Source organism: Aythya fuligula, chromosome Z (genome assembly GCF_009819795.1).
Source record: "Aythya fuligula isolate bAytFul2 chromosome Z, bAytFul2.pri, whole genome shotgun sequence".
NCBI classification, from domain to species: domain Eukaryota; kingdom Metazoa; phylum Chordata; class Aves; order Anseriformes; family Anatidae; genus Aythya; species Aythya fuligula.
In genome coordinates, this window is record NC_045593.1 from 26,342,479 (window position 1) to 26,572,896 (window position 230,418).

The window sequence follows — 230,418 nt, forward strand, 5'->3', positions numbered from 1 at the left end:
AGGCAGGGTAGGCGAGGTGGTGGGGTGGCGATGTATGTGAAGCAGGGGCTGGACTGTGTGGAACTTCAGGTCGGCGATGGCAAAGTTGAGAGCCTCTGGGTAAGGATCAAGGGACGAACGAATAAAGGGGATGTCATTGTGGGAGTCTATTACAGACCGCCTGGCCAGGACGATAGCGCCGATAAATTATTCTTTACAGAACTAAGAGAGGCCTCGAGATTAACTCCCCTTGTCCTTATGGGGGACTTCAACTTGCCGGACGTTAACTGGGAGTGCCACACGGCTGACACGAGCAAGTCCAGGAGGTTCATGAAGCACCTAGATGATAACTTCTTGGTCCAGGTGCTAACGGAGCCAACTAGGAAAGGTGCCCTCCTAGACCTGTTGCTAGAAAACAGAGAGGGTCTGGTGGGAGATGTGGTGATTGGTGGCCGCCTCGGTCATAGCGACCATGAAGTGGTTGAGTTCAAAATTTATGGTGACAGAAGGAAAAGTGCCACCAAAACCTCATCCCTAGATATGGGGAAAGCGGACTTCAGGCTGCTCAGGGAACTAGTCAGTAAGGTCCCCTGGGAAACTGCTCTTGAAGGCCTCGATGTCCACCAGTGCTGGTCACTCTTTAAGCGATGCCTCCTAGAAGCACAAGATAAGGCAATTCCAAAATATCGCAAGTCAGGCAGGCGGGGCAGGAGGCCGGCGTGGCTGACCAGGAACATTCTAATGGAGATTAGGCGGAAACAGAGAGTGTTTCGCTACTGGAAGGAGGGCCAGGCGTCATGGAAAGAATACAGGGATGCTGTTCGTGTTTGTAGGGAGAAAGTTCGAGTGGCCAAAGCACAGCTAGAGTTGAAGCTGGCTGTGTCTGTGAGAGAAAATAAAAAGGGTTTTTTTAGATATGTAAATGGAAAAAGGAGAACTAAAGAAAACATAGGGCCGCTCCTTGATAGGGAAGGTCTCCTCACAGACGATGACGTAGGCAAAGCAGAGACGCTTAACGCCTTCTTTGCCTCTGTCTTCAATGCCAATGATGGGCTTCGGGACCCAGGGTGCCCTGAGCTGGAGGACCGGGACGGTGGGGATGACAAACTCCCAACTGACCCTGAACGTGTGCGGGATTTGCTACTCCACCTGGATCCCTACAAGTCCATGGGTCCGGATGGGATTCATCCCCGGGTGCTGAAAGAGCTGGCGGATGTCATTGCGGAACCTCTATCAATTATTTTTCAACGATCCTGGGAATTTGGAGAGGTCCCGGTAGACTGGAAGCTGGCAAATGTTGTGCCGATTTTCAAGAAGGGTCAGAAAGAAGACCCTAGCAATTACAGGCCTGTCAGTCTCACGTCAGTGCCTGGTAAAATCATGGAGAAGTTGGTTCTCGGACTCATTGAGGCGCACCTGGGGGACAAAGCAGTCATTGGTCCCAGCCAGCATGGGTTTGTGAAGGGTAGGTCCTGCCTAACTAACCTGATTTCCTTTTATGATAAGATCACCCGTATGGTGGACCAAGGGAAACCAGCTGATGTGATTTTTTTGGACTTCAGCAAGGCTTTTGACACGGTTTCCCATAGGATCCTACTGGACAAAATGTCCACCATACAGCTAAATAAAAACATCATACGATGGGTGAGCAATTGGCTAACGGGCAGGGCCCAAAGGGTTATGGTAAATGGAGCTGCGTCAGGCTGGCGGGCGGTCACCAGTGGGGTCCCTCAAGGCTCCATTTTAGGGCCGGTACTTTTCAATATTTTTATAAATGATCTGGATGTAGGAATAGAGGGTATTTTGAGCAAGTTTGCTGATGACACCAAACTTGGAGGAGTTGTGGACTCAAATGAGGGCGTAAAGGCCTTGCAGAGGGATCTGGACAGGTTGGAGAGCTGGGCGATCACCAACCGCATGAAGTTCAATAAGAGCAAGTGCCGGGTCCTGCACCTGGGACGGGGAAACCCTGGCTGCACGTACAGACTGGGCGATGAGACGCTGGAGAGCAGCCTAGAAGAGAGGGATCTGGGGGTCGTGATAGACAGCAAGTTGAATATGAGCCAGCAGTGTGCCCTGGCAGCCAGGAGGGCCAATCGTGTCCTGGGGTGCATCAAGAACGGCATCGCTAGTAGGTCAAGGGAGGTGATTGTCCCGCTCTACTCTGCGCTGGTGCGGCCTCACCTCGAGTACTGTGTGCAGTTCTGGGCACCACAGTATAAAAAGGACATGAAACTGTTGGAAAGTGTCCAGAGGAGGGCTACGAAGATGGTGAAAGGCCTTGAGGGGAAGACGTACGAGGAACGGCTGAGGTCACTGGGCCTGTTCAGCCTGGAGAAGAGGAGGCTGAGGGGAGACCTCATCGCAGTCTACAACTTCCTCGTAAGGGGTTGTCAAGAGGCAGGAGACCTTTTCTCCATTAACACTAGTGACAGGACCCGCGGGAACGGGGTTAAGCTGAGGCAGGGGAAATTTAGGCTGGACGTCAGGAGGGGGTTCTTCACAGAGAGGGTGGTTGCACACTGGAACAGGCTCCCCAGGGAAGTGGTCACTGCACCGAGCCTGTCTGAATTTAAGAAGAGATTGGACTGTGAACTTAGGCACATGGTCTGAACTTTTGGGTAGACCTGTGCGGTGTCGAGAGTTGGACTTGATGATCCTTAAGGGTCCCTTCCAACTCAGGATATTCTATGATTCTATGATTCTATGATTATGTGGTTCATGTGGGCCCACTTCTCCAGCTTCTCAAGGTCCCTTTGGATGGTATCCTTTACTTGTGTTGTATCAACTGTACCACTCAGCTTGGTGTCATCTGCAAATTTGCTGAGGGTGCACTTGATCCCACTGTCTGTGTCACTGATAAAGATATTAAACAGTACTGGTCCAAGGACAGAACCCTGCAGTACACCACATATCACCAGCCTCCATTTGGATGTAGAGCCATTGACCACCACTCTCTGGGTGTGACTTTCAAGCCAACTCCTTATCCACTGAATGGTCCACCTGTCAAATCCATATCTCTACAATTTGGAGAACAGGATGTCAAGTTGGACCATGTAAAAGGCCATACAGAAGTCCAGGTAGATGACATCAGTTGGTGTTCCTTTGCCAGCTGATGCAGTCACTCCATTGTAGAAAGCCACCAGATTGGTCAGGCACAATTTACCTTTGGTGAGGCCATGTTTTCTGTCTCAGATCATCTCTTTGTCTTGCATGTGTCTTAACATTGCTTCCAGGAGGATTTTTTCCATGATTGTGCTAGGCACAGAGGTGAGGCTCACTGGTCTGTAGTTCCATGGGTCCTCCTTTCTACTCTTTTTAAAAATGGGTGTGTTGTTTCCCTTTTTCCAGTCACCAGGGACTTTGCCTGACTGCCAGGACTTTTCAAATATGATGGAGAAAGGCTTGGCAACTGTATCAGCCAATTCCTTCAGGACCTTTGGATGCATGTTATCAGGCCCCATAGACTTGTACCTATTTGGTTTCATCAGGCGGTCTCTAACCTGCTCTTCACTTACAGGGGGTGAGACTTTGCTCCCCCAGCCTCCATCTATGGGTTCAGGGAAATGAAAGACTTGGGAAGCCTGTCTGTCAATGAAGACTGAGGAAAAGAAGTTGTTGAGTATCTCAGTCTTCTCCATGTCTGTCATTAGCAGTTCACCCTTCTTATCCATCAGAGGGGGTACGCTCTCCTTGGCGTTTCTTTTCTGAGCAATGTACCTATAGATTCCCTTCCTTTTATTCTTTGCATCCCTTGCCAAGTTCAGTTCCATAATTTACTCCATGCTACACTTAACATACTAAAAAGGATTTAAAAATATATAAATACTGTCTACTGGAGGTTAATCACTAGAAGTATAGCTGAAAATACCCGTATTACTTGCAGGTTCTTAAGTCAAGTTAGTCATCATAACTCACGAAAGTGTACAACTACACTCATTTTAATAACGGATTTTGTCATCAAAACCAGAGGTGCCTCAAAATTTTGCTTGAGCCCTTGTAGGTCAGGGTAACCAAATGGTATTAAGTGAATGATGGCATGATCTCTGGAAGGTAAAAACATAAAGGAAGAGCAGTGGAATCAACTGTGACTGCATGTTCAAAGAAAAAGAGGCACATAAGTGGTAAAGGATAAGAGAGTAACCATTGGCCAAAGGGTACAGAAGGAGAGTAAGAATGACTGAGTTACAAGATAACAGAATCACCAGTTCATCATACAGAAGAAAAATCATTTCAGAGCTACTCAAGTTTTTATGCAATTTTTGTGACTGAAATCTTTTTGGAATTTAGGTTTTTGCTCACACTTTTTAAATTTCCAATTTTTAAAAATTAAAATTTAGTTAAAAAAATAAAATTAAATTACATTTTCCAAATTTTAAAAAGTAAACAAATTGTTAACATCATATATTCTGCAAAAGTGCTTTCCAAGATCCAAATTAATTTTGTAAGGCCTTCTTTCTCACTAGTGTCAATGATGTATCCTGTATCCTTTGAAAGCTTAACTGTTTGCACAGATAGTTCTAGCTACCCTGAAGAACCCAATTGAACAGAAGTAGATTCAGCAGAAATTGTATGCTAAATGTCCTAAAACTAGGCATTTGCATTTTTCACTAGTTATCTTGTGACTAGGAGCATCTAAGGAAGCTGTTCTGAGGGTTAGTTCACACAAGACATGTAGCAGCTCCATTAAGATAAGCAAATACCTAGTGTGATTGTTCTTCTGTCACCAGTAAGTTGCCAGTTATAATGTGGTAACAGAAAGACTCTCTTTAAAGTCAGAAAATAGCTTTCAGACTAAAAGCATTGTATCTGAGTTTTTATTGAAGACAAATTACTTGCAGAAATTTACAATTCTTAGGTTTACAGAAGCATAATGTTAATTCATAGTGAGGCAGAGGTGCAAAATAACAGAAAACATCTGAGTAATAGCTGTCACTATGAAATGGCCAGAAGAATGTTTTTTATCAAACATTTCTTTTAATTGTGGAAAAACAGAACATGCACAAAGAAGCTTAAAAATAATGAAAGAGAAAAAGGAAAAGGAAAAGGAAAAGGAAAAGGAAAAGAAAAAGAAAAAGAAAAAGAAAAAGAAAAAGAAAAAGAAAAAGAAAAAGAAAAAGAAAAAGAAAAAGAAAAAGAAAAAGAAAAAGAAAAAGAAAAAGAAAAAAAGAAAGAGAAAAAGAAAGAAAAAGAAAAAAAAAAGGAAGAAAAGAAATGAAAGGGGAAAAAAAAAAAAAGAAAACAGAGAAAGAGCAAACAGCAGGAAATTTGTTCATTTTGTGCTCTCATTATTATTTTTTAAGTTATTGCAGATTTACTGCTGCTGAGAAAGTCTTTTATTCTAATTAGATACAAGCTAGTGGTGTGCATCGGTAGCAGCTGTTGCAGAGTCTTATGTTCTCAGCTATTAGCCCAGGTGGTGAACTAGCAGGGGGGGAAGAGGGGGGGATAAGATTTTGAAAAGTGTTCTACCTGCTTTTCTTTTCTAAGTTTCTGAACAACATTTTTACAGGGAAAAATGGTAAATGGTTTTCTGGTATTCAACATTAAGTTATTCTCACCAGACTGGACCTAGGACTTGAGACAAACTGAGCCATAGTCTTATTGGAGCATTAAGTCTCCAGCTCAGAGTCAATTTCACTTGACTTGCAGGGAATCCATTTCATTGATATGCTCTTGAAGGCTAATAGTCCCTGATGGAATGTAGGACTTCTGCAACATAAAATACAGACTAGAAGTTCAGATGTCTGAAAAGATTCAACTACCTCATTATCAAAGGCTGTTTACTTCCACTAAACTAACCCTGAGACACAATGTAGATAGCTGGTGGCAGCTAAAGCTGTACTGTTTTTTCTAATTCTATAGTCTCCTATTTATCTTTCCTCTTTTTGTTTTTGTTTTGTCTTTTTTCTTTTCTTTTCTTTTCTTTTCTTTTCTTTTCTTTTCTTTTCTTTTCTTTTCTTTTCTTTTCTTTTCTTTTCTTTTCTTTTCTTTTCTTTTCTTTTCTTTTCTTTTCTTTTCTTCTCTTTTCTTCTCTTTTCTTTTCTTCATATTTAGGAAGAGCTATGAAAAATGCTAGAAGTTCTAAACTGGAAAATGAAGAAAATAGAGGCTTTTGCTCTTTTCCTTATGTGAGAATTGTCTTAACTACTGCAGAAGAAGGTCCCACAGACTTGCCATCTCAGTACCAAAGTCACAGCTCTGTTAACTCCAACATCCATTTTTATCTCTTAAGGGCAGAGATAAAAGTGCAGCCTCCAAAATATCTCATGCTCATTAACAGATTTTTAGATTTAAACCACGATTTTGAGTTCAGCCCAACAGCAGATGGAGAACATAAATCTTTCAATTTAGTCTGTATGAATGGAGAGACTTTCTCATCACACAAGAAAGAGATATAATTTGATCTAGCACTGCACGACATTCCTCAAGAAAAACAGAACTCTTTTTAGAAATAAAAACCTTGGGAAAAGGCAGTCTGTAATATCAAAGGTATTTGCTTGGTCATTATTTCAAAAGATAATCAGTAAACTGATCATAAACAATACTTTCCAGGATAACATTTCAGGAATAATAAATGAACATTTTTCAACTAGTCACAAAACTCTACTGAAAAAATACCTGACCAGCTTCAATTCTGAACCAGATAGCAATTCTGAACAGTTTTCAAAACATCTACTGCCATAAAACACTTAGTCTTACACAAGACAAACACAAAACAAGTATGGCTCTTGTATGATTCTGAATGGGAAGGTAAAACATGAAGTACGTTGCTCAGTTACAGACAAAATAATCTGTGTTAACCAAGTACCTCTGACATTTTAAAAGCAAAGAAAAGACCAGTCAGGTTGAAGGTCTGAATGGAATAAGCGTACATATTTGTAAGTTGACTAAATAGTGTTAGGCAATGTTGCTGGAATTTGGCCATCCTTTCAGTTGCTAGAACGTGCCTGGGCTTGAGACAACCAACACTTTCTCGGACAACAATGGCTCTGAACTAGCACAGGTTTCTAGAAGGTAGTTTGGATATAACTCTCCTGGTTTGACAGATAAATGAATTCAACAGCATGGACACAGTCCACTCCATGACAGCTGACATCTATACTAAAGCATCATCATACTGAAGATGCTTTTATAGTGACCTTTTCTAATCAGACAGACCAGCTGCTTTAGCAGTGGCTGTCAGATTTGTTAAACTCAACAGAATGACTTTTTTAATAGGCAATAAACTGTTGCTGATTAAAGGATTTGAGAAATAATTCCCCTCCTTCAGTGAGTGTTAAGCCATGGTTAGCACCAAGCCTTCTAGGCTCTTGCTATTACTCAGGAGCAAACACTGGTGAGCAAAAAGGCAATGGTGTGATGACAGTGAAATTGAAACTGAAAAGAAATACATACAGTACATGTAGAAACATGTACAGTACACTGTAAAAAATCGTCATTTAAGTGTAAAACACATATATCCTACATGATCCTGGGCAAGACAAATGGCTTTAATCTGACTCAGTCTAACAAATGATGTGCTTCATATTAAAATAAATTGTTCCTAAAGAACAAGATACATGTTTATACTAACAAAGCATGGGTGTTTTGTTCCCTCGAAAGAAAGATAATGCTATGACAATTCATACAGTTTATTGCATATGCTGCTTTCTTCTGGTGTCATAAATAGATAAAACATGAAAAAGTGCTGGTTTTTTTCCTTTCTAAAAATTTATTCTTGCACTTTTGGTTTGTGTGATGCTCATTCCCAAACCCCTGACAGTACTGTTAGATATGAGGGCTGAAAGCCTATGCTGGCATAGGCTGCATCTGACTTCTTAGTATCATCTGGATGCTAAATTCAAAATTTCATTGCCCAAGAATGTGAAAATACTGTCAAACTCTTCTGTTGGCTTCTGAAAGTATTACAGAAAGGCTCTCCTGTTGCAGCACCAACATCTGGAAAATCCTTGCCTGTAGGACTCTATATCACATACTTTGTTCTCATGGATGTAAGCCAAAGCCCATCAAATAATAAGAGCTACATTCTGGCATGTTATTCTGCCATCAGACAGGCTGATTTCATTCTCTGTCCTGCTCAAAACACTTCATCTTGTAAAGCCTCCTCCATAAGTGGGTAATAAGCATAATTTTGTACACTTACAAAATTAAAAAAAAAATCCTTTAGATGATTCTTAGCATCATCTTACAAATTGTCACCCACTATATTCATAGAAAAGACAACAAATGAGTTTGTCAGTTCTTGAGGAAGCTGCTGTCCACCTTTCCAATTTGGTAGATAAAAAGGAAAGAACTAGAAAAACAGGTATCAGACTAAGACAAAAAGGTTTTTATAAATAGAAACTCGATTTTAACAGTCTATGTAATTTGTATTTGTGCACATGTAATGAAAACACAGAGCTCTGATAAACAAGGGGAACGTATAGAAGAACATACAGCACACACACACACACACAAAGTAAATAAATAAATAAATAAATAAACAAACAAAGACAACTGTAGACATAAAACCAGAATCATTAACAACAGATAGGCTGTTATGCCTAAACACATTGGGCAGCAGAAATGGAACTGCCAAAGAGATAGTTACTGATCTGGAAAATTTAAGTGCTTTTCTTTGCAATAAATGTTTTGATTGGGTCATTTATACTGGGAAGCAGGGAAGCTTACATATCTGCAGGTGCTTCTCAAAAATGTAATTTTGAGTTGGTTTTATTCTTTAATTTATACAATCTGAAAGACATACAAATTTGTTCTCCTTTCTTGGCCATGGGATTTGCTTTTCTGTAGAAGCATCTTCACAAAAAGGTAAATAAAGGCATCTATTTTCCATCCAAAGCAAGAGTGTTTACAATGCAACAAATTATGTCAAGCTTTTTTAATTTCTTGTTAGTGTGCCTTCCTCTTGTTGGTACCACTGCCTGTCATCATCTAGTGATGCACACTGCCAATGTCATCAGAAGCAACTGCACTCTGTGCCACAGTTGAGCATGCCAAGAAGCATCCTAAAAAGTGATAAATAGTAACTAGCATGGTAGCTTGTGGGACATATTTAGAGAATTGGAAGAATTTGCTGCTTTTATAGAACTGATTTCTCTCTCATTTCTCTTCTTGGCTTATTCTACAAAGGTTAGGACCCAGTCTCAGTTTCATCTGAAAGAACACTGCAGAAGTAGAACTGGAGAACTGCATGACTGGATTCATCTAAGACAGGGACCCAACACAGACAAAGGAATTAACATACTTTATATTTAAAAAATAATAGTTTCATAGAAAGATTATATGAATATAGTAGGTAGATGTAATATTTTAAAACATCAGCTTCCCAACAGTTTATTTTTTTGTACCCATGGCAGAAATACATTAAAGAATGAAAGACATTCTAACAGTTTGACAGGCTACAAAAATCAATACCCTTCTTTCTGTACTCAGGAAATACTTAGTACAAATCCAACTACAATATTAAATTCTCCAAAAAATTAAAGATTTTGATCTCTTTTTCAGGATCTGGACAAAATAAATATATTTAAAAGCCTAGTAAAAATAGCAGCAGTTGCAATGTACCATAACTAGATTTTTCTGAGAGAAAATTGTCTTGACTCTCTCACAGTCAAACAAACTAAGAGGGAGATTTATTTATAAGATCATTACAAATATTAAATATAGTAAAAATTTCCCTAGTTAGATTAATGTACCTGTAACATGTACCTGTTTTTGGTCATCTTAATATGGAAGTGAATGCATAATTAAATCAGTGGCCATTTTTCTCTCCAAAGACACATGCTTCAGGTGGTCTTCATTTCTATCTGTATTCAAGCTAGACTCCAGTCAAGTTTATAACAACATCAGAACTGGAAACATAAAACCAGGCCCACACTTTTCATTACAACTGGCTAACACACTATTTCTCTACTAGCTGCATATTAATATGTGTGTACCTTGTATGAGCACTCCTTCATTAGCTGACATACCTCTTCCCTTCTGCGTTATTAACAACTCCCTGTTAAAGGTAAACTAGTCGTCTGATATGCAACATGATACACAGGCACCATGCTGTGAAATGTCTCTTTTGCAAGGCATACAATTCTATGTCTACAGAAATTAAATGCAAGGACTGGCATTTTTTGGTACAAAACATTTCTCCAGCCAATCTAACAAAAGAATACTATTTGTTTGCTCAGAAGTGTGCACAAGGATACCACTTGCAAAATAATGAAACATGCAAACTATGTAGCAAAACCTGAAATATCAAGTGCATACTGGATGGGACTAGGAAAAATGCAAAGCATTATCCTTATCACATAATAGTCTATAAAAAGGTGCAGGACATGGAAGCACTCCCCAGAACTGCAGGTCTGCGTGTAGAACTTTGCCACTTCTCAGGCTACACTGGGGCAAGACTCAGGCATGCATCACCTGTCAGATCTTTTCTGACTCACTCCCATCTTTTGGGAGTGGAAGGGAGGAGGCCTGCATGCAAGGGCTGGCTGGAAGAGAACTGGGCCATACACTGCCTAATGAACAGGTCATCAAGACCTCTGCCATTACACAATGGCAAGAGTTGCAGGCACAGGTCAAGATGCTGGCATGCCAAGTACAGAGCACAGCATCTTCCAACGCATGGTAAGAGAATATGTCTCTTCACCCAATATTCCAAAAATGTAACTATTGAACAAATCCAACTTTATAACCTAAGTCAGCCTTCCTCTAGACATTCCTTCTTCTGCGTGAAGTAGCACCCTCAGCACTTTGCAATTTCTCAGTTTATTTCTCTCTGAAAGCTTGAGCCTCAGATTGATTCGGGTTAACTTGGTTTTACACCATTCACTATAAAAATCAATTTAAAATCAACACAAGTAACATGACAAAGGCCAGCAAACGATTTGCTTGGTAGAAATAAAAGCAATATACAACCTGTTATATTGTTTATAAGAAGTTCCCCCAAAATTACAATCTAGTCATTGAGAAGAGGAACATAACACAAAAAGAAGAAACATGCTTCTATCAAAACTGTAAAATCTTAAATGATTTTATATGGCACTTTTTTGTCACTTTCTGTCTTTGGTTGTTGTTTTTGTTTGTTTGTATTGTATTGCATTGTTTTGTTTTGTTTTCTGGTAGACTTGCTAATTTTTGTTTGTTTGTTTTGTTTTGTTTTGTTTTCAGCAGGTTGGCTAGTTCTTAACAGCTTTCTCCAATTGGTCAGGATATGTTTTTACAGCGATAAAACTAGATAGAATTAGCAAAAGCAATTACGCAGTTCAGCATTTATTCTGGAATAAATATATAATGAAAAAGAAAAAAAAGAAAAAGAAAAAAAAAGAAAAAGAAAAAGAAAAAGAAAAAGAAAAAGAAAAAGAAAAAGAAAAAGAAAAAGAAAAAGAAAAAGAAAAAGAAAAAGAAAAAGAAAAAGAAAAAAGGAAAAAAGGGAAAAGGAAGATAAAAATCAAAAGAGAAATCTAGAGCAAAGAAAAAAGATGTGAACCTGTTAAAAGCAAAATATATGATAGTTAAAATACATTTTCTTACCTTCAAAGAAGTAATATAATTTATATTGCAGTTTCTTTCCCTGTTAATCTGCAAGACAATAAGAACTACTGAAAGGGAAAAAAAAAAAAAAGGAGAGAAATTTAATTATGCAGGAGACAGATATTTTACTCCTTGTCAGTAAGATGTTGGAATAATCAAATTTCCATGTAAAGCCATACTTATTCAAATATTTCAAATTTGGGGACTGTGCAAGCCTATTTATATTTCAGAGATACCTGACAAACAAGCTGATCCAATGTGCTTGGAAAATGCTTCATAAAAAATTAAAAAACAGAAAAAACAACAACAACAAAAACAGAGCCTAGTTTTTAAAATATAGACTTGCCAAAAAAAAATCTAAAACCAAATAGTAAACTTTGGGATTAATTCTAACAAAGCTATACAGCAATATACGTAGTATGTCTGAAAATTAATACACACTAATGCATCTAAACAGACTATTGCTAGTGCTCCTTGACAGGAGACACAAAGAAGAATCCTGGGAATGAGAGAGTTGATCATCAACTATCTCATCATCAAAAAGAGATGTTTGAATAAGTCAGATGCAGTAATGGACTGCAGAAGACTGGATTACAATGGAAGCACTTTCATAGATAAATATTCATCCTGCTATCAGGCAAAATCCAACTCAAACCAACTAAAAATAGTGGACTAAAATAAAGCTTCCAAGCATAGATCAATGTCATGCATAAATAAAGAAGTAAGCAAGACTAATCGTGTTAGCTTCAAGTCCTACCAGCAATTCAACTCATGAGATTATTATTTTTTTTTATGGATAAAATGAAAAAAATAAAACACATCTCTGCTCTTCCTCTTCCTGATACATAGATATTTTCAAGTTTTTAAAATGCATTTTGATATATGGCAGAATCTAATAAACTAAAAAACTTCATGCTTAATTTTAAACATGTTAATACACTTATATGTTATTCTATATATTTTTAATAATTATATTCACATACAGACATTCAAAAATAACTAAAAACCTTTTTCTGCTAGATTTATAACTGGTGTGTGCTACAAATACTTTTACTACTGCAACTGAAAACACAAAGGAAATGTAAGAAATATTAGAAGCTGCAAAACTAAATGTGTATCTCAAGTCCAGCAATTCCAATTATATTTTCATCCTACCTCCAATTTGGTACCTCGTCAGTTATCATAGAGTCATAAAATATCCTGAGTCAAAAGGAACCCACAAGGATTACTGAGCCCAGCTCCTGGGTCCCCAGAAGACTCAAAAATCCAAACCACGTGTCTGAGAGCATTGTCCAAACACTTCTTGAACTCCAGTAGTCTCAGTGCCATGACCACTGGCTGCCCTGGGAAGCCTGTCCCAGTGCCCAACCACCCTCTGGTTGGGCACTGGGACAGGCTTCCCAGGGCCACCCTCTGGTTGGGCACCCTTTCCCTAACCCCCAGCCTGACCCTCCCCTGTCCCAGCTCCATGCCGTTCCCTCGGGTCCTGTCGCTGTCCCCAGAGAGCAGAGCTCAGCGCCTGCCCCTCCGCTCCCCTCGTGAGGGAGCTGCAGGCCGCCATGAGGCCTCCCCTCAGCCTGCTCTGCTCGGGGCTGAACAAAACAAAGACCCTCAGCTGCTCCTCATACATCTTGCCCTCTAGACCCTTCACCATCTTTGTAGCCCTTCTTTGGACACTCTCTAATAGTTTTCTAATAGTTTTATGTACTTCTTACACTGTGGCACCCAAAACTGTACACAATGCTCACAGTGAGACTGCACCAGTGCAGAGCGGAGCCATGAAGCCTCTTATGCTCCTAACTGTACGTATATATATTCAGGGTTGCCCCATCCTAGGTACAAGATCTGGCACTTGCTCTTGTTAAACATCACGTGTGATGCTCTCATTTGTCAAGATCTCTCTGCAAGGCCTCTCTACCCTCAAGAGTTGGAGCTCCTCCCAGTTAATTGTTAACCTAAATTTCTACTATCTCATGGTATTATGCTTTACTTGCTTTTCATGCATCCTTACTGCTCATACTGCCTCATACTGCCTTCCACATATGTTTTTAAAATTAAAGTTATCACCTAATGCTAATCGGAGAAACACACTGTCAGGGACTACTTCATTTTAAATATGGGTCAAAATTAAATAAACAACATGTTGAAAGAGGCAGACATGACAAAATATAGCAAGGATTCCAGTCAAAGAACATATTTAAGTGCATGTATAAGTCTGATCCCTATTCACCAAAGTTCCAGGTATAACTTTAAGCATATATTTAAGTTAAACTGTCCTGAGCAGGATATAAGAATTCCAATTCTTTCCAAAGTACAACTAAAAATTAGTACTACTAAAAATTTGCATTATTATAATTTTTGCAAATTTCTATTTAAGATGTGATAAAAGGGAAGGAAGAGAATAGCTTGATACATACAACATGAGATGTGTTTTGTAATTACAGAACCTCAGTATAATGTTTATTTTTTTCTTGTTAATGTATTTGAATTCCTATCAGATAGAAGACTGGTCACGGATAAGTGTATGTGACATGCTAGAAAATAAACAAAAACCTTCCTAAACATGCATTCAACAACTAATTTAATTTCTCCAGCCAGGAAATCATCAGTTAATTGTCTCCATACTCTGCAGAAGCTGACAACTGAGGCCCAAAAAGAGACATTGCTTCCAATAGCTGATTGTAAGAAAGATATTAGACACTGGGTTGTAATGTTGATTTGACTGAAGAGTGGCTGACAGTTTCATCCTAAACCCAACTGGAAAATAACAAATTAATTCCCACCAAACATCATTACAACACTTCATTTCTCAATGTTAATATTAGAGTTTTCTTTAGTTAACATTCAGTTATCATTTTCCTTCCACTAGCAAAAGGAAAAATAAAAAGGTGCATGACAGGTCTGTAGTTTGTGGGTGGATTTCAAGCACCAGTAATATCACAAGAAAGGCTGAAAGTAGCACTAGTCCCCTGGCTAGTATAATTTTATGACCTTTTTTTCTTATTCCACTTAAAGCAAGAAGAATCTTCTGGTGTGTTGACCACTTTTTTTTCCCTTCTTACCTCTTCTTTCACATCAGGAACATCAGAGTTAAAGTGACGAAAGAAACCTTTAGGAAGTACAGGCTGTTACAGTTCAGGGAGTTAATAAGTATCTCTCAGATGTTGTTGTGGAAGGTAGAAATGCCAACTAAGACTTCCATGAAGCATTTGCATATGTCAGTAATGAGAAGCAGAAATGACACCAACACACTATTATCCTGCCCAGAATTCAGATGACAATGTCCTTCAGTATTTTTCAGTACTGGGTATTTTTCTCAAATACCACCCATTACATTTATATTTTAACCAAGACTGTACCTATAAAGGAAGAAATTCTAAATTCATTGGTTGAAACTGTAGCCATTCACTCTGAATATGGACCAAGACTTCAGATAAAAAACCATGCTGAATTTGCATGACCAAGAAATAAGCACTTGGTACTTCACTTTAATGTCCATAAATGCCAATGTCTTCTAGCAAACACAACATTTTCTCCCCTTACATTAACTTAAGAAGCACAGGTTCAAAAGTGGCTGAAAGTGTCAGCATGACCTGTAGTTTTTGAAAATAGCTATAATTGACATGTTTGCAATTTTTGTATACAGCCTTTTAAGACAGAAAATTTTGTGCTGCCACTTGATCTGGACACTGCCACAACTCATATAATTCACATTTCTAAAGTCTCATTCTGATGTTCTTCTCCAGTTTTCCCCTGATAACAGATGGGCTGACTAAATGCACCTGTACCTCAACTTTCCCATTCTGGTCTGTCAATCAGAAGCCCTATGTCACACACCTTCAATTACAAGAGAAGGAACATGATCCTTTTCTCTCTGGAAAGGACCAATGATTTGCTGGATTATAATAAAAGATGTCGTATGACAAAATAAATAAATAAATAAATAAATTAATTAATTAATTAATAAGCTCTTTTAGGTTTACTGAAACACAAAATCAAGAGCATATTAAAAATAAAAGTTGCACCCTGTGTATTACAACAGAGATTAGCTCACACAGAGTTACGAGGAATATGGGGAACACAATGATAAAGTGAATTCCAGCCCCCATTATGTTTCAAAAAGTGTGTGTGTGTGTGTGTGTGTGTGCATTCACACACACACGCAAGATTAATTTCTGAACAGGAAATGGCAGGGAGAGAAAACAGCTTTTGTTCCCTGAAGCTGGCTCCTGCTGCTGCAATCAGTGCAGGCTTTCATAACACACACAAGTATATACACACACTGCTGAGAGAAAAGCTTTTAGCATTCTGGTCTCTCCTTTTGATTTCCAACCAAAAATAAGTGAGAAAAGTGGGGAAAGCAGGGAGAGAAATAAAGAAAGGATTGGAGACTCAAATTAACATTTTATTTGCAATCCATACCGAATCATGTTTATAATTCCAAAATATTGTCACATTGCCAAAAAAATAAATAAATAAATACACACAACAACAAAAACAAACACACACAAAAAACCTACTACTTCTGACATGTTTTGTGGATCAGACTTCATCTATTATACCACTAGAGAAGCAAAGACCATCCCGAATGCTTAACTAGCAGCTAACTAGAAATTTCAGAGTTTAAGTGGAATCCTTATTTACTCTAAAGTTGACATAATTTTTCATATGGCCTTTTCCTCTCAGTGTAGGGGGAAGATAAGAGGGTATTTTACAGTCTGGCTGTCAAAAATGTATGTCTGGAAAGCTTATGTCCCTCAGTGCCACAGAATTTTCCAGCTGCCAACAGCAACTCCACAGCAGCTGTCACAGTTGGACCACTACTTCCCCATCTGGACCCCAAGGCAAATGGAAACTTGGGTGGCCTGAGAATTGAGACAGGAGAATAAATGTCACACACAGTCACCCTTTTTTCACAGCTCACCGGAATGCAGACAGCAGTGCTGACTACCTGGGTCAGTATTGGTAAACTAGAATCTTAACTTCTGTATATGTGTAAGCTGGTATTTTTTTACAATACAGAATTTCCCAACTATGATACACCTGCTGCATTTTCTAATCTTAAGTGGTTGTATGTTGTTATTTATATGTTTTACACAGTTTGGTATTTACAGTAATTGTCACTTTATGGCACTGATTGGAACATTTAGATATGTATTTTTTTGAATTATATATTTAGGGTTTTTCCTCACCACACAAATCTCAATTGTCAACATCATTTTCGATTGTGCCAGAACCACAGGATCACAGAAAGGCTGAGGATGGCAGGGACCTTGGAGGCCATCTGGTTCAAACCCTTGCCCAAGCAGGGACACCAGAGCAGGTTGCCCAGGACCACGTCCAGGTGGCTTTTGAAGATCAAAAGGAGGGAAACTCTACAACCTCTCCAGACAACTTTTTCCCATATATTGTCACCCACACAGTACAGAAGTGCTTCCTGATATTCAGAGGGAATCTCCTGTGTTCCAGTATGTGCCCATGGTGTCTTGTCCTTGTAAGAAGTAAAGTACTTAACTCTGATGTAAATTTGTTAACAGAGTAAAGAAACATAAATTCTCTCTCACTATATGTTCTCTGATTCCAATCAAAAAGTATTAGAGGAGTAAAAGACTCAAAAACAAAGGATTGAAAATGCAGGTTTGTAATGTTTATGCAAGTTTGATTTGAATCTTTGTATGAAGATAAACAATTACATTCTTATTCTGCTGTTTCTCATATGGAATACCTATTTCGTTCCACACTGAATGGCTTATGCTTATTTAGCAATCATCTGTTTGTCTCTATCTACTTTGTTCAGTGCAAGACCCTAAATCTAATTTATATCATTCCATTCCAGCCTTTCTCTGATGTCCAAAACAGTATTATTTCTTTGTGTGTGTGTGTGTGTGTGTAGTTCCTACTTTGATATCAAAGTGTAAATTAAGGTCCTAATTTGGTTACCTAAACATAGGTGCCTAGCGCTACACTGTAAAATATTTGAGATACCCATACAAGGCTGTTTACAGTATTTGAAATGCATCTACTCATGCAGATGATAGAAAGCTTATTTTCATGATTTTCTGTGCACTTTCTATGCTCCCATGCAACATTAACTGTGAAATACTCAATTCATGCAATAAATGAGACAGGATCCTAAAAACAACAGTCTCCATCTATTACACAATATCACCCATTATCTGGAAAAAATAGAAGGTGAACCTGTAATTATAGACTGTAGTACCTGTAGTACCTGTACTGTCTTATGTAGTATATATGTACAGTAGACTGTAGTACCTGTACTTTCATTCTTCAAAATGAAAGTTTTTTGGTTTTTGGTTTTTGGTTTTTTTTACTATCTCTGTGATCTCCATTTTAGTATCTTTGAGAAAACTCAATACAGAAAATATACACACAAAATAAGTTTTATTGAAAGAAAACTGAAAATCCCAAGTCCTACCACACACTATTTTAGTGGCATTTTGTGAGTCATACCTGTAACTCTTAAACAGCATGCCCTCAGACCAGTTGTCATTCTTTTAGTGTATCAGTGTTTTACAAATATTTTCTGAAAGCACACACTGAATGTTTCAACAGCATTTCAGGACACAGGTTTTCTTCAATGGATGTGTATTTTCCAACATATTCCTGGACTTTTTGCATTGTTCCTTTCAAAAAGTCCTTGTCCCAGTCCCCATTCATGAACTCCATTCTGTTTGCTGTTCCCTTTATTTAATGTCCTTAGTACTCAGGGTCCTCCTGCCAGTACAAGCCTTCCCATCCAGCCATATTTCCTTCAGTTTCACCCAAGTCCCAGAGTGTGATGTCATTTCAAGTTGCTTCTTTCTCTTGCTCTCAGTCTCCATAATTAATTAAATCTAATTCCATCATCTCTCACTGCTCATCCAGTCTGCTTCTTAGCCCATTAACTTTAATGAACAGTTTCTTAATTCTGTTCTTCTGCTTAGCAGTGTCCTTTCATTGGATCTCAGGACCACGCCCCATCCAGGTTCACCAGACAATGTCCCATATGTTCTGTCTTTCATTCTAGTGAGGTTTTATGTCACGGTACTGTGGGCACTAATAAGCCTTAACTGCCATGACCAGCCTCAGATGGGATCTTCACCAGGCACATGGGTCCAGAAGCTCCATTTCAGCTCAGTGCTAGTCCTTCAGTTCCTCATCACGTCATTGTAGGAGTATTGCTCTTCAGCCCAGCCACAACTGTGACCAGCCACTGGCCCTGTTGATGCAAACAAAAAAGGCACTTTTTCTCTATCTTTATCCCTAAGAATGGCTGAAAATAAATATAATACTGAAGTAAAACATCTGTTGGAAAAATTTCATGTCAATCAATATTTTCAGAAATGATAAGCAAGACTTATTAAAGGAAATTTTGGGCAATTCTAATATTTTGAGCAACACTCCCAAATACTATACCGAAAGTCCTAAATGAATGGGAACTTCTTTACCAGAGGGGATAGTTCTCTATATATGGTACATTTTATTATGTGCTTATCATATTCTATTTGCTTGGTAAACAAAAAACAGCACACGGTAGTACAAATTGATGTGTAACTTGACTGACTGAAGAAAATGTTATGCTGCTATATGGTAGTGTTATAAGGAACAGGACTTACAGTTCAAGATTTTGTTGTATTAGATTTTGTTGTACTATTTTTGTTGTGCTATTTTTGTTGTATTTTGTTCAAGCAACAAGCAACAGGACATGAGGAAATAGCCTCAGGTTGCACCAAGGGAGGGTTATGTTGGATGTTTGAAAAAATCTTGTCACTGAAAGGGTTGTGAAGCATTGGAATAGGCTGCCCAGGAAAGTGGTTGCATTCATGCGTTCATTTCTGTTCATGTGCATGAAGGAATAAAATGAAAGTGTTTTTTTAAAAAGGGAGCTTTGATATTCAAGATGTCAGTATTATTTACCTCTAGGACAGTAACAAAGAGGGTAAGTTTTGTATTTTTTTTCTGGTATTTCTGGAACTGTTTGTCAGGAAGATTCTCTTACAATTTTCCCTAATTCCACATTTTTGCAATGAAGGAATACTTTCAATGTCAAATTTAATACAGCTGTCTCGAATATCCAGTACATATATATGCAGTCTTCCTTAGTTTTGTTTTGTTTTATTTTGTTTTGTTTTCTAGAATTTTAAGGTACAGAACTGAAAATTTAATACATGTATAGTTTTCACTGGCTCACATCCAAACCAATCTAAAATCAGAAGTTCATCTCAATGGGAGTTATGTGAGATTGGCTTTTAACCTTCGCCTGCTAGTGCTTTGTTACAAAAAGTATACATATGCATGCTACAATGCTATATGCCAAGTGTATTACATTTCCACAGACAAAAAGGTTGATCCACATAGCACGTGCATTTCCTCTTTGTCCAGGACAATGCCTTATTAATTGCACAAGAAAGTAGTATGAAATATTTCAGATCTATAGTATTCTAAGATCATGCTCAGATGCTACACAACAACACTGTACGCAGATCTTTTTAACAGTGTCCTCTTTCCTATTCATTACCATATACAGAAGTTTACATTTCCTGTCTGAAATATATTTTGTAAGAGAATGTAAACCAACTTGTTCCCCTGTCTTTCATAAGTTATGTCCCCAGAACCACTAAATGAAATCCCCCAGAACAAACTTCACCTGCCCACTGTGTAACACACTTTTTTTTTTCAACTCTAGATCTCTTTCATGTCATCCAAATACATATGAAGGATAGATGGTTTCAAGTTGCTGTTTAATTTCTAATTAAACAAATTTGTTATTACAGAAAAAAGAACAGGCCAGACAATTACTGTGTCTGTTTCACAGTCAAATCATGCTGCAAATTAACTGCTTTCAAATCAAAGCTTACATTTAAAAGGACACCATCAAAATATTTTGATTAAATAGTATTTTCTCTTTTGTTACAGAATGAAGCTTTGAATACTGAAAATAGAAATATTTTTCCTCACCAAATCTTTGTCTTTCCTCCATGCATGCACACTGCATATTTCTCTATGTTTCCTCAGGAATAACAGCTTGCTAGCAAGTATTCATTCTTTTTAGAAAACAACAGTAAAGCTTTTATTTTGGTAATAAAAGAACAGGTGGATACTGTGGTTTGATTGTGCTTGTTTGTATAAAAACAGAAACACCTATGACAACTTCCCATGTATTATTTTCAGAATCTTATTCTGTAGTGGCCAATATTCCTCAAGAGAAGCTACAACACTAACCCCAAGGACATCCTGGTGCTTTGAAATAAACAGGCTAAATGCCTTTGAAATCCAGAAAACTAGTAATGCAGGAAAAGGAAGCCCTGGGTGGTCTCCCAACCAGCATCTTACCATCCAGCATCAGAACTCTTGAAATGTGCTGCAATGATTTTTCCACTAAACCATGAGTATTTTCTCCTTTAGGGTTAAAAGAAGAAAAATAAATTAACGCTGAATGAAACAATACTGCATGAATTTACTATCCAGTAGGTTACGGAGAAAGCAGCATACACAAAAGACCAAAACTCTGAAGACCTCCAGCCATACTGCATGAGCTTTGGAGGCTAATATAGCTCTGAGCCTGTTAACTGCAGAACACATCAGTATTACTTCAGCAAAACAACCAAAAATTTTAAATGTATCTGAGTATCCCATTGAACTATTCTATCAAAATAACTTCCTCATTTCAAGTCAAATATATTAATGAGCTGAGGCCAAAATGCTAATCAGATTAATCACACTTCTGGTGAAACTCATTCTGTCAATATTCTTCATTGGAACATACTTATCTTACATAGATAAATAAAACACAAAACACCCTACCTTCTCTGAAGCTCTCCACGGTACACACCACTTGTTTGAGAATTCTGTTAACAGAAAGAGAATGAATTACTTCTGCTGCATTTCTCTCAACTGCTGTGATCAGACAGGCTCACCAGACATCCATTTTTGAGAAGCTTCATCCCTCGACACAGAAAACACGTTGGAAACCACATAGGGCTGCAGCTTTAATCTAATACCCTTTATTACTGTATTTATTATTTAACTTTATTCTGTCAATAAGCTTGTGATGTCACATTAGATTTATGATCTTCCCTGCTGAAATCAATGGAGTTAAAACTGTTCAAAAGAGGTTTGATGTGGCAGAAAAAAATACCAGGCTGCACAGAAACAACCTTTGAGATCATGAACTCCATTATTTCTGAGGTTACCATGGAAGGATATTTTTCTCTGACCTCTCTTCATGGCATGCAGATTATGTTGGTGATCAAGAACACTAACGAGTTAATATATGAAGAGCTTTTCCAGATACAGTTTTGCAAAAATCTGCTCCTCGTGGTTGCATCTTCTTGTTTGTTTGTTGGGTTTGTTTTGTTTTGTTTAATTGAGCAAGTGAAATGCTTTCAGATTTTGCAGTGAAATTGCCATCACTGCAAAGGGAAGGCAAGCATATGTTTTGCCTGGACCGGCAAATCTTCACAACAATTTTGCAAGGCTGCTTAAAGATTTTTTCCCTCTCACACACACGCAATTACAGTATCACATGTAACTGGGAACAAAGACTACAGGGAACAGAGTTTAATGGACTGTGATTACTGTTCTGGAACAGATTGAACCTCTTTATAGCCTATGAGAAGAAGATGTGAACTGAATTCAAACAAAGAACTGATAATGGATTTTACTGAAAGCTATACAGTTAAAAAGACACTCTTGTAATTCACAGCCATGGAAGGTATCTCAAAGCAAAAAATGATTAAACGTATTTAAAATAAGTAGGGGATGTATTACAGGTAAAACAACAAGCTTACAAATTTAATCTTTATATAGTACTTGATTTTGAATGTAGGAATATCATTAATACTCTTTATTTCTATTTTAAATATTTTCTTTAAGAGTGATATGTTCTGTTATGTTGTTTGTTTATTTGGTTTGATTCTGGTTGAATTAATACAGCAGCTTTCCCCTAATGTTGTTCATGGATTTCAATTCATGTTTCTATCTAAAGTAAGTCTCTGAAGTCCCTGGCTACTACCAAAGCAAATCAAATCAACTGTACTTCAACCAAGGCTTTAAAAATAAAGCATATTCCATGTCAGCCATTCTGTCTTGTTATCCTTCTTACTCCAAATCAACCATCCAGACATTTTCTTCTTCTCTCATCAGCAAGATGAGTGCAGGATGATTTTTTGAGCTATCCATAATGTTCCTTCTTGACTTACTCACAGCATGGGGGAGGGAAGTGCCTCATCCCTGTATAAATACCTCCCTTTGTGACTATATATGCCATTTCTGATGTACTATCCTTGGTGGCTGCTTTTTTTAATCTGATATCTCTCCAAGTAGTGGAGGAGTAGGCTGCCGATTTCTGAGTAAACAGCTTTTGAATTCTGCTCAGTAGATGAGAAAATCAATTTTAAATATATTTACTGTAGTGCTATCTGCTTCAAATTCTACTTTTTACACAAGGAGGGTAACCCTATTCATAAATGAGAATACACCCTGTTAAATTTCTCACCAAGTGAGACTGAAGGATTAAAAACAACGAATAACAGTTGCTGTGTTACATTACCAACAGGACTGTGAGTTAACCCATAAAAGTCCACAACATTTCTAACAAGCACTTTCTCATTTCTGAGACACATTTTCAAACACCATTTCTCTAATGTCTGTCACAAGAGTTGGTGCGATATCACAACTGGGCACAAAATTTACCCCCAGACAGGTGAATCTTCACTGTTCTCTTCACTGTATTAAAAAGGATTAGTTCTACATATGAACAATTATTTCAAACCTTGAAATACTTTCTGCAAATATTTTTAAATAGGAATATCAGTTAGTTGTAATAAGCAAGCTCAAGCTGAAGTTTTTCCAGTAGGTATTTTTCCTCTAACATTGAATCCTCCCACCAGACGCCCACATTCTCCTAGTCTTTTGTGCTGCCCATAAAACAGACATCTCCACCAGAAAGACTCAAACAATTACCTAATGGTGCAGAACTAGCACGACAGCCTTCGCTGCTGTGCACCCCATTTCAATGAGGACGTGTTTTGTATGACTCAGAATGAATCAGACTGAGGAAAGAGAACTGCAGTCCCAGAAATAATAAACAGCAGCTTACAATTTGGAAGAAAGATACTATGCTGCTTAATCATCACTGCCCCACAGCTAATTGCATTGCATATTATATTGCATACCTAATAGGACATGTGTGTGGATGTACTAACATGCTTTTATTGAGCTCCACAAAAATTAATTGATGCTCTTTGTTGAAAATACCAAGCCCTAATCAATCATAAACTAGTATTGATATAAAGCTAGATGCATTAGCAAAAGAAAAAGAAAGAAAGAAAGAAAGAAAGAAAGAAAGAAAGAAAGAAAGAAAGAAAGAAAGAAAGAAAGAAAGAAAGAAAGAAAGAAAGAAAGAAAGAAAGAAAGAAAGAAAGAAAGAAAAAAAAAAAAAAAAAAAAAAAAAGACATTAAGTACTCCATTCCCATGCCTGTACTTCTGTCCCCACAAGACAGACTGGTGCCTAGTTATGGGAGGGGACTTGTCACTTGGAAGGAAGCACAAAAACACTTCTAATTATTCATCACAAAGCCTAGGCATGATGAGCTGTGGAATTGAGGCCCTCCAAAATGAAGAATGCTCATACATACAATCCTTCCACAGAGTCAACCCCAAAACTAGTAGAATGCTCACTGTTTTCAGAGGAACAGTGGAGCTGTCCTTCCACATTACACACCCCCCAAAGTACTTGTGATTGATACTTAATGAAACCCATCTCCTGGGTCTTCATAGTAAACCCACACACACATTAGGAGTCTTTTTACAGTTTCTGTCCTTAGCCATCTGTATGACCCTTGGGAGAGCTAGGGAAAGGCACTAGCAGACTCCTAGCACTGACGTGACCTCACATAGATCTTTCCTGTAGAAGCACACAAATTACAGACAGGGTTATGCAAGGATTTGGACTCTAAACCATCATCACAGCTGCATAAGGCATTTGACCCGCTCCCAAAACTGGGTCAGATCACTTTCCACGGGGGTGATATCAGAAGCTAGAGAATTCGGAAGTCATAAAACACTTGGAAGGTGTTTTACGCTAGCCAAAATTTCTACTAAGTTCTTCTGCTGATTAGTGCTGCTGTTTCATTCATTTTAATGTATTGTTCAGACCCATACTCCTTTCTTTTAAGCACAGTTTGCTGGTAGCTGCATGCAATCACAGAAAACCCTAGTCCATTTCTCCATAATAACAAAAAAAAGGAATGATCCTTTCCTTGAAATGCTGTCAACATACATTATTTTTGGTAGGAAAATAAATAAATAAATATATATATATATATATATATGTATATGTATATATATCCTGGAAAATAGAAAACACCAATGAATATTCAGGATTCTCACATCAAGATTTTTTTTTTTTTTTTTCTCTCCCTCATCCTTCATTATTTACTTTCTAGTTTGGATTGTCTAGCTGTTTCTTGCATATTTTGATGGTTCTAAGATCTGCTTCCTTCTTGCATTTATGTTGAGAGTTCTTCTTTTATTTGAATGTTTGGATAATGCCTCTTGTTTCCATATATTTTTAGGAAAAAAAAAGTTTTTGTAGATCAGCTTTTAACAATCTGACATGAAAAGCAATTATCATTAGTAAAATCATTAATAAATCCGGTTCCTTCACTTTTAGGAAGAAGTCCAAGATCTATTGCACACAACCATAAATCCTTGAGATGTCCTGTACTGCACCATCTCATGGTCAACTGCAATTGTTTAAAAGACCTGAAGGCACTGCAGTACTCCCTAATTTTTGAAAAGAGGACTGCAGTCCCTGAGACAGTGTCACAGTTTCCCTAAAAATCATTATTTGTATTTTCCATTTGTATTTACTACCTAAGGCTGTGAACAAAAAGCCGACACTTTATATCCCAGGGCTACAAATTCAGGAAGGGCTTCCCTGGAAGATTTTAGCTTTCTCTACATGTCAGGAAGAAGGAATGAACACATTTCTCTGCCAGCTATATGTCAGAAATTTAAATGTCAGCATTTTCTGGCTTCCAAAGGTGGAAGAAACTGAATATACAGGATAAATGATCTCAACAGTCAGCAGCTACAACTACATTTGTTTTATAATCTCTTCAGCAGCTTTCTGTTCCATCGAGGATGACTAACTACTGTGTTTTGCTTTCCTATCTCGCTACTATGCTGCTCTTCTTTACAAGATAAGAGGAAGGAGCTCTGGAATCTTCCCAGAGATGATAATGGCTCAGAGACCCTTTATGTTATATCACTAACCTCCAAGTCATTTTCTCCCTGTGGAAAATGGAAGAAACAGAGAGGATAATGAAAGAAATTGCAGCCAGCGTACAGGTACCCTGAGATAATTCATTCTTTTTTCCTGTCTTTCATCTTTCTGTCATGACACCTAAGCACTAGCTTTATTGTACCGACTTCCAACAGGGCAGACAGTGGTTTGGAGAGCACAGACGTGAACTGGCTGCTTCTGCAGACCTCTGCATATTAGATTCTCAGCTGAGAGCACACAACAGCCTTCAGAGCACTAGTCTGCCCTCAGTTAGATTCTGAGAAGCTAACTTAGGGACAGAGACATCAAGGATAGTAAGAAAATGCAGACCTGTAGTGTTTTAGTCCACTGGCCTGTCTGTACACACATTGAGCTTTTCTGACTCACCTACTACTTGTAGTCTGGTTTCTACACAGTCTGTGAGCATGATCTTGAAGACAACACTGCAAGTGCCCTCAGGAAAGAGTCCAGACATGCCTACTGAAAGAGCATCTTTATTTGCATGTTTTACATTTTAAAATAATAAATTAATATAAGTCTAACCTGATTGTAGAATATAAATCTAAACCCTGATTATAGAATATTAAAGTGATCAAATGCACAAATTAACGATAGACTGTTATGACCCAAATACTTTCAATACTTCTGTGAGTCCAGGCCCTGAGTTTCACAATAAATAATACAAAGAGAACCAAGTTCATGCTTTTTCTGTGTTAAATATAAGTTTCATGACTGGAAGGGAGCATTATCATCATAATTTTTTACTTAAGACAATTTTTTCACTTAAGACAATTCTCCCCAATGGCTTCTGAGTTGAGCCTTGACCTTGTGTGTGAATCTTTAGAAAGATGTCAATAGGAAAAATGAAAATACTGTGTACTATGCCCAGTGGCTGACCCATTAATAAGATCTATAAAGATGTAAAACTTCCAAACTACTTTCTCTGTTGTTATTTCTGGTGGAATTCTGAAGAGTGCTCCCTGGCTCTGCGATATGAGTAATAACCAGTTCATATGGTGCCATACACATTCATTCTGAGTAATTATTAACTTAATTCCATCTGTCTTTATATCAGACTATAATTGCTGGTTCATACTCAAGATTTAGTTTGTTTAACAGATTAAATATAGTTTAGATTCAGACAAACACTGTGCCATAAGCTACACACAACAATGGCAAACAAACAAACAAACAAACAAAAAAGGCAAGGTTAAGACTATTTAAATTTCAAGAATCACAATGCAAAAGACGTTATATATTAATGGCACTGTCACTCAGAAGATTGAATTCACAGGCAAAACTGTTGTGAAGTTATTGGTCAATGAACAGGTTTGAAAATGTACATACTTGAAATTATGAGAAAAATGTAACTCCATAGCTCTGAAGAAGTTTAAAAATATAAAAATGAGGAAAAACACAGCTTGCTCAAGACAAGTGTACATCAAATTTTATCTTTAGAAGCCTTGAAGTGAGAACCTTATTACATTATTCAAAGTAAATCTCCATGCTTTCTAAAATTCCCATTTACACAAAAGTTCTGTCTAAGCCTATGGGTCCAGTGTTCCACTTAAGATAAAAATAAGGGATACTTAAAGTTGTATATATCCTTTATGTCTGTGAAATTATTAATTTCAACCACTAAGAGGATAATGTAATTAATTCTGTATGCCATGAGTAATATCAAAAATGATGTATCCTGGTGACTGTTGAGATACTGAAGAATAGAACAGTTCAGTTTCTTTTCAGTGGCCTTCTTAGACTAGAAGTTCTTCGGAACATGAAACACATTATCCTTACAGAATGAGGTTAACAATATGGGTCTGTATGATTTGTACTGTCCTAAATATGTTATCATTCATGTATAAAACTTTCTTCTGATATTATGAGGTCAAGAGAAGTGATCCTTCCCCTTTACCCAGCACTGGTGAGGCCACACCTTGTGCACTATGTCCGATTCTGGCTCCCCTTAGAGTCCTGGGTATACTGAAGAGAGTCCAGCAGAGGCCACCAAGATGGTGAAGGGACTGGAGTGCTTCTATGAGAACAGGATGGAACCCTTCAGCCTTGAGAAGAGGAGGCTCTCAGGGGGATCTCATCAGTGGTATTCACCCCTGAATGGAGGGTGAAAGAGGTCCGAGCCAGTTTGTTTCCAGTGGTGCCAAATGCCAGGACAAGAGGCAATGGGCACAAACCAGAACGCAGGACGTTTCATCTGAAGATCAGGAAGCACTTCTGTGCTGTGCAGGTGACTGAGCACTGCCAGAGGTTGCCCAGAAATGTTGCAGAGTCTCCCTCCTTGGAGATCTTCAGAACACACCTGGACATGGTCCTAGGCAACCTGCTCTGGGTGTCCCCCTTAGGCAGAGGGGTTGGACCAGATGGCCTCCAGTGGGCCCTGCTAAACTCAACACTGTGTGATTCTGTGATGAATAACTACCTATCCCAGAACACAACAGGCTTCCTTATTCTGTTGTAATTGCAGCTGTTAAATAATGACATTATAGCAGGAAGCTGTGCCACCTAATTTCACTATGTGCTAAAACACACTCAAAACAGCCAGTGTTACACTTCCAAAAGGCTGTGTTCAGGCCCATGTCTAGCACAATATTACATTGGTAACTGTCAGGAGACTTGATAGAGTCAGTGCCTGGCATATTTATACTTGCTTTTCATAGAATCATTGAATCTCTCAGGTTGGAAAAGACATCTAAGATCATCTAGTCCAACCTTTAACCTAGTACTGACAAGTCAACCAATAAACAGTGCTACTAAGTTCTACATCTACACATTTCTTGAAGATCTCCAGAAATGGTGACTAAACCACTGTCATGGACAACCTATTCCAATGCACAACACTTTCAGCAAATATTTTTTTCCTAACATCCAACCTTTTAAGCCTTCTCTCAAATTCACTGAATGAACAAAACTGAAAGGACCAGATTAGGATGATTTCCATCAAGTAAAGGAATAGGCTAGTATTTTACTGAGTGAGACGGTATCATAACTCTGAAAAAAATCTAGCCTATTTTCCAATTTCACTTAAAGATTTTCAAAATTTTAGATTATATTTTAGTTAATTCCAATTACTAGTCTTCTAAATTGTAATCAACATTATACTAACTGCCCAATTAAAAGGCCTTCCTTTAGCTGTTTTCTGCTAAATATTAGTTACTTTCTCCTAATCCTCTTAACTTCCATTCTCATGCTTGCAAGGCAGTTTCATTCTCCAGTTTGAGGGAGAGAGGCAAATACACAGCTTGTAGGGATGGCCTTCTCCTTTAATGGCCCAATGCAGCAACATGTGAAACAGGAATTCAAGCCTATTTCTCTGTCTTAGGCCATTGTGGACAAAGCTCACTGTTCAACTTTGCTGAAACAACCTTATTTATGTCCCAGGTGGTAAGCAAGTGGGAAACTGACTGCTGAAGAAGAATCAGCTACTGTCATAACTGTCCCAGGAGCCACAGGAAGCTCCCTTGCTATGCAAAGGTCTTCAAGACCTTTTAAGAACACTTACAAGTTACAGTGGTTCAGCTCCAGAATTCTATGTATATTTTTCCTCCTACGAGTTTCCCTTAGTAACGAATACCTACCCTCCAATCTGCATATAAGCTTTATGATCAGAAAGGACTATTGCTATTTTTCATTCTCACATTATATACATATACTGGCTATAAAACTGTAATTTTTAAAGCCTGCAACAAGACCCACCATTTATTATATTAACTCATGTTTTTCTTCAAAGAATCAGCACTCATCTCGCGTATCTATCCAATGCTAAAAACATGTAGAGAATTCAAAATGTGTATATCAAAATATTTCTCTGCTGATTTAATATACACTGTTGCCTTCTAGCTACCCTTTCATTTCTTCAAAATTTTGTAATTTTCAAACTGCATTGAAGATTATGTCTATACCCATGAATTAAACAACATCCAGGAAGATGACTGAACACTAGAACATACTTGTCTTACAGGAAAATTCTTAGCATTTTCCCTAAAGTTACTTTGTCACATTCCTCTCCCAAGAATTCACATTTGGGAGGTACATTGTTCATGGAACTGTTCCTAAAAAGCACAACACAACCACTCCATTTTTTGAGGCTAAGAGAGTTTGCTAACAAAGATGCAGGCCATTATCTGCTAGTTAGCTCCAGTGCCAGGGAGAGGTTATAATTTACCAGTATTGACATAGCCTTAACTTACCACAGTTGTGCTAAAGATTCTTATATTGATAGGTATAGGTATCAACTGACTGTTCATTTGCTGGGCAGCATTATTTGAGCAGTTGTTGAAGACATTATTACTGAGTTGCATACAGTGAGAGCCTGTATGGCTCAAGAGGGGTACTGAGCATTCCAAATTCCAAGAGAAAAATTCTCATTTCCACATTTTTAGGTGCTTATACATTAATTATTTTGGAAGCAGATATAACACAAATCAAGGGATACATTTAAGTGCAAACATTATTAAATCTAACAGACACTTCACATTGCTATCATGGACAGGGAGGAGCACGTTACTGTGTTTAAGTGTTACATCTGCAACACAATATAGCTGAAATATCCGTGACCAAATTTGAATGCAAATTTAATAATAACCATTATGTAGTGAGAAAATGCATGAGATCAGATAAAAAGGTAAAAATATTTTTCATTTAATATGAATGTTAAAATTTATGTAACAGTACTGTCTGCTGGGAGAATCTGTATAAGAATATTCTGGAGACACACTGGGACTAAAGAAGGCTCTCCTAAATGTAAAATTAACCATGTAAGAACGGCTCTGTTAAGGTAAGCTACTAGTAGACATCACTGAAAATAAAATTAAAAATAATAAAAAAAAAAAAGCTTTTGGAAGAGGCACTCTAGCAAACAATCAATTACTGAGTCAAAAAAATAACCCTTGATCCCCTCTAAAGCTTTAGAAATGTGGACTTCTATTTGTAATTAAAAAAGAACAGAATAGTTAATTCCTCTCAAAGTCACTGATTAAGAACCCACATATCTTGTATCATCCCCAGCCATGAGCAGAGTTAGACACTTGCTTGATTTCTCAATGCTGTCCTTTCAAATCTACCATTTCTCATTCTGTTGAGCTGCTGGACTCGTTGTGTTCATGATCTGAATGTAGAATGAGCAAATAAAAAGTCACACAGATGAAAAAGTGTGTTGGATTTCATTACCTGTTATGAATAATGATTATCTAATAAATATCTAATAAAACTTTGCTGCACATAGTAGTATACTCTCTAAACAGATTTCAAAGTGCTTCACAAACATTTTAGGATACCAAGGAAAAAACAGACCTCCTTAAACCCAAGTATTTTTTTCTGTCAGGAGCTGTAAATATGTCTTACTAATATTGGTATGGATAGGCAGCACTATTTCAGGAAATCCGGATTTTCTGTTCTGAAAAAAGTTCCCTGCCTAATTTTAGACACAGATTTAGCATTTATGGTTTATAGAGAAGTGAAGAGTCCATATCAATGAAGGGCTGGCCAAAAGCTCCATCACAATTTAAATAATAGTCTATATTATATTATAATATTTAAAAAATATATATTAATAACAATAATGATAATAACGACATATAAATATTTTACATTTAATATAATTTTGTCCTTTAGATAAAAAGAATAAAACAAGCTACAGTGCTAACCGGACACACCACCTGCATCTCAGTATACAGAAATACAGTATATGGTATATAGGCCGAGAAAGCCTCAGTGTCTAGACTTGAAAAGTATTTGCTATGTAATAGGGGTGATTATAGCACTTAAGCATTCTGCCCTGATGCTATGCTACATCTGAGTTGTCAGAAAAAAGTAAGAAGAAAATACTATTTCAATAGAAATTTAAATTTTCTTAAAGGTTTGCTAAGGCCACCAGCTAGAGTTAATGAGACTTTATGCAATCTACTCAATATCACATTCCAGTTGCGTCCTTCAGAAGTAAGGAAAAATGTTCTTTTCAAGACACACCACTATCTTTGTCAGAGACAACAAAGAAATGATAAAATCATAGATACAATCTTGCAAATAATAACTCTTAATGACTAAAAATTACCCATTTAAGATTTGCGCAAATGTTTAAAAAATTAACTATTTAAGAATTGCATGAACTCTGCCTAACACACTGTCTTATTTCCTCAATGCTAAAAATCTCAACGCAGGTCACAGTCTTGGCTTAGGTTGTACAGTTAGCATACGAGCTTTTTCATAAAGCTCTTTAAGATCAAAATTAAGTCAGAGAATCTCAAATGGGAGTTGTAAAGCTATATTTCAACTGAGACCTCTCCGAACATTTTGAAAATTAAAGCTTATGAAATCCATACAAACTCTTGAAACAAAAATATTGTTCTATCTTGAAGTTGAATCATACCTTAGCTATGTCATCTAATTAAAGCAAATTTGATTCCAAGTCAATTAGCTCCTTTATTTCCAATGTTTTAATCAGGACGTTGCTTTTGAAGAATTTAGTCATCACAAAACTCTAGAAGGTGGCACTGTGAAGAACAGGAAATGTTCTTGGTGCATCATTAATTACCATCAGTAATGCTTATTCTATTTCACTGAAGAACCATAACAAATGAACTACGACTGTTCTTTCAGTCGTCAGGTCTCATAACAAAGCTCCTGCTTTTAGAAGGATTCTTCCTGAGATCCCTCAACAACTCCTATAAGTTAACTGATAAGAAGCTAAGACCTTTACTTGTTATTTTCTTTGTATCTACAGACAAAATTTTGACCAGTTCACTTGCAGGCATTTTGCAGACCGCCAAGATTATTGCAGTTCATGCATTTTATGCCAAAATCAGGATTGAAGCAATGTATTAATTTATTATTGACAAGTGTTTAACCAGGAATCTGTGAGCTATATAGTCAAGATCCAGCAATACTAGTAAACCAGGATATTCGATGCACACAGAGAGCTAATCAAGACATACCAAAGTCTGAAACAACTTCCTGTAGCAATCTCCCCAGAAGGTCTAATCACATGTGTGCATGGTAGCATGCATGCCTTTACTCACAGGGCCTGTGAGCAGTGACAGGCAAACACCCTTCTTCAGCACGTGGTGGTTCCACCCCCCGCACACCAGCTGCTAGAGGTGTGGGCGCTCTAGATTTTCACTTACCTGAGCAGCGTAGCACAACTGAATGAATCACACACAAGTGCAAAAGCACCCCAGGAGTTCATAGCTGCACATCCTGACTATGGGCACACGCTGTTGCAGCTTGTATTGACACTTTGCTAGCTGGATGCAGACAACTCACAGCGTCCAACAGGATCTGGCTTCTTGCTTTCACAGAGCTTTTAATGCCAGCAGAAAACTTCTCACTACATCAAACCAGGTTCAGACTACTGCAAATGAAGTCCAGGATCTCTTCACCATCCTTGGAAATTTTCACACTTATGTTCTGCTTCTTTCCAGACTGACTCCTTCTTTGCATTCCATAAGTGCAACTATGATTCTGTTAAGTTAAAGAAGCCATCAATACTGATGTCCTGACTTAGCATTCTCTTGAAGAAAAGATCATGAAGATCTTGTTTCCTGAGCTTGAACCTGAAAAAGAAGCTTCTTTTCTCCCCACTCATTCCCCCTTTTCTGCAGAACAGGACACTAAGAGCATGGTTACGTCTACACCATTGCAAAGAATGGAGTACTTCTCACCTAGTTTCAGATGTCTATGTCTGAACTAGTGGTCACTGGAGTCCTGTAAGAGGTTTCAGATTTCCACTTCAAGATCAAACAAATCACACCATAAACCTGCCTGTTTCTCTCCACTGACAGGAAATGGAGTTTTGAGCTCTGGCTCAAATGTAAGTCTGAGTTGTGTAACTAAATTTGAGCAAGAAGAATCTCATCCCAAATGCTTCAATGTCTTCTAAGTGGGCATGGAGTACCCTTTATCCCATTCTTGTTGTTTCTGTGTTTGCCTTTTTTTATTGTACATGTTTAAAGGGAGAGGTTGTTTGGTTGCTTTGGATTCTGTCTTTGTCCAGACTAAAACAGTCACATTTTTTAAAGTTTGCTTGTCCTCTGCTGGATCTCCTTCTCCACTTTTTCCTCTTCTGCCCCTAGCAACCATGCATTGAAGTCACGGTATATCCCAAAAAGAGACCTATACCAATACTGTACTAGTCAGAAACATTACGGAAACTAATTTCTCTATTTCAGCACAGGAGGAGTTACTAAACATAAGAGCTTGCCCACTTGAGGCATTCTTTAATGGTCTGTTTATACTATAGTCACTAAACCAATAATTGCTGAGTATATTTTGTCAAAGACTCTTGATACGCAATTTTGTGTAGGTTTGCCTGCAGAAAAAGTCTTTTTTTGACTTAACTTCAAGTATTGATTAATTATAAAATGGAAAAAAAGCTGGGAGAACTTCAATGGCTTCCTACCGATGGGCAGTATCTCCCATTCACAAAGAGCAAAAAAGAAATTCCCACCTGTTAAAATCACAGTAGGCTGTGATGAGTTTGATCTTGGTGGTAGAGAATGTTAATATTGTTAAAGGTGTTGTAAGTTACTGTAAATCTTCATATTAACAGGTATATGTAATTCAATATAAGCTGTCCACTTTCAGCTGAATGCTAATTTCCATATGTTACTTCTGTCTTTCTGCATCGTACCAAATATGAGACTGTAGGACTGGTAAGGTTGGCTACTTTTATGCTCACACATTCAGAAAATCTGTTAAAATGAACATCACATTGAAGAGTTGCTTTTTCCCTCTCAAGTCTCCACGTACTGCCACAACAGCATCAAGGCAAACAGTTGTTTGTTTTCCTTGGTTAATTTGCTTTGCACTCCTTTATCTTCTTGCCTCCTAAAAGAGGTGGTGATAGAAAAGACGTCTCCTGAAAGCCCAAGGATTTCCTCCTGACAAGACCATCTTGTTCTTGACATCTGTTGCTCCCAGTCCCCCGTGGCAGCATTTCATTTTTTCATTGGCAGCACTGGGGTCTCGTTCATCTTTCTTGAGTAATTCCACCATTTAGAAATGTGAGTTGCCATTTCTGATCGTCAGCGTGTTTGGGGCTGGAACACTGTTTTCTCCCTCTCTGAAAAGCTCTTTGAGGGGAAAGAGGGCTGTGGGAAAACTGGGAGTGCTCTGCATGCTGGGGAGCTATTTCTCCCCGTGCTGATGGCACACAAAACTTCCCAATCTCTTCAACCTTTCCCTTTCAGCCTTCCAACAGGCCCCTGACTCTGAGTGCCTGCAGCTCTGGGTTCCCTCCCAGCGCAGGGCTGTGTTTCAGTTCATGGGGCGTTTCTAGATGTGTCTCCTACAAGAGTTGGGAGCATCAATGTGCAAAAGTGGTGCCGTCACATGGGCTTTTATTTTTAATTAGTCCCAGTTTGTTTCTGGAGGTCAGGTTTGTAACCAGGAGGTAGCCAAGCTGAGTAGGAAGAGGTTGGCTTAAAGTGAGCTGGGATGGCCAGCAGTGCCAAGGCTGCTGCATACAAGAAATGTGCAGCAAAGCTATGAGAGGCGCTTAATTTCACAGGTAGAAAGCATGGTTCCCTTTGACTTTCAGCAGTGGGGCAGCACAACCCCTGGTGCCTGCACGTTGGGTGCGCAGTGCATGTCAGGAAGGGGAATTGCCTCAAGCAGTTCCAGCAGAGCAGATGAGGTTTTTGTGTTAAATGTTGGTCCTTTCTTGTACACCCTTGATGAAGGAGGGAGCAAACTGGATTCCAGAGCCAAGCCTGCAGACCCTGGTCTTAGATTAGGACACGTAATGTGCTTTGAAATTCTCTTGATGCCAGCACCTGAAGAAGCGCAGGCTGCTGCACTCGCTCCTTCTGCAAAAGGCAAAGCCCCCCGAGTTTTCCCCAAAAAGGGCAGGAAAGAGCAGCCGATGAGGTGGTGAATCAGAACCTTTATTTGAGCATGGTTTGAGAGAGACATGCGGTGCGGTGGGGTGTCACGGAGGCGTGCCGAGCTCTTTTTGTCCATTGCCGTGGTGCCCATTGGTGTGCTAGTAGGACCATGTCAGGGTAGAGCCAGGGTCCTTGTGTGCTTCCTGCTTCTTGGGTGGCTGTGGTTGTAGAAAGCTGCTCCAGCCTTCAGGTCAGTGGCCACGGAGGGAGACGGCAGGCGAGGGAAAGGACAGTGGCAGCCCTTAGTCTCCTCGGGGCTCTGTGATGGGGTGAGAAAGGAAAATGAACAAAAAGAGCAGCCCCAGCCCACAGCCAGGGGCAGCCCCTGCATTCCTGCATGAGGCTCTCCCAGCCTCACTCCAAGGCCGTCCATCTCATGTCTCCCTGACAGCCAGGAGATGCTTATCACAGCCCAACCAGGTCATCTTCTGGTCTGCTTTATAGCAGACCATGGAGGGGAATGGGTTGGGGCAATCTTATCTGTCCTGGAGAGCGTGGTGAATTCTCCGTCAGAGTGCTGAAAGAGAGAGGCCAGGAGTGTGCCATGGCATCATTCCCTCACTGTCAGCGTGTCCAGCTGTAAGAGAGGAGGCGACAAAGAGAGCAGCCACCCCTGGCAGCACTGGAAGCCATCCCTTCCTCCCTGTGCGAGGCTCTCCCAGCCTCACCCCGGCGCCGTCCATCTCACATCTCCCTGACGGCCAGGGGATGCCCATCATAGCCCAGCCATGTCATCTTGTGGCATGCTATGAGAGTGTGGTGGGCTGTGGGTTGGGGATTGCTTATCTGTCCTGGAGAGCATTGGCAGCTCTTCCTTCCAGCTGAGTTCTCACAGGCAGAGAGGGCAGGATCGTGCCATGGTCTGGTCCCAACGCTGTGTGATTCTGGCTGAAAGAGAAGCAGCAGCAAACGGAGCAGCAATCCCCTGAGACCACGGGCAGCCCCTGCCTCTCTGCCCAAGAGTCTCTAGCATCTCACCGAGGCTGTCCGTGTCCCATGGTCCTGATGGAGCTGTCACTGCTGTCCTGGCCCAAGCGTGTCACCTTTCTGCTTGCTGTGGAACGTGGTGGGGGTGGGTTGGGGCAATCTTACCTGTCGTGGAGAGCATTGGCAGCTCTTCCTCCCAGCTGAGTTCTCAAGGGCAGTGAGACCAGGAGTGTGCCATGGTCTGGTCCCATCGCTGTGTGTGTTTCCAGCTATAAGAGAGGAAGCCAAGAGAGAGCAGCCTTCCCCTGTGGCCAGGAGCAGCCCCTGCCTCCCAGCCTAAGGCTCTCCCAGCCTCACTACAAGGCTGTCCTTCCCGGGTCAGCCATGTTGCGCGCACTTTCCAGGCACTTAGACCGTGGTTTGCAATAGATTGGGGTGATCTTATCTGGCCTGAAGAGTGTTGACTGCTTTTCCAGCTGACTTCTCAAGCGGAGAGAGGCCAGGAGTATGCAGGGCTCTACTCTCATTCCTGTCTATGCCTGCCTTTAATGAGAGAAGGAACAAACCGAGCAGCACCTCCCTGTGACCACGAGCTGCCCCAGCCTCTCTGACTGCGGGACTCCAGCAACTCACCACGTCCGTCCGTCTCTCGTCATCATGATGGAGCGCTACTGCCTTCCTGGCCTGATCATGTCACCTTCCTGCTTGCTGCGGACCATGGTGGGGGTGGGTTGGGGCAATCTTACCTGTCCTGGAGAGCATTGGCAGCTCTTCCTTCCAGCTGAGTGGTTGTGGGCAGTAAGGGAGGAGAGTGTTGTGGTCTGGTCCCATTGTTGTGTGTTTCTGGCTGAAAGAGAAGCAGCAGCAAACGGAGCAGCATCCCCTGTGACCATGGGCAGCCCCTTCCTTTCTGCCCAAGAGTCTCTAGTGTCTCACCGAGCCTGTCTGTGTCCCGTCATGCTGAAGGAGCTCACTGCCATCCTGTCCCGAACGTGTCATCGTCCTGCTTGCTGTGGACCGGAGTGGGGAATGGTTTGGGGCAATCTTACCTGTCCTGGAGAGCGTTGGCAGCTCTTCCTTCCTTCTCAGTGGTCCTTGGGCAGAGCCCAGGAGTGTGCTGTGATCTGGTCCCATTGCTGTCTGAGTCTGGCTTTACTAAGAGAAGGAACAAACAGAGCAGCATCCCCTGTGACCCCGGGCAGCCCCTGCCTCTCTGCCCGAGGGTCTCTAGCATCTCACCGAGGCTGTCCGTGTCCCGTCGTCCTGATGGAGCTGTCCCTGGCCTGATGGTGTCAGCTGGCTGCTTGCTATGGGACCGTGGGAGGGTGTGGGTCGGGGTGATGTTACCTGTCCTGGAGAGCGTGGACAAATGTCCGGCCCCGTGCTGGGAAGGAGCGGCCAGGAGTGTGCGGTGGTTCAGTTCGCTCAGTGTCCTGTAGGGCGCTGAGAGGGCCTGAGGAGGGAGGAGAGAGGAGCTGAGTTCCTCTGGTTGCCTTTGTGTCCAGAGCGGAGGCTGGAGCCGCAGCAGAGGAGCAGGCAGCCGAGCAGCCTCCCCGTCAGCACGGGCAGCCATGGCAGGGCTGCCCAAGCGCCCAAGTGCCGCTGGGGCCAGCCCAAGTGCCGCTGGGGCCAAGGCCGTCCCTGTCCCTTTGTGACATGGGGCACCCCCTGCCTGCTGAGCCATGGGCAGGGCAGCACTGCGGGGGGGTGGGGGGCAGCAGCTGATGCGGAGCCCAGGCCCGGGCCGGGCGCTGGACAAGGTGCCCTGGTGTTTGGGCAGGGCTGCGGGGCCGTGCCAGCAGGCTGTGGGACCGTGCTGGGGTGCAGCTGGGGCTGTGCTGCCTGCCCTGCAGGGCTCGGAGAGCTCCCCGCCGAGGGGGAGAGGCCAGCAGCGTGCCCCGCTTTGGTCCCATCGCTGCCTGTGCGTGCGGCTGGAAGAGGAGAGGCCAGCAGAGAGGAGCCCCCCAGCTGCCCCCCATTGCTGTGCAGGGGCACACATCTGTTGCTGCCCACCATGGAAGCCCGAAGGAAGAAGTAAATGAATAAAAACAGTGAAAAGCCCAAAGCCACGGGTTCTAATTCTGGGCAGGGGAATCAAGTAGCTGCAGCAGCAATTGCAAGAGCAGCTGCTCAGCAAAGGTGAAGTGAGTTCATTGAAATGAACTTTATTTCAGCTAAAGAGTAGAGTTGAGGAAAAACTAAGAAATCCCAAAACTCTACTAAAAGTGAAAGCAGCTGAAGTGGTGTCAGTTTTATACATCATTTGCAGGGACACTTCCCTTTACAGAAAGGATACTCCTAAAGGAAACTCTGAAGGACATCGTTCAGATCAGTCTGACCTCTAGTCTCGGTGTGACTGAAATTAGTCCAATTTGGGGTCAGAATTCTGCCTAACGTCATGCAGGGGGTCTCTGCTGAAGCCAGCAGAGTTGCCCATGCAGAGGGTTCCCAGCCCCAGCGATAGACGTCAGGGACCTTTGTTGGTCGCTTAGAAGGACAAAGTGGCATTTGGCTTTGTTTGACCATAAGTGAATGGTGACCTTAATTGCTCTCTAGAGGTACCTTAAAGGAGGCAGTAGCGAGGTGGGGGTTGGTCTGTTCTCCCACCTGCCTGGTGACAGGATGAGCGAGAATGGGCTAAAGTTGCTCCTGGGGAGGTTTAGGTTGGATATTAGGAAGAACTTCTTTACCAAAAGGGTTGTGAGGCATTGGAACAGGCTGCCCAGGGAAGTGGTGGAGTCACCATCCCTGGAAGTCTTCAAAAGACGTTTAGATGTAGAGCTCAGTGATATGGTTTAGTGGAGGACTGGTTAGTGTTAGGTCAGAGGTTGGACTCGGTGATTTTGGAGGTCTCTTCCAACCTAGATGATTCTGTGATTCTGTGATTCTTCTTCTAGGTCAAATTTCTTATTAGTTTGCTTCTTTACCCACAAGTAGAAGAGCCATCAGTATTCACATAACATGCTGGAGAGTGTGTAATCTGTAATCTTGAAGAAGGGAAGCAAGAAAATGTGAGTAACTGCAGCACTTGCTACGGATTCAGTATTGCTGAGTAGATACACTCTCCCCTAAATGGAAAAGAAACACATGGATAAAAAATAGAAATCAGGAAGTAAATTTTCTTGGTTTTGGCAAAACTCTACTTATCACTCATGGGAAATAGCAAAATTGAGAAAAACCTAACAAATTAGATAAGCAAGATATATATTCGTGGAGTAAGAGAAACAGAAAACTGCAGGTTTAAAGGTAACATCCTTGCACCATTTTTGCTCCAATTTATTGTTTTCATTACTTTTCCTATAGGACTAACACCTTTGGAAACTTTCCCTCTTTTCTTCATCATGTTCCTAAAATGGTAGTAAGGACAACTGTAGTTCACACACACAATTAAAAACACTCACTCTACCTTACATGAAGTTTGATAAATTTAGAAGATTTCCCTGAAAAATATCCACACAGAAGTTACATATTTTTGTTGTACATCTATTTTAAAACATTTAATTATTACCCATTACTATCTAAAATCAGGGCTGGTTCTAATAAATCTGTGAGTGTTGGTCAGAGTAAATCCTGGTGGCTGGTCAAGCTTTGTATCTTGTCTGCAAAAGACCACCCAAAATAAAAATCGAATATGGCATGAGGTGGCACTTCTCCAAAACAATCTCTCAATGTAAATACATGATCTCTCATATCTCACTTCGCCAGAATAATCTCTCCTATCTTCTCCTGAATTAATGTAAATTTCATATAGTGAATTTGTGGAGCTTCTTGCAAAAGATATTACACATGATAAAAGAAGATTAAGAACCAAGACTTGTTTGTTTCAGTGAGGCTTCTGTAAGCTTCAGTGGATGCTCCCTGGTGTTTATAGGAAGAGTAAACAAGAAATCCCTAATGCAACACTGCAATGCTTCTTGTTTTTTAACCCTCTATTATTATTTCCAAGGAGTAGTCTTTTCTCCGGACTGAAGATCTCTGATTTCCTTAACTGTTTTTCCTTTTGTAGCTACTTCATGCTTTAGATAACTTTCTTTTTTTTTTTTTTCCTTTTTTCGTTTTTTTTTACTTTTTTTCAGTTTTACTATAGACTTTTTAAGGGAAAATGATAACAAATGTTAAGCACCAAAATTAACTACTCTTAAACTATCTGTTGTAAACTGAAGGCCTTGTTCCTAAGTGGGTATTTCAAAATCCAAGATAGTATATGCAAAGTTGGGGGTATTTTTATGAGTATTTATCTATGTTGGCCACCTCAACTTGTCTCAAAGTCTTCCCGTAAAAACAATCAGAGACATTCTGTGAGTATTGGACATTGTTTAGCTTACCCTCCACTGCTAGTCCCTTTGAAATAAGAAAACTTGGCTAAATGGTAGCTTACACAGTCAAAAATAAATAAATAAATAAAACCCAGTTATTCCTGCAGTATGTGCAGAACAGTAGCTCCTGACTTTGCTGATTAATCAGTTCAATGTAAAGTAATCCCACACAGGCTTGCATTCCACTCTGCCGCTGATTGTTTGGCTTTTACCCCACTGTCAAACTTTTGACATGCTGCCATAAATGTTGCTAACCTATGCACAAATGCCTTTCTTCCCTCTTCTCCTCTTCCTTCCATTTAAGGATTTATTTTCCCATTCTCTTTCATATTACCGTTTTCTGTAAACATCTCACTTGTCATTTTACTTGTTATTTGCCTTTTAAATACTTCACAAACTTCTATTTAACCATGGTTAGATTTTGGTTTTCACATTTGTTGTACATTGTCACAGAATACATCATTTAAATTTTTAACATAGACTCTTCTCTTACATAGCTTTTATCGTGTTATGTTAACACAGTGCTGGAGTCTGACAAGCCCTCACTTGATGTAATGGGAACTATATCTACTTACTGCAAAAAATAGATTAGAATTATTCACATCAATATTAAAAGCACACTTGCAAAATTTGGTGTCAAACTGACAAATCTGGGGTTTTAATAATTAAATTCTCTGAGAGACTCTAAGTTGATTCAAAGTACAATTGAATTCAAAATACAGAAACCATCTGAGCAAATGCAAATATCTAAAGTGTAGATATCTGAACCAGTTGTCTAGACTTTTCATAGTCACAACAGAGATATAAGCACTTTTGTGGTATGATTCATCTGACCTTTCAGAAATGTCTGAGCTCAACTGAACCCTGCAGGCACTTGTTTCTCTGCAAGGAATGTAAAGGACTAAGTGACTTTTCAGATAAGGACATCTACATCTCAGAAGTTCCTTAAGCAACTGTAAGGGAAATCCAAAATGAACAATACAGAAGTAGAAAGCTACAATAAAAAGACCTTATGTTAGCAGGATGGTCACCACTCAAAACACTTCTGCCATAGCGGCACAGACATGTACAGATAGGCAGCCTTTCTAAACAGTTGCTTAAAAGGCATTTTTATAGTAACCAAGGTTCTTACTAACTGAAGATGCTGGTCCTTCAAAGACTAGGAAACTTTCTGAATTAGAGAGAACTTTTCTATTAACTACGTGAAAGAAAATTTGGAAAAAAAAAAAAAAAAAAAAAAAAAAAGGAAAAATAAGAAATGAGAGAAGAATACAAACTACAAACTATCATAATGTATACTATTAATTGGAGTAAAAAAAAAAAAAAAATCCTTTATAACTTAGAAAGGTATCATTGGTGTACACTATTCCACCATCTAGACCGTCTGATTACATTACTGTCTTACTTTCAGTTCTTTCAGTTAATGGCATTCCATAAGTCTTTGTCAACATTTCTACCACATAAAATTCAGGAATACTTAATCTGATTTAAATAATAATAACTGTAGTTGGCAGAACCAGAATATTGCTAGTATGTTCAAAAGTCTATGACTAACCAAGAAAGGCTGCTTATATCAAGTCTTATCTTGTGATGGTCACAAGAGCACAGGTTTCCACTAAGCCCCAGATTCCAGAAATTTCTACAGCTCTGAAAGATATCCAAAACAGTTGATCATAGCCTATACTGTAACCTAAGGGAGAGAGACCAACCAAACTCAGAGAGTCATAGAATTGGAGTTGTTTAGGTTAGAAGGGATTTTTAGAGGCTACATCTGGTCTAAGAAAGGAAATCCCACGGCATCTTAGGGCAGCTTGTTCTATGATCCTGTGATTCAATTAAAGTGATCTCTACTGTCTGCTCAACCTGGTGAGCAGAGTGGGACAACAGACCGCAGCTTTTAAACAGCTTTATGTTTGTACATTTCTTAAGCAATGCAAGTTCAAGGTTCATTTTATTGTATTTTCATCCTAGGACATACTCTGTCCTGGGACATGTCGAGAGAGCTATGCTCTGGCTGAATGTTAAGATTCCTCTTGCAGAAAGTCTTCTCAAACCTATTGCAGGGTTTTCATAGCCCTTTGAAATGGCAAAGCTCCTCTTTTAAGGCTGAATAAATGAGCCTGGGGCGTAGAGAGGATACGAACACGTAACGATCCGACACCTGACGCTGGTTTTTCCTTTCTGTGCAGACTGAATATCGCAGGCGGCTGCATGCTAGATGTGTTTGTTGCTTTAAATCCGGCTCAGCAGCAGAGCAGCGTGATGTGTTGCCACCTGGCGTAGGGATGATGTAAAAACCCTCGCTGACTTCTGCGTGAGCAAGGGCTGCGGGGGCTCATCCCTACGCGGCACGTCCTGGCGGTGCCGTCAGCTTCCCTGCTTGCTGACTCACGCCTCCGAGGGAAGACGCTGCCCTTCTGCCTCCCATCACGCACATCAGGCAAGCGCAGGGACTGCAGAGCTCGCCCGAGAGAAGGGGAGAGGCTCTCACACCGCGACAGGGACTGGGCACGCTCAGGCTGGAAGGGAAATGAGCTGTCCGCAGCTCCAGTGTTGATCCTGCGCTGAGGTGCGGCAGGGATGCTGGAGCACTGTGGCTGTTACACAATGGGCTGCTCTTAGGGGGAGGATGAAAGCTTGCTTCGCATTAATCATTTCAAGCTTTTCTTCCATGTGGTTTCCCAAGCAGATCTGTGCTTTATAATGATAATCTCATGCCAAGAACCTGCCTTGTACTCCTTTGTGAAAAAGAGGCTCTTAAAAGTGGTAAAGCAAGTACAATGCTCAGATTTTTTAAAGGTAGCAATAAACATGACAATTGCTATATATTAAGATCTTGTTTTCCTTTGAAACAGATCATTAATATAATTAAGCCTTGAAAGCCTTTTACTTATTCTCGTAGAAAACAGTTTAATTGTTGCCAACTGCTTTCTGTATGAAATGTGCTTTTACCTTTCTTTAAAACACTATATGCTTCTGTGAGGAACAATTACAAAACCAAAAACAGTATTCTTTCTTCAGATATGATTTTCAATAGCAGATTTGTGGACAGTCTTAATGGCAGTCTTGAAAGATGCTGATACTGTGCATTTTATGGCCATTCAACACTCTAGAGTACAGTGGTGTTCCACTGCCCCTGCAGCAGAATATGTCATCATAAATATGTTGTACATGTGCACCCTGCCATTAAAGATCTCTAGGGATGTTGATCTTTTGATTTCCTATCAGAAGAGATTTAGCTGATCACCTGCTTTCTACAGCTTATATGGAGGAAAGTACTGCAGCCAAAGAAATATCCAAGGTGCATTTTGGCAAAATTATTGACAGATCTATTTTGGACCTGTTGAAGAGCCTTTCCCATAGCAGGAACATACCCATGGCTTATTGCAGTGTTCTTGTTTATCCAGCATATTCACCACATTCCAAAGATTTATCAAGTTTATTATATTTTTTGTCAATTCGGAAATTTTCAGTAGGAATTATTCATTCAATTATTAAAAATACAAACAATACACTGATATTGAATATTTGATTACTTGACTGAAGTGGTGTATTTCAGTAACTGAGTGCTACCATTATTTGCCGCAGAGCAAGAGCTGATTGCTGCAGTTATGTATAGCCACAGAAAGGAATTTAGGATATAGAATATAAGCAAGGATATTCAGGCTTCGTCCATTCCATTTATTTTCAATATTCATAACAGAAAAGCTTCTGAAATTCCTCTGTTTTAATCAGCTGGTCTCCTACTACTCCTACTAAGAACTAAACATAACAGCAGCTGCTGGTATTTCTCTAGCCTGAGGAAAAAATATCTGTCAAATGAAGATCAAACAATCTTGAGGAAAATATTTCCTTATACTCAGCCAGAGCGTACAGATTTGGTTTCATATGTGGCACCACGTGGAGAAGTTAGATGCTTGAGAAACAGGTGGATATATTGTTACTCACTGCATCTGAATAAAGCACTTGTTTCCACAAAAATCTTTACTAACTCAAATACTGAAAATCTTCATCTAACATGCCAACAAGTCGTTATGCTAGAAGAACATTTCTTGCAATTCATGCAAAATCCATTCAGAACTTTAATCATGATAGGTTCTGTTACTGATGTGGAAGACTGACTGACTGATGTGGACAAGTTTATTCAAGTGGAAAAAATAAATAAATCAGATGCTTTGGGAGAAACCATTAAGTATATATGAACACTTACATTAGGCATACAACATTTATAGGCTCTTCAATAAACACTGTTCTGTAAGTGCCTCTCAAGCTATATGCCAATATGTCTGTGAAGAAAATATATATATATATATTTAGTTTTTTTCAGATGTAGTAAGTACTAGACTCCAGACTATTTCCAATCTCTCAATTCAATTTACAAGTCTTCTCTAATATATATATATGATTCATATACACACTGACCATTACATCACTGATGAAATGGAAGAACAGAATTTCTACAGGGGATACAGGGATGTTAGATAGAAGATAGAACCCTTTAGCAATGAGGTGTTCAACATTCACAGTATATGATTGCTAATGCTGGTGTTATAAATGGCTCAGTCTTCAAAATAGGATAATAATCAAAGTTTAAATTTATTAAAGGAATAGAGGTAAGCAAACAGCACTGGGTGCGCCGGGAGTCTCCACTCCACCAGGACGCACACCAGTTACATCAAGTAGCTGATTTTTATGCTCCTAGGCTAATACATATTCATTACTACTTCTAAAAAAAAAAAAAAAAAACGGGTTATTATAATTAACTTCCGGGATCCAAACCCTCCTGCTGGAGTGTGCGCATCAGTCTCCGGTGGTCCCCCTGGGGGTCTCTGGGGGGTCTTTCATGTTGAAGGCTCGTAGTCTTCCTCTCTGTTTTTTTTTTTTTCCTTGTCCTTCCCCTTTGTACTCCTTGGCAGCATGTCAAAAGCTTACACAGCGTCCCCTGCAAGTTTTGTCTCCTAGCCGTCCTTCAGCTTCTTTTTTCTTCTCCTTAATCTCCTGGCCACCTGGCCAGATATCAGGGGCTTGCATACTGTCCCATTCAGAAGCCATAACAGTCACTAGTTGTTATCAGTTGTTCTGAAACCCCCAGACATCAGAGACTTCAAAGAAAGAACATACAAACACAAATAGCTCTCTACTGACACTTCACGAGTAGTTAAAACATTCCTCACAGGCCATTCACAGGGACAGTCACACCTATAGCAGTGCTAAATCAACCACAAAGAAGACAAAAAAGGCTGTAACTGTTAGAAATAAGAGTTCGGAAGAACAAAAGCAAATAGGCTCATGGATTTGAGGAATATTTCTGAAGATTTGATAATTTGACTATAATGAGGGGGAGACTGGGACACTGGGAGGAAAGAGAAGAAACCACATCTGTGGAAGAATTAAATTGCCAGTGCAGGACCCAGAGACAGACAGAACTGCTCTCTAGTGACATGAATTGTTAAAATATTCCTTTGCAAGGTACAAGAACTATATACATTAACCATTCAGTTTTTCTTAGACTTGTGGTTATACAAGGGTATGTAAGACAAAAGGTCACATTCATCATACCATGCGGCCCTAACACTGTTCCATACTGACACGAATCAGATGAACATATATCACACTGGCAAGATATAGATTGGTGGGTAGTCTGCAAGATGGATAAGAAACTAGCTAAGAGGACACACTCAGAGGGTGGTGATCAATGTTTTTTACTCAGGCTGTCAGCCTGTCACAAGTGGGGTTTCCCAGGAATTGATACTAGGTCCCACACTGTTCAATATCCTCATAAATGATGAGGTTGATGGGACTAAAGGCACTAAACTGGGTGGTGGATGGTGAGGTGGACGCATCAGAAGTGAGAGCCTTCTTACAGAGAGACATGGACAGGCTGGAGGAGTGGGCAAGCAAGAATTGTGTGAAGCTTAAAAATGAGAAATGCAAGGTCCTGCCTCTGGGATGAGCTAATCAGAGAGCCCAGTACATTTTAAGGTCTGTGTGGCTAAGGCCTGTGTGGCTGCCTCGCTGAAAAGGACTTGGCAGTCCTTTTAGACAAGCCGAACAAGAGTCAGCAGCACATCACTGAAGCTACAAAGGCAAATCAGATTCTGGACTGCATCTTCAGAGTCATTATTACCAAAGAAACATCCTACTCCATTCAGCATTTATCAAGTCACACCTGGAGTGCTATGTCTAGTTCTGGTCTCTGCAGTCCAGAAAAGACACAGACAGACTGAGAAATGTCCAAAGGAGGGCCATGATCAGAGGGCTGGAGGGCCTGTCCTATGAGGAAAGGCTGAAGCAGTTTGGTCTTTTCACCCTGGAAAAGAGAAGGCTCAGGGCAGATCTTATCACAGTGCTGCAGTACTTGAAGGGCAGCCAGTACTTAACAGGTAGCTACAAAGAGGAAAGAGCCCTTCTCTTCACAAGGATCCACATGGAGAAGGCAAGGGTAATGGGTACAACCTACACTGGGGAGGTTTTATCTTGATCTAAGAAGGACATTTGTTACAGTAAGAATAATCAGTCACTGGAACAACCTCCCCAGGGGCGTGGTAGAATCCACATCACCATGGGTTTTCAAGATGCAGTTGGACGGGGTGATAGATAATCTCATCTAGTCTCCCTTTTCCAACAAAATGATTGATGTGATGATCTTTTAGCATCCCTTCCGGCCTGGGCTGCTCTATGATTCTATGATCATCACTATCACTAGAAAAGAATACCAGTGGCTTTAAAATATGTGCAACAGCATTGACAGTTGCCTAATGAATTGAAATGTAAACATTGCCCATATGCATTACCTTTAGCTATTGCTCCTTGTCTAAAATTAAAATTTCAATCTTGTAAGAAATATTTTGAAAATATTTGAGATATTTCAAAGAACGTTTATTTCAGTTGTAACAAAACGTTATTTGAATCTTGAAGTGAGTGGTCTGCCAATCACACATATTCAGTATTTCAGTTCACATGATGTGAAAAGAATGGTCCTAGGCCACACATTTACAAAGACGTCACTGCAAAAAAAAAAAAGCAGTAGCCATAATGTGAGAGTCCTTTGAATGTAAAGCCCAAAAAGAAGAAGCTCAGTGCTTTCTGTCTGGCTTTTCACCTCCAGATACTTGATGCTTCTGTTCAAGGTGTGTGGATCCACAGAACGGAAGAGAGGTTGCAGGACTGTACTGTACAAGATGCAAGTCCACCTAGAAACCCAGACCTGCATCTAACACACCACAAGTGAGACAAGACAGTTCTTGTGTTCACATGGTAAACAATAAAATATTAAAGAAAAGTCAAAGTAACTATTCTAGTATCTACACTTGACTTATTACAAAGCATCTGTTTTTCCATCACAGTAATTTTGATAGATATGTGGGGGAAAGGAGAGGGAGAGAAAGAGAAAGAGAGAGAGATTTCAACGAGCTATAAATTACAGAGAACACTGAAAATTCATGAATATTGCATGTAAATTAGACTATGTTCACTTTGCACTTTGAATCCTTTAAAAATTGTTTCCAAGAACAAAGAGGGGTGTTTTTGCAGATATGCTACCACTATTGAATCAATTCAGCCTCCTTTTTCCTGACTCTCTTCTCCCCATTTTTCTCAAAAAGCACAGGACAATAGCAGTTCTAAAACTAGTTCCTAGTCTGCACAGATGACTGTACTTTTCTTGGCTCCAAGCACTGCTGTGGGTTTTGTTTGGCTAGAGCAGCATATAAACATAAGTGGTCATAAAACCATGGAAAAATCTCCTTCCATCCGTGAAAATAATTGTACTTTGTTTTTTATTATAGAATCCAACATTAAAGATGATTAGTATTTTTGATATACAATTAAGAATCAGAAAGTTTCAACAGAAGGTTTTATCAGATACTCTATAAAATCCAAAGTGTGGGAGTAGGGTAATTATTGTCATTTCATTGCACTTTCTCTAGCTATCTACAATTATCTCTTTATACTAGTAATCAGCTTTATACCATTTGATCTTCTTTGCTTTTTGCATCTAATTACAAAGTAGAACTAGATGTTTGTATCACAAAGACTGGTTTGAGTACTCATTGCAATCTCCTTCAATTTTCAAATGCCTGCATTTTCCAAAAGGCATAAGACTGAAGACTAAGCACATATTTAAAGGCTACATCATGTCTTATTTCAAGAACTCTTTTATGCAGGAAGACAATTCATATTTTTTACAGCAGTGGTGTGCAATATGAATTAACATCAACAGTGTAGAAAAGCATACACCATCTCTCTGTTTTGTATACTATCACATTATTGGGTCAGAGACAACGAACATTTTACGAACAAGCACTGGACAAATAAAAGCCTTGTTGAAAAGTCAAACATTGACTATCATTTCAAAACAATGCAGTAGTTCTACATTCATTTGACCTTATTTCAAGTATTAAATAAATACCTAAATGAAGAGGCTGAACACTGGATTATTACAAAATCGTGCCTCAGTTGCCACTTTGCAGTAAAGCCAGCTGTGGCAAGGGAAAATGATTCATGTTTTGCTTTGGTGCAGGAATTGGCCAGCTAGAATTACGGCTGCGTGTAGGCTTCTGTTTAGGGAAAAAAAAAAAAAAAAAAAAAAAAAAAAAAAAAAAAAAAAGGAATAATGCTTAAGGCCTTACAGGTTATTTACCACTGCATACCATAACCCTAGCTGTAACTGAAGACCCTATCATACATACCTACAAATTAATCAACTTATAAAAAGGCTCCTGTAAAACCATTCTCTCATGAATGCTTAATGTAATCCATGAGCAAACACAATCCTTTCATTCCACTTTTCTGGAAACTAACCTTAACAAGCATCATTGTAAGCCTTAATGAAACACAGTGACTGCACAATAACCAGGAATCACTTACACTTTCTGAAGTTTTTCCTTATCACAATCAGGAAGATCTTACCAGATGTTATAGTTAAAAACAGCCCTCTGCAAAACAGCCCTCTGCTGCTGCTTTCCCTAAATCCTAATTTTCCCTAAATCTTTTTTTTTTTTTTTTTTAAGTATGCTTAAAACAATTCCACTAAAACCACAAAAATAGCCTGACAGTCATTTCTGTGTATATCAGCTCCTGTTCCCTTCCCACAGACCCCATGGAGTCCCATAAAGCCTATGTGCAGCAAATGCAATCACGTATTGGTCACTTCTACCAATGAAAGGCCTCATCCTAGATCTCAGACAATAAATGCAGCTTACAACAATATTGTTTGCATTTTGGTTTTGGTGCAGACATTGCTAACTTGGCTATGTCCAAGGTTAAAAGTAGGGATGCTCTTAAGGAAAATTCTGTAAAAGGAACTACTGAACACCTGTTCATTGCGCAATTCTGAATATGTACATGGCTAATGCAGGCAAGGGCGAATATATTATGTCTGGATCTGGAAAAAACATGGATATAGTTGGCTAAGGTTGAGACAAAGTTTAATGTTTGGGCTGAGTTATTGTTTGTTAATAAAAAGCTGAGGGTTTTGGCTCATTGTGGTGTCTTTAACAGACTACATTGTTGCACCCAGGGAGGTAGGTAATAATTTTAATTTAATTTTAAAAGGTGCTTATCGAGAAAGATTCTAAGTGCAATTAAGGCTACAAATTCAAGAGGAAACATGGGAAATTTGCTTTGTTCCTTCAGCTCTTATGTCTAAAGGAAAGTCAAATACAGGTAAGTGCCCATTGCTAATGCATTTAACAAAATAAGGCCCTCTCATTGCCATTAAGTCTTTAGCAGAGAAAAACTGAGTACCACATTAACAGATGGTTACTGTGCACATGGCTAGAATAGAGAATTGAAGCTCACAAAGGAAAATGTTTTCTGTTAATTCTGGCAGTTTTTGATCACTTGCTATAGACTGAAGTTATGACTAGTATTAAATATAAGGTTTCAGAAAAACAGGAATGAATAATTTATTGCATGAAAGGATATGGTTGGGGTAAATAAATGTCATAGGCTGATGCCTACAGACATGAGCCACCTCGTTGTATCTAGGGTTTAGCTTGAGGTTTTTACATGAAAAATACATAAACACATTATAAATACAACAGAGAACACTGTAATAAATAAAAATAGGCAAGTTATAAAAACCTGAAAAATATACCCAATATATGTTATAAGACTTATCTTGAAATCTCTAAAAATAAATCTGTTAAAAATAAAAAGCAAAGACCATGTCTCTACCAGTGTACTAATTTTAGTAAATCATCTTTGGGATAATTTTAAACTATACATTTATCTAGATGCTGTTTGTTTGTTTTGATTTGGTTTTGTTTGGTTTTGAAGAGATGACCTAGAAAGCATATTTTTTGCATTAATATATCTTATATAATGAGAAAAGGATATTGGTATTTCTGTTTATACATTTCCTTTCAGGTACCTTTGAAAGAAAAAGCTTTAATCTTTTCTAATGCGGTGAAAGAAGTTTCTGGAAAAGGAAAACTTTCCAATCATTGCTGCAGTTAGGCATTGCCATCTACTTCACTCTGAAAAGCACTCTTGAAAGAGGAACTAAGTCATGCATTTTACCAGGTTCTGTATGGCTCAGATTTAACAGTGGGAAGCAGCAAAAGCAGAAGGACCCCACATTACTTACTTCATCTCTGTCAAGCTTCACTTCAGCTAAAATTGGCTATTAAGATGATACTGAAATAGCCAAGAGCTTTTGGAAAAAGAAGTTGAAAGAGTCCTTTTATTACACAAAAATGGATACTTTGGGAGAACTTAATGTCTCCAAGAGAGGTGAAATTTTGTGATGATTTCATGAGCGTAACTATTTCACTGGTGCAAAGATTCTAGAACAAGATATATATGTTGCTGTATTTTTTTATTTAAAAATATAGTCTAATTATATATTTGAACATTTATCGTCTGTGCTATCTTTCTCATATTATCAAGCAAAATGTTGGTGTAATATAAAGTACATTCATATTTATAGAGCTTGACCAGGAGGTTTGTGGCTCTGGTATACCAGATGGTACAGCTGTAGCCAGAGTTCAGTGTTGTAAATTATTGTGAAGGGATTTTCTATCACATTGTTTGCATTACGAAAGGAACAATTAAGACGGTATCAGGATAAATGAAGACTGGCAAACATAAGTACTCTCTGCTCCCCAGTGCCTGAAAGAAAATCTTTAAAACTCGGTGTTGAATTTATACTTATTATTGTCCAGAGGTAACAGCAACGAAAGCAATTCTCTCCAGGATCACATGCAACAGATATTATTCCAACAGCTGCCACAGGAACGTTACACCCAACATGTGGTGTGCTGACACCAACAACTCCACACCTCTCTACCAAAGGGCAGAACAAATCCAACATCTGAATTAATTCAGCTTGCCCAACTACGACATTTAGCTTTATTGGAAGACTGGATTAGAGAGAGATGAGGGAAACCTCTGGAGAACAAGTCCTACAAGGAGCAGCTGAGAGAGCTGGGATTGTTCAGTCTGGAGAAAAGGAGGCTCGGGGGCGACCTTATCGCTCTCTAGAGGTACCTTAAAGGAGGCAGTAGCGAGGTGGGGGTTGGTCTGTTCTCCCACCTGCCTGGTGACAGGACGAGGGGGAATGGGCTTAAGTTGCTCCTGGGGAGATTTAGGTTGGATATTAGGAAGAACTTCTTTACCGAAAGGGTTGTGAGGCACTGGAACAGGCTGCCCAGGGAAGTGGTGGAGTCACCATCCCTGGAAGTCTTCAAAAGACATTTAGATGTAGAGCTTAGGGATATGGGTTAGCGGAGGACTGATTAGTGTTAGGTCAGAGGTTGGACTCGGTGATCTTGGACGTCTCTTCCAACCTAGACGATTCTGTGATTCCGTGATTCATAACATCACTGCACCAACCGCTTAAAGCAGCCATTTAGGGAATTTCCTCTAGCTTGGTGCATTGGTGTAACTGGAAACGTTTACGAATGAAGGAGTTCCAACAATTATTTTATTTTATTTTATTTATTTTAAATTCGCTTAACACAAAAATATCTTTCGGCAGCAATTCTCCAACCAGGAAAAAAAAAATTTAAAAACAGTCTTTCCGTGAGCACCCCTCGACCCCAAAAAGGTACCACGAGACCTCCCCGCCTCCCGCGGCCCCCTCAGCACCTCCCCCTCCCCACCCAGCGGCCGCCCCCCCGCCACCAACGGCCGCCCACTTCCCGCACCGCAGCCCCGGGAGCGCCGCCGGCCAATCAGCGCGCGGCAGCCTCCGAGAGGCAGCGGGGGGCGGGGGCCGGCGCGCCGTCTAATTGGCCGTTTCCCACCAAGCTGCCCAATCAGAGAGTGCTTTGCATAAGCGGGCTGAGCCAATCGGAGGGGCGCTTCTTCTTCCGCTGCGGTAGTTTGAAACCGTCGCGTCCAACGGCCGGCTGCGGCAGTTGCCCGCAGGTGAGAGGGGAGCGAGGGGGCGGCCGGGGCGCTGCGCCGCCGGGGGTTGGCCTGGCTGCGTTGGAGGCTCTGCTTTGGGGGGAAGAATGTAAAAATCAGCTCACGCACGGAGTTGTACGCCCTCCTGGCTGCCCAGCCGTGTGCCTCCCAGGTCTGTGCGCGGCGCCCCGCGGCGTGGCCTTGGTTTCGCTGTTTGGCGCCGCGCTGTCCGCCCCCTGCCGCCTCTGCAGGCGTCGGGTGAGGCTGCGGAGCCGCTTGAGAACGCGGGCTGAGCGGTGCTGCTTCGTGCTTGCGAGTTGAAAGGGGCCCTGTGAGGAGCGGAGCCCGCACCTGGGGTGGAGCACCCTGATCTGAAGGCAGTGTTAAATTATTTGGAAAGCAACGCTCCTTGTCAAAAAACAAACTCAAAAGCACAAAGTTCCAAGCGCGGGTCGAGGAATTGATACTTAATGGTAAGAACAGCCATGTTGAGACAGACCAGAGACCTTCAAAGTTGGGTCCTGATCCTGAAAGTAGCTGCCTTAGCATTTTATTTATACACGTGTGGTTTGGAGGAAATTAGCACTGCTAACAGCAGTCGTGCTTTAATTAAGTTATATATAGGTGTGTTGGCAAGTGGTTGGGGAAGATGAGAACACAGTAAGCACAAAGATGGTCCTCTCACCAGTAGCCAGCCACCTAGTTATTTAAATCTCAGCAAATCACTTTATTGATGTCTCACCTAATACCCCTTGACAGATGTCTGGTTTTGAAACTTGTCCAGTATTTTCTTGATCAGGTCAAAGCAGATAACTTATTCTTGGCATGAATTGGCAATGACACCTGCAAATGTCAGCTTAAAACAAGTGTGCTCATGCTCTCATAGTAATCTGATCTGTTCCTCTCTATGTAAGCAGATCTCTAGAATTCTGAGTTTATTGGGGTTTGTACAGGAATGTTGCAATAACCACAATTAAAATTTGGACTATAGGCAGGAATATAGGAGGTACAGATAGGGAAAACAAATGTTGTGAGGAAAGCTGAAAATTTAAGCAGTAAACTGGTAGTGAGAATCTAAAGTGATATTCAAGTTGGTAAAGGCAGTCAAGCTGGAGACCTGATGGGCACAGTGGAGGCCTAGCCCACAGGAATAAAGAAAAGGGATAGTAAGGGAAGTCAAGCACATTGAGCTTGAGTTGACAGTGACTCTCACAAGGTGGCATCAAATAGATAAGCTACACTTTTAACTTCGGAGAGCAGTATAGAATGGAAAGGTAAACGTTACTTGTGTCAAAGGAACCTGCTGAGTTTTGGAGGACCACAAACTTGAGCATAGTTTCTATGATATGCAGAGAATTATATATGCTAGACTGAGTGTTAAGGGTACAATCTCAGAAGGCTGAAAATAAGTCAGAACAGTAGTTTTAAATTAATGAACAAACTTTGCAGAAGTGACCTAAGAGTGACCCTTTTTCCACTTCATTAGGCTCATCGGTGTTCACGTGAAACTTAGTTGGCCTCCTAGTAGTCATAGATGCTTATCCATGCTGCAGGAAGAATCAATGTCTAGAGTAACTCAAAGAACTGAGACAATTAACTTCTACCTGTATTCCCATATAGAGAGCTGAGTTTATTGCCTTTTTTTTTTTCTTTTTGATGTTTTGAAATGTGATATCATTGCTTAAGGAGGATATTTCCCATTGATTTAATGACAGTACAACTAGCAATTTAAAAATAACATTTCTGTCAGAAAATGCATCTGTTTAGTAAACAACTGAGAATATTATGATTGACAGTTTTAAAGGTCTCCTAAAACTAATTTTAAACCTGCATGGTTGTTAGCTGTACTGAACAAGTACCCTGCTCCTCTTATTATGTATGGTGGTGGTCTTCCCAGGCATACTCTGCTGACAACTCTCTGTTGAAATGTGTCAGGTGACTGCTTTTCACATTTATCAGGCAACTATACTACTATGCCATTTGTTCATTAATGAATTCTCTTTGCTTAATAGTGAGTTCCCATTCGATTCTGTAACTCCTTTCATTTCCTTCCATCCCTCCATGTCCTTTGGAGTTTATTCCCCATATTCTATCAAGTTTTCCCAAAAGAGCTTCAGTTCTTCATTGGAGTTTAATATCAAGGCTGTAGTAGACTAAAAGATATATAGATTTTTCAGAATGTCCTTAAGTTCCTTAACATTTCTACAAAATTACCTGCTTCCCTTATCCTCAAAGAATACTTCACTATATTGCTTAGATATTGTTGGAATAGTTGGCGTTACATGAACCTAAGGCACTACCTGTGCTTGCAATATCTGTCTGTCCTCCTGGGCCTACAAGGCAGCAACTGAAGCAGAATTGAAAAGGTGGAGGGAGACAGACGTTGATGATTAAGAGAAGGCTTCAAGGTATTGAACTGAAGTGATCAGGGCATCATCTCGGCTTGGAGTGTGGGAGAAAATTACAGTAGAATATAGACATTGCTGTGGAACTCCGTAGGAATTTTGTACTGAAACAAGCTAATAAGCTCCAAACAATATAATTAAGAATTGACACAGGACTGTATATGTAAATTAAGTCTTTTCTCATTCTTTATATGTCTGTTTTAACTTTTCTCCATGAGCATATTCTAGTTATGTTTATATAATACAATATGTTTAATGTAAAATTTTATTTTGCATTACATGAAGCATTAGGTATTAAACTCATAACAATTTTCTGTTATTCTCTATTGACTGACTTGTTTCTTTTGGGTTTTCCATCGTTTTATTTAGAAAGTCAATAAAATGAACTCAGTCAATGAAAGTCTTAATGCTTTTGAGTGTGGTTTGGATAAGACAATTCAATAGCTTCCAGTCTGTGCTCATAGAGATGCATATAATGAGGACACATCCAGGTTACCCCAGCAATGCACATTGAGGTAGTTGCTACAACAGAATCTGAGTTTCTGTGAAAAACATGAGTAAACGCCTTGGAATTAAAAAGTGAAGTTGAGCTTCTACTGTTTTATAGACTAACTTTGTGCAGGATGTCATCAGATGAGGAGAAAAGCACAAGTCCAGTTTTACCAAAAGACTCAGTTCGGGGCAGTTCTGTTTCTTCAGATCTTCAGGTAGGAAAGAAGCAACCTCATCTGGTTCACTGTTACAACATTTTATTTGGAAATGTGTAATTATGAGGATATCTAACAAAATTTTCATCTCTATTATGTTTTAGTTGGGCAGTAAAGTAAATGTTGGTGAATGCAGCGAATTAGACAAAAGTAAAATGTGAGATTAAAATATATTCATTTGGATTCCTTTGTGAATTTCCCAAGAAATTTCAATTTCTGTGAATTCACATCTAACCTTAAGAGATTAATCAATGATCATTACAAGTAAAATAATATACCTTCCTTATCTTCTTTCTAGTATCAGTTTTTATATGTTAAGTTTTAACAAGAGGCATACATTTGACAAAGTAGGGTATAAACCCAGTATTTCTGAGGGATGAAGTGTAGCTACATGAGGTTTCTTACATGATGGAAGGAAATGCATGTATATTCATTTGTTTCCTGCATAAAATATGTCAAAATATGCCAGAGCTGTAATATGCATAGGGGTGTGTTTTTCTGGGCTCAATATCCTTTTCAAAGGATGCAGAGATACTGGATAAAAGCCGTCCTATCCTCTCAAAAGCAGTAACTTTTCATCCTTAATTTTTTAATAGTTGGTTATTACTATTTGAGTACTTTGTGGATTTTTTTTTCTTAGCTAGTGTTCTGTCCAAAAATGGTTAATTTTGGCAATAAGAAGTTTTGCTGGTTGCCTTGTATAAATGTAGCTCTAATTCTGTCACCTGGTGGAATGGGCACATACAGCTGAAGCATCATTAAATTATTTTTTCCTCCTGACTTTGTCCCTTTTAAACTAACTCTTTGTGGGTAATTCATATGTGTAGTTCATATGCTTCTCTGTTTGTGGTCATATCTCATAGGTAAGTTTTCTTGATCTGTATTCATCAATCATAATTCATAGTGTTTCCAATGACTTTTGTCATTGGAAAACAGGATAAAGTCATTGTGCAACAAATTCTGAAAGACCAGAATCTTCTTGTGTAATGGGGTTGTCTGAGAGGCTCTAAGTTTAACTTGTAGAGAATGATAAAGCAGAGTGGTATTATTGAGTGGCCACTTTGCTACTGAGTACATTTCTAGTCTGTCAGCGATTTAGTTCTCACATGCAGCACTCTTACTGCAGTGAACTGGATTTGAAAAGGATTTGGGTTTGCTGAAGATGTGATTATTGCTGTAAATCTCAGCAGCTGCCTAATTTCAGTTGGATGACTTGTTTTTAGATGTTTCTGTGAATTTTAAATACTACTTCTATCTTTGTTTACCCAAGTATATTTACAAATCTGTCTTTATCTGAATGATAAATACATAACATAGGCTATAAATGGCTCCTGAAACTCAACACAAATGAAATGGCACACATAACCAAATTCTGTGGGAAGATTTCGCTATTCTAAAATAAGAACACTGAGATCATATAGCAGACCATTTCTTTGTCTTATATTCGTCTAATTGCAGTTTGCAGGACTGATATTTTTCTTTCAAGTTTCAGATTACAATTGGGATACTGTATTTTCTTTTATATTTGTGTTCAACTTCATTTCATCAGTGTTGCAGTATTGTAATTCACAAGTATTTATTGTCAAATTTTTCACTGGATGCTGCCTATTAAAATTGTCTGCTGGTGCATAGAGCATATTTGTGTACGTAGTGGATTATTTGAGTTTTATTAAGTTTTAGAACTTGAAAGACTAAATAAATCTCCTGCCTTAACTTGATTTCTTTATTTTGCTCAGAATGTCTGTAGTAAGATAGACTGTGAGCTAGTGTTTAAATTCAGCGATTCTAAATGATTGACTTTCACACTTGACATGTTATTGTCTTTGTTGTATTGGGAAAGAATTAGTTTTAAGTTGCTCTTTGGTCAGAATGTTCTAACATCTTCTGCATAATATATAATTTCTTTTAGAAGGTTAAGGTTAACAAAACTAGCTAAATTTATTTAACTAAGTTAAATAATATATTGGCTTTTTTAGTCTGCTGAATTTTAGCTGTAGAGAATTTTATAAAGATCCATTTTGTTCCTGGATAAATAACTTATCTGAAGTTACCTGTTTTCTTCTGGCATCTCAAAGAATCTAAACTGTCTATTTTTAGAAAACTACAGATGTGTACTGGAAGTGGTAGAATCAGTAGTGTGTGTGGATAGAATATTTTAAGATATTCTTTATAATCTTGATCTTAAAACATTTGAATGCACTGAAGTCATTGGAGCAGTAAAACGCAACTTCAGTTGAACTAAGTAATTTTGTAAATTTTAATAGCAGGGCTTAATACCAAGGTTTTGTTTTGTTTTGTTGTAACCTATCTCTGTCATTTCATTGACCTGTTAAGAGCGACTTGGTTTTGAGTATGAGGAGTATGAGCTCATGCACTGCAGGATGGCTTATGTTAGGGCATCAAGAGCAATTTTTAATGACTACATGTCATTAAAAACAATTTGCTCATCTTTTGCTCTTCATGTAGCACGGGATGTAAAAGGTTGTACCTTGTAGCAAGGAGTTTAGGTAAGTACATAGTAAAGGTGCATAATAAGCATGGCCTAACTACTAATGCGTGTCACCTTCATACTATAAGATGTAGCATTATCTTACAATTAACATGTGGTTTTCAGGATTATTATCCAATTCTTACTCATGGTAAGAATGTATATAGAAAAGTACTGCATTGTAAAGTAAGCCAGTTTATGTCTTGGTTTTGATCTGGTTTTATTTGTTTATGCTACATTTTTTCACTTTTAACTTAATTTACCTTTCATGAGTTAAATGTTAAAAAAAAAAAAAAAAAAACCTTGTTGATTTGTGACATTTTTTCTCTTTTACACAGAATGCTTTTGTGATACTTCCTCTACAAATACATAGCATATCTTTTTGATATTGTATAGCTTCATATACAATGTGAAATTATTTAGACTTCTAATTTTGACATGATAGACTAGAAGATGCAATGTGGAATTCTGAAAGGATTCTGCTAAAATGTATAAAACCTAGCTTCTTAAAATGGTCCCTAGTTAGTTGAACTGACTTAAATGTAAGGGTTACGCTAAAAGTTTATAAACATTGTGTAGATTCAACAACACATTATACCTTAAACTGATTGTTTCCACTCTAACTTTCCCCAGCTTGAAGACAAAAATAGTTTTTCAATTTACAGTTTGTTTCAGACATTGGAACTCTTTAGGATCCTGATTAGAGTTAGTAAAATAGTATTGAGTGAAGGAGAAAATACAGCTGGTGGACTGGTTTAATACTTTCTAATTGGCTTTTTTTTTTTCCAATGTTTAATTAATAACACTGATGGGAACGGATTTTACAATTAAGCTAAATAAAAATACAATATACTTAATATTACTAATAAATTAGTGGATAATCAGGTATCTTTTGATGATTGCTGTCAAAGAAATTGTAAAGCCAATTATAATGTTACAGAATGTGAAATGTGACTGCTCAGTAGCATCTTTGTCATTGCTTTAAAAATATGTACTTTTTTTTAATCTTCTGCAGTAATAGCAATGCTCAAAATAGCATCAGATGATTAATAGCTTACATGATATGGAACTATTTATATTCTTTTTGTTCATATTTAAAGTTCTTATTATTTTTTTTTTTGCTAGATCGGCATCTAACAAAATCTTAAGATATAACTATTTCCTTATTTGTGCTTAGTTGTAAACAATGTGTTGCAGAAAACGAAGCAAGAGAAAAATAAATTATTATAACTGGTATAGCTCAATTCTAAATGGAAAACAGCTCACTTTTGCACCTTTAAGGGAAATCTTAGCATTCACCCTAATATGAAGATACAAAGAATTGTCTAAACCCATTTTTACTTCTTCCTACATGTAGCCATTTTTTAGGAATGTAATTGTAGCTTTATAATTGTTTGTCATCACTTTGTGACAGGATGAGTATGAAGAGCTGCTTCGTTATGCTGTAGTGACTCCAAAGTTTGAACAGTGTTTCCCGAAGTGGTCAGAACCTGTCTCCGACCTGAGAGCAGGTGGCCGATTTCCAGGTGTAACAGATGATGCCATATACTGTAAGACTCCAGGTAATACCTGCAAAGCTACGGGTTAAGCTTACAAATTCAACATTACAGCTTTTTAAATTTAAGTTTCTTATGGTTTCTGTTTTAAAAGAATACACAACTCATGTATATTTTGCACAAGAAGAAATTTATGAATATTATACTCACTGAAGGGTTCTCTCTGACATAGGTTTCAGGTGACAGTATTGATGTAGTGACAGTTCTCAATGTTCCCAACTATGGCACATAGGTTAAAATAAATGTAAAATAAAATATAGGTTTAAAAAAAATAATAAATTTAACATAGGTGGTGTAATAATGCAGAACAGGGTGCCCTTGCTTCATAGTTTGTCAGGTCACAACTGTTTTTGCTAATACTTGCACTGCTGTGATAGATAAATTAGTATTTAAAGTAAGATTGTTTTGAAATGTTAGCTGAAAAGGGCTTTGTGGAATCACTACTCATGTCACTATGTGAATGTCATTCTTGTTCTTTTAGTTCAGCCACTCTATTCTAATTTTACTTTATTACTTGGCATTCAGGGATGAGTAAACTTAATGTCTTGTGATGCATTACTAACACTGATATTTCTGGTTATATGTTACTTGTTTCTGTCACAAGTATTTAGCTTAAGGAACTTTTTGTTAATTTAACTTCAAAAGAAACACTAAATAATCATTTCTGTTTTTGCTTTAATTTATTAACTTTCAAAATCAGGAAAAACTTGAGTTTCTGTTGTTCGGAAGGTCTGTCACTTTACCACAAAAATACTTGTCTACATTTTTCTGTTCACTCCTTTTTTGGAACCTTGAGAGCAGATTTTCCTCTACATTTTAGAGGATTGTGGGGTATAAAATGGTAGATGATTTTACAGATAGACTCCAAGTAGTTTTGAAGTGATATGTAAACCTGGTGCTAATTGGCTTCATTGGAGTAAATGTTGTTTGTGGCTACAGCTAATGTATGAGAACTGGCTGTGCTGATCAGAGCTAAATGATTCTGATGGCAGGAATTTACTAGTGTAGCAAAGGACAATCCAGACACTGAAAGATGTTTATTTTATACTTTCGTAATAGAAATAGCCATGACTAAAAACTAAATACATCTTCTGAAGTCGTGTGTTGTCTTTTTGTTGTGTATTAAGCTGTTAAAGCAAGGATTAAAGTGAGGATGGCAGTATTGGTTACGTTTTGTGGTAGAATTAGCAAAAGGTAACTCTTAAGCAGTCTTAAGATTTGCACAGCCAAAGATCATTTTGTGGCTACTGTCAAGAGTCCAGTAGTTTCTGATAAGGTTCTTTTAGATATTCCGCAGAAGGAAGCTTTGGTTTTAATAGCAGTCCACTCACCTGAAGATACTAGGTGTTACACAGAGTCTTGATTTAGCAGAGTGATACAGCAATATACTGAAATCGTAACACAAGTACAGCATAGAAATTGTAATATATGGTTAGATCAAAATACAAACGTGATTCTTGTTACTGGTATCTTCACTCCCTGTCGTGACACTGGCTATCCCCAAGTCACTGGGGAGGAAGATGTGGGTTAAAGCCAGCTCAGGCTCTTCAGAGATATTTTAATGTTTGCTCAGTGTTTATACTCAGTATAAGGTTGAGCACCCTCTGTGCTTCTCCCATGCTTATATGGCTAGCACAGTTGGAGTACATTCCTACTTCTTGATTAACTAAGGCCACTTAAACAACCAGTTGATCCATTGAGCTAATATAGCTATTCATCAAAATAAAAGAAGGGGAAAAAAAAAAGAAAAAAGGCCACCTTCAGTCCTTCCCAGTGCTGAGATGTGTTCAGGTTTCTTTACAATGGCTGTGGTTACTGCTTCTAACAGGGTTACTTCCCTGAGCTTCATGAACACATCACTGTGCCCATCTCCTCTGAACTAGTTTCCATCGTAGTGGTATGTTGCTGAGTAACAAGAGCAGATTGCAAGGATACAATCTACAATCACAAAATACAAAATAAATATCTTTATTTTCAAACTGAAAAAATTGATTTAAAAACAGTAAAGGAGGAACTCCTGATCTGCTCAGGCTGAGGCAAGAAAAATATTTTAGTGGCCCCCATGATGCTTCCATTAACAGTGCACTATTAAAATTTGTAGTGCTATACCACTTTAACAAAACATGTTCACTTTAATCTTAATTTTGTTAAGAGCCATTCAAAATGGCTCTTCTTCCTCTCAGTCTGGGAGAGAAAGGTCTTATTTCCCTGAAACAGAGCTTGAAACCATCTAGTTGTAGAAAGAAAGTTACATTTTTATTTAAACTTCTAAAGTTATCTGACTATCATCTGTCTAACTCTTATGTAGAACCTAGCTTGGCAACCTACTCCAGGGAACCTACTTTGGCAGGGGGTTTGGACCTGAAGATCTCTTGAGGTCCCTTCCAACCCCTACAGTTCAGTGATTTTGTGATTCTGTGTTGGATCAAGGTTATCCCTTATTAGGGTGCTGTTTGCCACAGTTTTAATGGCCTTAGAACACCATTTGTTTTCAGATACTAATGGATGACACAAGATGACCAGTGAAAACATAGCCAAATTCATGTTAAATATTATAGTTCTGGTACTGGTACATCAACATGTTGTTCCAAAGGACAGTTGATTTTTTTTTGCGTGTGTGTGTAGCTCTGTTTTTGCATTTGACATCACTACTTTTTCCTACTAAAAATCAGTCTCCTTGAAATTTATTCTTTCCCTGTCATGTTCTAATGCTGTTGCTGTATTAAAAAGCAAAATAATGTTATTTGTATAACGTTCATTAACTTTTTAAAACAAAATGAAGGCCTGTTCTGTAATGTTGACCTAAAAGTTTTCACTTACACAAAGCTATTCAAACTTGCATTTTCTAACAGCTTTTCCATGTGATGTTGGTATTGAGACCAACAGTTGCCAATATCATGTGATGCCTTCTGAAAAAGTTGTTCGTGTTTCTTTGGTCTCTTTTTGACTTTTTCCTCAGGTTTTTAAAACTGAAGTTAATGTTCCTACTCTGATTGTAGAATTCCAGTTATTGGTAACCTATATTTGTTACAGTAAATTTAATTATGCATGTGTTCACTAAAAGCTTCCAGTTAAATAAGAAAAATAATTGGAATAAAATATTCTACACTATTCAATCCAATGTCCAAATGCTTTTAAACCTTGAAACTAAATTTTAATTTCCTGTTCTCATTATCAGATTAGTTAATTAAGTTTGAAGAAGAGGAAGAGTGGAGCAATAAATTCTTTGTAGCAAAGATATGTAATGATGACTCATACCCAAACAGTGGGAAAATTCCTTCTCTTCAGTCTACCAGTCCTCAGTATTGATCCATTAATACTCAGAGTATTTTTAAAAAATACCTGTATTTTAACAAATTGCTACCATTAGCCTGTGCCAGTTAATAACAGATAGTGAGAATATCTGAAATCATCTGAAAAAATAAATGGCTTCTGTGGCATATTTTGCTTGTCAAGAGAAAGAAGTACTTTTAAATTATTTTTTAAGGAAAAAAAAAGCTTCCCCCCATAGTGAAGAAACAGGTAGAAATTCACATTGAGAATAGGAGAAATTTGCTTTTAATTTGTTCTTTTATGTCCAGAAATATCTTGACTGTTAAATCTCTTGACTGTTGTACATGGTATCTTTCAAAGACTAACCCTGAATAGGAGCTTCATTAAAATAGTAGGAGGCTTACCTTGCTAAGAATATCTACCAAGCATTCTCAATATCAGTTTTAGTGAAACTCTCAAAAATGTATTTTTTCCAGTCTGACAAAGAATTGGTAAATCTTTGCCTTATTGTGATTTTTTTTTCTATTGTTATGATGAATACAAATGATCTAATAATTTATGGGGAGAGTGAAATGAGCTGGGGAACTGAAAACTTACTTTTTTTTACTCCATGAGAACTTGATTCAAAGCCTACATTAGGAAAAAGCTGTCCATTTAAGCATTCAGGAGTTGGATTGAATAAAAGCCATACAATCCCTTAGGTATGTAAGTGATTATGATGTTTGAAAATCTCTAACACTATCTTAAGATCACATACATGTACCTATTATAATGTTATATACTTTCTTCTCTGAGTACACCTCTCCCCCCTAAAATGTAGTATTTCAGTTCTACATGCCACCTAGTATTCCAAACATTTGCATATACTAGCAGAAAAAGTTAATCCGTAGTATGCATCTGAAGCATAAAACTTCAGGTGTTGGCAGTTTTTATAATGCAGGTTCCTAAGAAGTTCATTTGACCTGGGTCAATGATGAAAATCCTGTGTTGCTTTTTCACAAGTCCTAATGCTGAATCTGGCTAAACTCCAAATAAATTCTTCTTGATTCACTGAATAATTGTATTTTTCAATTTGTTATGCAAGTGCAAGAGGACAGAGTTCCAGTCACAAGTTCTGGAACACCTGGTGTTCCAGAAGGCATTTTTAGTAAATTAATCTAAAAGGTGCTGAGTAGTTGTCATTCAATATGAAGTCAAGAGTAAGCTAAGTACAGCGTATCTATATTAAAATAAATAAAATTGAATTTTATTATTATTTGCATTTGAATGCTGCTTCCATGATAGTCTGTCAGATCTTATTAATGAGGCCAGGAAAAGGCCAGATAATAGAGCAGCACAGGAAAAAAAGACCACTAGCATGGGGATAACAGACATCTGGAAAAACTGCTAATTTTATTACCTCACTATAAGGAAGAAGACAGTCTAGAGATTTGTTGGAGCAAATGCATGTGGGGATTATTTCTTGAAGTACATGCCATATATTTTTATATTTATTATATTTGAATGGCTCTATGTACTTGATAACCTATAGCACACTAACTGAATGGATTAATGCAATGAAGTGTAAGGAATAGAGGTGACAGAAGGAGAGCTTTAAAAGTAAGAATAAATCTATATACAACTAGAAAATTGTGATAATAGTGGAAGGCCAGTGTAGATTACATGAGATAATCATACAAACATGTAAGAAATACACCCAGTGGATTCAGGGTAAGGTATATCCTGTGGTAAAATGAAAACAAATGGAAGCCAAGTCAGGACAATCAGTATATATAGGGAGGAAAGGTAGGAAAAAAGGAAGAAAAGTGATGAACTTTCAGTGCTAGGATCTAAGCTTTGTATCCTGTTTTTATTGGTTATGTTCTGTTTCCTTGTAAATACGTTGGAAACTGCTGTGTACATTGGATTTCTTTTAGTCCAAGCTGATAATAACAATTTAAAAAAGAAACCTTCATGCTTTTTACAACAACATCACAACTGAAAGAACACAATGACACACAATAATCAGAACAACTGGTGAAGGACAAAACTAGGAATCTGTGATCATAGTAACACTGCCAAATATTTTATACTGTGAAACACCGGTCTGATTCTTCATCACTGAAACTAGATGATCCAAGGTTACTTGAAATGCTTCTGTCTAGAATGTCATATTTCTTAGAGACAGTTACAAGCAACGAATACTCAAACTTTGCCATTACCTAAGCAATACTCCCCATTTGCAGCATAAATAATTGCAAAAAGCTAGACCCAGATCTTCCTGTACTGTTATTATTGGGAATGTGTTTATAGACTTAAGCTTATGTAATGGGTTAGAGAATTTAGTCTAGAGGAATAGTGTGTGAGATGGAGCTTCTTTAGCTCAAGCTGATTGTACCTTACCTTGGAAGAATCTGTGAAAAGCAGTTGCAATGGCTTTTGTATCACAGTTCATTTCCCTTATGCTTTGGAGCTCGAGTGTTACAGTTGCAACTCCAGACTACTTAATGGGAGTGAAAATGAGCCAGACAGGTCTTCTATCCTCATTTCCTTTGAGGGAACTAACACCAACAGTGATCTTGGGATCAGCCTTGACTGGAGTTAAATTGGAAACACATTTCCAGTGTCTACTGAAAATCCTGCTTTGTGATGAACTGTTAAACTTATCTTTGATGGCTTGTAACAACAAATAATGTCATACACCATAAAAACAGCTGTAATGGCAATACTCATTTTCAAAAATGAACACCAAAATTTTGAGGGGTTCCTCTCTCTTTGAAAGAAGGAAATCATTCTTTTGAAATACTGCTTTATTTTTATTAACACCAGGAATCTGCTAATCACAATCCTTTCAAGTTTTTTATACAACTGTTAACTCTGCTAACATTTTTTTCTGTATGGATTAACTAAATACTTTCATTTTCTGTGTTTACATAAGTATGAATTTATTTAGTCTTAGCCCACTTTTAAATCTGTTGCAACTCAACCCCTGCCCATTAGCTTCTGGGGGTGTGTTAATTTCTGTTGTAGTGGTACCTAGTCACACTAACAGAAAGTGAGGCCTAACTGAATAAAGCATTATATAAATTCATATTAGATATTTCCCTTCTTAAATAGTTCGAAATACAAATAGATGAGCATATCAAAGGCTGTAAGAGGAATAGTACAAAGAGTTGAATTATGTACTAACTCTGAACTGGGGAGAAGGTTGTGGTTGCAGGTATGTGCCACCATTAAAATACACCTATGGTTTGATGTTACAAATGCACAACAGAATGGCACTGTCTTCGCGAGTTTACAGTCTCATTATGGAAAATGGCAAAAGCTTTTAGATTTCTGACCTTGGATGTTAACCAAAAAGGAATCCATGTTGAGAGTTTTTGTTTCTTGCAGTGCTTTTTTTTTTTTTTTTTTTTTTTTCCATCTTGGTACTTCCTGTCATCATCCTCTTTAACATGAAATGACATTCAAAGATTCTGTGTAAGGGAGCAGTAGTTATAATTGGATTACTGTTACAATGTAACTGTTGGCTTAAATATGCCTGTGTCTTGAAGGCATGGATTTGAATTAGGTTCTATTTGGTGTACATGAGGAAAAGAGGTTTCTGATGTTTTAAATGTTTGGGGTTCTTTTGTTTGTTTGTTTATGCCTGGCTTCTGACTTACATCCAGAATGCAGATCAGTCAGCCTTCCCAGAGTACTGATCCTTATTCTCTGTTTCATTTTTAGACCTTATGTCAGTAAAGGAGCCTTCTGAGGCCAATATGGATCGGCTTTGTCCTGTTTCAGAAGAGACATCTTCACAAGGATCCACAGATATTCCAAGAGAAATCAATGAAACTACAACAACTGAATTAACTGTACCTGATGAAAAAATAACTCAAATAGAAAATATACTTGATCTCTGGAGTGGCAGTCTGAAGGTATTTATTTTGTATAGATTCCTTAAAAATAAAATACAGATGTCAGTGTGCTGTCATAGAATGCGTAGGGAAAGCTGTAGTGTGATAGCATTACAAAATGCTGGTTTTCTTTGTGGTTTTAGTTCTTTTGGTTTTGCATATTATATGTAAGCACTAGGCTGTTTTATTACAAACACTGTAACTTCAAAAAAAAAGTTTGGATTAACTTTCTATATTAGGGATGTTCAGTTGTTGTCATTCAATAGTTGTTTGGTAATATTTATACGCATGAACAGCCTGCAAGATAGAGGCATCACTGTATAGATTCATGCCTTCTTAACTGCAGAGTGTGTTAAGATTAAAAGATTGGGGAGGAGAGAAGTTTACTAACTTCACTATTGTCATGCCTTTAACTTTTCAGACAAATGTTCTGACTGAATTGAGAAAATGGAGGCTGAATTTTATCGAACATCACAAGCTTCAAATGAGACAAGAAAAAGAGAAACATGCTGCACATGTGAGACAATTAACCAATCAGATGGAAAACTTGAAAGAATTGCTACATACGTATGAAATCTCTATAGGCAGAAAAGATGAGGTAGTATTTCAATTTCATAGATCAAATTGTCCTCTTTTTAAAAAAAAAAAAAGTACACCAACTTAATGGCACTATCTGTTTGAACAACAATTCTTGCAACTAGTAACATAGAGAAGTAAATAATATATTTAGATTGTGTAGTGAAAAAATGAATCATTGTTGCTAATAATCTACTAACAATGGAAATTTAACATGTAAGTAAATATTTTACATGGTTTGCATTTTAAACCTAGTGTCTATTGTTGTTAACTTATGATGTGAAGATCACAAATCTATTATGGTCGATCACATGTCTATTATAGTCTTGACTGAAATTGTATGAAATTCTGCATTGAAACTTAGGAATTTTGTACTATTAGTCAGATAACCGCATTCATTTCAGAGTAATTTTTGAGTATTGTTTGTTTATCAGTGTGTGTGTTCGATGATAGCATAAATATTGCTCTTCAAAACTTTTATGCGGTAGTTAAAATACCTTTAAATGGAATTTACTCCCAGGAGTCCCAAGAATTTGTCACTGTTACCCACAGGAATTGCTCAGAAGTGACTGAGGGCAGAATCTAGCTTAAGAGATTAGCAAAAAATGTACAGAAATGCTGAGTGATTCGATATCCCATTTACATCATGCCTAATTTTTAATCAGGGAACCTCAGCTACTTCTGTTATTTATATGAGTTGGTAGTAGTAGTCCCCAGCTGAATTCTCTGCCCCGTAGATCAATGTACCTCAGATTTTTTTGGTAGCTTTAGTCCTATGTGGGATCTTTCTCAAGATCTTTGAAGCTGTAAGTTTCAGTAGGTTAACTGTTTTAACTTCTGTTAAGTTTAACCATTGTTAATTTGATTTTTCTATTTCTGAGCAACTATTTAGCTTGCTTATTCTATTCAGAAAATTAAATAAATTTTCTGCAGGTAAGCTATTTCTTTACACTTCCATTAACAGTACACTAAAGCAAACAATAATACCAATAGTTCCTGGTGCATCAAAATTCTCCTTGCAAATTAATGATTCTTCTGACCTTATGCTACAATAATGTATGATTGTAAGGAGATGAACAGAAGCCCGCAGATGTAGGATGAAATAACAAGTCAAATAAACTTTTCGTATAATTAAAGAGTAAGTGTATTAAGTGCTGCAGAGTCTCAGTGAGAGTTGAATGTTATTCCTGATTTGAACTCTTAATTGTTGTTTCCTACTTGGTTAGAGTAAGGGGAAGATTTAGTAAAAAGCTGCTGCTAAAAGTAAATACTTTAAGTGAAAATAACTGATGTAGAAAGTATGTTCTATTTGACTGTACTAAGATCATAACTACTGAAATAATATTAATATTTTTGCAGGTCATTACTAACTTGACCCAAGCATTAGAGATGAAGAAGGAGAGAATAGAGTTAATGAGAAAGTTTACATTGTGGCGGATTCAGCAACTTAAAGCCAAACAAGAGGTATGTGTGCAAAATAAAAATGTAATGAAAATGAAACCTTTGAACTCAAAAGTCAGAGTTGGTGCAGTTCCTGTTACAGCTGGAAGAAATGGCAGTGATCCTGTTTTGATGTCTTAGGCAATGTCAAAAATACAGTTTGAAAGCATCAATCCTTTTTAAAAAAATGCTGCTGTCAGAATACTCTCTGGGATCAGGAAAAAATCAAAACACACTTGTTTTCAATATTGGTTCCAATTACTGTTATCAGCTTGCAACAAATCACTAGTATCTGCATTTTGAAGTAAGTGAGGAGGGAATCTTTCTAAATTTTAAACAAATAACTTCTGAGCAATGAAATTGAAATTATTAAATAGAAAATGAAATTATTAAATACCACATCTTACATTTTGGGCACCCAATTTCACAGTTAAAACTTCAGTTGCCAAAACTTGAACTAGTTAAGAGATAGTCACATGCAAAATATTGGGCATTGTATCAGACATTGTAAACACCCTGCTAAACTAAGTATGACAGAAAATAAGGATCCCATGTCAAGACTGCAAACCTCTCCCAATCTAGACTGTTAAAAAGGACAAGTTGATATTCAAGCCCTTTGTGTAGTGGTACGTATTCTGGGTAGACTCAGGTTTATTGACACTGCTTTGTGTAACCTAGTTCACTGTGTTTTCCAATGCTGAGGACAGTAATGCTTCTCAACTTATGTGCAGGCGGAAACATTGAGATGTTGATGCAGTATGCCACAACGAAGCAGTACACAAACATGTCACTTGGTTATTCTTACTGTGGTCTATGTAATATGTGGCAAAACAGCCATCCCCAGTCTCTTAAGTACTTAAGTTTTTAACCGTACTTTAAACACGTGCAAGTTTGCTCTATTTGTTTCCTAAGGAATATGCGAACAGAATAGCAGACAGACAATTCCAGGCAGCTTTGAAGAAGAAAGTATGGACAGCGTGGCGCTCTCTTAGTGAAGAAAGATGGAAAGAAAAAGTAGCAAAAGCCTGTCAGCTACGAGCAGAAGATGTCTGTGTTCAGCTCACCAATGATTATGAAGCCAAAATTGCAGAGGTAAAATGAGGTTTCTTTTTTCATTCCTCTACTCCTTCCCTCAATGCCTCACTCCCACTTTCTCAGAAAGCTTGAAAAAACCGATGACCTTCCAGCAAAGAAGAGCTCTCATATACAGGAAAAGACATAAGGAGATCTAGGATCTCTCCTATGGATGGTTGCCTTATATGATGTTTTTTCCCCAGCCTTTGATGTAAAATGTTGCTGATCTGTGCACACAGGTGAAGTAAATGGGACCATTACTGAAACAAGTTCTTAAAAAACTATTTGCCCACCAATAGAGGTTATTCTTTTTTCCTAAGAATACACCGTTAGTATTTGCTATGCAGGTTGAGGCCTCACTAAAGAACAAAGTCGTAAGAGAAATACAAGACTATTATTATTTTTAATGACCATGCAGAATACAGTATTTTTTTTATAACAGACGTTCTGTTAAAGGCTGGTTTTCTCATCAGCTTGCCAATTACACTTGTTGAAGAATTTTCAAAGGTTAAGGTAAAGGTACGTTGTCAACATACACACTAGTGCTTGTTAAGTAAAAAGATGCATTTTTAAAGCATTTTCTAAGATGCATTTTCTATTTCAGAAATAAATTAAACCTAGAATTTTTAAGAACTCTTACCAAATGTGACTTACCAGCCACAGTTGCAATGAAATAATGTCCTTTGACTCTGGTACATACAGCTGTATGTACCATACTTGGAAAATTAAAGTTACAGTTCAGAAAATTCAGTTTCTGATAAGTGACTGAGTCATTCCAAACAGAATGAGTCATTTCAAACAGTGGGAGTTGTGTTTTGAAATAATATGAACCCTACCTGAGGATGATGAATTTTGGAAAATGCAACAAAGGGAAAAAGCAAAATCAGTAAGTAGTGAGTTACAAGATTAACTTGGTTTATCTTTTCTTAGTATTTTTAGTTATTTTCAAAGGCCAGAAAAGTGGGATTGCTGATGACAATTCACTTTATGCTTAAATAGTATTCTAACCCTCACTCTTTGGAGTGTTTTGGGAAACTAGATTCCTGAGGGTATCTAGCTTTGCCAACATGCATAATTTCTGGAAGACAAAATCTGGCAAGATAAGTTTCTGCATAGTTGGTTAGGGTCTAGCAATCCTTTCAAAAGTGTTCTTTTTGTTGGTTTGCTCAAGTAGAAATAACATGCCGTAGTACAAGCAACTGACAGATAACTAGCTGTTTATCCCTGGCAAACGAGATATTCTGAAGTAAAAATGCTTCTCTTTGTAAACATAGTAAGTGACTTTTAAAGCTGATTGAGGAATTACGTTCATACCTTGCATTCAGAAGTACAAGACAGCTGTTTCCATATTCTTTTTTTGTAGCTAACTGCTACTTTGGAGCAAACAAAAGCTGAGATTCTGAGACTGCACAGTGAAAGAGAACAGTATGAAGATACCATGAAGAAAGCCTTCATGCGTGGCGTATGTGCTTTGAATCTGGAAGCAATGACCATGTTTCAGGGCAAGGACAGCAGGGGAGATCCCGGTCAGTATAAAAAGTAGCCCTGGTTTGGTAGTTCGTGGGTTTTGTTGTTATTGTTTGTTGTCTTGTTATTTCCTTTAAAGGATTCTCCTTTTTTTTCTTAAGTATGAGGACTTAATGGCAATACAGACTTTATCAAACTGTTATTGCTTTAAAAAGTCCCACTGAATATGTTAAGAAATACTTTTCTGAACTTCTCACTGCTAGAAGAGTAGAGCAGGTTTCCTTCATCAGGCCTTGCTCTGGGTGTGGTAATCTGCAACTGAAAAGCAGAACAAGAAGCTAGAGTTGGCAAGCTTCTTAGAATACTCTGGAAGATTACCAAGAATTCTGTCAGCACCCAGGTTATGGCAAAGGAAAATACTGCAAAACCCTGTTATGTTCTCTGGAATCTTAGTGTGCAACAAATATGCTTTTCCCAGACTTTTCTGTCTTTGTTCTTAATCTTGCCTGTTTATGCAAAAAGGGCAAGTAAGTCTCCTGGGTTCTGTATTTACTAGGAGTGCTGTGCTGGAACAGGAAAGACCAGTGTAGTCACAGCTGCACATTCGTAACGCTTCTGTAGCTATGCAGAAAAGAGCTGAACACCCCTACTGATGTAATAAATTCACACCTTCAAAATGAGACAGCATACAGCATTAGAAGCATGATCTTAGTGGTGCAGCAGCCTACATCAAAGATTAATATCTCTGCCAGCAGATCTTCTGCACCTGTATGTGTGTCTTAGCAACCAGCTATACTGGCAGCAGTTAATAGCCTTAGACAGGTAACTTCAGTTCCTAAGCTCTTAACAATCTTATACCAGAAGTTTCTGAAGTACTTCAGAGAAATTCCTCCTCACAAATCTTAGGGCCTAAATGTAGGTGTGAAGAAGAAGAAGAAAAAAAAATAAAGAAGATATAAGGCACTTATTTCAGTAGCTGTCAGATCCTGTTAAACATAAACAGTCTTTCTTCAATTGCTTAGGGAAATCAAGTATAACATTGGCTAAGTATGGTAGCTGTGTGCTAGTACAAACATAGGATCAGTATCTGAGGAATAGAATGAATCAATTCAGTATCTTCAAGGAATCGTGAATAAAGTTTCAGGGCATTACCCAAGTACTCTACTTTTCTCTGTGTAGAAACAACCGCTCTCTCAAGTTTTATCTTACATTATTCATACAAAAATGTGTCTCACTACCAGTGGGTCTCACAGCTGATGATGAGTGGTGTGAAATAGGAAAGCCTTGTTTCTGTAAACTTGAGAAGAAAAGGGTAAGTGGGAAGGGAATAAAGGAAAATGAACTCTAGATGCTGTGACCAATCTCTGGGTTTCATGTATCAAACATTTTGCTTGATTTGGTATGATGCAGAAGTGGTACCTAGTGATTTTGCTGTATTGGACACTGCTGGAGCACCTGCACCCAGTTTTTCAGGTTTCCAGCATGATGCATAATCTTCTGTGGTCACTGTAGTATTTGCTCATCAGGCTTCGTAACACCTCATAGTCTCAGGTGTTCTTGGTCCCATGCCTGCCTTCTTCCATTGCTTCCTATACCATGCTCTTCCATGCCCCAGCCGTGCTAGTCTCTTTTTTTGTGGCAGCTAGGCAGTGCTTTTAATGAAGACAGTTACAGAATGATTTAACATAGTTGAATAACTGCTTACTTGCATTTCTGCTCAGGTATAACAAGACTGATGAGGACATCAGAGGGTTTAAAACATGAGAGAGATGATTATTCTGTTTTGTTCTAGTTTGTAATCTGTGGACCTTAAAAATGCTATGTGCCAGTCAATTATGCATTTATACAAACACTGCAGTGCCACCTATTGTCACTGCAAGTAAAAGCAGAATTTGACTCCTTAACAGATTTATCAGTAGGTTATTAACAGTATGCAAGTATTGCAACTTTAACGGGACCATAGCATTTGGAGTCAGTGTTGATGATCCAAAATCTGTGGCTGATTTAATCGTGGGTGATTTTTTTATTATTATTACTTAGAAGATTTTTAACTTGGAGCCACAAGAATTCACATTCTGTTACTACATAAATCAGATCAGATTGGTTTGTAAGTGGGCATTAGTCCTGTCTGCGTTTAAGTTTAAAGTGCATGTATATATGCATTATTTGTACAAAATGTGTATTATCGCATGTTTTCACTCTTGAAATCCTCAAGTATTGTACTGATTTAAGTACTTTACTTACTGTATTTGTCTTACTTAGTTTAAAAGAACAACAAAAAAGGAGCTGTCCCATGGTGTCACTCAGGTCCCTGGAATGAGCACAATTCCTAATACCATCATCTGCCTTAGAAATAGAGTAAAATAAAATATTTCTCTTTGTGTCCCTTAAGGAAGCTTGTATTCTAAAGGAAAAGGCTGAAACTGCTTGAAAAGATTCTGTGCTTAGGTCTGCAGATCTGATGTCCTCAAGATATCTGCACTGAGAGACAGAAGGCTGCTGCTTAGCCCACTCTCAATCTACATCCTAAACAGAGTTTGCACTTAATCAGGCTGACCCAGATTGAGGGGGGGATGAGGACTGTAGGGCACCCATAGAATCTCTCAATCCTACAGCCATGACATAGCCGGTATTGCAGCCATTGTCCTTGCCGATGAGGTGGTTGCTGGGCATAATCTACAAAATTGCAGTACATTCTTGAGAAAGTTAAAATAACAGTTTGTGTTCCTGACAATGAATCTTCTTAAGGATCGTATGCCCTGCCAGAAGCTCAGTATGGCCTTTCCCTCCTTCACTGATTGCTCTCTGTTTGAACTAGCTTTTGGACCTTCGTGTAAGGGCAGCTCTTTCACAATGGATTTAGTATTGGAAATCAGAATTCAGAACCTCAGTTCTTTGCACTGTAATGTGACAAGTGCACAAGAGTTGAGGCATAACACAGAAACAAGCCCCCTGAAAATACTTCTGAAAAGCTTCTGAAAAGAAGGGTCAAATACAGAAAGATTTATGTTTGTGTGTGTAGATAGATGTATCTATAGAGAACAGAGTGATCCTTTAATAAATTATACAGAAATCCCAGAAGAATAGTAAACTTTTTGCTGTGAGTTACGTCATTTCCCCTTAGGGTTTGCTAAATTATGTGTTGATCCCATTACTTTGTGTTTCAAATAATAGATATAGGAAGTAGGAGAGATGATAATGGTGCCATTGTTGCAGGAATACTACCTCCTTCACAATATAATCCCCCCTCACCACCACCTCCACCAGCATCTGCTCTTCAGATGGATGACTTGGTAAGTGTGTACCTGGAATAGAACTGTATTCACCAGTGGTGAAAACACACTTCCTGTGTTGGGGCCTGGGGCTTTTTGAAGATAAATATAATAGCCCATTAATTGGAGGAAATTGAACTCAGTCTAAGGATAAAAAGAAACCTATGTGTATGTCCAGACTTCATCATATAATTGAAGTGATTAAGTCATGGTTGCTATGACTTGATATACTCACATTTAGCTGTTTTAATTTTAGAGAAAATGCATTAAGCTGCTGAAGAAAAGGTCACTATAACAAGCAGAATTTGCTCTCTAACATTCTTTCTGGGAAAAAAAAAAGTTGTTAAACACCTGTTTGCCAAAGAAGCTAAGCTTGCTGCCGTCTGGGGAAAAAAAAAAAAGGCAGGCTTCTCTCGAAACTTCTTTTTTAAAAATGTAATGTATATGGACTCTGAGGAAACTCAACTTACTGTCCTGCCATGTCAAATTATCCAGTAGCCTGAAAATTCTGGACATACACAAAGTCATGCTGAAGACATAGTGACTGTAAAATAATTCCGCACTAGGGTACAGGTTAGATTGGAGAAGACATGCTTGCCTATTTTCCCAATTTTCCATTCTAACAATATCAAATATTATTCACTCCGTTTCCTGCAATACTTGGACAAACATTTGAAACAAAAAAATTAAAAACAGTAATAAAACATTTGAAAAAAAATGTCTATCTGAGGAGTAAAATTGTATTTTGGGCAATGTTATACTTATTCTTTAAACTCTGATTTCATTCAGTTTTCTACCCATCTGGGTCATGCAAGCACTTCTCAGACCAGGCTAGATTCTGATTCTCCAGTAATCATCAGTAGCACAGCTGCAGGATCTGGGGTGACATCAACTCAAAAACTGGTAACCTGCTAAAATTAATTTGTTTTGTATTTTAAGACAATCACGATAAATTTTAGTTTAGATATTATTTTATTTCCACTTTTTTTCAGTGCAACACAAGTGTGTAGTCAACGAAGGTGCCATGGAGTTCACTTACATGTATGAAGACACTAGCTTGTAAATGCTCATTTATGTTACAGAAAACCCAATTTTCTTAGGAGGAGTTTTAACTGACTTTAGAGCAAAGAAAAAGAAGAACAACGAAGAACAAAATAGTGCATATGCACTTACATGTAGTGTAACAGGAACAACCGGTGTTTCATATGATACAGTGTTGTTCTTAAAAAAAAAAAAACGTGGCTTTTGCTAATCCTTTTAACTTGTCTCAAGGATCCTCTACATTTATCTCCTTTTCTATTCCCATTGGATAATTTACTACTAGTCAATAGAGCAAGATGCAACATCTTATTGCATCTGCTGTCACTGCTAGAAGGATGGGCCAGGGTGACAGAAGTGCCTGCAGCTGTCAGTAGAGCATGCAGCCAGTGAGCAAAGCTGAACTATGCATCCTGCTTGATTTTTGTCAGATTAGCCTTACTCCCCATAGTATAGTAGTCATTCACACTAAACACTTTCTCTGTGGAAAAATACAGAATTAACCAGGTAGCAACCAGATGGTGCAAACTCAGTCCCATGTAACACAACTATATTACATGCAGTGTCCCATGTTCTGTTAGGCAAGTGGCTAGTAAAACTAGGTGGACATACGAAAGCACTGTAAATACTAGATTTACAAATGTTAGCAATTAATATATATATATATTATTTTTTTTATAGCCCATGGCAAAAGTAATAACATCTGCTCAGCAGAAAGCAGGAAGAACAATCACTGCTCGAATCACAGGCCGATCTGATATGGGACAAAAACACAGAATTTGTGGTAGTTTAGCAGTGATGGGAGTTGCTCCACCCATGAGTTCAGTCATTGTTGAAAAACACCATCCAGTCACTCAGGTAAGTCAGAATTATGCTTGTAACAATATTCTGAATGCAACATACCTGGTAAAATTTTAAATAGAAATGACCAAGATGAAGAGACAATTAGACAAGGCTCAGATTTGAGGTCTGCTTAAAATAATGTGCAGTACTGTCTTTGGGCTGGGTAGAATGACTACAGAGTGAAGGGAGGAGAGGATGTAAACATTGCCACTTTATCTGCCTTGTTTCTTTATTAATTATTTCATAGGCAGAGTAGTTCTGGCTGTCCCTTTCTTGGCCAGATCTTCTGTGAGTTTTCATTGCAGCAGAGGGCTTATAAAAAAGATGGAGAGTAAATTTTTACTCAGGCAGATAATGACAGGACAAGAGGGAATGGATTTAAACTAAAGAGGGGAGATTGAGCTTAGAGGTTAGGATGAAATTCTTCATTTAGAGGGCAATAAGGCACTGGACAAAGTTGCCCAGGGAAGTTGTGGATGCCCCATCCCTGGAGGTTGTTCAGGACTAGGTTGGATGGGTCCAGTTTGCTCAAGTATTGCCAGACCTGATCCTCGTCCACCAAAGGTACATCTTCCTTGCTCCAGCCATTCAGCCTGGCCTCTGGAACAGAATCACATAATCACAGAATTTCTAGGTTGGAAGAGACCTCAAGATCAACTCCAACCTCTGACCTAACGCTAGCAGTCCCCACTAAACCATATCCCTAAGCTCTACATCTAAACGTCTTTTAAAGACTTCCAGGGATGGTGACTCCACCACTTCCCTGGGCAGCCTGTTCCAGTGCCTCACAACCCTTTCAGTAAAGAAGTTCTTCCTAACATCTAACCTAAACCTCCCCTGGCGCAACTTTAGCCCATTCCCCCTCGTCCTGTCACCAGGCACGTGGGAGAACAGACCAACCCCCACCTCGCTACAGCCTCCCTTGAGGTACCTATAGAGAGCGATAAGGTCGCCCCTGAGCCTCCTCTTCTCCAGGCTGAACAAGCCCAGCTCCCTCAGCCGCTCCTCGTAGGACTTGTTCTCCAGGCCCCTCACCAGCTTCGTCGCCCTTCTCTGCACCCGCTCGAGCACCTCCATGTCCTTCTTGTAGCGAGGGGCCCAAAACTGAACACAGTACTCGAGGTGCAGCCTCACCAGAGCTGAGTACAGGGGGACGATCACCTCCCTAGCCCTGCTGGTCACACTGTTCCTGATACAAGCCAGGATGCCGTTGGCCTTCTTGGCCACCTGAGCACACTGCTGGCTCATATTCAGCCGACTATCAACCATCACTCCCAGGTCCTTCTCTGCCTGGCAGCTCTCCAACCATTCCTCTCCCAGCCTGTAGCTCTGCTTGGGGTTATTGCGCCCCAGGTGCAGGACCCGGCACTAGGCCTTGTTAAACTTCATGCAGTTGACCTCAGCCCATCGGTGCAGCCTATCCAGATCCTCCTGCAGAGCCTTCCTACCCTCGAGCAGATCGACACACGCACTTAACTTGGTGTCATCTGCAAACTTACTGAGGGTGCACTCGATGCCCTCGTCCAGATCATCGATGAAGATGTTAAAGAGGACCGGGAATTCCTGAAGGCCAGTCTTGCTGGTAAAGACTGAGGCAAAAAACACATTCTGTACCTCTGCATTTTCACTGTCCCAGGTAACCAGGTCTCCTCTTTCCTTAAGGAGAGGGCCCACATGTTTCCTAGTCTTCCTTCTGTACTGAGGTACTTGTAGAAGCCCTTCTTGTTGCCTTTGATGTCTTTGGCATGATTCTATTCTGTCTGGGCGTTAGCTCAGAAGTTTAGCATTTTTCTTTGGGTTCTGAGAATTATCTGTTACAGATAAAGAGAACAAGCCTTTTTTCTTCCTTAAGTGAGCTTTTTTTTTTTTTTTTTTTTTTAAGTGTATTTCAGCTTGAATTTAATCTACAGCTCACTTAAAGCTATTTTAGTGGATTTTTTTTGTTTTTTTTCAATGCCATTTGTTGTATCTGATTACTTTTCAGCAAACCATATCCCAAGCCACTGCTGCTAAATATCCTCGAACTGTGCTCCATTCTTCTGGTGCTACTACTGTGAGACCTGCAGGACAAGTTGGACGAATGCTTCAGAGCCAACCTCATACTAGTGTTCAGTCAATAAAAGTTGTTGACTGAGTGAAAATCCTTTACACTGGTGGGAGGTTTTATCAAGATACAATTAAAACCTCTTCCCAGTCCTTTCAAATTTGATGTAGCAAGGCCTAAAGTATGTATCATGTTTTTACCCTTAAAAAACAAAGTGTTTATAGTAAGCATTCAGAGGGGGAAAATGACTTGAAATGTTGTTCTACCTCCCAACTATTTGAGAACTTATTTTATTAAGATAAACACTTTATTTAAATAATAAATAATCTTTTGCACACTTTTAAATAAAGGCTAAAATGTGATTTTTTTTTTTGGTCTGAAGTGTTTTTTTAACTTCCAGTGTTACTAACACTTACTTTTGAGTGTGAATTAGATTTATTATTCTTACATATGCTTTTACTAAATGTACTTTACATACATATTTGAGTTACATTTGAGTATGCTACAATAGCATACTTAAATGAAGAATAACAGGGAAATGGCCTTCACAACCAGGATGTGGTTTAGGCCATGTGAGGTAACTAGAGTCAATCAAAATGTTAAGCATTTTCATTACTTAGGCATGTCACAGAATGTTGCAAGAGTTGATAGATACTTGTCAGGACCTAAGAATTTGTAATTTAACTTGGATCCCTAATTCCAAATGCTGTGGATTTACCAGCCTGCATCTCTTGTAGCATGGATCTTGTAGCCTGCATCTCTCTGGAGCATGGTCAAAGCAGGTTGCATGTGAGAGGGTGCTTAGACATAAGACTAAGATACAGATTACTGTTTGTATTAAAAAGCTGATAGATAAAGTTCAGTACAAAATAATGCTAGCTATGGTAGAGAAGGCAATGTTTCAATACTTCCAAGATATGCTAAAACTGTTTTTTTACAGATAGGAATATGAAGTATTTTTATGATTTATATATTTTTAAATATATATATATGAATATATGAAATCTGTTCAGCAATCGGAAAACCTTTAAACATTAAGCAAGTCACTACCACATACTAAGTTAAGACATGAACAAGAAATAGATGATCACTGTGTTAAGTGTTAAAATATCAAATATTCCAAGTATGTAAACAAGGTTATGCCATGACAGGAAGTTCTGCTGCCAGCTGCAGGTGGTTTTACAAGGTGATATTTTTGTTTATTTTTACTAAATAAATGCTGAAGAAGAAATGTGTCATAATCCTAGCACTAGTTAAACGTGAGAAAAGCTCTCTCCAGTCAGGAAAACTATTATCCTAGTAAGACTTTATAAAAGCCTGAATCCCAAATGGAGCCAGGTGCCAACCTATTTCTGGAAGTGTTGATTTATACACATGATTTTCACTTATTAAATTTATTTCAGCAAGAAAGCATCTCATTTACATTTTATGTCAAAAACAAAATAGCTTAACTGTGCAGTTCCAATATGGAATTATTATGTATGTTAAAGCAGGTGTAGAAATTGCAGGGAGTTGGTTCATGCTTAACAATATAGCTGAAAATTATCAGCCAGCCATTCACTTTAAATCATTATATAGCAAAGCATATGAGAAGGAATTAACCAATATTGCAGGAAAGCAATTTCTAGCTTGGAAAAAATCATACGGCTTCAAAATGTATTTTAGTTTCCAGAAAAGTTGTTTGTATGTGAAAGTCTCTTTCCTTCTGGCGTCTAATCCCATTATGCAATGTTCTGTCAATGAACTCATGAAATTTCACATTTTCTGGAGTCCACGTCAGTGCTACTTTGAGCTCTGATCTTTTCTGTAAAAGCAAAGAAGAGAAAATGCTTGCTTGGCAGGCTCTGCTTTTTTGCAAGGTCAGCACTCATCTAACTGAAGGATAACCCACCACATTTCAACTTTGTAAGACAAAGGAGGGAAGCAAAATGCATATTTTCTGCTTCCTTCGGAAATCTTGTCTCATTTAAACTCCCTTCCTTGTCCAAACTCAGCCCATTCTAAGGGCAGGTTCCCAGAAAGGAAGACAGCATCCTTCATCCCTGCCATGGTCACATCTTCCCCAGCACAGGCAGGGATGTCAGCGCCTTGTAGTCTCGCAGAGGACAGGGTAATATTCTCTCTACACCACACAACTTACCAGCTAAATGTCGAAATCCTGCTGCCACCAAATCTTCATATATATGCTTGACAGGATTCTGATGAGCCAGCAAAATACCGTGTAACCAGATGAGCAGCATTCTGTGTCCATGTTCTTTATAACTTTTTTTCCCTATGCAATACAAAATCATTTGTCTGTCCTATGCTGAAAACAGTGTTATTTTGTGCTTTTGCACTTTTAGAGTTACAAGAGGTTTTTAAAACCAATGCATTTGCTCTCACTTCCTTTCTCACCCAGCAGCAAAATGAATACTGAGAAATAAAGGTTAAAATAAATAAAAACAAATTTTATCCTAAGGCTTGAAAAGATGAATCCAATACTATTATATCATAAAGTTAATTTTTAACTTTCAGTTTTGTGTAACATGTGGAAATACACCCTGGAGTAATAGTAAATGAGTGCAAGTGTGCTGTAGAAGTATTAATGTCCTGGCACTGAGATACCTGAAAACAAAGTCACAGTTTCAGGACAGTTAGGAAGCTAGAGTGCAAACAGGGCCCTCCTGGCTCATGCAGCACTCCAGGTCCTCACTGGCGTGGCATGTGTCCTGCAGGACCCGTCCATGCTGCTCTGCTCCTGCTTTTGCTTTACAGAGAGAAAGATTTCTTCAGGCCAAAAGGGAGAGCAGGACTGGGCTGTGCTCCTACAGCGCTGCCTCCCCAGAGCCAGGGGCGAGTGTTGTATCCATCCACTGCTAGCTTTCATACACCAAATAAAAACAGCACAGCCAGCGTGTATCTGTCATACCCACAGAGATGAAAGAGCAGCTCTGTGCCTTAACGTGGTTTCTTTAACTTGCACCTATCCATCCAATTATTTATTGTTACCTGTCCATTGTTCTTCAATAGCTCTAATGTGTTCATCTGTGAACTTCCAGAACAGGGCCAGTTTTTTCCATTCTTGGGGCTTTAACTGATTGTATGCCAGGTTCCAAAGGGAGGAACGAATTTGCTTGGTCTGTATACTGTGATCTTGTTTAAAGGACAAACCAAAGTCCGACCAGTCATCATCATGACCTACATGTGCCTAAAAAAGAAAGCAAGTGACAAACATTGTGGTAAAGGTGGGAATGTTTTTCACTCAGCATGCAGTGAACCCTGTGTGTGTACAGCAATACGTGACTACTGGCAGGAGATACGCTCGGTGCAGGTAAAGGAACCATATTTGGATAGAAGTTGAGCTCTTTGGAAGCATGGCTTTATAGTTTTAGGACTGGAAATGACAGAAACAAGGACCTCCTGTGTTTATTGATATGTATCATTAAGAGCAAAATAAAGCTGCCTCTGGCACTTCATACGCGATAGCAATTAACAGCAGGTAGAAGTTGAGCCCTTCAGCTGTCTGCTTTACAGGCCACATTTTGAACGTGGCTGGAGTTCAGCCACAGCTGTTCCTCATTCCTCGTGCTGTGTACCACCAGCACGGCACCTGTTCTGGCTGCTCCTGCCTTTGCCCTGTCAGCCCAGCTCGGCTGCAGTGGGTGCAAGCAGTCACCTGGTGGCAGCTGTGTGAGACCCTGGGTATAGCACACAGAGCCCCAGCCTGCAAGGTGCAGGCACTCATTGAATCTGGATCTAGTTTTATTGCCTGCACAAGTAAAACTAGATAGCTACCAAAACCAAAATTCCAACTAAACAGCAAGCATTTTACCCTCCAGCCTAAAAATGATGTTGCTAGGTATTCACTGATTGCCCATAACAGAATTGATGAGATTGGTGCGGGTTTTTTTTGTTGTTGTTTTATTTTTTCCGGACATCCCTGCAAGAGCCATGCCCAGCAGCGATTTCACCCCAGTTGAGTGATGCCCAGGGAAAAGTCTTATTCCTAATGTAGGTAACATCAAACTACTTTGATACAGCGTATGCTAGGCCTGCTTCAGGTCAGTCTTCAAAGTGAAAAACCTTATCTTTTTCAGGATGGCAAAGCAAATAGGGTTATTAGGGTTTTTTCCTAACCTTTTGAGAGCCTTGTGAGAAGAAAAAAAAAAAAAAAAGCAACACTCAGTTCAGTAACTAATTATTATCATGTATGCTTGAATCCATTTTTCTTGATGCAGTCACTATCTCATGCTTCCTGACACGTGCAGCATGAGGTTTATGACAGGCCACGTGAGCGCTTCAGGCTCTCTCCAGTACCGTCTATCTTTCATGAGGTTTAAAAACAAACGAATAGAACACCACCACCACCACCACAAGCACACACACAGCAACAAAATAAACAAAAATAAAACTGCTTTTTTCTCCTCCCTTTGCAGCAGCGCAGATTCTCTTTGCTGTTAATTGTGTGTCTAGGCAGCAGCAGTGTGGGACTGTAAGAGCAGCTTTCAAATCTGGTCAAAAGCATTCTGGGAAGGGTTGGGTTGTAGCCATAAATAGGAAAAAAAGAAAAAGGAAAAAAAAAATAAGGATAAACAAGGGAGAACAAGACAGCCTTTCACACACATTTGAGTCACGTGCACTTCCTCACAGCAACATGACATTTCCTTTTGTAACTAGAGTGTTGTCACAGCTGATGAGTCTGCTCGATATAATAAAAAGACAGTTGCCACAATAATGGTGTAAAACTGTGGTTTGGTACATGGCAACAGCAGCAGAGCAACTTCATATTCCCTAGCCGTAACATCTGAGCCCTGCCCTTAGCTTCAGGTAAGGGAACCAAGCACGTAGGTTTCTGTTTCCCTGTGTGTGTTGAGCTTCTGCAGGCAAACCAGCTGCTTTAACAACTTCACTTCTCCTCAGGCAGTTCAGCAAACAGTGCCAAAAGGTCAGGAGCATTATGTGCTTGCTGCTATCAGGCTTGTCATATCTTCTCTGGCAACAAGTGACCTCACTTCTAAATTCCCCTTTAAGCCACTTAAACCATACTGTAACTGACAACTCTGGACTGACAAGTCAAATACGCGCAACACATGGAGTTCACAGATGTGGTTTTCATCATAATAATTGATCTAGATCTGTGATTTAACACCACAATTCCCTGCGACTAAGCATTGCCAGTTTGGACACATGGGGCTGGAAGGGGTGTTAAAAGGCCAGCTAATTCCTGTGCTCAGGCAGGATCAGGGATGCTTATACCACCCCTGAGAGGCTCCTGTCTGGCCTAGTAAAGCAAACACTGGCAAGCAGGAAGCAGGAACAAGAATCAAGTTACAGACTTGTGAGGCAGCTTAGCAATGAGAGCGAAAGAGCAGTGAAACTCAGAGCTACACCCCAAGACTGAATTCCTTCTGCTGGCCCTGCCGGCTCTGGTGCTCACAGAACCACTTGCTTTACATAAATAAATAGTGTCAGCATCTTCCTTCTTCCAGTTCTTCCACAGTGGATGTGACAATAGACATCTCTTACTGCCTACAAACAGTATTTGAGATAGCTTGGGGATTTTAAATTGTATTATATCAAAGCACAACAAATTTAATCAGTTCTCAGTAAATGCACATAAACCTGTGGGTCCAAATAAGAACACAGCAACCCAATGCAAGACTAAACTATTTATGGAGCATTAACATGCCCTAAAATTAACTTTCATCTTCCTTTGAAATACGTCCCCTTCATCAAGTGTAGAGGTATAGCAGGTGTTTTGTAGCTCATTGCTATGACTGTAATTAATGGAATAAATTAACTTTCTGCATATTCTGGATGGTAGCAATTAATACACCGTGAATTCTCCTGAATATTCAAAACCCATTTGGGATAAGTCTGACTTTCAGGGCAGGTCTCCAAAGGGGTCCTCACCAGAAGCCCACCTCCAAATGTTCCTTTGGTTGTAAAGGAGCTAAAGTCAGCTCATCTCCTTCGGACACTTATCTACTATAGGGCACAGGCAGATTCACCGCCAACAGGGGATAGTCAATGCAAGCCAAAATAGTTACTGGCTTCGGCTGACTCTCAGCCCCTTAGGGAGGGCCATCACTCAGCAGCCTGCGTTTAAATAATCATGCCAATTTGGGAAAGAATTTTACAAATTGAGACAATCTGAGGTCATTCTAAGCCGTGTGATCACTTCACAGCCTTGCCTGGCTCTTTCCCTGCCTTCTTTCTTGAGGTTAGTAATTAACGCAGGCCAGACAGAAGAGGGAGCTCCCACCGCAGCACTGAGCTTTTCACAGCAAAGTAAAATCAGACACCTGCTCTCCTCCATTTTTCAGCCACGGATTTTGCTGTGCCGAAGGACACCGGCCTGATGCCGGTGGCACAGTTTGAATTTGGGTCAGAATCTCTCTCCACCCCTTTGCAATGCCTGTGGAGCTCGGTGCAGAAAAATGAAAAAATCTGCCTACAGCTTTACTGCTGGACAGGGATAAAACCTGAACAGGGTAAAGGCTTTCCTGTTCCCAGTCCTTGATTTATCAAGGCCAGCCTTGTAGACTGCCAAAAGCAAACCAGGCAAAAGACACTCTAAGATCAGAATCAGCTTTTCCCTCACAGTTCTCCTCAGCACAAAAAAAAGGATGTCTCTTACCTGTTCTGTGGCATAATACCTTTCTGCTTTAATGATCATATCTACAATTAGGGCATAATTGCTCCTTGATGCCATGGCTAGTGCAGTTTTTCCGTTCTGCAAGCAGAGAGAGTGAATCAGGACATGATCTCACATATTTGAGGACACACAGAAGAAAGACATGAGCTTCGCTTACAGAACCCCATCTCTTTATTTTTTCTTCTTCAACAAAGCATGTCTACTAAAATTTTATGGCTTCAGCATGGCTGCAATCAAGGCTCTCCTATGCTTTGCATGAGCTGCATCGTCTGCATTGGAAATCTACTTTAAGAGCAAACCCACATCTTGTCTTGGGCAGTAGGAGATTCTGGGTCACAGAAGGAAAAGGGAATGTGGGAATGACTTTCTCATAACAGCTGAAGGCAACGTCTCATGGACAGTGCAGACAACCAAAGGAATAAAAAGCCATTGTTTTAATTCCAGCCCACATGACTGTTCAGTCCATTTGAGCCTATCTCAGTGACCAGCACTTTGGTGTGGAGGCATTTCAGCGGCTTCTCAGGGTTCTCTCTGTACAGTGGGCTTGCACTGAGTGGAGATACCCCAGGTATGAATATTCAGGGTATGCTCCACAAATCAAGTGTTAGGCATTCCAGAAAGTTAGGCCTAAAAGAAGCTAACCCCTTTACTGGAAGGCTCAGTAATAAAATAAAGTATATTAAAAATAAATACATAAATAAATTACAAGTTCTTTTAACCCTACAGCTATAATAAAATTCCCTGATGGATACCTTTTGAGTCCTAGCTTATGGCTCTGCTCAAGGGAGTTTTAATTTTTAGGAAATCATTTAGGAACCCATTTTTAGGAAAGCATCACACTGGAAGCCATGAATTTATGTTTCATAAAAATCCTTCCAGCATAGGCATACCTAGCAAGTACAGAGACCAGGGACTGCAAGCACTCCAACCCTGCAAAGCTGCCCTGTGCTCCCTGGGAGGTGGGGCTGGAGGCAGGGGTGCCTCCAGGCTCCTGTGCCACTGTCATCCTGTGTGCACATGTAGCACAGCAGTTGGGCACACAAGGAGCACCTCCTGGCTTTCAGTCACTTCCAACCACAACCACACCTGCAGCAGGTGGGCAGGAAGAGCTTCCAAGAGAGCATTCCCACTTGCAGCTTGCAGAGGTGTGTGTGCTCTGTGGGCTGAGGACTCTGGCTGGGGGAACACCATGTAGTCTACACAGGCTCCCCTTTTTCCTGTCTGATGTTCTGTACACAAGGATGGGGACATCTCTGGTGTCTGCGTACCAATTCATTGCAAAGGTGGGGCCCCAAGGTTCATGTCAGGTTACCAAAAACAGAGGTAACACTAGTTTCATAAAGCTTTACTCTTATCAGGACAGCTTTGTACATGGAAATCATTTTTAAAAATGATTAAATGGCTGGATTTTGCTCATGGTGTGTTTCATCACATCTGAGCTCAAAAAGAGCTCTTGGCCAATACCATACAGACTTCTGCAAGCCGCAGGTAAGGCAGCGTTAAAAGCAGACTTCCTTTGTAACAGCTAACTTTTGGCTGCACTCATTTTACAAAGGATGACTGGAAACATGTGTTTCCTGTATCTCTGCGAAGAAGGTTATAAAGCGAAATATAAAGCTACATAAGCTTTGCATATGTAAGGAGTGTCATCTACCTTATCCATGGTCTTGAGGTCACAGCCTGCCTTCAGCAACATTTCCACCAGCTCCACATTGCCAAGATCAGCTGCCAGATGCAGAGGAGTTTCCTGCCTCTGAAATTAATAACAGCAAATAAATACAATAAACCAAAGTCCCCATAGGGGAAAAAAAATGCATACAATCTAAATCTACAGAAGATCCACAACAAGAGATGGCCCTGGCTAGAAAATACTGAACAGAACGAAAACATTTAACTTTCCAATGATCTAACTACTGGCTTTGTTTCAGGCAAACAAGACAGCATCTGGGAGCTCTGCAGGAAAAACAGACAAGAGCTCCAGCTGGGTCAGGACAAAGCTGCTGTTATGCACCTCTAACAGATTATAATGTGATTTCTTCCTCTACCTTCTTAAAACAAGGTGCTTTGGATAGAGTGATTCATGCAAGTGCCAACTGCCATGCTAGCCTCTCAAGTAATCTTTCCCTGCTGAAATTCATGCAGAAACAACTGGACAACCTTGATTTTCAACAGCACATTGTGCTGCAGTCCGTGACAGGGTTTCTTAGCCAGCCCTGCCACAATATGATGATATGGAGTGTCCAGTGAACCTTAAACCACAGTAAAATAAAATGAAACTAAACAAAACAAAACAAACTTTACAAAAGACCAAACCATTAACATAAAGCACAGGTCAAGGAACATTCAGTTTCAAGTCTAATCTTTTGGCCTGAAATTAGGGTTGTGTGGTCTTTATGCAGCTTCATTTACCCAAATAAAACCCATTTATTTACCCTTCTACAGAATGTCAATAAGAAACTAGCAGCAAGTGCCCTGGGGAGTTTATCAGTCTAGTAATAAGAATGCATTTCCTATTCACTAAGAAGTGTTTGCCTCTTGTTCTTTTCTTCTACTATTTGCACTTACAGGAAAGTATTCCAGATGTCTATGGGAGAAACGCAGCAGCAAATGTGGTGTGTTCTCATTTATGGAAACCTTGTGTAGGTGGACATGTCCCTTAGCACATTTCACATGATACAGCAACCTTTTTTAATTGAAGGTTTTGTGACTGCCATGCTTTCAGCTGGGATGATAGAGTTAACTTTCTTCCTGGTAGCTGGTACAGTGCTGTTTAGGATGAGAATAATGCTGCTAACACGCTGGTGTTTCAGTTGTTGCTGAGTGGTGCTTATGCTAAGCCAAGGCCTTCTCAGCTCCTCATGCTGCCCTGCCACTGAGGAGGCTGGGGCTGCACCAGGAGCTGGGAGAAAGGTGGTTGGAGATGTCTCTTCACCTTTAGATAAGTATTAAATCCCACCTTAACTTCAGTGTTGTAGAGCCATGCACCATGACCTTACCTACCAAGAGAGCCAGCCACAAGATTCTACATAAAGTCTCACAGGAGCTCTTTTGGGAATACACGTGAAACTCCTAAATTAATCTTCAGCAGTTAAATGCACCATGAGTTGGGACAAATTACAGATTCCTTGGAGACTAATTCTGGCCAGTATGGCAGGGAACATCCCTGTCTGTCAGGTGGGAGGCGGGATATGCCTTGCATGGGCCTCAGCAGCCCTGGTGGGACAGTCTCTCTCTGTCTCTTCCAAGGCCAAGGATAGGAAAGGTAGGTGCCATTCTGTTCTCTCTCCACAAAACATCTCTCAGAAGAGAAAAGGAGAAAAGATGTAATTGTTAATCTTCTCCATGAGATGGTTCTCAGAGCGTGGGGACAGCAGCTGTGAAGGGCCCAAATACCCTACAATACAAGAAGCTCAAGGCTAGTGCCTTTGTCATGGCTCCCCCAGGCAAAGCAAAAGAGAGTAGTAAACAACACTCAAAGAACAAAAACTGAAAACAAGTTGACATGGGATCAAGCATGGAAACATGTGAGGGAGTTTGTAAATTGGCAGCCACAGTAAATACATTGTCATCAGCCAGTGGATTAGCAGAGAGGAAGGCGTCCAGAATCTGAGGGGATTCATGGTTGGTGGTGGTCTACAGAGACATGGACAACAACCTCCAGACACAGTCCAGAAGTGTCCCACAATCCATGAGAGTGGGCAGACATGCAAATATAGAGGACTCCTCTCCCTCCATGGTGGGGGCCATGATGCTGTGGATCAGCCAAGAGGCCAAACACCATGGACTCAGGTCCCCACCTGCAGGAAAATGGGCACCCACGTCCCTGGGTGGGCTCGAACCACCAGCCTTTCGGTTAACAGCCGAATGCGCTGACCGATTGCGCCACAGAGACCTGCGACATCCCTCCTGAGGGTGATGCTGTGGGGAGGGGAGGACACGCAGAGTCACAGATACTGCCTCAGTTGGCTTGGGTCCTCCACCTGGCTGTGTCCCCTCCCTCCTCCTGGACATCCCAGCCTCCTCACTGCAGGGCAGAGCAAGGAGCAGAGAAAGCCCTGACACTGTGCAAGCACTGCTCAGCGACAGCTGAAACACTGCTGGGTTATCAATGCTGTTTTGGCCGCAAATCCAAAACATGCATTATGTGGGCTGCTATGAAGAACTTTAACTCCATCCTGGCCAGACCCAGCACATTGAGAGAGCAACATACATCCAAAGAGCAGAGAAATGCTCCACCTTCCATTAGGGAGCTCTGATTGCTCTTTCAGTGCACTAATCTTCATGGGATTTCATGGTTTCTTAATGAGAAAGGCTGGAGGGAACCTCTCAAATCTCAAATGACATAGGTAGGCCTTTCTAGAACTGCCATTAATTAACAGCTCCTGAGCTGACCAAGCTTGTGTGCACAGTACTAGTTTTCAGCTGGATAACTTCAGGTTATGAGAGCCCGAAAGCCTGCCAGAAATCTCTCTCTCTGTATACCTTGGGAAATGTACACTGCCAGTTATTGTGAGGGGAAAAAAACAGATCTGCCAGACCACTGACAGTCTGCACTGTGCTTACCTCTACAATCAGGTTTGAGACATTGCTGTCATGTTTTATGCATGAGTCATACCACTTGAACAATAAATTAATCCAAATATTTTCCTAGTATATAACATTTTGCTATCTGTACTTGCACAAATACTACTAGCACAGCATGTACCAGTGACTAATACGTATGCACACACACAAAAATACAAAGGGGAAACTGCCTCTTAAACTGCCTCTTCCCTTCTGTTTTTGTTTTTGCTGTTGCTGTTTCTTTGTTTTTGTTTGTTTGTTTGTTTGTTTTGTTTTGTTTTGTTTTGTTTTGTTTTTTGATACCTTGAGCTCATGAGGAGGAAAAAAAAGACGGGGGGGGGGAATAAAAATCCACATAATCTCCTCTTTAGCCATGAAGTTATTATTAATTCCCAGTTTTTCTTACATGATTTAAGAAGTTTATATCATGATTAGCATCCAAGAGTGCTTTTACTACCGGCAGATGATTATTCATGACTGCTAAATGAAGCGGAGAATTCTTCTGCTGTGGAGGGAAAGCAACAAGACGATTAGGTGCATTTATTAGAAGGCCATTCAAGCAAGAAAGAGCTTCCTGCTAAAACCTACCCTTACTGACAAAATGCAGGGTGTGCTCCTGCAGAGCCGCAGGGCTGCAGACAAGGCACCCCAGGGCATGCAGCAGTGCCAGAGGTCCCACTACAAGCATCCCTCATAGTGGGCTGCTCCTGCCGCAGCTACAGCAGCTGGTAAGCAAACACTGCAGGGGAAGCTGCAGCTGCTGAGAGCACCATGCACAGCAGTGTGCTGCCACGTACAATTGCAGCAAGGCATTGTGTACATCCATGCTGTGCTGCGCTGCTGGCCTTAGCTGAGAGTGAGGAGTTCGGTGCAATGTTTGTGTTCCCTCAGAAAAATGGGTTTGCCCTTGTTTGAACAGGCTGGAGGCAGAATAATTCTGTGTTGAGTATGCAGCTGTCAAAATCTACTTTCCAGGAATAAACTCCTGTAGCATACTGCTACTGTAGATATCCTTCATAATAACCTGGCTTGCTGTAGTAATTATAAAAAACAAGTTATAGCTAGAAAGAAATTAAGTTTTTATATTTGAGTGATTATTCATGAAAATAACTGGGGCACAGGTCCAACACCAGTCACTATTCAACCAGCAGATTGGCAAGATCACTTTGCTTGTTGTACCTGTGACTCATCAGTTTCTGTTAAATACAGCTAAAAAATAATTCCATACCAATGCCAGACACCAGCTCGTTAATCTTTATAAACCACAACCATTTCTTTGGGGCTACAGAAAAATAAATAAAGCTCGCACACAGTGCTCAACTGGAAACATTTCCAAAACCTCAGTTACAGTTTTACAGGTTGCTTCAGCTACAGAAACCAGTAAGAACAACCAGTGCAAAAACAGTCTGATCTTTAAAATAAATCATCTCAGTCACATTACACAACAGGCAAAATACAGTAAAAATAATAAAGGAACCACTTGGCCTTATTCAGTATTTGAATTCTCAAGGAAGTCCATAAAGACAGGGCACACTGAAGAAACAGCAGGGAAATTGTATTGATACACACTCACCTCAGGTTTAGGGGCCAGATCAATATTCTTATCAATAAGAAAAGTAACCAAAGATAGATGTCCATTCTGAATTGCAATTTGCAATGCACTGCTGTTGTTCTGAAAGAAATATTATGGGCAAGAAATGTTTTTTGTTGTTGGGAAAATAATAAATAAATGGTACTGAAGACAGCTATCAATAGAGAATAGCCTTTCATTTATATTGGTGTTATTATCCTCCTGTATGCACCTGCAAAAAAAGGCCTCCCTTTGGTAAAACGATGTGATTGTATGAAGTAGGCCACCAGTTACAGCTACATGTTTTTGTAAACACTGGAGGACCTTTCCGTTGTTAGCACAATGCAACAAATATGCTGAAAACATCAGTACTACACAGTCCTTTTCAATCTTTATTGGCAAAGAGATAATTCAACATTGTCAGCTTTACTGGGGGCATGGACTACAACAATCCCAATGTATCTCCCAGTCTGTTAGTTCAGTTTGACTTTTAACAAGCCATTACAGTCACATAACACATTAAGAAAAAAAAAATCAATAGAAAATGTTCTGTTAATAATTCTGCTAAAACAAACAAGCTCTCACTCTGCTGGAATCACAGGCATTGCTGCAAATTCTTGCAACAGGCATGCCAGGGCCATTTAACACATCTGAGCTGGACTGGAGTTCAGGAACCAGATGTGGGGAAGAGATTTGTCATCAGTTCAGGCGTATAAGCTGCCAAAAATGAGGTTTTTCAATTGCCCTACATGGTTACATTTCCTAGCCATATGTTTTACTATTCAATTGACAGTAAATAAAAAAGGCCCACATCATTATTCTGTCAAATATATCTATGCTAAATTTCTTCCACAATTAACATTCTTTGCATTCCCAAATTTATATACAAATATATGTGTATGCATGTATATATACACACACCATTTTATAAAAATAAGCAGAGCAAATACACTGTGAGTACACACAGAAGAGAGAAGACAAAGCCATTTCCACAGCCCAGGATGTGCCAGCAGCAGTGTACTGAAGGGATTTTGTGTACATACATGAGTTAAAACGTTGATGTCACTCCCTGCTTCCAGTAACAGCTCAGCACATTTTTCATGACCGCCTTCAACAGACAAGTAAAATGGTGTTTCTCCATTCTAGATGAAAAAAAGGGGGGGGGGGGGGGGGGGGAAGGAAAAAGGAAAAAAAAAAAAAAAAAAGCCTGTTACAATTGTTTAAGCCATGTAATTATAAAAATTATAAAGATTATAAAGTTATGACACTACAGAGGTTATCTTTATCAGGCTCATCCAACTCAATAAAAAAGGGGAGATGATCACAAGAGAGCATAATGTGAATGCTCCCAAGTCAACATTTCACTGAAATGGCAACTCACAGTTAAGTGATGGGTGACAATTATGTTGATATTCATAAAGCAAAATGTAAAATACAGATAACTATTTTACCTGTCATGGTTGTTCTCCTTCCAGAGAATATTACAATCAACAGGAACAGAAACAAAGATTCTGGGAATCAATAGCAGTGCCATGGCTTTCTAACTGATTCCCATCTCACTTTCTACATACAAGGAGCACTTTTAATAAAATTAATTCTGCTGCATATTTGTTTCAAACCACCTCACAAGCCCAAAGTCTCCATGTCTTCACAAGAGGTCTCTAAAATAAGCTACGTCTGTGTAAATGATCAGCACAAGGATCTAAACCCTGTTTCTAAGACCGGACAAAAGTTTACAGAAAATTGCTCCAGAGCTTCAACTTTCACAGAAGTGTTCATATCTCCTGATCTTTCCTTGCTTCAACTTCTACCACCACCATTTCAGTAAAAATGAATTTATTGTAATATATAGCTCATGGTGGGATAAGAGTGACCTGGTTGTCCACAGAAAGTAACATCTCCAGCGGGATGGATAGGTGACACCACTAGCCATGGCACAGCAGGGACACAAGCAGCATAAGCTTTATGTGCAGAAATAACACATTTAATTAGTCAAATATTGGAAAAAAAAAGGAAGGCTTCACATTTCAAAAGAATTCCTGTGCCTCAACTTTGGACGGCGGGGAAAAAAAAAAAAAAAAAAAGTGACAGCAACAAATAAACACAAACAGACAACCTGGAAAAGAGAGAACCCTTCTCCCATAAGCTTTTTGCTGAAAAAGGAAGAGGAGAGCCTTAGCAAGGAGTGGATACACCTTACTCCTTTCTTCTGCTGGACCATTTTCTTCTACAAATAAATAGGGCATGCAAAATGGAGAGGAGGTCATTGCATGGGGAACAGAGGACAGAGCAAGAGACATTGAAGAAGCTAGCGGAGCTGAATTTATTGGAGGAGGGACAATGAAACAGGACATGAACACACTATGAAAGCAGCAGTTTTTTCCATTCAGTGGAAAAAAAATATTCCTTTAAAGTGTAATTTGTGATTTATTTATTTTTTTTTCAAATCTCTAACTTTACTTCCTTCAGTAATTTGTGTCCTCACCTGATTGAGGTCATTTATTTCCTCCCACTGTTTGAGCAGAATTTCTACAACTTCACTGTGTCCGTTTTTGGCTGCTAGGTGCAAGGCAGTGTTTCCTTCCTTGAAATTAGGGTGTCAAAGAAGACATTTTAGAACACAGAATAAACCCAAAACGTCAAGGACAACAAACGTTAAGGACAACAAACAAAGCCATTTGTCCTTCTGTCTCTCTCTTATATACAGGGCAATGGTGGCAAACCTACAGCATGTTTCAAGAGCCAGGCTTATTTGAAAAGAGCATTTTCTCATGCATATAGTTGTGACCTTGCTGGTCTGGATGGTTGTTAACACTTTGAAAACTGCAGTGCATTACTAGCAATAATAATAATAATAATATCTTAACTTTTAAAGAATGAATCAGAAAAAAAACTCTTCCTGTAAAAACTCTTCCAGACGTATTGACTTAAGGATTAACAGACAAAACCTAAGTAAGTATATATGATGCTGTTATGGCTTTGATGCCAAGGCAGCAATCTTTAATCCTCTTCACCATCAGCATGATTCTTCATTAGCCAAGTAAGAAAAATATGGTATACCAGTAAGCAAATAGACATGAAGGGCAATCTAAATGATTATCAGGAACTGCAAAAGCTTCTGAGCTAAAAGACAGTGCTAGCATAAGAACAAGTGTAAAACTGGCTAGAAACAAACTGAAGATAGAAATTGCGAGAAGGATCCCGACCTTCCAAGAAAGGAGATTCCAGAACAGCTTTCCAATGACACTGTTAGTGGGGAAAAAATCCAAAATTCTTTTACAAAAAAAAAAAAAAAAGTATATTTGTTAAGGGATAGGTACAGCTGCTTTTAATGACCCAGGAGTGGAGTTTCAGTCCTGTCTTGTTACCTTCTCACTCTGTAGGATCACAAAGTTTAGCTCCCATGACTGCTGCTCTACACATTCAGCCTGCTAGCTGCCTGAGACAAGGCTGTCTTTTTACCTTTTTTAGTAGACTGCTTAGCACAGCAGAGATCTGGGTTGAAAGGCAGCATTTAATAGATTACCAGAAGACCAAAATGACAGCATGACTTTCTGAATGCTTGTTTACATGGCTCTATGAACACGATTTCTGACCTTTTCACCATTTTTTATATATTTGTCCTTGCAATGCCTCAGGCAAGGAAACACCAATGTGCTCAGTCCAGTAATAGTGACGTAAGGAATAAAGAAATTTAAAGGTGGACTTTGAAAGTTAGTAAGACACCTTAAAATGCAGAGTCAACAGCAAATTCAATTAGATTCAGGCATTTATGCACTCCTGAAAAATCCTCACACATGTTTATTTGCCTTCTGAAGTACTTAAATACCTCTGAAAAGTTAGCCACTCATCAGTGGCACACAGACACAGCTGAGTGAAGAAAATGGAAAACCTGATGTCCCAGTACAGAGGCTGGCACCTTCACCTCCAGACTTTCCCTTTTCTTCCAACAGGCAGCATACGCCAGTCTTGCTTTACATGAATTATTAATGATGCATATGGAAAAGTCTTCTGGCAATGGGACCACAAGTTCCACTGTCTTCCCTTAATTACTGAAAAATCATCATCCTTGTGTCATTGATGGTCCAACATATATCACTGCCAGCACAACAGCACCTGCACAGCTTATTCATACTGCTGGGTTGTGCAGGAACTACACAGAAACAAAGTAATCTCTCCTAAGCATGAAAAGAAAGCATTACCTGATCTTTTTCAGATGTGAACAGCTTTAGAGCAATCAAGTCATTTATCATGTCAACATGGCCTTTTTCAGATGCCAGGAGAAATGGCTTTCTACCTTTCTAGAAAATAATCATGGAAAGAAACAGAATTACTGAAAGCTTCCAGTTACCAGATATATTACCTATATATGCACCTGTTATTCCGCATAAACACTTATATATAATAATGACTAAGTTCATCAGCAGAAAAGTATGTATATACAAGAAAAGCAAGAATTTTTAAAAAGCAAAATTTTGTATTGCAAAAAAATCCCAACAAATTATACATCTTGTCTGTCCTGAAGAAAATATTTGAAAACTGATTGGAAATGGTAACAAATGAGTTATAAAGATTGCTCAAAATATTTAATTATTAATTATTCATGGTATTAAACTATTCATCAAAAGGACGGTTTTGTTAAATGTCTGAAGATGCTCAGAAGCAGGCACTAATAATTTATTTTCACGGCCTAACACACTTGAATCTGAATTCTACAAGCACAGACCACAACAGCTTCGTCTCAGAAACTTCATCCAGGAGATCTGAATTTAATACTGTACATTGTTTTTTGCTATTGTTGTTTGTAGGTAGTTAAGACTAAACAACAACAACAAAAAACTTATCCAACTATTTACAACTCAGCAGTGGAAAGTAATCCTGGTACAATAATACCACTAGTCAGATGGTGAGACCATCTAACCAACTGTCAAAGGCTATCCGATAGTGGCCTATATTAAAAATCTAATTAAAAAATGCAAGAAACTATAACATAATTTTGATACAGCTTCAATATAAAGAAGACTCCTTGAAGTCCTAAACCACAGGGGTTTGTTTTGTTAAATAAACTCTTCTCAATATCAGCCTTGTCACGTGCAGACAGAACTCAGAATTCAGTCAATACAAATAAAGGCTCAAAAAAAGCATGGGAAAGAGTTGCTGTTTTGGTGACAGATCCTATAAGAATATTTTTTCCTCCTGTAAAGATACAATACCCTACCTAGCTAAGCAAGCCTTCAAAGCGAGATCCCAACAGAGTGTGAAGGAAAACTACAGGCATAGCAAAACACGATGAAGACAAGGCCCTGGCACTGTTGAAGTGTTGAAGCAGCCCTGTGGTAAGGCTGCATGTGGTTTATACTCCACTGGTGGAAGAAGCCTGCATTGTCAGCAATGGACAAAACCAAACCACTGGTACTGAACCCACCAGAGGAATGTGTGGTACCTCTGCCAGGTATTAAAGAAAGGGCAGCCACATCTATGGGCAGGGTGCACAGGCTGATAACAGAGGAAATACGAGAGGATGCACAGGCTGAGACATGAGAGGATGCAAGGGAGGAGAGGCAGGGGGATGCTCATGGAGGAACCCTGCACCAGAGCAGAGAAACAGGATCAGCAAAAAGAAAACCACCTTGGACAGGCCCCAACCCCCTCTGCCTCCCAGCACCTCACCAATGGGCCAGTGCAAAGGGGAGCAAGGGAGGAACAGCCTCTAGAGCTCACCTCAGGCAGGCACGCAGGGAGGAAAGGTGCTTTCTCTACGTGCCTGTCAGGCAGTTTGTCACACTTGTTTCTCAATACCCAAATCAGTAATTAAATGTTTATGCAAGCTGTAATAAATCTAATTTCTTTGGAACTCCCAAGCCAAGATTGTTTTGCCCACAACAAATGCCTCACAACATTAAAGGAATAAACAGGAAAAAAAAAAAAAAAAAAAAAAAAAAAAAAAAAAAAAAAAAAAAAGAAAAAAAAAAAAAAAAAAACCATATTGTACCCCATCAGGCTTGTTCAAGTCAGTCAGATGAAGATCTTGGAGAAAATAATCAACTATTTTAACACTGTTGTTCTGGGCTGCAAAGTGTAGTGCATTCATTCCTTCCTGAAAAACCACAAGCAACTCTGTAAGAATGGGTTTGATTTTTTCCCAACACTAACATGTTTACAGTTGATAAAAACTTGTCATCAACACACCTCATTCTTAGCCTTTTGATCAGCGCCTGCTTTAACTAATTTTCGCATTACATCCAGATTTCCAGTCCAAGCTGCAAGATGAATCACTGTCAGGCCATGCTTTAAATAAAATGAAAAAGTCAGAAATTAGCACCAAAATACATCCCGCCAAATTTATTTAAGCTTTTTGATTAATGCAGTGTACAAGCGGGGTCTGTTCCACAGGCACTAGAGCATCAGCATTATCAGCTGGCAGTGTGAGTGAGGTTCCTCTCGCTTAAATTACACTAGAGGCTTAGGCTCCCCCTCTCCCTTACTGAAGGCCTGGCATTTCCAGACAAGGATTTATCCTGTTCTAGGATGGAGGAGTGAAACTACCCAAAAATGTTTCCATCTCTCCCGAAACTGTGTGATGACCTGAGGGAGCCAGTTCTGGGTGCAGTGAATTACATTTTGGGTTATAATGTATAACAACCCTATTTCCATGAGTCACCATGATTTTCCAGTTAACTCTGTTCTTAAACTTTTCTTTCCTTCTCCCAAATTCTCATAAGAGTTTGACTTCTTCACAGTATGTTCATTCCATTTCTTATCAACTGCAATATCAATCCAACTGTCAAAAAGTACATGAATCACCATCAAATATAACATCTATTGTCATAATAATTAAGCTCTGTGTGCTAAATATAATGGAGTGTTTCCAGTAATGTTTGAATAAAGATGGAGGAATGAAGGAATCAAGGAATTTAAAACAGCCAATAATTAAAAGGTAATCCTTAATTAGAATAATATTCTGATTGTTTAAGGGAACCCCAGCATTGGGGGGAAGGTTTATGTTTCCAAGCTGGCTTCAGTGCACCCGACCCAGCTATTTAAAAAAATATATAAAAAAAATAAAAATGCTCTGAGTCACCTTAATGCCTGAACCAATCTGAAAAATAATTTGCCATGAAGAAATGAGCAGTGCCTTCCTTCTGTGTGGGACACGCACTGCCCAGGCAGTGCAGGACAATGCTCTAAAGCAAATGAAACAGTGATGAACAGTGGGTGGCTTTCCTACACTGCAAGTGAACACAGAGGCCTGTAGCTGCCAGCTACTGGCACGGACAGGTCTCTCTCATCTGATTTTCATTCCAACAGCAAATAGCAATGACGAAACTTTCTCCCTCCCACCAGTCCCTCCAGCATGGAATTTGTCTTCTTCATTTTTTTTTTTTTTAATAAATAAATACTGCAGCATATGGTGGATAAGAAGAGAGAAGCAAGTGGTGTGTGTGTGTATGTAAATGATTACTCTATTTTCATTACTTAGGATGAAATATATGCGTAACTCATATTATATAACAACTAAACAAATAGCTTCTCTGGAAACAAATTGCAGCTCACTGGAAAACTCCTAGCTTGAATAACCTGTTTATTAATAACATGGTATATAACATGGTCATGGCATCTGAATAAAACCCTGCGCTGCAAATTGCCATCTGGCCCAGCCAAATTAGCCGTAAACTGATCAACTCTGAAAGTCTCGGAGGCTGCAGAGTAGCCGACAGTTTTGTATCATGCTGCTCACAGCAGAAAGGGGGAAGGGAACACAAGCAGTCATTTTCTGAGCTCCCAGCAATCTCTGGATCCAATTTTTACTTATAGTGATGACTTTCATATACAAGTGGCCTCTTGATTAATGATTAATGATTAATGATTAATGATTAATATGTAGCTACCACAGAGACCAGGTGTTTGTGCAACCACCGTTGTTCTTACACATGCATTCAATATTGCCAGTGATCTGGGCACTGTTTTTTACACTACTGATGTGGGTTTTTTTTCATTCAAATGTGTGCAGTCTTGAAAAATAGAAGCATTTACAGCAACCACCTAATTTTGCAAAATGCAGGCTGTAAAGGAAATATTTACCTTTATGTTTCCCCTGAGTTGTTGCTACACTGTGTGAATCCAAACATGTAGAACAGCTCACCTGATCTGCCATATCGAGTCTAGCTTTGTGATGGAGAAGAAAATCCACCGCAGATGTATGGCTTCTTGCAACAGCAAAATGCAATGCTGTGCGCTTCAGCTGAAATAAGCAATGTTTTGGTTGTCAGATACACAAAACAACTCTTTTCCTAATGCAAATGTCAGGATTTCTGAATTCTCTGATTAATTAAATTCTCTGGTTAATATATGCATACGTTTTCATATTTCCCCTGTAACTTGTTCTTTGTATTTCTGTTCCCTTGTAGAGGATGTAGGTATTGATCATAAAGATTTTGTGCAGAACCTGAACAGTTTAGTTACAGAGTTGTTGTATGTACCAAAATAATCCCTTGGATGAAACACACTGTCAAAGTGGGATTAAATAATCATACACTGCCTAGAGGAGACGCATGCAGCGCCAGAAGCACCCATGTGTACTATTTTATTATATAGTTGGATTTGAAAACGTTGAGGACTAGATTTACACAATTATATTTGCTTTTCATATCCTCCTCACATTTTACTGTATCTCTGCGACACATGATGAGGTTCCTCTCTCAATATTGAGTCACCTTCCCAGACTGAGCCATTATCTATGCAAATGAAGGCTTCCACCTTGTGAACAGTGAGTAATTTTAAACAGATGAAACAGCTCAAGGCTTACCAGAAACATTTAATTAATTTTTCATTAAGGTAACTGATGGTGTGAATCTAAAAGAGATTGGTTAAAATGAATTAAACCTTGGTGGAAAGAGTTTCAGTTATAATTGAAGTGACCATAATTGGATTTAACATAACTCACTGAGAGTTTCCATATGTGACATAAGCATTTAACTTTGAAAGTCAGTTTGGATTTGTTCTGTTGTGCTTCTATGCAGATCAGCTGACTGATTCATTTATAACTCTAAATGTACAGCTATATGAATTAAAACATAAACAGGTGGGATTTATGCCAGGAAAAAAAAACGCTTGCACAGAAATAGTTTTATCAGCAAAACTAGCTGAGTTTTGGCAGCCTTGCTTATTTGGCTTGGAAATACAGGGGTTGGAAAAATCAACATAAATGCAAGAGCTGTTCTGCCAGTATAAGCTAAGTCCCTGCTATGAGCATCAGTCAATGCAAAATATCCAAGCACGTATCATACTATAGACCTGATTTAAGGATGAGAGAGTAAAGATTCAGACTCCTGGACTGGAACTATATTTAGTTTAATTTCCCAAATTCTGGAAAACTGTAAGGAAGCAAGAATATTTTGAGTGACTGGGCTCTGTGGTCACCTGCTATATATTTATAGAAGTATGCAATTAATTGGTACATGGTCACTGTTCAAGAGTGTTTGAGTTCTACTCAAAATAAATCTTTATCTCCATCTCTTTTTCACAAACAAAAAAAGGAATGCAGCTTTACTTTCTCCGTGATTCCCCAGTAGGGTGAAATGCATGTAAGCACAGGAAGCAATGTTTTTGCTTCTACGAGTAAGGTAATGTTAGGATGTTCATGAGCAAGGGAATTATACATAGCCACTAAGAGCAAACCATTCTCCTCAACTCCTGCATAAATACTGGGGACCTCTGTGTTGTTGTCCAACTACCTCTGATGCACAGCACTCTACTTAGTTACTGTGAAATGTGTGTGTCCTCAGACTTTGGAGCTGGTATCAGCTAAGAAATGTGTTCTTGTCTATTTATGGCAAATCTGAAACCTGATCTCAGTGTGAAGCCAGAAGCTGTGGTAGCACACTTCTGTGGTTCCATGCACACTGAACAGTAACACTTCACACCAGCATCTGAAGTTTGTAATATTAGCAGCACAGTTTCGTTCTCAAAGTGACTGTGAGGTTAAGTCCTCCCCTTCTGAAAGATGGGGAAACCCAGGGAATTAATTACACAAGAAGGCAGTCAGTAACAGAGCAAGGGCCACAATTTAGAGGCCCTTAGGTCCTAATTTTATGCACAGCCTAGTGGCTAAATGCAAAAACCTGTGAGTTATGCTGCATGAAATCCTACAGTCCATACTGGACACATGAAACACTGGTTAGTCATCTTTAGGATTGGGACCCACCCAGCTCTAGCCAGCTGTGTGTCCGCTACGCAACCCCCTGAGCACTGCATTTTGGGCACTTTATACTCACAGTATCTACAGCGTTTATATTAACACTCTTTTTAAACAGCTTTTCCATGGTTTCCAAATTGTTCATTTTCACAGCACGTTGGAATTCTCTTTCATCTGGTAATACTGTATAAAGACATTCAAAATATATATATATTACTAAAAAAAATAGCCTTAACAAACTTAAAGGACAGATACCATTCTTTCTTCTGTTATTTGTCCTGGTTTCATACTTTATGTGAATCATTTGCTTTTCAAAGTGGAAGTGTTTCAGGATTATATTTTTTTCTTCTAGAGACATCTGGCTGATGTTTCTAGTCTAAATTTTTAAGTGCAAACAGAAGTAGGCTTTTCACAGCACAGACTACCATTATTTGCACTGCTCACAGGAACAAGAGTTCATTTATGAAGCTTCTGCCATCAAAATGGGTCTCAAGGCATTTTATAAACCTAACAATGAACAGTACAAACTCTAGCATTTATTTCCTATTCTTGGAAAAGCTGTTATTTTGCAACAGAGCACACCACCAGAATACATTAAAATGTGTAGCAGTGACCATGCTTCAACTGTGTAGGAAAAGAACAAAACAAAATAACAACAACGACAAAATAAAAACAGACAGAACAAAACCAAACAAAACTAAACCAAAACAACAATAAAAAACACAAAATTAAAAGGGGAAAAAAAAAAAAAAAAAAAAAAAAAGGTCTACAGGAAAAAATTGTGAATAGTTGAACTCAAAATTTGGCCTGAATGGGGAATTTACTATTAAGTTGGGACCATCCTTTAATGTCTCAAGCCGAAGATGAACATCTGTTCAGCCAACTGAAGTAGCTGTAGCATGCAAATGGACAGCTGTAACAAAACACCTCCACAAAACTCAACAAATATCTAGTGACCTTGGAAAATAAAATACCAGTGTCTGATCATGAATTTGGCCAACTTAGAGGTCAGACTATTTCCCTATCAGCATGTTTCTGCCTTAACATTTAATTCAGTACTTGAGAGAAATTATGGTATCAGTTTTAAGATATGCTTAATTCAGTAGCATATCACACTCAAAATGTTTTTCTTTTAGATACCTTCTTTCTAGAATATTTTGACATGAAAGCGAAGAAGGCTGCTTGCCTAATGACATCAACAAGGAGGACAGTATTCACTGTCGAACTAGAAACTGCAGCAATTATTTCATCCTTAGAGGACTCTCATGCAAATCTGTTCTGCTGTATTATGTCTAAGTTCATTAACAACTAATGAAAATACAGTTGAGGCTGTATGGCTGCAGAGTATACTAAAGAAAATCAGTATGGCAGTCACTTAATTGCATCTTACGCATTATATGTGATTATAATCTCAGTGGAAATAACCACAGTTGTACTGTACAAAACAAACTAGAAACCAAACTGGACAGTTCCAAAACAGTTTCCTGCTTTTTTATGACACTAGCCAAGCACCTCAAACTACAGAAGCATCCTCCCAAAAGTCCCTTGAAATCACAGAAGAGTTTTTCTTGTCTTATAAAATGAGGGAAAAGACCAAAAAAATAAACAGTTGAAAATAAAAATGCACCACTGGACTAAATAGCTAAATAATAATACTGCTATAGACGACTGTGTTAGCTTTCAAGCATTAAAGGCAATAACCAGCTTTCACACCAAAACAGTGGCATGTTATTATAATAGAGTGGTCATACCCAGTTAGGGCAAAAGTCCCTTTGCACCAATATTCTGCCTGTAGCAACAGCTGGCAGAAGATCCTTTGAGGAGAGTGTATGCACTGGACAAGGCTAAAGTGATGTTTCCTCAGAATACTTGTCTAGACTCATACAAAACAAACAAACAGGTATCATAGCGTTAATCCTATTTCCTTGATTTCTCTGTGTCTAAAACACATTATTTTCAAGTTTTCAAACAGACTGTGTGTCAAGGGAGTTGCATTCAGCTGGCATCTTCGACAAGGAGCGTGGCTGGCAGAAAAATCAGCATTGCAAACAGCAGTCTTTGCAGAATAAATGCCTCACTTGTAGTTTTCATCGTCTATACCCAGAATTAAGTATTTCCACTCCCTTGATTTCAAACATGGGTAACAAATGGTTGTAGGATATCTTGTTCAAAGCACGTTTGTGGCAAATGTGGAAATAAAACTTTCTGCAACAAATAACGGCAATTAGTTGCAGTTCTGCCACATTCATTGCTATTGTCTGCTGATGAACATTCGCATATGTGTCTTACACGAAGATGCGAAGATAATTGTTGCATCCCAGGGCATTCAGGAACAATCCCAGCAGTTTACTTACTCCGCCTTCAAGAAACAAGAGGAAGCAGTGCTTTTATTTTATTTTATTGTTTCTGCACAGCAAGGACAATTTTGCTTTTAGCTCAGACAAAGAATTGATGACTGATTTTTCTCTCCTGTGTGGAAGTCATGAACTGGAAATACACTGTTAAAAATTAGACTTTTTTTTCCCTCCCTCAAGGTTTTATGTTTCTTAGCAGTCTCTCTCTCTTAATACTTCTTAGAGAACCAAGAACAGCAGCAATCTAGACACACCACTGTGCTCTTTTTTTTTTTTTGCTGCTTTTGCAAAATGATTTTTTTTCATGCATGAAATTACAAGAGCAAAGGGCTGTCAGACTACAGATTTATGGAAGCTTTCTATCTAAGCTGTGGTCTCCAGAATTTGGCACTTCTTGCATTATTACTAATCACTTGATTTTCAAGCAGAGGCAGCAATCCACTAACCGTTTGCAGCTGTCACTCATTTTGAGTTGTTTTCCTTCACTTCTTCCCAGAAGTTTGACTCAATGCCTTAGCGGTTTCATAAGAAGTTGTATTTTATTTTCAATTTTACTTTTGAGGTAAGTAAAAATATTAATTTTAACAGCTGATTTCCTTTTCAGACAGTCCTATCCACAAAGAATACATACTAAGATTTAATACAGAGTGCTGAATAACCCAATCTTTCTTTTCTCTTGGGAAGGCACGTAAACGGGCAGTTTACTTCAACTTTCAATTGACCTGAAAACAGAAGGTCCTTCTCAACAGCAATTCAAGTTTTGAAATACCTTCAATTTCCTCATATTCAAGTCTCACTTCACAGTAGGTGGCTTTGATCCATCTTTGAGTAACAGAACAATCAAGGACTGTTTCCACTAAAGTAAAAAATGAACTGTAGATTTCACTACTCACAGACAGGATCATAAGGAATTTATAATTTTTTTATAAATTTATATCTTTCCCTCTTTCCCCCTACTTTTATATTCCTCTTGTAGAATCCACAATATGAAATCTGCCATTATCTTCAAAAGAACAAGGGAAACAAACAGAAATTTGAATTGGCTGAAGAATTTTAAGGAAGGAAAACATAAAAGTGACAAAAGTATTCCAGTTATTTTCACTGTATAGTTTCCAAAAAAAAAAAAAAAATCACTTATTTGATGTTGTGGTTATTTATCGGTATTTTCATGTTTGTAACTGAAAACAAAATGACTAATGTAGATGTTTTATAGGGTCACATGAATCTTTTACCAAAATAATAATTTTTCAATTCAAAGAAGTCATGAGAAAATTTTGTATTGAATCCAACAGTGATATTTTATTCACTGCTTTTCTTTATCTGCCCTTCTTGCAAGCTGGGAAACAGGAAGCATGACCCAGAACAGGGTTCAGTGACTATCACACTGAAATCACAGGACACAGTCACAGCAGAGTTTAATAATTACCATTCAGTTTCCACAAATAACCCATTTTCACTATTTGCAGCCCACGCTGCTGTGGACTGTTCTTTCACAGACCAGCTTGCAAGATAAAATCTCGAGTCTACCGTCAGTACACAGCACACCAAGTGCAACGAGACCAGAACTCCCTCCCATCACCATGTGCATCCCCACACAACGCAGAGGCATTTGTTGGCTGTGAAACTTTACACGTGCTTAACCTCAAGCATGTGCTAACCCCAGCGAGTGCTCTTGGACAACCTGGGTTAAAGCAGGGTGCCAGGCGGATGGCAGGACACGCTGTCTCTTGGAAGATGGATGCACCAAACCCCACTCAGGATCTCATATTGACAGCTCCTCTCTTCCCAGTGCAATGCTCAGGGTCACTGCATGGAAGCCAGACCTCCCGTCAGTCCCCGCACACTCACAGCTGTTGTGGTTGGCCACCGCTTCTCCACGCATCACATCCTCCCTGGCACCAAACAGGTGGCTCAGCCCCTTCATCATGGCTGGCAGCTCCTCTTCCTCCTCCCCTGAGGGAAGGAGCCCCATGCCGGCTGCCGAGGGAGGTGCCTGGGGTGTGTTTTCCCTGCTGCACCGAAAAACCGGTTCCTGGGGCTCTGAGTTGACTCAAGCACACCCAGCCAGGCTGCAGGCAGCAGCACACCATTGCCCAGCCACATCAGCCCAGCTTCCACCAGATTCGGCCTTTCCAGAAGGCCCTTTTGTTGCTCTCAAAGTTATTCTGTGTTAGGACAGGGTTAGTGGATCGCAGACACCCCCGCAAGCATGGCATGCTCTGGGGATGCAAGAGACCGGGGCGCTTCTGGCAGGAATCTGAGCAGAAATGTGCACATTGTAGCAGAAACAGTTGTAATTAATCCAGTCACAAGAGTTTCAGTTAATTTTCACGCAGAAAACACTGTTGCTCATCTTTGTCTAGGTCTAGCAAAATCAATCAGTAAAATCATCAAATCAATCAGTAAAATCACCAAAGGCTCAGTTTTAGTGAACTGACATAATCTATCTAATCAGAAAATTCTGTTTATCTTGAATTCCAGATCGATATTTACCTTGGTTTGCTTAAACAGATTATTTCATTTCATGTAGGTAATCATTACCTGAAATAGGGCATAAAAATTGCTGACTTTTAATGTGAGTGACTAAGTTAAATTTTACTTTAAAATTAGTGTCTGTTATTGCTGACATTTAAAATAAAATATCAGAAAAGTAGCCCAAGGAACACAGAACTATTATTCCTCTGCCTTACACAATTGAAGACATTGAGTTCCTTCACTATAATTTTCTTTTTTTTTTTTGTAATTAAATTACAGTCTTAACCTCTGAGATTATTTGTGTCCACAGCAAATTTAACCTGAACGACTCAAAAGTTTGTCCATCAAGCAAAGTCTGGTGATGTGGTTTAACTCAGCAGGCAGCTCAGCAGAGCACACAGCTGTTCCCTCACTCCTCTCACCACTGGAATGAGGGAGAGAATTGAGGGGGGAAAATAAATAAATAAATAAGTTTAATATGGAAGGGAGGGGAGGGAAATAAAATTTTAAAAGGGAAAGAATACCCAAAAGCAGCGATGCACCACTCAATTTCTCACCACCAGCTGACTGATCGCAGCCAGTCCCCGAGCAATGGCAGCCCTGTGTCCCCTCCCAGCTTCGGGTGCACCCCCAGCCGGAGAAGCAGAAAAGACCGTGACACTGTGTGAGCATAATTCAGCTCTCTTCACCTTTGAACATCTTTAATAGAGTCACATACACCTGGAACTAACTAGACAATTATTTTTTTTTGTCAGTACTTGCAGTACATAAATGTTATTCAGCCAAAAATTAAAACAAACAAACAAACAAACAAACAAATAAATAAATAAAATAAAGTGTGAAAACAAACCCAGATTAGAAAGAACAAACAACTGTTTTAGCTATAGCTGAATCATAGAGATTTCACTTTTACTTGCTTCCTGTGAGTCAAACATTCCAGTGTAACTTCTTAAGAGGAAGAGGTTTATTTCTGTGTGATGACTGGGCTGGTAATACAGATCCCCTGTTCGGAACATTAATCCTCCTTTTCAAAATGGCACAACTTTTGAATTACTCGGTTCACCTCACACAACCGGCCCAAAGTAGGAAACATGAATCCTTAAACCAGGACCATAATTTTACATATAGCCTGGTAAAAACAGCTGTCAGTTCCAGGTTCTAATTACTATCTGTCGTGGTTCCGCTCGAGTGGGCAGCCGAGCTCCACCACAGCCGCTCTCTCACTCCCCCTCCTCAAAGAGGAATGGGGAGAAAATATGTGAAAAGGGCTCAAGGGTTGAGATAAGGATGAGAAAATCACGCAATAATTATTGTAACGGGCAAAACAGACTCAGCATAAGAAGATAGGAAGATTTATTGCTCATTACTAACAAGCTAGAGAAGTGAGAAACAAAGGAAAGAAACCAAAAGCACCTTCCCCTCCATCCACCCTTTTCCACCTCCTCCCCCTGAGCGGCGCAGGGGAACGGGGGAATGGGGGTTATGGTCAGTCTACAGCACTTCTTCTCTGCCGCTCCTTCTCGGTCACTCTCGTCCCCTGTGCTGTGGGGTCCCACCCACGGGGTGCAGTCCTTGATGAACTGATCCGGCGTGGGCTTCCCACAGGCAGCAGCTCTTCCAGAACTGCTCCAGATATGGGTCCGTACCACGGGGTCCATCCCTCAGGAGAAAACTGCTCCAACCTGGCTCCCCCACGGGCAGCAGCTCCTGCCAGGTCACCTGCTCCTGCGTGGGCTCCTCTCCACGGGCTACAGGTCCGGCCCGGAGTCTGCTCCAGCAGGGGTCTTCCACAGGCAGCAGCCTCCGTCGGTGCAGGGCCACCTGCTCCACCGTGGTCTCCTCCACGGGCTGCAGCGTGGAACCCTGCTCCACCGTGGTACTCCATGGGCTGCAGGGGGACATCCTGCTTCACCATGGTCCTCACCACAGGCCGCAGGGGACTTCTGCTCCGGCGCCTGGAGTACCTCTCCCCCTCCCTCTACACTGACCTTGGCACCTGCAAGGCCGTTTCTCACTGCTCTCTCCCTCCCAGCTGCTGTGTGGTGCAGCGTTTTTTTTTTCCCATCTTAAATATGCTCTCACAGAGGCGCAAAACAACATCGCTTATTGGCTCGGCTCTGGAAAACAATGGGGCCCTTCCCAAACATGGGGCAGCTTCTAGATCCTTCTCACAGAAACCACCCCTATGGCCCCCTGCTACCAAAACCTTGCCACATAAACCCACTACACTATCAGATAATCTTATTTCACAGCATATCCATGTTCTCCTACCCGTCCCAGTACAGCTATATTTTATGCTCTCAGACTTCGCAAATAGCAAATTCTTTACCCACTTCCTTGACTCTTTCAAAGGGCCCCACAGCAACCTGCATAAACGGCTGGCGCAGAATCCATAATAAAGTGTGGACAAAGGGACTATTGGAACATCTCCTTCACTTTTACGTGGTGCACGAATTGTTGGCCTGGGCAACCACAGCGCCTTGCAGTTGCGCTCACTCCTCTCTTCATCTCTTATGGTTACAGCTACCTGTTGCAGCTTGCTTTTCCTTAGAAGTACTGCTTAGAACAATGAAGCAAGGAGGCCCAGTCTCAACAGGTGCCCACTTACACAAACAGAAAAAAGCAAAGGTATGGCAGAACCATACCTCAGAACACCAGCTGGACAACAAACTCGGGCATCTGCAGGCTGCTCCCCTAGACTGATACAATCTCTTGCTTGGATATACATACTGCAATGTGAGACAGAGACAAGGATAAACTCTGTAATAACGCCAAAATGGATCAAGTTAATGGCAGAGCAATCCAAGCCCAAACTCTGCGCTGCTGATGTTCCCACCTGTAGAATTACTGCCACTTCAAAGTGGAACTTCAGCAACTTTAAGAACAAAATGTCATACCCAAAAGTATTTATGTATTCCTATCAGGTACATTTCCAGCAATAAAGATTTTGAGATACCCAGGCCAGACAACTAATAAACAAAATGGGTCATTGTGACATCTGGCAGTAAGACACTCTGTATACAAGTATTTCACAACCTGTGAGTGAATAAAGATACTACGACAGCAGGAAACATTATATAGGAGAATGCTACTCTACAGTCTAAATTTTTAGGTACTGAGATTTACAAGATAAACTCAAGCAAGTTGTTCTTAGAGTCATCTCCGTGTCTGTCCCACTTATAGAAAAACTTACTCCTTCCCTGCAAATAAATGCTTTGGTCAAAGCATATGCTGCCCGCATTCTTTTCCTCAGAAGTGGTGGACAGAAGAACATTAAGATCAGAGAAGTTTACACTACAGACAAATTCTCATCTGCAGCCATCCTAGAGCATCCATGTGTTTCAGGACTGTGAATGCAGCAAGTATGGAATGGTTCTCAAAGGAAATACTTCACAAATTGTTAGACACAGGCAAGCTATAAAGACTTTCCAGATGCTAATGAAAGCAGATTTTAAGTTAAAGTTAAGTTAAGTTATTACCAATAGAGAAAAACAGTGACAGAAAAATCCAGAACAAACATATTGCTTACACAGTTTTCTCCACAAGAACTCGGAAGAAAAAAAACACATCACAGAAGTTTCTAATCCTGAACTGAAGGACTTCTTCAGATAAAAACAGTAATAAACGTGGTATAAGAAATCACAAAGAATATAAATACAGTTCTGAGTTACAAAGATGCTTTAGTAGAAGAATCTCACCAGCCACTTTCTGTATACATACAGAATGTATACCTTTCCAAATACCTTTCCAAAAAGTGTATTTTATACACATCTCAAAAGACGAGACATTCCTGGCTTTAGAATTATAATGTGAGCTTTATTTCCATATTAACTTTAACACACTCCATGATTTTAACTTTATGATATTCAAAGATAAATCTATGACACCTTTTTTAGAAAAAATGATAAAACCACTTCCCAGGCTAAGCCAGTCCAGCTTCATTTGTTCAAGCACATAAAGGCGTTTCCTTCTTTTGCTGAGTAACGCACATGTAAAATTAAAAATTTTAAACATATGCACACAATGACAAGATAACATTCAGACTCTACACTTTATTGAATTAGAGAGATTTAAATCAATAGAAGGACAGGTGCTCACTATCTAAACTGCAGTGGTAGCTTAAATCATTGCTCCCTCTGTTGCATTTATGTCTTCCATACCAGAATTTTCCAGCTCCCACCTCTGTCAGCAGAACAGCTAAATGCTGATTGCTCATTGACCTTGTTTAGACAAAGTTGACTGTCTCAGCCTACAGAGTAGTCTGAACTAGATCAACTAATTTGGCCCAAAGCAGATTAGAGAGCACTGAATTCAAATAACAGAGCTGCAGGTACAGTGGCATCTGGCAAACAGAGATGAGCAGGTGGAGATAGTGAAATCATTCCAACAAGTTTGAAAGTGAAAAAGTACATTCTGAACTTAGCCTGAGCATACCAGGGAAGACATTTGTTTGCTTTAAAAAACATACAAACACCAAGGTAATACCCATAAAGTTAAGCAACAGGATAGACACTTCAATTGTAGCAATTTTAAAGATTATCCCATTAAAAAAAATTATATTTCATCAAAGGTTTATCATTGCATAAATTCTAAGAAAGCTATCATCATAAATTATTATAATAAAATGTCTACATTTAAGCATATTGGTGTAAACAGAATATCTATACAGAGTACTTTAAGTATTTGCACTTTACAGTTTCCTCCTTACATATGTAATATTCATAAAATATCATGTATTCAAAAATAAAAAATAATTATAAATATAGTTAAACAATAAGTTTTCTTCATTTCAGCATCTTGTATATTTATAAATTACTCATATTATTATTATTATTACATATTTACTTATAGTAAATTTAGTCCCACTGACAGGTACCAATTTAACGACTGAAAAGAAAATTGAAGTTCTCAGTCTCCTTGGAAAGGACAAGGATCAAACAGCCTTTGTTTGACTTTCTTTGAAGACATCCTTTTTCCATCATCTGGTTTATTAATATTTTTAGTATCAGCGAAGTCATCCGGCATCTCACCACAGTAAGCTCTTTACGGTTGGTCCATCACCTCTTACTGAAGTCATTTTCAGTGACAACAATGAAAGCTTGACCATGCCCTGAAATATTGATCTTTTTTTTTTTGAAGCTGCAAGACTAATCAGTTTTTGTGTCCACTGACAAATCAGACATTCATAAGATCTGAAATCAAGCAACTCAGCTCTTTTGTGTTATCACACAGCTAGTAACACAAATTAATTTTGCCATGTCCAACTCTCTGCCTTGCAGAGAGGATGGCAGGTCAGATCTAGGAAAAGGGCCATCAGCAAGCACCATGTGGCGCCCTAGCTAATGACTCCTACTTTCCTGGGAGCTTGCCCTGCAGACTTTCTCCATGGCAGCTCTAATAAACCTGTTCCATTGCAAAGGCAATTCATGAGACTGCTGCTGACTCTAACAAAGTTTTACATATTCAGTATAAACAAAGTGCTAGCAGATTTCAATTCTCAGAAACTGAAAAAAAAAAAAAAAAAAGGTATTTTTTTCAAAATAATTAAATGACCTCAGTTGTATCTCTTCTTCAGCTTCAAACATAATATTCTTTTTGCACAGGCATCACAGGTATGCAATGGCTCCTGTGTGAATCCAGCTAGATTCTACATGAATCCAGCCTACCACCAATGCTAAATTAATTTTCAGTCTTAAAATGCTATGAAATACTTCATATGGAGGATGATGTCACACAGTCATTTAAAAAACATTTCAATTGTATGCTTGGAATTGCTTGACTTGGCTTTTTTCGATACTGACTGTGAAGTTGTTAATCCAGACCTATAGAGGGAAAAAAAAAGAAAAGGAAAAATATACATTTATACAACTTTAACATGGATTTTTTTTTAAACTTGATTATTTTAAAATATGAGTTGAATACTCAGTTTCCAGAATACCCTTACCTTTTTGTTCCTTGCAATGGATTTGTGCACTGCGGTCCTCTGCTTAAAGCTCCTGAAGAGTAATTGGGAACAACCAAAATAAATTACTTTAGTAAAGAAAGAATGATGCAGAAGTTACATACATAGCAGAACATTTAAAAGAACAGTTTTGGATGAGGTTTTTTCTTCCCATTTTTTTTTTCTGATACTACCCAAACTGAATTTGTCTTAAGGCGCAGATGACATTTTATTATCTGCAGTTTAAGTACTGTAATTTCTCTTAATTTTCTTTTCTTTTTTAAGAGGGAAAAACAAAACAAAACAAAACACTTTAATTTATTGAATTCTAAGTGATTAACTTGAACCTTGTAGTTTTCAGAAATATTTTAGCATAATGGAGTTGATTTTCAAGGTGGTTATTGCAAACTATTTTTTTCTTTATCCTGTAGGGGAAAAAATCTTTGCCAATAGGAGACTTTATTTAAAATAGTCTGTTTGCACATGTAAAACAATACTACTTCTGAAATTTGCTTTGTAAAATATTTGTACTGTAATTCTTAACTGTGTTCTAGCATTTCCTGATATAAAGCTCCCAAGTTAAATTAGGAACAAGGTACTTCAAACAGATAGTTAAATAACTCCATGTGTCCTACAATCTGGCCAAAGGTTAACCCCTCATCAAAAAAAAAAAAAAAAAGGATGAAAAGCTTGGTTTCAATTTCTTGCCTTTATGGTTTAGTACACAACTTGTTTTTGCTAGTACATAAATGGAACTATTTTGTCAACTAAATCTCTTAAATGATCCAGGTTAAAAATATTTTCACTGACTTTCACCTAAATATCAGTGGGCTTACAAACACCATTCTGATTATGATGGGAGAGGAGAACAGACACAGCATTCACAGAGATGATCAGTAATTCCTGTGCTACCATTGCTGCAAATGAGGATGCGCTGTGTAACTACCTCTCTTATAAAGCTAGTTTATCAGAAAAACTGATTTAATATTTTTTAAACAGAAGCGTTTTCTCTTACACAGACCTTACTCCAATTAGCTTGTTGTAAAAACATCCAAGTCCTGAAAAGCTCAAAGTGTACCACTACCAAATTATTGCCATTACGCAGGAAGATAATTTGAATAACCAAATCCATCTTAATGTGCATACTCACCAGCTCTGTTTAAATTTTCCGTATCACGAGTCTTAGCAGGACAATTATTTTTTTCTGTCAGCTCCTGGATAATGCCTTTATTTAAGCAGACATCTACATGTCTGTTAAATGACATAAGACTGGTGGTTTTCTGTTCTGAATTACAAACTGGACAAACAAGAACATTGTCTTCTTTGGCTTCAAAGTAACAGGATGAACTAGTCTCTTCTGTATGTTCTGTCTCTCCAAAATGTTCTGCATCCTCTTGTGAAGTTCTTTTGGGAAAGAGACACTGTTTTATACATGCGTTTCTAGCAATAGCACTGAGATCACCAGGCTGTCTTTCTCTGTGAGATTTATCAGATATTATCTGAGTGAATCTCTCTGTGCAATTGCTAGCAGAGTTGTCAGGTGCACTTGCTGATTGGCCTGTTCCTCCTAATTGATTCATTTTATTTTTTTTACAAGCTTCAACATTTTCATTTTTACAATGTGGAAAAAAGTTAAGTGTATCTTCTCCTGAATTGTCAATCTTTGATATTTTCACAGTACCTTTAACATGACTCCCAGCAAGGCACTCATCAATATGCCTATTAAGCTCTTCCAAATTAGTACTGCTTTGCTCCTCAAAACAAACAGGGCAGGTGAAGATCTCACACACATCGGAATTTTGTAAGTCGGTGATCTTGTTTGTTTCTTCCACAAAATTTGCTGTTGATTTTATATCATGAAAGAGCTGCTTACCTACGTTTTCGTTTGGAACAACATTATCACATTTGAATTGCCTTGCAGCTCGCTTTTTATCAAAAAAACTCCCTCTAGAAGATGCTTCTGAATTTTTTGTGAAATTTTCATGGTTGGATTTCCCTGGCTGAAGCCTAAGAAAAACATTTCCTTTCCCTGATTTTAAGAAGCTTGTAATGCTTTTTTGTTGGTATTTCTTCTCTTCTTCACTTAGAAATCCTGATACTCGTACACCTAATGATGAAAAACAAAGTTATACATTATAATACCAATTTTATGAAAAATTGATAATTAACATTTTTGAGATGTATGCAACCACTCAATAAAAATGCATTTTTCCTCTAAACAGAAGCTATAGTACTTGCAAATGCTAACAATGGATCACATGGTCCACACAATTTTATCAGACCTGTAGACCTACCCAACATTATTATTAATTTCAATACCCACAAAGTGTTAACTAATTGCACCATAAAGTGAGGCTATAAACTTAACAGTTATGTAGAATTCAGTCTGAAAGACAGTTTTGCATCAGGTTTCCACATCAATTTTTTTTTTTCTTCAGCACATTCTGATACTACAACTATGGTTTATATAACACTAAATGGTTCAAACAAGAGAATATATAAGCACCTGAAATGTACAGGTCTTAGATTCAAAACACAGAGTTTACTTCTGGCAGAATTTTTCAAATTTCTTTCAGAACATGGTACCTTTAAATTTAAGCACTTTTATTTAAAACATTCGTTTCTGAAGGAGGTTACATATAGGAACTAATTGCTGCTGTAGTGCAAAGCAGATTTTTTTAAGGCAGCAGAATTAACAACTGCAATGAGGTAAGGTTCTCTCTCATGTCAGCATGTATGTTGTTCCAAGGCTATCAGGGGGTAAGAAAGGTAGAACCTCAATTAGCAAAACATTCTAATCACTGTTCAGCACTCCAAAGCTGTTTCACTTTGCAAAAAACACTAGGGTAATGGAGAAAGGGTAAAACCACTTACAACAGTTTTACTTTAGAGTATAGTCTATTACTTTGATTCATAATAAGATCTAGTTCTTAAAAGGAAGAGTTTTACCCATAAGTCTTATCCTTAAAGGTTGAGGAGCAACGCTATCAATTTCTGTTCCTAACAACTCCTTAGCAACAGCATATATTTCCTCCTCGGTAGAAACAGAGGACAGCACTGTTGAAGCTCTTGTTTTTACTTCGAAGTTCACATTCTTTAGCTTCAAGGTAACAGTTTTACCCTATGAAGAAAAAAAAAAAAAGTTACACATATAGTATATGGCACAGAAACAATTATTATGTAGCATCTATGTAAGCATCTTAAAGCCATAGTCAAGACTTTGTGCTTATCTGTGTACAGCAAGGGGTACTGCCAAAAATTTGACTGTAAGATTTTGCACTTGCTGTTAAACTGCTGCCAAAGTCAGATTCTCTAAACTGGGTCATTTGGCAACGGTCCCTGGCAGACCATCTGCCAACAGCTCTTGTTCAATAGATTTCATGCTCTGGCTACAGTCACAACTTCTATTCTATCAACCAAAAATTACTTCCTCACTTGGAAACTTTCAGTGCCAGATATCTTAATTTTTCTGGGAAAATTACTAAGGATGTATAAGTGATATCCAATTAAGGATCCACTGAAAACTTCCTCCCCCATTGTGCTAGCAAACCAACACACAACATCTATGTATAGCATAGATATTCCCCTGGCAACACCTTCAGAAATGTTTGTGTTACTTAGCATGTCCATCCAAATGCAAATAAACAGCACTCCTTTTGCTCTGGTGCCTTTGCAAGCTTATCACTTTGTTGTTCTTTTTTTGATTTCCCTCTTAACCTGACATTTTTTGAGAATATTTTATGTCAGAAGAGGACTAATAAGAATTCTTTCAGGTCTCAACAAATGTTATTCCTTGGTTTACCATGAAAACCTCTATGGCAAATATGAACTGTTCTTTCCAGAAAAAAACAAACAGAAACTTGGGAGAAGGAATACAAGGGCTGTTCGTACCATTCATACCACTTAATGGTATGAATAAATCACTTCCAAGTTTGGGACGTGAGCTCTTTAAACTAGACTACTATTGATTGGATCCTACATGAAGACACGAGGGAAACAGTGTTTTAGATACACTAGGATTACATGATTGACCAGAGCACAGCCATCTAACAAACTCAAAATGCTGTCTAACACATTCTATCTGCAAATTAAATAAATTAATCTTCTGATGATAGATTGCATGGTATGATCCTGATGAAAGCATTCATGCTAATACTACATTTTATCAGCTTGAGTGCAAAGTGTTGTCCCTTTACCAGTAAACAGAACAATAAATACCTTAAGTCCCTCTTTCTGTAACTCTTGAGCAAGGTCTCTGCAGAGTTCTTGACACAAGCTGTATTGATCTTCTGCTGTGTTAATTTCACTGAATGTCCTAAGATAAGAGTAAAGTCTTTTTCAGAATGAATTTTAAAGCTTGTTCAGTGATTGCCATCTAAAAAGTTGTCTTGAACAGTTAAACAAATCTACATTAGAAGAGTTGGTTTGAATTTCCTTTGAGTTTCCTCAAAAGGAAAAATTAATATTAATACAAATATTGTACAAAAAGATTTATGCTCATTTATGTGCTTCAAAATATTTCCAAACCCTTCAAATAATGAAATAATACAGCAGATCAACTTTTCATGCAGTAGTTGAAAATGTGTAAGATTCAAGGTCATTAATGCTTAAATATTTGCAAGGGAGAATACTAACACCAACTGTGAATTCATGGAGGTAGCCAAGTAATTTGTATGTAATCTCCTTTGTACACTGCTGTGCAACATCATAAGAAAGAAAGGATTAGAAAGTCAACATCAGAGCCAAGTGTCAGAAATAAATATTGCAGATGCTAAGAAAAAGATGCCAGCTACAATAATTATGGATAGCTATAGAGGAGTAAAAACTAGCTTTCTGCCAAATATGTTGCTAACTGCCTTTGCTTCTCATCAGGGGAATTATGGTATTATTTTTTATTAATGCATCTGCTTTTTAGGAATAACATAAAGGGAAAAGCAACACCTTCAGTGAGCAGTGGTTTCAAGTGAAGTTGGAATCAAAACTTAAAGCTGTCAGATGCTTTTGGAAAAGTCTCACAGATACACTGTTTCATGCCAGGGTTGACATTTATTTATATTTATGAGTGTAAAGTCCCTATAGTTACACTGATTTTCACGTCTCAAAGTTATATTCAAGTTTACAAGATCACATTGCAAAGTCATCCTCCAGTATGATTCACATTCTCCTAAGAATGTTTGCATGCTGCCAAACTAGCAGGCTGAGTATTTCACTTTAGGTCCATTATCCAAAGAGCAACTGAAGTTATACCAGCAACAATGCAGTGATTAACAATGCAGCATTGCAAGGCTGCAGTATATGGGAAGTTGTAAGAGTTGTAAATTTGGAAGGGGCAGTACAGAGAGAGTGTTCTTTCAGGACCATCTCTTCACCCCATATAAACTAGTTCCATAATCCAGGCAGCCCACTGATGTCTCTAGTCTAAACCCATCTCTCTCAGGAGATGGAAGGAAGGAAAAACCAGAGAAGTACAACAGACTGCCCAGATTATCTGTTGGCCTTCAAACCAGAACAACACTACAGCTATAAATGTATCAGCTCTGGTGGAACCAAACCCTACTGTGCTTAAGCTGCCCAAAACTATTCTGTCTCAATAAGAATATGAATCTTATCTGCTTTTCTGAGATGAGTGTAGAGATAATTATTACAGCTCTCTACAGATTCTCATTGAAGAAAAACTTCTTTCCAGAAGACCACTTTTAAACACTGCCATACATTCCCTTCTTAACGGAAGTTACATTGCTAAGAAGTTGTTAGGGAATGTAACAATTTCAGTTATCCATGCAAAATTAGCGCCTTCAAATCTGCATTACACTAGACTTGCTATCTACGTGACTGCAGGCTATTAGATAATGTTAGCATTAAATGGAAGCATACAAAAAATTAAAGCCCTTATGTATTTTCACCCTACATTATGGCATAAAGACTACTTTGAAGCATTAAAAACATGAGAAGCAGATGAGGAGAAAAGAAAACACACAAACACACAAAAGAAAACACACAAACTAACAGGAGTAAATTCCTAATATTCTGAAGCCAAGGGTGGGGAAGAAAAAAAAAAGCCTGAATCAGATGTAGTGAGCTTGGTGTACACACGGTGAGCTTTTTAACACATGTAAATATACAGTGAAATTATATGGCTAACAAAACCATACATTAATGGGCATTAATTAAGTTTAGTGATTAATATACTTTTTTTTTTTCCAATATTAAAAAGGTGTACCTTTCAGTGCTCCTACTTTTTCTTTCTCCATCCCTTTAAAGAGAAAAACAAATTAATAAACTCACTTTACCTCAAACTTATCTTTTCAATGAACTGAGACAGCCAATCATACTTCAATAAATAATGGCAAATGTTTATAGAAAATCTGGATGCTAACTTTTTCTGCAAATCTTGTACACTGAGTTTGATTGAGTACAAAGGATATATATGTATGTATTTTTAATAAAATAACCTACTGAAGATGTAACAAAGACATAGATCAGATGTCAGTAAAAATTAATAGCTTACAAAATAAATCTGCTCTCTCTTATCAGATGGAAACACTTAACAACAAAACTAAAAATCCTATACTATCTCACCTTGGTATAACTGAAGTACAGCTATTAAAATCCCAAACATACTATGCATATTTGAATATTTGTTTATCCAAGGAATTAATTTGCATTCTGTCTAAATTACTGCTCATGCTAAAGGTGATGTGCTAATACATTTTTTTTTCTCCTCCTTCCAGTTTTAATTAGCATCCCTTAAAAATGGTTCTGTATTTAAGGATTTCCTTAGAGCATTTTCTTTGTATGTCCTTTTATTTACATTTTTTTTCCTTCTTCAGAAATAACAAATTTGATATCCTTAGATTTTCATAAAAGCTTGTCAAAGACAATGACCATAAGACAAACCATTTGCTGAGAACTCATATGTTCATATGTCAAGGGCTTGCTTTTTCCACATTAAAAATCACTGAAATCAAGTTATTGCTAATAAAAGTCAAACAAAGAAAACAATTTTTTTAGACCACAACATTAAAAATGTGTTTTCCTTAACAGCGATAACCTTGGCTTCTGACATGCTCCTTTTGTTATTATATTACTTTTTTAAAAATACAGTGGGAGATTTCTCAGACTGTATAACACCTAATAAAAAAAAAAAATCAATATCTGTTATATTTATAGATGAAACAGGACTGAACATCTCAGCTTTGGATAAATAACTCATTTCTCTTTAGATACTCTGATAATTTTGAGGTTATCCTAAATGATACTGACTTGATCTCTTGATATACACTTATTCACTACTTCTCTGATGGGAGTTTTGGATTTCATATTTTAGACATTCCTGTTACACTAAACAGCTAAACATTAAAAGCAAAATTTTTTATCTTAGCCATAAGTATAACAATATTGTTTGTCAGAGACCTAAGGAGAACACAATTAAACATTCATAATATTCATAATTTTTTTTTGGTCATAAAATGTGTCTTAAAATGTACAGTGTGCAACACACACAAGGGAACAGTTAGTGAGACGTAAACACAGGAAACAATAAACAAAAACAAAGCATACTTTTCCAAATGTGTGGACCCCAACCCAAGGGAGATATCCAAGAAATTACGCCAAGATGCTTCCGAAAAAAGAAGAGAAAGCAGTGCCCTCTGCTGGTAAAGTTCTGAGCAAGTCACAATTCCAAGTGCTTTTAACATCTTCTCTGTTACTTTTCCTATGCCTGGCACCTGGAAAAAAAAATCATTAAAATTAGAAACTTCACATTTGTGTGTCCAATACCAAAAACAATTAAATCAAACAATACCGGTCAGGTTACTTAGAAAAATATATTTCTTCAGTGAAAATCTTTCATTTAGAATACAAAGGAACATAATGATAAACATCATGATTTCTCCTACCTTTCTAATGGGCAAATCTTTTATGAAGTCTAGCACAGCTTGTCTCTCCGGAAATATTCTGCATTGCCCATTAGGTTTATTACGATCACTGCACATTTTTGCTAACATTGTATTCGGAGCTATTCCTTAAAAACAAAGAAATAAAAAACATTTTTAAAAAATAAAAGACAAAATTTAAATAATTCAGTATTTAAGAGCACTAGAATAGCCTACATATTCAGAAAAGGCAAAAGAACAGTAACTAATGATAACAAGATTTGTTAAAATCCAGCAAAAAAAATTTGTAATGTGAGAACATAGATACATATGGTAGTTTAAACATACTTGATGTATCAGATAAAGTGTGCCTACTATTTTGAGACAGTCAGGGTAACAAAACATGCACATGTCATCAGTCACAAGGGATTAAATAACAAGTGTTTTAAAAATACCTCAAGCTAAATGGTTGAACAATTTTATGATGGTGATTATAGTAAGACAAAGGAAATACCTGTAACAATAGTTATAATAAACTTCAGTGTGATGGAGATTTTTTCTTACAGCTCAGTAAAAATACTACAGCAATTTTGGCAAAATTTACCAAACTAGTCTTTTGCAGACTACCACTGCTGAAATTATTTAGAATTAAAAAATGCATAAATATTGCAAAGTTTAAGGCCTTTATGACAGCCAGTTTGGAAATTAATACAGCCCCATCTTCTCAGCATTTTAAGACAGATGACTACACAACAATGAGCTGTCTCAAGTTTTCAAACTGAGACAACATTAGGGGGGTTGGACCTGATGATCTTTTGAGGTCCCTTCCAACCCCTTCAGTTCTGTGGTTCTGTGATTTCACTGATGCTGTTCAGAAGGAATAAGGAGGTGTTACTCCTTTCTGTTGAAACAACCGGCCCAACAAATGAACTATGGAATTGGTTAGCAAACAAAACAGTATTACTGTAAAACAGCCCTAGTGGTCTAAAGTTTTATTTGCTTCTTGTTATAATTGTCAAGATGGCAGAAGTAATTCTATTTTATTATCACTTATCAGTATTCTTCAATTAGCCTTCTAACCATTTTTGGTTTAGGGGCATAAAATCCCTGATGCACTTATAAAAGCTGTATCTGGTTTCTAAACAGGAACTTCTCCTCAGGAAGAGGACAAGAATTTCATAAGAACAAAAATAAGAACATTTCAGAAGAACAACATTATTTTGCCACCATTCATGAAGTAACACATAGGGCATTTAATCTGCTTCCACCTACTATCCATTCCTTTACCTCTGCTTAATTTGAAATTTCCCTTGCCTTCCACAACTGCTAAGAACGTACTCTTTTTTATTTTTATTAGGGATCTAATCCAGATTATCATCACAACAGTTGAGACTTACAGGTAGGTTGTCTGAAGACAAAAGACAGAAAACTGATATGGTTAAATATTAAAAAGCTACTGAATATTTTATTAACTTCAATACATCTAATTCTCCAAGAACTAGCTTTTTAATGAATTTCAATACTGTATTAAGCAAGGAATAGTGTGGGAAAACTGTTAGAAGTAGCAATATGCATCTAATATTCAAACTAACAACAGTTTAGCAATTGGTTACAGATTACAACCACAAGCTTATGGATACAACTTACAGGAGGCACTAAAACAAGTACCACCAGTGCTAAGATTAGCTCCCAAACCCCCTGGTCACTTCTTCTACAGTACTTCTAATTCAATAAAGTTATGACTGTTTCTATGATTAAAAAAATAGGAATGGCTTTGATAGCCATAAAATTTCTTGAAAAACCTGAAAATCAGTCTTTACAGACATTCAAAGGGGACATATTTCTATGCAACACAATACTGTGGCAATGCTTATTTCTTGTGCTTCTAATGCCCTCTGAGATGACTGTAGAAGACACTGTGGAAATAGAAAGCATTATTTATGTGTTTGAATACCTGCACTAGCAGTCAGTTGAGTTTTCTGTTCAATCCTAAAGCGAATTTCTTTCACAGCTTCCTCTGCAGTAGTTCCAAAGACAATTGAATTTTCCAGTGACTGATCTTTTTGTCCAGGGTGGTCATCCATCAGAGGAGTGTTGTCTTCAAAGAGCACAGGTGAAGAAGAGTATCCATCTTCATTCAGTTTGCCAGACACATTTATATCCTCTTTATCTAGGTTACACAGAAAAACAAACAAATTAATCCGTCCATATACAGCACATACTTTATTGATTTTCCTTCTGCTGTGATGAAAATGGGTTGATTATCAATTTTATTTTTTCAGTTTGAAAAAAACATGTATGATTATTTAGATAAAATGATCACATTGTGACTCTCCTTTCTTCAAATGAAAACACAACTGCTTTGTTCTTAATATGATTTAAATTTGGCTGAGACTGGAACAATTGGCTAGGAGATTGGACTTCATTTCCAGAGAATCATCAAGGTTTAATGGCTTGTTGCTGCAACAGCAGAAAATCATCACAATTTTGGCATTACTTTTGTTTCATCAGGGTGAAGTCCAGATGCTTCCTTTTTGTGGAAATAAAAATCCTTTGCACAAATTTCTTCAATATTTTCCAAAGATATTAGAATTCTGGAATATCTGATTCTAGAACGAGCAAACTGGCAAGCTTCTCAGCTGCAGTCATTGTAGAACAAGGACCATCAGCAACCCTTTGTCAGACTCTATAAACTTTACTATTACAATTCCACATTACCCATGTTGCATGTGCTCCAAAAGAACACAGATTACAGAAGTATGAAGAAGCATATGACTATGTATCAGTGATACTTGTTTTGTAAAGACAATGCCAGTTTGTTTCTTTCTATTCAGCTAATGTTTTTCAGCACAGTATCCTTCATTATCCTCTTAATGGCTATCTGGATCATTTTTGAATATTGATAATACAAATGTTCCAGTTCAATCGACTTCAATCAACTACTTGCATGACTCCTTTTTTATTATTCCCAATTGGATACACAGTTGTGGGTGTGGATCCAACTCCATCTTATAGAGCCATATGAGATCCAGTCATATTTTAAGCATTACTGTACTTCTGCAGTGCTCGTTTCTTCACACATCTTTAGTCTTGTATAATCATGTAAATAGAGCTTACACACGCTGTTTTTGCAAACAATTTCTCATATTTCTGATGCACAGGATTCACTGTACTATTCTAGAATACACTTTGGTGAATTACAAATTAACATTAGAACAATAAATTTACTTACTCTATACCTCCTTAAGTCAAAAGATCATTAGATTATTATTGCTACTTATTTGCAAAATTGTTATGTTCAATTGTAAAGACAAAATACTTATCTAAAACATGTAATTGGGTATAATAAATCTAGTACCACTTTTCACACATATGCATTTAAGAGTTAAAAAAAAATCTCACCTCTAAATCCTAATCATCATTAGCATGGCACAGGTGACTGGTACAGAAATTAACCTCTAACCTAACAAATAATAGGTAGATAGTGCATGGACAAATTACATCCAGACTTAAATACATGTATTTTAATGGGTACAGTTTATCTGAAACATATGTTATATGCATGAACAGAGAGTATTTTGCATACCCTTTTCAGCAGTGCTTTCTGTTCTGAAAAAGAATCTTCTCTTATCTTCAGGCCAGTTCAGTCTTTCCTCCAAGTGCTCAGTTATATTCAGGTAGGCTTCATCTAGACCCATAGGCATAAACTGGGGATCATATTCAGCCAGTATTTCTCTAACCTTCATAAACGATAGAGAAAGTTTAAAACCTTGTTGATGTAAACGCAGATTTTGACACACAACTATTAGGTGAACAGATGTACTCTGAAACTTCAAGATGACTAATTGATATTAAAACCATTTACAGAACAAATAATTTTGTGAAATAGAAAAATTATGGTACTACTTCTCTCAAGTAGCAAGATATTAATCATAGGCAAGATGGGGGGTCAGAGCACTGTATTTTACTGCATTGGTCACTAAGCTCAATGACTAAGCTCTTAACAAGACACCAGGTTCACAGCCACTGCAGTAACCACCTGAACAAAACTCCAGGGATCTAGGAAACCAGCAGAACCTCAGAATGAGCATGAGCTGATTTACCCATCTGCGCACTGTCTGTCAGACATCAGATATGTAAGATAAGACAATCTACGTCTTAAATTACATTCAAATGAAAGTTACAGCCAGTGGTTTAGAGCACTGGTCAGTGCCACTGGCAAACTTACCAGAAAATCTTTAATGCTGAATACATCCTCCAAAAAGACAAAATATTAAATTTAACAGAATAAAATTTCTACTTTTTCCCCCTTCTGCCTTCCCCTCCAACTTTTTTTTTTTTTTTTTTTTTAAGGAGGAAAAATTGACTGCATCATGTTTTCCTTACCAGTTTTGGTCAAATTCTTAGGTATCACAACATTTGATCATGTGCACCTCATCTCTCTGCACATGATTACTATTAGGATTCACTGTTCAGCTTTTAATGACAAAATGAAGCTTATTTAGTTTGCAATCCAAATCCCAAGAGAAGAGCATAAATATAAACACAAAACAACTATAATTTTTAATACTTTACCCCCAAGCAACAAATGAAGCATGTATCATGAGATCCAAGATTATTAACAAGTTCAAATCTATTCTGAAAGAGTAACATTTATACACACTTTCTGAAGATGGAAGTGAGAAGAATCAAATTCAACTAAAATTAGTCAGTAGCTTACTTTAATTTATGTAAAGAGATTGAGGCTTCGTAAAAGTAAATATATAAATACATCTTGGCATAATTGTATTGAAATGAAGGAACTTGTAACATGCATGAATTTAAGATCTACAAAATATTTTTATTTTCTTTCCTTTTTTTGTTTAAACATGATTTTTTTGTATGCTAAATATTTCTCCTTGTTCTAAGTAAAGCTACTTGCATTTAACCAAGATGCAACTTCTTTTCTCCCTAAATGTTTGCACTTTAAGTTCCTTCTTTTAGGACAAATGAATCTGCATCTTGAACTCAAAAATGCTCTTGGCCTCTCTCTTCAGTAATTAGCATTTTAAATGATGATTATATATTATATATAATTATTACCTCTATGTTGCTTATGTACATGCAGCTTCCTAATAATTAGATTACATGCCATGATTTTGAAATTTTAAGAATAACAGGTCTCAACTGGTACCACTAGCTCATTACACAGTTTTGAAGATTACTATCTTTATCGCTACTGATTTCATTAAAACTGCAGCAGAGTTGAACATAATGAAAAACATCTCCTGTCCCAAAAGCACCCATGTTTTGTTTAACTTATGTTCAAATCCATGTCACTGAAGAATTTAACATTTAAACCAACATTTAAGTTAACATTTAAACTAAACATTCTGTCTGTTCTGTTAAGCTACTACTTTTTATGGTATCTAAACTGGTGAAGTCTAAAACAAAGTACATTCATATTTGGTTAGAGTGTTTTCATTTTCCAGACTTACCTCTTTACTCACTTTGTCGTATTTTTCAAAGTTTAATGGTACTATAGTTAAATGTGGACACAGCTTTTTAGCAATAAATCCAGGCATGGCTGCACGTACACCAAATCTCCTAGCGTGATAGTTTGAAGTAGACTTAGGAGAGAAGAAGTAAGTTCAGTGTTATCAAGTTTTGCTCTTTTAAGTTTAGTGTTAAATAATCAAGTCCTAATCATGTAACTCCACACAAAAAAGACTGGCAAGGTTGAGAATTAATACAGATTTTTCCCCTTTGTCTGCTTACATCCTTTAAAAGTTTATCAGTACACTTTCTACCAAAAAATAAAATCCAGCTTACATGGCATAAGAATAGCCAGTTCATCTACTATTTCTTATTTCTTTCCACAGTCATAACATTTCTAACAGTGTCATTATATGATGCTATTATTGCATGTTATTATGCTTGAAATTCATGCAAGTGATTTCTGTATTATAGCTTAACATTTGGCCTTACCAACATACTCATTGATCCCACTGCAATAGGCTTTTCCTTTAGCTCTGGTTTGTCTCTCATTTCCACAGCTGCATAGAAGGCATCCATATCAATGTGTACAATAGTACAGCTAAGGTTACGGCTCTGTTCCAGTTCCATCACAAGTCTGTCCACCTGAACAAAATAAACCAGTAATTAAAAAGCTATAAACCTTGCAGACGTGTAACAGTACAGATGATCCTAAAGACTTATAAAAAAAAAAAAAAAAAAAGTTGTTTCTGGTGACACTTGCTCTCAGAGAGAATACTGGTATAGCAAATGGTACAAAAAAAAACAAAACAACTCACATGAAAAAATATGCCACCTGATTTAGACAGAAACTTGATAAGACCCACTGAAGATGCAGCTTTAGCTACTGTGATGCAAGTTGTTAAAAAGAAAAACACAAAACACCTGAAAATATGTTAACGGAACGTGAATTTCCAACACCTAACTGATGCTACACACTTCAGAAAATTGGCTCAGACATGAAGAAAAGACCAGCAACTCAAAGAGCAGAACCATCTATCTTCATCAAAAAAAAAGGTCTTGAACAAGCAAGTTCACATACTGGTAAGAAAGTTAATTACCTCATAAAATTCACCAGCATTTGTTACAGGAATATATATAAGGCTCGATTGTTAGCAAAATTGTTAAGTGACTTTTGAAGATAAGATCATACACAGAATACTGCTTTTCTCTCCAAGAGTTAAAGATAAATCTCCTATTAGTAGACTGTGAGCTTGATCAGTTTCATGGTGTTCTGATCAGCAGCATACAGATCTCTCCACAAAAACAAACTTATTGTGCCTCTTATTTTATTTGTATTCTTTTACTAATAAGCTTGTAGATCTTGTGTTTGTTTCTGAAATCTGTGTTTCTTTTGACTATGAATGAGGTATGAAGCAAGCACTGCTAGAAACTATGAGTGCATTACCTAAATCAGTAGGCCTTAAATTTTTTGTTAAGATCATAGAATCACAGGGACCCACAAGGATCACTGAGTCCAACTCCTGAGTCTCCAAAGGGCAACACAAAAAAAATCAGACTACATGTCTGTGAGTGTGTTCCAAACACTTCTTGAACTCTGTCAGGCTCGGTGCCATGCCCACTGCCCTGGGGAGCCTGTCCCAGTGCCTGACCACCCTCTGGGTGCAGACCCTTTCCCTAACCCCCAGCCTGACCCTCCCCTGTCCCAGCTCCATGCCGTTCCCTCGGGTCCTGTCGCTGTCCCCAGAGAGCAGAGCTCAGCGCCTGCCCCTCCGCTCCCCTTGTGAAGAAGCTGTAAACCACAATCCTCCCCTCAGTCTGCTCTGCTCTGAGCTGAACAACCCAAAGTGACATCAGACACTCCTCATTTGTCTTCCCCTCTAGACTCTTCACCATCCTCATAGCCCTCCTTTGGGCACTCTAATAATTTTATGTCCTTCTGGCATTGTGGCACGTAGTGCTCATGGTGAGGCCGCCCAGCGCAGAGCAGAGCAGGACAATCCCTTCCCCCACCAGCTGGCAGTGCTGGGCCTGGTGCACCCCAGGGTACGGTTGCCCCTCCTGGCTGCCAGGGCACACTGCTGGCTCCTGTTCAGCTTGCTGTTGACCAGAAACCCCAGACCCCTTCCTGCAGGGCTGATCTCCAGCCTCTCATCCCCCAGTCTGTATATACAACCAGGATTGCCCCTTCCCAGCTGCAGAATCTGACATTTGCTCTTGTTAAGCTTCGTATTGTTGGCAATTGCCCAGCTGTCTAATTTGTTCAGATCTCTCTGCAAGGCCTCACCACCCTCGACAGATTCAACTGCTCCACCCCATTTGGTATCGTTCATGAACGCTCAAAAAACCTTCAAGTCCTTCATCCAAATAGTTTATGAAAACACTGAAGAGGACTGGTCCTAAAATGGAGCCCTGGAGAACCTCACTAGTGACACATTGCCAGCCTGATATAAACCCATTTACAAGAACCCTCTGGGCCTGACTGTCAGCCAATTGTTCACACATCTCATTATGCTTTTTGTTAGCACCACACACAGTTCTCAGCAAAAGAGAAAGTATCAAAAAAAAAAAAAAAAAAAAAAAAAAAAAAAAAAAAAGAACAAAGTGCTATCTTACTGTGATTATCCAGCCACACTAATGGCTATGCTAACCTCTATTTACACAAACAAAAGGTTGCTGTTGATAGCAATGAGCTTCAGGCACACCAGAGCTCAAGAAACACCCATGGCAAAATGGGACAGAAGTAAAAGGACACTCACACACATTCATGGCACTAAGGTACCACTGCAGAAACATCTCTGGCTCAACTGCAATGAGTTTATGATCTGAAAAGAAATATTTATGTGCAATTTGCACAGTTACTTGAAGAGTTACCTTATTATTTCTTGGCAGAGCAGCTTAATTAAACAAAAACCACCTAATCTAAAATCTCATCCTTTGACGTTGAATACACTGAACACAGACAGGCAACTATGTATGTCCCAACTGAATTGCTGAAAAAGTCTTTTCTCTGGTTTGCTCCAAATTCACTTGAGTAGTGAACTGGGGCCTCAGATTAGGCTGTTACATGTAGAAGAGTACGCCGTGCTCCCTGAGGCCGAGAAAACTGGTTTAGAAAGATTAAGGGCCCAAGTGGAAAGTGCTGCTGGCAAGCCATTCAAATAACACAAAAAGCCAACTATTCACATGATACATATGGAAGAAGAAGCTTCTTCCATTCTTCTTTCACTTAAATCCTTCTGAACAAAGCTTATTTTCTTTACACTACAAATTCATCAAGAGTTCAAGTCACCCTGTTATCGTGGAAAGCATCCTTTTGTTTTTAAATTATATTTTGCAAAGCATTCTAGGCTATTTGTAAATTCAAATTACTTTAATGAAGTACTTTACTGTCAATCTCTATTCCAGCGACTTAATTTCTGTATTTCAATTTATCACATTTATAACAAACTTTTTTGCTTTTACTCCCCCTTGTATTCCTAACATGATACATAATAATCAGATACCATATCAGTCTAAAGAATGAACGAAAATGATCTAAATAGAAATATGAAAATGTAACATCAGTAACAGTGATTGATTAAAGTAATATGCCGGAACAAAAGACACCTAGACTTACTCAGAGAATCCTGTGCAAATCTGTCTCTAGTAGGGCAAAAAAAAAGCTATGAAAAGCTCTTAGAGGCAAGCCAGGTAGAGAAGTTTTTAAAAGTTGCTTTCAATTTTCCTTTGCAGGTAAAAAAAGACAACATTTTTCAATTATTATATTTTACTTTCTAGGCTAGATCAAAAAAATACTAAAATGTATGACCTGTACGTATAAGTTTAATTTTGCCTATAGTTACTTGTATACAATTTAAAGAGTAACCTCTCATTCTTTACCTTATGCAAAATACAAGTTTTCTATCATAATTTGCTTTATCAAAGAAATATATGAAAGGATTATTCAAAATCTTTTATATCTTTAAAAGCATTTGACAAGATGAAGAGATAACAAATAATGATACTACTTTTTTTTTTTTTTTTTTTTTTAATAATGATTGTATGATGTCATACAGTATATTATTTCCTTTGGGAGAGAATGGCATTCATTAGGAAAACTTCAAACTATTGCTTGCCACACATAGACTCTAGTGGTGAGAAAGACAGCATTCATGCTACTGTTCCCCTATGTAACCTGGATTTTCTCAAAAAAAATCCAGTATGTGGGAACTTTGTCGTGGGTTCATTTTTACATCACAGCACTTGCATTGACTGCCATCTTAGGAAGCCGTATCTCAATCTCTAACCATCCTACAAACACAACTTGACCTGAAGATGAAAACTTGCAGCACTCACGTTTACAGACAACTATGTAATTCCAGAGTATCTCCCACTTATAAACCATAAGAGAACAAATTCTCTCACACTATATCAGGAGGTAGTACTGAAACAAAGAGTTGTTAAGAAAGAAATAAAAAATTATAATAAAGACAAAGTTGATAATGAGAGCCAAGTATATCCATACCTGAAAGACCTAAAGAAGGTGATTAAATAATACCAAGCACATATTAAGGAATCCATATAGGACAAAGATGACTTGAGACCTTGAAGGTGGAGGTAACAGCCTGGGGAAGATTTACTGGAGGGTATCTGAGGGGAAATGGTGGAGGCACTGAGGAACCCAGACAGAGATAAAGACTGGATGAAACAGGAGACTGAGGACTTTATCACAGACCCTGGGGGTATAGACAGAAACTGCTTTGGAAGGACAATGTTAATCTGGGGATGTGGGACAAAAAAAATAGATTTAAGATGGAAAAAAATGAAAGAAAGTACAGAAGAGAGCAAAAGGGTCAGAACTTGTGATAAAGAAATTAGGGTAATAACAATCATGGACCAGAATTCATTTGCATACAGGGGATAGAACAGATATCCAAGATTTCCAGATTTTTTACAACTTGATTGTCAAAGACCTGAAATTAGCCATCAGAAAAGTGTGCCTCTCATCATCCTCTAATAACAGTCCTCACGCACTATGGCAGCTAACTTAATAGTTATTCAATTAGAAAAAAGGAAACTGTTCTTTGAGCAAGTGGCAAAGATTTCAAATATCAGGTTTGAAATGCAGGTTTTAGTAAGAACCACATGAAGTATTTAAGCTTCTCTTTAAGCTTCTTTGCTTTTATATGAAGCATTTTTCGTATAAATGATTAAAAGAAAACATTAATTTTGTAAGATCAAAGAATCAAGTTCAGAAAGACAAAGGTAGTCAAAGCAATTCAAATATGTTGACTTTCACTATATGCACTACACATTCTTTAATTATATACCCATATACTAATTTTATAAGACCCATGTAATTCATTTTATAAGAAATCCTGTCCTCTGTAGAATAAAAGATTCTGTTGGAAAGAAGGATGGAAGTGAAAGTATGTTTTCATGCCTCATAATTTAATAATTTTCATAATTAAATGACTCAAATGCTACCCCTGAAAACTAACAATAATAACTACCAGAGACATAACTGAATCATGCTAAAAAATAACAAAAACAGCTGAGGCATATAGGCTAATAACAAAATTTTTTCAGAGGGACTCTATTCTTGCAAGCTTTTCTGGGCTCAAATTTGAGAAACTGGCATCTAATTAGCAATGTGATCTTCAAATCTACAGTGAACAAATAAAAAGATTGTACAACAAAGAGCAGGACCTGTAGTCCTCACAATGGCTTTCAAAATCAATGGGTGTGATTAATTTATTTTTGTTCCCTCAGCTCTTCATCTGCAAAACAAAAATATCATTCTACTTTGCTTGAGTATTGCAAGAATAATTTAAAGAGTCTACAACATAGAAAAACCTACAACAAAGTCGGTAATTCTGCATGTAAAGATGGATTAGACTAGTGTATAACAAATAAGGTTTGGGCCACCCATTGAACAATGAGGACAAGGGTAAATAATGAGTAACTGCTCACTCAGTGAACATTGCACTTTTCACTGAATGAAACAGGAAATTTTTCCTGTTAGGGAAAAATAGCATGCAATCATGTAATTAAAGACTGAATCACAGTACAAATGAAAAAAGAAGCAAATTAAGCCTCTACAAGTAACTTTAATTTTGTTGTTTCTAAGAATGTATAGCGTGCAACCTGGTGTTTCAGTTTTCTTTAAACAATTTCACCCACAGTAATATTTACGATACTACTCTCACATGCTTCTCATTAGCATGTAAGAAGAAAAATAGTTCCTTCATCTTTCTAATTTAGGACATTTGTATTTCTTGTGACTGCTTGCCATTATTGTTATTTATTTATTTTACTAATTAGCATCGATAAGGAATAAATTAATCCAGAATAGTTGACAGCTCTGATCACCTTCATTCCATTGCAGGTCTTATAACACAAAAATACATGTTCTAAGAACAGAAAGTAGACAACACTTCCATGATACTTATTAATAAAGTATTTAATGAATCTTCCATAAACCATAATGACATCCCTTTAAACTGTACAGATTTAGAAGAACAGGAATTACTTTTCTTCATTCTATTCAAATAAAAACATTTTAGTTAGGTCTTAGAACCTATTTAATCTTCTTCCAGCAAATTTTTATTAAGCTTACATCCTTAAGACACTGTGCAAATTTTTGTTTGCATGACTAACATCAAAACAGCAGTAAGCATTGTGCTTATCAACAGAATTTACTGCAGTAAATTACAACACAACAAAATGTTTATTTGCTATTTTCTCCAAAAAAGGTCTTCACAAAATTAGTACCTGCAACTGCGCTTTCAATAGCTGTTGTTGTGTAATTTTCTCTTTTAGCCGCATCATTTTTTCAATTCGTTGGTTAACCTGTTGATCTTTTTTAAGTTCATTTTCATAAAATCTGGAACCCTTGAAGAAAATTGCAAAAACAGTAAGGTGTTTTTTTTTTTTTTTTTTTTTTTTGTCTTTTCCTCCAACAACATTTGATCTTTAGATACAGAAAACATAAGACAGTAATGCACGCTTTGGATTTTCACATAACACAGGTACTTTACATATCTCTCCTAACATGACAAAAATAAGTCCTTCTCCTCAAACATTTCTCCTTCTCAGACCCATTCTAACAATAAGAGACAATTTAGAGAACTTGCTATGTTTACACACAAAAAAAAAAAAACACAACTTGTTCTAAAACTTAATAAAATATCTGAAATAGTAGATAAATGACAAACTATTATTTACAATACCCTCAAAATAAGGATTATAAAGCTCAAAAAAATATCGTTTTAAGCATTTTGTCAAACTTCCACACTGTTGAATCTACATGGAAATAAAGGCATTATAAAAGTAAAGTCCACTTCTAATGGTGGGTATTTAACTAACCATTTGATCTTGAAAGGCATTGCAGAATTAGAAGCTATTTAGAAGAGGATGATGAAAACCAAATAGGCATAAAATTCCTCTTAAGTATGTAATTGCTTCTTCAAGGAAAGGGATGAATAAGAGGAGATGTAACGAAAACATACAAAGAAGACAACAATGTAGAGATTGCATATTGTGACTTCCCTGTTCTCAACTCATAACAAATAAAGACATACAATGATATGGAAAAGAGGAAAACTCATAACCAGGAAATAAAATATTTTTCTCTTACGAGAGAAATAACGTTTGTAGGAAAAGGTACCATGTTCTGTTGAACCAGCTGATAAAAATCAGCAGAAGTGGACAAATTTGTAGTTCAAAGTCTCTGACTACCAAACTTGCACTGACGCCAAGAAATCAAGAATGGTCAAATAAGAACCAGGCATTTACATGAAAAAGCAAAAATATTCTCTTTTATAATAATGATAAAAACAAATAATAGAAAGACTATATGTCATATCTTATTGTTTAGAAGAAATTAGGGTGCATTTTCTTTCTTCATCAGATATACATATAATCTTTTCTCTCCTCTGCATTGAAACATGACTTGTAGAGTCTCACTGAAAGAAATCAATACCAAAATGTTGGTGTGGGAAGCAACACAAATATTTAAGATTGTTATTAAAGCAGGGGGGGTTATGCTTTATTTTGGTTTTGTTTGTTTGTTTTACATCTCTTGCAATATTTCACAGTTGAAATTATATAAGTTTTTGTTGAAATACCATTCTGGGTTAGTGTTTGTATGTTTAATTTTGAAAGGACTGCAAAAGAAGGAAAGTTTCAGAAAGAACTGAAGCTTATTTTCAGATTTCTTGAACTATACCTGGTACTATATTCTCTTGCTTTATTGACAGAAATATATCCTAATACAGAGAAGCCTGTATATCAGTTTTGAGAGCCAATTTTACAGCTTGTTCCATTTCAAAACAGGTGATGGAACAATAACTGTTCTTCAGAAATATTTTTTTTTCCAAATATTGTTATGAGGCATATGTATGACAAAGAGCCAAGTTTTCAAGAAACAGGGAACAAGTAAATGAAACATCTAAATCAATGGAAGCCTTGATGTGCCTATGTGCAGGATCAGAGAAAAAATAAGAGGAATAAGATTTCAGTGCCTTGTAATTTGTGGCCTCCTCTGTGGGTCTTTGATACAAAGCCACATACTATTAGCCACCTCTCTCAAGTACCATTTACGACAGACAAAAAGACAGGGACAACAGAATTCTTGTGAAAGTATTAGAAAAATATGGTCCCATCAACTTCATCAATTATGGAAAGGTGACCAACAGAGCTACCTCTACTTGGGTGATGAGACAGGCAAAAGGAATGGAAAGGGGAAAGAAGGCCTGAAGAAGCTGAAATCTTCACAATACCTCTGAACAATGCAGTGCTACTTATATACTGCTTCAGGCAAAAAAGGAACACCTAACGACCGATTCAGTTGTGTTCCTCTAGGACCCTGTGCATGAATCCACAGGTATGTTAACCTGCACTCCCTCCCCACACATACATTTCTCCTTAAAAGCTGTCCTCCATTTACACATGTGAGGGATAAAATCTGGGGATGGGAAGAAGAGGGTCTTACGATGTTGGGAAAGAGTTGAAGCACTGGGAGGAAAAAAAAAAAAAAGTAATCAAACCAACCTTGGTAGCTTCCATGATGATTTTATTGATTTTCTCTTTATCCAAGCCTTGCATTCCAGCTTTGTTATCATTGAGGCCCATTCTAAGCAGAAATCCATCATTACTAGAGCTGTCATCAACTTTTTTCATGTTGTCCATAGTATTTCTTGAAAACAAGTACTATTCTAAAGACTTAATACCTGGAAAAAAATAATAATAATTTAAATCATATTTGTTTCTAAGCTCCAGCTGAACAACACAAAAATAATTTGCTGCATGTTATACTTATTCACAAAAAAGACATACACAAATATGGAGACATATTCATGTAAAGTGGCTGGCCTTCGATACCCACCAAATAAAGCCATCTGTAATTCTGACAGAGCTTTGAGACAGTAAGGTTTTACTTTTTGAGTAACTTAAAGAAAAACTCTTTTAAAAGCTGTCTTACAGAAATAATTGAGCACCACTAGATTCAGGTAAAGGCCAGCATCTTATACATGCACGTGACAGTTATGCCTGTATATTAAACTGTTGGAAGAAACTGTACTGTCTTAAACACAAAATGCTGCCTGCTAGACTATTATATGACAAAACAAAACAAAAAAAAAAGGAAACAATGATTTAGATTGTAGAAATCCATTGTTCATTTAGTCCTCGTTCCTGCTTGAGACAAACCATGTAAACTTTCCCAGTATTTTCTAACTCAAATTCAAAACTTCTGTTTGAATTACAGCTCATCTTTTAGAAACAGATAGCTTTAATTAAAGGCTTTGAATAAAACCTTATTGTTTAATTCAGGGTAAAATTCCTACAATCATTTTTTTCCATTAATTTGTAGAGCCATGGCATCCAATTAATGGAACTTACAAGCTTTTCTTACTCAAGTGCTGCCATAGTTTTTCCACATACAGGTGCCTCTGATAGGTGAGACATCTTCCTTTATGCTTTATGAAAGTAAGTAGTTGAACCTTCTATAGGCTCTAATTACATGGTACATTGTTTAGATAATAAATGTGTCTTAAAATGAACAAACCAAAATTAACCTCTGTAGCATGACCTTGTGGTCTTATTTTTGCTGGATTGAACCAAGCAGGCGTCTGATATTGTCCTGAATTATTTAACACACATTTATTACTGGAAAAGCATAGAGAAGGACCTTCTTCCTACTCGAAGTTGCTGACTCATAAACAACTTAAACTTTATTTTCATGCAGGAAGCACATTTGCTCCTGAACTTCCTCTTCAAGCGGCTCCATATGACAGGAGCCCTTCCTGTTGGGAGGAACCACACCCTTTCAGGCACTTAGAGAAACACTATTAAATGCAACCACAAACTACACAAATCTAATAGTGTTACAATTTGTCTAGAGGGTATTTTAAAATGCTGCTTTTATTACTCCAGGACTTAAGTGGAACTCATTATCGACCAAAGTGAAGAATGTCATTATGTATTTTCACATTTAGAGCTGATTTTTTGTGATGAAAGAACCACATGGCTGACTTTTTAAAATCAATGGTGCAATGTTTGTATTTTCCTGAAGATCACCTCCTGAAACACTGTAGCCAAACTGGAGACAGCTATTAAAGCCCTTAAAAATATTCTGATAAAAGTATTGCAATTTTAAACATATTCCATTAATTTAGATTATTTTGATGCCTTCCAAAGACTTAAGACCAGTTAAGTAAGGTTGTGTTTATCTACAGCTTGTTGCATTTCAAGGATTAGTAAGTACCTGGAGATGCAGAGACCGGAACTCTTCTCTTGACCCTTCAGCAGCACTTTAGCTTCTATAGTGGCAACTGGGAATGGGAGTTGCTTCATAGCTCTTGTGTGTATCTATCAAATAGAAGACAATGATGACGAAACATTCATTAATCTTCCACTTACAGGAGGACAATCTCTTACAGTTAACATAAACATTTACGAGAACAGGGCTGCTAGACTACAACCAAAGGAAAAAACACTGCAACACACACATCACTTCCAAGTTTCATCTCAAGCTCATGCACATCCCCATCTCAATTAGCTCCACAATAATTCCATTGTTACTTGCAATCTCTGGTAAGTAATGGGCATAATTCTCAATAAAGGCTTTTTCCAAGGTAAATGCCCCTCCACTACTCCCCCTGGTTCTTTTATCACTCTTTTCCTTCAAGAAGCTGGCATGAACACAAAGGTATCGCTTCCATTTCCTATTCCAGTCTTTGCAACTTTTTTTTTTTTTTAGCTGTTTCATACTCTTGAAGGAGGGTCTTTATCCCTTGCACGTACAAATCTTTCCCATCCTTCATTCAGACCACTCTTAAAGGCTCAGTGTTATAGAAAAGGCTTTGAACACCAATGCATGTGTTTAAGTCAAAAGCCTTCTTTCTCACACTGCTATATACTGAGTGAAGAAAAATTACCATGATGATCCAGTGATGGAAAAAAAAAAAAGTTTTAAAAAAGTCTTATAAATGCTGTTCTCCTGAAGTATTTTATTTTTTCAGCCTCGTGTGGAACAAAATACATTGCTAGTACCAGACAATAAACGCCAAATAATACCTTAGCTGGAATTAAGAGGAACATATTTATTTAAGGACATGATATTAGTCATTGAAGCTCCATTGAAGCTTAAATGTGTACAGAAGGGAAAAGATGAATAACAACTGATGCAATTATCAGTTGCTTAACATGAATAGAGCCAGGAGATTATCTTCCTTTCAGAGTAACAGGCCTAAAATAATACATTTAAATATTTAGCATACTTAAATGAATCATGGAAACATCAATAAAACAACAAATACAACACTGACAGATAAAATGGTCAGTGGATCATCTACCAAAACAAAAATACATATATACATTTAAAGGAAATGCAGGAGAAGCACCATGTGAAACACTGTAAAAACCGTGAACAAATTGTCAGTGTAGAAACTGGTAAAGATACGGGTTTTACTAGCAAATTGCCCCAGAGAAAGCAGCTAGCTTGTGATGACATAGCATTAAAAAATTTTGGCTAAATCAACTTGGAAAAGCGGGTAAAAGTTTAGAGTCTAACAAAATACTGGCTCAGAAATGTCCAGGTAAAGAGTGACATATTTGTGATACGTTTTTGGCATGCTGTCACCCCAAGAATGAGCCGTTTCCTTTAAACAGGGCACATTAAATCTCTTGCAGTGTCACAGCAAGTAAATAGGGTGTGAAATCAGAAGTCTGAGGGCACTCTACAGCTAAATACTATCCTATTATTCCTGTGATTTGGAGATAGGGACAAGAAGCAGTAGAATCATTTTTACGCAGCAGATGCAATTTTCTATTTGCCACTGCAGGGGCTTCTAAAGAGTAAGAGGAAGACTTAGGCACTGAATGCCAGCAGTTAATGGCAAAACAAAAAGGTGGAGAAAAATCATAGAATATCTGAGACTATATTTCTGTGACTATTCAGTTCAGTGGAGACAGTGTTATTATACAAACCATTAACACTGGCAAAACATGTTAACAGTTTCCTTTCACTGATAATGTAACAACTTGTTGAGCAGTAATATTCAGAATAGAAAAGGACACTTCCATGGAAAACCTTGAAAAAGAAATTGCCACACTGAATGATGATCTGATGCATGTAAATTATGTACCACTTCTCATAAAGAAAAATAAAATAAAATCCGTTATCTTTGCTATCACAGATGCTCATGCCAATAAAAGAAATAAAGCGTCAGATGCAAAGTTACTAAGATACACAACTGCTTACCTCCCCTGCAGCTCAGAGGAATCAAAACATCTACAACAAATGTAAGGGATCATCTTTTGTATCTAATTTGCCCACGGTTAGTCTTCACAGTGGGAAAATATACAATGTGCAAAAATATACATATACTGACATTGCAAATAGCAACACACTTATGAAAGACTCTTTCCTATACAATTTTTAAAAATTATTTTCCTTTTTTGGGGGATAGCTAAAATAAGGACCTATTTTTTTTTTTTTTTTTTGTAAATAGTTTCTTCAATTTTCGTAAAATTCAAGAAGCCTCCAGTAACATTTCATGAAAATCTGACATCTCATTTGGTATGGTACAAGCCCAAAAGAAACTTCCTATTTTCTCTTAATTAAAGCATTTTAGAAATTCCTTTATTTAAGCTCTTTTATTTTTATTTTAGCAAGAACAAAACAAAATTATAACAGCTACATTTGCAAACAAGTGTTGAGACTCGGTGAATAGCTAACTTCAGGAATTCTGTCACTGGATGCAGGCAGTATCAGAAGAAACTAAATACTACCTTTAATTTCAGTGACAAGGTCAAGATGTTAACAGGATTTGTTTAAGACCTTTCAATTCTGCATCTCTATCAATGATCTGGACGTGGGGATTGAAGGCACCCTCAGTAAGTTCGCAGACAAGACCATGGTAGGCACAAATGGTGATCTTCCGGAGGGCAGGAAGGCCCTGCAGAGGGACCTGGGCAGGCTGGGTCAATGGGCAGAGGCCAATGGGGTGAGGTTCAACATGGCTAAGTGCTGGGTCCTGCACTTTGGCCACAAGAACCCCATGCAGCGCTACAGGCTTGGGGCAGAGTGGCTGGAAAGCTGTGCAGAGGAAAAGGATCTGGGGATGTTGGTTGATGAACAAGAGCCAGCAGCGTGCCCAAGAAGGCCAACGGCATCCTGGCTTGTGTCAGGAATAGTGCAGCCAGCAGGAGCAGGGAGGTGATCGTCCCCCTGTACTCTGCTCTGGTGAGGCCGCACCTTGAGTGCTGTGTTCAGCTCTGGGTCCCTCACTAAAAGAAGGGCATCGAGGCCCTGCAGCATGTCCAGAGAAGGGCTATAACAATTGAACTTGATGATCTTAGAGGTCTTTTACAACCTAAATGATTCTATGAAAAACCATTGGAAGCATAATAAACAGTTAAGTAAGATGAACAACTTCACCCAGTTTTGACCATAAAGGGTCACTTCCCAGACTTTTGGCTAAGGTCAAGTGTACTGTGGCTTGCACTCTGCTCAAAAATATAAATGCTTCTGAAATTTGTACTATTCCAAAAACTTCAAAGAGAAGGAAAAAATGAAAACAAAACACTTTCTTTGAAGTATCACTATATACAGTGAGATCCCTGGCCTTCACTTTTTCTTATGAAAACTTTACAAATGACCCACTATCAAGCACTAGAAACGTTCAGAGCACTCAGTGCAAGTGTGGAATGGAAAAATTTCTTCCATATCATGCTTCAAACAATTATTAAAATAATAACATCCACAAAGAACATGGTTGTGAAGAATATGAAACTCCTGAAATGCTTCCTAAGTGTTCAGAAGATCCTCAGAAGTGAAACATGAGTGAAATATTTAGCTTCAACTTCAACACATCTTCAGTGCAAGGGGTAATTCAGCAGCTGAAGACTCGAGAAGAAGCAATGACAGTTCTTTCAAGAGATAAACTTGTCATAAAACTGTTCTGCATCAGTATCTCACCACAATGCACCAACCAATTTGGTTTTTGAACCAAAAATCTCATAAGCCAAGCTAAATTACGTGAATGAAAATATGCAGGCTCAGTTAGCGTCCCTCTCTAGTGAGAATGCTACAAAAGTCACTGACAACAGCCCTTTGCAGTCACTTTACATTTAATTGAGATGGAATTAAAGTTTACTGTCATAAGCAATTTCCTTTACTAAAAAACATGAACTAATGATATACATACCCTTAATCACCAGCACCTACTGGTTCTAGAGCTTTGATAGGAAAACTTAAATAATTTATTTGCCAAAACTTTCATTTACATAAATGTAAAATATAAAATATACTCAAAAATGTCATGTAGAAAGTTATATATACACCAAATCAAAATATAAGAGATCAAGCTTTCTCTCCCTCACCCCCTCCCACCCCCTTTTTTTTTTTTTTTTTATTTTTTAATACTTGTGACAACTATTTTGACAAAAGAGGTGGAAAACAAACTCTTCTTTAAGTGAATGAAGATACTCTTGGACAGAAACAAGGATCACTTGTACCAAAGACAATACTTCACAAGTAAGCATGAAATATGTTCTCTATCTACTTCATTGTTTTGGGCCAAGCATTGAAAAATACTTAAAGAGAACAAAATTGAAAAAAAAAAAATTCAGAACAAAGAAGCCTAGCAGACTGATTCAAGAGTAGCTCTCAAACCCAACCCTTCAAATGTCTCCCTTGGACTGGAAATTATTATTGCGAGAAACCACATCATGGGCCACCTCAGAACAAAGCTGCTGGGTGCTAATGAAACACTGCTAAAAGTAATAAACAGACTACAACAGACCTTCTCATTATGACATGACCACAACTCACTCAAATCAACATTTCAAATGGGCACAACATTCCTCTCCCCCGCCCCAATTTCTAGTTAAGATAGAGCATGTGGCCACACAGCAACAATTCTTATTCCACTCCCTGTACAGAAGCATCTTAATCTAGGCTGTGCATGTAACTGCCTGAAGTACCATCATTAAAGAACTGAACCCCAGCTATGCCAGCTGGGTATAGGAACTGACACAACGGAGCCAGGCCATGTGAACAATGGCTTTCCCACAAATGCTTTGCTTTATTTATTGACTTTCTAAGACAAGAACAACCATATATTCAAACTAGCAAAGCTCAAACCCACTACTATATTTTTAACATCTCCAGTACTTAAAAGGTTATACTACAAACTCCAGTAGTGCATTTGATTTTATTCTGCTTGACTGAGCCACTACTTGGGTGATTTAAGAATTTTATCCTGACCAGGAATGTTACATTGTATCATTTGCAGCAGAAAAGTCTTTATTGCACCTGTCTTTACTGAGTATTCATTCAGCAAGGAAACATTGCAGCCAGTGGCAAATTTAACAAACTCTGTAACTCTTAATTCCTTGTAAAAACACATTTCCCAACCAATACTTTAAGTATGAGTTGCTCTTACAGTCTTTGCTTCTCAGCAGGAGAAACCACCAACAGACACGTGCAAGCAAGCACATCAGTCTGTCCTTCTGAACTACCGGATCAATTCTTTTCAGCCACAAGTGGGTTGGTAGTTACTAGAGCCCTAGATACTCAGCAGTCCCCAGAAGAGGACTCATGTCAGTTCTAATCCTGTAGGGATTAAAAAACAGAGCTGCCAGGCAGAACTGTGCAACAGTGTTATTAGCGGGTAAACATACACGATGTTAACCACCCAGGTTCTCTACTAGCAACATACAAAACTGCTACTGTGTCACTGCTTTGTCTCAATGGATCATAAAATGTTATTAGTTCTCTGGAATAGATAATCTCCTAAGAAACATCTAAGTACTATTTATAATTGTAATCAGCTGAGGTATGTGATTAATTAATCACGCTGAGCATAACACTTAGGGCCAAGATTCACAGAACTTAAAATTCAGAGTGCCCACCCAAGCTGACACAGCCCAATGGGACTATTCTTCAAGTATCGGCTGACACAACAAATTTTATGAAAACTTTGATTCTATCCAAGTACCTAGGAACTGGCTTTCAAAAAAGAGCCCTAGAATTATGTCTTTTCTGAAATAATTGGCTTGCAAATTACAGACAATCCAAGCCTTTAAAAAATTAATTCACACTGCACAATAAACAGAAAGAGACTGCTTCTGACAACACCCAAAATGAAGATGTCAAAATACATATTTTATGCTGTTCATTAAACTATTTGAATAGTTCTTCACAACCAGCTAAGCTAAACAAGTGGACTATCTATCCCCTATTAATTTTCTGCAGGCAAGATGTGGTATGGTTCTGCTGCAAATCCTGCTTTCAGCTCCTCTATCGCTGTGTTCTGAAAACCTCAAGGTTTTAAGTCTTCAGAGTTTATTCCAAGGGAAAAAGACTGCTGTGAATATGTTCTCTTGTCTCTACTCAACAGTTCACAGAATCTTCTAAACTGAAAAAGACTAATCGCAAGTTTTTAACCAATGTTTCCTTGTATTTCTAGATTATTGGAAACAAATGCTTTATTTTTTTTAAGACAGAAAGAAAATAATAAAGGAACTGAACTATTATGAACATTCATCCATAAGAAATATATCAGAAGTGGTGAAGTTACCTGCAATTGTGTTATTACAGAGATGTGCTCACTGTTTATATGTTCACAATTAGCAGTAATCTTTCGTTTAAATGTTTTACTTAAAAGCAAAAATCCTAACACAGAGATTACAATTATTTTACAAAAAAGTTTGAATCATTTATATCTGAGAGCCTGTACTGCTAGGCAATATGCTCTTCTACAAACAAACAAAATTCCTTCAAAAATCTTTTAAGAAAAATAGTCCTATATTTAAGAACAAATTTTAACTACCAGCATGAACATGCTAAAACATACACTAATGATGAAAGTGTTTTAATAACATACAGTGAATACACCACAGCTGAAGGTACAATAAATAATACTGGAAATAAGAGACATATAAAAAGCAAGAAAAAATCAGATAGTTATAAAGTGACTAATTTCATGATGTTTACAAGTAACATCTTTAGAAGTAAAACTCCAAAAATGCATTTTTGTATTACACTTAGTACATCAGCAATACAGAACAATAGCATCTGTTCCAGTATTCTAAGAAAGGTGATGATTGCTTCCAATTATAACAGTGATTTGTAAACTGTTCACAATCTAATACATTGGGAATAAAGGCTGGATACAAGAAAGGGCTTGTGATGGAAGAATGAATACAGCAATGAAGCAAAAAATAAAGGCTCAGTGGATAAGGCACGGGAGGAGGTACAGCAGAGCGTGTAGTCAACATCAGTGCATCAGTTTGATCACCTTCATTTACTGTGGCTTTGGTTTGCATCACAGATGGGCCTCAAAGCATGCAAATCAGATTCTTCTCAAACTTAACTGGAAGACTCTAATTCCAGAGCATACCTGATGCATTCCAATTGCTAATGGAGACTCCCAACATGGGACCAGACTAGAGCTAGTCTGAAGAAAAACTTCTAAAAATATAAACAGGATGAACTGAAGATCTGCAGCACCAAATCTTTCCTTTGCACGTCTACTCCCACTGCACCACAGTACTTGCCCATGCAGATGTGACCCAATCTCACTAAAAGCAATAGGCAACTAGTCATATATGAAAAGGATGGTCAGAACTTTAGCAAGAAGATGTAATTTATCTCAGGTTAGTCACAATCTCAATACACCTGAATACACCTGTTTAAAGAACATCAGCTGGTGACATTATGGGGAAAAAAAAAAAAAAAAAAGGTGATGACAAGTTAGGAATATGTGGCAGATATAAAAATGAACAAGCAGAGAACAAGAAGAGCATCTGCAACTATGGTGACAATCCCAGACAGAAAATGCGAGGTTGTGTGGCTACCTGAGTACACATCACTGCCATTGCCAAAAGGCTTGTTCAGACATGTCTCTTCACTCCCTACTCTCAATGAGAACAGATAAAGAAATAAATTCAGAATGTAATGAGGAAAAAAGAACTACCTTTAAAAGTGATGCCACTTAACTTTATCAATATACTGCTGAGAAGAACTATAAATTGTTCTTATACATGCTTGTATATATACACACACATATAAAACTCAGACATCCTGCTTGCTTAACGCTTGGAGTACACTGCAGCAGATGCTAAGGACAAATACCTTCATTTCTTTCCAAACAGCTACTGAAGCAAAGAACATAATTTCTCAACAACTTTCTATGTTAGAAAGTTGTCAAAAATAGTATCCACAATGAACTGGTAAGAAATATTTCTGTGCATTCCAATGATTACACAAGTATTAAAATGTCTACGACTGTCCTCTATTTCTAATTGTTGAGGGTAATTATGTTGCTTTACCACTCAGTGCCACAGATGTACATTCATTGTGAATATCTTTATGCCAACGACTGAGATGGTGAAAGTTATTTAAATTTTAGCTGCCCCATATACAGATAATGCATTTAGACAGGTATCTTGATGGCAAGAGCTCTTTCAATAGATAATCCTCAAGGGAAACTTTCAAGAAGCGTAACATGGAAAAATTACACCATGATTTGTCACAGGGAGTTAGAGAAAATTTGACAGCGTCATTACGTTGATGCTGTAGGTTTGAATGAAATTATTTAAGCTTCAAAAGAAAATAATAAGTAATAAGCAAAAAGATGAGCCAGCACAAATATGAAGCTCCTGCCATGTCCCTGCATCGGTTCATAGGCTGCTAAGCGATGAACTCGCTTTCTTTCCAGAAATATTACTACCTCCGTAAATACCGGCGAAGTCGTACGCCTCGGGTGGAGCTCTGGCGAAGAAATAACACCGAACTGGCCAAAAAATACATAAAAATAAAGAGTTATTATTGCATCCCCGTGCCTACAGAACCAGCGGCCAGACACACGAGACGCGGCGGCTCCCTCACGGCTCGGGCGGGCTTCGGGCCGCCGCCTGTCGCGCGGCTGCCACCCGCAGCGGGCGGGCAGCCCCCACACGCCGCCAACGGTCGGGACAGGGCCGGGGCGCGGCGCGGCGGAGCCCCGCTACCGGCGGCGGAGCCCCGTTACCGGCGGCGGGCCGGGCCGGGCCGTGCCGCCCCCCCGTCACCCCAGCGGGCAGCGCCTCCCACCCCTTCCTGCGGCCCCGCCGCCGCCATCTTTGTCCCGGGAAAGGGCTGGCGGCTCGCCCGCCGGCGGCACCCACCGCTTCTCGCGGGCGGGGAGCGAGCCTCGGCGCCTCTCCCGGTCCTCACGCAGGGCCGCCCAGGCGCTTCCCCTGACTAACAAGGGAGCCCTGCGGCACCCGGCCCCGAAGGGCGAGAAGCGGCGAGGCCAAGATGGCGCCAGGCGGGGGGGGGGGGAGAAGAGGGAGGACTACAACTCCCGGCAGGCATCGCGCGGGGCGGGGCGGGGCGGGCGAGGAGCGGCGGCGCGCACCCGCCTCGCCTAAGATGGCGGCGGCGGCGCGCGGGGTGGAGTGAGCGGCGGGCGGGCGCGCGCTCGCCCCGCCCCCCTTCGCCACCTCCGTGTTGTGGCTCCTGCCGCCGGCCGGGGCCGCGCCGAGCCGAGGTGGGGCGGGGAGGGGAGGGGGGGAAGGAGGCAGAGAGAAGGAGGAGGAGGAGGAGAAGGAGGAGAAAAGAGGAGGAGGAGGAGGAGAGCCCGGAGAGCCCGGAGCCGCCGCCACTCGTCCGTTGGGGCTGGAGGACGCCGAGGCTGCGGCGGGCGGGGGCCGCTGGGCTGCCGGGTCCCCATGTCGGACAACCAGAGCTGGAACTCCTCCGGCTCCGAGGAGGACCCCGAGACCGAGCTCGGGCTGCCCGTGGAGCTCTGCGGGGTGCTCAGCAAGGTGAGGAAGGCGCCGCCCGCCGCCGGGAGCAGCAGCAGCGGCAGGAGGAGGAGGAGGAGGAGGAGGAAGGCGGCGAGCACCGGGACGCGGCTCCCCGCGCGGGGCCTGGCGGCGGCTCCGGAGCCCCCGCGGGAGGCGCTGGCGCGGCCTCGGCCCCGGCCGGGCGGGAGGGAGGGGAGGGGAGGGGAGGGGAGGGCGGCCGGGCCCCCGCTGCCCCCCGGCGCCGAGCTCGGCCCCCCCCGGCTGCCCCCGCTGCCTGCAGGGTGCCCGCGCCGCGCGGGGAAGCGCCCCTGCGGCCGGGGATATCGGGGCGGCGGGGAGCAGAGGAAGGAAAATGGCACTAGGGCTCGCTTCCCTTTTTAAGTACGAGCGCTGCTGTTTTCTTTTTTTTCTTTTTTTTTTTTTTTTTTTTTTTATTCTCCTTTTATCGCTGGAAATGAGATGACTTGCAAGTATGCGTCGGGTGGTACCGGGAAATCTTATCGGGGGGGGGGGGGGCGATTTTAAAGTTGTGTGCAGAATTAATAAGCGTGACATCAAATTTTTTCTTCTTCTTCTTCATTTATTTATTTATTTATTTATTTTCAGGAAGTACCCTCACGGTAACAATTAAACACCTTCAGAATTAAACCGCTACGTTGCGAATTTCTTTCCCCGTCCTGCGCGGTGGGGGCAGGCATCAGCCCGTGCCGAAGGCGCAGGTCATGGGATACTGAGATCACAGCCCGGCCCCGGGTGCTGAGACAAGGGGCATCGCGGGGCCGCTGCCCTGCTTCTTGCAGGAGGCTTCCAGCCTGGAAATGTGCCTAAGCCCGGAGATGGGGGGAGTGGGGAGGAGAGAGGAAAGGCCGTGGCTCTCATCCGTGAGATCCCCTCATCTCTAGTGCATGGGGAGGGAGAAGGTGAGGCAGACTTGAGGTGTTAGCTCAGATAAAACACGATGATTTGGTTTAGTAGTGTAGGTTTTTTTTTTTTTTTTTCCTTTACGAAGTTTTCCTTCTGTTAGGTGATTCTCACCGTTGGAAACTAATGTTTGTGAGATGTGGTTAATTTTAATGTTGACAAATTATTTGCTTTGCTGAGTCTGGTTGCTGTTCCTTACTGGAGTAACAGGTGACGCCACGGCCTCTTTGTAAATTCATAATGTGCATATGTGCAAGCTTTATATGGTTCTAGATGATTGTGGAGAGTAGCTGATGGTGCCTTTACTGTGAGAACACAGGATGCAATCTCGTCATACAGTCATGTGTGTCATGCATTCGAGAACGGTGAAACCTGTTGCAGTGAATATTGAGGGATAATTTCACCTTTTGTTGATGCCTCAGTAATACCTGAGGTGAACTAATTAAAACAAAATGGTACCGTTTCAAACTTACTACTAAGCATATATTTGTTTTTAAAAATTTACTGTCTATAATTACGTTGTAAATCGATGAAAGTACGCAGCAGCTCTCTGTATGCTCAGGAGTGTTTCAATTGTTCTGCCCTTGGTAAAGAGAGAAGGCTTTAAAGGACAGGGAATAATTTGGTAAGCGAAGCTTATAATAAGTGTGTTTTACCAGTCTCTTTAAATGTTTAAGAACTCTAGTTTTTTTTTCCATTGTATTTCCTGCTCACAATTTTAAGGTGGATCCAGAGAACTTTGACATGGAAATGTTTTGATGCACAAGAACCCACATGCTTTAACCAGTGGCCTTTTGTTGCCAAGACCTTTTTTTCTATCAAGTATACTTCGAGGCGTCTTTTAATTCGTGTGACATTTCGATTGCAACAGCAAATGTTGATTGCAGCAGCAAATGCAACACTGACTGCTATATTTACCTCACTTAACCGTGTCAAAGAAGGAAAGGTCCTTTCCTCCCTGTCCCTTGCTCTTTTGCCCAAGATAACTTTGGACTCTGTATTTTATGTCTGGTAGGAGCAAGGAATATAACAGAGCAGAAGAGAGGAAGTCAGCGAGTGCTAATACCTCCAGTGATGGCTGGTGCTGCCAGTTCTTGTACTAAGCTCAGCTGAGGCATTCTTTGAGAGATTCTGAACTCAGCAATACGATATATTAGGAGATTGTAAAAGGCTTTATCTTTGGCGAGCAAATGTAGTGTCCTACCTATTCTTGAAAATGGTTAGCAATTTCTCAGGTGATAGTTTGCTTTTCCTTCTTAGTACTTAGCACTCGTTATTGTTATTTATTATAGTTAACATGCAGTTATGGGACGTGCATTAATTAACATATGTAGTATAATGTAGAAACTAGCCCATTAATCCACATGCTCCCCCTCCCTGTTAATATGTTACAAAATGGTGTGTAATGGTTAGAATTAAATGTTAAAAAAATGTTTTAAACTTGCTTTTCAAGGCTCTTATCAAAGAACAGTTGTCATGAACATGTTGAAATGCTTTCATGATAAAATTGTTCTCAATGCTTTTTTTTCCTGTTCATAATATTATCTAATTTGTTATGTTTTGCCCTGTGATTGAAGACCAGAGTTATAGAACAGTTGTGATACTCTCAGTGCTGTATGCTTCTACAGGGTGCAGTTTAGTTCTGTTGGGAAGCCGTAGCAAATATAACGTGCTAATAATCAGGACTCCATTAGTCGCTTGTAAGTAGATCTTTGTATGATGAATCCAGGACTTATTCCTGGAATATAAATTCCACTGCATATATGAATGTCTAGTCCCTAGAAAAATCTTAGGATGATTGGAAGTCTGCTGACAAGCAATTATCTTCCTAATGTTTAAGTGGTTATGGAATTAAAACCTAGAGCAATATCTGCAGGCAGTATTGAATTGATAAAGAACTGATTACCCTAGACACTATAATAGTTATATGCTATACTGGTGGGATAACGGTACATGTGTGTTTACATGAAAACAATGAGAAACTTCATTAGAATCAGTTTGGTAGAAATTACCTTGTATATAGAAGAATTCTTTCCATGTTCTACTGAAGTTTCTTTTTGTTTAATTCAAATTTTAAGTCAGATGGCTAAATTGAGTTTAGTGGTTAATGTTTGGTTTTCCCCCTCCCCCCTTCCACAATGTGTTATCGGTGTGTTTGATACCTGTATTTAAGTGGCCTTGGCAACAGTGTTGCAACCAAGACATCTGTTATCTTACTGTTCTTTTGAAACAACTGCTTTTTAGCACCTTACTTCTGTGGTTTGCAAAAGAGATTTTTAAGAGCCCTGAGCAGACAAAGAATGATCTCCATTGGGAAGAACTTTTTTTAAAAAAAAACAAACAAACAAACAAAAAAACTTTTTCCGAACTCTTTCCTGGTGCTTAAAAGCCTAAAATATCAACAAAATTATTTTATTGTTATTCTTCTACTAGCAGATCTTTATTTATTTATTTTACAGTGGACCAACTATATTCATGGGTGGCAAGATCGATGGGTAGTTCTGAAAAGCAACACACTCAGTTATTATAAGTCTGAAGATGAAACAGAATATGGCTGCAGAGGCTCTATCTGTCTGAGCAAGGCTGTGATTACAGTAAGTACTATTCCAATATTTCTATCTTTTCATGTTTTAGGGGTGTTACTGTGGTTGTAGGCTAATGTTTAGCAAAAGCAAGTATGAGTACAGCAAATAATTCTATTAGGTCAATTAATATTAAGTTAGTGATATCAGTGCAACACAAGCAGGGTGGAGAGTTCCTAATAAGAAAACAGGCTGTTTTCATTGGAGATTGCAGTACGCGGCTTTTCATCTATTACGCTCAAGGTTTCTATGCACAGGGGTACAATTTCTCTGTGGAAGAGGCACTGTTTTCCAAGGAGTCAGTCTATAACACAGAAACAACTTACCAAAGGAGGTCGTATACGTCACAAAGGCCTTGCACTTTGCTTTGGAAAGAGAGTACTATTTCTTTGACTTCTGACTTTCTGAGTATGAATAACGTTTCCTGAAGAAAATGTTCTACTACTTCTTCCTCTGAACAAAGAAGTGTGATATTTGTTGCTGTTTCTTCCTAATGCTTAGAGATACAGTATTTTGCTGATAACAGAGAACCTACGTACAGATGAAATCTGAAAATGAAGTGGCCATAGAAAATAAAGAAAAAAAATCTGCTCTTTGCAGCTTTCAGAATTATATATATTAATTTTGATTAATCCTTCCTAAAAATCATGCTGTAGCTTTTCAGTTACTCTTATAAGGTCCAGGTATGTAACAGAAAACATGCACACTCAGCTCTCTCAACCCTTCTTCATATGAGATGTTTCCCTCTGATCTTTGTGGCCCTCCTCTGGACTTCTTTCTTCTTTGTAGCACATAAGTGTACAAGAGCAATAGTATTTAATCTTATTCCTCCAAATGTGTTTTCAAGATGAATTGAGGATGACAATGGAGATGTTTTCTTAATCTTCAGTTTACAAATAGTTATGTAATTTCAGAAAAGATTGGCTTGAAAAAACACGGATGGATTGATTATATGAACAGTGCATTTTTGGAAAGCAGATTTTTATATTTAGATATATGACAGGTGCTGTAGTCACCTAAAAAGTAAAATACCTTTTTTTTAAAGGTCTTTCTTAAACTGGTTAAACTTCTAAATTTGCTCAAGATTTGACTTATTCAGGAATGTTCAATGCATAACAGCAGCCTTTACACATACCTGTTTGAATATACTTGTGGAAGTCTAGTAGTACTGGCCTCTGATCAGGAGCTCCATCAAAGTCTTGTGTTCACTTGTGAGAGGCATGATGTATCTGTCAGGCAGAAATAGGAAGGTGGTAGCAAAGAGGTGGGCCAACAGAGGTCTAGAAAAATGTTTTAAAGCATAGCTCAGCAGCTTGAATTCCAGTTCTGGTGTTGGAGTGAAAGATTATAGCAATGCTGACATTGCTGCTGGAATGTTTCTGTATATTGCACTTCGTGAAGGGATGTTCAGGAACATCTCATGTTCTGACTAGGAAGTGTGTAACACTGGAACTCTTACAGATAGATGGCTTTTTTTCCTGTCTTCTGTCTGACATTTCTTGGAGTTGAATCACTGTGGGTTTTTTTCAGTTCTTGCGTCTCTTGAGTATATAGAAGAAAACACGATATTGGGGAAAGAACAAAATGTGGGTACAGTTCTGAAAGTTTAATGTGATATTTTAGTTCAGTTTTCATTAAGGATCATGGATTTTGAGGGATGTTTGACACTTAAGTTTCATTGTAGTTTGAACTGGCATCTCCGAAACTTGGTAAACGTCTGATTACTTGTAGCTGCAGTTAGTGATTACTGTTTAAGTACTAAAGGTTCAGAAATACTAATAGATCAGTTCTGGCCTTTGAGGACATAGAAGTTTACTTCTGAAATTGTCATGAAACACTTGTTTTTCTGAAGCTCTTCATCTGGGCCATAGTTTTGGAATGAATGCTTCTGGTTTAATAAGTGTTTGGTAACAAAGATAGTAGGTGTTTGTTTTTTTTTTTCTAATCAGCTTTTAATAGTAGAAAAGGAATTATGCTCAAAGATAAATGTTTAGAATATTCTTCCTGTGGTATGTAGTTAATCTTGACTTCTATGTCCTTGTAATATCTTAACACTGTAAGTTCGTTAGAATGCATTTAATGCCTGAATATTTTTTTTTCTACAGTCTCTAACTGCTGTAAACATAGTTTTCCTTGATCTTCCTGATCCAGAGTCAGGTACAATAACTATCTCCCTCCTAACCTGGTGTATTACAAGAAGCTTTTCTTTAGTGTAAAGCCAGACAGGGTGGTATTGTATGGTGTTGATGTCTATAATATTTCCTTGTAGGAAAGGAGGCTTGGATTCTTACAAAGCTTTCTTTTAGGTGTTCATATTAGGTGTGCACATATTTGGTTTCGACTGGGGACATAATGATTTTTGATGAGTACTTATTGCTGCTAGTAGCATATAATGTACGCATTTTTGTTGATGTATAAGCATAAACAGAAAGCTGCTGTCACTGAGTAGTCTCACTGTATTTTCAGCAATTAAGATTACCATAATGATTAGTCATAGTATTAATTATGAGACATTAAATTTGTATTCAGAAAGCCACAGTCCCTTCTTGTCTTCTTTTTTCATTCCTATCACATTGGGCAGAGATTGATAGATAATTCTACAGAGATATTTTATAAGATGATGCTTGTTTCTTTCCTCTTTATTTAATGAAAGGAACACTTGTTAAATCAGCTCACTGAAATAGCTTCTTCAGATATTTTAAGTGTAGAATTATTATGTCACCCTTCCAGAACAGGTATGTTTCTGTGGCAGTAGTCTCCAATTCAATGGAAACATGGGATTTAATTGGGCTACTGGCAATATTAACAGCTGAAACTTAGAGTTGACTCCTCAGAAATAGGGGACCGAAGGACGAGTATTCAAAGTACACTCACTGGATCACATTAAGCAAAGAACTGTCAAGAATTAGCCATGTGCATCAGGTTATAAGAGAGGAAAGTGAAAGTCAATAGCTGATGCTGATTTGTTTTCAGTCAGATAATGAAAAACATTGAAGGTATTCAGCTGGTTTATAACAGAATGGAGGCTTGAGCTCAAGACTTCTGCTATGTGGTCAAGGCTTGAGAAATCCTGAGTAGTATAAAAAGTTGATATACACGCAGACTTAAATTTTGTTCTATTACTCTATCCTAGGCATCCTAAAGGGATGAACAATTGTCTGATGGATCAGGATCAAGGAGTTACAGTAAATGCAGTTACATCAGGCTAGCTGTCAGTCACTATGGGGTTCCACAGGGCTCTATTTTAGGGCCAGTTTTCTTCAGTGTCTTCATAAATGACTTGGATGCAGGACTTGAAGATGTTCTGAGTAAGTTTGCAGATGACATTAAATTAGGAGGAGCTGTTGACTCCTTCAGGGATCGAGAGGCCTTGCATGTGGATCTTGACAGGTTAGAGGTCTGGGCAGTCAACAACCACATGAAATTTTACAAGAGCATGTGCCAGATTCGGTACCTGGGATGGGGCAACCCTGGCTATGTACCCAGACTGGGGGGACAAGAGGCTGGAGAGCAGCCCAAAAGAAGGATCTGGAGTTTCTGGTCAACAGCAAGCTGAACAGGAGCCAGCAGTGTGCCCTGGCAGCCAGGAGGGGCAACCCTACCCTGGGGTGCACCAGGCCCAGCACTGCCAGCTGGTGGGGGAAGGGATTGTCCTGCTCTGCTCTGCGCTGTGTGTGTCCAAAGGAGGGCTACAAAGATGGTGAAGGGTCTAGAGGGCAAGATGTATGAGGAGCAGCTGAGGCCCCTTGGTTTGCTCAGCCCCGAGCAGAGCAGGCTGAGGGGAGGCCTCATGGCGGCCTGCAGCTCCCTCACGAGGGCAGCGGAGGGGCAGGCGCTGAGCTCTGCTCTCTGGGGACAGCGACAGGACCTGAGGGAACGGCATGGAGCTGGGACAGGGGAGGGTCAGGCTGGGGGTTAGGGAAAGGGTCTGCACCCAGAGGGTGGTCGGGCACTGGGACAGGTTCCCCAGGGCAGCCAGTGGTCATGGCACTGAGACTACTGGAGTTCAAGAAGTGTTTGGACAACGTTCTCAGACATATGGTTTTATTTTTGGGTGGTCTTGTCCAGAGCCAGCAACTAGAATTGATCCTTGTGTGCCCCTTCCAATATGGGATATTCTGTGATTCTTAAAATACTGCTGCAGTTGATTGTCAGGTGGTATTTATTAAAGATATTCTTCATTACCATCAAACCTTATAGTTCTTTCATGCCTAAAGTCAAGCTTTCAGTGGAGACTTCTGTGCAGATGGTTTGGAGTGGGTGTTGATGGCATGCCTGTAGAGGTGGATCTGTGGGCTTCAGCTTTGGAGTTGGAAAGGGCCAGGGTCTGCCACTGAAAACACACAAACACTTTGTAAGGTTGGAAATCCAACTTCCAGTAAAATTGGCCTTACACATTGTAATATTTTTTCCTTAATTACCGTGTTTATCCTGATGGTGCCATCACGGCTTTTGAATAAAGGTATTTATACCAACTCATCCAATGATGACATGATGTATCAAGAAGTTTCATAGTATGTGTGGAACAGCTTAAGCTGGAAGAGACCTCTGGAGGTCATCTGCTCTACCTGCCTAGCTCCAGACAGCTTAACTGAAAGGCCAGCACTAATTTAATCCTGGTGGAACATATATTTTATATATTTTCAAACCTGTTTGCAAATTCTTAATGTATATCTCACGAGTTCTACAGTTTTCCCCAAAGGACTTGGATGGTCCTTCGGGAGAAATACATATAGATCTGTATGGTGAATCTTGAAAAACACTTAAAATATCATGTTTGACAGCTTTTAAGAATGCATAGTATTGTGTGCACTATTTTTTTCCTCTCTAGAGGTAACTATCCACACAGGAAGAGTTCAAAAACTTACTTTCCATGGTGAGTTTGAGCTCGTCTTCAGACAGGACTCATACCTGCCATTTTCTAATCCAGTGGTTAGTCTTCAATTTATTTTACTTCCCGCATTACTGATGCAGAAAAACATTTTGATTTCTAATTTGGTAGCTTAATCAAGATGTAATAACTGTGATGTAATGTTTGTTTTTTTGGTTATAATGAGATAATAGACACTTATGTCAAAATCTTAATAGAAATATGCTATTGGCTGTTTGATTTTAAGAACACTTTGTTCTGTTGCAAAGAGACATTTAAGTACTTCTGTAGCAAATGCCTCAACTAGGATTAACAAATGAATGCAGTGTGAGTAGTGAAGGTGTTTTCAGTGAACTAGTTTGTTTCCAGAAACAGTGATTAGGAGAAACTGTTGCTTAGTGAAGGCAAGTAATTGTTTTACATTAATATACAAATTGCAAGTCATTCCTCTTCTGAATGGATTTCTAGAAGAGTACATTTTTTTGACTTCTCTTGCTTGTGTATATCAGCAGCTAGGGGAAGACAAGAAGATAGAAACTGAAGTCTACCTGAAAGACAGCCTATTTGGTTGGCACAAATTTTGTTGGCAATTCAACCTGTGAATAGTCTTAGCTCTTTTTTCCTGAATAACAATAAATTGCTATTGTAAAGAACTTAGTAAATATTTGTGTTATAAAGTAGAGGCGAAATAAACTTGTTTTAGCTACAGTTTACCAAAAGAACATGAGCACTATACATCAGAGCTAAACTGACAGCTTACAATTCTAAGCTTCTCTTCTGACCCATATTCTGAAGAAAGTGAGATTTTTCTTTCCAATAATCAGCCTCTAATAATAAATAAAATCCCTGCCTTTTAGAAAGGTATTGGAAGTTGAATAGTTAGTTACCCTTTGATTAGCATTATATTTGGTTTAAGAATAGTAGCATAATGTTGGCCACTACTAATAATTGGACACTTGTGATCGGAAGCACAGATAGTTTTAAAAATAGATTGACAAATTTACAGAGTACGCTTCAAACATTTATCTTTATCAGATACCGAAGCTTTCTGTGGGAGCTTTTAAACAGATTTTAAACTACAAATACTTAGTATTTAAAATAGATTTTTTTACTTGAAGGAAATGTCAATGCAAAGCAAATTGTATTGCTTAAAGTATTTTTACATGACAAATGATATATTGCAAAGTACTGTCAAAAGGTTACCATGACATTACATTAACAGTACATTGGTATTTCTTTAAATTGTATAAAACATGAAATGTAATTGTGTGTTGGAAGCTGTTGGAATGGTAACATGTAGAAGTGGATCCACTTGGAGGAATAAAGCAGGTAAACTTTAGATTAGATTTTTCTAGCTACTGCTCTGAACTTTGATCCAACAGAGCTGCATATGATAAAAGAAGAATGTAATTATGGCTTTTATCTGCTGATAGGTTTTAGTCAGCTGCTGGTGAAGTTGAATGTGAAATGATAGATTTCAGTTGGTGAAAGCTTTTGTAAAAAAAAAAAAAGCTAATATATAAATTGGTGCCCTAGGCAGAAATACCATAGCAGTAAATTTGTAATAATTGCTAATTGCATAAAAATACATTAATTTGTTTCCAGCTGTTGGAAAACAGTCTGTTTTAGTATGAAGTGATGCGCATTTAATTAATTTGTTTTCTGTAACTTGATAAAGTGCTTCCTCAGCCATAATCTTTTCTAAAAAGATGACCCAAGTAAACTAAGGCATAGAATATAAGCTGTAACTAGATAGGGGTTTGTTTAAGACACCAGACAATTAGTACTTTTAGACTTTGGTTTGTACTGTAAATAATCAAATTGTTACTTCTGGTTTGGTGGAAGATCTCAAGTTGATGATAGAGAAGTGTTGATGGAGATTCCATGCAGCATGTCCAGAAAGCCCTACAGAGCCGCATGCAGTCAGGAATACATACTCATATCTGAAAAGCCTGAGGCGATTGTATTTTGGAGAGGAAAGTGCCAAAGAGCAGTAGAAGAGTGATGGAGAGAAAAGTTGATGCATAGGAGATGATGATACTGGGTGTTGGTGCAGCAGGCAGATGTTTTCTTGGAACATGGGATTCTCCCAGGCAGTTATTTTTAGCATTTGCATTCTCTGTATGAACCTGTATATGAATCTGACAGTCCTTGAATCTGAACCAGCAATGGATAGGTTGACGTTCAAAGTGAAAATGTCAGAATGTTCCTGTATGTTTATGAAAGTGCAACTGATTCTTGGCAATCAAAAAGCCAAGAATACTTGGGCGTTGTGGGTAAAAAAAAATATAGAAGGCTTCTTCTGTAGTATGTATTGAGGGAATTAAGTCAGAAGTGGAAAAATAAGCATCCAATTCAGTTTAAATGAAGCTGTTTATATTATGATGAAGAATTCCATAATGAACGGGGGGGAGGTCTCTAATGTGTAGTAAATAGCCAAATATTTTAGGATTGCCCAACGTTGCTGAGTAATTCTTCTTTAGTACTTAAATGTAATCATGTTACCACACACTTGAAACTGGGGCTGTAATCCAACAGTACTTCTGTCAACTTTTTATTGTCAATTAGAATATTGTTTCTCCCCTTGAGTTTTTCTTTATTAAGAGAATTAAATTTTAAGTGTTCATGATTTGACATCTAATTCAGGATCATAATTCTTGCCCATGGGTTATATCTGAGCATTTGGTATTATTGCTACAGTTTTATTATTCAGAATTTTTTCCTTATTGTTTCTAATCCATACTCTTGCTCAATATGAATCTTTGTCTTAATGAGATTGATTTATAGTTAATTTAGTTAGTGGATACAGTTGGTTCATGTGTCGCCTCCCCTCCAGGGGCTTAGGGTTGCTCAACTGTCCTGCTACGCAACCTGTTCTTGATTATCTGTCTTGTGACAGCCATTAATAGCATTTTTAACATCTCTGCTGAGGATTTGTGCAATCCTCATTTTCTGATACACATTCCAGGAATGCCAAGTAAAAGGGTCAGAATACTCACTTAGTCTACCAATGTGCTGCTGCACAGTGTTTTGCTGCCTCTTAAAGTTGCTAACTCGTTACCTTTTGGCCTCTGTTCATACAACAAAATAATTCTTCACGGATGACTTAGTGTTGGTTCTGCTTCTTCAAGTTCATCTTTCTGCCTCCTTTTTAGACAAACTTCAGTAACTGCTTTCACTGTTACTTACAAATTCTAATCAATGTGGTTTAGATCACATCTGTCAGGCTTCAGCCACTCCTTAGTCTGTTTGGAATGTTTTTCCACTCAGTTAAGTCCATCATTCCCCAGTTACAAGGAGTGGTTGAACAGAATTTGCCACCCCAAGTCTCAAAGCACTTAGGAACCCAGATTGTTTTGTGACTTGTCTAATGTATACTTAAGGCTTTATTTTGAGTTGCAGGAGAAAAATTGATTAAAAATGAAATGCATGTACATATGTGGATATGTACTTTAATTCCTTGATACACGTACACAATTGCATTAAAGATAACTGAGATGGAAGAGTTTAGGCTGACAAATCAGGTCAGTTTTAAACTTCAGAACAAAACTTCTTAGGCTGACATTCATTAGCAATGTGCTCTATGCTTGTAATTCTTACACATTGTTAATTATCACTATACATTAGTTATTACATACTAACCATTATCATTATGTATTCAGAGTAGTCAGTTTTTAATAATTATATCCTAGATTACCTGTAAGTATGCAGTAACATGAAGCCAACGACATGTAACTAGTCTGACATCTCTGCTCTTAAAGGTGTTTGAGGTATTTTCCAACCTAAATGATTGTATGATTCTTAATGGTCCTCGTGGCTGAGACCAAGATGACCCCATGGGAGAGTTCCTTGATAACGAGGAGAGGGACTGGGGTGGGATGTGACAGGGTGGTCAGGCTCTGAATTGAAGTAGGCATCTTCAGCCACCTCCTAGTTTGGGATCTCTTAATAAAATCATTTGCTTTCTGGATGATTCCTGTTCCTGGGGTTGCAGTGTGTTACCTTCCCATGCTGCAGAAGGTGACTCCCTGTTGCTCATCAGTTCTGGTGTTCACCCCACGCCCCCGTGTAGCTGCTGATACTTAGAGCAAAAGCAGTCTTCCCAGTTCTGGAGGATGCACTTTCTCACTGACAGTAATTGACCATTAATGAGTTGTGTATGGTTCATGCAGCCACTGCTTTTAGTCTGTGCTCCTGTTTTCAAAGCCTTTGTTATCTTGTGTTTAAACTGTACAGTCCTAATAAGAGACACCTGGTACCAAGCCCTAGCTCACAGAATGAGTTTGCATGAGTTGTTGATAAGCCTAGCAGATCAGGACTGGGGCCTTGCATAACACCTGTGGCCTATTGCAAATAATGGTAATAGTGCATTTATAGAAAAGTATATATGGTTGTATTGAATTGTATTTCATTTCTTATGCTTGGATTCAAAATAAGCTAATCTTAAAGTCTGCATAGTGTGCTGCTTTCATGGGTATGGCAGGCCTCTGCATAAGCTGCAACCCCCCCCAGCCTTCGTAGGGTGGGAACACTCCATTCCCATCACCAGGAATCTGAGTCCAAGATACTGTACACGGCATCTCTGGCACAACAGTACTGCTGCAAGCAGGGCTTTTCTGTTAAGGTAGAGCATTCTGTGTGGGTGTTGCCTCGTGGTTTTCTTGTGAAATCCGTACAGGACTTTTGCTGCTGCCAGTGTATGCACTGCTTTAGGCTCATACATTGCACACTGTAATATATAATATGAGGTAACAAAAAGATAATTGATACAAAAGCAGGGATTTAAGGGTGCAGCAGTGTGTGGCTCCTTTTCCTATATTTGATTGTCCCATTGGAAAAAAAGCAGTATGCATAGTTTCTGTATTATTTGATTGTTAATATAAAGTGGCCTCGTTTCCTGCTTGAGTAATAATTCCTTAGCTTCTTGCTGTATATGAGATTCCTAATGAGTTTAACTCGGTGATTTCAAATTATTTCTAAGTTGAGATTTTTTTTCAGGTAATAGATGTTTTTCCATGGCTGATACACGATGTCTGTGGATATTGCAAACATTTTATTCCTAATAGGTACAGTAGAAGCATCACTCGCTGCATCCCATCTGCAGGGGACTAGGTTCTCTGGTCTAATTCCTATTACAAGTCATTGTTTTTTTCCATAGGCAGTTGGGAATAGCACACATCAGTCATGGTTGCATATAAACCAACACAGCAGGACTTGATGCTACATAATAATTGCATGTTCTTAACAGGAAAATAACTGGATAAAGTACTAACCAATTGGGTGCTGCAAGACTATAGGATAGCTGTTCCATACAAGCTACTAAAAATTACTTTTAATACGATTATCTATTTTATCTGAACACTTATGCTGGCTGTGCAGAAAACCAGATTAACCAGGTTCTTTCTTGAGAACTCTAGGCTTGAAATTCAAAATGCAGTTTAACTACTAAAGTAACACGTATATGATATACTTGTTCCAGACTTGAAAAGGTGATTTTCAGATGAGAGGGCTTCTTTGCAATGGATTAAACCAAGCTGACATTCCAGTTTTTATAGCGTGCTAACAAGCAAATACTAAATCACATTTAGTATTCTTCTGCTTTCATGGGTGCAGCAGGACTCTGCTTTGGAAAGGCAAAATAATTATTTTAAAAAGTGTTTATTACATATTTGAAAGGCAGTTATCCTAACCTAAGATCTTAAATGCAGTATTTGGGAAGTAGCAAAGAATGTAAAAACATTTAATAGGCTGCTATATTTTTAAACCTGTTTCCTTGCTAAGATTTTTTTTCTGTGTGCAAATGTGCCACTATGAGAAAGCTCTGTCTGCCAAAACAGTAAAGAATGTCGTAGGCTGCAAAACATGGGACAGCTAATAGTTTGTTCATTAGTACATTTAAAAGATAAAATGTCTCACTTCTGTCTTCTGATATTGTGTAAAAATACCACTAATTTAACTAAAAAGTGGGTTCTTTTTGTTTAAGAAAAACAGAATGTCTTGTCTTTACTTACTAGTTTTTTTTTGTTTTTTTTTTTTTTTTTTCTGTGAAGCTTTGCCTGGATTTTGGAATTCAGAAAATGAAACTAGCATTTTGTATTGTATTGTGAATTTTGCCTGTCCCTAATTCAGTGGCTTTCGGGGATCTACATGGATTTCAGTTTAGGAAAATAGTTTCGCAATGAAGTGAATTGGTACTTGCCATAGCTCTTGGGTTTTAAGTACAGTTTGAATAAAATGTATGATGAACAGTGACTTCTAACACTTTCTTTAAGTTAATTCCATCTTGAGAATTGCATCTAGGTTATCTAATTATTTTTTTTCAAATCTTGTAAAATTAAAGTAATGACTTTAGTAATTTTAATGTTTTTTATTACTAAGCCAAATACCTTCAAAAATAACTCCTGAATACAAAAGGATTCTGGTACAACTTTATTATTTTTGGGGGGTATTGGGGGTCTGTGGCAGTGTTTGATAGTGGTAAGGGTGTATTGGGCTTCTGTGACAAGGTTTTGGCTCTGGAAGTGTTGCAGGGTGGCCTCTGTGAGCAGAGCCCAGCAGCTGCCCTATGTCAGATCAGAGCCAGCTCCAAAAGGGACCTGCTGCTGGCCAGAGCCGAGCCAGGGAGCAACGCTGGTTGGACCCTTGGGAGGGGGACCATGGGGGACCCGTGCTGGAGCAGTTTGCTCCTGGGGGATGGATGGACCCTGTGGGACGGAGCCGTGTGGGAGCAGTGCTTGAAGAGCTGCTGCCTGTGGGCAGCCCCCGCAGGATCAGTTTGGGAAGGACGGCATCCCGTGGGAGGGACCCACGGGGAGCAGGGGCAGAGAGGGACCATGAAGGAGCAGTGGAGACAAAGCCCTGACCACAACCCCCATTCTCCGTTCTCCTCTGTGGCAGGGGGAGGAAGAGGTAGAAGATGATGGATGGGGGAAGGTGTTTGTAGTTTGCTTTGAGTTCTCTCTGCTCTAGTCTGTTAGCAAAAGGCAATAAACTACATGAATCTCCCTATGCTGAGTATGTTTTGCTTGTGACAATAATTGGTGAGTGATTTCCCTGTCCTTATCTCAGTCCTGTGAGCCTTTTTTCATCATATTTCCTCCGTATTTCCTCCCCCCTCTTCTTCTGAGGAGGGCAAGTGAGAGAGCAGTGTGGTAGTTTATCTATCTATCAGCATGAAACCACCACATGGGGGTTGCAGGGTCCTCTGTGAGGAGGGGCTGTGGGCTGCCCTGTGCTGGCCACAGCTGCTTCCAGCTGCCCCCAACAGACTCTGTCAGTCAGAGACACTGATGTTGCAGGGAAAGCGTGTTAAGGAATGGGCAAAAAAGCTGTGCAGCAGTATATGAGAGGTATGAGAAAACTGAAACAACCCTGTCAAAACACATCAGAGAATGAGGAGGTCCTCCATGCACCAGGGCAGAGATACCCATGTAATCTGTGGAGGAGACCATGGTGCAGCATGCATTTCCTTACAGCCCATGTGGAGGGTGATGGGGGAGCAGATATCCACACTGCAGCCTAGGGAGGACCCCATGCTGCTGTAGGTGGATTTACCATGAAGGAAGGCAGACCTGCAGGGGACGGGTGTGAGGAATCACAGAATCATTAAGGTTGGAGAAGACCTCCAAGATCATCTGGTCTAGCCATCCCCCTATCACCAATATCACCCACTAAAGGATGTGATGGCAGAGCCATGCTGTTGTGGGCTGACCGCAACCCCCATACCCCATCCCCTGCTCTTCTGGGTGGGTGAAGAGGAAATAGAAGAGTCAGTAATGTAGGAGTAAAGCTGAACCTGAGAAAGGATAGTGCAGGGGAAGGTATTTGCAGTTACGTCAGTTTCTTACAATCCAACTCTATTTTTAATTGGCACTACTTGTTCTATCTAATTGTCTCTCTTTTAATTCTTAATTTATATTCAAATATATAAACTTATTTTCACTGAGTTGAGCCTGTTTTGCCCTTGATGGTGGTTGGTAAGTTGTCTCCCTGTCTTCTGTCCTGACCCGCAAACTTTTCATCTTATTTTCTATGCCTGTCCTGTTAAGGGTGGGGAGAACAGCCAGGTGGGGTCTGGCAGCCAGCCGAGGTCAACCCACCATGATAATCTAGGAAGTCATTATAGACGTGGCTTGTGACTAATTTGAAAGAACGGGAAGGGACAAGGTTTGTTCGTAAGCAGAGGCAGGGCTTTTGCTGCACGTAGCTGAACTTTAGGTAAGGAAGAGGTGTCTAAAGAAAAATATAGTGATGATGCTAGTTAAGAGAAAATAATGTCAAGACAGAGTAACAACCAGAAGACCATTTGGACTAACATTGTTCAGGCTGTGTTCTGGAAACTGAGTGGTGATTCCAGGGTGAAATACATTAAGTTGACAAAAATAATTCTCATTAGTATTTATCAGAACAAGACAGGTCACGTGTTTAGACCTCTGTTGTCAAGTAAAATTCTTACCAAGCATAGGATTCATTAGTGAAACAAATATTGATTCAAATGAGATTTTTTGGTTGATGATTAAGTGCTACTCATTATTTATAACTTTAAAAATGTACATCTGTTAGTTCATCTCACTATCTTCTGTTCAGTATTTCTTCACAAGTTATTGTTTTCAATCACTTTAAATGTTGTGGGAATGGGATATAATTCCTCTGCAGTTTGAATCTATCATGGAATGAAATGCTTTAGAAAAAGTATTTTAAGATGTACGCTTCTTGAAACTTGGCTAAGGTTTTTCACTTTATTTTTTAGCTCAATAATCACAGCCTTTGTAAATTCCAAATGCTGATTTTCACATGGGAGCTGAAATATATTTTTCATGTGTACTTCTAAAATTAAGAATTTACGCTGTGTGATTGAAGGAATTAAAGTAACCTTTTACTTTTAGTTTTTTGATAGTACTTCAACACAAGCACCTTTAGAAACTGTTCAGATAACTTTTTTCCTTCCCGGCATCAGATACGTTCTCATACTCATTTGTTCCAACTGTCGAAATACTCATCTTGATTTTAGTCTCACCTCTGAAACTGCAGTGTGTTATTTTTATGTGCTGCCTACTATTGTGCCTACAGCCACTGAAAATGGTGGAGTAATGAAGTCTTCATTTGATTTTGCTACCTGTTGATTTTACGTAGCTTTCACCAGCATCCTCTCTTTCTATTGCATCAGATAAGCTACTTCTTAAGGACCTCAGAGTCATATTTCTGTAGTTCATCATATAAGATACTAGGCCTTCTCTCTTTAACATGAAGTGGTAGTTTTGTCCACCACTTCATAACTTATCAACTATGTGTGTGTCCCTTTGTTTATTTCTCCACCTCCTGTTGTGAGAAGCATCCCTTGCCTATGTGCAAAGTCATCCTTTTAAAGTTTGTTTTAAAAAGTAACATCAGGTCTTGGATGAAGCTTAATGTATTCTGACACTGCTTCTACCCCTCTATCCTTTCTTGTCCTACAGATACTGTCTGGGGATGATATCTAGATGGAAGCTAGAGAGAGGATAGAGGGGGTTCTGGCATTTGAATGAACACATGCAGGCCTGGAACGTATTAAATGACCTATGAGAACACATGCAGACACGTAGATTTTACGTGGTAGCTGCTCTGACATCTTTCCTCTGGCTGAAGTAGGAGCTTGTTCCAGTACTATGGAACTGGAGTATTTCAGGAGGTTGCAGAATGAGGCAGAAAGAAGAATTTCTCCTGAATTCCGTGGGAATGAAGAAAAAATAATAAACTGGTGGATAAATGGTACCTTGCATTTTAGGAAAGGAACACTGTTGACATATGAAAAGAGTGTATATTCAGCCCTGTTGAACTGACAGACATCAGTGTGATAGCCTGGCTTGCATGTTGTTTTCTAGGGCATGATTGCTCGTGTCTGCTTTTATTAGAAAACTTAGGTTGCAATTGGTTGAGACTACTGCTGTTAAAGGGTTTTTCAGGCTTGTGAGTGTGAAGATGCTTGCAGATACAGCATCAGGGTTTCAAAGTGGTATTTTCATGCTTTCTCATCAGAGGAAGGCAATATGCACTAACTCAACTCACTTCGTAAATAGAATAAAAGTGATCTTACGGAGGTTTGCCTCCATACAGAGCTGAGGCACCAAAAAAGCAACCCTCTGAGCATGGCTGAGAGTGTTTGAATCAATGGAACATAAGCCAAACATTTCAAATTCTATTTATATAGGCAGAAGAATCTTATACTAGGTGAGTTTTCCTTATATGAGACTTATGTTTTTAGAAGCTGAGAATTAATGTTTTAATAGCTTTAGTCTGTTTCGAGGCACATAAATTATAGCTATTTAAAAAAGCAAACAACTTCCATTACAAAAACCAAAAGTTTTCTTTGCTTTCTCAATTTTCAATTAACCTTTTAATTTTTTTTTACTGCCACCTTCCTACATGGAAAATGAATAAGAAGCTCTGTTAACTTGCTTTAAACTATACTAAGAGAAGAGGTGAAAACAGTTTTCATGTTTTAGCTCAAACCTATCACTAAGGTCTTTGGTAATGATTAAAAACTAAATGATATTGGAACCATTCAGCCCACGCAAGTTTTCTCCATGAAAAGAATTTCATAAAACATAATTAAGTAAAATTAAATATATTTTTACTTAAGTAAAACAAAAGGCATTGCTTTAGAAAAATACATTTTCTGAAGCCAGGATTACTCACAATTTTGCAACAGTTTTATTAGAGAGACTACAACAGGTAGTATTTAATATCTGCTTCCATTGTAAAATTATTCTTGGATAGATACGGTTCTTCTGTGAGGTCATATGGCTGTGATAACGCAGTCCACAGAAAAGTAACATGTTCTAGCAGAATGAATGTGAATATTGTCATTACGAGGTTTTCTGGAATATGGCTTGAAACTAGAATTTACAGATTCAAGAATATAGTGAAGTATCAATAATTATATACAGCAGCAGAACAGGTTTGCACATTTAATTGTGGACAAAATCAATGTGCAGCTACACTATACTTTTTTTTTCTTGGTCTTGTGTGGAAAAAATGACTTACTGCCATCACAAAAACAATAAACTGTGTCCAACTTCAGTAATTATTTTTTTTACTGCTGAATTAGGTAAGCACTGCATTTATCTTTACTAGGTTTGTATACTTTATTTTGGAGTATAACTGCTGTATTGCAAGCTGCAGTTTTCTCCATAGCAGTATATGGCATGGCTTTATTAACAGCTGAGCAGCAGTGGCACTCAGGTAACACTGCCTCACACTTACATCACGCTGATGCTGGTGTTGTTACTGTTTGAGAGACCTAGAGGGTGGTGATTCTCACTGGAGGCCTGTATTTTGTCTAATGTTCTAGTTCCCTGTTCAGTATTTCTTAATACAAAAAAATACTTTGGAATCTTAAGCCAAATCACTTCAGGTAGGTTTTATATCCGCAGTGTGAATAACTATACAAGTGCAGTTGATAGCTGTGATGTGCAGACTTGAGCTGGATCTATTAGAACTGCCTCGAGCTTCCTCCTGCAGAGACAATACAATGTAGAGTATTGAGAGGCTAGACTAGCAAGCAAAATTTCCTTCATTCAGGTATTCTGTGCCCCACCAGTGTGTTCTTGAGGGTTATGAAGTATATAAAAGCACTTAAACCTCTCTGTGTGTTTTGCCTGAAGGACTTAAACCGCTATTTTTCAAGCAAATGCTGCTCCAATATTTGTTTCATGAATACCTCAAACGAGAGCTGTAGCAGGAAGAATCCTGTAGCAGTGCAGTCAGCTATGACTCATGAGACCTGAGCTGGCTTCAGACTTCCTCAGTAACTGTAGCCAAGTAAATGTTTCTTCATGTAAATTGACCATGCCTGTTCAGAATTTAAGAGTTGATACCAGTTGTTTTAACCCAGAAGGAGTGTGGGGATACTTGAATTCTTTTACTTGCCTTTATTTTGGTAGATTTTTCTGCAGATGCCTCAGAAGAAAGCTTAGGAGGCATACAGAAAGGACATTTGTGGATGCTGGAGGCCTATTTCTTGTAGAGTATTCTTGCATGAAATTGATTCAGGTATTTTTCTTTGAAATGCTGGCTCTCGAACAAGCCCTTGGCAAACACAGGCTTACTCTGCCTCAGTCTTGTAAAGGCTGCTAAACTCGCCTTTGAAAAACTCTCTAAATGTTTTTGGAATGCTCCTGCTCAGTGTCATGTTAGTCTGGGTTTTGTTCCCCACTGGTCTCTCAGTTTGTGTGTATGCTTCTTGAGGCTGCTGTTGGGGTACAAGATAGTAGGAGAGAGCATTAGAAGTTCTCCAACCTGCTTTAGTTCCTGAGGGTAGATGGTGACTCTTTGCTCTCTACTTCCTCATGTGACTAAAACATTCCTCTCTTCCTTGTTTTATCTTGATTGTGAAAAGGCAGCAGAACATACCTTGCCATCAGCATGGGTCCTCAGCTTGTTACACATGAAAATTATCCTGTTTTATCCCTCCAGTGTCTTGTCAGGTGGCTGTCTAAGAGCTATACCACTTTATAATCACTTCTGAGCATATGGAGGAAAGTGAATGCTAAGCTAGGAGCAGTGACCTTCAGAAAAAAAGATGTAGGTGAAATAAGGTGAGATCTACAGGAAGAAAGTGAAGGGGAGAAGAAAGGAAAAACTCAAGCTGTGAGGAAAGATTCAAACTAGTTGGGGGGGATGGATGATGATAGCAGGATGAAGGACAGACCTGACAAGTGGTGTATAATACTTCTTTGCTAGATGCAACTAGAGAAAAGAAAACCTTTATAGCAAGAAGGGGAAGCCAAGGAAGTTTGTCCAGAGCTCAGCAGCGAGGAGAATTTAACAGCACCAAAAAGCTATGCTTTCACGTTGCACAGTTATAAATAAAAATAAAATATGAACTCATTCTGGGTTGAGTAAGGGGTTAATGAACAACTTTTTCTGGGTTAAAGAAAGAGCAGGTCACTTGTGATTCAGGTGTTTTATTTGTTCTTGATAAAATGCATTTAGAGAACTTGAATTTGACATTAAGTGAATGCTAAAACAGGACTTAGTGGGTTCTTATGGTAGAGTCCATCTTTAAAAGAAAAGAAAAATGAAGAAAATAAGGAAGTTAATGCAAATGATTGTAGTTGCTGGGAAAAAAAAAAAAAGGATCCTCATCTGTATTGTAATTACATATTAATCAACTATATTTACTACAGAAATAGGTAGTTTGGTTTTGTCAAAAGTGAAACGTGTTATGCCTACAAGACTTCCTTTTGATGCAGTATTTGACATTTAGTAGAGGTTTCTTATCTTCAAGCAACTTGTCTGACAGGAGCACTGGTTTAGCTGGGTTTTATGTAACACAAAATTGCAGTGAGGTTAGTATAACCCTGTAGTAGTTTATAACTGATGACTAGCTTAGCTCCACCACTTTGTTCCTTCCCTTGTGCTCCTCAAAAGACTGTGAGGAGGAAATATGGTGAAAAAAGGCTTACAGGACTGAGATAAGGACAAGGACATAATTCGCCAATTATTGTCACAAGCAAAACAGCATAGGGAGATTCATGTAATTAATTGCCTTTTGCTAACGGACTAGAACAGGGAGAACTCAAAGCAAACTACAGACACCTTCCCCCATCCCTCATCTTCTACCTCTTCCTCTCCTTGCCCCAGAGAAGAATGGGGAATGGGGGCTGCGGTCAGTTCCTGATGCTTTGTCTCCACTGCTCCTTCACGGTCCCTTTCTGCCCCTGTGCCATGGGGTCCCTCCCATGGGATGCCGTCCTTCCCGAACTTATCCTGCGGGGGCTGCCCACAGGCAGCAGCTCCTCAAGCACTGCTCCCACACGGCTCCATCCCACAGGGTCCATCCATCCCCCAGGAGCAAACTGCTCCAGCACGGGTCCCCCACGGGTGGGGGCAGCTCCCCCCAGACCCCCTGCTCCTGCGTGGGCTCCTCTCCACGGGCTGCAGCTCCGGCCCGGGGCCTGCTCCTGCGGGGGCTCTCCATGGGCCGCAGCCTCCTCCAGGCCACATCCACCTGCTCCACCGGGGGCTCCTCCACCCATGGGGGGGCTGCAGCGTGGAGATCTGCTCCATGGGGGACCCATGGGCTGCAGGGGGACAGCCTGCTCCACCAGGGGCCTCTCCACAGGCCACAGGGGAACTGCTGCTGCCTGCCTGCAGCACCTCCTGCCCTCCTGCTGCACTCACCTGGGGGCTGCAGGGCTGCTGCTCACTCCTCTCTCCCAGCTGCTGTTGCACAGCAGGTTTTCTCCCTTTCTTCAATCTGCTCTCTCAGAGGCCCAAGTAGCATCGCTCTCTGGCCAGCAGCGGGTCCCTTGTCCCTTTTGGAGCGTCTGGAGCTTGCTCTGATCTGACATGGGGCAGCTGCTGGGCTCTTCTCATAGAGGCCACCCTGCAGCCTCCACTACCAAAACCTTGGTAAGCCCAATGTAAGCCCTGGATCTGATTTTCAGATGATCTAATATTCTAAGTATGAGTAATGCAGAAGTGGACATTTAGTGAATGGTCCAGAAAGGTGTTCAAAATTTTTAACTAAACTTCAAGTATAGCATTTCCCTTTCTTTTATCATTGAAAAGGCATAGTGTTTTTCAAATATTAAGTGTTGCTATGAAAAGAAAAAAGAAATGCATAAAGCCTGCCTTTGAAAAGGGCAAATAGGTAATGGTCTTAAATGACAGTAAAAGTTGTTTAGGTTAGAGACTGGAAGAAGCTTTCTGACAGCAAGGATGGTTGTGCATTGAAATAAGTTCTGCATGGAAATATGGGATCAGTTATACTGCAGGCTTTTAAGAATAGTTCTGATAAGGCTTTCTAACTGGATAGACCATGTAACAACTTTTAACTCTTCCCAGAGGACCTCAGATACAGATGAAGCAGGAGATTACTGTCATGGCAGGCACAACTTCTATAGCTAACTCTTGTTCTTTTGCTTTTGGGGAGATTTCTGCCAGAGCCTTCCATTGTTCGAAGTGCATATCCCCTACCACATGGCCAAAAGAAGGTCTAGCAGGGATGGTTGCAATCAGGGTTACAAGCCTTACACGTTGATATGACAAGTTTCATTTCAAGCAGATAAACATCTTTATCATATTTAGAAAAAAACACATGTAGCAAATCTAGTTTGAAAAAAGGGGCCTTGACTGGAAAACATGGTGTCTCTAATCCCTCTGTTCAGTGGTTCAGGTAGAAGAACAACACAATGTGCACAAGCAGTTTTGAATGTTGTTTGAAATAAGATGAAATAATTGAAATAGAAATAATATTAAGTAATAGCAGGTAGTTGATTCACTTGAATGTCAGTTTTGTCAGTTTCTGTTTTTTATGGGGAAGTTAAATTTTCTAGTTTGAACTTTGGTTCAGATGCTTGACCAAATACATGAAGCTATAAAAAAAAAAAAAAAGTGATTTCACATACATTGTTAAACTCTTCATAGCTCCTTATTTGCTTGCTGGCTTTCGTTCTATTTTTCATTAATAGATTTAAATAAGATTGTGTGTTACATGTAAGTAGCTTCTGACTTCCAGATCCTTTGAAAATAGTTCTTACTGATGCTATGGATTCTTGCATGGACCAACAGATAAGACATTATTTGGTTTTCTTTTGTGAAGTGTTTCATGAGTGATCCACAGTGCTTTAGTTGCCTGCAAGATGAATGTATTGTAGACCATGTCTTTAATCATTAAAGGACGGGGACTTATATAGCCTTATCTTTGGCATCAAGAGTCAGTATTTGTGGCCCTCAGGATCACATCACATGCCTTAACCCATGAGCCCATTGGTTTCCTATAATATTTGTACATTTAACTTCTCATTGTATATAGAAAAAGAATCAAGGAAGTACTCAGCTCTAACTGTTCCGCTTCTTTAAGAGTAATTTTCAATGAAGGGAACAGTAGTTGTTGGATGTTTGCTAGGGATCAACTTTAACAGTGTCAGGGCAAAAGGCAGGTGAGATTGTTCCCCTTTTCTTACCCACTCCGTTGTAATTTTAGTAAAAGCTTTTTAATATTTCAGGGATGTGAATTGAAAGTTAGAACTATTCAAGTAGTGATACGGGAAAGGATTGAATATTGCTCCCAATTATCTGATGTTCATGTCTTAGATGGTAAAAACAATTGGAGGTAGAGTGCAACAGCTTCCTCTTGTTGCCTCATCCATGTTTTACTGGAGTCTGTTTTTATGATTCTGACTTAGTGGCTTTTGCTGCATTTTGTTTTCCTTTATCTAAAATCAGTACTGATAGCAGTAACTTTAATTTGTCTTTCTTGCTCTGAAATTTAAAAAATAAAAATAATTATACTTGTGTACTTTCCTGTCTGTGTTCACTAAATGCTAAAAGATTTGTTTGGAAGTATGGAGTTATGGTCACTGTTTGTGATATTGTTTTGTTTAATTAGAATGCATTGAGCGGTTTGGCTTCTGGTTCAGAAGACTGACAGTTTTCATTATGAAAGAGTATGTTAATTAGTAGAGACAGCTACTTAAAATTGAATATAGAATTTAGGATGAATTCAAGGCTGTATAGATCAGTTTTAGTAATTACAATATTTGGATGTCAAAATATTCTGTGAGATATTGCTGATCATGTTACTAATTCTAGCTATTCTTTCACTTTTCTTTCACAGCCCCATGACTTTGATGAATGCAGATTTGATATTAGTGTAAACGATAGTGTTTGGTACCTCCGAGCTCAGGACCCAGACCACAGGCAACAGTGGGTAGATGCAATAGAACAACACAAGGTATGTTTTCTCCTTATTTCTTTTCTCTCTCATCAGATCTGGTGGCCCTTGTGGGAGTTGTAAGCTTCACTGAGTAGTCAGTAAAGTACTCAAGATACCTATGACAGACAAAAGTTGCAAGATGTAAGCAATGTGTTAATTATGTTCCAAATGAATTAATTTGCTTGTCCTGCATGGATAGAAGTTTAGAAGACTAGGAGCTAACAACTGTGAACTTTCTGGAACTCTCTATTTTGAAAAAGAAGAAAGTTCGCATCATATTTAGGATGGACAAAACTAATAAAAAGCCACTTTTCTCATTATCAAATTGTTTCTTATCTGTCCTAGACATTGAACTTGTTAGTGTTGCAGTCCATTCTCTTAGGTTATCATTCTGGTTTTAGGTTCATCTGTTTCATCATTTGGCAGCTTTTACTCAATCAGATTACTGGCTCTTGTTTCTGTCTTCTAAGGCTCTACTCTTCATTAGTATTTTTAGTTGTCCTGATCAAAGTGTCTTTTTCCAATGAACTCCGTTATTTTCTTTTACCTAAAGTGCTTGAAAGTCTGAGTTGTTTTTTTTTTTTTTTTTTTTTTTTTCAAAGCATATCGGATATAAAGTATCCACTGTTTTCAGATACAAGATAGACAAGTTTAATTACAGTATCCAGTGTAACCCAGATCCTGTATCTGGATTCTAAATATGTTGCAGGAATAAATATTAAAATAGATAACAAAGTAGGTATATACATTTTGTTACCTACATTTTACTTATTTTCACTTTGAGCTTCTCAAAGTACTATATGTAATTAGGAAGTATCACCTTTTCTTGGGGGTTCTTTATAATAACCTCTTAAAATTTAAGTGCTGTCTTTAGGTAAGTTGTCTAAAATCATGATTAGGATTCCAGTCCATTTGTAGCTTAGCATCGTGCCTTCATTTTGATAGATTTAGATAGCATACAAAATTAAGTTGCAAAATCAGGATTGCTTTCCATAATTTAGTGAAAAAATAGAAACCTAATCTGAGTACTTTTGAGATGAAAGTTTATGCTTGGAATACCTGAAAGATATGTCTCAAGAGGATGCACCAAACAAGTTGTTGGATTGCACATCTGTAGAGCTGGCATTTCAAAAACTTCTCTAAGGGCATGGGGGTCTTCACATAAGGGGTGGTGGGTACGTGGAAACCCTGGTTGCCTAATGTTGGACTGGAATGCAAACAAGGTTTGGTGAAAGATTCAGCAGGTGATTTGGCTCTTTTCAGTTTCATGTGTATTACTTTGTACTGTTTACAAGTTGTTTTCATTAAGTGGAGTGGCACCCAGCTCCTAAATTTAAAATCAAACCGTTTAATATACTAAAGCAATACATTATTTAAAATTATCATTGTAGTATGCGCATAAATACCCTTATCAATCCAAAACAAAGCAAGGAAAACACTAAAAGGTAATGCAGTTTTGTAACACTAGCTTGCACTCAGAACTCAGAAAATCATGTTACTATCATTTTTTCTAGTGCAATAATCTGTCTTTATAACACAGTGATAACTTTGCATGGTAGATGCCTAAGGTATGAAAGTGTATCTGTTTCTGCAAAATGGTCCTCCTAAAATATGTAATCTGAACACCAGAAGCCTTGGAAAAGTCCTGTATGCACATAAATAGGTGTTTGGTTTAATGAAATAAACACAAAACATACAGTTGTGATCTGATAATCTTTAATGTTTGTTGGAAACATGTCCAACTACCTTGCTTCAGCAAGGTATTTTCAAAACTAAAGTGGTTAGTACTCTGTTTTCCTAAAAGTCGCGTAATCTTTGTAGGAAATATACAATATTGACAGGGTGGAAGTTCATTCAACTTCCATGATCCGTAGCTTTAGGTAGCTTCACCCATCCTTTAATTTTTCTTTAACTCTTGTAGAAGCTTCATATTTAAACCCATGATGGACTTTTATGAGTCAAAAAAACTAATTTCTTACTCTGAAACTTTCTAAAGGAACTTTCCTGGTCAGATTAATGAAGTTCAAGCAAAAATCCCTTGAAAAGCTATTGCTAGGAGCCAAATTTTTGTTCTGTTTAGAAATGTGTTCTTGAATTGATACATAATTGATTAAACTTGTGAGAGGAAATTATTTCTTCCACTAAGTAATCATTTTGATTAACTTGAATCTATTGTCATATAAAATACTATGCTTTTTTGTTTTTGAAGGTCTTTGTTGCTTGCTGAGTGGGTAGCTAGTTCTGGTAGGCTGAAGAAGCTGTTTGCAAACAAAAGTATGTTTGTGAGAATTACTGTAGCATGTCACAAGGTTGTTTATCTTTAGAGTATGCAAGACAGACTGAAACTTTATGACTGTTTCATTGTTCTCTGAACAGAGAAAACGCTGATTTAAAATGAACTTTATATTAAATTTGAGTATGAGTAGACTTAGAAAAACTTACTTGTTGATGTTGCTAAGCAGTTAACTGGTAGCTAAGAAATGTGAAACATCTAATGTTCAAGCATAAAGTGTTAGAATTTGCTGCTGTTTGCTTTTATCAGGGCATTTGCCTTTTCTTGTATTGAGGTTCTTGAATGCACATGAAATGTTTCAAGTACAGCTTCTAAAGGGCTCATTAATTTTCTGGAACGGGAGGAGGGGAAAATCTAAGACAGCAATAAGACCATCAGTGAGGCAAATGAGGGAATGGTGCATGTGCAAGCCACGAGCCTGTTCTTCTACTTAAATGTTTCATTAAATGTACTGAGCACGTACATATGTCTGTAAAATAGCTGGTTGTAATGGCAAAGCTTTGTTAGAAAGTTTCTTTATTCTCCAGCCCTAAGAGATTGTCAGGTCTGAGATGGCTGATGACCTTTTCTTCGATCTAATGGCAATATGTATTGCCAAAGAACTCAAGAGCAGACAGTTTCTTCAATTCTCTAGTGTGTTTAAAAAAAAAAAAAAAAAAAGTATTGCATGAGGGTACTGATGTTTTTGAGAAGTTGCTCTCTTAAATAATAAACCCAAGGACTGACTCCAAGTCTGTACGGCAGTTTGAAGAAGGAATATAGAATTTCTAACCTGAGATTAGAGAAATGTTATTAGGGCTGTGCTGTGAGAAAGCATCTAGGTTTACATGTAGAGAACATGAAGAATGCATGCAACTTCAAGCAAGTAAATTGTATCTGTTCTATACAGTGTGAATAACCAAGTAAGATTTACCTTTTTGTTGAAGCAGGTGTTTCTTCTCACATACTAAACTTACCCAACATTTTCGTTCTTTACTCTCTCTGTACTGGTAGATTTGATGTTATACCCTACTAATTTGCATTACTTCCAAAGGTATAAATATGGGGGGGGGGTGAATTTCAGTACACTGAGAACAACCTGGATAAATTAACTCATTTTGAGTAAATTAACTTAAATGTTCTTCTGAAGTCTTGAAATTCAGATAATGTTTTTGTGACATTCATTTAACACCTGAGTTGAACACTCAGAGAATTGCTGAGAATTTTTAGAAATTAATGTTTTATGAGAAACTCTGCATCAGCTTGGGTTTCTTCTTTTCCATCTTTGTTTTAATTTTTCCACACAGTTTCTGCATGTGTTCATAATTAACTTTGTGATTGTTTAACAAAATAAACTGACAAAATTGTGAAAATGCAGACCAAATTGTGTGTTTATCAAACGAATGTGTTATCAAGTCTTGTTGAACTTTTTAAAATTACTGTCTTTGGGTCATACTAGAAGAAGTCATTCTCCATATACTCATATATGTAGTAGTTTTGGCACGTGAATAGATAGGCTTCCTTTTTCATTTTGAAACGATGATATACAAGGTAAGTATATCTAGAGCAGGAGGCATGTGTTTTCACATCTGTGAAAGGCATCAAAGTGGATACCTTGATGAAAGAGTGATTACTTCATTGTTTATACTGCTGCTTAGGCATTGAGAGAATTCAGCTATGTAGAATAGTGCTATACAGAAAAATCAGGATGATTAGAACTTACTGACTTTTTTAAGCAGTTTTTCCCCACATATTGCTTGTTTCCCCAAAGTTTACCTTATTAAATAATTCATTAAATAATTCTAATCTTGTGGAATTCTTAGTATGCTACAACTTCCAGTTGTCAAAAGAAACTCAGTAAGATTTTACATCTTTTTTTTGTTTTGTTTTTGTTTTTTTTTTTTAAATACAGATCTAGGTAAGACAGTAAAGGTCCAAAAAGTTGGCTAATAAAATTAAATTTTTGCAGAAGTATTCAAACAGTTGATTTAGTTTATTAAAAGTTGATTCATTTCCAGACAGGTAAACTAGAATTGGGACATTCAGTTTTGAAATTACTCTTTTTCCTGAATTTGAATTCTAGTTAATAGATTCATTTAGAAAACTGCAGAACAATCTTTCAACAGCCCAATATCAATGGCAATTAATAAGGCACTTTTGAATACCACTGTGGGGGAAAAAAATCAGCTTGAAATTTTCACAGAATGTTTGTTAACCACATAACGTGTGGCCATCTTTTCTATGTAACCTAGAAAAAAAAAGTTGAGAGTTTCCTTATTCACGAAGTATTAAAAGGAGTTAATTTCACTCTTAAGGTCATCCACATGTTGTGTTTTGCCTTGTCAGTATGCTGTTAGCCATTGAAAAAATATTACTACTAATACTAGTTGTAATGGTGAAGTGGAAAAGCCAGCAGATAAGTTCCTGAGGAGAGGACAAGGGGTAGAGGTGGACTTCTGACAGTCTAGTACAACACCATAGAAAGGTAAACTCCCAATGGCTAAAAATAGATCACTATAATGTTTTGCACTTGAAGTATCTTTAATTTAACAAAATAACGCACGAAATATTTTTAATGGTCTGAGAGATCTCTTTAAGATTGTTCCAAATCTAAAAAGGTACCCTAATGTCAGACTGCTTAAATCCATTCATACAAATCAGCTTCTGGGTAAAGTGAGAAGGATACCAGCTAAAATACTGAGGTATGATATGAAAGCATTTCTTAAAGTTAACTTCAGCCTTCTTTTTGAGTAGGCCAGGTAGTCCTATGTTTCTGTCTAAGTGTAAGATTGTGCAAGAATAACTTGTCTTTCCAAGCTCAGAGAAAATATCAAGTTTCACTTCCATCTTGATGATAAGCATCCAGAATATCTCTGTTTCCTATTTTGTTCTGTAATTAGAATGTTTCAGCCTCAGACTGAGTCCCAAATGCTTCTGTCTGTCCATCCAATTGCATAGCTACTTAAATTTTCATGTTAACAGTATTAAGTAGAGCTTTTGTTTGAATACTGTGTAAATATTGATATATAAAATTATTTTTATTAATTATATGAAGATACTGAAAAATGCTACTGAAGATAACTTTCTCATACTATATTGTTTTATTAGCAGGGGATGCCACAGCAAGAATTTTCTGACCAGTTAATCTAGTCGGAAACTGTCATGAAGTTTAATTTCTTGAAAGTAGAGCTCAGAATATCAAGAGGAAATGAAGAGTGTAGAAGGGTACTACATCTTTTAAGTTGTTCATAGCACTCCTCAGCTAATGAAAGCCTATGAAATTTTGCTAAGACAGTCTTTTTCTCCTTTTCTATACATCCTAGTTCTGCCCCAAGACTGAACTAATTTACTGATAATGCCAGTAAAAACATGCAAATAAATCACTCCAAATCTGTTGCGTGTCTGGAGAGAAACTTAAATGAGTAAGTTTGTACTTCCCTATTCATTCTGAACATGCAAAGAAGGAATGCTATATTAAAAAAAAATATATTCATCATACTGCTATAACAAACTTTTAGAAATTGAAGTTGAATGAGAAGTATACATTTCTGCCGTCAGTAGATAGTTTTGTACATTAAATGTCATTTTGCTATTTGGTAGGTCTTTATGGAGCCATTGAAATCAATAGCCCACATAAACACACAAACAACGTTTACATGTATGTGGAAACACTGCAAAAGATCTTCAGAAGTCTACACAGATGTTTTGACCCTTAACTGTTTTTTTAGGAAGCTTAGTGAATTGCTGCCAAGTCATTCTAGCAAACCGTATCTCTTCTAACGTTGATCAGTGAATGCTAGTTATAAATGCATTCTTGATTATTTTTAAAATAAATGTGCCAAGAGTGTATTTTCAGATGTGTCATAGAGTGGGGAGGGGACAGAAACAGTGTCTGTTGCCATTTCTCAATCTACTTCCTCTCCTGGAGTTTAGGTGTTTCCGTGATGTGTGATTTTTCGTCATTTGTTTCATCAGTAGTAGATGTTGAGGTCTGAAGAGGAGAAAGAATGTGGCTTCCTAATCTTCTCACTTTTTGATGTTTCATCTCAACACAAGTTTCTCAATAACAGTTCACAAGTAAGACTGCCCTAAATCAAAGCAACAGTGCAGCTGAAGGAAGGAATAGGAAGTATGAGAGTAAGTAAGGATGTTTAACCTCACCTTCATTTCTCAGGTTCATAATTACAATTGTACAAAAATGGTGATGAAGCCCTTTTTTTTGACATTTGCAGCCTAAATGTTGGAACAAATCATATCTCAGGTAGTTTCGGTGACAGCTAAATATTCCCTTTCAAACTGAATTGAGTTGCCGTGTTCTATTGCTCTGCAGCACAACAGTCTGAATTTTTCTCTTTGCTGACAATTGTGGAGGATAGCATATTAGTTTCTGTAATGCTTTACAGCTAGCTCTAATATAGCTCATGCATATAGTATGCAAGATACTGGAGTGAAATGGATCTCATGTACAAGTACAGATGGCTGTAATTCTGAAAGGCCTCATGAAATAAGGTAAATGTTGGTATAGAAGGAAAAGCCAGCTAAATTATATAGCTTGTGGTCTACTTGGGAGATGGTAGTCTTCTCAGTACTACTAGCATGCAGGTTGTTTGCTTCGCATTGTTAAAATATCCAGGGTTCACATACTAATTCTTGGTGTGGTTACTTGTGGTTTTCAGTTTGTATAATAGGTGTTTGTAGTTAGAGAATTTGTGATCATAAAAGAGAACATCTAAATTACAAATTAAATAATAATAAGCTGGTGCCAATAATATTCCTAAAATGCTTGTTTAGTGATGATGTGTGTAATCTCTCACTGGTCACTTAAAGCATAGGTAGTTAACTAAATCTAGCTAAGCTTGTTGGGAGTTTTCTGAAATGGTAAAAACTCAAGGTTTGGCATACTGGTTTAGGAGCAAGTGCCTCACTTGCCATGAGGATTGCCTCATGTTGAGGCACTGACTTGCAGCAGCAGTCAAACTTGCCTGAGAGAATCCAGAAGATAAGCATTCATGTGTGTTAAGCCATAAAAAGTTCAATTCTCTCTTTAACAGACTTAAACATGTAGGCAAGTCACTGGTTAGTAGTACAGATATACGCAGAAAGGCATTGCAAACACTCTTCTTGATTCGAAACTAGGAAACCATAAGTTGTTTCTGGATCTTACACAGTAACTTAGATCTGCTCTTGCTGCTGATCTGTCACAGTTGTATGTTGACATAAACGATCTAATTTACATTCTTGTGTATTCACATTTGACGTCTCCCTACAAAGTAAAATTTGCAAAAACACTCCCTGATAGCTAAACAAAAAGTTAAATCCAAGAGTAGTCTTCTGAACTCTGACCTTCTGAACTCTGAATAAGTTTGCTTATTTGAATTTTGACCTGAATCTCAGACTGAAGTGGGAAATACACAGGAGAAAGATGTGGCCATCTCAAATTAAGTACCTTGTTTAGCTTCGGAAGTGTATCAGTCCTTCTTTAGCTGTGAATACTGTATTTTCTTTGTTGTTCCTCAGTGAGCTTTGACTGGTATAGTATTAGAAGAGAAAATAAATTGAAGGGAACTCATGAAGGGTTGTTAAATCAGTCCAAATTCCTCCCTTAAGGATGGACATAGCTCACATGATAATATTAGATGCTATGTTTGTTTCTACTTTTAGGATTCCTTCTTTGGTATCATTTTTATGTGTTCTGAGCTCTTTACAGAGCAGTTCTATTCACAGTAATTCTGAAGAAGAGATCACTTCCTTCATCTTTGTAGCATCTACAATGTCTTGACTTTTCTGTTAGACTGAACAGTGCTCCTTTCCTCAGTCATTCTTAATGTGAACATGTTTTACAACTTTGCCTTCTGTTCTCTGAACCCTGTCCTCACCTTCTTTGAGCACCAAAACTGGACTCCTTATTGAGGATCGTAGACGTTGAACAGAAAGTAGGATTGCATTGTGGGTCTTGTAGACTATCCTGTATCACAACACCATGATTTTTTTATTTCTTCAGATTGTGAACTACTAAATTCATCTCTAGATAACATTGTAACTTGTGCTATATTTGTACAGCATAGTATTTCCTATAAACAAGTAAATGTAACTCTATCGTTCTAGTGAGCACAGTTGTTAAGTATTTATTGTTGTTCCATTACATTAAGTCTTTCCAACTCTTCTGTCTTGGATTTTCATTTCATTCCAGAAACAAATCTTTGTGCTGCTTGGGTACAGTTTCTTAAGCAATTGTACTAGATAGTCTGGTGCTTTCTAAAGAAAGGTGAGAATGGAGACTGGCTGGCCCATGAACGACTGCATAACTTAGCAGTATTATAGCTGATAGCTGAGCTTGTATGCTATTCTTATGGGAGCTCCTTATCTGAGTCTGAAGCTGTATGCATACGAGGATTTAAGATTATCTTAAATCTTTGTATCCACTAAAGCAGTGATCTGTTTGCCATATGTTCCTAATTAAAGTTTTCTCCTCCATCTTGTCTGAGCATTAACAGGTAGTCTTCATAATCTTAGCAGAGGTCTTGAACTCTCCTTCTCTCAAACCACTGCCCCCCCAGGCAGTAGTAAACTTACCTGAGGTTCTTTACTCCTATAATTCCTTTGAATTAGTGAACTACATGAATTGACTGAAGATTCAAATATAGTAATGGTTAAACTGTGGAGAGATAACTTTGAACCAGGGTGTTCTGAAATGCCTGGAGGAATGTCTAAAGAGTGCCTGAAAAGTACAGGCCAAAATGCATGTTGGCAAAGGATTGCCTCATGGGTGCAATACCATGTGGAAGAAAACACTTTTGGAAGTGCTAACTTGATATCAGATAGCCGTAAAGGCTGTGATACTGCTGCTAAGCTGTTAGGAGCATGTCAGTCAATATTTCTGTAATGTTATTTAATGACAGGTGATGCGCATGGTTAAAGTAACGGTGGTGCTACCTCTAATGCTTGAGGTAACTTAAACTAAGCAAAGCTACTGCACCAGCCATGCAGCTGGCCATGCAGTAAATAACCAATCTGATTTCTATAAACAAGTGGGAGTATTTCTATAAACAAGTTTTACTCTACTGGTAAAGGCAGTGGTGTTATTGATTTATTTTGTAAAAATAGCTGTGGTAAATAATACTGATAGTGTATACTTTAGTTTTACGGGAATAGGGGGAATGCAAGTGCCTATAACTGGCATAATGGCACAAGCAGCATGAGTTGGGCCCTCTGTGGCAGCAGCAGCAGCACTGTTCTGTGTAGCCTCAATGCACAATACTGTTTTCAGGCAGAAACCTCTGACAGACTTAACCTTGGTGTAAGTGCACTTTCAAATCAGGGAAGTGCTCTTCTTGGTATCCAGAACAGAAAGTACAGGAATGCAACGTGGAAGTAGTAAGACACAGTTAAAAGTTTACACTTGCCAAATAGAGATGCATGCTGTTTACTCAATTATTACTCATCAGCTCAAACTGTACTCGGTGTTAAGTTTAATAGAAGCAAGTTAGATTCTCTGTATGCCTCCATCTACCAAACTCAGTCTTTTTTCTTTCTGAACAGACTTTGTAAAGGGTGTCAGTGAGCAGGGTGCTTTGATTAAAGCAAATCTCCTTGTGTTGATAATAGCAGACCAGAGTTACACCCTAGCTATAGGGTATGTAGATGCTGCTCAGCCGCATGGGTGGGGTGCACAAGTAGCAATGATACGTATTCAGTAACATTCAACAGTGGGAACTTTGAAACAAATCTGTAGCTTTTTGGTTCTTTTGTCACCCCTTCTCCTCCATTGGCCCTTCAAAAAAAAAAAAAAAGAGAAAATAGGAAATAGCTGCCAGAGCTAACGTGAACTTAAAATACTGGGGGAGACTTTGAAAAGGTTAATTCTTTTAAAAAGCATGGCAGGACTTGGCATCTTCTGCTTGTTAAATGCAGTGTCTGCTTAGCACTAATAGGAAACTTTTAAGGTAATTCTTATAGAATGTATTTTGTGAAAAAAAAAATGATTTTTTTTTTTTTTGCTTTTGTGCAAACAGATTGGGGTTTGGCAGGAAGGGGAACAGATGTCCATCCCTCTTTTTTGCACTCCCATGATCTGAAATAACTTGGAAGGACTTTATTACCTCAAAATTGCTAGTTTAAGCAAGCAAGTATAGCCAAGACTGGTAAGATGACACATCCTATTTGCGTGGCATGACACTAATAGTGAAACCTGTAGATGTGAAGCCATGCTTTCAGGGGAAGATGAGATGTATTGTTCAAGTGTTTAATCTTTTACTAGAGATAACAGAAGTTTTTTCCTTAGACTTAATTCAGTTATACTCCTTCAAGGAGGAAAACTAAGTTTGGCTATGTCTTACACATTGCATTATTTTAGCATAGGTGTCAGCAGGAGATCTTAAATGACAAGCAATGTCGTGTGTGTTAATGTTACTAAATTTGCAAAGTGGACTTGCTGCTGGTCATTGTATGTTTCCTGAAAGAAGACTCTAGGGGAAGGTGAATCAGCAGTTTCAGCTGACTATACAAGCATATGCTGAAGCAAACCTAAATGTTGTCAGTTCCAAACTGTTGAAACTTCCCTTTTAGGAAAGGAAAAAAATCATTCTCTGCCTCTTGGCACACTTTTGTCACTCTTGGGTCTGTCTTCCAACAGCAGCTGTAAGTTACAGCTTTATCAATAAGTGGTTACAGTTGAAACTCCTTAAAGCTTGACTAAAGCTTACAGTCAATTCCAGACTAACACACTTGATTAATTATAAACAATGCAGATTGTTTCACTTTGACCAACCCAATCTTTGCCTGTGTGTTCCAGTTATGTTTCATAACAATCACTCTGGCTTTAAGAGTAGATACTGTAATTCTCTGAGGAATACTTCCTTGTAGGGTGGAGACTTGGATGTCTAATTGGACCTGCTCTGAGCAGAAGGTGGGACTAGATAACCCTTGCAACGTCAGTTATTCTGACTCTGTGATAAATCCATATTTCTTATAGAGGAGTTAAATCAGCCTTCCTTGTTCATGTCATATTCTGCTTCAAATTGAAAGGACTCCCCATTCCTTTCTCAAAATATTTCCTGTTTTTAATAGACACCAAAGTTCTGTTGCCTCAAACTTGCAAGTTTTCAGGTTTCATAAGCAAAAGATCTGGTTTAACGTGGTCTCCTTCAAGTTCTGCTTTACTCCTCAAGTGTTGTAAGGTGCAGTTTCTACTTATTTCCATGTTTGTTTACCCCAAGTAGGCTATGCTGAGGTTAAGCAGGAAATCAAATATCTATTTCATGTGTTGTGTGGTATTTGGTAGGTTTGAGAAAATCTAACTGTGCTAGATAAACCCACCAGTTTGAAATGCAAAAAGAAAGTGCAAAGACAAACAGCAGATTTAATTACTTTTATCGTAATCTAATCAAGCAACACAGGGGACTTAAGGTTCGTACAGTGGTATCTAATTGATCTTCAGAGACTTACTGGGCTAGTTGTTGTTCTAAGACTTGAGAAGAAGCTGCCATGGCTACTAATTTCTTTAATAACTTTACATCAGTGTTCAGCTGACAATACCGGTCCTATATAGCTTCTCTTTCTGGAGTATCCATGTGAGTAGACGGGTGTTTCCCTGTTCACCTGGACTAAAACCATGCTCCATTATGTGTTTGGGCTTGGCCACATTAAAAGGAAGTCTGCAATACATGACCTCAGGCTGCAATTAGAAACAGAACTTGTGTGTCACCTGCCTAGAAAGGTTTGCCAGCCTTATTGATCTGTATTGCCTCACTTTAAGATCTTTGAAGAAAGGTCTTTTCTTCTATGATGCACAGGCAGTCTGCAAAGTTTTATTTTATTATCCTGGACAGTGGAGCATCTTTAAGTACTTTTGGATGAGAACACCCTAGTTTCACTTCTCTGCCCTTTTTGTGGATGATACTTTTTTGTGCCTGAATGGTCTGCAATGCAGATCTGAGTGTGAAGATCCTGCTACAGGATGCAATTTGTCACTGCCATGCAGAATGAGCAGGGAACACCTTGCTCACCTACAATCAGGTTGGAGTCTCCCTTTCCTTACTTAGCAACGGGGTGGTTAGCTTTTAACGTGTTGGAATTCAAAGCAGACAGCAGCAAGAATATGACCATTTCCCTTTAAGGAGTGCTCTACTGTAGGGCAGTTAAGGCACAAGTTCTTGCAGAAAGTCCACAGTGGTGCTGCAATGAAATGAGACAGTTCAGTTACTAGGAGAAGACTGAGTTGCAGGCTACTGAACTGCTTGTTTTTATCCAGCAGTACACTGTTTTCTAGTTGGCACTTACAGTGGGGGGCTTTCTATGCTTGTATTCAAACACTGTCCTTGTCTTGTTCAAACTTTTTTACCCCTCTGGAAAGCAGTAAGTACAAGATCTCTGTTTCTTTGGAGATGTTCAAAACCCACCTGGATGCAATTCTCTGTAACATGCTCTAGGTGACCCTGCTTGAGCAAGGGGGGTTGGACCAGATGATCTCTGGAGGTCCCTTCCAGCCTCAGCTGTTCTGTGAGGAAAGGTGGCACATGCTTAATGCACAAACTACTACCAACAGTATTACAATTCAGAATAAAATGTGTGATAACATTTATTTTTGAAGTCCCAAGCATTTTGGTACCTAAATCCTTTGGTTTGTTATCTTTGGTGCAGTAGAAGCAGCCTTTTGCAAGCTGTTTTTCTACCAGTTCCCAAGTTTTCCTTCAAGGGCAGGGTAGGTCAGCTAACTGTTGTGACCTGTGCTGTGCTTGAAGTTGTTTTTGCTATTGTCTTGCACAGAGGGTGTTGGCTTTCAGCAAATAAAAGCAGTCTTTCTTTTCACATGAATGAGTAATGATAGTGTGGAGGGTGTTTCTGTATTGGCAGATAAAGTTGAATTTAGTATTTTTACTGATATGCTTACTGACATAGTGTGTAAAGTGAGATAACATTTTCAACTATCTTTTTTTTTTAATTTTAAATTTTATCAAAGACTGGAGTTCTGGAAGTTGCACTGCTTAAAACAGTCCTACAGACATCTGTAAGCCTGCTTAAGTTTGTGTTGTGTGGAGTAAATGAGTTATTCCAAATGAAGTGTTTCTGTATCGCTACTGCATGACTTTTTATGGTTTGGAAGGGTTTAACCAGAACTCTGTTTCTTCTGTTGCTTTTCAAAGTGCATATACATACAGGGAAAACTAGTTTGGTGAGAACCTACTTAATGCATACTCTGTACATGAAGACATCCTGTGCCTGTTCCTATGGCTTGTATATAAACCTCATTTTCACAGTGAGCTGTTTGACAGCTGCAGACTAATGGCAGAGCAGTTGAAAATGAATGGAAATCTTCTACTTGGACATGGGTACTTGAGACAGAGGTGTCCTGTTTTCTGCATGTCACATATAAAGCGTTCTTTTTTTTAAAGTTATACTAAGCTTCAGTACTTACGGTTAGATGAAGTTCTAAGAAATCTGTGTCCAAATATTCGTCAAAGTGCTTAGTTTCCAGTTAAGATTGTCCAGAGTCATTAGCACAAAACTACCCTGTTGATTCATTGTTTTGAACTCACTAATCAGGAGACATGACTTCAGGATAATTTTGTTAATCTCTTTCAACATATTTTGTGCAACTTCTAATTTATTGCCATTCTATTAGCAGTAGATGTCGTTGTTACTTCTTGCATACTGCGCAGGAAACTTTATGTAGCAATGTGTTTCAAACGTAATTATAAGGGCTAAAGGTAAAAGTGCTCCGTTCTTAATTGTCTGCCAAGAAAAGGAGGTTTATATGCACAGGGACTGAAGCAGAAACAGGGTAAGGGTTACTGTTGGGCTTTGACCAATAGTAACCTTCGGACGTGTCTGTTCCCTTTTCGCTAGTTCCCTCTAGTGGTCACAAAGGATACCGACTTGAGGAGGTTAATTACTTCAGCTGGTATCTCTTCAAATTCTTGTGCTTTAAATAAACGCACCCTGAGTTAATGCGGGGTGTGTGGAAACGTAATTCGTCCGGCCCAACCTGTTAGAAGAGGGTTTGTCGTGATATTTTGTAATGGGAATGCATACTTGCATGCTACAGGCTGGTGGTTCAACTAGCTTTTGGAGATGGGAGTTTTTATCCTTTTAGATATCCAAATATGCCTTTTACTTGAAATTTAGTTGTACAGAGCTCTTACCTAGCATAAACTAAATTTATTTCTAAAGTGTTTTGAGCCTCCTGAGGTGAGAGCTGCACTATATGCATGTTCTTGCCTTTCTGTATCTTAGACTAGGTGTTATGTCTAAATATTTGAAGTGTTCAGATAATTTATCACTTTAGCATTCTGTTTTTATTAGTATTGGCCCACACACTAACATTAGAATTATAGAATCAAGTAGCACTACTATTTATAAAACAGTTCATGTTTTCCTTGACATTTTTAAAATGTCAATGTAACTATTGTATACTTTGTGTTTGACTTAAGATCTTACAAACGTTTCTTACATTACAAATGCATTTATGCTTGTTATGTAGAACTGCTCTGTTGTTTTGTTGATACAGTTTTTCTGTCAGAACTTTATCATTACTACTTTCTATCCAGAATGTTAATCTTCTGGGGAGAAAAAATAATCTGACAATTACTGCCTAGTTGGTTTGTGTTTAAGAATCTTTATTTTGGCAAATTGATTTATGGTTGGAAACTTAAGAATTGTGTGTGCATAAAGAGTCTTTAAAACAGACAGGGCATGGTTTCTAAATAAAGATAATTTTGAAATAAATAGACTATTTTTATGCAGCTTGTACCCTGGCCAACTTCAGGAATCTGAAGTTGTGTCAGGAACATAAGAAAATGAAGCATGTCCTGAGGAGTCCTTCAGTTCATATAACATTTTTTGTTCAGTTCTGTAATTGGTGCAGTAAGCCTTCTTTGGTATTTGGGGACTTGTGAGGGAAGTGAGTGTTGAGATCTGATAAAAACGAGGACTATAACAAAACGGAAATAGGAAGAATGAGGAATAGGTTTTGAAAACCAAGGAAAACATGCTACATTTAATGGTTTGAGATGCAAAACAAGCTATGTTTACCATATTTTTGCCACCTTTTCACAAATTACTGTAGTAAAATTGCAATTTAAACAGACTATGTTTCTTATAGTTTTCCTTTTGGTATAGAGTCACTTTTTTCTTGAATCCTCTTTTAGACTTAATACGGACTCTTCAATCTTTGACAAATCCAACTGTCTTCATCCTCCAGTGCTTACTATCTACTGCATACTCTGCGGTATGCCAGGCATTTACTAGAGATATCTGTTCTGATGGCAAGGTGAATATCTGAGGAGTGAGTAGAAGGAAAATCTGTGTGGCAGTGACAAGGTAACAGTTCACTGAAGTAGGTGAATAACATTTAATGATCTTCTTCCAAAAGTATTTGATGACTTATCTACGTATTGATAAGCCTGGTGAGCTGTATGCTTCTCAGCTTATCAGTAGATTTCTGTGTTGCTGTAAAGCTTTGAGACCTGATAAAAATGAGGACTAAAAAAAAAAAAAAAAAAAAGCATGTCCTCCAGACAAGTAATATCACTTGCACAGTTAGTCCCCATGATTCACCCAGATTGAAGGAGGCTGCTGTATTTTATATTCTGGGGTTTTCTGATGTAAAAGTTTCTGTAGAACAAGCAAAGGGTGGCTAGGCTTCTCAACTCCACCTCTGAAACCTGCTCAGACTTGTTGCTTTCTGAGTAAAGTTGGAAAAAGCTGTTTAATCAGGTATCAAGTGAGCGGTCACGGGTATAGTCTGTAGCACAAGCTTCTTAAGCATAACGTAGACTGTAGACTTGTTCTTCCACTTCCATGCAGAGATGATATTAACACTTCATTACCTTAAATATGTTAAAAAAAAAAAATTAAAAAATTTTAAAAAAATAGAGTTGGGGCAGTAATTTCTTCCCTGCCACTTTGAGGGAGAAGAGGGACATTATGACCTCGATATCTGCAGCTACCACAAACGCCGAGTGCTGTCCCTGCGCAGCGCCTGCTGCCCCCCTGCCTAGCGGGCGCTTCGCAGACGAGCACCCAGAGGCTGGTTCTGGGGCTCCAGCAGGGCTGCCTCCTGCCTTCCCGGCTCACCGGCCTGCTGAAGTGTGTATGTACTGTCCTTAAGCCAAGGTCCATCCATATGTATTTTAAATTAACTTGTTCTGTGAAACCTGACTATTCCTTCTAGCTTTTAAAGCAAATCAAACAATTATTTAGTATGTTGTGTGGGAACCTCAGCCAGAACATCGGTGCTTTTTTAACTGTGTTTAACAGCAGAATAGAGATTTCTGGTTCTTGTTTAACTCTGCAAATCTTGTCGCTCCTGACAACCCAGATTCACCAAGAGGATCAAAAGCAATCTGTGTCCTTTCCTGTTATAACCTGGTGGCTCGGCAGTACAAGCTGCTTTAGTTTTACTACTACATCAGTATACAGAGGGAAGCAGTTGTAGGCTCCGGGGTGTTGTCCTCCTCAGCATCCTGTCTGTTCTCTGTTTGGAGTGCCTGCTCCTCCCTATTCGCCTGGTCTGGAATCTCAGCATTTTAAGCTGTTGAATAATATTTGGTGAATAATCTTCCTGTGCATGTTCTTTAAGAGAACTCATGGAAAAACAGTATTCACCCATGCAATTAATCATGGGTATGAACTACATGGATAAAGATTGTCAAAGACCAGATAATTGCCTTTGGTTGCATCTTTGTCAGCCTTTGTTCTCCTCTCTGCAATGCTTTGTGTATAGGTGCTGCTGCTTTGTCCTATCCCTTCCTTTAGAAAGTGGTAGCTCGTTCCAGCACTTCCTAACCTGTGTGCCAGTCTAACTTATGCAGGTGTTAAAGGTGGTTGTCATCCATAGGCAGCATATGGTGACTTACCAAAAGTATTTGGAGGTTGAGAAGTAAAGATCCAAAGGATGTTGGTAGATTGAGTGGTATAGCAGTTATGATTATCTTAGTGCTGTATTGCTATAATCTCTGTTTTATTGGTTGTCTTGTGCTTATTTGTCATCCCAGAATTCTTGTTTCCTCTTGGGCATGTAGTATGCTTATTTATTGCAAAATTGCAAAGTTTATCACTACACAAGGAAAACATGCCTACATTTCTTTACCTGCTTTTGCAGTTGTGAAGAAAGTTCATGTTAGAATGTTTTTAGCTTTTTACTTTTCTAAGTAGTCTCCTGCACTGCGCTTGGGAGGGCTGTAGGCAGGGTAATCATCCTCCAGAGGCTCCTACCTGGATTGTGAAATTCCTGTCTCTGCCTTCCTGCTGACTAATATCTGCCTTGCTTTCAACGTGTTAGAATTGCATTGCCAGAGCCTGTAGACCACTTGATAAAGCAGACCTACAGATATATGTTAATAATTAATTTAACTTCAATACACAGAAATGCATATCAAAGTGCCCTGCTTGCAGTGTTAGTATTCTTATCTGCCAGCCATCCCCACGTAGTCCTTTCTTGGGTTAAATAGCAGTACCCTTTCTTTAAATACGTGCTGAAATACTTGCAGCTAGTCTAAAAATCACTCTTGGAATACAACCAGGGGGTTGACAGACCTCTTCTGCTTTGTCTCCAGCTCTTTCATTTATATCTTTACTTGTTTTCTTCTACACTTTTTTTTGTAAGCTACTGTGGCTTGATCTTTGTTTGTTTAGCCTTTTTCACAAATACTGCAGAAAACCTGATCCTAATGTCTGTTTCATCACCTCCTAGGGTAAGCCTTATGTTTTAGAGGGAGGAGCTGCCTGCTGCTTGTGTTATGTAAAATAATAAATAATTTATAATGCTAACAGAAAATATCTGCCTTGGTGGACAAACACAGTGAAGCATTTGACAGGCACTAAATCAAGACACAATCAAAATAATTCTTGAAGACATGGGAGAATAATTTGCTTTATTTGATTTTTTTTTCAAGTGGAGGAGCTCTCCAGCAAGTCTGCTTTATTCCAGAGGATTACTGACCCACTTTAGGAAATCCTTAACTGGCGGATCTGTGTGAGCCATAATGGAAGTCTGCAATATGATTCTGTGAATACTTAACGATTTTACTGAAAGCAGCTTTTCTGACATACTGCCTTGTTGCTGATACTAGCACCTGCTCCGGTAAAGAATCACATGAAGCTTTGTATCATGTGGCTCTTTGCTCTCATCTATCATAAAGAAAAAGCGTTTTGAAAGGATTACTGGATTTCATGCAGCATCTTAGAAAGCTGAAGCTGTTGCAGTGTACTAACAAATGCCAGTTTTGAGCGTAGCTTTGAAGCTATGATGTATGCATGGAATTTCAAAGAACTGCATCTATATACTGAGCATGATAAATTAGCGTTAGTGCTTGATGCTATGTATTAATACAACTTCTGAGTTATTTTTGGTTTTGAGCAGAGACTGTTAGTTCTGTCATATGAACTCTACCCACGTTCCAATTTTTATTCTGGGAAATTAAAAATTGTGTAAACAGAAGAAGCTTGTGTCAAGATTCCTCTTCTCAATGTAATTGAGTATTTCTACAGTGAATAGTTAATGATGATCTGCTTTGCAAGACATAAGTGCAGCAGTGACCTGTTCTCATTTAGATGTTGCGGTAGCAGAATGGTGGGGCTTTGCACGGTGCATGCTTTCATTGTTTCTGTTAAGCTGCTTGCATGTGTCTGCTGTGAGCTGAGTGACTTGTTTCTGTGTCAGTTATAAAGCAATACTTATTTTCTGTTTCTCCTGATAAATAAGTATTCCTGTTTTTCTCTTTCCCGTGGGCTATTAAAACATAATAAAACATTTGTGTTTTGTGAACATGATCTATAAATGCAGATGCTTCAGATTTGTGTTGTGCTGTTCAGTCCGCTGAGCTTGCTTCGTGGTTGCAAAGAGTTAAGACTGCCTAAATGTTTTTATATAGCAGTTTTTTGTTGGCAGGGTTTGCAAACTGATAGGTCACTGTCTTGTGTACAATTCTAAAGTATGGATAAACTGTTTAATCACAAGCACAAATGACTGTCAAATGTACTGCTGAAAAGGTACCTTTAAAAAATAAAGCTTAGTATTTATATGGGGAGGTTTTTTCACCCTCAGGTTTTATTTTATGGGCTAAACCAAATGAGCATTGACTATAATGGTAATGTAGGAGGAAAAGGATTTAAGTCAATGTGAGTCACAAGGTGAGAACTTAAGTCACAAGGTTTTCTACTTCTAAGATTGTTTATTTTCTTCTTTGTTCTATGGTAGTATTGTGACCTTGATTAAATCTTCAGATGTGGACATTCAGAAATTTCACTTAAGCTTAAATCCAATTCCTGCGAACATGTGTCTTGCTCACTTGAAGGAAAAAACATTCAGAATACATCTGCTGTTCTTAGCAAAAATGCTCTGACTAATACATTGGATATTTTTAATACAACTTCAGTAACAGATCAATTTTAAGATGTATCTTACTGAAATGAAAAATGTTACCTTCTTTTTAGTTTGTACAACTTTAACAGAATGAGTCCCTGCTGTCAAACCGACAGTAGTAAGAATGCATTCAGAATCATCTTAATATACATAGTATATGATTAAGTAAATACTGAAATTTACAGTAGAACAGTGAAATTGTTTCAATTTGCATTTAAAGGCAATGTTAACAAATATCTTATGATTTTCCAATTCTATAAAATGCTCTCTTGAGGTTTTTACTGATTAAACACTTCTGAAGAGAAATAATATTGTATGCCTAAAACTCTTGTGCTTCTATCTTTATCCCCTTACCTGTTTTGCTTTCACTTGTCAAGTCCTTGAAGGATCTGTCCATTTAAAAAAAAAAAAAAAAAAGCTCTTGAATATTTTAAGAAAATTAATCAAAGCTTTATTATTTCCTTACTTTCGTACTTAAGTGAACTACGTGAACCCTGTGAACTAAGCTATAATCTTTGCAACATAACACCGAGTGCATTGCAAATACAGATGTGGTCCAACATCCCAAATACATTACTAAAGCCAAGTGTACCCTCAACACTTTGATATTCTTAAAAGCAAACAAAAAAACCACCTGTGTTAGTGTGATTGTTCTTAACAAAATGTCTAAGCCAATAGATATTTAAGACATGTTTCAAAACAAATAGTACAATTATGAAAAAAAAAAGCTTTTAGCACTTCTGCTGTTATACTTTTATAGCTACATGTATTATTTCTGGGATACATACTCAGCATAAAATGGCTTTAGCTGTGTTATATATAACATGACTAAATGGGGCATATACATCCTTCATGTGACAGAATAAGCAAACTGATTCTTATATTCTTTCATTTGACCTGAAGCTGTCATTAAACATAAACTTCTGTTTCTCCTGTTTCAGGTTATAGTATTTCTCTATATTTTCCTGAAATAAGGCAATGAATGTGATATGCTTTATTAAGTATTTCAAATTTACAGGTGCTTGTATTTCTTTTATTGCAAGTATCGTGCACATTAATCAGTTAAACCTTCAGCAAAACTTCTAGGCCACCTTTTTCCAATTATGCTTATATTTCTTTCTCATACTAATTTTTCAACTTCTCTTCTACTTTTGATACTCATCCTGTTTCTTTCAAAGTCCATTTTGTTTCCTCAGTTCTTTCTTGTCTTCTGCCTCATTTTTTAAACAGGCTGGATGGACACAGACCCTTGGCTTTTTCTTGCTTGTTCTTGATGAATAATCTTGTGTAGTCATGTTTGTTGAAGTATTATGTTAACCGCTCTGAGACTCACATTTCTCTTTGCTCATACCTTCATTTCTGGAACACAGTTTTTCTCACTGCTCCTTTTGTAACCCAAGTATACATACTTTGTCCCATACATCACAATATTATCCAAATCTTGTTTCAAATACTTCAAAAAATATGTTGTCCTTACTGTTTTTGATACTCTGTATGCTCATTTTTTATCTTAAGTTATCAGCACTTTGCTCAGTTTTCAAAGCAGCTTCCAATTTTCCCATTAAAAAGGACAACAGCTAGATTTTATTTTTGCTTCTTATTCCATGTCATTCATTTGGTATCACTGTCTACTCGTCCCTTCAGGATTTCTCTGCTACCATGTGATTTCTTAAACCTGTCAAAGGTCCTTCACAATGTTGTCGATGTCCACTTGATCAAATTAATAACAGTATTTCAGATGTTAATATCTGAACTATCATTTTTTCTTTTTCTTTTTTTCTGACCACTTACATTAATGTATAGGGAAATATTTTTCTTTCAGGTGGTCAATATCTAGTTTTATTTGTAAGGGAATTCATCAAACTTAAGATTTTTATAACTTTTTCTGGCTATTTTAGTAAACATACAGCTTTCATGTTTTTGCAACATTTAATTTACTGTTATCTTCATTTGTTTTCTGTATCTCGTTTTGTTTTATGTTTTTTGTTGTTGTTAAAGATAATTTTAGTCTAATATAAAATATTGCTGAAGAAGCCTGGAAAAAGAAATTATTGACAGTCATCATCTGTTTTTCTGTAATCTCTATTTTGTTTCGTTTAAAAATAAAAGGTGCTATTTCAATGATTGGAAGGATTTACTAAAGTTGTTGATTTTCTTCAAACTGGACCATACTAATCCCCCAATTAATTGTAGAGTACTGTAGGGTTTTTGAATGTCATGTAAAAGAAATATTCCGTGGTAGAGATTGCAGATAGCAAAGGAATAGAAACGTTGTCCTTTTGAACCCTTATATACGTTTTCTTGCTCTTTTGAGGGGTACATAACAGGTTGTAGATAACTACTGCTTTTTCAGATCATTATGATAACAAAAAATAGATTCATATTAACTTCACAGATGCTAGACCAACATCTTAAACTTGCAGAAATAACTTCCGTAAAGCCCTATTGCATCCTAACCAGAAACAAATGGTCTGTTTTTAGGAGAAATTACTTTAATCTTGTTTTCATGGTTTCTCCTCTTATTAAAAGGCTCACCACTCTAGTTTTTATGTGGCTTGTATTTTTCAGACTGAATCTGGCTATGGATCAGAGTCAAGCTTACGTCGCCATGGCTCCATGGTGTCTCTTGTTTCTGGAGCAAGTGGATACTCTGCAACATCCACCTCTTCGTTCAAGGTTAGTGAATAATGTTTTCTTAATATTGGTTTGTAAATACAACACTTTAGCAAATGGAAAGAAAAGTTACACAAAGATTCATTCACACAACTAGAGGAAAAAATACCAAGTCTTTGGTTTGCTGTTAGTGTTAATAGTTACACATGTGATGATTAATGGATCTTACAGCAAGCTTTCATGTGCCTCTGTGTAGTTGTCCCTTTTAAACTACAGTATTATCTTCCAATGGCAAGAGAAGTCTAATGGGAGGATTCATTAACCTTTTCTCTTGTTCTCTTGATAGTACAAGGGCTTCTAAACAAAAGGGAATGCTGGTTCTGTGTATTAATAAATATGATTTTTAATGCAAATTGATAAATTATGACTTTCCCTCTTCCATGTGTATAAACGTTTAACATCCCACCTTGAGTGGGCTGTACTTGATAACAGAAGAGGAGCAACACAAGAAAGGGGAATAAAGATTAGAACAAAAATCTGGAGCTGATTGTTTTCAGGCACGTAGTTGCAAACTTAGGAGCAAGCAAAACTGTGTTTTTTAATAAGCTTTTGTTCAATGCTGTAAAGTAGCAGGTGCAGTGGAGATGAAAAGTTGAGACCCAAGAACAAAATGAAGATACACTTGTATATGGTTTTTGGAATCATATTGTTCTAACAGTATTTTGTAACTACTGATCTCTGAAATATCTTTGAAGTATGTAAAAGATTTGTTCATCATTGTTGCAGAAACCCTTTTTTTTTATTATTATTTAGGCATTAAATTTTTGCAGAGTATGTAGAAACATTTAAAGCACTTCTCTCTTGTATTTTCAGAAGGGCCATAGCTTACGTGAGAAGCTTGCAGAGATGGAAACCTTTAGAGACATCTTGTGTAGACAAGTTGATACTTTACAGAAATACTTTGATGCCTGTGCAGATGCTGTTTCCAAAGATGAACTCCAGAGGGATAAAGGTAAAATTGTAATTGAAAACACTGAGCTCCATAGAATTTAACTTTTTAGATGGTAAGAAATAGCCCTTGAAATAGTTCCTTTAGCATTTTATGTCCTATAGAGAAAACAGGTGTCTTAAATTTGCTCTTTAATATAGTAATTAATCCTAGATATTTCTGCTTAAATAATGTTAACTATTTACACTGCAGAAGTTGGATTCCCATAGAAAGCTGCTTAACTTTGATCCTAACCGATAGCTGTCAACCTTACTGAAATAAATCATCTTCTAAGCACTTGATGTTATACAACAATAATTTTTTATCTCCCTATAAGATGAAGTCAAGTTAGCTTACCACTGCATCTCTTACCATTATTTCAAAAAAATAGTATATCAGTTTGAATTGATAAGAACAATGTATTCTTTCCTAAGGGCAAATATACTGACATACTGTGTACTCCTGATACGTATTGGTTGGAGCTAAAGCATTAGACCACTTGAATGCACACTTGAGATCCAAGTAGACTCAGATGAGGATGTCTATGTATCTGAATTGTTTTTCTCATAGCACAGCTAGTATTCATACTCATACACTTCCATGAGGCATTTTTATTTATCCCTGAGTTTGTTCTGGCACTCTGACTCTTTTGGTAGTAATAAGGGTAGGTAAGAACAATTCCCCTTTTTCACTAAGTCTGTAACATAGAAGAGCTGAATTGTGACTCCGTGTTTATTCAGTTATAACAGAACTTTCTTCTTCCCATAAAATAGAGTACTAAATTTGGATACTGAACAAACATTAGTCTCCTAATAGTTCCTTACAGTAATGTTGGTCGTGGTCTTAAATGGTTAAAAAAAAAAAGGGGGGGGGGGGGGAGATGGGGGGAGGGAGTCATGACTGGTTTTTATTATAGGGAAAAAAAATAAATGCTGCTTAAGCATGAAGATGCTCCTAGGTTTTACAGTTCTTCAGTAAGCAAGGAAAACCTTTTTACTCCAATAACATATTCTCCCTCTCCCAAATTCAGTGGTAGAAGACGATGAAGATGATTTCCCTACAATGCGTTCTGATGGGGATTTTTTACATAACAGTAACAGCAGTAAGGAAAAATGTAAGTGTCTAAACTTGGCTGAATATTTGTGTGAATAGTATGATGATAATCTTGATATAAGACTGATATTTATGCTGTTGTGTGAGAAGATATTAAATAAGAAATGTTATTTAAATGTGACAGGAAGCTCTTCATGTTAAAATTATCATTCTTAGCTGCTTTTCATGATAATTTTCATGAATCTCAGAGCTGCTTTTTCATGATCTCATTTCATGAGATTTTCATGATTTTGTACATTTCCAGTACAAAATTCTGTTGAACTGGATGCATTATTCAAGTAGTAAGAACTGAAATTTGTAATAGATAACCACAGTTTGTTTTTCTGGCAAGTGTTGTCAGCTTTAGGAGTATGGTGGAACACAATGCTTTTCCAGTTAGGTATGCCTCAGTATTGTTTTTTCCATGTTCTGTGGCTACATTACTAAGTCAATATTGTGTTACTGATTTTTCTCTAATTTTAGCACTCAAAGTGCTAAAATTTTAGCATTTTTAAACTGTGTTTTCCAATACTATGATTAACAGAATTCTGATTCTTATCTAAAATGATCCGATTATAGTTTTCTTACTCCATCTGTGCAGTGAATCTGAAGAACTCAAATGAGTTCTGCTTCTTGAGAAGATTTTTTTTAAATCTAAAGACTTTCACCAAGGATCTGAAAATGCGGCAAAATAACAATTTTTTGTTTTCTATTTTCTTTCTAATGTGTTATAGTCATCTTGTCTTGCATCTTTCCTTCTTGTATTTAAGTGGTGGTTTCACACAGACTGCTAAGCTCCAGCACAACAGTTCTCATTCTCCCTTCTCAAAAGAACAGGGGGAGAAAATATAATGAAAAAAGGCTCATGGGTCAAGATAAGGAGCAATTTAATTAAAGGTAAAGAAAAACAAGCAAAGGTTTTGCAGAAATGAAAAGAGAAACCAATTATTCTCTACTTCCCATCAGTGTGCAATGTTCAGACATATATTGAGAAGCAGGGCCTGAATATGCACAGCATCTGGTTGGAAAGACAGACAATTTCATAATGAGTCTCCCTCTTCTCTTTCCCCTTACTCAGTTTTTATTGCTGAGCATGACATTATACGATATGGAATGACAGTTTGAGCCTGTTGCCCTAGCAATGTCCACTCTCTACCTCTTGCCCACACCAACCTACTGGCTTTTGTGAGTGGTAGGTTGGAAAGGCAGCCTTAATGATGTGTCTACACTGCTCAGCAGTAGTCAAAACATTGATGCAGTGTCATGTTGTTCTAGCTACAAGTACAGAGCACAGCAGTGCATGGACTGCTGTGGGGATAGCTAACTCCAACCTAGCCAGACCTAGCACGATGCTCTTTCTAGAGTATTTCCAAAATTGTAACGAGGAATGAGGAGGTAAGGAAATGGAAGGAAGGAGTTTTTTCAACATACTACCAGAATTAATCACATGAGTAGATTTTCCAGTGATAAAATACTTGTACTGCTAATTGCAGTGCTGAAGTCAGAAGTAGTGTATAACTTTGAAGCTCTGAGTAAATATTTCATGCTTCTTGTCAGCAAAGATAAGCTAGTTTGCAACATCCACCTTCACGCAAGTCAGTTTCACCAGCCCTATATAAAAAGTCTAAATTTCTAAGACCTACTAAGTCATTAGAACAAATTTCAGAAAAAATATATAAACGATATTTTAAAAAAACAATAGCAAATATTTAATTTCATTGTATGATTCATTTTGAAAGAGATGTCTTGTCACACTTAATTTTTCTAGGATAATATAGGAGTTTCAGCTTAATTTACCTTTAGAACACTTCTTCATTTCTACATTATTCTGGTATGTCTGTTATATACACACATTTAATATGTGAAATTTCATTAAGGAAGTGTGTACTTCTAGTACATCTGGTCATCTTAGAAAATTTAAATGGCAAGAGTCCATTTTTATCACGTATTTAAAAACAATTTGAAGTGATAATCACATTCCTCTTAGAAAAAGTTCAGTATCAAATATTCAATAATTTCTGTTCTAAGAAATTTTGTATTATGGGTACCTGTATATAAACTCTATAGTTCACTATGGAAAAGAATTCTGCAACCCTTTTGTTTCTCACTTTTCAACCTTTTTCTTTTCTTCTGTAACTCCACTTCTTACGATAGATTACATTCCATTACATTTACTTCCCATCAATTCTGTTAACAGCTTCATTTTTAGTTTTCTTCATTTTTGTTTTTCTGTCCTTGTTTGATTTCTAGGAAATTACATGTATTAAAGATTCTATAAAATTTTAGGATATCCTGAGTTGGAAGGGATCCAACCGAGTCCAACTCCCAGCTCTCCACAGGATCACCCAAAAGTCAGACCAGGTGTCTGAGGGCGTTGTCCAAATGCTTCTGGAACTCTAGCGGGCTCAGTGCCATGACCACTGCCTTGGGGAGCCTGTCCCAGTGCCCGAGCACCCTCTGGGAGCAGACCCTTTCCCTAACCCTCAGCCTGACCCTCCCCTGTCCCAGCTCCATGCCGTTCCCTCGGGTCCTGTCGCTGTCCCCAGAGAGCAGAGCTCAGCGCCTGCCCCTCCACTCCCTCTCATGAGGCAGTAACTGATCGCTGCAAGGCTTGCCTAAAAATGAAAGAATTGGAATATGTCCACTATCGGGTGGAATCATAAGACTCCAGTCATGCAACAGGAGAAGTAGGAGCCTCAGGTTAAGAGACACCCATGCTTGTGTAGTGGACAGAGAACTTACTAGGCTAGCTGATAACAAAAAGTTGATCTTAAACATTACCTTTTTCTGAAGCTTAGCATCAGAACAGCTGTTAATTCTTAGGTTTCTCGGGTTTCAGGTTCCATTCTTAAATTCTCTCCAGTCTTGTGAATACCAGAATAATCTGTAGCTGAATACTGGTTGCCTGTCCATTCTAATTTTTTTTTTTCTGCAGTCACAGCTCCAGGAAGGGGGAAGCAGAGGCTCAACCTCCTAAGAGAATAAAGGAGTGTTTCAGCCTCCTGGTGCACTGGTGTCGTGGTTCCGCTCAAGTGGGCAGCCGAGCTCCACCACAGCCGCTCTCTCACTCCCCCTCCTCAAAGAGGAATGGGGAGAAAATATGTGAAAAGGGCTCAAGGGTTGAGATAAGGACAAGAAAATCACGCAATAATTATTGTAACGGGCAAAACAGACTCAGCATAAGAAGATAGGAAGATTTATTGCTCATTACTAACAAGCTAGAGAAGTGAGAAACAAAGGAAAGAAACCAAAAGCACCTTCCCCCCCCCCCATCCACCCTCTTCCACCTCCTCCCCCTGAGCGGCGCAGGGGAACGGGGGAATGGGGGTTATGGTCAGTCTACAGCACTTCTTCTCTGCCGCTCCTTCTCGGTCACTCTCGTCCCCTGTGCTGTGGGGTCCCACCCACGGGGTGCAGTCCTTGATGAACTGATCCGGCGTGGGCTTCCCACAGGCAGCAGCTCTTCCAGAACTGCTCCAGATATGGGTCCGTACCACGGGGTCCATCCCTCAGGAGAAAACTGCTCCAACCTGGCTCCCCTACGGGCAGCAGCTCCTGCCAGATCACCTGCTCCTGCGTGGTCTCCTCTCCACGGGCTACAGGTCCGGCCCAGAATCTGCTCCGGCAGGGGTCTTCCACAGGCGGCAGCCTCCGTCGGTGCAGGGCCACCTGCTCCACCGTGGTCTCCTCCACGGGCTGCAGCGTGGAACCCTGCTCCACCGTGGTACTCCATGGGCTGCAGGGGGACATCCTGCTTCACCATGGTCCTCACCACAGGCCGCAGGGGACTTCTGCTCCGGTGCCTGAAGCACCTCTCCCCCTCCTTCTACACTGACCTTGGCACCTGCAAGGCTGTTCCTTACTCCCTTCACTCTCTCAGCTGCTGTGTGGCGCAGCGTTTTTTTCCCTGTCTTAAATATGCTCTCACAGAGGCGCAAAACAACATCGCTTATTGGCTCGGATCTGGAAAACAATGGGGCCCTTCCCAAACATGGGGCAGCTTCTAGATCTTTCTCACAGAAACCACCCCTATGGCCCCCTGCTACCAAAACCTTGCCACGTAAACCCACTACAACTGGTCTAGTGGTCAAACTGCTAGATTTAAGACTAGTTTAAGGAATCATATTTACATTGTCTTTTGCACTTTCCCTTCTGCACCTTTCCTGGATTGAAGGAGAATGTTAGCATGACTAGTTAGATTTTACACTGCTGTGAAGACGTGATGTTTTGGACAGGGAGGTTTTTTCTTCTGTTTTTTCCAGAATCTTTTGGTGAAGAGTTAGAGCTCTGTATATGAATTTATTGCTCACTTTTCCATTAGAAAATCTGGTAACTGAACCAATGATAATTTGTATAAAGCATCCATTCAGTGTATTTACCTATTGTGATCTTATATTCTAAGAATGTTGTATCTTGATCAGGAAGAGTTCCCATCCATCTTTCGAGGAAAATGAGTGGATCTGGGCTTATATTATGTAAGAATAAGAAGAGTGGGTAAAACCTACTTCAGGAATCTCTTTGAAGACAGAAGTTGGACGTGATCGAGAGGCTGAAGAAGAGAAATTTGGTAGAAAGCACAGTAGAATTTGTGGTGGATGTCTGTGGTCCTGCTGGAGGAATAATATTCACAGTCATCACTGAAATACTGAGGTTGTGCTTAAGGTGGAAAATAATCATACTGATCCTACTGCTATCAACAGAGGATCAACAACAGAAGATAATTAAATGGGTGGGTGCATGACCCATTCATTTATTCTTTTTCATTTGGAGTTAGGATAGTGATATAAGATGTAGAAGTGGTATAACATGGAAAAGATGAAGGAACTTTGTTTTTCCATTTACTGTCTTATTAGAAGTCTCCTGTTTCCCTGGGAAGCATTTGATTGAACAGATAATGCTTGGGACTTCTGGGTAAGGGTTACAAACAGCATCTTAGGAACAAGATGGAAAAAAGATGTATCCTAACAGACTAGAGGTGTAGAAAAGAAAGGCTAAAGAGCTATTGAAGACTAAAGCATGGTATAAAACACTGATTACAGTGGAAGGAAAGAAAAACCAATTGAGAAGGAAAAGAGAACTACTTAAAAGACTGGATAATTTCGAAGTGTTGAAATTCAATTTAAATTAGGAGAAAAATCATCAGGATATTCTGTGATTGTACGTTTTTTTTAATCATAGCTTTTTTCAATTGACTGGATGTAGTTTCATCACCAAGCTAGAAGAGCAGTTGCAATAAAAACACTTCTACTATTAACTTTTAACTTGAACTTGAAGATTTCAGCTTGAAACACTATATCTTTCAGTTGACACAAAAATAAAAGTGTAAAAAAAAAAAAAAAAAGGAATAAGAAAGATGTTTAGCTTCTCCAAATAGATCATCTCCTGACAAATATTTCTAATTTGCTGAAGCTTAATTTGCTGAAACAGGGCTTGAGGTCATCTTCAGACGTGTTCTGGGAAGAAAAACCACTCTTGAGGAGTGAATCAAAGTACTCCCATGCACAGTAAGGGACCTCTTGAGTGATCCTCTCAGAAAAATAGGCTTTGCACCTTTCTGCAACAAGTTCACTTTTGTTCAGGGTTATAATGGCTGAAGGGACTCTGAGTGAAATTGCAAGCAGTGAGTATATATTGCTGCTACTTTGAAACTATTCACTGAATAAAGTCTTAAAATATATGGCAGCCAAAGCTATACAGAGTATTAATGAATTTTAGCTGAGACTTAAAGATGATCAGGAAAGAAAGCTGGCTTTGTTCCAGGAAATAAGGCTGTGCATTCCCCTTACAATCTAACACAGATCTGTGAAATGATTTTATACTTGTTGCAGCTGGTGGTGGTTTCTTCAGCATGTCTAGCATGTTGTGTACTTCAGGAAAAAAAAAAAATCACATCTATAAGCAGAATAGCTCTGCTGGTAAGCCTGCATGTGAAATGATCTACACCAGCAGGACAAATGAGTGGTATAACACTTCCCTAAGAAAAATGCAGTCTATGGGTGAAGCTGTCGTTGTCTGGTTTTCGTTATTCTCAGAGAATCCGCTGCATTGCCTCCTTGCCAGCTTATACCACTTTCAGGCTCAGCCTCCTCCGTGTTGCCTCTGCAGCTGTTGGGGGGAGGGAGAGTTCCTTTGCTCATTATTGTTTCTGAAACAGATTTTTCTTTCTTTACTTTCCTTTTTTTTTTTTTTTTCCAGCCCCCATCTTTATCTTTTAGGGAGTATTCTTGATTAATATGCAGAAAAAAAAATAAGCTGTGTTCTACCATAGCATATATGCTTATTGAGGCATTTGAAGGAATATATAGTCTGTAATCATTTATTTGAAGGAAAAAAGAAGTTTGAATCCTAGTGAAAGGAGGGCGTATAAAACCTCTGGAGACTTAAGCCATTGCTTAAGACCATGTGATGTTTGCTTTCTTTTCCCTAAGTGTAGACACTGTGCTCTACCATTAGAGAACAGCAATTGCATTTCTTTTCCCTACAAGATCTGAACTGCTTGAAAGCTCTACTTCACCCATACAGACAGATATTGGATAAACTTACACAAATATTTATTTCAGCTTTTTAAGCCATAACAGTGTCACACTGTCAGACTAAGAAAAAAAAAAAAGCAATATCCAACTGGGTGATGTCACTAGGTTTTTGTTTTTTATCTTTTCCTATGGCATAGCAGGAGTTACTTTAACTTGCTAGGCTCAGTCAGCTTCAACATGGGTGTTAGTTCTGCTCTCTAATATTTTATGACATTAATATGTAGTGTTTGATTTGTTATTCTGTCAACCTACATGTAAGTTTGACATATAATAGGTACTTTTTTTGTCACACATTTTAAGTGACTTGTTTAAATAGCCTTAGCAACAGATGGCTTGGTTGACAGCACAAAGTAGTTGTTGGAATTGCAAAACCCCACAGTACTTGGATAATTCAACAGATTTGATACTTTTATACATAACATACCTTTTTACTTGGAGGTTTTTAAATCTATAATTACCTGCTTAAAGCAACCTTGAATATTACATTCTGGGTTTGATTGCATTTTTAAATTGTTCCTTTCTTAGTACTGTATTAGATATGTTTTAAGGTTGCTCTGTCTTAATTAGGCCCCACTTCAAGCTGTCAAACTGCTATTGTTACGAAGTATTACCACTCCCTCCACCCACATGGTTTGCAGAGAGCAGAGTAATACAGCATTACAAGCAGACTTGAAATACAGTATAGCAAGATGAAGCTGAAGGGATGCGTTCCTCCTTTTGAATCTCTTTCGTTATCCTGTGGATAGTTGCAAATTATTGGCATTTATAATCTTTGTTTCTAAATCAATTTTATAGCCACTATATTTGCTTCAAGCAATTGTAATATAAACAATGCATTTAAAATGCTCATTTGAATTAAAGGCAGCTATCAGTGAATGGTTCATGTTTGTTTTTAGTATTTCCACATGTGACCCCCAAAGGAATTAACGGCATAGACTTTAAAGGAGAAGCTATAACTTTCAAAGCAACTACTGCTGGAATCCTGGCTACACTATCTCATTGTATTGAACTAATGGTAAAACGTGAAGAAAGCTGGCAAAAAAGGCTAGATAAGGTAAGACTGGTTTTGTTTTATTTTTGTGGAAAAAATGTTTGTTTAGCTTGAAATTTTGAATGAGCTGTCTTTAACCTTCATATTCCTGGTATTGCTTGTATTTTTATGTATTTAATTTTAGGTGTCGTCTTTATCTATTACTCCTATAAAATGTTAAAATCTTATCCTGAATGTTGGTAATACAGTAATATTCATCATATTTCTTTTTGCAATCCTTGTTCAGCTAGTATTCCTATATTTTCATATCTCTAGAGAATCTGATACACTTATTCCATAGTAATAAGTGTATTGCTTGCAGCCTTCTAATAGAGATCTAAATAAATATTCATGCTTCCAAAAAGATGTGAGAATCTAAACTGTTTTAATTGTAAGAGATGGTGACAATAATGAGGTGAACAACCAGTTTTAACTTTAAATATCTCTTTAAAGGTCTCATCAATTATTTCACTTAAGGGATTAGTATAAAACATGTCTCTAATTGGTTAAATGGTTAATTTTTTAGGTGTGTGATGGCAGTGATAGTTCATACTAAGCGTGCTCAACCACTACAGCAACTAAAAAGGAGCGGCGTCTTCTTTCTTCTTATGAGATGTGTTGGAAACATGGCTGGGATGTACTTCAGGCTTTGATTTCTGTAATCCTGCCATCTCTGACAGGGGTTCTGTGCAGCCCTTTAGCCGTTGTCTCTGCTTTTTTAATTTAGCATGTTTCCATATGGCACACCACACTTAAGTCTTGCTCCGTATGTGTTAGTGATACATGATTCAAAGAATGAAGGCATTCAGACAAAACACATCTATGCTTGAATCTTTGCCCCCGTCTTCCAGCTCTTTGTATATCAAATGCCTGGTCCTATGTATCTGTATTCACACTTCCAGCAATGCGTACTTTGTTACCAATTCATCAAGGTAGCTGGAGGAATTACAGCAGATCCAAGACTTGAAGGTTGTTCGTGGTGTCACAGGGTAGCTCAGGTTGGAAGAGATCTCAAGAAGTCTCTAGTGCAATCTCCTGCTCAAAGAGTTTCAAATCAGACAGGGATGGTCAGGGCATTATTAAGTCTGGTTTCAAGACAAGAGACTGCACAGCCTTTCTGAGCAGCCTGCTCTGTTCATCTGTCATTATGGTGAAGCTTATCCATGTTATAGTGAAAGTCTTCCTGTATATCCAGTGAGAGTAACTCTTATTTCTGCTTATCTCTTTCACCCTTGTACCATAGGCTGATGTAAAAAGTCTGTCTCTGTCTGCTTGATGATTACCTTGGTGGTAAGGAAGACTGTTTTTAGGTGCCCCCACAAAAACCTGCTCTTCTCTGGGCTGAGCACGGTTCTCTTGTTGATCAGACTTTGCTTATAGCATGGATTAAATGAATTTTTCTGGTCATAGAGTAGTATTCTAATACAGAATTTGAATTGGTTTAGGTCAGTTATTTGTCACTAGACTAATATTAAACCACATTTTTAGCTGCAAATGGTTAAAAAAATTAATTTCAGTTTAGGTCTCATCTGACAGTAACATCATTCTTCAACAAAATACTTCACACATCATGAATAAATACATTAAAACGTTTTATTTGGACATGTTTCTCCAGAAATTAAATAGCAAAGACTTCTCAAAATTTGGTGTTTTAAAGATTTTCTTTGATAAGCTTACAAGTTTTTTTAGTCATATTTGTCACTGATTTTTTTTGCTGTTTGCAGCATGCATCTGAAATTCCGTAATTTTAATATAAAATTGCCTTTCATTTGGATTCCTTTAACTGCTAGCCTTTTAGAAGAGATCTTGATTGGATTCATTAATACAGAAATGTGGGTTAGCATTGGCTAACAGCCAAATGCCCACCCATCTGCTCACTTACCACCCCGCCCAGCAGAACAAGAGGAGAAAATTGGATGGAAAAGCTCATAGGTCAAAAGACAGATGAGGACATTGCTTACCAGTTGCTGTCATAGGCAGAATAGTCTTAACATAAGAAAATAATTTTATTGCCAATTAAAATGGATCCAGTTAGTGGGAAACAAAAAGAAAACCCCCCTGAAACAGCTTTCCTCCCCCATTTCCAAATTCAACATTACTCTTTCACTGCAGCCCCCTCTACCTTCTGCTTGCTCTCCCTGGGTAGGATGGAGGTTGTGGGAAATCTGGTCTAGGGTAGGTCCTCCACAGGCCACTGTTCCTGTCAGGAATGATCTGCTCCTGCATGGGCTTTCAATGGGCCACAGTTTCTTAAGGAAATGCCTCCCTGCTCCAACGTGGAGATCTTCCGTGCAATGTGGATACCTGCTGTGTAGAGAAACACCTCCTACTCTGGCCCTGACATTCCCTTTGCTGTTTATTGCTCATTGTTCCCTCTTCTTCTGTGTTGTGCTTTTGCTGTTTCATAGACATGCCACACATGGCTGATAGGCTTAACTGTAGTGGGTCTGTTTTGGAGCTGGCTGAAACCGATGATGTCTGTCCCACCTCCCACAGAGGGACTCCTGCAACTCCCTGAATAGCAGTGACTTGACATCTATGCCATTCACAAGAATTTAAATACAGCAGTTACAACTCTATTAACATTGTCTATTCCACTTCTGTTGTGGGACTGCTTTTAGCTTTTCGTCATGTTGCTTTAGGGGCTCAACATAGGGCTGTAAAAGGCTTTTGTATAACTTTGGATCTGAGCAAAAAGCATTGGTGGTGTCATCTGATAAATAGATGTAGGCAGAGAAGGGTGTTGATCTTTGTCCTGTTGGTTTTCTTGGGAGATGCCTACACTATTCTGAGAAGGAAGTAAATATTGTGAGATAATAAAGTTCAATCTACATTCTCAGAGAGATTTAGAAAGGTAAATTATCTAAAGTTGGGCAGCAGCTTTGTGTTTGTTCAAGCTGGGAAGGTTTTACAGCTGTTCTAAGCCTGTTCAGAAGAGCAGCTGCAAGAGTTGAAAGGGATAGTGAAGTTTGTCCTTTGTGTGTCAACTCTGTAGGCTCTGCTTGGTATAGATCTGTTGCATGAAGAACAGGATCTGTGTCAGTAGCTAAAAGCTACTAATACTATTTTTTTATGAGAAGTGTAGTGCTGTTGTAATCCAGCATTCTTCTTCCCTCTCTAACCTCACTCCACTAGTTTCCAGACTGCATTTCACTTGACAGAAAGAAGGCAAACATGATTAGTGAGAGCTCTCCTACGTCACAAAATACAGCCTCCATGTTGTAGAATGCTATCTTTGCCTAAAGATGCATGGCAAGTATATGTCCACTGTACTTGAGGCCAACATATTTAAAAATTATAACTGAAAATATTTCCAAATGTTTAATCCCTAGTATTGGATCCATTGTTTTAGTCACAACAATATCCTTGTGATTATGCTTTTCTTGTTTTGACTACAGGAAACGTTTTTCTGTTCTTGTTTCCCTTGGTCTTACTAATTGATGTTAATGTGCAAGCTATCTTCTGAACACTACATTTTAGCAAAAAAACAAAACAAAAAACAAAACAAAACAAAAAAAACACATTTAGGTTGTGTTTTTTTTTTTACATTTGACAATTGTAACTTAATTCCATTTTCCAGAATTTTAATAACAGCAGTAATTTTTCTGCTGTGCAATCAAAGAATTTCACAAATTTGTTTTATTTAATCTTGTTATCAGGAGAAGCTGGAGTGAAGGACAGTCTTTGACACTTTTGAGTTATCATTAATTCACAGATCCAATTCAAAGATTGAAGCCTGAAAAATATGGAATTTTGGCTTTCTAGGGGCTTGGGGGGGGGGGGGGAGGGGCAAGTTGGGTATTTTAGTATTTTGTTTATTTCTCATTTCAAGAGTTCTGGTGAGACATGTATGCTTTCTGTCAATGACTTACGTGAGTCATGCTTTCTGTATCTTCAGGATTCTACAGGTACTTTCAAAATAGGTAAACTTCCAAAGTTTTGTAAAATGTTGTTAGCAGTTGTTGCTGTTGTTGAAAGTTTCTAGAAGGGAAAAGCCTACAATAATAGACGAAGGTAATACTGTTTTCATCCAAGTGCTGCTTTTTTCCTTGAAGTTTTCCCATGGAAAACTCTACTATGTTTACAACACATCGAAAAATGCTGCTTTACTTTTCAAGCGTCTCTTTAGAAACAGGAAAATATGTCATTCATAGAGAATGTAACTAACAAATTCCCAGTTGGCAAACTCAGCCTGTCAGTCTTGATTAAGTTTTCTGCTGAGTCTTTAAAGTTCCAGTTGGGTTGCTGAATACTTGCACTCATTTCTGCAACTAGCATTATGTGGTGTCCAGCTGTCACCTAGACTGTTAACACTTTCTTCTATGTGAAAGTGATTTTGAAAGGGGACAGAGTAGCATCTTGTGTAAGAAAGTTGAATTCTGCAAGAATTTCAAAAGTGTTCATAGCTTTTTTCACTAGGAATATCTGTCAGTATCCAGAACTTGCAGAGGAAATACCAGGCTGATTCCAGCATTACTACTACTTAGTTCAAAATATACAGTGACATAGACATCACTAGTGTCTTTAGTATAGTCATACACCTATTATGAGAGAATGATGTTGAGCTGTTAGTCTCTGCATGGAGTTAATTCAATTACTCACAAGGATCCTGTGCCAGCTAATTACAGATACAAGCTTACATGCTGTGACTCATTAGTATCTCGCAACACTCATCAAGCTAGCTTTTTACCAGTTTTACTCTTCACCTTTTGTTGTCACTGCCCAAGCAGTGCTGAGGAGGTTATATAAACCATAAGTCAGGTACTAGCTCTGGCCCTCAAAGAGCTATGATGAAAAGTATCCTCAGGGTAGCCAACTTCCCAAGCTTTATATTATATATGGATATTTGTGGACACACACAATGCATACATGCGAATAAAATGAGGACATAGCTTTGCAACCATTACTTGAAAATTTAATTGGAAAAAAGCTGCACTTATCATTCTAAGGATTGGGATATGTACTGTTGTCAGCCAGTTCATTCATGCTGCATCAAATGATCATGTAATTTTGCAGGAGACAGAGAAAAGGAGAAGAGCAGAAGAAGCATACAAAAATGCTATGACAGAACTGAAGAAAAAGTCCCACTTTGGAGGACCTGACTATGAGGTACAAATTCCACTTAAGATTTCTAAAAATGCCAGAGGTTTTGAATATTGGCTTGCTTCTCGGAAGAGTGTATATGTAAATCAAGCTGTTTGGCTTGCGTAAGAGTGTTCATGCCATTTCAGTTTTTCCAACTTGCAATCTGAAAACCAGATTAATCTCAATAATTAATTTTGTAGAATGCAAGTTGGTTTTCACCTCAGATTTCTTTATTCTGCTTTTGTCTAGTGCAATTTGTTTACCAGTATTTCTGGTCATTTTGATTATTTTTCATACATTTGATTCTTTTCCTATGCAGTAGTTTTGTACTTGTCCTTTGTAATGGGTCAGCTCTGTAGGTCTGTAATGTGCATATGAAAACCCTAACTTCAGAGGCAATCCTAGAATCTGAAGTTCAAATTCAATTGGCTTTTAACTTGTCACTGTAAGTTTAAATCTGATCATAAGTTCAGTGATTTTAGGCTCTATTTCAGCTGTTAAATTGCATATTTCAACAGCTCCTTCCTCAGGTATTTAGTCAAATTCTACAATGTTTAAAACACCTTCTAAAGAATAATATAAGCTATTGCACCTATAATGCAGTTTGCATAATTTTTAAGAAATCGAACCCTTCGTGATCATTACTCAAACGCTTGTTTCTATGCAAAAATCATAGCCTGAGTAATAGTAGCAATATGTTGAGGTATTTAAAAGGTATTTGAATGTAAGGTTTCTGCTGACTAAAAGAAAAAGATGGAGGAAGTAGGGCTTCATCTACCTGGCCACTACCACTGCTGCTTCTCTCAGATATCCGTATTGTGGTGTTTTGAAATTTGCTGGACGGTTTGGTTTACAATGCAATGATAGCAGTAAACTTAGCTTTCTTAAATTACCACTTCTTTTATTAAACCTGAGTTTTTAATATATGACTCAACTCTACCTGCTGCTTTGTTAAACTGTTGTTTCCAGGAATTATCAAGAAAATCATTCCTAGTATTGTATCTTGTTTTTTTTATGAGTGCGCATCTGAAATATACTCAAGGCATTGGAATATTCGGAAGTAAAATAACTGCACAATTACATTAATATGCTCATTTTTCTGACACACACCATAAACATTAAGAGATATATGTTAATTAAAACCTATGTGTGATGTCCAAGTGTATTGACACTTGCTCAGTTTCCTGTCTTTTCCTTGTTTATATAACTACCTCTTAAATTATATTTAAAGGGAATAACTTCCTTTTAACAAGCACATTTTTCAGATGAATTGAAATCTAAAAATATTGGTGAAAATACTGAAGTCTATGGAAGAATTTAATTCTGTCAGTTTTATGCAAAATATATATATATATATATATATTTCTAATATTGAACTTAAATGGAACTCTCATATCTCCAAAGTTCTAAACTAGCTTTGTTTCTTATGCCCTAGGAGGGTCCTAATAGTCTGATTAATGAAGAAGAGTTTTTTGATGCTGTTGAAGCTGCTCTCGATAGACAGGATAAAATGGAAGAACAGGTATTGATGCTTGAAAAATGTTTTAATGATGGGCACTTCATGGAAGACTTCTGTGACATAAACTCAGTCCTAGGGTACATCTCCTGAAACATTAGATTTTTATATCGATTCTTTTAAGTGGAATTCAGTTCTTAGTATTTATACCATGCAGCTAGTGTTGTTTAACACTAATTTTTAGGAAATGAATTTGCAGCTCACATAGAAAAGGACAGTGTAAATATTAACCTAACTGAATGCCTGTGGTTTTTGAGTTCTTATTGCTTCTGTACAAAATTTGCCTGTGTATGTAACTGATGCCTGTTCAAATGAGAATACCAAATACTGTAGCTGTTTCTCAAAAACAAATGTCTGCTCTAAAGTTCTTTTGGCAGTAGAAGTGGCAAGGATCAAAAAGGGTTAAGGTGCATGGCATGAAGTATACAGAGTATAAGAATATGTAGTAGGATATAAAATGAGAGCATAACAAAGGATTGTGTCCTTTGTCTTACAAGTGTCTAGGCTTACAAAAGTAATGAACGCAGTGACTAGGTTAAGAAGTATTAGACTTCTCAGTGAACACCTAGTACCCCAAAGAGTTTACCTGTGTTGCTGTCTCTTAGCCAAGAGTATAAGTTTTGAGTAATTGTTACTACCACATTGATGCAGCATCCTTAATGCTGCCAATCAATTCTTTTAATCGAGGAACACACCTGGGAGTATAGATGAAATAAATGAACAAATACTTTGTTCACCTAAAAGAGAATCAGGATGCCAACTTAATGCCTGACAGGGATACCATTAGTTCGTGTTTTAATGTGGTAGCCAATATATAGACTGCGGATGACTCACTCTGTTTAGTAGTCCACCCAGTAGCAACTGACTACCAATAATTAAACCTATTTTGTTGCAGTCTCAAAGTGAAAAGGTCAGATTACACTGGCCAACATCCTTACCTTCTGGGGATGCTTATTCTGCTGTGGGGACTCATCGATTTGTCCAAAAGGTAAAATATTTCCAGTGATTTTCTCAAAACAATGGGCTGACTTTTGATGTTTCTATATAATTTGTATTGGTAGGTGAGATTGATTTTTGCAGGTGTTTCTAGTAACTTTTAATGGTTTACTCATTTTCAATTGAAGCAGCTGGAATTGTAGAAGGACTGTTTTCTCTCTTGGCTCAACAAATACTAACTTGAGTGTTTATTTAGAATACTCTTGACTAGTATCAAGATTGCCAGAGATATTAAAGAAAAAAAAATTTGCTAACCTCAGTTTTTAAGATTCCTTCACCAAAATTTATGGAATTGATTAAAGTTTTTAAAAAGAAGTTTCTTGTATCTTGATCTATTGACTTTTTTTAGTGTTACTGGAAACACTATGCTCCTCAGTGCCTCGCTGGGAGTATAATACATAATAGGTGCATGAAATCAGCATTTGCTGCTGTGCTTGCTGCTTATGGTGCTTTTGTTTTCCTTTTCTTCATTATCTTGTGCTTGCAAGTTGGTACTGAATGCTCTGTTGTGCCTTTGTTCTGATTACTTGGTTTTTTCTTTGTCTGTCTCTGGTAGCCCTATAGTCGCTCTTCCTCCATGTCTTCCATTGATCTAGTCAGTGCCTCTGATGATGTTCACAGATTCAGCGCACAGGTACTGTATTAATGTGTAGAGTGGGGGTTGCATATCTTTGCTGTATTTCATCCTCTTCTCTAGAACCTAATTTTTTTTGTTACATAAATCACTGCTTGCTTCAAACTAGTACATTGAGACAAACAAAGGACTTCTCTATTAGTATACTAAATGGTTGTCTTTTTACATTCCACTTGCATGCGTATCACTCCTGCAGAGGCCTAAATCTTGTGGAATTTTTGGATTGATTTCAGTAGCTTTAAATAAAAATGCATACACCTTAAATTCTGCATTTTTGATTATTGTAAAAGTAGGATAACACCTGTTTTGTGTGGGATGGAAATGGTCTTTGAATTGAATATATGTTCTTGTTTTTAAATCAGATTTAATTTTGTCTTTAACATTTGTCACTCTTAATGACATTAAGATACTAACTATTAAGGTTCAGTACTATCATTTTCTCTCTAGTAAAAACATATGAAAGGTTATAAAGTCTATTGTTAAAGATTGTGGATATGATTTTTTTTATTGAATTGTTTAAATATATTCACCGATCCTTTGGAAAGTAAATCTGATTTCTTGTATATGCGAATGTAGTTATATACACCAGTAACACACAATATTATTTTAGGTGCTTGCCATAACAATCATAGTTTAAAGTTGAATTAATTAGTTGATGTCGCATGTTTGCTCTTTAGTCTCAAAATGTTGCTCAACAATGGCACACAGGCCATTAGTTTCCTTCTGCTGTGGTCCATGTCTTACTGTGAGTCAGAATCGGACTTTCTTCTGTGATATGTTTTGTCTTTTTTTTTTGGATATCATTTACTAACACTGCAAACAAGCTGCTTTTTCAAAGAGAAGGAATGGATTTTCTTTTAATTAACAGAGCCTGGAATCATACCACCTGCAGGCATTACTGCCATCTTTGTGAACAGAACCCTAGCACTTACACTTGCTTATTGGACTGAAAGCCTAACACTTGCCTTGACCTATTGCAGTCAGTTAATTGTTAAATTTTGACTTATTGCAAGGGAAAAAAGTATACAGGTTGTATTATACAGCATTGATAGACTCACCTACTGGTAATCCAAGAGTCAAGTTAGTATGTTAAGTTTGTTTGAAAGGAGGGGGCAAAGCAAGTAATAGAAAGCAAATTCGAGTCCAGAAGTCGGAATTGGTTGTCTATCAGGCTGTGGGTACGTCACCTGCTCAATACAAGGGAAACTCATAATCACTAAAGTATGCAGGCCTTCTTGTTTTTGTCTTTTATGCCAGTGATAGCATTTGTGCTTCTGTATGGTAGTCTGAGCTCTGAATATTAGAGCTCTCGTGTAGCTGAAAAATTTACCATATAAAAGCAAACCTGAGGTTGACCATGTCCTTATCACAATAAAACAGATTGAGATTAAAGATCGTGACTGAATGGACTGGAATATGGTGGCAAAGCATTGCTCTTCTCAACTGCTGCATGGATTATATGAAGTAGAAGTTACCACCCAGTGCCTTACGATGTGGTTTTGAGTTAAATGGCTCACTGCAGAAAGGATGATCTTGTTAGTTTATAAATTCTTTTCCACCATTACCTCAATGTACTTTCCCTAGAACAAATTTCTACCAGACTAACAAATCAGTCTACCTGCTCTGGAGCTGTACTACTGATGAACAGGCAGGTAAAAGACATCTGAAAGCGTGAAGAGAAAAGCAGTATGCTATCTTTTGGTGACAACCTGCCTTGGACCTTTTAAATATAAAATTGGCCTCCATCCCCTGGCAGGGGATTTGGCTTTTGAAAAGGCAAGCTAACATCTTGGTTCTGAATAAATGTGACTTGCTTCTAGACCTCATTCATACCAAGGGAATTTTGGTGTCAGGAGAAGGTCAAGTAGAAACTTGCAGCTTTGTTTTTAAAATTGAGACCTTTCAACATATATTCTGATGGGAGCTGTTTCTTCAGTGTGCTTTCAGAAAGACATTGAGTTGTTACTGCCAGCTGAGTGGGAGGCTGCAGGCTTAAAATTCTGCAGGTGTTTTGCAGATCACTTTGTTTTAAAGGACTATCAGTTTTTAAAATAGATTTAGCTGTTGAGGGCCTTTTAAGTGAAGAACTGCCCACTTAATTTTCAGCCTAAGGCTGCATGGCATAGAGGATAGATGTGTTTTTGCAGACCATTTCTGTAGCCTGCCAAGAGATATTATTATCCCAGGGGTAATAATACGACCTCTTCAATGTCAAAAGAAGCTGTGAATATTAACTCTGCCTAATGAAGTACCTAAAATAGGTGCAGGTTAACAGACAACAGCCAAACCATCTATGATCTACCTGCAGGATAGGTAATGCGTATAAGACAGTTGTAGGCACTGCAGTTCCTTGGTCAAGTAGAAGCAATTGCTAGTGAAAAACAGCTCTGCTCAGCAAGTTGTAGCAGTGATACCTCTGTGTCCCTTAATTTAAAGGGCAGCTGTCTGAAAGATGCATGATGAGATTTTCTGTCTGAAAGAAGTGTGACCTAGAGCTAGTGAATTGAATATTTAAATAGTCCATGTTCTCTCATCTGACTTGGATAGTACTGGCATTGTGTCATTGGAGGGAAAAAAAAAAAAAAAGGAATGTTTTCTAAGAAACTTGTTAGTAACTGTCGGGGAAAGGTGACTAGTCTAAAAGCAGAAATACAGATTTTTGCTGTTTTTCTTTTTTTAGTTCATTATAACTCAGAAGAAAAAAAAAAAAAGCTCAAGAACCAGACTGATAAATTGTGTTTCTGTAGATAAGTGTACAGTTAAACTGAAATATAACTTCCAATAGATTTTATTTTGATGTTTTATTTGGAGGACCTTGACCTGATTCAATTACCATTTTTTTCTTCCTGCTCTTCAGTGTATTGCCTAAAAAATACATTTTATAAACAGAATTACAGTTTAATTTAAAAATAAAAATGTATTTCAATTCTGTATCATATCAGAAGAAGACAAAGTTATTTTGCTTTCTACATGTTGTACTACCTGATCAAGTAATGCTTTTCCTTTAAAAAAACAAACAAACAAAAACCAACCAAACAAAAAAAACATTTCTAGTAATTCAGGAAAACAGTGTCAATCATGGTATTACTTGCAGTGTCAAGTTTTAGTAGTCGCCTACTGTTTAGGTGAAAATTTACTAAATAGTTTACAGAATTTGTAAACATTACACAGCATTGTATACCTTATTTTTGCCTCTATTTTTCTTCGAGTGTGGATGGGATTTGGAAATGGTGGGAGCAGAAAAAAATAAAAATTATAGAATAAGATTACAGATACATAATAAAAACACAAGTAAAAATGCATTTTTGTCCTACCCACCCATTTTAGTGCACATCATATAGAATAAAATAATGACATATTCACATAGCTGTGTTAAAATTATAAAGTATCTGACCTTTAAGGAAAGCACATAAATAAGTAACTTTAAATTAGAATTTTATAATAGAGGAGTCTCTGCATCTTAATTTGATGTATGAATGTGAGCACTTATGTCTCTTTTCTAGTTTGCTATTGTACAAAGCTGTCAGTGAAACAGAATAGGCAAGTTTTGCTCATGACATTTCCTTCACTGCTGTTCCAATATGACTTCTAATAAGCACTCATTTTTTTAGAGCTTATTTGTGTACAGGAGTATTGGGTTTACCTGTGTCAACCACAGCAGTCCACCCCTACTTCCCTCCCCCTGCCTTTGTTCAGCCTTTTAGATGTTCTTCATTGGTTATTGGTCTTCAAGTCTTACAGTGTGTTGTAATTCTGTTTAGAGATCCTCGAACAATTTTCTGAATGCTGAATTGAAACAGTCTTAGGGTAGAAGTATAGTGAGTTTTGGCAGTTTAGAGGTCCAAAGAGGGTGGGAAGCACCCATAAAGAGTGAAGTTATAATTGGAATCAAGGTTTTGGCATTTGTTTCTGAAGTCTAGAAGTATCTGTTCCTGATGTTTAATAGAAAGCTCTGTTGTCCTAGTTCAGCTCCTGCACAGGATTTGAAGTAATGACTTGTGGCTTCCGGTACTATACAGTTGCCTGTTCAAGAAGATGAAAGAAATAATTTTAAAACATATTTTTTTTTCTTTAAAGGTGGAAGAGATGGTACAAAACCATATAACTTACTCCTTACAAGATGTAGGAGGAGATGCCAATTGGCAGCTAGTGGTTGAAGAAGGAGAAATGAAGGTAAATATTTGCTTTTTCGCTTAATTAATATGACAGATATTTTTAATTCTTTTTGAATACTACTTCTCAGTGATTTATGCTGTTAAAACTTCTGCGGATAGCATTGTTTAAGCTAGGACTGGAGTCCACAAGAGCTGTAACTCTAAGAATAGCTGTGTCTTTATGGATACGTTCATTCCCTCCTACTTAAAACTTGTTATTAAATGACACGTAATTCCAATGTATAAGAATGGTAATGGTAGCAAGCTACTGTCAGCTACTCTACTGTGCTTATGTGGATCCTTGTATGTAGTGGTAACATAGCTTAATCCATTTTGCAGTAGAGATTCTCAGAATAATGGTACTTTAATGCTAAGAACATCTTCAATAGTAGTTACTAGAGAAAACTGTTAAGACAAATTATTCATGTATTAGTGTTCCAGGAAGTTTTCTTAAAAATGAACTGGTGTTCATGTTTTAATTGCTTAAAACTTCAATTTTGATCATTTCTGTTCTGTATGTCACCCTTTGTACTTGGCGATAGGTATACAGAAGAGAGGTGGAAGAGAATGGAATAGTTTTAGATCCCTTGAAGGCAACACATGCAGTTAAAGGGGTAACTGGACATGAAGTTTGCCACTACTTCTGGAATGTCGATGTTCGTAATGACTGGGAAAGTAAGGAATCAGTTCTTAAGTCTTGCATGTTTATCAGCAATCATGGAATTAGAGAATATCCAAAACTAGAAGGGACTAACAAGGATCATAAAGTCCAACTCCTATCTCCACACAGGACTACATAAAAATTAAAAGAGATTTCTGCAAGCATTGTCCAAATGCTTCTTAAAATCCAGCAGCCTTGGTGCTGTGACCTATTCCTTGGGGAGCCTATTCCAGTGCCAGACCACCCTCTCAGTGATGAACCTTTTTCTAATACCCAACCTGACCCTCCCCGGTGCAGCTTCGTACAATTCCCATGGCTTCTGTCGCTGGGGGAGATCAGTGCCTCCCCACGGGCCCCCCATCATGGGTAAGCTGTAGGCTGCCATCAGGTCACACTCCTGTCTCCCCTTCTCGAGGCTGAACAGACGAAGTGACTTCATCCACTTCTTGCATGTCTTCCCCTCTAGACATTTCACCATCTTTGTAGCTTTCCTTTGGATACTCTCTAATAGTTTTATGCCCTTCTTATGTTACGGTACCCAAAACAGCACACAGTGCACCCAAGCAGCACACCGACACAGAGCAGAGTGGGACAATCAATTGCTTTAACAGGCTAGCAATGTGGTGTTTGCACGCTGGGGTACGGCTGGCCCTTTTGTCTGCCAGGGCACACTGCTGGCTCATGTTCAACTTGCCATCAACCAGAACACCCAGATCTCTTTTTGTGGGGCTGTTCTCCAGCCTCTCGTTTCCCAGTCTGTTTGGTGCCCCGGGGTTGCCCCATAGACTTACGTGCAAGCTGAAGTCAGCATATCAGCAAGCATATTGTTTATAACATTAACCTAATATCAGTGCTTGTTTACTGATGGATTTCTTTCCTTGTTGTAGCAACAATTGAAAATTTCCACGTCGTGGAAAATTTAGCTGATAATGCAATCATCATTTACCAGACACATAAGGTAAGACTAACCCTCTACCTGTATATGTACCTTACCAACACAGTTTTGGGCACATGTGCTCTAATCTATTTTAAAATGCTTAACTAAACATACTACTCAAAAAAACAGTTCAGAACAAGTTATTTATGAAGCTGCAACTTTGTCAACCTTTTGAACATTGAATGCTTGATATCATAAGTGGTTGTGCATGTTTATGATATAGCATGAAATAAATTAGGTTTGATTTTAATCTCCAGTAATATAACCTCTAGCAAGACAAGGGTCATATAAAGCAAACTGAAGCAATAAATCAACATCAACTTAAAACAAGAGAAATTCATGCCACTGTATCATGTGTTTTATTCAATATTGCAAGCTACAGTTGACCACAATTACTTGGCATATGTATTTGCTTTATAAAGTGGTGTAATTGCTGGTGTAATATTCGTTCTTATGACTTGATTATGATTCTTTTTCTTCCCCAAAGAGTTCTGGTGCAACTTCACTAAAATTTGAATTGCAATCTAGTAATTGTAGCCTAACATGTTCAAAAAAAAAAAATTAAAATGGTAACTAAGAGTACAGGTTTATCTCTAATCTTTCATGATTCAAAGTGTTAATATAGTCAGAAATGAGCAAGTATTTTTCTGAGATAACTTTACTAGAAATGCTGTTACCTTAAAACAACCATAAAAGAAGATTTGATTTTGACTATGACAGTTTTGTGAACTGTGTAGTGTTGTGGTAAAAACTAAGCATTTTTAATTCTACCAAGTGTCAGGAAAATGGCTTCCATGTGGCTTCATATTTTATCAGATACTTTTGATTCTGAAATTTTCTGTTAGAGAATGTCAGTTTGCCATATCTGTCCTGCTAAAGTAATTGCACTTAAAATTACTGTTGTTAAAATATTTTTTTTCTTTTCTCTGTCCTTCCATGCTTCTGAAGGCCTAGCTAACTGTAGATACATCTGTTTATATTTAACCAGTGCAGTTAATAGTGTAGTTTGTACCTTACAAGTATTAACTAAAATGTGAGCCTGAGATTGAGAGAACAGGAAAGGAACTGCCTCTTCCTGTTTGCCTATTGCAGCTTGGCTCTTTGTCAAAGGCCTTAAACTTTTCTACTCAAGTGCAGCAGTGTAACCTGATATGTTTCGATATGTTTCTGTACAACAGCTATGCTTTTTCTGTTTCAGTTTTGAAAATTAAATGAAATTGTTAGCATAGAATTTAACATAAAATCAGACATTTTTGGTTTGGAAGTGACCTTTAAAGATCACCCACCTCCAGCCCCTACCCCCCTACCCTGGGCAGGGACATCTTCCACTAGATCTGACTGCTCAAAGCCCATCCAGCCTGGCCTTGAACACCTCCACAAACTTGTCATCCACAACTTGTCAGGGCAACCTGCTCAAGTGCCTCGCCACCCTCATAGTGAACAATTTCTTCCTTATATCTAACATAAAAGTACTGTCTTTTAGTAGAAAAACTTCATCTCTTGTCCTGTCTCTACACAACCTTGTAAAAAGTTTCTCCACCTTTCTTAAAGCCCTCTTCAAGTACTGAAAAGCTCTCCAGAGCCACCTCTTCAGGCTGATCACTTCTCAGCCTGTCTTAATATGAGAAGTGCTCCAGCCGTCTGATAACCCTCATGGCCCTCCTCTGGACTCGGTCTAACAGCTCCATGTTGTTCTTAATGCTGGGGGCACCAGATGCACTCAGTGAGTTGGTCTCACAAGAGCAGAGTAGAGGAGGAGAATCACCTCCCTCGACCTGCTGGCCACACTTCTTATGATGCAGCCTAGGGTACAGTTGTCTTTCTGGGATGCAAGTGTGCACTGCTGTCTCATGTCCAATTTTTCATCCACCTGTACCCCCAGAACTCTTCCACAGGGCTGCTCTCAATCCGTTCTCCACCCAGCCTGTATTAGTGCTTGGGATTGCCCTGACCCAGGTGCAAGGCCTTGCACTTGGCCTTGTTGAACCTCAGGAGCAAGGCCCCACCTCTCAGGCCTGTCTGGGTCCCACTAGATAGCTTCCCTTCTCTCCAGTGTGTCGACCACACCACACAGCTTGGTGTCATTGGCAAACTTGCTAAGGGTGTACTCAAACCCAACGTCTGTCATTAATAAAGATATTAAATGGTACTGGTACCAGTACTTGATGAAACTTTTTTTAACTGGTCTGATCTTGTTTGTCTTAATTCTGTTTTCCTCTGTCTAAGGGTAAAAAAGTACTCTACTTGCCCAGTTGTTAAAAGCTTATTGGGTCTCTCTCTGCAGAGGGTGTGGCCAGCTTCCCAAAGGGATGTGCTGTATTTGTCTGCCATCAGAAAGATACCAGCATTCAGTGAAAATGACCCTGAGACATGGATTGTGTGCAACTTTTCTGTGGAACATGATAGTGCTCCTGTAAGTATTTTCATTCTGTCAGGTTCTGCTTTTAAGTTACCACTTTTCTCTGACGTGGGGATGGTGTTGCAATAGAAGTGTGAGGTAGGTTGCGGGTTGGAGTAATCATGCAAAATACAGGTTATTTCAAAACCCAGTGGAACAATGACCTGGGTGTTCCAAGCCAAAAGCTATCTTGCCCTAACAATTGGCAGTTTGAAGGTGTTGCAGAAGATTGAAAACAAAACTTTTGGAGATGTGAAGACTGTTTTAAAAAAATTAAGACTGTATGGAATCAAATCGGTAACTTTTCTGTGTTGTCAGATGTGTCAACAGGTTTGTATAACCTTATATATAGGATCTCTTAAATTTCCAGTGTACATGGTTCTGCCAGAGAATAAGTAGTGAATGCTTTCTTTGGAGTGTTTCTGTGCTGATGCCTGTGCATCAGGGAAAAGTTACTCGTGTCTGTAAATGCAGATACATTACCCTTTAACTGCTTCCTTACTTGTTTGTTACAATAATTGAAGTAATTAACTTCCAATAGGTATTAAGCAAACAAATCAGAGATTCAGGCATTTCAGTTTAACCCTTTCCTTATTAACCATGTACTTTTCATTTTGTTTGTATTCCTGTTAGTCATTTGCTGGAATGCATTCTCTCTAAAACACAGCTTCCTGACTGTCTTAGACTTTATAGAAAATTAAAATGTTACAGTCAAGCATGTGGAAATAAACTTAGTTTGAAGCTTATGAATGTTTTTTTTTTTCTTTTCGGTAGCTGAACAATCGCTGTGTCCGTGCCAAAATAAATATTGCTATGATTTGTCAGACGTTAGTAAGCCCACCAGAGGGGAACAAGGAAATAAGCAGAGACAATATCTTATGCAAGATTACATATGTAGCTAATGGTAAGTCTATATTTCTTTTCAATGTGACATGTATGATATAGGCTTATTGTTATTATTATTAAATATTGTTTTTAATAATGTAAATGTTTATAAATATAAAAAATATAATTATAAAATAATTATTCAGCTATCAGGAAAAAAAATACGTCGTTTTTCGTTAAACATACAGGACAATATTTGTGGCATTCATGTTCAAAAAGACCTGAATTTGTGCTACACCAATCAGTGAATGGTGGCATTCATTCTGTGGCATTCGGGGTCCTCCCAGAATTAGTGTGTAGCTTAAGTACTGAAATTTTGGTGGAGGGGGGTGGGTAGAAGAAGTGTTTGCAATGGTGATGCTTTGGAATAGCTTTTAGTTTCAGCAATAGTAAGGTTTTTTTTATTCATGTATCGCTGTCAATTTTTCCCCCAGTTCATCTTGTTAGGCTGAAAAGCTGCAGATAGTAAAGATACAGTTCTTACGAACAATGTTAAGAAGGTACAAATATATTTTGTGTGAGGATGTTTGCAAGCCTTATAATCTACTCCACATTTTTTTGTGTTTTTAACAGATAGAATCCTTGGTATTGACTTAAATTATCAAAGCCAAACTATATTGTTACTGTACATAGTATTTAGAAGTCTGTTATAATATTGGAACCACATAGCTATTAGCTTGTCTCCTGCAGCTACAAAAACACTTTAAGAGTATCTCACATGCTTATTATTTTTAACCACATATTACATTGCTTACTAAGGAACCAAAGTCTGGAAAATGAGTTCCATAAATCTTTGACATGTAGGAGTGACGTGACTCGTGCAAATGTCCTGTGAAAATGCTGTTATATAATGCTAACCTCTGGGGTTATAAAGCTACTTTGTTTCCTGTTTCAAAAGTTTCCCAATTATTTAAAAATATATATTTTCAGTGACAAATTCTGAACTATGATTATATAGGAAGTGACAGCTGCTTCTGCAAAATACTTGAGCAATGAATTTAAACGTATTTCAAAGCCTCGCATATTTTAAAGCCTCTCAAAAATAATTTATAAGACATAGGCTACGTAGCAATTTTGCAGACAGATGCAGCAGTAACTGAGAAGTTTACTACAGAAATTAGTGTTTTTGAAATAAGAAGTAACTTGAATCTTCCTTTTTTTGTTTTGTTTTTTTTTTGAAGTACTTAGAAAATACCAGCTTCTGTTTGGGCATTTCCAAAAGACTTGCAATATTATTATTTTATTTTAATGTTTTATTGTTATGTTAATTATTTCAATGTTTTCTAAGTAGTGTCATCATAGACCTGGACCGAAGTTGATTACTATGAGTAGGAAGCGCTACAGTACAAGCTGTAATGGCCTAAAAAATTATGATTATTCACTGTAACTATTTCAGAAGGAATTGCAAGAATACAAACTTACATCTGCATTTCTAGCTTTTAGAGGATTTACTGAATTTCAATGCCTTTCTTCCTGTCTACTTGTAGTGAATCCAGGAGGATGGGCACCAGCATCAGTGTTACGAGCAGTGGCGAAACGAGAATATCCCAAGTTCCTGAAGCGTTTTACATCATATGTACAAGAGAAAACATCAGGAAAGCCTATTTTATTCTAGTACTAGCAGGTATATATTCTCTTTTAATTTCTTGATTCACTGCTTTACATATTTAAGGCCAACAGAAGTATGCAGTCTAGAAATGTTTTATCATAATTAGCACGAATTCAATGTTTATTATTAGCCTATGTATGCAATATGCTTCTTAAAACGTTCATGTAGTATTCATGTGGAAAAATAATATTTGATAACTTATGTAGCCCTTATTTTTTGTAGACCTACTAGCTCTTGCAATTTTTCATATGCATGTCTATACTGGTTTTCTCAATTGTCAACGATGTTTTATAATTAGTTCAGTATGTATTCTCTTCAAAACTTCTCTAAAGCCTCATGAGGTTTTGATATCTATCAGGTACCACTCGAATTAGAATATTATGGTATAGAATACCATAAAATATTGTGGTATACCACTAGAATAGAAGGTCAAAGTATTCCTTTATATTGACAGAATAGTTTTGATCTGGGTTTTTTTATTAACAACGGAAATTTTCTCACAGACCTGTATCAACCACTAAAATGTTTTAAAGGTTGTGACCTAAATTTTCAGTCTTTGTGGTAAACTTGAAAAAGAAGCAATTTACAGATGCCTTCTGAAACTAGCTGACATTTTTATGGTATATGCCATTGGGCTAATCTAAAATGATTTTAACATTTAATTGATGTGACATTAGGAAAGGATTTCCCAATCACTTGAGACTCAATCTGTCAGACATAAGCATTTGTGCAAAGTAAGGCTTTGCTTTGCTTAATTTTTGTTAGTGTGTAGACTGTAAGCCATAAAATTCCAGCTGCACAGTAGTATTTGGTAGCTCTAGTATTAGAGCAAGATCTGAAAGCAAGCTTATCTCTGTGCATGACACAGGCTGCCTCTATTTTTAGGCTCTATTTGTTATGCCAGATTTCAAGCCTTCGTCATCTGATCCTTCTGTAACAGGTAGCCCTGTAATATCTGATTCACGTTTTTAATCGTGTATTATTAGAGATAGTGTAGGTGAGCAAAATATGGCTGTCACGAGCCAACAGTTGGAATGTGATCATAGCAGTGCGAATACTATTTAAGGGCTTAACAATTTATTGTTTTCTATTAGTGTTTGAAATTCACAGTGCTGTATTTTTGTCATTGCTTGTCTGCAGTGATCAGAACAAGACTGGGTGAGCATTCCACGTTGGAGAAGTGACCATGCATAGAGCACTCCATGCTGGAACGAAGGATCTACAGTCTTCTTATGGCCCAAATCCTAGGCTTTGTATACTGAAGTGAAGAAATGTTGCGACACCATGAGGCTGAATATTTAACACTAGATCTTTCCTGCTAACTTTTCTTGCTGAATCAGTGTGTAATTATAAATACATGTATTGATAACATGTATATGGCTCTATTTTTATTTGCTTGCTTTGGACGAGGAAGAACATACAACTTTGAATCACCAACGTGGGTTACTGCTTTTATTTTAAGCAACTAGCAGAATTTTGTTGTCAACCTTGCCCAGATACTTGCATAGTTTTTGTGCATGTCTAAAAAGCACAAATGCACATATAGCATACTGTATGTGCTTTATATGCATAAAAATCTGTGGTATTTTGAGGCAAGGGGGTAGAGAGAGGAGTTCAGTGAAGCCTAGGTGAATTACTGGCAGGTTTTGTTTTGCTTTGTATAATCATAGTTCATTGCTGCTGGTTTCTATAATGAATCATCTTGTTACATAAAATGTCAGTTAATAACTGAGGGCTGTCAATATCCTTATGACTTTGCCTTTTCTATTGTCTTACTCTTATGAAGATCTTTGGCTCTGAAGGAGTAAGAGTGTGAAAAGCTTTATTTTTTTCCAGATATCTTTATATTTCTATTGTATTTTTTAGTTATGTAATATGTGCTACAGAATTTTTGTTATTAAACATAACCCAGAAATTTCTGGAAAGATTCTATGTGAGAGGGCAAGAGACTGCCCAAAATCTACAGGATGTCTGTCCATGCTATATGTGGACTGCTTTCTTGCATGATATCTAGGGGGCTTTTCTGAAGCTGTGAGAAGGTACACTATAATATTTATTGAAGTAATTTGGACTACATAGGATAACATTCCCAGTCTAGAATGAGGATGAATACATTATTTTCAAATCCTGCATGTGTTTTCCTCACCTTAATAAAGCCATGCTATGAGGCTCATGTAGAAAGTGAGTTGTGTTGATGATACTTGCCAATTGATCAAAAACCCTTCAGAGCTATGATGATGCATAGTTCTTATTGGAAAGTTCCCTTTAGTTGCTGTGAGAATTTAAACGTCAGATATTTGCCTGCCTTTGATTCTGGAGATGCTCATTGGAAGATGACTCTGGCAGACTGGTTTTTGCTTTGAGACGTGTTATCTGTGTCCTGTAGTTGGAAATTATTCAGAGACTGCTGGGTGTTTCACTGACCTGTGTATTTCAAGGAAAAAGCTTGATATATTTTTTCAAAAGAAAGTGAAAGTCTTACTTGATATAGTATGGTAGGTGCCTGAAAATAACTATAAAATAGTAACTTAATGAAGATTTGGTGAATGATTAAATGTGATCAGTACAGTATTGGAAAAAACTTTTACCTGTTCATTTTCTCTATAGAGATAAAATCATACCTAACACATGATTACACATGCACAGAGATTTCATGCTCCATAACTCTACCTTTTTTATTTGCCTTTCTCTAAAGGTGTGCATGGAATATGCCTTATTACAGAATTACTCTGTTAATTTGAATATGTAGAAAAGTGCCTAAATGGTAATGCTAGTAAGGCAAATAAGACAAAAATTTGTACATGTTTACTATATCACCAGTGAGCATTTTATATAGTGATGACAAAAAATAATTCTTATACCTCAAATATACTTCATCTTTTTACAATCAACTAAATGGTTCATTCACCATAGCCACTGATGGGAAATTAAAAAATGAAAAAAAAAAAAAAAAAAAAAAAAAGAAAGAAAGAAAAAGTCCAGAATATGAAGAGTTTAATTCCTTATTTGCCTTTTCTGGTAATAGTTGTTGAACACAGGCAAGTAACTGTTTCTTAATTTAATTGGATAGCTTTATTTTACAAAGGTATGGAAGTTTACAAAGCAGTATATAAATCTTTTATTATTAGTTGCATTTGCACTAAATGTGATGTACTTTTGCGATTTATTCTGTAAATAAAATTACACTACAGATACTCTTTGTAAGAAATACACTTTACTTTTAGATAAAGGCACTGGTACTTCACTACAGCTAGCCCTGCCCAATCAGTATTGTGAGAAGGCTTCCTAAAAAGCTATGGAAGTACTTGCAAGATTGAAACATAGGTATTAATTGACCTCTTAATAAAATAAAAAATAAAGGCAGCTTTCTATAGGCCTCTCAGATTATCTGTGTTTTAAGTAACTATTAGATCCTTTCTTGACCAAAAATCTGGAGGATTTTTATGATTTTGTAAAATTTCCCCTTTTTCCTGAACCCAACTGTTTTTTCCAGACACTGCCACATGTATGTGCACTCTTGAGTTCACTTCATCCTGTTAGTGGATCTGTAGCATTTATACAGCTATGATTTCCTTTGCAGAAGAAGCCCCTAACTCTAGGAGGGTTGTTTCTTGAACCAATTTGGAGGGCTGAAAATGCAGCAGTCTTCTCCATTAAATACCGTTTTCTGAATATCATTTTGGGGATAATTTTGTTGTTGCTGAACTAGATCTGAAGGAAATTACTTGACAAAACCTTTAAGGGGAATGAGGATGAGCAATAGCCACCATTATCCTGTCTGAGAACCTGAACATCTTACTTGGAGAAATTGATCTGTGAAAAATGTGGAGGGTGGAGGGAATTACCTTTTACTTAATTGGGCTGAGCTGGCATATCTGAAGTTGTGCAGATTCTCTTTAAACTAATCAGATTGTCCACCTGTATTTTTGTCAAGTTGTACAGATAACACTGTATTTGAATTGCCACTGTTCATCTACAGACTCAAAACATGAATCATATTTTTGAGTACTTTGAGTGTGTAGAGTGTAACTGTTATATAATAGCTTTATAATCCTAATGATAAGTTTTAAAAATTAAAAGTTGGCTCTTCCATGTTACAATCACAAATTTAAAACCAGTATTTAAAAGTGAAAAGTATTAAAAAAAACATTATGAAGAAAAACCCTGGTTTGTAGTTATTTTTAACTTTTCAGTGCTCTAAGGAAACTTACTTAAAATGTTTTACCTTGTAACCAACTTTCAGATTGTGTATGAAGCTGTATACCATACTACAATGTATGTACAAATTTAACAGAAAGTAGCTTGCTTGTATTATTACTGGGGTTACTAAAACAAAAATTTGAATGCCACATTAGCTGTTTATATATGAAAAGCTCATTCTGTACTATCATATCAGAAGCATGTTAAAAAATGTTCCTGTACAGTATAGTTTTAATATAGAGTACTTCCAAAGTTGTATTTCAGCTTTTGTGTTTGTTTGTACAGAACTAACAACTTTATGAAGCTCCCATGTCAAGAGTGGAGATCCAGGACTGAGAAGTGCCAGAGGATAAACTTGTGTTTTTCTCCTAACATATGAAGAACTTTTAAGAACTGAGAGTAACTTCTGCAGAGAGCAAGCTTTTTTAATAGCAGGAAAAACTGATTCCGTAGTAGATCAATAATCCTGTCAGTATTGGTTATGCAGGAATTTCTACTTCTTACATAGTTATCAGTAAAGTATGTAAAATTGGAGAAATAGCTTGGACAAATACAAAGCAGATTACTTACACGAGAGAGGGGAAAAAAAAAAAAAAAACAACACCTTTAACTCTGCAGCATCAGGCACTAACTGTAGAGTCCTTAGGCAAGCCCTGCCCTTGAATACAGCTGGAAAAAAGGAAATCTTTTCCCATGCAACCCTGCACTCTTCACCCCCTTTTTTTTTTTTTTTTTTAAAGTTACATTCTTGGTCACATGTAATTTAAAAACAGAGGCTTCCTAGTATGGAGAAGCTAAGCATTGTTGTAGTTATGGTACTGATGTGAGTAATTACAATATAATTTGACCATGAATTATAGAATTGCTCAAAGACCCATCCAAGCCTGCCTTGAACACTCCTAGGGCATCCATATCTTCTATGGGCAACCTGTGCCAGTGCTTCAGGCTCACCTTCCCCTGAGTAAAGACTTAAACCAGTCAGTTTAAAGCCATTCCCCCTTGTCCTATCACTGCACTCCCTGACAAAGAGTCCGTTCCCATTTCTCCTGTAGGCCCCCTTTAGGTACTGGAAGGCCACTCTAAGGTCTCCCCGGAGCTTCTCTTCTCCAGGCTGAACAGCCCCAACTCCTTCAGCCTGTCCTCACAGGAGAGGTGCTCCAGCCCCTTGATCACCCTCATGGCCCTCCTCTGGACTTACTCCAACAGGTCCATGTCCTTGTGCTGGGTGGCCCAGAGCTGAACGCAGGGCTCCAGGTGGGGTCTCACGAGAGCAGAGGGGCAGAATCACCTCCGTCACCCTGTTGGCCACGCTGCTTCTGGTGCAGCCCAGGGTACAGCTGGCTTTCTGGGCTGCGAGTGCACATTGCCAGCCCATGTGGAGCTTCTCGTCAACCAGCACCCCCAGGTCCTTCTCCTTAGAGCTGCTTTCAAGCCATTCTCTGCCCAGCCTGTATTTGTGCTTGGGAGTGCTCTGACCCAGGGCCTTGCACTTGGCCTCTCTGAACCCCATGAGGTTCGCCCAGCCGCACCTCTCAGGCCTGCCCAGGTCCCTCAGGATGGCAGCCCTTCCCTCCAGTGTGTCAACCACACCATGCAGCTTGGTGTCGTCAGCAAACCTGCTGAGGGTGCAGTTGATCCCACTGTCCGTGTCACCACCAAGGATGTTAAACAGCGCTCGTCTCAGATGCAGACCCATGAGGAACACCACTCATCTCCCACCTGGACACTGAGCCCTTGACTGCACCTCTCTGACTGTGACCACCCACCCAGTTCCTCACACCTTGTGGTCCATCCTCAAATCCATTAATACCAATCACTTGTTAGGGTTATCCCGTGAAGTTTACTGGTGTTTATAGCTAAGATCATTATCTTTAGTCTTCAGCTATAAAAAAAAAATCATAGGATAAATGTGTATTTCATTAGATAATGCTCAAAAAGCATAGCCCTTCTCTTTACGTGCCTGATTATGTCCACTTCTCTTGAGCTGTAACCACTGATGCAGTAAGGTTTTCCTTTGCACACCCACCTCTTCTAAGAAGAGACTACAGCTGGAACAAGGAAGGGTGGTAGCATGGATTGCTGCCGTTTTCAAGGCTTAAACTAATTTTCTTAAAGTGATTCTTTTAAAAAGATTTGAGGGGGGAACTTTAGACAACAATAGCTCCAACTATTGTGTGGCCTAAGCCTCACTTTAATAATTAGGACATTTCCATTCAGCAGCCTACTCTTGTTTGATGAGGTCTGTCAGACTTCCCAGGTGGGATTTTCCTTCTATCTTCATGTGTACTTACAGGTATGTATCCTTGGAAAAGCTACCGCACGATGCCCAAGAATTCTGATCTATTGAGTTTCTCTCTAAAATTTTGTGTGATGAGACAGGCCGTGGATCTTGGAAGTCTGTGGCAAGCGTTTCCTAGGTAGTGTAGCACTGGTTGGATATGACGACAGCCCTGAAGAATCTCACCACATGGGGTGGGATTGCAACTGAGTCACGGAACAACCCGGTGAGTTCAGCTTCCTGGCACAGCCAGAGCCCTGGAATTACCCCTCAGCCCCTGGGAAGTCACATGTGACAACACTATGCTAAAAAAAAAAAATAAATAAAAAAATAAAAATGCAGACTAAAAACCCTGGGATAGTGTGCTGTCCGATGAGCGCCAGTCATGTGTGAGTCACAGGTGAGTGTGAGCAAAATAATTGTAGGTGTGTCCGTACCCTCCAGAAAATACTTTGAGTCTGAGTGTTTTGAGTCTAGCAAAGTCACACAGCTCACCTCATTGTTTGCATCCTCTTTGAAAATCATCGTTATGAATTCAGCATAATGGCATTCTTTAGCCAGTGTTACGATACTCAGTTATTCTCATGCCTTCTTATGTGGAGCATGCACTTATTGAGCACATTACTCTTCATCTTGATCACGTCCCAGTGTTGAAAATTTTAGTTGTTAACGTACTCGTTCTAATACTGCCCCAGAGCTGAACGCAGGGCTCCAGGTGGGGTCTCATGAGAGCAGAGCAGAGGGGGACAATCCCCTCCCTCGCCATGCTGCTTTTGGTGCAGCCCAAGATATGGTTGGCTTTCTGGGCTGCACATACATGTGGCTGGCTCATGCTGAGCTTCTCATCAATCAGCACCCCCAGGTGCATGCTACCAACACACATGTTAAGCAGCGCTGGTCCCAATACTAACCCTGAGGAACACCACTCATCTCCCACCTGGACATTGAGCCAGCGACCGCACCTCTGAGTGAGTGCAACCATCCAGCCAGTTCTGAGTTGTCCATCCATCAAATCTGGGTCTCCACAACCTGGAGACAAGGATATCACATGCAACAGTATCAAATGCTTTGCACAGGTCCAGACATGGTACTTTTGTTGGTTTTCATTTTCAGTGTTACCTGTCAGATGGGAGGAATCTTAATACTAAAAATGTACTTGCTGCTCATTAACTGGGGCTGCCATGCTCAACCTCAGTGAAATAGATGGAATAGCACTTAACAGATTTTTAAAAACCTCTTGTGGTTATAATATTGGTAAATTGTTTTATAATTCTAGCTTCTATAATATCAGAAACAGGTTCATTATAATGTATTCTTTGTCACAGCTGTTTCTGTTACATACACTCTGTCTTATTAATTTATCATAAATAG

The 230,418-nt window shown here is 38.4% G+C and overlaps 4 protein-coding genes and 1 non-coding gene across 8 annotated transcripts; 2 read left to right on the forward strand and 3 right to left on the reverse strand.

Annotated features, from left to right (window-relative positions):
- The first annotated feature begins 53,292 nt into the window (after positions 1-53,292).
- POC5 (POC5 centriolar protein) lies at positions 53,293-79,698 on the forward strand. Its single transcript, XM_032206556.1, has 12 exons — positions 53,293-53,316; positions 56,308-56,407; positions 60,310-60,457; positions 67,433-67,626; positions 68,027-68,203; positions 69,541-69,645; positions 70,534-70,713; positions 72,059-72,221; positions 75,337-75,455; positions 76,224-76,337; positions 77,154-77,330; positions 79,300-79,698. The coding sequence occupies exons 2-12, from the start codon at positions 56,324-56,326 to the stop codon at positions 79,447-79,449; spliced, it is 1,611 nt and encodes a 536-aa protein (XP_032062447.1). The 5' UTR covers positions 53,293-53,316; positions 56,308-56,323; the 3' UTR covers positions 79,450-79,698.
- A 1,406-nt stretch (positions 79,699-81,104) lies between these two features.
- ANKDD1B (ankyrin repeat and death domain containing 1B) lies at positions 81,105-106,650 on the reverse strand. The gene is made up of 15 exons (XM_032206566.1): positions 106,527-106,650; positions 102,404-102,507; positions 100,273-100,371; positions 98,319-98,417; positions 98,122-98,226; positions 96,332-96,430; positions 94,615-94,713; positions 93,173-93,271; positions 92,133-92,231; positions 90,966-91,064; positions 87,651-87,749; positions 85,979-86,074; positions 82,348-82,546; positions 81,500-81,631; positions 81,105-81,163 (listed from the first exon to the last, which is right to left on the reverse strand). The coding sequence occupies exons 1-15, from the start codon at positions 106,648-106,650 to the stop codon at positions 81,105-81,107; spliced, it is 1,611 nt and encodes a 536-aa protein (XP_032062457.1).
- Positions 89,815-89,888, reverse strand: TRNAN-GUU. Its single transcript has one exon. It is a non-coding gene; the product is annotated as a tRNA-Asn (tRNA).
- A 6,059-nt stretch (positions 106,651-112,709) lies between the features above and the next one.
- On the reverse strand, positions 112,710-146,126 carry POLK (DNA polymerase kappa). 3 transcript variants are annotated; one of them, XM_032206031.1, is made up of 16 exons: positions 146,106-146,126; positions 137,194-137,297; positions 135,480-135,658; positions 133,200-133,319; positions 126,936-127,088; positions 126,446-126,577; positions 124,555-124,708; positions 122,923-123,138; positions 120,993-121,117; positions 120,655-120,821; positions 119,315-119,347; positions 117,313-117,409; positions 116,044-116,215; positions 114,245-115,201; positions 113,098-113,149; positions 112,710-112,975 (listed from the first exon to the last, which is right to left on the reverse strand). In XM_032206031.1, exons 3-16 carry the CDS (start codon positions 135,615-135,617, stop codon positions 112,891-112,893), a joined length of 2,601 nt encoding a protein of 866 aa, XP_032061922.1. In that variant the 5' UTR covers positions 135,618-135,658; positions 137,194-137,297; positions 146,106-146,126; the 3' UTR covers positions 112,710-112,890. The 3 variants fall into 3 exon arrangements, with proteins under 3 accessions (XP_032061922.1, XP_032061921.1, XP_032061923.1); XM_032206030.1 differs by lacking the exon at positions 146,106-146,126 and adding an exon at positions 145,670-145,961; XM_032206032.1 differs by lacking the exons at positions 133,200-133,319; positions 146,106-146,126 and adding an exon at positions 145,670-145,961.
- A 407-nt stretch (positions 146,127-146,533) lies between these two features.
- Positions 146,534-226,918, forward strand: CERT1 (ceramide transporter 1). Of its 2 annotated transcripts, XM_032205429.1 has the most exons (18): positions 146,534-146,747; positions 150,110-150,244; positions 171,706-171,822; positions 194,007-194,114; positions 194,925-195,063; positions 196,070-196,153; positions 203,561-203,718; positions 208,711-208,803; positions 210,215-210,301; positions 211,191-211,283; positions 211,848-211,925; positions 216,003-216,098; positions 216,622-216,754; positions 217,628-217,698; positions 219,962-220,090; positions 220,850-220,979; positions 222,448-222,584; positions 223,710-226,918. In XM_032205429.1, the coding sequence occupies exons 1-17, from the start codon at positions 146,652-146,654 to the stop codon at positions 222,573-222,575; spliced, it is 1,875 nt and encodes a 624-aa protein (XP_032061320.1). In that variant the 5' UTR covers positions 146,534-146,651; the 3' UTR covers positions 222,576-222,584; positions 223,710-226,918. The 2 variants fall into 2 exon arrangements, with proteins under 2 accessions (XP_032061320.1, XP_032061319.1); XM_032205428.1 differs by lacking the exon at positions 211,848-211,925 and having other exon boundaries at positions 146,591-146,747.
- Positions 226,919-230,418: the final 3,500 nt, after the last annotated feature.

What these genes read in the sequence shown, in the direction of transcription:
- ANKDD1B (XM_032206566.1), bottom strand. Translation starts at nt 106,650, where the DNA reads ATGGGGCTCCTTCCCTCAGGGGAGGAGGAAGAGGAGCTGCCAGCCATG. An exon ending in ACCTCAAGACCATGGATAAG is followed by an intron (nt 86,075 to 87,650) that starts GTAGATGACACT and finishes CTCTGCTTGCAG; the next exon opens with AACGGAAAAACTGCACTAGC. An exon ending in TATTGAAGAACAATGGACAG is followed by an intron (nt 81,632 to 82,347) that starts GTAACAATAAAT and finishes TGTATTGCATAG; the next exon opens with GGAAAAAAAGTTATAAAGAA.
- POLK (XM_032206031.1), bottom strand. Translation starts at nt 135,617, where the DNA reads ATGGACAACATGAAAAAAGTTGATGACAGCTCTAGTAATGATGGATTT. An exon ending in AAAAGTAGGAGCACTGAAAG is followed by an intron (nt 117,410 to 119,314) that starts GTACACCTTTTT and finishes CTCTTATCTTAG; the next exon opens with GACATTCAGTGAAATTAACA. An exon ending in TTTAAGGATAAGACTTATGG is followed by an intron (nt 115,202 to 116,043) that starts GTAAAACTCTTC and finishes TTTCATCATTAG; the next exon opens with GTGTACGAGTATCAGGATTT.
- POC5 (XM_032206556.1), top strand. Translation starts at nt 56,324, where the DNA reads ATGTCATCAGATGAGGAGAAAAGCACAAGTCCAGTTTTACCAAAAGAC. An exon ending in AACTTAAAGCCAAACAAGAG is followed by an intron (nt 69,646 to 70,533) that starts GTATGTGTGCAA and finishes TTGTTTCCTAAG; the next exon opens with GAATATGCGAACAGAATAGC. An exon ending in AACACCATCCAGTCACTCAG is followed by an intron (nt 77,331 to 79,299) that starts GTAAGTCAGAAT and finishes ATTACTTTTCAG; the next exon opens with CAAACCATATCCCAAGCCAC.
- CERT1 (XM_032205429.1), top strand. Translation starts at nt 146,652, where the DNA reads ATGTCGGACAACCAGAGCTGGAACTCCTCCGGCTCCGAGGAGGACCCC. An exon ending in TTGGAGGACCTGACTATGAG is followed by an intron (nt 208,804 to 210,214) that starts GTACAAATTCCA and finishes CTTATGCCCTAG; the next exon opens with GAGGGTCCTAATAGTCTGAT. An exon ending in TTCACAGATTCAGCGCACAG is followed by an intron (nt 211,926 to 216,002) that starts GTACTGTATTAA and finishes TTTTCTTTAAAG; the next exon opens with GTGGAAGAGATGGTACAAAA.